Source organism: Molossus molossus, unplaced genomic scaffold (genome assembly GCF_014108415.1).
Source record: "Molossus molossus isolate mMolMol1 unplaced genomic scaffold, mMolMol1.p scaffold_m16_p_4, whole genome shotgun sequence".
In the NCBI taxonomy this organism is placed as follows: domain Eukaryota; kingdom Metazoa; phylum Chordata; class Mammalia; order Chiroptera; family Molossidae; genus Molossus; species Molossus molossus.
In genome coordinates this window covers 109,269,039-109,557,396 of record NW_023425377.1, presented here as the reverse complement: position 1 = coordinate 109,557,396, position 288,358 = coordinate 109,269,039, and the positions used below count along the sequence as shown (strand labels likewise).

At 40.7% G+C, this 288,358-nt stretch overlaps 2 protein-coding genes and 1 pseudogene across 3 annotated transcripts; 1 reads left to right on the top strand and 2 right to left on the bottom strand.

Annotated features, from left to right (window-relative positions):
• Positions 1-11,631: 11,631 nt before the first annotated feature.
• On the top strand, positions 11,632-15,223 carry POU4F2 (POU class 4 homeobox 2). 2 transcript variants are annotated; one of them, XM_036241036.1, is made up of 3 exons: positions 11,879-11,963; positions 12,105-12,153; positions 12,585-13,536. In XM_036241036.1, the coding sequence occupies exons 1-3, from the start codon at positions 11,879-11,881 to the stop codon at positions 13,534-13,536; spliced, it is 1,086 nt and encodes a 361-aa protein (XP_036096929.1). The 2 variants fall into 2 exon arrangements, with proteins under 2 accessions (XP_036096928.1, XP_036096929.1); XM_036241035.1 differs by having other exon boundaries at positions 11,632-12,157; positions 12,595-15,223.
• Positions 15,224-44,939: 29,716 nt separating this feature from the next.
• LOC118643983 lies at positions 44,940-49,582 on the bottom strand (annotated as a pseudogene).
• A 52,024-nt stretch (positions 49,583-101,606) lies between these two features.
• Positions 101,607-232,387, bottom strand: TTC29 (tetratricopeptide repeat domain 29). The gene is made up of 15 exons (XM_036282283.1): positions 232,288-232,387; positions 231,560-231,606; positions 225,746-225,843; positions 223,819-223,902; positions 190,042-190,265; positions 184,483-184,668; positions 159,482-159,694; positions 155,821-155,906; positions 125,325-125,416; positions 117,145-117,268; positions 109,319-109,547; positions 109,047-109,065; positions 106,743-106,925; positions 103,915-104,079; positions 101,607-101,709 (listed from the first exon to the last, which is right to left on the bottom strand). Exons 3-15 carry the CDS (start codon positions 225,835-225,837, stop codon positions 101,607-101,609), a joined length of 1,800 nt encoding a protein of 599 aa, XP_036138176.1. The 5' UTR covers positions 225,838-225,843; positions 231,560-231,606; positions 232,288-232,387.
• Positions 232,388-288,358: the final 55,971 nt, after the last annotated feature.

The window sequence follows — 288,358 nt, the reverse complement described above, 5'->3', positions numbered from 1 at the left end:
TACTAGAAGACAATGGGGCAATCTCTTCAGAATGCTCAGGGGAAATTACCCCAGCTTAGAAATATATAGTTGGTCAAATAACCATTTAAGTATAAGAATAGCATAGAGACATTTTTGGACCTAATGGTTTTCAAAAAATCTGTCTCATTGCACTTTCTCCGGAAGCATGGGGTGTGGATCTAAAGAGCAGGTGTGGGTTCCAGGAAACAGGCTTTAACCTCAAAGGGGATCCTAGGATGATGGTGAAGGGGATGGTGATGAAGGATGACCTCTGTCAGCTAGTTCAGCCTGAAGCACGCCAGACATCCCAACAGAAGATTAAACTGATAGAACACTTTGTGTGTTTGCAAGTCTTGAGAGGAGATTTACACAAAGGGAGAGTTTGGATTTGAAAGACAAAGGAAGAGGAGAAGAAACAAAAAGAAAAAGACTCAGTCTCTCAGCAACTCACCTGCCCCAAACTCTCCTGCTGGTAAGAGCAGCACCTGCATACAGGTCTGTGTGAGAACACACACTGTGGGGCTGGTCCATTATATCTGGAGAACATGCCTCACCAAGAACACACTGTGTTGTGACTTTAGTTGGGAAGACAGGTCCAAGCATTGCATAGTGCATTCTGTTGGCCAAGACTAAGACAAACGACCGTCTCCCACTGGTTCTTCCCCTACCTGGCTCTGAAGTCCACCAGCCAGGGCGGTGAGCAGACCTGGGGCAAGATGCCCATCAGCTGACCCCTTATAACACCTCCTTGGAATGGGCCACACCCTGCTTAGCTCACCAACACCTTCTTCACCCAATCAGTGATGACCTAGTAGTCAAGGGATGGAGGTTCCGGTGGAAGGCGTTACTTCAGGCGCCTCCTCCGGCTTCCATGGCCACTGCGGTTGAGTCAGGTGCTCTACATCTGAAATTTGCCCCAGGAGGGCAGGAGGAAACCATTATGATCAGTTCTGAATGAACTGCAGGAATGGAGGAGGAAACATTTCAGCCTAGGTGACTGAAAAATGCCACCTGGTGCAAGCACCACTGAGAGTTCTGAGTAAACTTAGAACGAGTGAAAGAGTCTGTTTGAAAAGAAAAGTTTATTATTATTCAGGGATGGTGAGATCAACAAGCCAGGACACCATGGCCAGTGAAATGAAAACTTGTTTCTCATTCCCAAGAGGAGAGGGCAGACCTTGCCATGGGGCCACATGGTGAGGCACCAGGGTCGGTCAGGAGACAGAGGGAGTGAGAGGGATGTAGCCAGGAGCCTTTCTTGTGGTTTCCACAGGGAAAAGATGGCAGAGGCAGGGAAGGCTTAGGACAGGCTAGTGTGAATAATTTCAGCACGCTCTGGGCCACAGGGACTGGCTCTGGTTGTCTGGCACCTGGCGCTGGGGTGACTGGGGCAGCAGTGAGTGGCCCTGAGTATGAGAGGGCCATAAAGAAAGTTGCTGGGCATGTGGGCTCTGGACTGGTTGGTGTGCCCATGAAAGCAGTGTTCGCAGGCAAGCTGTTTGCTATCTCTTGGAATTAGCTAACACTAAGATGGGCAGTTTCTCCCCAACCAAGGTGTCAAACGTCAAAAAGACCAAATAAAAAGAAATGATTAAGACAGCATTCCTTTTCTCCAGCTTTTTAAAATTTCATATATGGGTGAGATCACACAGTACTTCTCTTCGTCTGACTTATTTAACTTAGAATGGCACCCTCAGGGTCTATACATGCTATTGAAAATAGAAATAGTTTCTTTTTCATGGCTGAATAATATTCCATTTTGTACATCCCACATCATCTTTACCCCTTCATCCACTGACAGACATTGGTTGTTTTCATAGCTTGGCTAGTGTGTCGTTCTGTAGTTTTGATGCTCTGACACTGTGTGTGTGCGTGTGTGTGTATGTGTGTGTGTGTGTGTAGTTTTTGTAAGCCTAAAATATTTTGGAGTTTAACATTTGAAATTAAAAAAAAAATTATTTACCAATAAAATAATTCAATCCTATTTAAAAAAGAGGAAGAATTATGCCAGATAAGCACAATGTTGATCATGCCTACTTGGTCTTGCCCTTGAAAGGCAAAGAAGAAATGCAATGAGCACATGGCATCACAAAGTAGTATCTTAATGCTTTAAAATACAACATGCTGGTCATGATGCTTGGTCAGTTTCATGCCACACGTATATCAGACAAAACTAGTCAAAGCACAAAGCTATAGCATCTTCCTGAGCACATGCTGGCTGGACTTGTGATGTCTGCATGATCAGTCTGGGCACATAAAAGAGAGAAAGAAAGAGGGAGATGATAACACATATTTGGGTACAAATATTCTAATTCTATGGTTGATTTGCACACTTCTGTGTATATAAAATGTACAGGAGCATCATAAGCCATATGCAAAATTTCAAGAAAGAATAAGAATTTAAAAGTGAGTTTGTTGTTATTGTTGTAATGTCTTTCTGCTGCATTAAAAAAAAAATGATAGTGGATGCCTACAGGAACCTAACATGTTTTATGCACTCAACTCATATTTATATGGCTAAAAAGTATTTATAAGCATTGTTGTCGGTCTATTAGCGTTTTTCCTTTGGTTTTGTTGTTGTTTCCTACAAAAATCATGCCGTTTTATTTCTAATTCATCTGGGGATGAGTGAGGAAGGAAGGAAGGAAGCTTCAAATTCTTTACAGGCACACGATTTGACATAGGATGTAGGTCACCACTTCCTGCTGGCTTCCCAGCAGATGCCTCAGCCGTGACTTCATTGAATTCCAGTTGTTTGTCTGCAAATCGCAAATCTCTCTTTTTGTAAGATTTCCCTTTATCTCTGAAAAGAGGCAGTGAAGTTTGCTTTCTGCCAGGCTGCTTTGATTTCCTCCCAGTGCCTCCAAACATCAACAGAGCACTCTAGGGGCAGTCCCATGTGTCTTTCAAACAAAATAAAGAAGGATATGCAGCGAAAATCAGAATGGAATTGCTATATCTTCCTTTCAACACCTTTTAAAGGTCTAGTATATGATTGAAAGTTTACTGAATGATGTGTAGAATACTACTCTACAGACTTTGGATATTGAAAAATACATACTGGAAATAAAGTAAATACAATGTAGGTAACATAAATACACTCACACAGGAGTATAAAAAAAGGTTGAGGCAGTAAAAAAAAAAAAAAAAAAAAAAAAAAGGTTGACATTAAATCTGTAAAGAATGATTAATCTTGTGTGTGTGTGTGTGTGTTTTAAATGAACACAAATAGGGAAAGAGAACAAACCACTATCTTTAGAGGGTCATTGTTTTGTGTAACCCTTGTGGGATAGGATTGTCCAACCAAAATCTATTACAGAGCCATGAATCTCCTAGGCACCTATAAATATTTGTCAATGAAGATGGTTAATAGACAAGCCATCTGGTGCCCCCAATCTTCAGAATTCAATAAGGTCTGTGTTGTTATTGCTCAAGAGATTTCTGTTGTATAAACTCTGACACTCAGTTGACAAAAGAGAAAGGTCCAAACTCAGTCTGAGAGAATGAAAATGTTCAGGTGGGGGACACAAGGAAACCCTCTCCTTTCACAAATGCTCAGTTCTTGGTTAACTTCTCATTAGCAGGCTGCTCACATCTCGTTTCCATTAAGAGTATTCCGTTTTCTTTGTCTAAAGTGTTGAGTGGTTATGAATAGTAAGGATAGACTATCTGTAATTATTTTTTAATTATTAATGGTTTTGTTAGATCCTTTCACTTTTACATTACATTTCTGTTAATGTAAGTTAAATCAAAATGTACTTCAGTTGCCAAGCTGTTCCCCAACGTATTTTTCATTCTTTCATAACATTACTTCAGATTTCTACAAGGTGTCTATGAGAAAGCTTGTTTTTCTGGAGTCACCCTTGCCATGCTAATAAATTCAGGGACTACCCTGTTCTGCAGATTCCCTGGCCCCACCCCTAGTCACCAGCAAATTTCTAAACTCCCCAAAGTACCCAATGCCAGAGTCATGATATGTACAAAAGTTATTGATCTTAGCCAGAATCTTTAAGCAGAATGCAGAGCATCTGTTTTATTTAGAGGGGCCAGATGAAGGTCTTTGGGCACTTTGTAAATATGAAGACTCTTGATCAACTAGACACCACAGGCGAGGGGAGAAATGAGTGAGTCTGAAAGGAACAGATGTCAGAGGAAGAAACTGGTGTCCAGGGTTTGTGGTCAAGGCTAAATGCCTTGAAGAGCAGTGTAGGCAGAACAAATACTCTAGTGCTGCGCCTTAGGAAGATAATGACACTTGAGGGGAGAAAGAACTTCCCTGGAGAGAAGGAAGACGGCCCACATTTTAATCAATTTTTCCATCACCAGCAGAATGGCACTTTCCGATGGTGCGCTTCCCTCAGAGAAACGGTCCTGGTTAGCACTTACTAAGGGGCCTGGTTTCAGATACAGTATTAAACAACGCAGACAAATTCAAATAATAGCCCCAGTGAGCCAAAAGAAGAGAGAGTGGGTGAGACTTTTTTTTTTTTTTTAACCTACACACAACATTCTGCCCCAGGGATTCTTGTACCTTTACAGTTGGCACTTCTGAAAAGAAATGTTACTACATCAGCTGTGAGCAGTGGGAGGAGGGGGAGCCTAGTACAAGGCTAACCTGGTCAAGGTGGGGCGCAGCGACCCCCCAAGGAATCCAGGAAGGGAGCCAGATCTCAGCCCAAACTATAGCGTGAACAAGCACTGCTTCCAACACAAACGCTACCAAAAATGACTGGATACATTATGCAGAGGGATTTCTGGATTTCTTTCAAGTAATTAAGTTTCGATTTCTTGCATTTATTTTAGTTCCAGGAAGCGCAAGGTGCCATGGATTGCAAAGTCTTCATTGATTGTTCCAATGCTTTAAGTTTGATTTCGTGACTGGACTTAACTTTGGGAGAAGGTAAACACACGGACCAAGAATATTTACTGCGACAAAAAAAAAAAAAACAACAAAAAACACCAACAGTTTCATCTGGGCAAGTAAACACAGGGATGCTTGCTTGTGGGTGGAACAAAGAGGTCTGTCCTCGCCCCGCGAGGAGCCGGGCGGAGCCGGGGGTAGGTGGGTGGGGGACAGGTGTGCTTCCGAGTGAGTATGTTCGACTGTTGGCACGTGTGTGCATGCGTGCGTGGGTGTGTGAGCGTGTCTGTGCCCAGTGGGTCAGTGTGTGAATCCGCCCCCCCCCCCTAGCCCCGCTCCCGGCTCCCCGCTCCCCGGGGCATGAAGTTAGACACGGAGGATTGAGTCCTTCCCTGCGGCAGATTTTGATTTCTTGGCGCCTGTTGTGTTTGCTCCCGAGGTTGGTCGACTCCAGTGGGGCCAATCAGTTGCGCCCTGCGTGCGGGCTCCTCGCCACACACAGCTTAAGCAAAGCTACCCGGCGGCACGGCGAAGGCGTCTAGGAGCCCGCGGGCATCCAGCGGGCATCCAGCGGGCCCCGGCTGCGTGCGTCCTGCGTCCTCCTCCCAGTCCGCTTTATTTGAAATTGAGCTCTGCTCCCTTCTCTCCGCGGGGAAGGAGGGAACCGTTGCTTTCCTTTCCACCTTGCCTCGTCTCCCCCATCGTCCCCTGCCCAGCCACTTTCTTCAGTCCAGAATTACCTAGAAAGAGCTCCACTTGGCTCGTCCAGCGACTACAGGCCCCGGGGCCCGGCGCAGTCTGTCCCTCTCCCCAAAGCGCGCCCCCCGAAGCACCAATAGCCACTTGCTTTTGTTCCCCTCCCGTCGCCCTGCACGGCCTTGATGGGAGCGTTGGAGGTTACAAGCCCGGATTCCGATCAGGACGGGCCTGGGAACCGCCGGCTGGCTGCCGAGGTTTCCAGAGACGCTGGCTGACTGCTGGCATTGGGAGCTGGAGAGCGTGACTTAGCCAGGAAGGCACGAAAGGAAGCTGTGCCATCGGGCAGAGACGGTGCCTGGCACCTTTGGGCGAAGGGGAGAGACTTGGGGCTCACGGAGAACCAGTGCAGAGAGGAAATTAGAGACAAACACAACAGCATTGGTGGGCTGCTTGGAAGAGGGAAGATGTTTGAGCAAAATGCGCCCGTCACTCCTGGAAAGTAGCCCCTCTCTCAGGACGCGGGGGACCCAGGATCACCCTCCTTCCCCAGCACTCCCCTCTGCGGCCAGCTCTCTGAGGGCTCCCAGAAGTCTCAGTTTTAGGGATAATTCTCTTCTTTTCCCCTTTCCCTGGAACAGGCGAGGCCATAGAGGATTTTAATCACTTTCTACACTTCAGCACCAAGCTACGAAGTCCAGGGAGAGCTCAGAATCCTTGAGGAGAGGAGATGGGGAGGGGTCTACCCTTGCCCTTTTTCCTTCCCAACACCATGCATCAAAATGGTGCATGAACAGGGTCAGACTTGTCCTTTAAGAAATCTTCCTTGCAGTCCAACTCAATTCTGTTTGAAATACAAAGAAATCATGCTGCCCTTAATGGATTAAAATTTAATAAAACACATTAGGTCCGGTAAAATATGAATGCACTGCTTAAAATTTTAATAGTAAATTAGGACCCAGATACAGATGAGGAGACACTGATTTCTCCCCTCCGGATGGCTGTGGGCTGATTTTGTGGTGAGGGGGCGCCTACTGCTGGGACCCCACTGTCGTGAGTTTGAGTGGAATCCCCAGAGATTCTTCCCGCCTGGAGGGAAGCTAGTCACATCTGTCCACATCTGGCAGCGGATGGGGCAGAAGCTAGTGTCAAACAAAGAGGCTTGGCAAGAAGAAAGGCACTCCTCGCTCTTGGTGTAGTCACCCAGTTGATCCATTTTTCATATATGTGCTTTAAAAGTCACTTTGTTCTTTTCCGTTTATTAAGTAGGTCTGCAGGTGTGCAGAGGTGCCAATGCGGGTAGGTGCTTGGGCAAAAACGTGTATGTTGAGGTTACACGAAGCAGATATCAGAGACATTGGGCCGTTTCTTTTCACCCCTTGGGTTTATGCCCAACTTCCCAGTTCTTTAGATAGCTTCCACTGTCTGGGAGGCTGGCGTGTTTCTTCATTGGTGAGCAGCTTCCACACTTGCTGGGACACTTTGCAGCAAGCAATGCCTATGGGCAAGACCGAAATGGGTTTTGATATCACCTCGAAGACGTTGGTATTCTGAACACTCTCGGAAGGAGTGATTGTAAGTCCTGGTGATGAAGGAAGAATTACATTTTCCCACTAATGCAACACAATTACTGCTGTTCCTTTTTCACTTTAGGTGAGAAAAGGGGAAATCTAACGCTGGGACTTTTTAAAAATATATATGTGTTTACTAGGGGAAGGGAATACAGGGAAATGAACTCTTGAACTGCTCTTCAGTCACATATTAATTGTATCTCAACTTGATAATTAGCATAAGGGCTTTTTTTTTCTGTCTGGAATTAGAGATATCACTCAGAAACATCTGAGAGATTTAAAAAGTTATATTGAAATTAAGGCTCTATGAATTTTAGCCATCAAGAGAATATTCTCTTGGAAATTGTCCTGAAAATAGTTTCAGTCAATAAACTCCATCAAACAAAGTTTTTCCAGTTATTTCAACAGTGTCCTCCTTATTTCATGAGTTTATGATACCACCTTATTTACCATATGAAATGGTGACAAGTGTTTAGCATTTTGGAGATCAGTTGTCAGTTGTTATTAAAATCAAGATTAATTCATATTAACGATATGCATTTCTCAATATCCCAGTTGACAACATACATTAAAACAACTATTGCAAGTAATTAAGCTTAATTAAGGGGGAGGGGACAGGGAGAGGTTCAAAACACCCCCAAATATTTGATTTTTCAATCCAAGTTCAGCAGACTGTTGCCACAACAATGCTTGGGAAACTCCTCAGGGTTGCTTTTCACTTTACATCTAATTAGGCACCTAATGAAAGAGAAGAATTTTTTCCCATGTGGTTTTTCTCCTTGATATTCTTTCTGTTTAGTTTTTTCTTAATCCCTGCACCTTTTTCATCCAGACCCCTCAACCTCCCTCCCCTCTAACAGCTGTCAGTCTGTTCTCTGTATCTATGAGTCAGTTTTTATATTGTTAATTTATTTTGTTCACTAGATTCCACATATACGTGAAATCATATGGTACTTGTCTTTCTCTGACTGGCTTATTTTACTTAGCATTATATTCTCCAGGTCCATCCACGCTGTCACAAAAGATAATACTTCCTTCTTTTTTATAGCTGAGTAGTATTCCATTGCATTACCATACCACTGCTTTCTCATCCACTTATCTACTGATGGGCGCTTGGGCTGCTTCCAACTCTTGGCTATTGTAAATAATGCTGCAATGAACATAAGGGTATATTTATTCTTTTGAATTGGTGTTTTGGGATTCTTTGGATATATTCCCAGAAGTGGGACTGCTGGGTCATAAGGCAGTTCCATTTTTAATTTTTTGAGGTAACTCCATACTGCTTTCCACAGTGGCTCTACCAATCTGCGTTCCCACCAATAGTGCTTGAGGGTTCCCTTTTCTCTACATCCTCGGCCAACACTTGTTGTTTGTTGATTTATGGATGATAGCTATTCTGACAGGTGTGAGGTAATATCTCATTGTGGTTTTAATTTGCATTTCTCTGATGATTAGTGATGTTGAGCATCTTTTCATATGTCTATTGGCCATCTGCCTGTCCTCTTTGGAGAAGTGTCTGTTTAGGTCCTTTGCCCATTTTTAAATTTGATTGGTTGTTTTTGCTTTTTTTTTTGTTTTGTTTTTTGTGTTGAGTCTACCTGATATTCTTATGTCTTTATTTAAACACATAAACAGACTGTTTAGGAGCTACAATACCCAAAGTTTCTCCTGTGATTCACTTTTATTATAATCTGGGGAAACTAGGTAGATGCATATGTTTGTCATCCAGTTACTGTTCTCTTACACTCTCACAAGCCATGTTACCCTTACACAGAACTGATAGAAAACATACCCAAAATATTTTATGGGTTTTTATTAGGCTTTAGAGATGCTCAACAGTTTATACTAATTAGAGCATCCAAAGCCTTTTGAAGATTAAACAAATTGGACAACCCTTGTTAATTAGAACATAATTTGAAGTTTGAAATTATATCACTGATGAAGTAGTCTAATTAGTATGACGATATGCTAATGGACCAGTGAGACACAGCAACAGTGGAATTTGGTGTGAACCTCTCCAAGGCTTGCACGAAAAGCTCCCTCCTATGCCGGCATTAATAAAAGATTTCTATAGACTTCAGCCTTTCCACGATGACATACAATTTATAGTACACACAATGCATTAGCCCATAGTGCTGCTCAATTTTTTCACTATTATGAAAACTAATAAATTCGTCAAGCTGAATTAAGCATACAAATCAGATGAGGCATAGCAGATTACACAGTGAAGCGCGGGGTCTCCCGAGCCTAAATGAAATTTCAATCTAATAATTCCTTCCTGGCTCAGTCATAATTTGTTTAGAGATGTTGCTCTACTTCTTTCAAAGCGCTGTTCGCACTATAATTAAATGATACTCAAGCTTTTAACTTTGATTTATTTCATTTCTTGAAGCTTGAGACAGTGAGAGCTGTACAATGTCATTTTTTTTTATTTCCTTGAAAATTACCCTGGCTGTTGTTGATATAAAAATTAAACACCTAAGCATTTACTTGAACCGTCCAGGGCAAGCCACATTCATTTATGTCAACACCCCCTCTCCAGCCTGTGTCCAGGCTTCTTGGCTCAGCTCAGGAACACTGCAGGTAGGAGGAATCCCCTTTGGCTACTGTTTACTTGTTCCTCCACAGAAGGGAGAAAGGCAAACTGGGGAGTAGCAGCACAGGAAAGCGAAAGGGAGTTAAGGACCATGGACAGAGCCCGCCGTACGCCGTTTGCTGCGGTCTTCCCAATCCCCTGGCGACTAGCAAGGACTAAACTCCCAACTTGAACTTGCCGTCCCGCTCAGCTGAGGTCAAGGGTGAGCCGGCGGCCCCCTTCTCCCTGCCGCCACAGGGCTTTCGGGTGGTGATCGTTCGAGGTCCCCCCTTCGCCACGCTCCTTCCTACTCTGTTTGTCCCAGCGAGCGCCAGAGCCTCTCAGGCCTGCCGCCTGCTCTTGCACCTGCTCGCCTTCCCCAGGCACCGTGTGCCTGCACCTGCTCCCAGTCACCCCCACTCGGATCGGGCCACCCGCGGGCTCCAGCGTCCGGGTCTCGGGGCCTTCTCACCCTCACCTGCACCCCACTCTTTCCGTGCCCTGGGAAGGTGTCAGTAACCCCCAACACCGAGGGAAGTGGATAGAAGGCATCGGAGCAGGGAGAAGAGGAAGACTATGTTGTGTGTGTGTGTGTGCGAGCGCGTGCTCGAGAGCGCGCGCGTGTGTTTGTGTGTGTAGGAGAAGCTGTCTCCTTCTTTTACAATTGGAATAGTGTGTGTCCACTTCTAAGAAAAGTGGTCCCAACTGGGACAAAAGTGCGAGCAAAGTGTTGGCTAAAAATAGGATATCTCTGCGCCGAGTGGCTGTGGAAATGAAGATAAGTGGGACTGGTGCCAGCCCCTGAGGGCGTGTGTGTGTGTGTGTGTGTGTGTTGGGGTGGGGAGAGTTCAGTAGCACATGCGCTCTGTGATCTCTGGCCCTGCCTCTCCCTCTCTGTAGCCCCTTCTTCCTTTGATTGTGGTTAATGAAGAATAATAAATCCAATGGCAGGGTTTACCCGTGGATCCGCCCAAGACCCAACTCACACTGAACTGAATACAGGGAGGAGGAGGAGAAAGATCCGGAAGAAGAGAAAAGAGGGTGGAGAGAAGTGTGTGTCGGTGGTGGTGCTGGGGGAGAACACGGGGACAGGGAGTGAAGGGGGGGAGTCGCATGCGCATAGGCGACCCGGGCCGGCTCCACTGCCGTCCAATCCGCTGAGAGCTGCGAGAAACCGAGTGAGAGAAAGCTCTGCAGCCCTGTCGACCCCATGTCTCTTCGGCACCAGGCACCCGCCGGGCCGAGGTGGTGCAGAGCAGATCACCAACGGTTGGGCTCACCGGACGGAAGCGCAGAACGGAGCGGAGGAACCGGGTCCACGGCAGCGTTCGGGTCCACCAGCGTGGCGGGGAGCCTGGGATCAGGGTCTCCTGAGCGGCAGGGAGGGGCGGGCCGAGTGGGGCGGAGGCATGGAACTTAGCGGTAAGCGGGAGGCAGGGGAGGCAGCCAGGTAAGAGGCGTTGCTAGTAGTCTAGGGAAAACCCCACCCGAGATTGGTTGGCCTGGCCCGCAACTTTATTTAGGAGTTTCTTTCCCAGTGAGGCGGGGACAGGGCAAAAGAAGCGGAAGGGGCTGGAGATTGGCTGCTAAGTAGGAACTGCCCCGCGACTGGAGTGTAGACCTGGCCAGCGGGGTGGGGTGGAGTGGGACACCAAGGTAAGTGAGAGCTGCGGGCCGCCAGGAAGGGGCGGTGGCATCAGAGCTCTGGCAGGAGCAGGAAGCGGAGGTGGAGGGCGCGGCGGGGGAGCAGGAGGCGGGTATCTGGAGACCTGAAAGGGCTTGAACCTGGAGGGAGCAAAGACGAAGGGGCGACGCTAGCATTGGAACAGGGGAGGGCGGAGGCGCGTGGGAGGGAGGGCGCGGGCGGGGGTGCGGGGGCAGGCGCGGGGAGAGGCGCGTATAACTCCGCCGCCGCGAGGCGCGTGGGCAGTTTCGGGCGCCCAGGTCTGCTGCCAACGCCTAGCGGAAACCAGCATCCGATCAAACTGACGCTGGAGCCGGCGGAGGAGCGCGGAGCCAGGGCCAGGCACTCCGAGCTCCGAACGGCGGCTGGTGAACGCAACTTTGCACCGCCCTTCCCCGCTGCCGCTATCGGCCAGTACTCCGGAGGGTCCCGGCAGTCGGGGTCACTGCGTGCGCTACGGGCAAGCGCTCCGACGGGCTGGAAAGATGATGATGATGTCCCTGAACAGCAAGCAGGCGTTCAGCATGCCGCACGGCGGCAGCCTGCACGTGGAGCCCAAGTACTCGGCACTGCACAGCGCCTCTCCCGGCTCCTCCGCGCCCGCGGCGCCCGCGGCCAGCTCTCCTAGCAGCTCCAGCAATGCTGGCGGCGGCGGCGGCGGCGGCGGGGGCGGTGGAGGCCGAAGCAGCAGCTCCAGTAGCAGTGGTAGCAGCGGAGGCAGCAGCGGGGGCTCCGAGGCGATGCGTAGAGCGTGTCTTCCAACCCCACCGGTGCGTATTTCTGCATAATCACCGCTTAAAGGCACATTTTGACAGCCCCCTTTATCTGCTTGATGTTTTTTTCATGTCTGCACAGCAAATCACCCCACACCTCCAACCAATTCCACCCCCCTCTTATGTATTCAGCGGGTCTTTCCTTTCATATTAATTTTTATGACCTGGGATGCTGCCTGTGCGCGTGTTGTGTTGTGTTGTGTTTGCAGGCTCACTTTTCTCCTCGTGCATGCTCGGCTTCTCTGGGTGGCTTCCTGCCTCTCTCCTCCTCACCTGCAATTTTCAGGATTATTATTATTACTATTAATTATTATTTTAACGCTCTGGGAATGTTGTAGGCGCGGCAGCGTTGTGGAGCAAAGGGCCAGGCTTCCGGAGAGCGCGCGCACAATTCCCTGCTGAGCGTAATGTGTGCCTTTTACTTGCAATTGCAGAGCAATATATTCGGCGGGCTGGATGAGAGTCTGCTGGCCCGCGCGGAGGCTCTGGCGGCCGTGGACATCGTCTCGCAGAGCAAGAGCCACCACCACCACCCGCCCCACCACAGCCCCTTCAAGCCGGACGCCACCTACCACACCATGAACACCATCCCGTGCACGTCGTCTGCCTCCTCTTCGTCGGTGCCCATCTCTCACCCTTCCGCGCTGGCGGGCACTCATCACCACCACCACCACCACCACCATCACCACCATCAGCCGCACCAGGCGCTTGAGGGAGAGCTGCTGGAGCACCTGAGTCCCGGGCTGGCCCTGGGTGCCATGGCGGGCCCCGACGGCGCCGTGGTATCCACGCCGGCTCACGCGCCGCACATGGCTACCATGAACCCCATGCACCAAGCAGCGCTCAGCATGGCCCACGCGCACGGGCTGCCCTCACACATGGGCTGCATGAGCGACGTGGACGCCGACCCCCGGGACCTGGAGGCATTCGCCGAGCGCTTCAAGCAGCGACGCATCAAGCTGGGGGTGACCCAGGCCGATGTGGGCTCCGCGCTGGCCAACCTCAAGATCCCTGGCGTGGGCTCACTTAGCCAGAGCACCATCTGCAGGTTCGAGTCCCTCACGTTGTCGCACAACAATATGATCGCGCTCAAACCCATCTTGCAAGCGTGGCTCGAGGAGGCCGAGAAGTCCCACCGCGAGAAGCTCACCAAGCCGGAGCTCTTCAACGGTGCGGAGAAGAAGCGCAAACGCACGTCCATCGCGGCGCCAGAGAAGCGCTCGCTTGAAGCCTACTTCGCCATCCAGCCACGGCCCTCCTCCGAGAAGATCGCCGCCATCGCGGAGAAGCTGGACCTTAAGAAAAACGTGGTGCGCGTCTGGTTCTGCAACCAGAGGCAGAAACAGAAAAGAATGAAATATTCCGCGGGCATTTAGGAGACCCTCAGCCTCTCCAGGGACAAACCCCTCCTCATCCCCTCTTTTCTCTCCCTTTCTCTCCTGCCTCTTTTCTTTCCACTTTTGGCGACCAGAATTAATTCCAGTAAATGTGAATCTAGAGCTAGCGGGGATTGGGGAGCGAGCGAGCAACTGAGCCCCAAGCCCGGTGAGAATAAACACTGACTTCTGCAAGGAAAGAAAAACAAAAGAAGGGATTTGTCAAGTTGCAGCAAAGTGGTCCCTTTTGAAGCCCACCACACCCCAGAAAAGGCACCTGGACTTCTTCAGAGGAAGTCTGGAGTTGGCTGTTTGCAGGAAGGCAGAGGAGACAGCTTTTTGAAAGGCCCCCAAATCAAGTAAGATTTGTTTTTATTCCTAAAGACATCACCCTTGTTCAAGTTTAAAAGTACACTTTGCAGCTATTTTTCAGAAATAGAAATTGATTCAGGACCGAAACTTTAAACTAGAGTTGATGCTTAATGTGATAGAGACATCTCTAAAGTATTTTGAATTTTAAAAAAAGATGGCAGATTTTCTGCATTTACACTGTATATTATATACATATATATTTTTATTGTTGTTCTTAGCCCCTTTCTTCTCTGAAATGTTAATGCTTAAGAAAGGAGTTTCGCTTGCTGTGTTCACTGATCTTGAAAGCTATTATTAGATTATTGCCGAACAACCCTCTGTAAATTATTAATTTATCTCTCTAGCAACTTAATTTGTGCACATTCTAATTAATTAAACTTCTTTAGTCTTAAAAATGGGGGAACTGTATGGCTAGTGAAGTTAAAAAATGTTTATGTTTGATGAGTTTACTGAATTTTTACAGCTTTCCTCTTAACACTGTGTTTCTTTTGGCCTATTTGTATATGCTCACTTTGAATGAAGAATCTTTTCTTTGTTTTTACTGGTAGTGTTCTGATTTGTGAGTTGACACAAATGGATGTCTTAATCGTGTAGACCTGATTCACTGTCCAAAGTATTGTTTACTTCATTACATATTTAATGGGGATTCCCACATTGTCCCCGCTGCACATGAGCTCTCACTCACCCTTTTACACACACACCCACACACACACACACACACCCCTCTAATGGAAGAGAAGAAGTGAAGCAGTTGGAAGCATGACTGTAATGCATCGTTTTCTAGCTTTAGGGGCATTTGCCACTTGGTGTTTGTTCTTCCGGATTCTAAGATTCAACAAGGTATTTCAACCATCTAGTTTTCAATTGCTTTGTTGACTATATTTTAACATTTACAGGATTCCTTCAGTTTTTCCTTTTGGAGGTTTGTTTGTAGAAAAACTAATTTGAACTATAAGAAAGACAGTGCACTGCTTGTAAATTCACATTGTTTGGTAGAATTGTTTTGGAACAAAAAATGGGTACATGATGACTGGTACCTTATGTATTGTAAATATTTCATTCAAAATGACACACATATAGATATATTCTTGCAAATTTTACTGTATTGCTGTTCCATTCGAGGCTCTCCGAAGTCTTGAGTTCTGTATATGACCTGGTTTCTTGTTTTTGTTCATAGATGGTTTATTTACTATGGTAATGTATTATTTTTGGTGTTGTTTGATTGTCTTTCATTGAAGAGATGATTTTAATGTTTTATTGGCCAAGTATGCTGCTTTTTCATTAAAATATGCTATTAAAATTAAATGGCTTAAAATGTGGTGTTTTAAATAATTTGCATTGGAATTATTTTGGTGGGGGGATTTTTTAAAGAGCAGAAACTCATTTTGATGGTTTATTATGGAGTGGCCGTTATCAAAGTCTGACTTGGATTTAGTAGGGGGTGTTTCTATAGGAAAGTATACAAGAACAGGATTTTTAATGGCCTCCTAATAGCCAGAGCTCATCTCACAGGATGCTTTGCTTTTCTGCCCAGTTAAGATCATCCTGTGTGGTTCTATATACCTCCCTTGGAGTCCTTCCCCTGGATCTGCACTAATTCTTCAAAGAGAATCTTTGTGAGCAGAAGTGTTGCATGGGTAAAAGAAAGAAAGAAACTCAGTTCAGTTTTCAGCAGTATTGGGATACTGGGTGTGGCAAGAGAATTTAAGGCCTAGTTTGGGGTAGGTAGGACACACCGGTTGAGGCCTAGGGGCTGGCCCACCATAGTCCCCACTCTTGGGAAGCAGTGCCCCAAATCAGAGCAGAAAGTAAAGTATCTCTCTCCCCCCTCCTCCCTTTCCCCCATACCTTGAAGGAAACTCACGTTCTGCAATAGGCAGAGTAGGGTTGAGGAAGTAATAATCCTGGGTGGTTAGGAGCAAATTATTGCCCCCCTTCTGTGACTCACACAGATATCAGAGTTGCTGAAAGTCTGTATAATGGTGGTCTGGCACAAAGAAATTTTGCGCATTTGATACACAAACTTTTCTTTTTTTGTGATCCTAGTTTAAAGACACCTGCTTACTCATTTAAATAATTTTCAGACTTCTTACAACAATTGAGCAACATATTAGAGTTTCAAGTTGTTGTTTCTTCACAGGAAAGCCCTGGTTTAGATATTTGCATTATTAATGACGAGAACATCATACTAATTTATAGGTCCAACAAGAGAGGAACCAGGTCATCCTCCAGAGGTAATTTTGCTAATCTGAGCTGTGACCCTTCTAATATGGAACTGCCTGGGGATGTTTCTGATTTTGAGGATGAGGTTAGGAAATATCCTATGAGCAATGAAAATTGTTAAAATTATTACAGTGACTCAAGTTGGGGTTAAATGTTGTTGGAAAACTGATTGTGCTTTTCAGATGTAACAAAAAGAGCTGTAAAAGTTGAATGGATAATGGATAGAAGTGGCTCAAATGAGAAGACACTTGAAGAAACCAAATCCATGTGTCCATTTGGAAATAATGGGATGCATCGCTTAGATGCCTAAAAACACTGAAAGTTGTAGGGATTTAAAAGAAATCAATGTGAATAAAATATAGTGATATTGATGGTTTAATTTGATTCCTCTATTTTGGAGGTTGAAAGCCTTTCTTCTATTTGATCCCCTATTATTAGATTCAGTTTTCCTGAAAATCTTTTAAAACAGCCAGCCTCCCATCTCACTATGCTGGATACTGATTTCAGCACCACGGATAGTGACCATGGGACACATTTGACCATGTAGTTGTAGCCACCTGGAGAACTTTCTGCTTTCTTACTTTTTCCAGAGTGGGGAAATGAATTAAATGGGTTGAGTGTGTAGTAAGTCAAGCTTGCTGATCTAGGATAAAAAACTAGCTCAATAAATTGCACCTCTTTCTTCTCACAGATGGCTGTTATCTAAGTGTCTAGGATAATATGCATTAAGAGAGGGGAGTCAGTTAGGGAAAAGACAAGTGTGCTAGTTCTTTTTCTACAAATATGACATTTTCAAATGGAGAAACCCCTGGAAATAATATAAATTGAGAAATGTATTGAATAAAAATAAAATAGGTCCTCTTTAGTGCATGTTCAAGTACATGCTGTCTTGCCTGTATGCATGTTTGTCCAACATTTTGTGAGGAAAGTAACATAACAGCAACTATCCATATATTTCAACAGTTTAGAGTGAAGGTCTGTATTTACTCCTTCATTCACCAGTATTTTTCTTTGTCTCCCATGTTTCTGGGCTCTTAAAACTGTATCACATTTTATGTTCATCTTCTCTATGTTATAACAAGGGTAAAGAACAAAAACCTCTCTTTCCTACAAGATGGAAACTATATCCATTAATTAAACCTGCTTAAATGTGTTTGTTTTATGGGAAAAGCAGAATTTTAGAAAAAAATATATTCTGAAAGTTTTTATTAATTAGAGTTGCAGAGACATACCAAACAAACTAAAGAGATTTGGAGAGAGAAGGACTGATCTTAAGGAAATTAAAGGTAAGAGTAGAATGAATCATATATAAATTGTTGAGAAATATCCATTTGGTATTGACTTTCTAAATACTCAAATGGATAAATAGCAAATTGAGGTTGAAGATCTTTGTCATATCAATTAAATTCATTGGTATTCATTACTCCTTTTCTAATTTTATTTACTTAAAGTCCACAATTACTTTTTATTGGAAAGAGATATTTTTATATATTGGCTTAGCAGCACACCTGGTCATCTTCAGTTTGACATTTCAGAACTACCTAGTTTACTTTTTGAACTTCTCTAAAGGCAAATGATCTGATCTTTTTGTTCAAAGTGATTACCTGGGAAAATGCAGTTTCCTTTGGGCATCTGACATTAAATTAGTTGGTCAACTCTTTCATCAGATTAAGTTTCATTGATAGATAGTTTGGAAAAAATAGAAATATGCAAAAGCAAATGAAATAAGATTTACATTCAATGTAATATCTGAATGTGGAAGAAGGGGCTTTCAACCTGTTTTTCTGTTAATTGTGTTTTAAAATAAATAACAAAACATAACTACGTTTTTTCACTATCAAGGAGAGATTGTGGGAACTCTGCCAAAATAATTAGTATTGGGCGTGTGTGTGTAAAATGCTTTATTTTAAATAAAATGAGTAAATTACTTTTGATGTATTATTGGGGAAGCTCTTGAGGACATGGTAAAAAAAAAAAAAAAAAAGGCATTGGAAAGTTTACTTGATTTTAAGAGGCATTTTACTAAAAAAATGAAGCTCAGTTTTTTTCCAGGAAAGCCATGAGAGTAAGTTTAGATATTCATCTTTTCATTGTTTGGTGAAAACAGTTTATATCTCCAGGTAAATGGTCCACATTAGAACTCAAAACTGCTTGCACTTAACTTTTCAGTTGGCCTTGCAGGGAGGGGCTGCAGCAGAAAGAAAAAAAGTTGTATTGGTATCCTGATGAGACAAAAAGCAAGACAAAGGTTCCAGATGATTATGATGATAGAAATGCTCCTGAAGTCCACATTTGTCAGGAGACAGATTTATGGCAATGAGAGAAAAAAAAAAACAACTAAATTTTTCCTGCTTTGCTCCTTTAAGGGAGCCATTCCCAGTACTGAAAGGCTATTATGAGTAAATTAATAAATTACACAGCAAATTATTAAATCCAGATAATTACAAGGAATAAGTAAGTAATCATTAGTTATCTCAGCTAATTACTGTGGGTCAGAGCCAGCCGGAATGTGAAATCCTCCTCGGGAATTGAAATTAACTTTGCACAGTGAGTCTCTCTGCTTGACATCCCCAGTCTGTAGGCACATGGCAGCTCCCTTGTGAGCCAGTCTTTCTATTTAACTTGGAGAGAATAGAAATAAAATTAAGTGGCGATGTGATAATAGGAAGCTGCTCAAAAAGCAAACTGTGGGTTTTATTCTGTACTTTCAGTGCCTGGAGATGAAAAGCTTTATTTACACCACTTTCAAACAAAATTTAAACCACCCTTGTTGATATGGGCTCCCTGAACACACACACACACACACACACACACACACATCTACAGTCCACAGTTCTTTGGAAGCAGCACATGAAGGCTCATAAAGAGCAAACGTTTTTTGAGGGGTGTGTGTGTGTGTGTGTGATGGGGGGTGCTAGTGAGAAATAAATAAATAAAATAAAATATTACTCTGCTTTCACCCCACACCACAGAAAGCCTGTAGAAAAGTGCAGCCCAGTCTAATAATCGTTTGTTTTGTTTGGGTAACAATATGCTTTCATCTTGCCACAGGAAGAACCAGCTTAGTGCAAATGTTGTCTCTCGTTGATCTTCTGCCAGATGCTTCAAGAACTGATGTCATCTTTTTTTAATATATTTTTTTATAGCATTACTTTCTGAAGCCAGCCTCCAGTACCCTGTCTCCCTTGCTCCCACCCCACCACCCCCAGGCCTTCTCAAAGGGCAGAGAAGACAGCCAAACCCCCGTGCCTCTTGGAAAGTAGAAAATGTATCTGTGTGATAAAGTGATTATGTGTATCACAGGGCTGGGAGAGACTGGACATATGAAGAAAACTGCTGTTAATATATTAAAATGAGGAGGGAAATCTAAAAGCTTTTTTTTTTTTTTATCAATTGCAATTAGATGGACAGTCTTTCCGCTCATTCCCTGCTCTAGTCTGGGATGATAATAAAAATTTAATGAAGCCTGGGACGAGCAGAGAGCTCTGTCTAGGGACTGTGGAATAGAATATTTTAACTGTACATTTATACCAACTGTCTGGCTTCAAAGACGTGACTGCTTTTAATCTCGAATTAGAAAACCACAGACTTGAAATTAAATATTAGATCCCCTCCGATCCCCTTCCTTTCTGAAATACTGTCACGACTCTGTTTTCCTCCACTGCCCCATAACACACATATCTTAGGTCTCCAATTACATTTCTGTGAATAATAGATGGCTTTGATAGGGTGCAGTATTCTGGTGCTTTTGTTTTGTTTTTTTAAATTTTTTTTATAGAGTTAATGCAATATTAATTGGCTGTAGATGTTATAAGAATGCACGGCCCCCTTTTCAGGAACAAATCAATGAGATAGGGATGTTAGAGCAAAGCAAAGGCTTTTCCCCAACCCAGGTCACTTCTTTGTGGAGGGGACCTTCTTAGCGCTGTGGGTAAGTGAAGAGGGTGATTTCCGCGGCCTTGGCGGCACTGGCTTGGCACCAGGAGAGGAGACTACGGGTGAGGGCGAGGTACAGAAAGGAACAGTGTGAAAAGCAGGGCGCGGGGACAGTGGTCACCGAGAGGCTTTCCTCGCTTTTCCAGGCTAACGCTTCGCGCTGCCAGATCCCTGCACCCACCCTCTGGCTTACCACCACTTTGCACCCGCCGGCCTTGGGTTGCCTGCCAGCCTCAACTCCCCTCTCCTCCAGGTCGGGGTGCACGCTGGTGAGAGGCAGGTGGGGAGGGGTAAAGGGTTGGCGTCCATAGGGTTGGGGATGGCGAGCAGAGCCGCCCACCCGCGCTGGACAAGCTTGTGACGGCCCCGCGTGGCCCCTAGAGCCCGGGGGAGCAGGCGCCTTGCCAGGAGCGCAGCCAGGAGCTCGCGAGAAAGAGAGGCCCGGGCGCATCGCCCCCTTCCATTTTACTAATCACGTCTATTTAAATTCTAGCGCGGTCCGCCGCGCTCTCACCGGGAAAGCTCTGGAGAACTGGACCCATCAATTATTCTGAAAAAATCCCAGACTACGTGAGGCTTCCAGCCTGCGGGAGGGAGGCGGCGGGAGGAGGTGGAGAACCGAGCCCCTACCCCTCGCCCCTCCTCCCCGCCCTTTCCTGCGCCGATCCCTCGGCGTACACTTAACTTCAGGGTTCTGGGGCCCAAGGGAGCTTGTGCGCCTTCTGAGGATTTGCGCTTCCTTGGCTGGGAGGGGAGATGGTAGGAGTGGGCTGGAACCGGGCTCCGTTTCCCTTCAATCCTTGTGGAAATGTCTCAGTCTTGTGCAGCCAGATCTGATGGGTCGCCGTTTCCCAGGCTGCTACCCCCTTTGGCACCACCCCCCGCCCCTCTGCCAGGTTCTTAATGCGGGCCCATGGTTGGGGGGCTGCTGGGCGTGGAACCGTCTCTGCTCGGCCTTCCTTTGCTCCACAGCCCCGCAAGGTTGGAACCTTGGGGACATCTGAGTTCAGAATCCTTTTAGGAACCTCGATTTAAAGTTCTCTAGCGTACACCCTCCCAACCCCATTCAGGCTCCTAGATGCCCCGAGGCTGAGCAGCAAGACCGGCGCGCAGCTGGACGCGCAAAAAGAACGCGTTCGCTCTAAAGTAGGGAGGCGGGTGAGCCTGGCTGGTAATTACTGGCCCCTACGCCCAGCCTCGCCCGCCCCACCCCCACCCCCACCCCCACACGCGGTCTGCAGCCATTACTCCAGCTGTCGTGCGACGGAAAGCAAGCGCCTTCCCTTATCCCCAGACTTTTCTGTAGCGAACAGAAGCCTGAGCCCCCCTCGCCCTCCTATAGTGTCTGGGCCGTGGTTCATACATTTTTGTTATAATTTTTTAGAAATACAATACTTCCTCCTCTCTCTTTCCCCTAACCTTCCCATTTTCTGGACCCTGGGAGCAAAGTCTTATTTGTGTATGTTGGTAAGTGTTTTGTTTTTCTTGGACGGGGTTGGGGGGTGTTCTCTTGTAGCTTTTGTGTTTCCCTGAGTAATTTGAGTCGACAAGAAAATGAAAAGTATGTATCCAATATTTTTTGAAAGAAGTTAACTGGCTTCTGAAATTCTTATAAGATGCCAAATAGTCCTGTTAAATCAATGGGGTTTAAGACAAAATAACAAAAACGAGTTACTGGTGGGTTTGTAAGTGATTGAAAGGCTTAAATCAACACCCTCTGCCTCAGTGGCCGGGGCAGAGTTGGAGTTCTTAGAAAGCCGGAGTGGTTGGAGGTTGCAGTGCTCACCAGGAGATGGAGGGTTAATTCACCCCGGGCCAGACAGTCCTTTCCCAGCGGGTCACGGCTTTGCTAAAAGGCAGTCTGCATCTCTGCACAACTTGGTCAAACTGGGTGGAGGTTCCCTGACCCCAAGAGACAGAGTAGGGTCTTGGTTTTGGTGAGGTGATGAGAGTTTTGGTTGGGGGGAGAGGGGCTCATCCCTTCGGGAAAAAACAATCACCTTATGCTCAAAAGTCAACAGCAGTCTGGGGCCAAGATGCGTAAGGGTATGATTTCCTGAGAAAGTCCGCAGCTGGCCCAGAATAGCCCCCTTCACCCCTCCAATCCTGGTCTCTTGCTTCGCTAGTTATAAACCCATGGGCTTTTCTATTCCTTGCACTGGTGGGGGGAGGCGGGGCGCCCCTCTCCCTTCGTGGGGATGGCCGGCTGAGACCAGCGGGCCCTCTGTTTTAAATAGATGCGCTAAGAACCAGCCAGGAACCAAATCACCACCGCGTGGAGGAGGCGCACCTCCATCCACAGTCCACCCGCGTCGGTGGGCTTGGCCTGAAGCCACGGGCCAGGAGAGAGGAAGAGATCCTCTACTTCACTGTGACATTTTCCTCGCAACTTGTCACCGGGTAACACACGTAAATGGACACAGGCACACTCAGAGCCAGTCCCCGGGGCTAGGATGCCTTGGTGAAACTTTTCAAACTCACTCAAAATCTCTCCTGCGTCTAGCCAAGACTCGTGATTCCCCTGGGAAGGTGCTGGAGACTCACCTTCTCGCGTATCTTTTTGTCGGCTTTTACCTTCTGTTTGCACGGAGCCCACATACAGTGTCCTTTGGCCGCAGCACCGTTGGCCCCAAAGGCGGGAGTCGTCTGGGACTCCCAGGAAGGACGTGGGGAACTGCCCGCAGCAGCGGTGAGGGGCCAGAACGAGGTCTTAGATCCAGGATTCCCTGGAGAACCAGGACTAAGTGCTTCAGGCTCTTCCCCCTCCCTGGTGACTTCCAGAGGGGGCAGTTTGAAGTCCCACTGTAGTACCAACTCAGGTTCTAACTAACAAGGCCAGAGCTGCTAACTTTCCTTCTCAGTTCCTGGAAGTGACCAATTCTTCACTTGGAACCAGAATGAAGGCAGTTTCGGTCAGGCCAATTTCACAGTCTTTAGGGGGGGGGTGGGGAGGAGGGAAGAGAACCCATCCTCTGGCTGCCCACCTGGGACCTGTGATCCTTCTGAAAGAAAAGTCTTTTTTTGAGCACCGTGGGGGCATCCTAAGCTTCTAACCTCTGTGAAACGGGTTAGGTAAGACTTGATTGGCAACTTGCACTTTTTCCTTCAACTTTTCACTTTGAGAGCTTTTAATTACAATACTGTCAGAGGGGTCCATCCTTCTGTTTCCTAACTCATTTCATTGATTTCTATTTTCACATGCTGCTTTCCTTTTCAGTAAGACTTGTTTCCCCCCCTGGGATTCATTTGGAATTTGAGCGGTGAACAGAGAAACGAGAGGGTGTGACCAGTGGTTAACGGGAGAGTGATCTCCACCTTTCCCCAGGGAGAGGAAGAAATGCAAAGAATGACCACATCTGCCCTCTCCCTATCTTAGACCCTGTAGACATGCAAAAGAGGAAGAGCTACCATAAAGTAGAAAGGGCACCAGGCAGAGAACCAGCCCAGCCCCACGATGCCAGGTATTCTCAATTTGTTCCGAGGAGAGAAGCTGAGGTGCCTGGATAACTGGTAATTAGTCTTGGTACTATGTGTTCATGCACTGTAAACAAAGCCATAACCATCCCTAAAGGTGACATGAACTTGTAGACTCTGGACAGGAGGAAAAAGTGCAAGAACGAGCAAATCAAGCTCTCTGAGTTGAAATGTGCCAAATACTGCCTCTCATCCTGAAATGCCCGGACACGTTTCCTCTTAGAACTGGGTGAGACCAGAATTCTTTGGATTTGTTATTAATTTTGTTAGTAATATCACTCTGTTTTAATTTTTTCAAAAATAGTTTTTTACCATCCAAATCTGGTATCAGCATGGAGCAGAAAACAGCCCGTGGAAAACAGAGAGGAGCAGGATTTTGCTGTCAGACCAAATGAGAGCTGAGGCTGCTCTTTCTATTTGCTCCCATTGCTACAGAATCCTGCACTGGTGGGTAGAAGACATGTCCAGATGTTTCCCGTATGTGCCTTTGGCAGCAGAAGTGTGTGCAGTTGGGGAGGAGGGTTGGAGGGAGGAGTAGACAGATTTAGTGGAAGATGAGAACAATAGTATTTATTGAACCCTGATTGAAAACAATTTCATAACTCAGTAATGATGGCAAGAAGCATCTTACTCTCCATCATTTAACGCCTGGCCATTAGGTAACAGTTACTGCAAGATAAAATGATTTCATCAGTCTAGAAGAAATATCTTTAATGCTCAGCCCCTCACCCTTCCATTGCCCTCCACCCCCTGCCCGCTTCTCATTATTGTCATCTCTCAAATGGCTTGGACAAGGATATCTTAGAAGCTGATGTCACTGATAGAAAGAGCTCCTTTATTGAGGTAGGATTTCTGTATCAACTTTAACACTACTCATGAATTGCTTATAAAAATGATCCCCCCAAATCCATGTTTATCTTGCATGTGTGAGGCAGAGAAAACTGTCCTGAGGTGCAGTGATACTTGGCTTTTCTGCAGCAGAAAGGCTGAATTTTTGTTTGTTTGTAATTCATAATAAGCTGTTGACAAGCTAGAATTGGATGGTTTTTCGGGTTTTGAAAACTCACTCTTACACAAACTCTTTCCCCTTGTTCAGGAGAGGATGCTATGTCTGAAACTACATCCAGAGTGTTACACAGGGCATTTGCCACAGCTGATGCCAAGCAGAAGTGATAAAGCAGAAACTGGACACAGGTAACACCATCTTAGGGAAACTCCCCTTCCAGGCTTCCCATTAACCACCAGAGTAGGTTGGGAGGAAATCAGTTTTAAGAACCAATCTCCAAACCCTTTCACAGAGTCTCATGGCTTGAGACTTAGCACTTATGTGGGAGGCATAGAAGGGGGCAAAAAAGCAAAGCCAGAAATGTGTCCTCCACTTTCAATTGGGTAGGTATTAGAAATTCCTCTCACCTTTCCCATCTCAACTTCTGCTCTCAAATTCTTTTCTACTTCTCTTCTCAGTTCACCACAAACTAACACCATCATCTTTCTTCTTCCCCTCCTCCTCCTCACTTTCCTTCTCCCAATCCCTTCCCCTTCCTAGCACACTCTAGCAGAATCTAACTTGTGTGCAAAGCTAGGAATGAGATCTCCAGCTATTTCACAGTGAGAGGATTTTAAAGAGTGATGAGTAGAGCTTAGATCACAGTGATGTTGTCTGTGTCTTTGAGAGTGATGCAGGGATACGTGGTTAGGGGGCATATAATGCAGATCTGGGTCCTAGTGAAGGATAGAGTAGTGGCTGTCCTGGGTGTCTTGGTGGATGTGAGGTGCAGGTCTAAGGGAGATAGATGCATGGATGCTCTTCTTTTGTGAACCTCTTTAAGCACATGCAGGAGATGCCATGGACACTTTTGCTCTTTTGGTTGAAGAAGAAAGCACACATCGACTCTGGAAGGTATCATATTTACTACCTAAACACACTGACTTTCAGAGGGAAATGCCATCAGTTGTCCCTGCCCAGTTCTGTTGCAGATCTATTAATCATATCCACAAGGATTGCCAAAATGGCAGGGCTCTCTTCGCTTTTCAGTTTATACAGAACAGAATCATTTACATAAAGTCCTTAAGGCAAATAACTGTTGGGGCTCTAATTTATATCTGATCGAAAATTAGCCGTCATTATGCGCTCCATTAGCAGCGTCTTTAATGTGCTTCTAAGCACCATTTGTCAAGCGGCTTGTTAATATCCTTCAAGTCTTTAAAGTTGAGAGCTCATTAAAGAGTGCGCTCTGTTATTGATGTAATTTAGATGAGTTTGGAAGAGCAAGTACACCATGCCTTCAATGGGCAACCTCCAGAAGTCAGGGCAAGGGGGCATTTGGTGACTAAGTTTGCTATGGATGATTTCCCAGAAGCCTTTGAGCTTCCTTGACAGCAGGCCCTGCTTGGGTTCTGCTCCCTGACCTGGGTGTAAGTCATTCATTTCTCTGGTAAGACCTGTTTTTATCTTCAATGTTTCCTTTTTTTTTTTCTTGTCAATTATTATTTACCATGACTCCCTGAACCTTATGAGGAGGGGGAAGGAATGTAGAAAAACGGGTCCTAATATAAGGTTCTTTATGAGAGAATTTACCTGTTTTCTTTTCTTTTTTTACACCTTCATCCCTTACTTAGCACCTAGCTGTTTAATCCTGATATCTGCCATTTATTCCACAGGGTGGAGGAAGTAAATATCCATTGAGAAAACCATAGGCCCAAAAACAGGGATACTGCCCTTGACCATATTTTGACTGAGGTACAGTAAACCCGCTTAATTATGTACATATTATTACATTATCTATCAACCACCCCATCAGAAGAGCATAAAGGCCAATAAATTACCTCGGTTATTTATCTAAAAATCCATATATTTTGTCATTTTCTTTCTGGAGGAGATTATGTTAGTGTAACATAATAAAGAAAACCATTAGCGCAGCCAGAAAATTGCAACTGAGTGCAACAATAATTTCAGGAGCAGGAATAAATAACAGTTAGAAAGCTGTATTTTGTCCTGGACTTTCTGGTAGGTGGTATCAGCCTCCTTTTGATCTGAGTCTTGAGTGTATCTGTGAATCCTGCTGTTGGAGGTTTAGTGAGATTTCTGTACACCACCCCCATCTCACTTCTAAATATCACATGGTAAGAAAAACATGGAGACCATCACGATTTTTGAACCTCACTTCTATCTACTCTAAATTCACTTCCCCTCCTGAGACCTTCTGGGGACTCAGAGATTAATGCAAGATAATTAAAGACATTAGGCATTTTATTCTCGCCTCTAAATTTCCAAGATGCTTTCAGCCTTAGAAGCCTGTATGTGAAGAGGGCTCTACTTTATCAGATTGAAGTACAAATAAAATCAAGACTTTAGGAACTGGTCCTGGGGGGAGGGGTCCAAATACTCAAAGTCACCTCTAACCCTCCACCCCTTTACCCCCCACCCCGCTCATTTGCATCATTTGTTGGACAGCTGGTTCTCGAATTCCACACCTGAAAGAGTTCATTACACACACGGAGGAAGAGAAGGGAGAAAGAAAGATATAATAAGATCAATCTAAGGACATATTGAGGTCATATAACAGCACAAATATTCTCAAGTGCTCTGTATAATGTGCAGTGGGGATTTTGGGCAGTTTTATTGTGTGGTAGGATCCTCATCTCCGTTGTTTTTTACAGGATTCCTCCAGGCTAAAGTAATAAAGCGAGTAATTAGAATGCTAAAGACAGATGTAAATAACAGGAATGAGACAGCGGTGACAGATGAGCGGCTGGGTCAGGAAAGAGCCCAGTTGGTGGAAATGACACCGCTTCCGAGCTCCCGATCCCCTCCCCCACCCCATTCCTTTTTTCTCTTTGGGCCTCTTCCCTCGGGGCTGTGGCCTTAGGCAGCCGACCGGGGACACACAGGTCAAAACTGCATCCAGGAGGCGCAGCGCTGCTGCCATCTCGGGCGCCGGAGCCTCGGGAGCCACGGGCTGGACACCCCCATGGGCCGCGAGGCGGACGCGGGGTCCTTCCCCGGACCCCTCCCGGGCTGCCGGGACTCTGGGGTCCGCTGTCCCTGCCCCGCAGCCCGCACGGCACCCGGACCTCCTGCAGCGTGAACACAGCCGCGCTTCGCCCTCCCATCCTCCCAACTGCCTTCAGGCCTTTGTCGCCCTTTTCCCCCAACCCGAGCGAAGAGGTCCCGGGAGGTGCCTTCACCGCCCACCTCTGCGGAGGAAGCCGAGGCCCGCCTGGGGCGCCACCGCACAGCCGCGTCCCAAAGCTCCAGAGCCGGCCCAAGGCTTCCAGGCCGTAGCCCCGAGTCCCCAAGACCCCTTGCTCTGGAGAGCCACATGCCCAGAGTGCACCATTGGGCTTCATTTGACTCCACCCGGCGGAATTCAGCCTTTCCAATTGTAATTTTCACAGGGTACCCCGTGTGGACCCCAGAAAACAACTCACGGTGTCTTTTGACAAAAAGATGGAACAGGAGCAGTTTCTCTCTCCAGCCCCGACCCATCAACACCAGGCACGTGGGAGAGCAAATACAGTCAGTACTTCGAACATGGGCCTCTTTCCTCCCCCACCACGTAAATAGGCGGGGCAGCTGGCCTCAGCTTGTTATATGGAAGTTTAAAAATGTAAATGCTACTTCAGCCAATCTCACAACGGGTCCCTTAGCCTCTGAAACCCCATAGGTAATGTTCGGGATCTGATAGCCCCTCTTAGTTGGACTGAGGAGCCACAGTCCTAAACTTGAGGTTTATTCAGGTTTGAAGTTTCATTTGTAGGAAAAAGCCAGTTCTAGAAGGAGGCTACCCTGCGGAGTGGATGTGGTGAAGACCAGACAGAAATGGTCATGCTTCTGTTCCAGCATCACAGTTACCAAATGCCGCCTTTTAGCATCAGTGCTCTTCAGATTACTACACATCAAACAAAAACACCCTGACTGAGCCAGGCCTGGCCAGGAGGCGGCTCTAACCTCCCCTGTGATGTGGATGCTGGAGTAGTTGGGCAGGTGCCTGAGAAACAGGGCCGCCTATGTCAGCCCAGAAATTCCTCTATGATTTCCCGGATTATTGACATTAGTTTTGCCTACGGTGGAGGAAGACAACCATTCCTCCAGATTTTTTAAGGAGGCTTTGTAAACAAGTAGGGCAAAATGAGAAATACATGTTTATCAATGTTGGTTTTAATTTTTAATACCTGATCAATACATATATTTCATCATTTGTAGCAATACAATGCAATGGATGCATTTCTTAACCTGTTCCCCGACTAATTCAGATTGATTACTATTTTGTTTGAGTTAACATTTTATTTTTGAACAACTCTCCTTAGAAACAACAACACTGCAGAATGTCTATGGAGCATGACACTAGCAATGATGGGCACTTCCTCTTAGGTCAAATCTATAGCCAGATTTTCTTTTTTTAGTCTTTTATTACCTCTATACTTAATGAAAATAAGTATTTCAGCTAGGCATGACTGAAGAATGAGCCCTCTTTCCGAGAGGAAACATTTATTAGCATTGGTGGACATTGGTGAGGGATCACCATAGAATTCCTGGGTCACCTACTCTGCACGATCCATGCTTTTCTGTCTCTGGTAACTGGAGGCTTAATAAATTTATAAATTTATTTATGACCTTGGAAAACCAAATTGGGCCTAAACCTTGTGCTTATGAAGAAACATACTGAATTAGGTGATAAATTCCCATCTGTGTGCAGCCCTAGGCACTGAAATGTAAGTCTGACTTGGAATTTTGGTCTAGTGGTGTCTCCAGTAGCAATGTTCACTCGCACTCATGTGAGGAAGCTTTATACATTTCGACTAAGAGGCAGGAGGGTGCTGCTGCTGGTGGTAGGAGCCAGTGGTGGGGACAGTGCCTAGGAGGAGGTGATAATGTAAATGTACAGTGTAGCCACATTCTGGGTGTGATTCCTTCCTGCTCAGGGAGCTGTGTGACCTGAGTAAGGGGAAGCAGGAGGAGGGCTGGGGAAACTTAGAGGTCCTGTGGGCTTGGATCACCTTTGTAGGAGGGGAGAATTACTTTCCTGATTTCCTTTTATCTCTGTGAAGAACCGTTACCGTGTGCAGAACTCCTTTGTTACAGAAATGTCAAATGTTAGATTGTGACTCATTAGTGGGTAATCAACTTATTTAGTGGGTTTTTTACCAGCATGAAAAATATTTTAAAAAATAAATAGACTAGAACAATCACTGTGGCCCACATGTGAAAACAAGCTTTGTTTTATGAAACTTTCATTTTAGTTTTATTGATATCTGTATATATTTGGCCATGCAGTAAATGCATTTCATATTGTGTGTTTTAGTCAACACTATTTGAAAACCATTGTTGGAGGGCCTCCATCATGTATCTTTTCTGAGGACTGTCGTGGGTCACACCATTCCTTTAATAGTTTGTCCCTTTGCCCAGATCAGTTATTTGTGCCACTTACGTGTTACTTTTCTAATACTTCTTCATGTTTACATTGTGTATATACATCTTTTCTGTCTAGCTGAATGTAAACTTCTTCGAAGATGTATATCTTAGGCTTCTTTTTACACTGCACAGTCTCTAACATGCTGTACACATACCTAATTGACAGACATCCATGGCAAATTATGTACTTAGCAAAAGCAAGTCAGATCTCAGCTCAGACACTTCATCTTCAGGTTGCATTTCTTAGCCTGTTCTGCCTCTGCTCTGGGCCAGGTGATGCATGTCCGGTGACCGCCCCTCTCAGCATTCACAAAGCCGTCATAACACTTACTGGAATTTGAATATAAATATTTGTCTGCTAGGTGACCTGCTTCCTCCACTAGAGTGTGTTCTTCATTCAAGTGGACCGAATCTGTTGAGCTCAACTTGTATGCAGCACAGTACTTGGCACTGGGTGGTCACTCAATAAATATTTGTTGACTGACTGAGGGACTGACAAGCTAGATGACTTAAAGAATGGCCAGTAGATCTGACAAGTGGCTGGCGCTTTCTCGCTTGTTATCAGGAAGATGACATGGGATGAGAAGGGAAGACTCAGATCGAATGATTTGAGGAAGTTATTTTGTATGAGTCCATTGCCTCATTATTATTATATATATTTTTTTCCATTTTGCTAGTAGCATGCTGTTTTAGTTGGCCTGAACCTGGCTATAGAAATGGGTTTGTGTAAGAAACAGCTCTGTGAATGGCATCTCTGAAATCTTTGACTAACTGCCGTGGAGAAAATATATTCTATTGTATGAGGTTCAGTTTCTGACCTACACAAAAAATCTCTCTTACAACTTATAAGTAGTTTCTCCTTCTGGATAAATGGATAGTCTTCTTTGATTATGATCAATGAGGGCTGCTACCCTTGTGATTTCTCATTTTGCCTTAGCTGATAGTGAGGGTTTAAGATTTGGGTTAAAATGTAATAGATTTAAAAACATACATACATATTGGGAATATGTATATTCTTGTTTGCCAGCCTTTTATAACTTGTTATTGGATGATGTGCATTCTGGTTTTTGCCTGGCATGTACCAGCTTTGGAGTTGGATATCCCTTGGTTCAAATTCTGAGCAAATTAGGATTATAATATTCCTTGCTATGTGATCTTGGAGAAGAAATCTGTTTGTGTCTTGATATTCTCACTTGTGAAATGAGACCAATACTACTTTACTCGATGCTTTAATTATTATCTGAGGTACTAGCATAGTGTTTAGCACATTTTAGGTACTCACAAAATATTAGCTCCTCTGTCCACTGACGGTATATAACTTTAAATCTTCTTTGGGAGGAGATAAGTAGGAACCATGATAACATGAGGGTTTGGTGTGTTAATGTTACATTTTCTATTTTTTGGGGAAAATAATCTTGTTTCTCACAATTACTTTACCTAAAAAAATTCAGAAAATAATATATATCACCTCAGAGGATTATTTATTAATAATATTGATGTATAAATTATTTGAAGCTGAAAAAAGTAGAAGAGAGAACTTGATATGCTGAGAATGTCATTTCTAGATGATCAGGTTTCTGTAGTAATCACATAAAAAATGTAGTGTTTTGTAAAATTTTATTTTAGCACTTTGGGTATAAACTCGTTTTCTATTTCTGGAGGAGATCGAAGGTAAAATAACTCGCATTCTAGGCTATTCTAAGTGGTTGTAATGTATCTAGGAGGGTGTGAAATAGATGCTGCTTCAGCTGTAGGGGTACGATGCCAAGATACTAGTAGCGGCTGTAACACTATAATGCTAAGATTTAAATAGCAGCCAAATAGAATTGGCCAGGTAGGCTCACAGACTGCCAGCTGAACCAGGTATCGGAGACAAGCCGAATGTCAGGGTCTAGGAAGTCGATAACCTGGGACTGAGAAACTGATTTTTCATGTTCCAGGTAGGGAGGAGTTCAGCTTGTAGACAATAAAGGTCATTCAAAATATAACACTATAAATAGATGCATAGGAGTGAAATGAACAAAGTATTTTTCTCCAATTTCCTATAAACTTTCGGGGTTTTATGTATGAATCTAAGGTTGCAGGTGTATTCGGGAAGTCATTGCAAGTTAGGGAATTTTGCTGCTACATTCATGATTTGATAAGGTATGAGACCTGTTTCCCCATTTATGGTGCTTCCCCTCCCCCGCCCACCAAGATTCCTGTATTAATTAGCAAATCGAACATTCAGATAATTCATTTAGCACACTTTCATTGAGCTTTGGGTATTTTGAAAGATGCTGAGAATAAAAGACATGGCTTATCCTGGGAGAGTTTACATATCTGGGGGCAGAAAGACAGCTGGAGAGAATGATGAGTAAAGAGAGCTGTGGAGTTAGGTGCAGAGGTCAGAGCAACACCTTGTATTTCACCAGGTTTATACCCATCCACCTTCCCTTTGCCCCTGCAGCACACACCCAGAACTGACACAGGCAGAATAAAATGTTTCTTTTCTTCAGACCCTGTTTTGACTTATGTAAGATAATAATTACTTGTTCAAGTCAAGTGGAGAAATGAGATAACTATGGTGGATGCTCAAGATAAGATTTTGTTTGGCCACTGAACTTTGCATGCGTTTGCTGATTCAACTGACATACTTTCTCATACATTTGCTCTAGAATTTTAAGTTTGTGTGCAATTATAATCATCCTTAGCTCAATGAAAACAACACTCCGTTCATTATCCCTTTATTGAGAAAAGATCATTTCTTCTGGTTTCTAGAAAGCAGGATATTAGAACTAGAGGAGATTTTCATTTTCTTATTTTACAAAGATGATATAGTTTTAATTTTAGAACCAATACGTTTTTAAAAAAATTAGGTTGCAAACTGGGCAAAGTTGCTCTTTTACCCTTTTTGTGGAACCAGATGATTGCATTTTCTGTTCTACTGCTTCAAAATATTTCACTTTTGTTATTTGCAAAACGTTTCAGTTTGATATTTTGGGAAAACGTATTTGGGAGAGAAACAGCCAGTCCGTGCTGTAACAATTGTGGATGAGAGCAGCAATCGCTTTGCAAGATGGGAACCTCACAGTGCTAACAAAGTTAAGAAAATGATAGCATGTCAATACGCCTCAGCTATCCATTTAAAGTCTATTTCTTATTTGTGCTAATATGTAATAATCTAGCCACTGTATAATAACCCAAGCCCCACATTTCCCAGCAGCCGGAGAGCTGGCTCTGGCAGTCACTGCCTGCAGGACTTGGCTGGGAGCCAGGCCACAAGAAAAGGTGGTGTGGAAGTCGGGTGAGGAGAATTAGTTAAGCTTTTAATTAACTCACCCTTTCCTGTTGGTAGGGATGCGTAGAGACTCAAATCTTCAGTTATACTTCAAATGCTCAAACGAGGCCACATACTGACGTAAGCAATAAAACAGTTTATTAAGTTTTACATAGGAGAATACAGAGGAATAGCAAGGCTTTCAAGGGGTGCTCAGCAGACTGAGGAGCCTGTAGGAATTTGTACGGAGATGGAGAGATCTGAGGCCCCTCAAGTTGCTGGGAGCTGAGTGCAGCACAGGCGGTGTTTGTTAAAGTGGGAAGACATTTGAACACCTTCGGCTGACGCATTTGTATGTAGCTAACCGGGATATGTCTGGACACGTTCAATTGACTTACACCTGTGGACTACTGACTGACCCTTGCAGGGTGCTGGGTTCGTGCATGTCCTAAACCTCCTTTTATGTCCCCTAATTCTTATAGATCAGTTTTGAGTTCCCATACACCAACGTGGGCACTGTCTCTGAAATCGACTTCTAAATTTTTAATAATAAGAATGTTTATTGTTATTATGTCATAAGAAGTCCTGAGAGAGGGCACTCTGAAGGTGGTTAATCCAATGTGAAAGCACAATCGTATCCATTGAAGGAAAGGGAGGAAGAAATCTATTGCTTTGTGCAATATCAAGCACGATCGCAGAATGGGTCTCAGACTCCGCAGTAAGTGCAGACCAGCGGTGGCGTAGGTGATGACGGTGGAGGAGCCCAGATGTGGTTGGCGCTGGGTCAGCTGCCGTGACTTCTGTGTTCCAGTGGGAGGGTGAGGAGAGAGCGGAGGAGCATGCGTGTGTGATAAAGATCGTTTGATCTTTGTTTACTGTCTGGGGGATTTAGGAGACATTGTGTATGATATGAAAATATTATAAAAGTCGACTTCCCTGGTTTTATTTTTCAAACACAAATGATAGTTTTCATTGAACTTTAGTAATTTGCTTTTTAAAACTATGTTTCCATATTATCTAGTGTTAAATAATAAACATTTTTTCCTTCCCATACACCCTATTCCTCATATTAAATCCCCTCTTCAGAACTCTTTTTTCCTTATCATAGGTTTATTTATTTATTAATCTGAAATCTATTTTACATTACAGTGGTTTTTAAAATTTTAATCATATAGCTACATTTTAATAGCTAAAATTTTTCTGTGAAAATGTTAAATAAGCGTGATTCTTTTTGTTTCGAAGACTAGCACTTTGATTTTATAGTTGAGCTTATAGGCTTAGCGTATGTAATAAGCACATTGGTAAACTGAAGTTTCAAATTTATTCTGTGAGAGGACCCAAAGGAAAACTAGCGAGCATTCACAGAAGACGCTGGAGGTATTGTGCCCGATATTTTGAAGCACCGCAGGTAAGTCTTTGTAGAAAGACTTTCATAGAATAATAAAATGTTATAGCCAAAAGAAGTTTGAGAGGTGATTCCATGCAAACTCCTCACAGTATAGGAACAAAGAGATGAAGAGACTTACCTGAGGTCACATAGCAGGACTGCCATGTAGGTGGTACCAGACTTCAGGTAGAAGAAAGCTTCACCACGTGCCCTTCGGTCTGATTATGACCTCAAGAAATGAGGATAACATAAGAGCAAACAAAATAATTACAGATATATATATATTTTAAGCAATAAAGACCACACTCCCCCCCCCCCTTTATTGATTGTAGAGAGAGAGGAAGAGAGAGAGAGAAACATCGACGTGAAAGGGACACATCGGGTGGCTGCCACCCACACTACCAACCAGGGCCGGGGAGAAACTACAACCGAGGTACGTGCCCTTAGCGGGAACCGAACCCAGGTCTTTCTGGTCCACCGTCCAACGCTCTAACCGCTGAACCAAACCGACCAGGGCTGATTATGGATATCAACAACTCTATTTGCACCTCCGTCAGACTTCATTTCAGAACTTTTTTTTCATTTTGCCGACTGAGGCTGAGCTCTGAGGGACCTCGGTGGGGAGCTAGTTTACTCTGTCTCAGTAGCAGGGCCAAGATGGGACAGCTGTTGCGTGCGCCTCTGTCTCTGAATCTGTCCCTTCCCCAGGACCCCTCCTCTTGCCTTACTGACCTCTGGACTAGAAGATCATTCTTAGTGACCGTCCTCATCCTCCTGAGTAGAAACTTGAAGAGTGATGTGAATCACAGTGCAAAGGTTATGTTGAGGCTGGGAAGGAGAGGGACATGTGTGGGTTGGGAGTGGTGTAGGCAAGGTCTGGGCATGTCAGGGCCTGGGGTCAAGGGTCAGCGAGGTCTGGAAGATGGGTAGGGGTGGGGAGACAGCTGTTAGACCTTGCCTGCATCCAAAGAGAACTAGCTGTTTCTGTTCCATTCCACACAATCTAAATTCATCCTTAAAGAAACAGCTGATCTGCTTGCTGCCCATGCTACCCGGTGGCGTTTTATCTCTGGATAGCATAGATTGTAGGAGATTAGAGAAGCAAATATTCCTTCCTCTTGTGATGAACTAGCTTGTACTTCATTCTGTACACTCCTTTTTTCAGTGTGTTTACTTCCCTAGAGTAAGTAAAGGCCATTAGATCTATACAATTTGCAGTAATATTTTGAAATAGATGATTGATTCTGAGAAACCCTTTGTAAACCTGGGAAGATGAGACGTTCAAAGAATGCCTATTTGATACTTAAATGCTTGAGTCTTATCATTTATCAAACCTTGAAGTTAATGGGTGCTAATCACTCAAATTATGCATGTTTATTACAGGAAATATGGTAAATATGAAATATTTAAAGCATGACTTAAGACTATATGTGAAGGATGAAGGATCACCCACTGCCTCACTACTCAAAGTCGACTAACACTTTGGAGCTGGTTGTTTGTCCCTTCTGTCTCTTTATCTAGTTCTTTTCTCCAGGGTTGTGTTTGCAGATCGGTAGTTTGCTTTTTCACTTAGGCCAGGAATCCTGGCAGCAGACAGGCTTCAGGCAGCAGGCAGCATCCCTCACTATGGCAACATTGTATTCTGCTGGGAAGGTAGAATCTCCCTATTTGTTTTCCTTTTCCTGGGTGCAGAGATTAAGCACAATATTTGGTATATAAATGATGTCATAGTTTACTGCTTCATGCATATGACTTCTGGGCTTGAATTCTTTCCTTAGCATAGATTGCCATCATGAATTTATGGTGTCTTGATATACGAGGTCAGATTAGTTTCCAAAGATTCAACAGTGCACCCTCTGCTCAGGACACCTGGAGTTCTGCAAGTCAAGCACCACTTTCCCCTCTTCCAGGAAGCGTCACTTGCCTTCTGTTCTTTACTTCATTGGATGATGTGCTGGGGCTGCAGGGGTGCGGTCAAGCAGCGGCGTATTTTCCCAAGTCTTAGCATGTGACCCAAACTAGGCCAATCGGACTTCGTTCCTTAGTTTTCATGTACAGAAAGTTGAGATCTGTCCTTGGGGGATTCTGAGCTGCGTTGCTATAACTTGCAGCTGTCTGCTGCCAGGATTCCTGACGTAGGAAAAAAATTCTGCAGTTGGGGAAAAGGAGGGAGATACAGAGAGAAGCTGACATGAGACACTGTGGGTTGAGGTGGAGGGAGCGGGCAGGGAGGGGGAGGGAGTTAGAGAATAAGAGGAGCGAGTAGAGCAGAGGAGGGAGTGGGAAAGAAGAACAAGAGAGAGAGAGGAGAGAGGAGAGAGGTGAGTTCCTCATTCCAGTGATTCCTGTGCTCAGTGGTATCCTCATCTTTTCCAGTTTCATGAGCCAATAAATCCTTTTATATGGTTAAGTGAGTTTGAATAGGTTTTCTGTGGCTTGTTTCTGAAAAAATCCTAATGTACAGTTCCACTTTTTTTATAGTTTCAGTTCAAATTAAAAATCTATAGTGTGAATATTCTATTCTGTCTTGCACTGATACCAAGTGTCAGTCATAATTAGCATCAGTATTAATTACTATGCATGTCCATGCTTAAACTAAAAATGCTAAATTGGTTAGCATTTGAACCAAGATTAGTGGCAACAGAAGTAAATACATTTTAAATGGATAAATGAGGGGTTAAATGAGTATTAAAAGTTCATGGGATATTTATTCTTCACCTTAAATTTAATGGGTAGGGTCATAACTTTCTCTCTCTCTCTCTCTCTCTCTCTCTCTCCATTCCTCTCTAAACTGCCTAGTCTTAGGTAGAAAAATTCCAAGAAAAGATTAATTTTTTTGCTATCATTGAATTCTTGATTTGTTCATCACAAATAAAATCTCATATTTATTTCCTTCAAGAGTATCCAAAATATTTTTTCGCTTTTTGTAATGTTTGGGTTGCGTCTGGGACCATATTTCAGTGCACCTTATGTCCGTTCCAGGTGTCTTGAGATGCTCCCAGAGTGGGCTGGTTGACATATGCCATTGATTTGAGCAATTTCTAAAAGTCTTTCACCATAACATGGATGTGAGAAGGTCTCTGGGGAACAAGGAGGGAGGGGATTGGTTAAAACTTTTGAATTCTCAAAGCACTTTATAGTGCTAATTTGTATGGTTAACTCTCTAGAGGAGACTGCAGAATGTAGCTTTTTCCAAACTTTTTTTTTTTTTTTTTATCCTCACCCGAGGACATTTTTCCATTTGTTCAGATAGAGTGGGAGGGAGGGAGAGGAAGAGAGAGAGAGAGAGAAACATCGACGTGAAAGGGACACATCGAGTGGCAGCCACCCGCATGACCAACCAGGGCCGGGGACAAACTGCAACCGAGGTACATGCCCTTAGCAGGAACTGAACCCGGGTCCTTCTGGACTGCAGGCCGACGCTCTAACCGCTGAGCCAAACCGGCCAGGGCTCCAAACATTTTTTTAACATTGGGGTATCTTTTTATTTTTATTTTTTTACTTATTTTTTTAATTGTTGAAAGTATTACAGATATCCCCTTCCCCTCCCCCCATTGACCCCCTCCTGCTTTCCCCAACCTAATGTCTGTGTCCATTGGTTGTGCATATATGCAGATAAGTTCTTCGGTTTATCTCGTCCCAGCCCTCTGAGTCTGTCAGTCTGTTCCCTGCTTCCATGACTCTGGGTCTCTTTTGGTCACCAGCTTATTTTGTTCATTATGTTCCATAAATAAGTGAGATCATGTGGTACTTGTCTTTTTCTGATTGGCTCATTTTGCTTAGCATAATACTCTCCAGGTCCCTATAGGCAATTTCGAAGGGTAAGAGATCTTTCTTTCTTACAGCTGCATCGTACTCCATTGTGTATATGCACCACAGCTTTTTTATCCATTCATCTACTGATGGGCACCTGGGCTGTTTCCAGATCTCAGCTATTGTAAATAGTGCTACTATGAACATGGGGGTACATATATTCTTTCTGATTGGTGTTTCAGGCTACTTAGGGTATATTCCAAGAAGTGGGATCACTGGGCCAAATGGCAGTTCCATTTTTAATTATTTGAGGAAACACCATATTGTTTTCCATAGTGGCTGCACCAGTCTGCATTCCCACCAGCAGTGCACTAGAGTCCCCTTTTCTCCACACCCTCGCCAACACTTGTTGTTTGAGGATTTGTTCATGACGGCCATTCTGCAGGTGTGAGGTGATACCTCATAGTCATTTTAATTTGCATCTCTCTGATGATTAGAGATGTTGAGTGTTTTTTCATGTGTCTCCTGGCCATTTGTATGTCCTGTTTGGAGAGGTGTCTATTCAGTTCCTCTGCTCATGGGGCACCTTCTTAACTTAACATTTCATCTGCCTTGTGTTTGATCCTAGAGACATAGCAGTAAAGAAGATAAGAAGTTTCTTGGCTCTCCCAGAATTTGTAGAACTTAGAAATCATTTGCCCTGCTGGAAAGTGAGTATAAACAAGCACCCACACATCATCTGCCTAAATATGTAAAAGCTATACATGCAGCCAGCAAATCGTTAACATGTATGTGTCCCTCCCTGGCCGGTTTGGCTCAGCGGTTGGAGCATTGGGTCACAGGTTTGACACCCAATCTAGGTCACATACCTAGGTTTCAGGTTTGATTCCTGGTCGGGGTCATGCGGGAGGCAACCAATCTATGTGTCTCTGTCACATGGATGTCTCTCTCTCTCCCCTCCCCCTTCCACTCTATCTAAAAAATCAATGGAAAATATTCTCGGGTGAGGATTTAAAAAAAAAGTATGTGTCCCATGCTCTTTCCTTGACTGATATGTCTGCTAACTGACCTGGAAGGCCAGCCTTTCAGTGAGAATTTCTGAATTCCTTGGCATTCGGTGTCCTGATGGCAAAGAAAGAGTGTGTTCCCGGCTCTCAGCGCACATCTGGGACATCTTTGTACCTGCCGCTCAACTTCGCTGTCAGCCTTGAAGTGCTCTAAACCAGCCTTAATAATGGAATTTAATTTTTTTTTTAAAAAGAAAGAATGGAAGAGTGCACAAGGATCTATTAAAATGGGTTGAGGGTATAAGGAAAGAGATATGAGTGAAAGCTAGCCTTCGAAAAGTATACTTCAGTGGATTTTTAAAATTGTGTATCACAAAATATATTATCAGTTCATAACAAAATAATTAGAATGAGAAATAGAGTCTGATCACCCTTTTGTAAACATACGGACAACATACAGCGCACACAGCAAAGCATTACAGCACTCATCTCTGTGATTTTTGTTCACTTACTTATTTGTGATTTTTATTCTTTGTTTACTTGTATTTTGTTTTCTACAATATGTACAACTCGTGTTATTTTTAGTGGTTTTAAAACTTATCATCCCACTTCCCCAAATTAATGGAGCATAATTTAGGTAGTATCTCAATATGAACATTTTGAGCATCTTCAGCAATGTTTTTAAATCCCTGGACCCCAAAATGCATTTTCTCTACATGTTGACTGCAGTATAGCATCACTGAGAAGGACTCAGCATTGACTCTAAAAGAGCAAACTGCTTAACTTATCTCCAAACCACCAACTGCATCTTAAAAATTTAATATCAATCAGTTTACTTTCTTCCCCGAAACCAATTTTACTACTTAATATCTAGTTAATGAGTAACAGTTACAAGATATGTCCATTCATATATACTTCCATGTTGAAAGAGAAACAGAAATATTTCATTTTTCTAAACATTGCCTCTTCTTGCCTTCTCAAGTTCATTTGGATTCTTTTCCAGTAGATGTCCCCACATAAAGATGGAAAGTGTAAACTATTTTATTAAAAACATTGACTTTAAATGTAAAGCTGTTGAGAATAAAGGGCTTAAGGAAAGTCAGAGGGGAGGCAGCAAGCTAGGTGTTCTGTGTAAATAAGCGGCGTTAGGATGCTACGCTCCCTGTGGTTCCTGTGGGCAGACACTGTGCAGTCAAGTGTGAGTCATGTCTCTGCCTCAGCTGCACAGAATAAGAAAATCCGAGGCACTGTGTTGCCATCGTTGATGTCTATCAACAACTTAAATGAATGGCCCACGCACAGCACCTACCTGCCCATTCATAGCTCTTCCTCCTCATCCCTTAAGTACACTGGCTGGTAAATATTGTTTTGGAATAAGATCACAAAATGCTTTCAGAAAATGTCTGTAACATTGTCTAAAGAAAACTTTTGGGGGACTGTTTTTCCCTTTTCTTAACAAAATTTTTAATTAAATTTATTGGGGTGACGCTGGTTAATAAGATCATATAGGTTTCAAGTGTACAATTCCATGATACATCTGTATATTGCACTGTGTGCCCATCACCCAAAGTCAAATCTCCTTCTGTCACCCTATATTTGACCCCCTTTACCCTTTACTATCTCCCCCCCACTACCCTTCCTCTGGTAACCAGCATACTGTTGTTGGTGCCTATGAGTTTTTGTGTGTTTGTCTGTCATTTGTTCATTTGTTGCTTTCTGTTTTATAACCCACATATGAGTGCAATCATATGGTTCTTGACTTTTTCCTTCTGATTTATTTCACGTAGCATGATATTATGAAAATCTATCCATGTTGCTGCAAATGGCAGAATTTCATCTTTTCTTATGGCTGAGTAGTATTCCATTGTGTATATATATGTACCACCTCTTCTCTCTCCAGTCATCTATCAAGGGACACTTCAGTTGTATCCATGCCTTGGCCACCGTGAATAATGTTGCAATGAACATAGGAGTACATATATCTTAACAAATAAATGTTTTCACATTTTGGGGGTAGATACCCAGAAGAGAGATTTCAAGGTCATATGGTAACTCTATTCTATATTTTCTGAGGAACCTCCATACTGTTTTCCATAGTGGCTGTACCAGTATACATTTCTACCAGCAGTGTGTGAGGGTTCCTTTTTCTCCACAACCTCTTCAACACTTAGTACTTTTCTGTTGATAATAGCCATTCCAACAGGTGGGAGGTGGTATCTCATTGTGGCTTTGATTTGCATTTTCCTAATAGCTAGTTAAGCATCTTTTCATACATCTGTTGGCCATTTGAATATCTTCCTGGGAGAAGTGTTTGCTCAGGTCCTCTGCCCATTTATTAGATTTTTTTTGTTGCTGAGTTGTATAAGTTCTTTATGTATTTTGGATATTGGAAGTGTTGTTTGCAAATGCCTTCTCCCATTTGGCTGACTGCCTTTTTGTTTCGTTGATAGTTTCTTTTGCTGTGTGGAAGCTTTTAAGTTTGATATAATCCCATTCATTTATTTATTTTTAATTGATTTTAGAGAGAGGAAGGGAGGGAGAGAGAGAGATAGACACATTGATGAGAGAACATTGATTGGCTGCCTCCTGCATGCCCCCCACTGGGGACTGGTCCACAACCTGGGCGTGTGCCCTACCTGGGAATCAAACTGGCAACCTCCTGGTGCATGGGTTGATGCTCAACCACTGAGCCACACCGACCAGGCCCATTCATTTATTTTTATTTTCCATGTCTTTGAGGTCAGATACATAAAAATCCTCTATGAGGCCAACACCCATAATTTAGTACCTATGTTTTCTTCTATGTATTTTATTGTTTCAGGTCTTATATTTATATCTTTGATCCATGTTGACAAATAGCAGTCTATTTACATAGAATAAAGGGAACTTTTAATTGGGTTCAATAAGCAATGATCCAGCCAGTCAATATCCTTTTGCAAACACTGTTCTAGCCCCCAAAGACTGGTTATTCAGTGGGCAAGAAGGATTCTCCCATCAAGCATGCAAAGGAAGCTTTATCCGGGGATGATCTGAGCTCTTCCTAGTACACCCTTCAGTCAAGAGATAAACACTTGTCTCTAAACAACTTCCTGGGACTCCATGCCACATGGGTCGCAGGGGGCTGAAAAGGGCACAAGCTTCCTTTAAAGAAACAAACAAAAAAACAAGTCATGCTGCACAGGATTTTAAGTGTAAAAATGGTAATTGTTATGCTATCAAATGCTGTTAACCTGGAAGTTTTGGGCAACTATGAAATACACTAATTTCCTTGTTAGGTATGTCATATAAGTGAATATTACTAATAACAGAAGCCAATATCTCAAACCATTTTTTTTTTCATTTTATATGTGAAGACTAAGGCTATTGGAAAGCTGACTAGCAAATACCTGCTTCAGTTGTCATCCTAAATGTTTCAGTTGGCATCTGAAATGTTAGCAATGTGGTCATAAAGGTTTCTATCACATTGAATCAGCATAACAATGCCAACCACATGAACAAGGCATATAGTTGTGATTTATTGCTAGTATCTTTCAAACATAGATGTGCAATTTTTATTTATTGAATTTATTGGGATGGCATTGCTTAATAAAATTATATAGGTTTCAAGTGTACAACTCTATAATATATTATCTGTTTATTGTACTGTGTGTTCACCACCCAAAATCAAGTTTATTTTTGCCACCATTTATCCTCTCTTTACCTCTTCCACCTCCCCCACCTCCTTTCCCTCTGGTATCACCATACTGTTACCTGTGACTATGAGGGTTTTTTTGCTTGATCCCTTCACCTCTTTCACCCAGTCCCCCAATGACCCTTCCCTCTGACAGCTGTTAGTCTGTTCTCTGAATCTATGAGTCTTTCTATTTTGTCTGTTTATTATGCTCATTAGATTCCACATATATGTAAAATCATACTGTCTTCCTCTGACTGGCTTATTTCATATAGCATAATACTCTCCAGGTCCATCCATGCTGTCTGCAAAGGTAGGATTTTCTTCTTTTTTATGGCTGAGTAGTATTCTATTGTGCAAATGTACCACAGCTTTTTTATCCACTCATCTACTGGTGGGCACTTGGGCTGCTTCCAAATCTTGGCTATTGTAAATAGTGCTGCAATAAACGTAGGGGTGCATATATTTTTTCAAATCAGTATTTTGATTTTTTGGCATATATTCCCAGAAGTGGAATCGCTGGGTTAAAAGGCAGTTTTTAATTTTTTTGAGGTAACTCCATACTGTTTTCCACAGTGGCTGCACTAATCTGCATTCCCAGCAACAATGCACGAGGATTCCCTTTTCTCCACATCCTCACCAACACTTGTGTTTTTAAAATTTTTAAAAAATATGTTTTTATTGAATTTTTTAGAGAGGAAAGGAGAGAGAGGTAGAAACGTCTATGTGAGAGAGAAACATCAATCGGCTGCCTCCTGCACGCCCCCCACTGGAGATCGAGCCCACAACCCAGTCCTGTGCTGTGATTGGGAATTGAACAGAGACCTCAGTCCTTGGGAGGACGCTCTATCCACTAAGCCACACCGGATGGGCTCACCAACACTTGTTTGTTGATTTATTGATAATAGCCATCCTGACAGGTATGAGGTGATATCTCATTGTGGTTTTAATTTGCATTTCTCTGATGAATAGTGATGTTGAGCATCTTTTCATATATGTATTGGCCATCTGTATGTCCTCTTTGGAGAAGTGTCTATTTAGGTCCACTGCCCACTTTTAAATGGAATTGTTTGTTTTTCTTTTTTGTGTTGAGTTTTATAAGTTCCTTATAAATTTGGGCTATTAAACCCTTATCAGATGTGTCATTGGTGAATATGTTCTCCCATTCAGTGGGTTGTCTTTTCATTGTGTTGATGGATTCCTATACTATGCAAAAACTTCTTAGTTTGATGTGGTTGATTTGCTTATTTTTATTTCTCTTGCCCGAGGTGATATATCAGAAAAAAATATTGCTATGAGAAATGTCTGATATTTTACTGCCTATGTTTTGTTCTAGGAGTTTTATGATTTTGAGTCTAACATTTAAATCTCTACTCCCTGGCTCCTGTGTCTACTTCTTAGGAGCACAGATTGTCTGGCCTCTTAAAACTCTGTACATGCCTGTTATAGTGTTGTCATAAAACAATCTCTCCTTAAAGCCTTTGACTAGCTGGTCAACCATAATAATCAATTAAATTCTTAATCTGAATGGTTTGAAAAAAGGAGAGTTTCTGTTCATTTTATACATGTTCTGAGAGTGACCAGGATTTTCCTAATCACATTTTATTTGCTTTGTTAGGTAAGTTATTAAACTAAAACCTGAAACTTATATTTCTTCTTAGATTTTTTACTGGAAAGTTAATTATTTCTAAGTTATTTTTTCATAAATTGATTCTGGTAGATAAATTGGATAAAGGAAGAAAGAAGATTCTCCTTCTTCTTTTTTTTATTAAAATACTGAGTTTATTTCACATGTATATTATTGTCCCCCCACCATTCCCATTTGTCTGACCACTACTACTACAATGTCCTATCATAACATTCTATACATACTTAACACCAAGCAATGGGTGGAGTTCCAGCTTTAAAAACTAAACAGGCATTTCGGACAACACATTCTTGGCCATGGAACCTGGACAACATTTATCAGACACGGTAGGAAAAGTTCTCACTCTGCATTATAAAAAGGACGGCCAGAGATCAACTGTTACAGAAATGAAATAAGACAGAAAATTTTAACAAACTGTTTAAACTATTTTCTTACAGAGACTTCCTCCACTGCCAGAGATCTTGAATAGCCTCCAGGTCAGTCATCCGGAAGCAATTCTTCACATAATTGATGAACTTGGCTTCCACTTTGGGAAGAGAACCACCCTTTTCTATACTTGCTTGCATTTTTGCTTTAATGTCTTCTACAGAACTAGATCCCTTCAGTGTTTTAGGAGATTTTTCCTGTTTTTTGAAGGATTCTTGACCTTTTGATCTTGGTGTTGATGATTTTGAGTCTTTTCCATTCTGTTTTGATTTTTGTGCATTTTTGCCTGGAGTATCTCGTATAGATTTCTTTATTGGAGCTTTTTCTTCAGCTTCCTCATCGTCAAAATCATCATCGTCGTCCTCATCATCCTCATCCTCATCTTCATCAGCAACAAGTTTTACTTTTTTCTGTGAACCTGGCTACCACCTCCAGGGGCAGAACGCTTTCCAGACATACTTAGGAGTTTCACATCCTCCTCGTCTTCTGACTCCGCATCTTCCTCCACAGCCACTAAGTGCTGTCCACTCACATGCACAGGCCCTGAACCACACTTCAACCGTAAGGCCACAGGAGGTGTTATTTCAAAGCCACCAAGGGAAACCGTGGGCTGTGCAGACATTTTCAGAGTTGCCAGTGTTACTTTAATTGGCCTGCCTTCATAATTCATTGCCTCTGCTTCAACAATGTGCAGTTCATCCTTTGCACCAGCCCCTAAACTGACCGTTCGTAAAGATAATTGGTGCTCATTTTCATCATTATCCGCCTTAAAGTGATAATCTTTGTCGGCCTTTAGTTCACAACCGAGAAGACAGTTCTGGGGCCTCAGAGAGCTCATGTCCACATCCATTGAATCTTCCACGGGGTGGTAGCTCGCACTCAGGCGAGAGAAGGCGGACGGAGATAAACGACTTGTGGCCGCCGCACAGACGCGCAGCACGGAATCGCACCAGGGCAGATTCTTCTTTTTTCACCTGTATGTCTACCAAAAATAATCACAAGTTTAAGAAAATATTAGAAATTGATCAAAGCAATACTAACTTTTAAAAAGTGTAGATTAATCTAAATTGAATACATTGTAGTTAAAGCATGATGTTAAATTTTGACTAATTTCCTTCTTGAATCATTCAATGACATTAAAAATGTCTAAGCTGTTAAAAAAACACTGTAGAAAGTCTGGAAACAGAAGAGCAACTAGAATATTACATTCGTAATAAACATTTAGTGTATGGCAGAAACGTTACTGCAAACTTGCAATTATTTTGTATATTATCCTTTATAAAAATGTTTAAAGTTATTTTTAAATTAGTTATCCAGTTACAACAAAAAGTACTTAGTCATTAAGGCTAATAGGAAAGAAATTAAACCGGAAATAATAAGTGACATTTCAAGAAAATATCTAGAAAAAGGAGTGTATTTGATTGAAAAAAATTTGATTAGGGACTGGAAGACATAATTTTTTTCCTTTACTTCTTAAAAATTATTATTATATTGATGTTTAGAGAATATACCTGTGTTCCCACCAGAGGAGTTACCTTTATCAAATCTTTATATAATTCAGTATTTACTTCAGTTAGATATTTTTAAAGAAATACCACTTTACAGATATAATTGCTGCCTCACGTAGATCCTTCCATGATGCCATTTTTTCTCCCTCCCTCCAAGGAGATACATATTCTAATTTTGTTCTTTAGCCACACACACACACACACACACACGCACACTGACACGCACATAGACACAACATTGTTTTACATGTTTTTAAATTTTGTTAAAATAAAACATACACATTTATCTGGCACATTTCTTTTTGTACAAAATTGTGTTTTTGGAGATTTGTCTGTGCAGGAACAGGTAAGTCTTGCTATTCATTAACTGCTCTATGTGGTTTCTATTGCATGAATGTCACCATATATCCATTTTCACATCAACAGATACTTCCCAGTTTTTCGTCACCATAAACAAGGACACAGTTTGTCTCCGCGTGCATGCGTGAGACAGTTTCTTCGGGGTGCGTGCTCAGAAGTGAGTGCTGGCTCGTGGCTGTGAGCACCTCGACTTCACTAGAGAGAGCAGCCCGCTCCCTAATGAACACGCCTGTTCGCCTTCTCCACACGCTCACCAGCACTCGGGCTGTTCGCATTCGGTGTCGTTTGCCAGATGCAACGAGTATAAAATGTTCGTAACATTTGACCATACATTTTACTGATTAACCGTGAAGTTGATTATATTTTCATATTTTGATTGACTACTTATTTGGAGTTCTTTGCCTGTGAAGTTGTTCATATACTCTGCCTATTTTTCTATTTTGTTATCTTTTCCTTATTAATTTGTATAATTCATTACCTTCTAGATACTAATATTTTTTGGTTGTATGTATTGCAGAATATATACATATTTTTTAATCCTTCCCCAAGGATACTTTTTCCCCCATTTATCTTCAGACAGAGTGGGAGAGAGAGGAAGAGAGAGGGAGGGAGAGAAAGAGAAATATCGACGTGAGAGGGACACATTGACTGGCTGCCTCCCACATGAGCCTGACCAGGGCCAGGGACCAAACTGCAACCAAGGGACGAGACCTTGACTGGAATCAAACCTGCGACTCTTTGGTCCACGAGCCAATGCTCTACTGCTGAGCCAAACCAGCCAGAGCTATATTGCAGAATATTTTTATATTTACTCTGTTAATACGATGTGTTTGGAGGAGGTGGGATGTGTATCAAAACATGAATTCTTACCTTGATGGGAAAATCTCTTACTGATCTCTTCCATAGCACTTACAATGAATCAAGTATTTTTCTTCAAGCACTTGACAGATATTCTTGATCTCACTTCAATCTTAATCACAGCCATGAGATAGGTTCTATCATTCTGTCATATTTTTATTGATATTTAAAAAAATAAGTTTTCTTGATACAATTCACATACCATAAAACTTACCCTTTAGAAAAGTGTACAGCGCTGGCTGATTTGGCTCAGCGGTTGGAATGTCGGCCTGTGGACCAGAGTCTCGGGTTCGATTTCAGCTGTGATTATCTACTACTTAGAAATTTGTCAGGGTTTTTGGCTTGAAGTCCCAGTGGCTACCTCATCCCATGACAAAACACTTGGCTGGCAGTGTTGGGCTCATAGTAAATGCTGACTTGATTTTGCTGGTTCTAGTCATGACTAAGTGATTTGCTGGTAAGAAATTAAATACTTCTAGTTAAGATTTCTCTCAGGGAATAAAATTGCCCCCCCCCTCCCCGATTGCTCAGTAATTCTAGGTTTTATTTAGTTTCAAATATGTGCATTTAATAACACATGTACTTTCTCATGGTCATGAATATATAATTATACTTTCTCTTTTTTGACACAAATGTGCTTTATATGAAGATAAATGGACATAATTGATTTTCTTTTCCTGTACTTAAAATCACCATACTTTAATTTTTAAGGTTCCATCCTGCTATTCTTCCTTAACCACCATCCTTATTCTGTTGACTTCAAAACTGTTATTTCTAGCCTGACGTTTACTCTGAGTTCTGCACGTTGATGTCCACGTGCCTCTTTGCTTTCTCCTACAGGAAGTTTACCAAGCATTCGAACTTGTGTCTCATAGAGAGCTCTCTATTTCACCTCAAAGCTTGATCTTCCTTCAGCCTTTCCCCTCTGAGCAAATGGTGCTACCAATCTTCCAACTGCTCAAGGGGAAACGCTAGGATCCATTCAGATGTCCCCCTTTCTCTCAGCCTCTCATCCAGTCTCATCAGTACATTTTGTAGACTGTGCCTTAAAAATATATTTCAGCCCTGGCCGGTTTGGCTCAGCGGTTGGAGCGTCGGCCTGCGGTACAGAGAGACCCGGGTTCGGTTCCTGCTAAGGGCACGTACTTCGGTTGCAGTTTGTCCCCGGCCCTGGTTGGTCGTGCGGGTGGCAGCCACTCGATGTGTACCTTCACATCGATGTTTCTCTCTCTATCTCTTCCTCTCTCTCCCTCCTGCTCTATCTGAACAAAAAATGGAAAAAAAATGTCCTCGGTTGAGGATTAAAAAAAAAAATATATATATATATATTTCAAACCATTTGCTTTTGCCATCTTCACTGACACCTTTCATTCTTAGTGACTTTCATCTATCTCTTGCCTGGACTACTGCAGAAGCCTCCTAAAAGGTCTCCAAGGTTCCACTCAGCCTTCCTATATTCTCTTTACAGAAGAGCCAAAGTTGTTTTTCAAAAACGTAAATAAGTTCACGTCTTCTAAGTTTCAAAACTCTGAGTGACTTCCCACTGGTATCTAGAATACCTGAACTCTTTACTCTGGTCTAAAGATTCTTATGACCTGGTACCTGCCTATTTCTTTAACTCTACCCGGTGCCACTCTGTCCCGCCCATTGTACTGCAACCACAAACACTCCGAACTCTTACCTCGGAGCCTTTGCATGGCTCTTCTTGCTGCTGGGATGCTTCTCCTTTTGGATGTTCACACTGCTGCATCCTTCTCGTCTTGTAGGTCTCAGTTTAAATGGTGCCTCCTCAGAGTCCTTCCCTGTTGACCCTGTGCAAAATAGTCCTTCCTCCATTATTCTGTCACATCTCGTTGGTTCCTTTCAAGCTTTTATGATAATCCGTCTTGTTTATTTACTCACTTGTGAAGACTTCACTTGTGTTCTTCATCTTCAGCGTTGGCTCCATGGACGTAGCTTTTTGTCCTGTCCACTGCAAGCTACAATGTCCTCAATAATGACAGTTCAGAACACGTAGTTAAAAGCTAGAATACACCTACAGCACCTTGACAATGAGCACAGGTGAATAATTGCATTGGGAATCTCAGTCTTGGATGAAAGATGTCACTTTAAAAAGAAATTATAGTTTTCTACAATGTGTAAAATAGACAAAAGGAAGACAATTTCTTGTAGCTCTGATGACCCACTTCATTCCTTCTTTCTCTCCCTCAATCCTCTTTTAAAAAAAACAACTTAGATTGAACATGAGTACACAGTTGAGTGGCAGGTTTAGAATCAGAAACTCTCTGAGCTGGCAAAGATGAGAAATATCATGTAGTTCATCTTACTGGTTAAACAACAGAGCATTAAAAATGAGGGACTTGTTTTTTACTCCAAGGTCACTGAATAAAAAGACAGGAATTATTTTGTCTTTGTTATACGTTTTACTATATCAATAATACATAATTATTAGAAAATACAGAAAATGTAAAAATTAAATTTATATCACCTGAAATTCTACCTTTTAGAAATAACAACAATGTTTCATAGTATATCTTTCAGGAATTGCTTCTATAAATATTCAGTAATATAAATAAACCAATATAAATTTCAGGAATTGCTCCTAGATATATTCATTAATATATATAAACCAATTAAAATCTGCATGTCTATATGTTTGTGTGTGTATATTATCTATCATCTATCTGCCATCTATCATCTCTCTCTTTCTATGTATCTACATATGTACCTATTCATTCTAAATAAATTCTCTTCTTCCCTCACTTAATAATATAATATTCTTGCCCAGCCAGTGTGGCTCAATGGTTGAGCGTCGACCCATGCACCAGAAGGTCGCTGGTTCGATTGCCGGTCAGGGCACATGCCCAGGTTGTGGGCCTGATCCCCAGTTGTGGGGCATGGAGGAGGCAGCCAGTTGATGTTCTCTCTCATCGATGTTCCTGTCTCTCTCTCTCCCCTTCCTCTATCTCTAAAATCAATAAAGAAAAAGAAAAAAAAAAATTCTTTTCTATCATTAAATATACATCTAAATCCAGGAGGAGTGATATTCAAAGTTTTAAATGATCGCTGCTTCACAGGTACCAAGCAGTGAGGAAGGAAGGCTGTGGCCTGGGTTTACTGCTGCGTCAGGCAGCAGTCCTTCAGCTGCTAGACTGGGGGGTGGGTTATGATGCTGCTAGGGGAGAGATGGGGGAATATCCAGGCTTGGGGAGCAGGTGGGAACCCAAGGCCATACAACAGAACTACAGCTAAATGCTACAGAAATATTTCAGTGTTTTAATAACTAGTTTGTAGGTTTGAAGAGGCAAGCCAAATTCCAGCGCCACTGTCATCGTTTTTAGTTACTGTATTTTGGTCCATGGTGCGGTAGGTAGAATTACGCCTTGCAAAGTGTCCCGCCTCAATCCCAGGAAACTGTGAACATGAGGACGGATCACTGCCAGGATTTTATGATGTCACATGGCACGGCTGACCCTAAAATGGGGAAGTTATCTGGGTGAGCCTAGCCTGATCCCATGAACCCTTAAAGGGTACTTAGAGAGCTTTGAAGACTGAGGACTCCATTGGCCATTATTGCTTTCAAGATGGGGAGGGTTATGCCAAGGAATGCCGGTGGCCTCAAGCTGTCAGCAAGGCAACAGAGGCCTCAGTCCTGGAGCTTTAAGGAAACACATTCTGCCAACAGCTTCAGTGAGCTTGGGCGTAGATTCTCTCTCAGATCTGTCAGATACAGAGCCCCCAGCTCGAAAAACAAACAAAAGAGCCCAGCTCAGCAGATACCTTGATGCTGGCCTGGTGATACCCTAAACCAGCAATTTTCAACTGGTGTGCCGTGAGAATTTTTAAAACATGCCTGACTTTGAGTCAGGAGCACTGACCTTTATTCTTAGATTGTCAAATAAAAATATGACAATAATAGCAGGCAACACAACAATAGCCATTCGGTGTGAATGTATCAAAATGACCTATTTCTTTGTCAGACTGGCAAAACAAAGTATGTTTTTGGTATGTCGCAGAACTTGGGTTATTAGTTTATGCGTGCCATGAGATGAGTATGGTTGAAAATTGTTGCCCTAACCAGAAATCCCTGGGACGTGGACCTACAGAACTGGGAGCTAATACATGAGGATTGTTTGAAGCTGTTGAATTTGGAGTAACTTGTTACAGCAGCGGCAGCAAACTGATGCACCTCACCTAAAGGTACTATACATTATTTGGCCAATTATCTATTATTCAGTATTTAGGTTGAATCTAGATTTTGTTTGTTCTTATGTTAGCACGAGAAAGAAACTTCTATAAGCTTTGTACGTTCATCATTTCTCACTTGTCTAATTATTTCCTGAGATAAATTCTTAGAAATGAAATTTCAGAGTTTAAACATTTTTTTAAATATGTTTTTATTGATTTTTTTGAGAGAGAGGTAGGGAAAGTGAGATAGAAACATCAATGTGAGAGAGAAACATCGATTGGCTGCCTCCTGCACGCCCCCTACTGGGGATAGAGCCCGCAACCCAGGCATGTGCCCTGACCAGGAATGGAACCCAGACCTCTGAGTCCGTGGGGCGATGCTCAATCCACTAAGCCACACTGTCCAGGCTTAAAAAAAATTTTTTTTTATTTTCCAAAGAGGTTTTTAAAGGTTTTTTTTTACACACTGTCAAAAGGCTCTCAGATTAAAAAATATATATTATTTTTTACATTTTATAGTTCTATTCCCTTGTTTTATTTACCATTGTAACACTGGTTATTTTTATTTAAAAATTTTGATCATATGATAGGCAAAATATTAGTATTACATTGTTGTATTAATTTGCATTTGCAAATTAATTTGTATTAATTTGACTACTAGTAGATGCAGAACATATTTAAAAGTTTAGGGGTTATAGCCCTGGCCGGTTTGGCTCAGCGGTTAGAGCGTCGGCCTGCGGTCCAGAGAGACCTGGGTTTGGTTCCCGCTAAGGGCACGTACCTTGGTTGCAGTTTGTCCCCGGCCCTGGTTGGTCGTGTGGGTAGCAGCCACTAGATGTGTCCCTTTCACTTTGATGTTTCTCTCTCTCGTCCTCTCTCTCCCTCCCACTCTATCTGAACAAAAAATGGAAAAACGTCCTCGGGTGAGGGTAAAAAACAACAAAAAAGTTTAGGGGTTATAAAGGTTGATATGCTTATTGTTCTCTGAAGCCAAATTTATTCAACTTGGTAAATCCTAGCTTGTCCAAGCAAATTAATAAAATCCAAAAATAATTATATGACCATATTACTCTCAAGGTATACTTTACAATATCTATGGTATGCATGTGTGTGGGGAGGGGAGATAAATATCAGTTAGTGATAACAATATGATACATTCCTATAAATGTCTGGGTAAAATAACTTTAAAAAGAAGGCCATAAAGCTTTTCACCTAAGGGAAGTGATGTTCATTTCTTTTTCTAAAAATTCTTGATATTTTACCTTTAAATGAAGCTCTGGAAAGTTAACCAAATATGTCCTCTGCATTCCTATGCATGCCGTCATCCCTGCAGAGAAATCTGTCACAGCCCTGTGGGAGGACAGGAAGGCCCCCCAGGAGGGACAAAGTGCGGGGAGGGGAGACAGATAAAGAAACCTTTAAAAATTAGATATTGAATATCTACCAGGGTATTATCAGTGTTGACTAAAATGTGGGGGCACAAAGATATTTGTTCACTATAAACTGGGGTACATTATTTACCACTTTTAGGTAACAGAAATGGCATAATATTGTAGCAGAAAACAGAAATGGCCTAATGTCGTAGCAGTTTTTAAGAGGAGAAACTGCTAGAGAAGGGAGTGCTAGTCCAGTCTGGATGCTGTGTTTGAGGCTCTGCCGTCTAGATCGGGAAGGGACTAGAGGCCACCGTAAAGGGCTGTGTGTTCTGTGACGGTCCTCACTGCATCATTCATGGGACCATTCATGGGAGGACCTCTGAGGGGAGCACCAGCATTTTGATACAATTGGGATTTGTGTCTGTCATCCTAGAAGCTTGATTTTGTTTTCAGATTCACAAACAAAAATGACTCAGATTGAAATTTAAGGAGAAACCGCCGAAGAAACCTTTTGATTAGATCTATCAGAGGGGACAGCAGTGTGGCCCTTCAGCATTCGATTGTGAAATTTGGTGTCCGTTGACCCTCCCGACAGGTTTATGTTTGCTGTATCTCCTTTCCTGAAGTGTTTTCAAGGAAGTGGACATTCTGATGAAAATATTCTCGCAAAACTTTCCAAACATTTTTAAAGGGTCTTAAAATTAATTTAAGAAGACACTGCCGGAAAAGGCTGTTATTACAGAAAGGGCTTCAGAGGACAAAAAGAAAAGTATTTGGCATTGGGATTTCAAAGCTAGAATTATTCTTATAAAAGGAAAAAAGTTTTCTCATGGTTAATCTTACTTTATAAATAGAGTGAGATGCGTGACTGGTAATGAAAACGGTTAAGGAAACATGACTCCATGGAGGGGGGCGGAGTTCTGTTCCCCTTCCCCCACACCTTCCTCTGCGGCTTGTATTGGTGGCTCAGCTATATCTCTTATTATATCCTTTACAATAAACTGCAGATGTAAGTACATGTTTCCCTGGGTTCTGTGGGCTGCTATAGCAAATTATTGAACCTGGGAATGGGTCATGGGAATTCCTGATTTGTAGCCAATGTAATCAGAAGTACAAGTGACAACTTGGGACTTGTGGTTGGTTTCTGCAGTGGGGACCAACTTGTAGATCTAGCCCTTGGCTGTTAGCGTCAGAATTGAGTTAAACTGGGAGGCACCAGTGTCTGCCAAGAGCTGGAGAACCGCTCGCTGTGGAAAAACACACATTTGGTGTCAGAAGTGGTGTGAGTGGAGGAAAGTTTTCTTTCCATGGAGAAAGCAAACTGTTGTGAACAGTACCCACAGTGTGATAGTCATTATCGCTTATACCTGTTTTATCTATGTCGAAAAGTTTCCCTGGAATTTTAGTAAGAATTTTCCCACATTTATTCAGCATAGATTTCCTTCAGTTTATAATTATTTTTCTCATTAAATACAATCAAATTTTGATTCTGTGATGATAGTATTTCTTGTAGAATGGTGGATAAAAGGAAACATTTTAGTTTATTTTATGGATATTTGTCAATATTCAAGCATTTGGGATATATTTTATTTTCATGAAAGATGTTTTAGACAAAACATCTTGCAGTACAAAATTCATTGAAAACATAATCATAGTTTTATTATAACTCTATCTATATTATTTGCAACATACTCCTATACAGATCACTGAAGACTCGGGAGACACAATACATTTCTTCTTGCTTTGCTGCTGAGCCAAAATTGGTTTAAGTCTCATTTTTTTGATTATCTGGAAATCTGAAATAAAATAAATTATGAAATTAAATTTTATACTGGGCTAGAAAGTAAAAGACACTTGCTTTGAGATATACTATTTTGTTTCCTGTAATTTTTAGACATAGCTTAAAAGATTAAAAATACTTAACCTTATGTGATATTTAACAATAAATCTGTGATTTATAAATTTTTTTCTTTATTGATATTAGAGAGAGAGGAAGAAAGAGGAAGAGAAAGAAACATCGATGAGAGAGAACATTGATTGGCTGCCTCCTGCATGCCCCCCACTAGAAATCAGGCTCACAACCTGGGCATGTGCCCTGACTAGGAATCGAACCCGCAACCTCTTGGTACATGGGTCGATGCTCAACCACTGAGACACACTGGCCGGGCAAATCTCTGATTTTTCAAAAGCAGTGTTTCAGAATTAGCTTATTCAGTGCTAGTTGAAATTCTTCTTGTGTTGGAAGAATTAGATTATTCTTACAATGTGGGCACTTAACAGAAACTATTTACTTGATTTGTCATACCCACTGAGTTCTTCCAAGTGCGCTGAGGTTTGCTATACATTTTCAGTTGTGGATCCTCTAGGCTCTCCTAAAGAAGAAACAAAAAGATGTATAAGTTTAATGGTGTATCACAAGCACAGCTCACAGTTATTTTTAACTTGAACCTGGGAATCCCTTTTCAGGGATATCTACCCTTATCACCTGTATGGTGGAAGTGGGTCTCACCTGTGTCACCAGGGCAGAAAATATTGGTCAAAGGGAGCCACAACGATATCCCCCACTCTACGCTTTCCCCCAAGAGGTGGAACTGAATTCCTCTCCTCTTGAAATTGGGCTAGGTTCAGGACTCTTGTAATCAGTAGAATGTGGAGGAAGTAACTGCCTGACTTCTGAGGCTAAGTCCAAAAGGGCTATGCAGCTTCCACTCAGTACTCTTAGGATGCTTGCTTTGGGAGAAGCCAGTCATCGTGCAACAGGCCCCACCACCCTGGACTGTCATCCCGCACAGACCATGAAGAGCTGCTCCAGTCGATAGTCCCAGCTGAGCCCAGCCTTCCAGCCATCCCGCTAAGGCTCTAGTCTGTGAGTCAAGCTGTCTTGGACTTTTCAAACCAGCCCATTTGTCAGCTGAGTACCAATGCTGGGTGACCTCAACTGATTTCTAGCCAAGGTATGCTTGAATTGTTAACCCACATAATTCTTGTGATACATAAAATAAAACTAGAACAACCGCATTTTAGGGATAAGATGACTTGTTAAAGAAACACTCGGAAGGGAAATTAATTTGGAGAGCAATATCCAGCACCCAAATAATGACATAAGACATGGGGCATGTATAGATACAAATAGACATGCTCGTTTGCACTTAACTTTCATACCTGCCTTCTACTTCTGACTCAAAGCCCCTGGAGCTGATCTACTAAGATGCACTTTCTCCTTCTTATGACAGGCCTCAGTTTCCAGGCCCCGTCTCTTCCTGAATTCTGCTTTACTGAAGGCTCTGCAGACTTCCTACTTTATCCCCATCTCTCACACCACAGTTCCTGAGACATTCCTGCTGTGTTCTCACCGTATCTTCTGACATTCCTGTTACTTTTCTTGCTCTAACGGAAACATGGCCAGTCCGAGGACGCTGCCAGAAGCTTTTTTGTTTGTTTTCCTCAGGCTTCTTGCTGCCAGACCTGGATGTGGGTAGGTGTCCTTCTCACACCCTGTTGTTCTCTTTCAGGACATGGGGCCTCCCTCCTCTTCCTACAGCCCACATCATCGGTTTATACAATCAAGTGTTGCTGTGATCTATCTACAATTGGAATCATTCTCATTTGATTTTAGCACTGGCTCATTGTCACTTTACTACTATGTTCTTAATTTAGCAATTTCAATGCACCTGTAGAGGATTCTTCCACCCTGAGTCTCAACCCACGGAGCTTTGTTTTATTCGATCTGGCCTTCACCCTACCGTAGTCGTTAATTCCCGTGGCCGTACTTGGGCTGAGTCTTTACCAGTGACTGCGAGTCCCCCCCAAACTCAGTTTCCTGCATTTAACTACTCGACTGCCAGCTTTTCTCTCTCTAGACCACTCCCTCTGGTACCCCGACCCCAGGAATTCTTCAAACTGGGACCTCCAATCTGACCACCTTTTCATTGTTCCTCTCCATTTTGATGTCTTCTATTCCTTCTATATACAATTTAAATTCCATGCAAAACGTTTTTAGTGGCCTTATTCTAGAATAAAAGTAAATAATAACTCATACATAAAGGTTGTGCCAGAGTTTATAGACTTGGACCCCCTTGGTAATGGAGTCAACCTTTCCACAACAAATCAAAAGTATTGTATGCTCACATGAATATACAGTAGTCATTACCTTAAATTTAAAACTCACTACAAACAGCAAACACACAGAGCACGATATGAAGGCTGTATTGTATCAGTGTGGTCTGCAGAGAATTTCTTCGTATGGCTTTTGCCTTGTTGAAATATATGCTGCAGTTCAAAGCTAAAGGGATTACTTCTGAATAGTCATCACAGGGGTTGATTACGTTCGTATATCATATTTAGCTGGACCCTGCAGGCTATTATTCCATTAGCTACGCTGGTCCTGCTATTGTCAAAAAGTTGATCACCTAATGTTAAAAGACTGTGCTTTCTCTTGACCTTATCAAAAATGACTCGAAAGGTTTTGTTAGAAAATAAAACAGATTGTGTTTTATGAAAACAATTAAGAATAAGTACTATGCATGAAAATGCTCATATATTATGGTGATTTTTTTTCTTATGGGTGATTTTAGCATTATGCCATGAAGAGATTATATTTTGTTTCAGTATTTCAGCACATTCTACTTAAAATCATAGATTCAGTTTTGTTAGAAACAGTACTTTTTTCTCATTGATAGTAGAGAGTCTCAGAAACTGATTTCTGGGGGGAAAAGAAGCCTCTCGCTCCTTTCCATGTATTCAAATGGCATAAAATTAAAACCATGGAATTAAGCCCAGTTCATCAACATTAATACAATAGTACATCCACAATGGCTTAATTACAATATGGTTTTATAAGGCAACTATAGTAAGGAGAAAAGAGTTTTGCTTTGAGAAAATATTTATATAAACTGAGAATTTGTCATTCACACCTGATAATCAGAAAGTCACTTCAAATAAACAAACATTATTTATTTATTCCCTTTTTTTTTTTTATCCTCACCCGAGGACATTTTTTGATATTTTGTTCAGATAGAGTGGGAGGGAGAGAGAGAGAGAAAAACATCAACGTGAAAGGGATACATTGAGTGGTTGCCACCCGCATGACCCAACCAGGGCCGGGGACAAACTGCAACGGAGGTACATGCCCTTAGCGGGAACCGAACCCAGGTCTCTGCAGACCGCAGGCCAACGCTCTAACCACTGAGCAAAATAGGCCAGGGCTATTTATTTATTCTTTAGACAATGGTTATGTAGTTTTACTCATTTAACCACAACAGTTAATTTTTTTTCCCAAGAAATGAGTTAAATATATATTCTTATAAACCTGAATCCCATTAGCAATATAAGACATAATTTGGTAAGTTTGACTTTTAACCCATGGTATCATAAATTAACTACAGGTGAAGTAACGAAATGATCATATATCTTTGAAAAAGATATTGACAGTTGTGGTTTTATTATTTTAAACAACCTATATAAAATTTTTAGTAGAGCCACGTCACAAAAGCTGTCCTTTGGGAACAAAGATGATTTTGACACTAAGGCAGTTGAACAGCTAGTGTTAGACTCGTGCGCCCAGAGCGGTGCGGGTGGGCCCAGATCACGTGTCCTGGGCGCGCCCCTCGTGGCACTGACCCTGTGGGAAAGGGCTGGCCAGGGACACAGCCTGCGATCCTGGCGCACAGCCAGACACGAATTTTGGCCTCATCAGCTCTATTCTCTGATTGACTGAACTTTTCAGCAGGGGGAAGTTTCCTAATATTTCTTGTTCTTGGTTGCCTTTAGCCACCCCACTTGATAGCACAGCGGAGGCGTGGGTATCAGTTGGGAGGAAACAGATGGCACATTCAGCTGGGATTCTGGAGAGAGGAATGGAGGCACTACTGAGAGGTGAGGGCCGGCTGAGGGCCCACAAGGGATGCGGAACGCCGCGGCTGGCAGTGGGGGTGCCATGCCATTATCTTCCCTGGGGCGGAAGGGAGAGGGCAGAGGATGGTGCTATTGCGCCCTGAGTGAGAAGCGGAGATTTAGCAAAGGGGGTCACCCAGCAGAGTCTAGAAGCAGCCGTTGTAGAGTGTCACAGCTGTCAGAACTGAGCTGCAGTCAGGCGCAGAGAAATCATCCCCGGACTTCTTCACCTTCCTAACCTCTGATCTGCTGGCGACTATAAATCCAAACCAGGAGCCAGCGGGCAAGGGCACCTGTGAGATGTATGTGGTCTGAAATCAGTGTCCTGCAACACAGAGCAAGGTGGGACAATGGATCTTGGTGTGTGTGTGTGTGTGTGTGTGTGTGTGTGTGTGTGAGAGAGAGAGAGAGAGAGAGAGAGAGAGAGAGAGAGAGAGAGGGAAAATACAACCACCACAAAGTAAAATTTAGTCACGGAAGAGCAGTTTAGCTGTCAACGTATTTGAAGCAAATATAATTCGATGCTTCTCTTTTCCTTTCCTTTTCTGGGTGTAATATTGGTTTGTTATTCATCTACAGTCCTGTAAAAATTTTATAAACCAAATAAATCCTGAGATTACAGACTTAATCTCACTCTACCAAGAAAACGTGAGTTTTTTGTTTTTTTTTTTCAGTAATACTCTCTTTTTCTTTGTTAACAAATAGAAAGGGAATCTGTTTTGTGTTTTCAAGTAGAAGTTATAATGTGTTTATTTTATAGCTGTTAGGCATAACAGTCAAGATATAAACTTTTAAGGCAGGACACAACTTTTAAGTTTGGGTAAATTCTTTTAAGTGTCTAACACTGCCATGTATTCTTCATATTACAGGTTCTGGTATATAAGAATTTCCTTTCCAAAGGGTTTTGTTAATATTTGAAGCCTACTAAAATTTATACAAGGATCAGAAGTACATTCTCACTAAAAAATATAGGTTCTTTTCTTTCCCCCGTAAGCACCATTATCTTAAATAGATGGAATGGGTCTAGACCTGAATGAAGAATTAAAGGTACCATATTGACACAGAATTATATTGAATGTCTTCTTCTGGATATCTAAACTTTAAAACGAGTATCTGGTTTAGGTCTTTCAATCTATTTAGATGCTAAATATGTTCTTAAGATAAATAAATATAATGTTGATGTCTTCATACTGTTCTTTTTCTTTCTCCTGTTAATACTACATTATAAATTCTGCATTTTTTTCTAGTCAAGATAGAGGAACAGAAATCGGATTACCCTCTCTCTTGAACTAGCTCCCCCCGCCAGAAAAAGTCCTTGAAAAAATATATGAAACAATGATTTTGAGGACGCTGGATATAAGACAACAAAAGTCAGTGATCCCTAGAAATAGGAAATAAGCAATATGAGTCCTATAATTGCCCAGCTTGCTGCCTTGAGGAAGTTTGCAGGACATGGCTCAGAGAGGGACCCCGGGAGAGCCCCGAAAACTCCCCTGGTTGAGGAAATGTAGCTGAGAGGTGGAGGAGACCAGGCAACAGGAGTTAGCAACCAGTGTGCTGGAGGAGAGAGAGCTGCACGCAGAACCCCGGACACCTGTAGAGGTCACCCTCAAGTATTCAGTAAAGTACAGATCACAGCATATATGTAAAGAAACTACTCAAGTCTGGGGAAAGAGCAATGCAAAAGAATGTGAATGAACGGTATATGGTGTCCACAGAAGGCTGAGAATGCTCCTTGTTATCACCACCAGAATGGGAAAACCTCAAAATTCATGGGGCATTGGGTAGAGTACCAGAAAGTTCTTGACTAAGAGGTGTGAAATAATTACCCCTAGACCAAACCTTTCTCTGACCCACCTAACAGATCAGAAATGCAAGACCTGAAAGAAGTAAATTATTTCCAGATAACTTGACTGTATCTCTGAACAAAGCTCAAGAATATTTTTAGGATTATAAAAGTACACAGCACCAAAATAAGGTAAAATTCAGATTACAAGCCATGCAAGGAAGCATGAAGAGAAAAATAAATCAAAACTGACACAGTCATTAGAATTTGACACCAACACATTAAAAGTTATTATAACTGTATTTCAGTTAATAAAGAATGTTTAGAGACATGAAGGTGTAATGAAAGAAAACATTAATGAAATTGAAGACAGAGTAACAACTACCTGAAATAAGACAAAGAAAGATCAATAATTTAAAAAACAAACAGAACATCAGTGAGCTATAGGACAATTTCAGGCAGTATACTATATGTATTATTGGAGTTCTGGAAAATGATGGGTGAATAATTGAGAAATTATTTTAAAAAATTATGGCTGGAAAAATTTTTTTTAAATTGACGAACATCACAAACCCACAGATCTAAGAAGTTCAACAAACCCCAAGCTCAAAAAACTTAGAGCACTAAAAGAAAAATAAACAATCTTGTAAAACTTAGAATTCTATACCCAGTAACAATATCTTTCAATAATGAATGCAAAATAAAGACTTTTCAGGACAAAAAAAAAGCTGAAGCAATTCATCAGCAGCAGACTGCACTATATAAGTCCTCAGGCAGAAGAAAAACGACACCAGATGGAAATCTGGATCAATGTTAAGGAATGAAGAGTCAGAAATAGTAAGTATATAAATAAATATAAAATATTTTTTTAATTATTAAATTTCTTCAAGTGACATTTGACTGTTTAAACAAAATACTGCAAAGACAGTGTGGGATATATAACATATATAAAAGTATAATATATGACACAATATTTCAAAGGCTGGGAAGGGAGCAATAGAAGTATGTTTCCTAATGTTCTTACACTCTGTGTTAAATGGTCGAATATCACCTGAAGGTAAACTATGATACATTAAGGGTATATGTTGGTCATTATTTTTGTTTTTACATTTTAGTTTATATTTTTTGTTTTAACTGTTTTGGTAAAAAGAAAAGAAAAAAAGGTTTGAACATTAACATATCTCAAATCTAAAAATGAGGAAGTCTATCTCTAATTTAACCATCCATTTGAAATTTAATCTTGCCTATACATTTCCATGGCCTATACATTTCCCTGAACTGAAGCCCGAGGATGAGTTAATGACTTAAAAGCAGTAACCATTTCATTATCACTCCCAAAGTTTAATTTTCCTTGACCAAATTATGTGAAGTGTAATATATGTAATAGAAACTTAAATACTGGTAGACAGATTTGGATTTTTTCTGGTTTCTTTATAAAAATATAAAGTTGCAATAGTTAGGAAAACACACAAACTCCATGTTCTTTTCATGAACAGACTACTTTAGAACAAAGGATTGTGGAGGAGATATTTTCAATGAACAGTCTAGTCTTGAGATTTCAAAGTTAGTATTTTTTTGCAAAACATGAATTTTCCAAATTATGCTAAGATTTTCAAACAAAAGATCCCGTAGGTATACAATAGCCAGTTCAAATATTATAAGATGAATAAATATGGACCTGTCAGCAACAGAGTTTCTAGTAATTTCTAGTTCCTAGAAATATATCTCCCTTGAAAAACCCAAACAATTCTCGTACCAGTATCACCAGGAGCTTGTTAGAAATGCAGACCTAGTAAGTTAGAACCTGCATTTTAAAAGGATCACAAGGTGATTGATTCATTGCTCATTAAAATTTGAGACGCTTTGTTTTATATAAGCTTACTCTTACTTATACTATTAACGTAGGGGCAGAATGGCACGCTCTGTAAAAGATCAAGTAATAGCTGCTTGTCTTTGGTTCATTTGCAACATTCAGATCAAAAGTAGAAATTAATTTTGTTTCCATGGCTTAAGAATGTATTTTGTACTAGGGAGTGTAATTAGGACTTTTTAAAAAACCTCTCAATCACTCTGTGCTCCAAGTATTATTATTTCTGTTGTACAGAAAAGGAAACCGAAAGGTTGGAGAGATTAGCTTGCTCCATATCACACATCCATACAGTCTCAGTGGAGATTCAAAAACCAGGTCGGATTAGATCCAAAGTCCATGCTCCTTTTTTGTCTTTTTAAATTTTTTAATTGAATCTATTGAGGTGACACTGGTCAACAAAACCACACAGGTCTCAGGTACACGACTCTGTAACAATCATTTGCACACTGCGGTCACCACTCAAAGTCAAGACTCTTAGGGGTACCATTCATCCCCCCTTTGCCCTCTTCCACCTCCCCCACCCCCTTCCCTCTGGCAAGCATCATACTGTTGTCTGTATCTATGTTTTTTCTTCTTCATCCCTTCACCTTTTTCACCCAGCCCCCAACCCCCTTCCCCTCCAACAGTTGTCAGTTTGTTCTAGGTATCTATGATTCTATATTGTGAGTTTATTTTGTTCATTAGATTCCACAAGCAAGTGACATCATATGGCATTTGCCTTCCATGCTCCTAACTTCTATACGTGTTCTTAAGGCAGAGAATTCAGGAGGAAGGTAAGGAACGGGAAGGGCTCCTAGGCGACTGCATTGTGTTGGGCATGGGGAGGTTGATTATCTGACATTGTAGAGAACCGCTGTGGAAAGACGGTTAGTTCTTAATTGTTATTTGCCTATTTAATTTCTTGTCTTCCAGAGACTGCTTCTCAGGCGGCAGTTAAAAAAATTGCCACATGCCCCAGGGATCTCCCTGCAGACCACTAGTCCGACACGTAGGCCAGGAGGCCTGAGCTTGGACTAATCCTAATCCAGGGTTTGCATCATGCGAGTTGTTGCTGCCTGTATTTCATTATACTTTGACTCAGCTCCTAATGGATTCAGCTTCATAAAGTGAGAAAAAGAGGGAAAGAAAAGCAATTTATTCATGTTTTCACTGGAGCTCGCTGCAGACATGAAATTTCTCTAAAAATGCAAATCATTTGGTGCAACGCAAGTGAAACCCAGTAGCTAAAGCTCTTAGAGGAAAGCGCTTTCCCAGGGCTAATGCTTTTATGCCAAGTGATTGAATAGATTGATCCGTTTATTACAACATCTTCACTTACGTTTTTATCCCTGGATGAATGTGTGTAAGGGTACTAGAGGACTTTTCTTGATCACTAAGAAAATTGATTACACTTGTTAATTTGGCTTTTAATCTTCGGTATATCAAAATAAATACCACAAACAAGTGTAGAAGAAATCAATATAGATCCCTTCAATATCAGATTGATCAAAAAAGGACTTAGTGAGACTCTAAGATGTAAAATTGTAATGTCCAAACTAAGCCCTTACTTATGTAATATGACTTGGGATGAGCTCAGTGTCTGAAAGAAACTATTTCTGAAAACAGAAATGGTACACTTTTGTTGCATTAAAGAAAAATCCCCAGAAGGCCTAACCTATCCAAGGTATTTAAAGCGAACATTCATTTTTAAACGATTTCTTGTCTTTTGTCCAGCCATTCTTGTTAATTCATGGGGCACCATATCACAGATTTTTTTATAGCTACATAAAGCAAAAATTACACTTAAAAAGTATAAGGTTGGTCATAACAAATAGATAAAACAACACTCTTAAAAGCCAAGATATCACAAGGAAAGACTATCAGTCATTCTCGTAGAGAAGGTGAGGACAATGAGAAATAAAAATCATACACAAAGACTCCTGAAATGCTACTTAGACCAGGCCTGGGCCATTATGACATGTGTTTTGTGGCAGCCAAGCAGCAAACCGATTGCTCAGCCAACACTCTTTTGATTAAACGTATTTTTTTATTTCACTTGTAGACTAATGAGAGAGACAGAGATTCATGCTACTCCACTCTCTGAATGACGCAGATTTTAAACTGCTTTTCCAGCAGTGGGTTAGAATATGTTGAGTACGCACTGTGTCTCTCAACTGGGAACCACTATTCATTCATTCGTTCAGCACCCAGCAAATGAAAAACATTTGTGGGATAGGTTCTGGGGTACAGTTTGTAGCAGTGTTCAAATTAGATGGCAGAGCGGGGCGGTGGGGAGCTCACTCTCCAATCATGGTGTATTCTTTGGATTCGTCCCTGGTCTTCAGAGAAAAAAATGAGAGTTTTATGTACAATTTCTTAAAGCAGTTAATGTGGGATATTCTAGTGAGGGGCACAGGGCTTCAGAACAAACACTAAGAACACATATAAATGCATGTATGTGTTTGTCTCAGGAAAAATAAGATTACTGGGTTTTCCATGGTAAAACTCAGATCCTTTGATAGCTTGATTGGTTGGTCACAAGTTTGAAAAGCAGAGAATCTGTGTGTTAGACTCTGTATCCTCCACATGTACACATTACACATCTGTACATGTATTTTAACTTATAGATAACTAGAGGTCATTTTTAAAAACCTTTTTATAGTTTGAACTTAAGTACATAATCACGATTTATTTGTAATCTTCAGATTATAGTCTTCTCTCTTTGGAGAAGTAATATGCTCATCCCTGTACCCCCAGCAGCTTGCATGATGAGAGATAGTGCATACTTAATGTTTTCTGAGTGAACATGGTTGGTAGCTTATGATTTACTCTGAAAAATTTGACATCATAGAATACTGCTTGGCACATATGACCAATAAATGTCTATTGAAAAAGAAAGAATGAATATGTTTACCCTTAAGATTTTAGGCGAGTCCTCAAAAGATATATAATTAGGACAAAGCTATTGGTTTGAAATGCCAGATAATTAAAAAGAAATTCTCCTGGAAGATCTCTGGACAACTCTTTGATGAGAATATAAGAAAAACTCAGTTCTTAAGATCTAGTTTTCCTCCTGAATATATTCTTTTCCCTTCTTGCAAGTAAAGAAGGAAAAAAACTTAAACTTTTAGTCACAATTTCTGTAGTGCTTCAGAGAAGAAATGAGATTTTTTTAATGCACAATTGCTTCAAATAATTTAAAACAGTTAAGTTTAAATAAATATTTACTTAATTTTTTCTTCGTGTCTTTATAAGACAAAGTTTTAGCTACACAAATTATCTTAGTTTTTATAAAGTCAGTTGTTTTAAAGAGCAGAAAGGGTGTCAGGCCGCCTCCCCCATTTCAGCTGTGCATCTGGGGGGCACCGGGCACAGAGGGGGGAAGGGAGAAGCAGCAGAGCTTGGAGGACGTTGACCCTCACTACATAAATCCCTTCGAGTTGACCTACTTGGCTCCATCGCACTGTGGCTGAGGGGGAAAAGGTGCTATGTCTTAAAACCAGACATATTTTATGTGGAAAGACCTACATAAATCATGCTAATAATGGGAAGATATTAAAAATGATAATGATGCATATTCAGATGATAAAAGTTACCGGAAAAAGACTATTTTTCTGGCTAATCCCATGTGAATGAATTAAGTTGAATAAAAATAGGCTTTTCAGTGATAAGGCAATATCAAATTTATATATATAGAATATATAAATATTTAATATATAAATATAAATATGTAGATATAATATAAATATATTTTAATATAAGTATATTAAAATACACATACTATCAATATAAAAATATATAACAATATGTAGCCATCAATCTCGCTGTCTTTATCTGACTTAAAAAGCTGGGAATAAAAAACCCAAACCGTCTACAGTTGTGATGGTTTGCTCCAGCTCCATGCAGCGTCTAATCATACATGCTGGGAAAGTCAGGTAAATTACTCATCAACTTGAATCAAGTCCCTTCTATCTATACACCTAAACCATCTGTTTAAAATCTTTCCCGGATACAGTCTCTGCCCTTACATCTCAGTTATATCTTACTTGGGCTGACCCTTTTTTTATTTAAATATTGTCACATAATTACTCTTCTCTTTTTACTGCCCGTTATCTTGCTCAGGGTCAAGTAATACTTTTCATTAAGATGATCTACAAACAACATATTTGGAATGATATTAAAGAGGCCTCCATGAGGCCACTCTTTCTTAACTATAAAATGCAATATAAACTACATGTGGTACAGAGGGTTAAACCTCAAGAAGTAAATGAACAGAATAGTCTGTTTGTATTGACATTACAGAGGAAGAATTTTATAAAATCCTCTGTGAAAGAGTGAAAAATAATAGGCCTTCCTCTAGACTGAATGTTTGGATCCTCCCCAAATTCACATGTTAAATCCTCACACCCAGTGTGATGGATTGTATTTGGAGGTGAGGCCTTTGGTGATTAGGCCATGAGGGTGAAGCCCTCGTAAATGGGATTAGTGACCTTACAAATAAGGCAAGAAAACTTTTTGCCCCTTCCACCACATGAGGACACAGTGAAAGAACAGCTGTCCGTGAATCTCAGCAAGCGGCCTCTCGCCAGCTCCTGAGCTTAGACTCTCCAGCCCCAAGGACGGTGAGAAACGCTTCCTGTTGTTTGTAAGCCGCCCTGTCTACGGTGTTCTTGTTATAGCAGCCCGATGGGCTAGCTCCAAGAATTCTGTAATTATTCCCTGCATATCATATTCTTTACTTTACACGTTATTTATTTATTTATTTATTTTAAATAAATGACACATTGACACGGTCCTTCTTTTTTTGAAAGTTGAACAGTGAAAATTCTATTCAAAACCCTTGCTCTCCAGCTGCGTGCGTCCCCTCTCTAGAGACAATCACTGCTGTTGTTTCTCGGGCATTCTTTCAGAAACAGTCCATGAATATAGAAAAGGATAAAAGAACATATATTCTCGTATAAGTGAAGCTACATTGCCACATCATTATCACCCAAAGTCCATAGATGACATCGGGGTTCCCTCTTGGAATCCCCTTTCCTCTGGCTAGCAGGTGAATGCCTGCGAAGTTCTCCCCAAGTTAAGTGATTCCCCTTTGTTCTTCATGGCACCATATACCTTGATTTTAGAATTTACCAGATGGTGCTAGATGGCAAGTTCCTTCACCCCTGTAACAATGGTAGTCAGCACTCTGGAACCTAGTGGGTTCACATGCATTATCTCATTTAATTTATTTGGATAAAAGTATGATCCCCTGGTTACAGGTGAATAGGTAGAGGGCCAAAGAGTCTAAGCTGGTAAATGGTGGGGCCGTGATTCGAACCGAGGTGGGCTGACCCCAGAGGCGGCGCTTTTCATCGTGTTCTATTTGCTGAACGAATCCCCACACCAGAGTCGCATCCCCCCACTTCTGTCTTTTTCAAACTCTGTTTAGGATATCTGAGCACCAGCCTGTGCTTCCTATTTTCCTAGTGAGAAAACATTGCGTCTCATATTTGTTGTGGGAAATGCCAAGAAATAAGGGCTACTGAGTCGATCTACCTCTCCTTCTGGAGCTAGGAAGCCCCGTGAGGGTGCCAGGGGTGGGGGGCATGTGCTGAAGGATATAACTGGACATGTTGCTCTTGGCTGGTCAAAGTCTGAATTCCAGGGAGTGACCAGGTGTATACTCTGTGCCACCAGTCCCTGCTGCAGCCCAACCTCAGGAATTGATTTGGGGCACTTTGGGAACCGCAGGAGACAGTATTGCTGGGGCTATTACAGAACTGTAGAGGGGGCACGTGGGATTCGTATTCTTTCTCCTTTCTGTGAGGAAAGAAATCTTGCCTTTGTTACAGCTGGGATGGTGCAGAAATCAGTTTGTATAGTAAATAAATCTAGTAATTAGAAATTAAAGAACTACTTCAAAACACTGAAAAAAAATTTGTTTACACACATCAGTGTGAACTAACCTCCCTCCCTCCCTCCTTCCTTCCCTCCCTTCCTTCCTTTCTCACTCCCTCCCTTTTCCTCTTACATCCCCTTTTAAAACAAAATAGTTGATCTGAGTACTAGACTGAAGCAAAGGTTAGATTAGATTAGCCCACATATATACAACATCTTGGAATATACTTCTCAGAAAACATTGAATGGAAATAGAAAACAAAGAAAGATAACGAAAAAACACAATGCAAAAGATATATCTCCATTAGGGATTTTTGTGTGTTTATTTATTTATTTCCACAGCAGCATTAGCTAACTTCTCAGCCTGACATCATGAGAGAAATCAGTCCTCAGACCCGAGCCTTTTACTCTTCACTGACATTAGTCAAAGACCTTTGTCCTAGCAGGCAAGGCCGGGCAAGTCTCTAAATCCCACATGGAAAATATTCTCAGGTGCAGGGTTTTTTAAAAAAAACATACAAGCAACCTCAGGAAACATAACAGGCCCTACCAGGGTGGGGGAATGTGACATAGTTAATTCTCAAGACAATTAGATTTCATCTGAATATGTGTTTACAATGCTCTTAACTGGAAAATTTCTCTGACCTCACAGATCACTGAAAATAAGTGCCTGGCCATGCTTGACCCAAGGTACAGTCACTCTGTTGCCAAGCTCAAAACAGATATTGATTTTCATTTCCAACCCTAATGCCAGAATTAGCTGTGTCAGGTTGAATTAGAGGCAGGTGCCTGCAGAGTTTGAAAGCAAGCAAGCTGCACAGCCAGACTGCTTTCTCTGGGTTACTTCTCTCTCGTGTCCTAAAGACGACAAAGCATTGAATACAAGACACCCAGGGAACTGTTCAGTCCAATGCCACTCGTGTCTTCAGCACGTCAGTGTCCTGCAAGTGTTGCTTCTTGGGGTGAGCACATCTAGTTTGAGCATTATCCTAGATGGCTTTGATTTCCTTCTGCTGGGCATTCTGCTTATTTAGCTTATGAAAACCCAAAATTCATGTAGCAGTTGAAATCGACAGAGCGTCTCATTTACATTGTCCCATCACCGGGGTGGGCGGCACGGTCACCGAGTTGCAGCATCAGTAGAGGGTGGATCCCTTTGCATCTGGGATGGATTGAATGGAAATAACCACCAACTGGGCTGGGGAGACTCCCTCACACGGAGCAGTTAATCAAAGGAACAGAGAGAACCCCAAACAGCGACATGGGGAGCAAATGCTCACAGACCTAAGTCACCCAGACATGACTTCTCAGTCAGGAGGAGTGGCTGATGGACAGAGTGGCTCACGTATCAACAAGGAAGAGTGTCGCCGGAATGCCTTTGGGGGCGGGAGGGAAAGGAATGGAAATTGATATCCTCCGAAATGCATTTGGTCTGTACGGATACTGTCCCAAAGCATCTGGTAGGTAGTTATTCTCACGCGGAAAGAAGAAGGTTTTTGTTAGATGTCTCCCATGCACAGAGGTGTGTTTAGAGAGGGAGAGAGAAGGAAGGGGAGACAGAGGAGAGAGATGAAGAGTGAATAGGCGAACAGTGGCAGAGACAGAGCTAAGAGGTTCCTCAAACACAGATTTTTGCAGGATAAAAGGAGATCCTTCTGGTAAACGCCCGCACGTCTGCCAAGCTGTCTTGTCATGTGCGTTCTTGCCCCATGAAGGGCACAGTGCGTACTGATCACTCAGCAGGGCGGCGATGCAGTAAGTATCCCTGCGCAGCAGGATGGGTGGCGGCCTCGTGTGCCCCCACGGGTGACATGCCTGCCTCACCACCTGGCACAGTATGTGGTCACCTGCTTCTTTGTCTGTACAGGAGGCTCTTTGATGGCAGGGATTGTGTTTTATTCATCTAGTATTTCCTGGGCCGAGGAAAAGTCTGTACTCAAGTAAAGGTTGATGACTAAATGGCAGGTGGCCTGGAGGGCTACCCCTGTAGGGATGGGTGAGTAGCACTAGAGGTGGAGAGGAGGAGTGGACCCTCCATCCCGTCATATTTCAGGGGTGAAAGTCTGAAGAATTAAGAGGAAAGTGGAAATAGATTCCTGGCCATTCTTCACCAATAGCCCACTTACCCAGATTCAGAGAGCAAATACATGTTGAACACCAACCCCCGGAGGCCTGGTGTGGGTGCTGGACTATCTCCAATTTTGCTGACACATGTACCATATCCACAGTGGGGATAAGAGACAAAGGCTCTGCACAAGGCAGTGGACTGATGGGGAAGGCAGCAGTGGGCAAGAGCCCGAAGGAAAAGGGCAGAGGGTACTGTGAATCGAGTGAGAGAAAGAAGAAATGTGTTGGCAAGAACCATAGGCTCCCGGATACTGACTGGGAACAGGAAAGGGGGGGAGGGGAGCTTGGCTGGGCAATAGAGAGAGAGGAAATGAAGGCTCCCTCTTCCTTTCTGTTTTAAATAGAGTGGCTCAGTGGTTGAGCGTTGACCCATACACCAAAAGGTCACCAGTTCGATTCCTAGTCAGGGCACATGCCCAGGTTGTGGGCCCAGTCCCCTGTGGGGGACATGCAGGAGGCGGCTAGTTGATGTTCTCGCTCATCGATGTTTCTCTCTCTCTCTCTAAAATCAATAAAGGAAAAAAATTTTTAATGCAAAAAAAAATTTAAATAAATAATGAAGTTTAGCGATTAAACAGAGTTTGGCAAATGCCTGCGCTCAGGACTGCAGTTTAGCTATTAACTATAGTCATGCTTCCTGCTGCCCAGGTGGGAGGCGGGCCCCAGCCGCCCTGCAGAGCTGCCCTGCGCTGGAGGGAGCCCCAGGCTGCTGACAGCGGCGCAGCGCTGTGCCCTCCCTCCCCACGCTGCCCCGATGTCTTCCGTGGGTCTGGAGCAGCGTGGTCGGGATCGCGAGTGTGGAGGGCGCAAGGACTACTGGGTGTTCTGGAATACATTGTGTGGGGGTGACTATTCAGATGTAGAGATGGGGAAGGCTTTTGGAAAACAGTTTCTCTCTTCTGCCTGCCGTGCTGGCCTCCAGCAATCACACTGAAAGAAGGGGCGGTGTTCCCTCACTAGGTCTTTCTCTTTCTGCGCAAAGACTAGCACAGCGGGAGAACCTGTGCGCAGAGGGATGCCTGGCTGGCTGCGTGGGGTGGGGAGCACAGCGCGTGTACTCTAACTCCCCGCCCACGGCTGATGGCGAGAGGCTGGGTCTCCCAGGGTGCGGCCTACACGCGCGTGCTAGCCTTCAGCGTGTAGCTCCTTCCTACCAGCCCTAGGGGAGGATAGATTTTATAAATAAAATATTTGTGAACAGCAGTAGTCACAGAATTATTACAAACTTAAAATATATATATATATTTAAGAGCATGGTTACATGAAGCGAGCAACAAGTCAGCGCTGGCTTCTGGAACCGTCCGGGGCTACAGCACCGCGCAGCCTTGTTCGTGCGCTCAGGAGCGGATGGAGCGTTGTAGCGAGGATTAGAGACAGTCCACACGTCCCACGTTCCAAATATACTTGCTGCCGATGTTCCAAATGGTGTAAACTTAGGATGCTAGGTATTTGCATTTGCGAAGAGATGACGCGGTTTGATGGTGAACCTAACCTCAGGAAATTCAAGTAGTCATGATTTTCTGGTTAGTTTGATCCTGCTGCAAATATGCAACACAGTGAAATAACGGTCTAAAGTATTTTCCATGTAATTTGGATTTAAACAAAAGTACTACTTTCAGGTAATTTTGATGTGTGGGTGGGGGAGGGAAGTGGGTCCTCCCTCCCCCGGATGAGCTGGAAGAGTGTGTTAAGAGAAAGGAGGGAGGGAAAGGCCTCTTGCTTCCCCGATTCTGTAGGTAGTCTGGTTTCTGCCCCTTTCCTGTCATGATGAAAATATACATCGAAGGTTCTGCATCACAGCTCAAATGAAGCTCAAAGAATGACCCAGAACCAAGTCTAGCCTATGCCAGGAGCAAGTTGATCTCTGGACACTTCAATTTCAAAAGACTTTTGGCCGAAGAACATATGTGCATAACCCACAGACACCGATAGCAGTGTGGTGATGGCCAGAGGAAAATGGGTGGGGTCTGGGCAGAGGTGGGCAAAAGGGGGAGAGTGGGAACATCTGTAATAGTGTCAATAATAAAAATAAAGTAAAAAAAAAATACACTTTGGTTTTCTTAAAACGAATGCATATCTCCCAACTCAACATATTCTAGTTTACTGAAATTCATTTCTCTTGTTTAAACAGAATCAGACCCAATGAATTTCTTCAGCAAAGTCTTTAGTCAGCTTCAGATGTCTACTTATTTTATTAGGCTCATGTTTTAGAACTCACATTAAGTAGATATCACATCTGTGGTGTTTAAAATGATACATTCTATAAGGTAGCATTAGCAACACAGAACCAAATGAGGTATCTGGAGTCTAACATGGTTTTGGCCAAAAAGTATTGTGGGTAGACACTCAGAATTTTAACTCTTTAGGGAGACATTCATGAGAGTAAAGAGACAGATCTCTAATAGGATTAAGAAAAGCTGCCTCCATACGAATGAGTCGATTTTCAATATAAACTAACCATCTTCTGCACCATTTAATCACAAATACATTCTCCCATGGTTGGCAGCTACGTGGTGCCTTTATCTCTTTTATAGTCTAGGAAATAACCCCAATTACACAGATTGCAGTAGGTCAATTAGAGAACACAAGGGCATAGAGATTGTGAAAAAGATTCTCTTGTGTCACAAATTATTCATGAAAAACAATTCTTCCTGTCCTATTCTTTAGTAATTGGTAATCTTTCTAGAACAAATATATTCAAGTAAGCTTACAATGCATGCATAATCAACGTTGAAATAGGAGCTGGATGTTGGTGAATGATATTTTTTTGATTCAGGGGGTCAAAGCTGCCTTGTATTCCTCTGGGTCAGGTGTAGGAGTTGCAGGAGAATTTAGTTGAATATCATCCCTCAACAGATTTTTTTTTTTCAATAGATTTGTCTCTGAACTGCTTTCTCCTTACTCCTTTAGTGTGGCGTGGTATACATAATTTAAACAACCAGGGAATGTCTCTGGGCTCAAAACCACCTGCTGGCTTATATTAGCTAATTAATGGTGATTTATCTGAGTTACTCATTTGAGTGGAGCTGATTGCCTTTAGGAATCTGGGAAACGTTCTAAGAATTCTGATTAAAATTATGCCTTTGTGATGGACAGTCTTCTTAAAAGGCTTTTAAAAATGTTGCCTGTTAGCAGATTAAAACAACAACGACAACAACAACTGGCAGATCTTTGACCTTGTGTTGTTTTGTGGCTCAGATCATGTCATATGGCAGCTTGCTTTCTTATGCAATTCATTTTGATCACTGCCAGGCTTCTCCCCGTTTTGTCTCTTACCTTAGGGTCTATTTGCCTTTGACTACTTGACTTGAATCCATAGAGCTTAATCATGTTCACAAAAACTAACACAGTAGATTCATTTTGGCCAAACGATGTGTCAGGCAGACCTGACTCCCAGGGCCTGAATGTGTGAATCGAATGGTGATATAACATCTGTGGTAGAAATAGAATAGAAAGCACTCAGCAGTGTATCCATCGAATCGGTATAATTTCTTTTTTCTCTCTACTGGTCTCAATGCCTCTTGAGGCAATGTAGTTTGTAGACAACAAAAGGTGGCCATCTCTCGTTACTGTAATTCCACTGCGGTTATGGTCAAAAGTCACCCCCTTAGATAAAGCATATAGTAGCCAACTGTTACATACACAATTGGGGTTCACTGAAACATCAATTCTATTAACCGTGTTCAATGTTTATGTTGGAATATGTGCAGGGATGAACACATGATTACTGCTTTGAGACTTGGATTTAGGAATATTTTTCTAACTTAGCCAACCCTCCCATTTCCCTCCCTTCCCATAAAAAAAGTAATGCAAGTAATGATACAATAATACAGTGTTTAATGTATATATATACATTTCTGTTTCTACTTGGCAATTCACACATACCTTTTAAGAAAGACGGTACTTTCCACACATGCACATTATTATTAAAAATTGTAATCACTGAAAAATAGTCACAAAAGAACTCAGGGCTACAAATACAAAACAAGAATTGGGTTCTCAGTGACCACGGAGCATCATTTGTCTGGCTTCCTGAACACTGAGGAGTGTGACCCAAGTATCATTTCCCACTTGTTCTTATTTCTGACACACTTGCAGACACGAACACCTTTCTTGCTTTTTTAAAAAATATAAACAATATATGCCCACATTCTACATCATTTACCAAATCTGACAACCAAACAAAGCTTTGTTATTTCAATTCTGAGCTGTACGTGTTTAGCAAAAATCTATTTCTGGATTTGGGGCTTGCAGTCAGTTCCCTAGGGATGATGTTTTCATAGCAGTTGGTGTGTATGCATTTTCAGCGGTTCTGCTCCCCAACTTGGTTACTCAGAGTTAGGGTTTCGGTCCCTGGAGCTCCTCTCGTCTTTCACTGTGCAACTTGCAGTTCCTTAGGACTCGCTAGGCTGTCCGACCACACCAATTCCCTGTGGCGTGTGCTCTGCCTCTGATGTCTCCACCTGCCCCCTCCCAACTCTGACTGCTTTAAGGAAACAAGAAGCTCTTCTTTAATTTTGTTTTTTTTATTCCTCACCTGAGGATATTTTTCTACTTATCATCAGACAGAGTGGGAGGGAGGGAGAGAGAGAGACAGAGAGAAGCATCGATGTGATAGAGCCACATTGACTGGTTGCCTCCCGCACAACCCAACCAGGGCCAAGGATGAACTGCGACCCAGGCACGCGCCCTGGACTGGAATTGAACCCGCAACTCATTGGTCCACGGGCTGATGCTCCAACCACCGAGCCAAACTGGCCAGGGCAGAAGCTCTTCTTAATCTCTTCATCAACTTCATGCTGAAGAGTCCTATAGTCTTGGGGATACAATGAACACTTTTTATGACCTCCTCCGCACATGCCCAGTTCTATTTCTGACTTTAATAAGTACAAGGCATGGTTATTGACGGCAATCCCCAATGTGTTACATGCTTTAGCTCAAATGTGGTGCAGGGTATGGTAGAACATAGTAGTCACCCATACCCACAGCAGGGGTCATGTAAGTACTGTGAGATAGAAAAGGGTTTGTTAAAGGCGACGAGCAACTGAATTTAGGGTAGTGCTCTTAAGGTAACTTAATGAGCAGGTGTACTTATCTCATAACTTTCAGATAGATTTCGTTAAATGACAGAGGTTTTAAAAAGGTAAAATTGTTTATTGGTTAACTGGTGGAAGGCAGAGAGAATAGCGACATGGCAGAAGCAGGAGCAATATCAGTTTCTTTGTCTTAGTCACCACCCGCGAATTCTGAAAGTGAAAGTCATAGACCGTGACCTCCAAACTGAATGCACTTATAGACTTCACCAAAAAGCCTCTATTTTTTTTTTTTTTCAATCTCCACCTTATTTCTTTTTCAGAGCTGGCACATTAATATTTAAAGGCTGACTCCATACAAGTTCTAAACTTTGTTCTAGAGAAACAACTTACACTGCACAGCAGGGTCGACTATCGTGAAGCCAGAGGGCGGACGGACACTGCTGATACCAGCCCCCGTGATTCTCACATTTCCATCGTTGCAACCGAATGATGTTTGCAGAGCCAAAGTGGGCAGACTCCAAGAGCATCGGAATCGAGACTTTTTTTTTCTCTAAAGTTTAACAACTGGATTTGAAGTTCTTGGTGCTTTCTAATGCTCAGAAGTAGTTTGGCATTAAGTATTCAATCACCTTGTGATCGGTTCCATTTCAAGAATGGTGGAGGGGAGAAAATAGACTCCAAATCAGAGCTACTGTCTTGTGCAGGGTTCTTATTAAAAACAGCATATTCCTGTAGCCCAGAGGGCTGACAGCTTCTTCCAAAGCAGAAGCACTGCTCTAAGCTAACCTCAAGGGGCTACCCGAGAGAGAGGCAGCCTTCACCCCTCTCTTGGGGGTGGGGGCTGATAGAATCATATTCAATCACAACTCCAAGCCTCAGTCACCCCAATAAGTAATATTCCTCAAGGCATTACTGACACGCTGTTCCCTGGTTAATTGGTTTATAAGTATTTCAATAAGAATAATTAATTTTAAAAAGAAAAAATATTTAAAAATAGAATCAGTTTAGGAGAGTACATATACCTAGGCTTAGTTAGGTAAGAGGTTTTTCTTTTTTTTAAGTCATGTTCAAACATAGATATCATTTGCTTCTATTACATCACTAGTGCTTGACATTTTATCTACAGATGATAAAAATATAATAACGAGATCACCTCTGACTGAGGCCTTAACAATGTCGAGTAAAGCAATGCTTGGTGACATGGACCTACAGAACAGGAATGTACGGAATAAAGTCAGTTCAAAAAGGCTGATCATGTCCTGAGGTGCCACTAAAGTGAGGGTGTTTCTTATTGTCTGCTAAAAGTGATGCCAACGGAAAGAGGTCATTCTTCTTCCCTTTTTTCCCCCACGAAAATCATCAGTTTGCCATTTACTGATTAGACTATTTCGCTTTTTATGCACTGGTTTGTTGACTTTAAGTCTGGACCTAAGCATTATTTATGTATTGTTATATGTGTTACCAAAAAAACCCCTTCATATACTATTTTATTATTCTATAGATAAAAATAAATAAATGAAAGAGTTAAAATAATTTTAGGGTTTATTTAAAAATAGTTAGCCTTGTATATCTTAAATGCATGTATACATAGATACATTTAAAAGGGTAATTGTCTGCCATTTTAAAAACTTGACATCCTCTATATAAAAAAAGAGAGAAGTGTATGTATTAGGGGTAATTCACTTGTAAGACATAAAAATTTTCATAGAAAGCAATTTTTATAAAGTCAAATTATAACTTAAATGTCTAGTTATTTCTTTTAAAGAAACTAAAAATCACAGTTAACATTTAGGTCAAATTCAGTCAATTTTCCAGGTGTTAATTAATTAATTCATTTTTTAATTAATTCATTTTTGTTATGGGTGTTTCTCCTCCCCCCTCATTGGACATCCTCCTCCCCGCTCCCAGCCCCCATTCACAGTATTGTTGTCTATGTCCATTGGTTATGCATATATGCATATAAGTTCTCTGATTTATCCCACCCCCCTCCCCAAGATTTGTCAGTCTGTTCCCTACTTCTATGTCTCTGGGTCTATTTGTTCATCAGCTTATTTTGTTTATTATATTCTAGGTGTCAATTTTTAAATCAAAGGATGGATTAAATTTGAAACTAAAACTCTAATTTTCATAGATCGCAAGGCATTCATTGTTCCTACATCAGCACTAATACAGTTGATTTGGTTTGTAAGTAGCTCCAAACCAAGTGAATCAATTAGATAGGCAGATTGCAAAAGACTTTGGCATTTGCCGAGATATACCATTTCAGATGATGATAATAGTCTATGGCTGGGCGGGGTGGGATGGGGGAATCCTGGTCTAGGAGTGCAAATTCAAAAGATATCAATCAACTGTCAATAACGCTGCCTAGATTGTTTTCAAAGTTTCAACTCTCTTCATGGGACTGTTGCTCAGGACACAGGGCCTCTGCCGTGGCAGATACAAAGCTCAGTGGCTGAATTCTCCTGGACAGCAGATCACCACGGGAAAGTGGGGTTTCAGAAATGGAGTAAATCTGGGAGGAGAGGGGTCTTGAGTGAAAAAAATGATTCACTCAGAATCACACTGTCATAGTTCAGTGCTCAGCTAAAGACATTAGGGAGAAAGCAATCAGACTGAGCCGGTCAATTCTAATGTACGAGGGTCCATAACCTTCTTATAGATGTTTGCACTTAAAAATGAATGTTTGTTTACTTAAAGAAATACTAATCACTGAACCTCAGACAGAAGTAAGATGTATGTAAGCAAAAAATTCTGACACGTGAGGGAAGAGCCTCTCACCTGGGAATCATCGTGTGCAAGCCCGGTCTCTGGGCTGGCATCTGCCGCAGAACAAATCCCTCCTTTTATTTGTCACAATTTTCGTAGCTGCTTCTCTCTTTCTACTTCCACACCAGGAGGTGGTCTCACACGTAAAGTTTACAATTCTTCCCCCCGTCCTTATGGCATTGATAGTGGTGGCGAGGGCTCACTGCTTGAATAGGACTGGCAGGGCTAAATACTTCTAAATGAATACTTTAATAATATATTTGTTGCATACGGACTACGTGTCTGATGAAAACAGGAAACAAGAAAGTGGAATTCATATTTTTTTAAAGTGGGTTTGTCATAAAGTCTCATAATTGCTGTATTTCATTTCAGTGATTTTCAAAACTGGGTTAAATGACATTATGTATACATATACTCCAGCATTAGGTTTTACTAGAACTTTGGCAGAGGCAGAAATCAAAAGGTTTAATAAATTGTAAAATACCTTTTTCTCAATTTATAACCCAAATAGGAAATACAGACTCTGGGGAGCTTGGAAGGGATTGTTGACAGGATTGTGAATTGAGAAGAAGCCCTGGTGGGTAAAATCGGTATTATTAGAACTAGACATTTAGCAGTTGTTCAGTCCTTAAATGAATTGTTTAAAGTTAAAGAAGACGGTCAACACATTGCCATCAGAATTGCTTTAGAATCATTCACTCCATCTTGCGGTAAACAGAATGTCTAGTCCATCATTGCTCTGGCAAGTTGGTGTCACAGATCTCGAGAGCACCCTTTGGTCTCCTCGCAGTGTGTCACCCACAGCCTTTGACGTGAGAAAAGAGGTTCTCTTAGAATCCTTGTGAAAGAATTTCATTCTGGCCTTGGCTGGTTTGGCTCAGGGGTTAGGGAGTCCGCGTGCAGACTGAAGCATCCAGGGTTTGATTTGGGTCAAGGACATGAACCTGGGTTGCAGGTTTGATCCCTGGCCCCTTGTCAGGGTCATGCGGGAGGCAACCAGTCCATATGTCTCTCTCACATTCATGTGTCTCTCTCTCCCTCTCTCTCTCTCTCTCCCTCTCTCTCCCTTCCTCCCTCCTTCCCTCTCTCCCTTCCACTCTCTCTAAAAATCAATGGAAAAATATCCTCGGGTGAAGAGGATTAATAAAAAACAACAACAGAATTTCATCCTATTTATGACACTATGAATCATTCCCTGCGTGGACTTCTGGTCTCTGGAGTCAGAGAGCCGTGTTCCAGTTCCAGTTCTAACACCTTCTGGCTGGGTCACTGGGCTCAAATTACTTAACCCCTCAAGCCTCCAGGTTCTCAACTGTAACACAAGCTCCCACGCCTTCCTTTCCCTGGACAACCGCCCGCTGCCTTGCTCTTCGGCTGTCATCGCCAGCGCCCGAGGTCGTTCTCCCCTTCCTCTCCCTCCGGGAACACGTCCTGTTCTGTCCCGTGCCTCCAGGCCCTGCTGATGTGCTCGCTGACTAATAACCCCCTCCTAGGTAACGCAACGCCTTAATTTAGTGCCAGCAGACATTCCCTCTTAATGGTAATAACTTACATTTGTATAATGATGCGTGGTTTACGGTGCTTAATCTCAGTTCATCCGCGTGGCATCCCTGAAGTAGGGGGCTGGTATCTACATTTAGTGGACGAGGAAACCGGCACTGACAGGAGGCCACGTGATTTTCTCAAGGCTGTGTGCGTAATTTGGGACTAAAGTTCTAGGCCCTGACCCTGAATCCGGCTTTCATTCCACGTCCCCGCTGCAATCCATAATGTGCTCGGGGGTATCGAGAAGTATGGCCATTTCAGACCTGGAGGGTGGCTGACGTTACAAAAATGACAGCGAGGTCCTTTTATTCAGATCACCGTGTGCCAAGGCACTCTGTTTAAGCTCTCTGCACCTCGGTTTCCTCACCATATGATTCAAGGGTTTAACGAGATGACCTTTTAGGTCCATTTCAGCTTCACTGTTACATCACTCTATAAACATCTGCATCATAGTTGTTATTTCTATACAAATTTCCATTTTATTTTCAGTTTATGTCAATAGTTTGCACAGAGAATTTAGTGATCAAGTATAACAGTATTTTAAAATGTGCTACCATATATAATATTTTTGAGAGAAAAGAAGACCAAGTACAGAAAATTGAGTGTTAAATTTAAAGACTCAAGGAGGAGAGTGTAGCTACCGATTTCTCCTGACCAAGCAACAACTTGTGTGGGGTTGTCCTCTGTCTGCAAACGTGCCTAGCTCTAGCATGAATATTTATCCTTCGGAGACATGTGCACAGAGTAGCAGAGGGACACAGGGACACCACTCAGCCGTCCTCATCAGCCAAAGCAACTCCAGCCAGCAGGAGGGTAACAGATGTGGAAATATGATCTTCAACATACTCATGGATTAAATTTTAAAAAGTCAAAAGCAAAACAGCATTAAGCCATGTAGTCGATACTGATGGTCTCTAAGTTAAATACAATTCTCTATTTATTATTATAAACTGTCTGAGAAAATCTGGCCCGATTTTATAGGACAGGCTAAAAGCAAAATGAAAGAAATGACGTTTTGAAGTCCCCCCTCCCCTGTTAACACAACTAGGCTGGCTAAGCTGTGAAACTGTGATGGAAATATTGGAGCTGTTGTGCCTGAAAAAAAATGCAGTGATCATTTTATTCTTCCTGTCTTTTAATGCTCCAGGGTTTTGGAGACGAATAGGAGCAATAAGTTCACTTTGCAGAATTAATGCAGTAATTCTTTATCATAAGAGCAGAGCATTACCTCAATCTGATTTTGCTACAAAATGGTTCAAAGTCTATTTTTAATGATGGCCCTAATTTGTTAACACCTTTTAAATTATTAATCCCCTTTATATTCAAGTAGTTATTGCATGTCATAACAATGTATCTATGCAGGAAAATTTAATAGTATTTTCTAGATGTCAAGAAAAGGCTTGTTCTGCAAAATGCTATTAAAACTGATAATGAGCTAAATATTTGCCATAGCAAACACTGAAATTACTATATCAATCAGCATTGGGCTCTCTTATTCAATAAACAGAAATTAACCTATTAACTATGCCTAACTTTCAGCAACAAAACGGTTGCTTCCAAGCATTTCCCTCTTCTTTAAATCTTTCTTCTCTTAAAACTACCTATTGCCCTATAATATCAGAGTTTTGAATCAAATCTTTAATATCAGTATTTATGGTTAAATTCTAACATAACAAGACATAATACCATGAATGTTTTGCTCTAGTGATTATAAATATTTTTGTCTTTCCTTTTAATTACACATTGACTTATATACAATAAAAATACTGTAACTGATAAAGTCAAATACTCAAGCTTAGATATATATATATTTTAAAAAAATAATATATTTATATATAAATAATATATATGTATATTACTTTTAAAAATATGTTTTTATTGATTTTTTTTAAAGAAAGAGGAGGGGAGAGATAGAAACATTGATGCGAGAGCGAAACATCGATCTGCTGCCTCCTGCACGCCCCCCACTGGGGACTGAGCTGGCGACCTGGGCACGTGTCCTGGCCGGGAATGGAACCGGACCTCTCAGTCCATGGGACGGTGCTCAATCCACTGAGCCACACTGGCCAGGCAAAATACTTAAGCTTTTAAAAAATCATGTTTTAGAATATTTTCCCAACTTTCAGGATTACCAAAAAAAAAAAAAAAGATTCTTCTCATTATGAATTATGGGTTTTACTAAGGCACACCTAACAAAAACATGATAGTGAAAGGTAGTATAAGGGTCTACTATTGGTTATTTATAGATTTTAAAAACTAAAATCAGGATAAAGGATATATTTCCACACAGGCCCCCAATAAAGATGTAGATCCAAAAGCACATTATATATTATTAAAAGCAAAAGAAAGGCCCAGTTTCTGCTATGAGTTTTGCAGGACAATTTATACAGAAAACTGTATCTTCTCATAGTGGGTATGCCTTAGTTCCAATGACCATCTTGGTTACACTTTGAGTTGATAATCAGTGTTGTACAAAAGTGCCCCGGAACTGGCTTTCATTCAGACACTTTTCTGTTATTCCTCATATAGTTTAGGAGCTTGCAAATCTTCAGTTGTTTTCATGATTTCAAAATTTCTAAACAAAACTGCACACTCTGGGTCATTTAAAATAAGGCTGTTAACATGGAATGATGAGCACTGGAGATTACACATATAGTTAAACAATAGAAATAATTTAAGAAATAACATGCACATTATGCATTATAAACTTTCTCAGAGCTCACTGCGTCTGTGTGTTCCCACTCCCCTGAAGGAGGGTGTCTCCATCACCTCCACTGAGTAGAGGAAAAGGCAGACCTAGAGAAGTTAGCTGATCGGCTCAGCTGGTGCAGGCCCTGGGGAAAGAACCCAATTTTTATCACTTTTGAGCTAACACTTCTAGAGGTTCTGAACCCTAGCTGCTCCTTAGAACCACTCAGGGAGCTTTTGAAAAAATATCATTGTCCACGTGCCACCCAACTAATAGCCATTTAAATGCAAATCGTTGGGTGTGGGGTATGCAGTCTCTGCATCAATAGTTTTTGAAGTCTGACAGGATTCTAAGTGCAGCCAGGTGGGGGACCCTGGGAACCCTGTTAAAACGCTAGTCTTTTCCAGGAGATCCGGCAGGCATGAGCTTCTGCGTGCCTCATCTCTGAAAGGCTCCCAGCTGATGTACGCACCGCCAGGTACACGCCGCATTTTGAGTAGCATCAGTTTTCTATTACCACGTTGATGGGAAAACTTAAAACATCTGCACTTTTTAAGAAAAGATCTTTTATATTGAAGAAGTTGGAGGGAAATATTCCCTTGAGTAGGTAGGTCTGTAATTTCTTTGACTTGAATAAATTACAATTTGTTGGACAGAAATACACTCAACTGAATTCTGATCTTCAATGAGTTCAAAATTAAGCACAATCTAATATGAGATAACATCCTTTAAATTCAGAAAGTCTGCCCGGCTGGTGTGGCTCACTGGTTGAGCATTGACCCATGCACTAAGAGGTCGCCAGTTCGATTCCCAGTCAGGGCACATGTCCCGGTTGTGGGCCCGATCCCCAGTGGGGGGCATGCAGGAGGCAACCAGTCAATGTTCTCTCTCATTGATGTTTCTCTCTCTCTCTCCCTCTCCCTCTAAAATCTGCAAAGAAAAAAATATTTTAAATAAATAAATTCAAAAAGTCTGGGGTCAATGACCAGAGAGGGCAAACACAGTGGTTCAAAGCATGGATTCTGAAACCAAGTGAACCTGGGTTCAGATTACAGCTCCATCCCTCGCTCCTAATCTCTTCCTAAGCCTTGGTTTTCTAAAGTGTAAAATCGTAGCAATAAGAATATTTGTTCATTTATTCAATAAACATAAATTAAAAGACCATTTGATGCCAGCCACTGATAGTCCCTGCACAGGGGAGCCAGAGTTCCTGTTGCCAAGAAGCTTACCTGTACCTAACTTACAATGTCTTCGCAGGAATAAAAGCGGTACTGCCTGGACATGGCTTAGCGTAGGGCCTAAAGTGAGGGCTCAATACATGTTAGTCATTATTTTACATTAGTTCTGAAATCTTAGCTGTTTTTATGTGCAATTAGCACATACTGTTTTGATATGTTGATAGCCCCAAAAAGGACATGAACCACTGATTAAATACACTAATCATGATTTTGGATACAGAACAGAGCTTACAGGCACATTATGTGAAATGCCCAGGAGCAGAGAACTAAGCCATTATTATTAAGAAACGAGTGAACTTTAGTTTTTAGTTTTATGGTCAATTCTGGGTCAAAGGCTATATGTTGCTCAGATGTTTCTAATAACACTGATGAGTATGTCTATAAATATGATCAGTAGATTCAAGTCATGGCAATAGTGCAAAAATATTTTAAATTTCCTTGAATACAAATTTGATAAAAGCTTTGCATCTCATTAGCTTAGTATTTTTGGAAATGGCTCATTTAATTATGAAATAGTTTCCATTTAAAGCAGATTTTCCACTTTTTACATTTTTAAAGAGATATAGTTTTAAAGAGATATAGTTGAAAATATAAAATTTTTCTCAACTGCAAAACTTTAAATGTGGAGAGCATAAAAGGAGATAGTTTTGCTAAAATAATCCCTAACGATGGTTGGGTATAAGAAAGGCACAGAAATTAAAATATAAAATGTCAATATTCTCCTTTTGTATCAGACTTCAAGTAAGCAGGACCATTTTCATAAACCAGACTTCACAGAGGTAGAACATAGAAATAACCCAATTTAACAAATAAAATGAAAAAAATGCACTTTAAACCTCAAGTGACCCATTAGACTTGCCTTGAAATAATCATGTATTGACCTAGTCTACCTACTCTCTCATTCTCCTAGACAATGATTTTATGCCTTCCCTTTTCTCCTTAAATCTGACCTCTAGATAATGATGTTGTTTGCTTATTTCACGGAGACTCTTGGAGCCACTAAAAGATAACTTGGATAAATTTCCAACACGAAAGTTTCTCGTTTCTGAATTACTCACCTAACTGGCCGTGTGGATGCACTCCTGTTTCCATGGAGATGTGTGCAAGGGGCCATCAAAGGCCGACCCTGCGATTTGTGTATTAGATCCCATTCCCTCTTGCCTAAACAAGAACATTGCCCCAAAGATTCTCCCTTCTCTTTCACCACAATGTCCTCCCTCTCCATTGGACCGTTCCTCCCTTACCCCAGCCACTAACTTCAGGACCTCACATCCTGTCACTTGTCTTCTTGCTCACTCTCTTACGCCACAGTGACTTCTATGCTGTTCCTCAAGTATAATAGGCACATTATGTTGTAGGTCCCTGGATATTTTCCTTAGCCATTCATTTGCAAAGTCTTTAAAAATACATGTTCCACATTTCAATGACGTGTTCATGGGTATGTAGTCATCTGTGCTCTTTCCTGCCCCTGGAACCCAACTTTTACTTGTAGAGTGACCTCGTTCTCAGACCTCAGCCATATTTCACCTTTTATGCTCTTTCAAGGTTATTTCATGAAGCACCACTGCTGCAGATACTATACAAGCTACGACTCTGAAATCCGTGTCTGCAGCCCAGTCCTCCCCTCTGAGCTAGACAGACATATCCAAGTCCTGCTCGAAATTTGTAATTGAGGATCTAATCAACATCTTAAACATGTAAAACAAGTATCCAAGTTAGAATCCTTGATTTTTCCCAGTTGAAGTCATCTCTGCTCAGTAATTCTCTTTGTTATTTATCCTCAAATGTAATCCATCAACAAGTCTTGGTTCTATACAAAAATATATCTCAAGTCTGTCTGCTTCTCTTATCGCCATATCTGTGCTAACACCTTGAGGGCAGCCAAATTTTCAGAGAGAGAGAGGCAGAACATCAATGTCATTTACCCGTTCTTTCTTTTCATTCAGTTTTCTTTGGGTGGGCATTAGGTTGAAAAATCTTTTTCCTACTTTGCTTTCTGATTTCTGCACATTTAGGTTCTGAGAGATTCTCTGTTGCACAGAAACAGCTGCACGTGTACGCAGCTCAAACAGCAAATTCAACAGCCACATTCAGGCACAATCAAGTCCCATGTCTGCCTCTGTACTTGGGTGAGTGTACATTTCTCCACCAGGAAAGAAATGAACCACATATTGAGTTAGTTTCTAGAAATGATAAACAACAAACAGCAACCCTGTAGAAAGAAGTTTTGAAATGCTGTTCTAAAATTTATAGGTTGGGCAGCAACAACTTTGAAAATGAGAGGAAGAATTTCAACCTGAAGTATATTTGATCTTAGAATCCCTGTAAAGATAATGTATACATATAAGAATAAAATAAATGTATTTTTCCAGAATAATTTCACGAGGACTTTTGAAAAAGATTTATTGTTAACCTCAATGGAATATTTTCCACTTATAATTTATGGCATTTAAAAAATAATTTTATTTCTTCCAATTAATTTCTGAAATTTCCCAAATAATTTCTAACCATCCCAGTGTTTAGGTAGAGCTTGATGCCATAAACAAAGAGAAGCAATACATTTTTAAAGGAATTCACTATGGCTTAATAAAAGCTTTGAGCCTGGATGGTGTGCCTCAGGTATTGAGCATCTACCTATGCACTAGGAGGCCCTCAGTTCGATTCCCGGTCAGGGTGCTTGCCCGGGTTGTGGGCTCGATCCCCAGTAGGGGGCGTGCAGGAGGCAGCCAATCAATGTTTCCCTCATCATCCATGTTTCTATCTTTCTCTCCCTCTCCCTGAAATCAATAAAAACATATTAAAAACAAACAAACAAAAAGCTTTGAAATAGTATTGCAGATTGATTATAAGCAAAATATGTGGCACTTTCTTAAACTAGATTCATTGGTAAACATTGTTAATATTTGAAATCTATGTAATTTAAAACACTGACTTAAATATTTTAAAGAAAGGAAATAGATGAAATGATTCTCTTTTAATTTTTATCATGCAAGCCATTATAGTCTGGGGTTTTAAAACAGATCAGATCAGAATTACATTAGATTTGGCTCTATCTGGATGAGCCTGGGCATCATGACATTTAACCACAGGCACTGGCTCTCAACTATTGGTGAAACTGCCAAGGGCTCATTTTACTTCCTTTACATTGGTTCTGAATCTCCTCTTGATGGAAGGCTACCCTGGAAGCCAGTCAAAATAAGATTGCATTTATAGGTTTTCATGTAGAATGGAACCACCTGCTATTTCCACTGCTTTCAGAGCCTCTTATAACAAGATAGCAGAAGCTAGAAAGTGAATCTTAAATTCTACACTACATTAAATAATCTTTCTGGTTGATAAGATATTATATTTCACCCCTACCCCATCTCAGTAATGACATTTATAGCTGCTTGGGATTCTAGACCTGTAGAGGGTCTCAAAAATTGGAACATTTTACAATTTTAAAGTTTATATATATTTTTACTTTCATTTGATATGTCAAGGATAGTAAACACAATTCTAACTCAAAATTTTAGCTTTACGAGAAAGCAAGAATGTTTAAATGTGTATCAATTTTCAGTACGAGAGGTAAAAGGAAATAATGTGTAAAACACAAAGTTACCCATTTCCTTCTAAAATCCTCCCATTTGAAATCAGTGTGACCCTCTGCTTTGTAGTAGAACTTTTCATATATTTTAATTAAATTTGAACAGTTGTGACAGGGCACTTTTAGAAATACACAATTTTAAGAGTTAACATATTCTTCCAGATCTGCTAAAATATACATGCTTCCTCTAAATTAAACTCAGTGAAATACTTCTTTTAAAAGTATTTTTCAGTCAACGTCTATGGGTAAAAACCACAATATCCGGTCGCCTCAGTAATACACAAGGTTGGGTGTATTAATGGGTATAGTATGGTCAAATGAGCAATTTTCTAAATTTGGTGTGTGTGTGTGTGTGTGTGTGTGTGCGCGCGCGTGTGTGTGTGTGTGTGTGTAGAGGTTTTGAGGACCTTCATTTTCTGCATTGTAAATATATATTCTTATTCTTTAATTGTTGAAACTGTTTAATGCGTATGAAAATAAAAAGCATGTTCTGCCCAGCTGGTGTGGCTCACTGGTTGCACATGGGGCCATACACCAAGAGGTCGCCAGTTCAATTTCTGGTCAGGGCACATACCCAGGCTGTGGGCAAATCCCCAGTGAGGGGCATGCAGGAGGCGGCCAATCAATGTTCTCTCTCGTGGATGTTTCTATCTCTCTCCCTCTCCCTTCCTCCCTCTAAAATCAATAAAGAAGAAAAATTTGTTAACAAAACAATGCATGTTCTATTACACAGTATCTTGAGACCAGCGGTCTCCAGAGAGGTATCACATGTCCCATTGGGGTGCGAGAGATAAGACATTCAGGCACGTTCAGAGTTGAGCAGATCTGTGGGAATGTCCTTGTTCAGGACTAAGTGCTCTTCCTTGGGCTGGTTTCGGTTTCTACTTTCTGAAGCTTAGCACCGCTCTCTAGATTTGCCTTTTCTGGAGTCCTCTCTTAAAGCGCCGAACTGATATGTAATACTTCATACACTCAATATACATGTATATCTCACAGTGCCAGGTTTTTTCATACTCGATTCTTTCGACATTCCAGTAATGTTTGCATGATTTGCTCATGTAATGAATTAGAAAATGGGGGGTCGGATAGTAAATGGCTGGACTTGAATTAGAGTACACATCTCTTGGGCCTCAGCACCTATCGCTTCTCTTGACTGAACCCCAGGAGACCGGAGCCATGTGGAATGGCAAGAGTCTTCAAACATAAAAATATCCTGACATTCTTGGACTTGAGGATTATAGTCGATAAACTTTGAGTAATTTACTAGCTAGACGTGCCTGTGCAATATAACGTACACAAGAAAGATGATGATGGATAAAAGAAAGCAGCAGCAGACATACTTTGAAATAAAAGTGTGTATTTAGAAATATGCCTGATAACAAAGTGTCTGTAACATAAAATGAAATACAATAAAATATATAGCCACATGTAAATAGAAAAATTGCTAGATTGGATAATCCATTATTAGCGGGCTCGATATCTTTCCCAATAAAAAAAAATATATATGTTCAGCCCTGGCTGGTGTGGCTCAGTTGGTTGAGCATTATCCTGTGTACCAAAAGGTTGCCGGTTCGATTCCAGGTCAGGGCATATGCGTGGGTTGCTGACTTGGTCGTGGTGGGGGATGTGCAGGAGGCAGCTGGTCAATGTTTCTCTCTCACATCAATGATCTCCTTTTCCCTCTCTCCCTTCTCCCTTCCTCACTCTCTAAAAATCAATAAAAACATAAATATATATATTTTTTCAATAAAAATCCATAGATTACATTACATTGAAATGAGTTAACTTTTATATTAACCTCAAGACGAGGGTGTGAAAGAATCAAGCTCTGAACAGAAGATTCCTTTCCTTTCAGACTCCGGAACTGAGATTTTGAAAACACAATAAAACTTATGGCCCAACATAAATATCTCTAAACAAATGATGGCTGAAAACATGTATCAGTTCATAGTTTAGAATTAAATTCTTGAAAAGCACATGACAAACAAATAGGTAGACTGTCAAGTCTGCTCAGCACTGTGTCAAGTTACTGTGAGGACTGTATTACGAGGGATTTACTCAATAAAAGCAAGCATTATGTAAAACCAACGCACTACATTTTGGGTTCAGTAGGACTTCATTACAAGCAAGGTTCACTAACATGCTACACCAATACTGCATTATCTCAAAGTATTCATGTCTAGTAGGACTACCAGAAAATAAAATTTTAGCACAGCATTTAAAAATGGTTTTAGCCCTGGCCGGTTTGGCTCAGCGGTTAGAGCGTGGGCCTGCGGTCCGGAGAGACCCAGGTTCGGTTCCCGCTAAGGGCACGTACCTTGGTTGCAGTTTGTCCCCGGCCCTGGTTGGTCGTGCGGGTGGCAGCCACTCAATGTGTCCCTTCACATCGATGTTTCTCTCTCTCTCTCTCTTTCTCTCTCTCCCTCCCGCTCTGTCTGAACAAAAAATGCAAAAAAAATGTCCTCGGGTGAGGATTAAAAAAAAACCCAAATAAAAATGGTTTTATTTTAGCACCTTTTTTTTAATCAAAATATTTTTTTATTGATTTTTACAGAGAGAAGGAGAAACACTGATGTGACTGACTGGGAATTGAACCGGCAACGTTTTGGTGCATGGGACTGCACCCAACCAACTGAGCCACATCAACCAGGGCTACTTTAGCATCTGTAGAAAATGAAATCCACTCAGCTGTGCCCTTGGAGTGCCTCTCTACAGAAGTCTTTTCATGCATATGTGGGTTCTTACAGAAATTCAGTGGTAGAAGAAATTTAATGGCAAACTAGATGAGAATTCCTATAACTAAGTGAAAACCCTTGACTTTTAAGTTTCAACAAACAAAGATCTAAAATGATAACACCACAAGCAAACTCCAGGTCACCTGCTACTAGGAAGCAGACCAATGGAAAAACAAAACAAAGGCTGCAATGGAACATGCTATTTGGCTAATTAAAACATGGTATCTACTATAACAGCTTTTTTGAGGTAATACCCTCATTCATAAGTGAATCTTGTAGTCCAGCTGCCAATTACAAATTCTGTATCTTTATTTTTACTTCGACGAGTTGGTTTCCGACATCCTGATTTAATACACACATGACACTGGGACCTGCCCTGTGTTGTAGTGTGTGCTTCATCACTTACACAGGAGTCTTACCTCATCTAACGGTCCCTCCCCTGACACCTTTGTGCAAACGTGAATACTTCTAAAATGAATTCTTTAGTTCTTCATTTTATAGATATTAAATATTATGTTTTGGCCATACCAATGGAAAAATATTATTTCAAATTAATAGATTGTTGAAAGTGTATTAATTATGAAGCGAAGGGAAACAGTAAAATAAATAACAAGATAAAATGACTGTTACATTCCCATAAGTGTATTTGGAAATATTTGTTATGTAAATAGTTTTCTGACATTGTTGGAGAAACTTACAGAGAAAATGACAAATCCAACCAAATTATCCTGTAATTATTACTTTGCTATGAATAACCATTTAGAATAGAATATAGAAGCTTGAAGGCAAGGAATCTTTTAAAATTTAAGTGGACCAAAGCTGTAATAACCATAAGTACCTAAGTTAACATCAGTAAAAAAAAAAAGGGGGGGGGGGAAAGTTTTGGATTCAAACAGATAACCTGAAAAGACCTTGTGTTCCCAGAAACCTGGTGGTTCAGTTGAGAGTTCTGTCACAGGAGAGGAAACACAGGCCAACAACAAAAGCAGTTCAAGTATAATTTAAATTCTTTTATTTTCCAGATGTCATCAAAGAGGCTTCATTCAGAACACAACATACATCATAGTCTCCCATTTCCTTTATTGTACATACAATTCCTTAACTCTCTCCACAGCTGCCCAAAGCTCCACGTACATCTCCTCTCCTCCTTGCTCAGTATCTTAGTTTCTATCCTCATTCACCTTGTTCTTCATTCTGTTAGGAATTAGCCTCTATGTCAATCTACTTAGCTTCCCTCTCACCAATGAAAAACCTTTTCCTTTGGATTAGGCAAAGGAGTAGGCGAAGGGAAATGGAGCAGGTATGAGGATGAATAAAGACTGTAAACACTTGCACATTAACAATATTTGTGAGGTAACATAGGACAGCATTGTATTACAAAATATAAATCTAAAATAATCTGCTATGCCTTAACATAACTTCAGTAACAGCTGCTCTTGAGAAAGACAGTCATTTAAAAGGTGCATTAGTAGAAAAAGTAATGCTTTCAACTGCTGATGACCTCTTTGGTGTTTCTCAGTGAGAAAGGAGGCTAAGCTCGAGATGGCAGACCACCGACTGCTTCACTTCTACAGTGGGAAGAGGCAGCCTCTTATTCTCAATATTATCATAGTGTCTCTGATATTTGTCTTCTATATTTGTACGAAACAATGCCATTTCTTTTAGGATCTAGCATGACACACTCACAACTGTTACCTTAATTATTCCTTCAAGATAAAAAGGGAAAAATTACATCCATGGATTAATGAAATCAGAGAGCAAGTAACCGAGAACACTACACTCAAATGGTGCTGTCATCCAGCAGCCTATGACTCATTTATATCTCAATCTTTCTAAAGACCTGTGGAGTAGATTGAGCAATTAACTGAGCAGTTTGAGTTAGTTCTCAAATATAGAATCCCCATATTTTTCCAATGTGTTTTTTGATGGCAGAGGGTAAACTTCTGAAACTTAAATGTACTCAAAATTAAAAAAAAAAAAATAGTAAAATTGTTGTAAGATGGAAAGAGTGTGAGATGTGCTCTTTGAAGATAGGCACTCAACTTCTGACTCTGCCAGCTACTCTGCTTGGCCTGAGGCAGGACGCGTCCACCCTCTGCGAACCCACATTTCTTCACCTGCAAAAGGAGGGTGAACTAGCAATCTGGGAGCATTTCATATCACTAAAGTTCTCCAAACAAAATTTCCTTAAAATTCTCCTTGCATTTTTAACAATTAGTGTAATTTAATATTTTCTTGGTGGTTGAGGGCCATCAATAGAAAAATGAATTATTTGATCAATTTTTAAATCAATAAAAGGCCACTGAGTTAGTAAGGTCTCTTGATTCCACATCAAATGGCCCCAGATGGCTGAGTGCTGATATGAGTGGTGTGTGTGTGTGTGTGTGTGTGTGTGTGTGTGTGTGTGAATCTCCTTTTTATGTTCAGCTCTTATTTATAGATGTTATCACTGTGTCTGCTTATAACATGCTGCCTTGCTTTTAATACACTAATTGAGGGTAAATCCATGTTCTTCCACTCCATACTCTGAGAAGATGGAGGACCGTTGTTAAAGTATTCTTTCCTTAATGTTGCCGACTGGAGACAGTTATGTCATGAGAGAACTTTCTCCAAAGTCTAAAGTAGCCTCAACCTTTACTCATCTGCCACACTTTCAAAATGATGAAACTTCTCTTTATAATTTTGTAAATTCCTCTTAATACTTTCACATACCTCTTAAATTGTCTGGTTCCCAAACCAAAATTATAGTATAATAATAAAAGACTTGCTATTTCTGTTTTTTTTTTTTTTTTTTTATCCTCACCCGAGGACATTTTTTCATTTTTTGTTCAGATAGAGTGGGAGGGAGAGGAAGAGAGAGAGAGAAACATCGACGTGAAAGGAACACATTGAGTGGCTGCCACCCGCACAACCAACCAGGGCCGGGGACAAACTGCAACCGAGGTACGTGCCCTTAGCGGGAACCGAACCTGGGTCTCTCTGTACCGCAGGCCAAAGCTCCAACCGCTGAGCCAAACCGGCCAGGGCAAGACTTGCTATTTCTATTACCATTTCTGTTAACACATCTCAAAGTGATGCTAACACTTTTGATATTACTCCAATTTTACTAATGGTATGTATGAATATGCACACATATGCACGCACATGTGTATACACATGCACTCCTAATTGAAATGGTAAACTTGATTGATTGAGAAGAACAGAAGAATTTTCCTATGACTTACTTATAAGGCTTGATATTAGTAGGTTTAAATGCTTTTGAGAAATAAGACTGATGAGTGGGACTGTGTTTTGGAATCAGGTCATAATTTTAAAGCATGAAGATTCTCCCTCTTCTTTTTTCTCTTCCTCCAGTGCTCATCTTTGGAAGTTTCCTCTTATCTATGGGTATGTGTGAGGTGTAATGCTGGGGTGGTTGGTGTGTGTTATGCCAGAAAGCCTGGCACTGCCAGGTGATACTTTGGGTAACAATATACATGCTTTAAAATAACACAGTTGAAACAACTGGTAAAGCTTAACCCATTCTACCCATGCTCAACACAAAGATCATTTGGATCTCACCTCAGCTGTTTTATGCACAAAGATGAAACCATAGCACCATACTCTGCCGTGGGGCCAGCATCAATTCCAATAGCTTTCCACACTGGAGGTCCTACTCTGAAATCCCACGGCAGTCTCCTAGTACCACCTTCTGCACAATGAACTCACACCCCAAGTTTCTACAACCCTCTTTGTTCTCAAGTGTTTCTATTTCGACAGAGCCGAGGGGAAGACTCTGTTCTCCTTTCTACTGCCTACGAGTCTGACATCTGTAAGTATTTGGCTAGTACGTGATCAGTGTCCCAGACTAGTCCACAGGGATTGGAAGAAGTGACTGAAGATCAGTTAGACAATTTGTGTAAAATCTGGAAGCTGATATTGAGTATCAGAAACAAAACAAAACCGAAACAAGTTGTTTTCATATAAGTATTATTTAAAGATAGGATTTTTTTTTTCTTAGAGTCACCAAACTCACCTGTGACGGGGGGATGGGATATTGTTCAAAATAACATAAAGGTAACAACACAAGAGTGTTATCTTACTGCATTAGGATAAATTTTCAATAGTCTGAGTTGTTGAGATAAATTTCCATATGCTTAAACATGGGACCAATGAAAGAATTCTACTAAAATTATGTTGAAATGTAATGCAAGTTAATTTCACATACACCTAATACACTCCCCATATGTTATCTTATAAAGTGTGTGAGTGTGTGTGTGTGTGTGTGCGCATGCACGCATGTAGGTAGAGAAGGTCAAATGGTGGCAGTGATAGTGAATTTTTTTTTTTTTTTTTTTTTTTATCCTCACCCAAGGACATTTTTCCATTTTTTACTCAGATAGAGCAGGAAGGAGAGAGAGGAAGAGAGAGAAACATCGATGTGAAAGGGACACATCGAGTGGCCGCCACCCACACGACCCAACCAGGGCCAGGGACAAACTGCAGCCAAGGTACGTGCCCTTAGCGGGAACCGAACCCGGGTCTCTGTGGACCGCAGGCTGACGCTCTAACCGCTGAGCCAAACCGGCCAGGGCTGTGATAGTGAATTTATTAAGCCAAAGGTTTCCTTTACGTTTTTCCATTTTGACAGCTGTCACTTTACAGCTATGATTACTTTATCTAAGCATCACAAAAACTGCATTAGTATCTTCAGAAGATACCTTGTGAAAGCTGCAGTTTCTGTCCCAAATCAATTACTGCATTCTTGAACTTGAAGTATATTTATTTGTGGGCACCAAGGCAGCCAGTGGGAGGGTATTGATTGGACTACAATGTCATGTGTAGCAGGGGAGAAGGATGAAAAGTGTTTTCTGCTTAATGGGTTGGTATTAAGTAGGTGGGAATGGCTTCTAATTAGCCAACGATTGCTGTTTCCCGGTTTCCCTCCTTTCCCTCCTCCTGTCGGTCACCAGCTGCCAATCTGCCCCCATTTTTTTTTTTTTTTAGTTCATTGCTCATTGCAGCGAAAACCTTTGTTTAGAAAGAGGGCTCCCAGGGTCTCAGCTGCCTAGGTACAGCTTGCTGCCTGCGATGAGTAGCAACTGTCAGTTTGTTTTATCTCAACCTTTTCATCATGCTGCTGAAACTGATCGACTGAAACCACCTGAGAGACCTGAGGATTCCTACCTACCAGTCATTAGCTGGGACTGCAGCCTCTCACCATGAGCAAGTCAACTGAACACTTCCTGAAATACCGTCCCCTTTAACCCCATATTTCCCCCCACACACGTAGGAATTCGGTCCCTTTTTGTTCTTGAAGCTGAGTCGATGGGAGATGATTCCCGTGATGTGCAGCCATATAAGTCCGGATATTTTGCTTTGGCTACGGAATGAGGATAACGTCCCTGTGACAGGCTTTGCTATGGCGATACCACAGATGTGGGGGACACTGTTCCAAGAGAGTGTGAAATTGGAAAACATTTTACAAAGTGACTTTATATTATCAGGGCTTAAGTCCCATTCTTCACATACATCAAATGTGCCGACTGAAGCTGATTCTGTGTGCGTGTGATCAGTAATACAGCTGCGTAGGGGGTCCTGTTTCATTTTAGAACTGAGTAAGAAAACTCCCCCCACACTTCAGTGATACTTTGAAAAGTGTTTTAGAGAAACCAGCTGATATGTTGTACTCAGAATGCATCAAACCAGAATGACATGATGAGAACATTCCAAGGAAAATGTTTAGTGAAAATCAATGACGTGCAAACCTACTGAAAATGATATGGTCACATACCACCTAGAATCATGGAGTTGTGGCTACCTGACATTTAACTGCATTTCAACGTGGGTGGTAGGCTTCTTGAGGAATTGAAATTTTGGAATATTTAGGAGAAAGGGAAGGTAACTCTGCAGAGAAAAATATTGTTTCTGATAAATGATGTAAAGTAACAAGAATTGGGATTAGGGAGGAAGAGTTCAAGGACTCTCACTTGATTTATAAATGCATATCTAAAGGAGGTGTAGGGAACAGATGTACTGATTTAGAGTGCTTTCCATATTTCATATGTAAAATCATATTATTAAAAATGTTATCTGAAGATCCACTGAGTTTATATATATTAGTGAAATATACATATCATATATTGATAAATCTATATGTTATATATTGGTAAATGTATTATATATACACATATATGTATATGTGTGTGTGTGTGTGTGTGTATATATATATATACTTTTTTTTTTTTTTTGGTATGTGCCCCTAGCGGGAACTGAACCTGGGATTCTCTGGTCCACAGGCTGACGCTCCAAATGCTGAACCAAACCAGGCAGCGCAAATGTATTATATATTGATAAATATATATAAATATACATTATATATAACTAAATATATATAATACATAAGTAGTATATAATATATATAAAGATATATAATATATGTAATAAAAATCTAACCTTGCATTATTACCTTAAAATACTGAAACATTTACAAGTAGTTCTCTCACGTACGTATCTCCTGGTAAGCTTGTTAAAAGCAGATTCCCAAGCCCTGTTTATAGGAGATTCTGATTCAGTAAGCAATACATTGATAACCACCTCTCTGACCACCACCCAGTAGGTCATTTTCATGCAGGTGGTCTTTGATTTGCACCCTTGAGAAGCTGCCTGAAGCTAATTGTGAAGTTTAGTGTTCCATGGGGTATTTTAAAATACTTGTATTGGGATAGAAAATGAAACGGTATGAGTCACCAGTAAACAATTCTAATTTCAATTTTTTTTCTCATAAGGTTCTTCTACTTGTAATTTCTGTAAAAGCATGAAATAGACTAGGCTGCAATAGAAAAATCCCAGATTGTGCACGTGTAGTATTGTTTGCTCAAACTCCTGTTTCTTTCTTTTTTTTATCCTTACCCAAGGACATTTTTTGCATTTATCTTCAGATAGAGCTGGGAGGGAGAGAAGGGGGAAGAGAGAAAGAGAAACATCGATGTGAGAAACACATCGAGTGGTTGCCACCCACACGACCCCAACGGGGGCCAGGGACAAACTGCAACCAAGGCACGTGCCCGGGAACCAAACCCGGGACTCTCTGGTCCGTGGGCCAACACTCTAACCACTGAGCTAAACCGGCCAGGGTGAAACTCCTGTTTCACTATGTATTCCATGTCACAGGTAAATACATTTCTTCCTGTAGGCTTCAGTCAGAGTCCACTGCCTCACAACCTGTTCCTCACCCAGCAGCAAAAGCAATCTTTCTGAAAAGTCAGTCCTCTGCGCAGACCTCAAGGACAGTTTCCATCGCCACTGGCATATAATCCGAAGTTATCACGACGGCCTGTAGGCCTAAATGAACTGGCAGCCACTAAAAGCTCACTTCTTCCCTCTCCTCCTGGCTCAGTTTGCTCCCACCATCTCGGTCTGCTCGCTGTTCCTGGACTGGCCTGGCTTTGCCTGGCTATCTTTGCCCTGCCCCTGCTTCTGAATATTAACACAGAATGTTTGGTCCTTTCATTCTGGTTTCTGTGCAAACCATGCCTCATTTTTTTGTGGATTCTCTGAACCTTTAGTTTAGGGAAGGGGGAGGGGAGTGGGAAGAGAACTATAAGAACTTATATGCATATATGCATTACCAATGGACACAGACAAGTAGTACAGCGAAGGTAGGGGTGATGGGGGGCATGGGGTCCATGGGGGGAAAAAGGAGGTACATCTATAACACCTTCAACAATAAAGATAAATTTTTTAAAAAGTACCTGAGCGGAATAAATAAATAAAAGCATCGTTGAGAATTAAAAAACAAAACAAAAATAATAAAACAAAAAAAAGTGGAATAACCCTCCCCAAAGGCGATCACTTTCTGTCCTCTCTCCCCCTGCTTTTTTCTTCATAGGACTTAGCACTATTTCCAGTGGTTGCCTGCCAGCACCTAAACCTCCATTTCCATGCTCCATAGATTGTAATTCATGGAAGGCATTGAAAAGCCAGATACTTTCCCAGCTTCCCTTGCAGCTGGGCAGTCATGTGAGCTAGGCTCCACGAATCAGCTGCACACATGCCAGACTTGTTAAGCAAGCCTGTGCAGAATCCAGCCTGGCAAGGCATGGCATCGGGTAGGATTCTATATTGTAGAGCTTCCTTAGTATTTCTCATGACGAGAAATTAATCTGCCAATGTAAATGCGCTGTTTAATTTTTTCTGGACATTTTTTTTTTTTTTTGGTGTTATATAAACATGGCTTTAGTATATGCAAACCTGAAAGACTTGTTAAATTCATTTTTATTCATAGAACAGGATAGTTAATTCTTTTGTATCCCTGTTAACCGGTTTGTATAAATATTTACATGAATCTAAAGACAGTTATTGGATTACACTCTGTGAGCACAGATTATTGCACTTACAGGTATTTAAAATTTGCTTTAGTTTTAGTATATGGCTTGATATTTCTCTGTTTTACTTCAAATTTGTGTGCTTAAAAGAGTCAAGAAGAGAGCCCGAAGAAAGAGCAATAGATTGGACGGGTCTCCTTATCTTTTACAAATTATAGTTTTCTTGGCATGTACTGAGAAAGCTACCCACTAGAAAGCTGATATTTCTAAAAGGAAAATTTCGATGTTTGATATAGAAAGTGACAGTATTATGCATAATTATCTATGCAATTACACTTGCACATGCTTGACAATTTTTAGCCAGGAATGCTTAATAACATTTGCATGGTTAAATGAGACAGCAGAAACAACTGGAAAGGCCTCAGGGCATGGTCATCTATTTAAGCATCCACTTGGATTTTTAACATAATTAGTCATATAATTGTGTGCCTAAACTTAGTAGATTCATGTAAGTAATTATAAATTATTAAAAAGCTATGTGTGTATTTGCTATTTCCTGCCAATCAAATTACCAAAGAATATACAATAGTCATATTTCATCATATAAATCTTCAGATAAGATTACAATGTAAAGCCCCATATGAAGGTGAAGGAATAAGTGAATCTATTCAGAGGAGAGATTGTTAACATAGCTATTTGGACATCAATATTTTGGGGAAGAATTCCTATGAGCACATCATAGTACTGGTCTGTTTACCTGTCCCCATAAGATTTTTATGAAAAATGTTTCACTTGCTTATGTTATATTCAATACAATGAGCTTTTATGTTTATTAATTTTGTTTTCAATTTTAATTATACCTAAATGTTGGACATAACCGCTTCCTCCTGTATAGTTGGTTTCCGTCTTTTCATAATCCTATTAGTGGCTGGTGGTGAAAACTTGGGCCAAATAAATCTGAACAGCGAAAATATTAACCTCGAAATATTATGAAAGTCATTCAGACCCAGATCCTCCTGGTATTTGTCACCAATCCTCTTGACTATTGACTTTGAAGCTTTTTTTATTTCACATTTTTCCACTTTTATTTTTATATCTAAGTTAAAAACATGTGGAGACTCAAGGAAAACTACACATCCCTTCCCATTAGCTTATCGAATAAGCAAGACTAGAAGACCTTTGAGAGTGTTGAACTAAAATTCCTTTGATAACAGTACAAAATACACTTAATTAGCTATATTTTGCAAAATACATTTTATTAGTTGATACAATAAAATGAATAGTCCTTTTTTTCCCCCTGCTTATTATCTTTATTGTTTAAAGTATTACAGATGTCCCTCCTTTTTTTCCCTATTGACACCCTCAAAATGTATAGTCTTAATTCAGAAAAATCAGATATCTCATGAAAGGCTAAAATTAACCGGTTATTTTTCCTTCTCATTTTGGGAGCCTGATTCTATGTTAGAAGCCAATGAATGCAAACCCTTAGAGGCATAGCACTTAAATAAGCTAACTCTAGTTTTTCCTGTTGGTTTGACAAAATTCAACTTTGTTTACCTTAAGGCCATGAGGAAAAAACATCTATTTGCTCCAATTTTTTGATTGAAGGTTAGAATGAAATGAAAGGAGGAGAGAGAGAGAGAGAGAGAGAGAGAGAGAGAGAGAGAGAGCGAGAGAGAGAGAACCTGAGTACATGCAGTGTTAAAGAATTTGGGGATGATGACTATTGGTCAGTGTTTGTAATAGTTACGTCACTGCGAGAGCAGTTCAGAGGACTGAAAAGTACGCGTGCTCAGGAGCATTCGTAGTGTTCCAAGGATTCATTTCAGGAAGTCAAGACACTGGTCAGGGTGGACTGGCATTCAAGTTAAGAAACATTCTAGCATTTCTTCTGATTAGTTAGACTCTTGCTCAATATTTCCCATACTGAACACATTGTACCCTCTACCACCGGGAGGCAGATATCATCCATGAGAAGTAAAATATATATCCAGTGACTGTCAGCCAAGTCAGTCATCATAATAAAGCCTTATAAATAATTTCTAAAAGAATATGCATCGTGAAAAGTACTTCTCTATTAATTATGCTAAAGAACCTAGACTACAGAAACATTCCCTCTTGTCTGGGAGTTAAAGACACAGGGAGGACAGAATAAAAGACTGTAAAGAATAGTGAACTCTGGGACCATGGATATAATTTTTGATTGATGTCGTGGTTTAAAAAAAATAAAAATGCACAGTGATGAAAATACCAAGTGAGAGGTAATTAGAAAAACTCCCACGCAATACCCCGAGTCAGGGACACTTTGGAAAGAACTAGAAGCCAAGAAAATTTGTTTTTTTAACTATGGTCATGTTTTAAATACAGTATTAATGTCACTTATTTTTTTTTTTTGTTCAGTAGAAATCATATGGATCAAGAATCACTACAATTGTCCTAACAGAGCCTTAGCAAAGAAGAATTAAACACACATAGGAGAGGATCTTTTTGCCCTCAATCTGGGGGGCAAAATGATAGAAAGTGTTCTAGTGAAATTGGTCCAGTATTTAGAATCCATGACAAGTAGAATGACAGAGCTAGAAGCAGAGGTAACACCCCTCGCGGGCATGAAATTAACATAAACAAATGACAACAGGGTTCTGCCGGAACTCCCAACCTAGCCTTCTACCGGAACTGTCGGCAGGCACTCTGATTTCCCTGTGCTTGTACCAACCACCAAGCTTTTCATAAGCTTTTCAAACCAGCAATTACAGACACAATTGAAATTAAACCAGATTAGAGAAACTCAGCTGCATTTTTCTTGGGAGTGGTGAGTTCAGTGTACATTGGAAAGTTAAAACTGGTAACACCATCAGCTACCAAGAACTGTGAGCAGAATCTAAAAGAAGGAGAGTTTTTGTTTGAGCAATCAAGAATTCTCTTTTATTGAACCAAGGCAGCAGATAGAGAAGGAGGCTCTCAGAGGAGGGAAAAAAAGCAAAAGCAAAAAAGAAGATCTTTCAACCCGAGGGATCTAGGGCTACATTATTATTTCCCAATGAAGTGAGCATTCCTTTTCTGAAGAAACGCTTGATTTTAAGGAAGCAAACTTGTCACTTGTCTTGTGGAAAATATACAAAGATGGGTGAACTGTATTTAAATGAGGAAACTTGAAATTCAGGCTCAAATTCGGCTGTGCTTTTTATTTAGGAATTTGGCTGCAATTAACTACTGATTTGTCTTTTTCAGCATGTTTCATCTTTGGAATTATTTGTTTATCAGTTGCAGAAAACATCGAATTCTATACGCTCTTTCTAGAAATGTATTAGAAGTACACTTTGATAATCTATCAATTTAAATCAGATCTGTGGAGAAGATGTATATCTTTCTTAAGCTGTCTGACAGTAGTAGAGGGTATATAAAAATATATTTTAATGTTTCACCTTCAGTGTGTCTTATCAAACTTGTTTTTTGGGACTAGACATGGAAGTGCAAAGGCGCTCTGCCTCTGAAAAATCGCAGGCAGACTCACAACGTCTAATCACACAGCCTGTGACCTGTCAGAAAGGGCTGTGGCCGCTTCCCCCCTGCAGCTCCCTATCCAGGCAGCCGCTCAGGAATCCTGCAGCGGTGGAGTCAGGGCAGCCTGCAGTCAGCTGCGGTAACAAGCAACGCCACCATCTCTGTGCTTGGCCACAGTATAGGCTCACCGTGCGTGTGCGACAGTTCTGCCCAGGCGCGATGGCCGGCAAGGACAGGCGCTGCACACCTGCACAGTTCGCGATCCAGGCTGCTCCACCGCGTGGCTCCACTGTTTCCCATGAGGCCCTCCGTGCTCACTGCAGCAGGGCACCAAGCGGCTGCAGGATCTCAGGTGGGCTCTTCTGTGCATGAGGAGTGACTCTTGCTCCTGGGCCAGGACTAGTCACAGAGCCCTGCCTGGTGGCCAGGGACTGGGAAGAACCATCTTCCATGTGCCCAGAAGAGCGAAGAGCCAGATATCGGACGCACTTGTCAGTTCCACCTTGTTAAGCAGTGGTTACTGAGCCCTCTAAAAAGTACATGCAATAACTGAATGTTTTTCTGATGAAGGGAGACGGACCTCAGCTTTCCTTCCTTTAATATAAATCTTTACCTTTTAAAAAAATCCTCACCTGAGGATATGCTTATTAATTTTAGAGAGGGGGGAGGGGAGAGAGACAGAGAGAGAGAGAGAGAGAGAGAAACATCGATGTGAGAGAATTGATCGGTTGCCTTCCATAAATTCCCTGACCAGGGATTGAATCCATAACCTAGGTATGTGCCCTGACTTGGAATGGAATTCACAACCTTTTGGTATATGGGACAATGCTCCAACCAAACTGAGCCACACCAGCCAGGGCTATACCTTTTTTTTGAAAAAAAAACAAAAACAAAAAAAAACTTACTAGAATTTTTTTATTTTTATCCTCATCCTAGGACAGTTTTTGCATTTATCTTCAGATAGAGCAGGAGGGAGAGAGGGAAGAAGAGAGAGAGAAACATCAATGTGAGAGAGACACATTGAGTGGTTGCCAGCCACATGACCCCAGCCGGGGCTGGGGACAAACTGCAACCCAGTTACGTGCCCTTAGTGGGAACCGAACCTGGGACTCTCCGGTCTGCAGGCCAACGCTCTAACCTCTGAGCCAAACCAGCCAGGGCGCTTACTAGAATTTTTAGATGACAGACTTTAGAAGACCTATGTGTTGGCCTCATTATTCATAATTATCTTGCCCCACACTGCCTGAATGATTTCCATTACACACTATATTACAACTGTCCTAAATTTTGGCAATAGGTAATCTTCAAACATTAAAAAAAATCCCAATTGCTCTGCAAAGGTGAAAGCACTTCTGGTCATCCACAGCGTGGTGTGAGTCAGTGCGGTCACTTCGACCTCACCTCGCAGTGGCCAGAACGTCGATCCTCTGGATGACAGGTGTCCTAATTAGGAAAGGAGTTACGTTGGGAGGAGGGGTAAATACAATTAGAACATGGGGCATCTTTAAAATTCAGAGAGAATGCCAGGTTCTGAGATACTGCCCAATTCTTGACTACAAAATTAAAAAGAAGATTACTCAACGGTCCACAGTCCAGGTATTCCTTGAGCACCATGATGCGCCCGGCGCTGTGCCAGCTCCTGGGGCCGCAGCAGCCACGGTTGCTACCTGGTGCAGATGACGTCAGCGCTGCTTGGCACTTCACGGTTACCATGCTCGCAGCTGTTAGTGCTTTTCTCTGGGCTTCACTAAGGAGACAGAGACAGCAACAACAATAAAAAACACCACTAGAAGTGACTTAAGAAATTGGAAAATCTATCTCACACAAAAGAACGGTGGGTGCCATTACAGGGTTAGCTCGTGTAGTGTGGAAGGGGGCCACTCGGGGCCCCGACCCCTCCCAGGCTGTCTTGCTGCCATCATCAAGGGAGCCTGGTTGCAAGTGGGCTACAGCGGCTCGAGGCAGCACATGGTCACCAGACATCTAAAGTCAGGAGAAGGGGAATCTCCTCCTCTTGTGCCCCTTTTGAAGAATGAATAAAACCTTCCTGGGAATTCCTCAGATTTTCATCTCTTATATCATTAGTTAGAATTGTGTCACCTACCTTCCCTACAGCTATCACTAGGCAAGTATAATGAGGTCATCGTGACTGGCTTACAGTACGTATATAACAGTCAACCACCGGGGATGGGGAGAGGCTAACCTCCCCCTAAGGCCATGTCAAGTTGAGAAGGGAGAACAGTCAGGATTCCTTTAGCAGGAAAGAAGTTGGGCGACGGCCCCTGGGTAGGCAACCCAGAGGACCCTCAAGGCAGCCTCGTGAGGCAGAAACTGTTATCTTTCTCTAGAGATGAGGTAACAGAGGTGAAGTCACCCTGGTCCACCATCTGTGACATCACGGAGGTGGGAGAGCCACAAACTCAAGCGCACAAAGGAGGAATAATGGTGACCGTGAATGAGGCATGTTCAGCAATTGGAGCCACAGAAACAGTGGGGAAGGGGCAGGGCTTGAGGAAATGCTGAGGACTAGGACACAGGGTTAGTTGAACAGGAGCATGAGTTGAAAATCTTCAGATGAAATAGTTCATTAGGTTTAGTAACCTCAACAGTGCCAGCCAGGGAAAAGCAAAATTGCATATGACCTCAGATAGGTAGAAACTTCTTTACTACTAACTCTAGCAGAAGGATCAAATATTTACACTGGCCTTTATACAGCTGTTACACATATTATAATAGTAATAATAACAGCAACAACAAATGAACTTTTGTGGAAACCCACAGAAACTGGTGTTTGTGGGGAGAAAAACAACAAATAAATTGCTCATGAAAATCTAGGTTACCACGCTTGCCGCTGAAGGACTAAAGAACACCGTATTTATTTAGAAGATGCTGTTACTGAGGGACTGTGGTCAGTTCCAGAGGAATCTTGTTAATGATCTATTTGAAACCTCAAATAACAGGCTAAAGAGAGCAAGTGAAATATATTGCCCAGACTCACAAAACCAATCAGTGTTCAATATGATATTGGGACTCAGGCGATCAGACACTTAATAGCCTCTCTGAACAACACCAAGCCGCTCGGGTGAGCTTTGAGTCAGTCACGTTTTTCATCAGCATCTTCTTTGTATGTGACGTGGTTTTGAACATATTATTAGGGACAGTTTTGCTACGTGATGGTGGATGATAGAAAACCTGTTTGCTGACTTTTGGCTAATTCCCTAACATTCTCCTCATTGTGAGGGGTAGTTAAGGAACAGAAAGAAGTAGCTGGTCAAAGTATAATAGAACAATGAGACTTGAATGTTGCTTCTCCATCTTCCTTAAAAGGATTGCATACATGAGTGAAAAATACAAGCAGAGCATAGGATAGGGAAATGAGGCTCGGCATTAATTCGAGGATCCAACATTAAGACAACACAAACTCAAAACTAAGAGACACCTTCATGATAGTGATTGTGTTCCTTTAAGAATATGAAATGATTTGTTAAATGAGGGGATGTGTTTGGCACTCAAGGAAACCTTGACATGCCGTTTTGTAGAAAACTGTAACTGTCTTTATCCACTAGCCAGTGTATTTCTCTATTTCTATACTCAGGATTTACATCCTATTTCTTTGCTATAATTTATATTTGGCTACAATAAGAACGTCATTAAAACCATGTTACTGATAGTATCAGTGAAGTGGTAAACAGTCTTGGCATTTAAGAGCTATAATTGCATTTTTAAGTTAACGGTACTATTAAGTTGAATAAGGTAAGCTTTGGCCTCTGTGTCCCTATCCCACATCTGGGTCTGTGATCTCCACCGGGCAAGATGAATTAGCTTTTCATTAAAAAAAAAAATTCATGATTTAGAGATAATAGTTCTAGTAAGGAAAATAAAGTATATCCTAGAGAAATCAGCAGAAATTCATAGGCCCTTAAGCCTTCCAGAGCTAACTCATTTCAGTTGCTTCAGGCTTGAATAATTTTATTGAACTGCCATAGATTTGAATTCCTTCTAAATTCTTAAATTTGGGAGGAGAATCTATTCTCATTTGGCTGTTGGAGAGGAAAGGAGGAATATGAAATCATTCCCGCCATGTCTGGGCATTAGAATGGGAGGAAGGTTCCTGTGTTTGCTGTGTTCCCTCTGAAGGGTACAAAGATGAGAGATGATTGCTGGTGAATGACTGTTCTATTTCATCTGGAGACCCGAGTGCTCTCACCGCTCTATTCCCTTAGGGGGTCATGTTCCTCTGCTTAAAAGAATATTGCCTGTGCTGTGAGCTAATGATTTGTTTGGAGGATGTGAGTCTCAGAGGCGAGGATAACTGCGCAGCTTTTATAATGTATCTTTCAAATCTTTGATCTGCTTTTTTCTGAATACATGGGACCCCTCTGTAGCAAGATTAAAGATGCCTTTTCTGACAAGAAAGGCAAACTCTGAAAACCTAAAAGCTGCTCAGACTTCCAAATAATATTTCTGTATTTCTTCACTTTGTCAACATCGTACTCGGCGTGGCCCTGCATTCGTGTGATAATTGCGTGGTGATCAAAACGCAGGGTTGGATCGTAGGGTGTTTTTTCCTTCTGTTTTCCAAGGAGGCGGAAGCTATGAGTCTCGTTTTAAAAAGTGGTTAGTGCAAAGTGGTTTACGGCTAGGACATATATACTCGTTTTGAATTCTATTTAATTTGACAAATATTTACTTGCTAGCAAGCAGGTGTTAGACATTGTGCCTTCTTGCGAAGAGAGCGCCAAGGATCAGAGCCTGTTTTCGAGAGACTCATACTCTCAACGGGAAGATAAGGCAATTGGAAATGGCCAGGATAGGGTGCAAAATATGACAAATATAAAGGGTCGGTAGAGAAATGAATGACACTCAGTGTGGGGACAGAGAGAAGAGACACATTCACGTGAGAAGAGAATGGGAGGCTTTCAGCACTGGAGAAGGGCCTTCCCAGATCAGTGAGATCCCTCTGCAGGGAGCTGGGGCCGGAAGCGAGGTGTAGGGGGAGGGCGTGGGCAGCTGGAGAGGGAGGTGGTCAAAAAAGGTTAAGAAGCTTGTTCTTAACTTATAGGTAGTATGGGGCCAATGAAGGTTTTTAGGCAGAGCAAAGATAGAATAGTAAGAATTGTGGTGTAAGAAATATTTTGGAAACATTGTAAAGTAGGCTAGTGTATTTTGAGCTAAAATATGTCTATGCAAACAAGTGTGCTTGATAATGTCCTATAGGTTTTATTTCCATATAGAACAATGACCACTAAAAATGTTAAACACCCCCAAAGTAAGAGCTATTTATATGTTATTTATACTTGAATCTGAAAGATTATTATTTCTCACTTTTGTGAGAAGTAGCTCATCCATGCATACATTTCTAGTCTTGAGAAAATGAGTCAGTAAGGGGGTGTCCTTCCATTGCACAGTGGGGAGTTTATCTTCTCTACCATGTGAAGAGCTGAATTTTTACTGTCTGAATAATATTTTAAACTGCAGTTTTTGTTCTATTCCCAAGTCCTTTAGAACATTATTACAGAAAAGAGATAAAATATAAGAAGAATAGAAAAATACATTTATAGAGTAAAGAAAAGTAGAAAAGATTTTTTTTTAAAGCCAAAAACAGGATTGTAGCAAATAGATACAGGGCTCTGATCAGAAGCTAGTTTTGAGTATTTATTTTCATCATCATCATGTGATAGCTAAAGTTTATCCCAGATAAATCTAAAACGTGTTACTCAACTTACTCTCTATCAAACCTTTTATCAAAGAAAGTATTCTAATAGATGGATCATATTTCCTCTACTTTATCACCTGGGAAGGAAGAGTGAGAAATGAAAGGGAATATAACTAAAAGTTACACAACAAATTCCCAAATGTATGACAAGACAGCATTCTGAAGTAAACAAAATATTATCTGAGAGTGGTTAGTTAACAGTTAACCGTAAGTATTTTGCAGGCTCTTGAACGTACTGACAGTCAGCAGGACTTCTGTTTTTAAAGACTTCATCTTGTTTTTTTCTTATTGTACATATATTTGGAATAAGTCCTTTCTTACTTTATAACTAGGGGACAGACTGTGGTATGCTGGTATTCTGCTAATGTAAAAGAGTCAGTGAAAATTCCTCTGTCCCTAGTTTACTGTATTATTTACGATTTACTTGATGGAGGAAATAAATACCAAAACAGATTATTGTTTTATCTAAATGGAAAAAATGTTCAAAGTAGGAGATGATTTTTCACATTATAAAGTTTTGCCTTATGACTCTATTTGAGTTGCCCCAAAACATTTAAAATGTTTTGCTTTCAAAAGTTTGACTTGCAAACAAACAATTACATAACTCAAGGTTTGTCATAGACAGTACTGTTTAAAATTTAAAACTATCCTAGTCTAAAATTCTTAACTGGGGACTAGAGCTTAGTCAAGTTTACACACAAAACTGATCCTAACCTACCTAGTTATTTGTTTTTAATTGACTATTTTGACTAATTATCACAAGAAAACATCTACAGGAAAAAAGTAGCATTGAGCAAAATTAAAACAAAACATTATCTAAATTAATATTCAAATTTGAATTGATTAAAAAAAATAGAAAAATTTACTACCATGAGAAAAGCAAGCATATAATAGTAATTGACACTTATGGACCCTTGCGCTCATCAGTAAGATACAACACTGCACATGTTTAAAAAACATGAACTTATTTCCCATCCTGACAACGGATCAGTACTTACTGTTGAACAGTGAAGATAGCTGAAATAAAAAGCAGCATGAGAACGGTGACTTATCAAGTTGAAGGCATCATTACCATGCTTTGATGTAAAAACAGAAGGTACGATATAGCACGGAACTACATCCAGTATTCACAGAGTAATGAATAAATACAATGAAAATTATCCATACAATTAAAATCAACAATGACTGAATAAGCCTTTACGGTGAAAATGACTCAGCCGTTAAGGATGATGCAGACACTGAGGTGTGTCCTGGACAACCAGTGCCTTACCAGTGACGGGGTCAGGTGCGATGTCGCTCCTGCCCTCCTTCCAGGCCAGCAGGCAGTCAAGGCTGGCCAGGTCTGCAGCCTCTACGTAATTGTTAACTGTCAGCATCATCTGATGCGCTTTGGCTATTCCGTAATGAACTTTGATTTCATCTATCAGTGGCATGTTTGTGAGCTCTTCTGTGGTGTCAAAAGCTTGCTGGAAGTATGTGGAAGCTTTTTTGTAGTATCCCTAAAAATGTAAGAGAAATAATGTTTTCAGTTTTACATTTTACCATTTCACATATCTTCCCACCTCGGCAAGGAGCACACTGTTCTTTCAACAGTTGTAGCAACTTTGAGAAGAAAGTGATGGCAGGCAGGGTCTCTGTTAGAACAGGCTCTTTTGAAACATCGTGATTACTAACCATGCAATTCTTGCAGTTAATTCATCAAGAAAACTGTATTGATCAGGTTGAACTGTATGAAACTTAGGTTTCTTTTGGAGAAAAAAAAATGTCCAAATATTAGCATTTTCATATGGTTCAACCTAATTCATGACAGATAGCGGAAGAGAAGTTTGGGAAAGAGTGAACCAACTCACATTGGTTTGGATGAAATTTTCCCACTTGTAGCATTGGATTTACCTAGTGAAATATTTTTGACCAGTTTTGAGTTATCAGTCACAGTAAGAGATCATATTCAGCCAACCTGTTTGATCAATCATCAGTGAAAAGAGATGTATATATCTGCGGGTTTAGCAATTAGTCTTCTTCCCATGTACATATGCCATTCTTGACTGAGAATGGGGAGGTATCCAAGATTTAAAAAATATGATCTTGATAGGACTAGCACAACGCAAATGATCATTTAAATGTCTATCTTCTTCTCCAAGTTCTTTGCAACATTTTAAGTTACAAAAATTAAAGGCTTGTTGTTGTTGCTCTGTTTTTTGGGTCATCCTCACAACAAGTCCTAAAAGCTATTGACCACAGATAAATAATGTTTCCCTAACATTTATGAAGTGTCAGGGCCGGTTCTAAGTACTTCATAACTATCATGTCTTTAGCTTTCATAAGTCACCCTGTGAGAAAATCTTATTTTACAAATGATGAAACTGAGCCTTAGAGAAGAGACTACCATCTGCTACCCCCAAGCCTTCTGAAAATCCTCATTAAAAACTCTTCCTAGCCCTGGCCAGTTTGGCTCAGTGGTTGGAGCGTCGGCCTGCGGTCCAGAGAGGCCCGGGTCTGGTTCCCGCTAAGGGCACGTACGTCTGTTGCAGTTTGTCCCCAGCCCTGGTTGGGTCGTGCGGGAGGCAGCCACTCGATGTGTCACGTCGATGTTTCTCTCTCTCTATTCCTCTCTTGCCCTCCCACTCTGAACAAAAAATGGAAAAATGTCCTTGGGTGAGGATAAAAACAAACAAAAAAACCTCTTCCTCAAAGGAGGATATTCTTTTTAGGACTGATCTGTACTTATAAAGACTCTGGGGACAGATTTCCTTTCTTCACTGACTTCTAACACTTTGGGCTCCAATTTCTCCTCTTCTCCCCTCCCCTCCCCTCCCCTTCCTTCTCCTTATCTTCGCCTTGTTCTCTGTCTCATACACACAAACAAAAACACATATGCACACTCTTTTGAAAGGAAACCCTCGTAAGAGAGAATGTTTTACTATGACTTTTCAAATCATTCTCTCATAATAGTTTATGAAGGAATTAGAAATAAAAACACCATAGTAATAGCTTTATACTCCATACCAGTTTAGGTAAAGTGCACATGCATCTCCGTGTGCCTCTATAGTTCAGCCAAGTTGATTGAATAAAAAAGTTGCTAGCATGGTGAGGAGGGGGAGAAACGGGGCTTGGGGGACAGTCATGAGCGGCGCACACAACACTCTGTTCCATGCCCACAAGGACAGTTTAATAGATGAACTATTGATTCAAATGGTTCATTCCAATTAAATTTGCTAATTTAAATAGTGTCCTTCTATATTATATCAATGATAATTTTTGTTTGCTGAGGTGAGCAATTTTTTCTCTTATTTCAATGTTTAAGACAGATTTTATATGAGAATAAGATTACTTAATTAGAAAAAATAAAACTATTAGAGATATTTATATGCCAATTAGTAAATTACATGATTGAAAAACAACAGAAATATTGAATGTGAAAACAAAATTCATGGAAATGTTAGATTTTCCTACCAGACATCAAAGATATAAAAAAAAAATAGACTAAATATTTCTATTTTAAAACAGAGAAGTATGAATATCTATTGTTCTAGTTACAATTCTGAGCTTTAGGCTGTTTATTGTTTTAGGTGGGAGGCTCAGTTAGGAAAATTAGGGACCATAAAAAATGAACATATATTTGAATTTCCAGAATTATTTTTATATATTATTTCACTTATGTTAAAACAAATTCATTCATTCATCCATGTATTCATTGGGCATCTACTATGTGCCAACCCCATGCCAGGCAATGGGAATTCAGCAGTATACCAAGTTTATGGTCAGGAGGTGAGCTAGCTGCTAATGTAAGTATTTATATGCCTGAAACTTTTATTAGATCTTATTTAACAAGTGCGTCCCCCCCCTCTTAAAATAGGAGCATTATAATGAGGTAATTATTTTTCCCTTAAGTTGTGCCCAGCATTCAATCTTTAGACATACACAACTGCCATAAAACCAGCATTAATATAAATTTCTCTAGTTTAAAACACTATTAATAAAATACAATATTAATTTTCAGATGGAAGTGTTTTTATACATACCTTTTTGCAATGCGATTTCATAAGGTACGTTGTATTTCCAGATTTTTAATTCTTTAAGAGTTTAATATCTAAATTTAATCTCTACTCCAAAGGTTCTGTCCAACCCTCCACAGTTCATTTCTGTTATCAGTTAATCCCTATCCTATTATAAAATTCAGAAGATTCCAATAATTAATGCTGGCAATCTTAAATATGAGTTTGAGAATATACAAATGAATTTATGCATTTCAAAATGCATCTTATTGGAAGAGAACTTCATTTAATGTTATAAACATCACTGATAAGCATTTAGTGGATAATTTCAGGACAGGATCTTTATGACATCATAGACCTTGAAACAAAGCTTGTATTATTACACTATAACATGGAATTTTCATGCATGATTCTGAAATGTCACTCTATCCAATGAGCAAATTCAAAACAAATGGGCATTTTCTCAGTACTAGTGAAGAATAATTTCTTATACAGTCTTCCTACAACTTTAGTGTTGGAACTGCCGTTGTTTTTTAGTTTTTTATCCTTACTCAAGGACACTTTTGCATTTATCTTCAGATAGAGCAGGAAGGAGAAAGGGAGGAAGAGAGAGAGAGAAACATCGATGTGAGAGAGACAAATCGAGTAGTCGCCACTCACATGACCCCAGTCGGGGAGAGGGACAAACTGCAACCAAGATACATGCCCTTAGCGGGAACCAAACCTGGGACTCTCTGGTCTGCAGACTGATGATCTAACTGCTGAGCCAAACCGGCCAGAGTGGAACTGCTGTTGTTTTAACTGTGATTATTCTCTGATATTATTAGGAAATGAGAAATCTCATCAAAGATCTCATCAAAGCTCTATATCTAGTTATTTCCCCTAAAACATTCTCATTTGACCACTTTATACTTATTACATATTTTCAGTTAATAGTCTATCAAAAGATCACATGAGGAGGGTGGGCTGGTTGCCCATCTTCCAGGACTATGGGGTAAAAGGATTATTTTACTACATAAAATAAGAAAATTTATCTAAGATAAAGGATATTTTCAAGATGGAACTTCAATTATAATAACACTATAATAATTAGAGAAAACAATCATTCTAATTTTTTCCAAGCATAGTTTTGTTTTATAATTTTGGTCTTCTAATCATATTATTTCTTAGAAAGTATTAAGAATATAATGAGAGCATGCCCACACCTTTCTTTCCCCACGAGACTTGCAACAGGGGAGCAGCAGGCAGTGGCAGCTCGTCCCTGGGTCACCCCCCCAACCTGTCTCCAAGGCCCCCCTTGCTCTGACTTCTCAGTGAGCTCACGCACCCCTCCCGGGCTCCCCTCTTTCCCGTGACATTTCTAGAGAGCCAAAGCAGCCCCGCCCGGGCTCCCCTGTTGCTCCTTCTATCCCAAATCCTTCATTGTTTTACTGTCCCCAGCTTTAATAAGTTTACTCTCAAAATAATTTTAAAAAAAGAATATAATTAGAATATATTACATGAATAATACCAGAAAAGGTATAATAAGGGCCTTAAAAGGTAGACTGACAGATACCATTAGATTTGCTTTTAAAGATTCAGTACAAGTTCTCAAAATGTCAAAATATTGTACAAAAGTAAAACAGAAGACTGGAATTTCAAAAATGAGCGAATACTACTCTTCGGTTGTATAAAACTGGTCACATATTTTGCTCACCAACTCTGTGTCAGGTTCTCCGCTAGGAACTGGAATAAAATAATAAAAAGGGCAGATATGATCCTTGTTCTCATTAAGCTTCCATTCCAGCCAAATAAAACAACAGCAGCAACAATAAAATATCCTAAATAAGAAAACTATGAGGTAAGTGCTACATGGGAAGTTAATGTTAACGTGTGACCTGGTGGCTACTTTTGATTGGGTCACCGAGGGAAGGCCTCCCTGTAGATGACATTTGACTGAGATCTGAATGACGAGAAGCCAGCAGTGTGAAATTCAGACTGGAGAACACCCCACGTAGAACATTCCAGCTGAGGAGAATGTCCTAAGACAGGAATAAGCTCAGCCTGTTTGAAGAACTCCATGAAAGGCCATGGGCTGTGGTAGGGAGGATGAGACAGATGGGAGGCAGTCAGGTCAGAGACGGGGGTTGCTGCATCTCATACAGAAGATTTCAGGTCAGGGTGAGGATTTGTGTTTATGTTCCCAGAAGAATGGGAAGTAATGGAAGCATTTGAAGCAGAGGAATAACATGATTAGATTTACATTTTGAAAGGATTACTTGGGCCTCTGTGTAAAGACTCAATTATATGGAGGAGGAGTTCAAAGAGTTCACTTGCCCAGGGTCACAGTTAATAAGCCTGAACTCAGATTCAAAATCAGGTGGGCAAAACTCAGCCTAGTCCAGTCCTGCTACGCTTACCTTCACAGAAAGGCTCAATACACGGCATGTGACGCCAATAGCTTGTGGAAGTTTTCAGGTATATAGTTGGGATAAAGGCATTTAATACAATTAGGAAACATCCATAAGCAAATAAAAAGCAGAGATATCAAATAATTTCTTGTCAGCATTTCCTAGGAAGTCTCTTTGTAGAACACGAAGGAGATTTAGGATGTCATCAAGGCTATCCCCTTGTCTTGAAAAGGTGAGGAAGAAAAATAACTATCATTTAGTTCTAATAAATCTATTTAGTTAAACGTTTTCAAATTATACTCTTAGCCCTGATGTAACAACCTAGAGTCAGCCTATGAAGTCATCAGATTTTTTTTGACTTGAGGAAGTGTCCTCAAAGAATCACAGTAATGCACAAAAATTGAATGCAACATTAACAACTTTAGGAACAAGTCAAGCTTTGTTTTCAAGCCTATGATATCATAAAATAATTATAGCATTACATGCTGAACACTATAGTATTTATCAGTGACCATTTATTTCATTAAAATATAAGGAATCACTAAGTTATATGAATCTATTTGTATATATGAAGGTACAATGTATGTCTGAAAATAGCATAAACACCTGAAACTCTCCAATTTTATATTAGAACAGAGATAAACTGATAAAGAATTATATTTTTGGTAGCTGACACAGCCTTTGAACATTATTCACATCTCTGGCCTTTGAATAGTAAACTCTTCTTCAAGAATTAATAATCATAGAATGAAATATACATTGATGAAATACAAATTCTTGGTGATAGTGTTAAGAAAACGCAAGTATAAAAATATTACCCCTCAGGAAGGTTTGTGGTTGTATTTTCCTCACGCTTGCTGTAATATTGATGTTCATGTTACACGAAAGTGTGGAGTTCTGGGTATTGCTTGGCGGTAGGGCAAAGTAATCTGCACTTTTGTACTTCTGATTTGAAGAAAAACCCTTGTAAAAAGAACGACTATGTATTTTTATGTAGAATGTCAATTGCTACTACAGGATAAGCTCCTCCATCAGACAACAAGCCTCACAAGGGCATAGTAAGCCTTGTCTGTTTTTCACCAGTTTGCTAAGAAGTATCAGAAGCACATACAAGATCAACAACAGAGGTAACAGATGGGACAGCAGGGGCACATAGTGGAGGAAAGACCTGGGTGCAACTAGGGTGACAGGTGCGGGAACAGAGAAAGAGGGAAACAAGGAGGGATAGACCAGAGGCCGAGGGAGAGACAACCGAGGGCGAGAACGTACCAGAAAGACAGGGGCCTGAGAGGGGAACAAGGAGGGTGAGGGAGGAGGAGAGAAGGAGGGTGACTACGGTTAAGAGAAAAGGGGGTTTTGGATGGTGAGTGATAAGAGAGGGAGGCCCATGAGCCAGGGCAACTGCGAGAGAGAGGGGTATAAAAAGATAAGACACCTTGTTAGAAATCTCGCTCCCCATAGCAGGAACTAAAGAGAGTAGTTTCATTTTCATTCATTCAAATTAATCTCACACTCTATTTCCTAAAAAAAAAAAAAAAAAAAAAAAGCCCAAGTAATTATGAAATCATCAAAATCAATGACATGGCACATAAAAGACTGCAGTGATCAAGAGTATGGGCTTGAATACCACAGTCACCTACAGGCTCGGGGGCTCCGGCAGGTTGCTTATACCCTCGGGGCCTCTGGCAGAGCGGAGCTGCATGGAACCCCAAAGGGCGGAGAGAGTAGTGATAGCTCCCACGTACCCAGATGGCACTGTTCCGCTGCCAGGCTCCATTCTAAGTGCTTTATATATCTCCGTTCAATACTTACAACAGCCTTATGAGGGGAGAAAACCGAGGTGCCCAGAAGGTAATTAACTTGTCCCAGGCCACACATTTGGAAAGTGCAAGAGCTGGGCTTTTAACTAAGCAGTCTGGTCTCAGACTCAGTGCTTTGAATCAATGCACAAATAACCTCTCAAAAAGATTAAGACAATGAGCATACACACAATTTGAGAAGGTTAACTACCTTAAAAAATGATAGATGCTGCCCATGACCAAAACAGCAATTATAACTGGAGAAACAAGTCTCCTTCATACCATTTCTAAAGGAGGATCTGGGTAATAGAAGATAAAGTCAGGAGAAAATAAATCAAAAGTCCATATGGCTGATGCATTTCGCTAGTAATGGCCTCTCGAACGAGATACTTTTATTTTAGACTTTTTTTCTCTTCCTTCTCTCTTCGCTCACATAACCAATCTGTTGCTAGAATTACATAGCTCCTTCAGAATTGCTCTTGGGATTGTCCTTCCTTCCCCTGAGGGACCTGGCAGGGGGCGGCGGAGCTGGATTAGGAAAGCAAGACTTCGGAGCGAGAGAAATGAATGTCAGTGTCAGCAGATGAGGGCCAACTGTTATAATGAAGTTCCTTCGATTTTAAATATTTTAATTGCTCTTCAAACCTAACATTACGTAGGACCTGCACTGGCTGTGAAGATGTGAACCAGTGTTAGCCGCTCATGGTGACTGTGCCCACGTGACACTCAGGGCCTGGGAGAAGAGGAGGAGAGAGGTTTCTTTCCAGTCACTTCTCTGGGCATTAACTAAGCCTTGCAGACCCGGGGCCATTCTGTATAACACGGTGGGGGAAGTGAGGATCAAATGGGAATAGAATTTTAAAGCTACACTTTTTTTTTTTTTCTCCATGAGCAAGAATCACACATACTCACTTTTTTATTGTAGATGTCACCAAGCATTGTACTTGCTTTCACAACATCAAGGCTTTGAAAATTGTTTCTTGCAATTTTCACAACTTTTTCCAAGTATTCAATTGCTTCTGTCATTTCTCCTTGGCTAGAATGAATATAACAGGAAACTATTGGAGTGTCATTTCACTCAATGTCACAGTGCAGAGAAGATATTGTGTGTCTCTGCTTTGGAAAGTGCAAGATGTTTATCAGGAGAATACAATTTAGAGTGAAAATGTCAAATTAAAAAATACGTGGCCTGATTTGGTTGGAAGATATAGAAAGTTAAAATTTAAACCTTTAAACCTTCATGCATTGCTGGTGGAAATTCAAACTGCTACAGCTGTTTTGGAAAACAGCTTGTCTGTTCCTCAGAAACGTTAACAGAGTTATCACAGGACCCAGATATTCTGCTTCCATGTTATACCCAAGAGAAATGGAAACATGTCCACACAAAAACGTGTGCATGAATGTTCATAGCAACATTGTTCTTCATCGCCAAGAATTGGAAACAACCCACATGTCTATCAATTACTGAATGGATAAACGAAGGGTAGTATATCCACTGGAATTTATTTAAGCCACCAAAAGGAATGAGGTACTGGTACATGCTATAACATGGATAAACCTTGAACAGATGCTACATTAAAAAAGCCAGTCACAAATAACCACTTATTGTATCATTCTATTTGCATGAAATGTCCAGAGTAGGCCAATCCATAGAGACAGAAAGTGGGTTAGTGATTACCGAGGCTGGAGAGAGGGAGACGTGGGGAGTGGCGGCTAAGCGATACGGGGTTTCTTTTCAGGGTGATGAAAATAATCTTAAATTAAATAGTGGTGATGGTTGCACAACTGTGTAAATACGAACTTAGACTTTTAAGGGGCGAATTGTATGGTTTATGAATGATATCTCAATATAGCTGTTTTCCTAAAAAAATAAAACCTTTTAAAAGTTTATAAAAAGTGAATGGTTGTTTTTGTAAGCATCAAACTGCTACAGCAGTGAAATCTTAGGCATCACTGAAGTTACCTGTATAGGTGGTTTATATATAAATACTGGCAAATGCTCAGAAAGACACAGTTTCTAACAGATTGCTTGGTATATACCAGGCATTCACATATTTTTGAATGAAGAAATGGTAGGAAGTTTGAGAAGGGAAACATTTATGCAGTGCACATGAAATCGTCAAGCTCCCAGGTAACCGTGAGAACCTCAGTCATTGGATGGTTGAGGTTCATGACTGTACGCTCCTGTCTTCTGGATGTTTGAGTGACATCAAGAAACCTTTGGGAGACTCTCAGATGTCCTAGGATGCTACTTTCTGAAAAATATGGTTCCTGCTCTTAAAGAGTTTCACTGTCAATTTGGAGAAATAAATACATAAATCCATGCGTGGGATTAACCGTGCTGGGTAGCATGAACTGGGTGTAAGGCTTTGAAACTTGGGGCACATTCCTTTCACTATCCTCCTCACAAGAACAAGTCTAGGGTGTGTAGTGTAAAAAGGATCTGCAGCCAAAGGATTTGGAGCCAGCTCTAGGGAATACAGCGGTGAACTCAAAGCACCTACACAAATTTGGAAGATTGCCGTGTGTGCTGCGGGAGACAGGTCTGCATTCTGGACTGCATCGGATGTTTAGTGTTACGGGTTCTTAGACTCCTTGCTCTGCTCTCCTGCCTCTTCCTCCTGTGCCTGACCCAGGTCTTCAGCACACAGATTGGGAGTCCCCACTGTTAACCATCCCATCTTCTTCCAAATGTTTTGCCCTCTCTAGAGCCCAGAACTTTCAGCTGACCTCTTTTTTTCTCATTTCTCTCATAGCTGCATCTTCCTGCATAGCTTACTGACACTGGGATCTCTGCTCACCCCAAGCTGGCTCTTTCCAGAGCTCTGTCCAGGGCTGTCCTCCCCCCCCCACTAAATGCTCACTGTGGGCGATTTCATCTACTGCTGCGGCAGCCCCCCGTCCTACATGCACATATGGCAAATCTGTATTTCTAGCCCTGGTTTCCCCCTGTACTGCACATCCAAGTTCCCAATTGTCCAGACTCACTAAGTACGCAAAGGAAGATATTTCCTCCAGGTGAGTGTCTTCAAACATGTCACCCACCTAATGATGACGCTGATGGCATTCTGGAATCCCTCTTTAGGAAACATCTCCATAGTGTAGGGCTACTAGAAAACGTATATAAGTAATTGAATCAATTATGTTCCAAAAATGGAGTTGCTCCTAGAGATTGTTGTGCGTTTTTTTTTTTTTCTAAATGTGACTCTAAGTCCTTTGGCTGTTTGCAAAGGTCAACAACGATGTAGTTCCACAGAGGTCTTTCAAAAGAAGGTGCCACAAGCTCAGGAAGCATGTCCAAAGAGTGTCATTTAAACAGGTGGCGGCAGGATCACAGGTCTCAACTTGCACAATCTCCCAAGATCTGATGAAAACCACATTCATTTCCGTAGATAAACTGTTATGCTTGCAAACATAAGGTAGATCGCTGCAAAGTTACAGTGCGCTGTGGTGGACAGTGGAAAGTACTAGGCTGGAATCCCAGCTTGGCCTCTGAGGCACATAACTTGGAACACATCTTCACTCTTTCTCTGCTTCGGCGTCCTTATTTGTCAAGTGGCCACAGAGTGTTGTGAGATGAAAAATTACGTATATGTATGGCCTGGCATACAGTAGAGACTCACTAAATGACAGCTAGTATTATTATTACCTCTCAGTGAGGTAAAAAGCCATCAGACCCACAGCTCTCTACTTCATAGAATGTACCAGCTGAGAAGAAAAGTCAAATTAGCTAAGTGTGACTCTTAGAAAATCTTTCATAATGCAATGAACGCAATACCATGATTTGAATGGACTCTCTGCAAGGCAGGTAAGCAAATAAAGTCCTAGTGTCCATTTTCTAGGGGGCAGGGTCAAAGAACTACCACTTTTTGCTTATTTGAGTATCAGGTGCTATCAAATGCATTCTTTTTTCCCGTTCTTACTGGTAACAGAATGGTCGACATATCAGAAATAGAAAGGAATGTCACATTCCCAAAGTTAACACTGCTTTTTATAGCTCAGTTCTCACTTTTTCACAACATAATCATGAATAATATTCTTCCACATTCAGGTATAGTTCAATGCTCCAGAAAAAGAAATGAATTGTTTGAGGAATATTTCAAATGTAGACACAAAATAAAATACCATGAGAGATGCACTAGTTGCTTTGATATAAATATTTGCTTTGTGGAACAATTAAGATGGCATTGAGAGAGCTCAAAAGTATAAAAATATTAATAAATAAAATATACTACTTAGAATTTGGAGCGAACTTGTGAATTTCTAGGACTAAAAATGTTTTATGAAACTGAACTCGCCAAGCCTTTTCTTGGATAGTAATACTCAAGAAAAAAAATTGATGCCATAAGAAAAAAGTAGAGACTTCTTTGCATATCACTTTAAATCCTTAGGAAAAAAATTATTATTTTTATTTAGCTAAAATGGGCTCACTGAAGCTTATTTATGTTCACGTTCCTAAAAGCTGATATATTTTTGAGGAAAGTACATTGTGGATTAAGTTGGGCCTGCCGAGGATTGTTAAATCACAACATGCGCACTCAAACAAACAAACAAAAAGGAAACAAGTTCAGTGAATAAGAAATACAAAATAGTAGAAATAAAACTATTGCTGGGTGAGTCGAGTTGTTTTTCTCCCAGAGGAGTAGTAGATCTCCAAGACATCTAAAAGTATCTAGAACTTGCTCTAACAAATAACGCTGCAGAAAAAGTCTTTCTATTATAAATTATGTGCTCCACTCGGGGAAGGCACAGTTTTTGAAGCAGCAAAGCTGTTAATATAGCATCTGAGACATAAACATTATACGTTACTTAAAGGATTTCCAAATTTAAAAGTTAGCCGTAGATTTAGAAGCCAGCGTTTCTTTAGAAGGGAGAGGATCAAATCGTTTTTTCTTACAGAAAAGCTACAGATTACTTAAATGAGTTCAAGGGCGAGGTTAAAATGTTAGACAAATATTAATTCTAGTTTTCCACATGCAGTGCACAGGTGCAACTTGAACAGCATATTATGTGGTATAATCATTAAATTCATTCAACCAGACCTTAGAGAGTTAAAAACATATATTCTGAGGAACAGGACTCCTCGGTCCAAAGAATGAGAATGAAACAGTGCAGAATATTTGTGTATCAAGGTGATCCTAGTTTCCAACTGGGAAAACGGGACTGTTAACACCCACATCCCCCGACAACTGTCCAATTATGTATATCACACTTGGCCTACTGTTTGCAGTAGAAGTAATCAATGAAGGATGTGGTTGAGTGAACATAGATTTTGGTTGAACCAATGCATGAAAACTTAATCATTTACTCAGAGAGAAGAAATCAAATAGAGCGGAGATGAAGCGGCCACCAAGGGGTTTGTTGGTCGTGCCACCAAGTTTGTGGGCCACCGAGGGAAGCAATCAGGGAAATGGAATCGGTGACAGGAGAAAATGTAAAACGCTACCCTTAATTTCATGAATTAATAGAAATGTTTTGATGTATTTTGGGGGGTCGTTTTTAGGGGATTTCGCATCAAAGCCTGGATGTTCCGTTTTAAAGAATATATGAAAATTACTAGGGCGTGTCATTTCTCTCAAAAAAGGAGAAATTAATTTTCAGCTGTAACAGAAAGGTAATTTCCACACTTGAAACTTTGTACTGATTGATTTAAAGATATCCACTGTGGAAAGTTTTATAGGAAATAATTTAACCCGAGTTCACAAGAAATTTACAATTGGTATGGAATAAATCCAGGCTGATTGTGACCAAGGTGTCTGGAACAACTCTCATTTTTGTCACCCTCCCTCATCCCCCACCCCCATATAAACAAGCCATCCTGATTACGTTGGGGAGTTGTGCCACTTTGGTAAATGAGTTATTTTAGAAAATGGAGCCAAAAATGCTATAAGTAAAACTGAGGTTATCCCCCCCCCCCCTTCTATATTTACTCAAATCATCTGTCTACATATAATAATAATATTTACCTGGTAATTTCTCAACTCACTTTCTCTTTGTTTTATGGACTATAATTCTGGCTTTTATAGCTGTGTCATGGGCAATCGTTATTATTTCAGAATATTGACTCTTTCTTTCCCCACTAGTATTTCAAGTAGGAACAAAAGACATTGTAAATGCTTATTTTCTGTTATGCTGCTTAATGTTATTCACACCAATAGCAAAAATAACACACCCTGTCCATTATTAAAACCCTCGTCAATAACTCTAGTGACGGGGACAGCTCTAGCATCACCAAAGGAGCAGCTCAGTGTTACCACGTCCTCAGTCTTGAGGGGCTGGGGTGTGTTTTTCAATTGAAGTCACAGTATAAATTCTTATAACCGTTTCAGAAGCTTCCAGACTTAACGCTCATTCACCTTTCATGCATGCTCAGCGGACGGCCTCAGACACACACTTACCCCAGACATGGCTATCCTCTTCCATTTCCTTTAAAGAGATAAAATATGTTTATAGAGATAGGGCTTCCCATTAGTGAAACTTGGGCAGTTGCGCAGGTTGGGAAAAAGAGATTTAGAGGTGATGCTAAGCCTCGTAGGTAGCTTGATTTATTTCTCAGCCGACACCATCATAATTTCCTCTGTTTTGGTTGTGCTCCATTTCTGCGAATCTGAGGATGGTTTAGGACTATGAAAGGGATACACGTGTGTGTGTGTGTGTGTGTCTGTGTGTGTGTATGTGTGTGTGTGAAAACACCAAGTCCTCGAAGCAAAAAATTTTTTAAATGACCACAAAATTCATATGATAGCATTTCTAGTAAGTAGTGGACTTGATTTAATAAGGTTCCTCAGGTATCTTGGGTGCTCCTTTCTGTCTGTATGGAATTTTTGTCTTTGAAGCATGTCCGTCTCTCGAGTTATTCTGCATGTACGGGGAAAGAACAAGCCAGGGCTGACCCTCCCCCACGTGCGCCCCCACAACCACCAACAACGCTGCAAAACGGCACATGTGGGCGGGGAAGCTCGCGGCCTTGGCACATTCCCCCTGAGACCTCGGAAGAAGCACCTCCTGCATTCTTGTGCACTGCAGAACATTCTGAAATTAAAGACCCATGTCTGCCATGTCCCCCACTGACGGCTTCATTTGTCACTTAGTAGATGGGAATTCTTATACGTGGAATTCATTTCATGTGGAATAGAAGTGAGATAGGAATAAATCTTCTTGCCTGTTACAGGTTTGCCCAAGGCAGGTTGCTAGACTGTTGAGAACGTTGGAATAGAACTGTCCCTACGACTACCCAAAACACACCCTGCTTCATGGTATGGCAAACATAGCTGTTCCGTTTTGCACACCTGGACCCCAAGTAATACTTAAGCTGCCAAATTAAAACATTAGATTCTCTCTTGTTGCTATTGCCAATATTTACCAGTAATTGTTCAACTCCCCTTTAGCTTTTACTTAATAGACCAGGAATTCAAATTGTGAAGCGGAGACACTAAAATATTCCAGATGAAACACCAGCTTAACAGGTGAGAATTATTTTAAGATAAATTCATGTCTCCAGAAGTTTAAAAAAATAATTGTATTTTTGTAACCAAGGGGGACGTTCCAATACTTGTCTGGTCCTATGACAGAGGTGAGTGTTCAATATGATTAAAAAAGAAAATATTTTTTCCCCTGGAGTTTTCTCTCTTTAGTTATGTTGGGACACAATGCCATTTTATTTTATAAACATGTTAAGGGGTGTATTTATTTAACTGCACGGGCTCAGGCCAGGTCTGCTACTCTAAAGCAAGACAAATCATCCAACCATCTTTTACTGATTCTACACAGTGCTAACATCAGAATCAAGTCATTTAATAATCAAAAGGAGCTGGACAAAAGGGCACAGAGTGTGTGTATTACAAGTAGGCACTAAATTGAATATTTACTAATCTCTCCACTGTGTCCAAGCATTGGCTTCCTCCTGGCTGCTGTTTGTAGAGTGTACGTGTAAGGGACAGCTGGGCTGGCCTTCTGTGGGCTGGTCAGCAATCTCTACTTGGAGGGACCATGACACTCCGTGGTTCTGCCTTCCTGAGTAGACATCCATTCTCTCCTCATGCATCTGTCCATGTCCCTGCCCCTGCACCCAGCGCTGACTGCCTTGCACTTCCTCTGGCATTTTGTGGGGCACCTTCTGTTTCACTGGCATTGGATTTTGGTATGTCGTTCATTATTTCTCTAATATTTAATGATTATTATGTTGGCGATGGTGATCATATAGCGATGATCTACTTTTAGTTCACTAGCTATGCAATGCTTGAAATGCCTTTCACATAACAATTTTACCTTTTAAAACACCACCCTGTATATATTTACAAGTGAAACATAAATGGGAAGAAAGGAGAAGTTGACATGATTTATATCTATTATTATTAGTTCTGCTATCATTATTAAACAGCCATATCTTGTATATAAGATAACACACCAAACACCAAGGCCTTCACTTTGATAACTTTTCTTATTCTTAGACAATCTTGGCTTACATTATAATGCTAATTACACTTCTATATAACGCAGTAATTAAATGGAGTATACAATGAACACAATACAATGAGGGCCAATCATATACTTTCCATGGAAAAATTTGTATCAGAAGCTTTTCATGTATACTTGTGTTAAATTGTCTGTTTTCAGTGAAATTTGGGGAATGTTGTTTTTGCACCCAATTGCTCCTCCAGATATGCTCAAAGGAGAGCTGTCCTAATGGAAGAAGCATGACGGCAGCTAACTGGAGAGCTAGCTCCAGGAGGGGTCTGGAAGGGCGAGGGGAGGCACAGTTACTGAAGCGTACTCCATATTTCTGTGCTCTCTGCTTTTTTTAACCTGTGAGATGTGACCTGATTTCCCCCCTTTCATTCAAGGTCATCAGTATACACACAGAAAATCAAAAATAAAATAATACAAAGGAGGAATAGACAAAGAAGAGTTTAGGTACGTATCTCAAAATACCGCATTGGTTTAAAATAACTTCCGATGAAAGGGTCACTTAAGAAGGGCACTGCTTAAAATTTAAGCAGGCAGTAATGGAAAGCGACAGACCTCAAACAATTTAAGTCTTTCACACTTGAGTGGATTCACAGTGACAGGAAGACAAGGATGTGCTAACTCACCTCTGCAGGACTTTGGCTATGGCTTCATAGGCTCTCCCCAGGCTGAGGTCGTCGTCCAGGTCCGTGGAGAGTTCAGTGTAAGAGCGGAGGACCTATTAGGAGGAGAAATACATATGAAACATACAGCACGGCCGGAGTCACGGAGGCTGCATTTCGTACCAGAAAAGATTAAAATTAATAGTTGTTTTTAATGTCTCCATAAAATATTTTTTTGTTTATTAAAAATTCATGTTGGTTTGGTTTATTTTTATCTATAGCATAACTTGTTTCACAGCGATCTCTTTACTCCATGACAGTGAGGTCTTACTTTCGTGAAAATAATTCTTTTCCTGCACAATCCAAAATCTTCCAATTTATATAACTTAGGTGTGAATAAATAATTGAATGGCTTGCAACATTATTTTAAAATATGGGACTATTACCTAAGGTAATATAGAGCAGATTATAATATTCTACTATGGGAGCTTAAATATCACTTTTCTTTCTATAAATAGCTATTTGAAAAGCGTGAATTTAGGTGGCAGGCAATTTCTAAATCTATCATTTTATTAGATGCATTTCTCACAGTTTATACACATATTCAGTATAAACTAAAAATATTTCTTACAAATGTACTTCATTACCAACAATCTCTTCACTAATCAAAAGATTATGGCTGCCACAGTCAAACGCACGGCATTGATTTAATTTAACGCTGACATCATCTGTATGGTATCATTTCCCTTTTTATTCTTTTTCCCTTTCAACGGCCAGGAGGAGCAAAGTATGTAAAACAAAACCCCCTTCTTTCGTCTTCCTTCATTGTTACTTGATCCGGCCGATTACACACGAAGACACAGGAAATCTCCAAAGGCCTCTATGGAAATCCTTTTTGCACATTTTCTAGGAGACTTAGTGAGAGTATTGACAGCATGGACAGTCCGTCCGAGGGGGGCCGCAGGCGTGAGCCGTGGCCCCGGCCTGAGTTCGCCAGCTCGGAGGACGGCATGTTGGAGCAGTGCTGGTCTTCACCCACTTTCTAAAGGTTAATATTTGGGGAATAATTTCAAGAAGGCCATTTGGGTTCGGAGTGGTTTCCAAGTGAGTGCTTGGCATATACTGATATTAAAACGCACTCACTGGTACACACTGACCCAGTGTCTTAATTCCCACTAAGCCTGCAAAGTTCAAATGTTTAATGATCATTTTAAGGCTTTTGATAAGCTTGGTATAAACCTGAGAATATTCTTCTCACTTAGTCTTGCATACTGCCAACACTTACATTTAGTCAGATACGACCTGACATAGACCTTTCTGAATTAAGGGGTAGAACTCCTGAATTTTGTGAATTTATAAGAGGCCTTACTGAATCCAAATACCAACATTTAGGCAGAGACTTTCTAGTATCTCTTTTGGTTCATATATGTTTATATGACATTCTAAAACTTTAAAATCGACTATATTTTGTGTCAAAAGCAGCTTGTTTTCAGCAAATACGGTTACTGTGTGCCAGGGGCTGCATTAGACCCCAGGAAATCTTAACTAGACGAGACCATGCTTGCAGCCCTCGGGCCTTGCAATGGTAGAGACTGCGGACGGACAGACGCACTGTGGGACTCAGCAATGACCGAGGACAGGTTTCTCCAAGGCTCACCAGGTGCTCACACTGCACCACTCCCCCGTGCCCCTGGCCACCACAGGCCCTTCAGGGGGTGCCCAATTTTATGTTAGTGGTAGGACTCTCCAGCCCAAGGATAAGAGGGTAGGTACCCAAGTAATTACGAGGTGGATGCTTCCGTGTTGACGGCTCCCATCGCACACGTGCGCCATGCTTGCAGGGAGCAACAGGGCCAAAAAACAGCTCTGTCTGAGGCTTGGTTCTGGCTTCAGACTCGATTTTACAGAAGCTCCCTCACACAGCTTGGTGTGGGGTGGATACTGGAATGAATACTAATACTTAGAGTAAGAAGACTGGGTTTCAAGTCCCAGTTCTTTCATGCCCAACATATTTGGGCCAGGAAGGTTCCCTAAGCTTTATTTCTTCAGAAGTAAAACTGAAAACCCACTTCTGAGAGCTGTTGTGAGTGCTACGTAAAACTCAGGACAGGGAGTCTTCGGGGACCTGGTAACCAGACATTGCTGAACGACTCCTGGGGAAAATTTCTCTCCTCAAGGTAAAGACACACATTTTATCTGTGGCTAGAGAAAGTTCCTGTGTCTCCTTTACCTACAAACAGGAAATACTCAGGCAGTGGGAAGAACACAGGTCATCACTGGTCCAATAGGGAAACAGTCAATTACATGAAATGCATGTTGAGGACGTTGATAAGTGCAGCAGAGGAGCTCATCTAAATCAGACAGGGGCCCCGCTCCTCAGGAACGTGACCACTGTTGTGACAGAGTGAACCCAGACTGGTGAAAGCATAGGAGAATTCAAGGCAAAACCCAGCAGATTGGGGAATTGTGTAGTTCAAACTGAGGGTAGTAGAAAGGACGTTGTTATAACAAAACAAAACAAAAAACCCCATAAAAGTAAGTGGAAAAATAACATGAGATTATGAATTCTGTAGAAAATAAAGATGTTTTATGTTGATTTTATAGAAAGCGATCCTACACGCTTTTTAAAGTCAGCAAGGTATAATTTAAATTTTAATAAATATTGAGCAAATAGAATCCTTGGACAAAGACTGGAAGCTTTTTGAAAAGAATACGTCAAATGAGGAACTCCAGCGTGGAAATCTGAGGGACCCACTGTGCTTGACTGACTATCCTGGTGGCACACAGGGAACAGGGACACAAGGTTAAAACTGAGCATCGCAAATTAAAGAGAAAATAAAGAACCTCAGGTACAAAAGATTTTAATACATTAAAAATTCATTACATATCTTTAAATTTTATGGGCAGCGAACCTAATCAACCTTTGTCAAAAGACAGAGGAAAACACTGATTAAGCTACTATGTAAATTTCAGTGAACGCCAAACTGTGCCTGATAGTGGGGTTACCAAAGTTGGAAAAGCCAGGTCACATACCTAATAAATATTGAGTGCTACATGGCCACCTGATCAAATTGCCCCAATTATTTCAGTAAATAATGGAGACGAAGGTTTGAAAGTGATTTCATTAGAAGTTTCAAAGGCAATGGACTCTATCTTCCTACTAGAGTAAAATTTATTTACTTGGAAAGACATTTTCAAATAAAATCCAAGTTCTTATCATGAGATCACTGCTATTGGTTACCTAAAAACAAAACTTTAGCAGCAGATATGAAAGTCAGGCATTTGTCAGTCATTGATACCTAAAAAGGTAACTACACGCTATTTTCATTTCTTTTCATTATCACTTTCTAAATAATGGTCCACCTTCAGGACCAGTGTATTATGCAAAGAACTCCTTTAGTACATTCCATTAGCTAATTAGATGTAATTGCAAGGTAAAATTATATGTGTAAAATATGTGTATTACTTCAATTCAAACATAATATATATGTATGTTCATTTATATATATATTAGATATAATCCTGCTCTTAAAAATCTTACTATATTAGGCATTAGTCTTATAGGCATTGAAATTATATAGTACTTTTAGTCTGCAAAGAGGGCTAAAAATTTAGTCTAAAGACATTAATTTATTAAATACTGAGCGGCTTCTATGGTCCAAGCCTCGATCTTGGTGCTAATAATGCAACAGTGAATAATGCCAAATCCCTGGCCCCACACAATCTGCTTTGTATTAAGATGATGGGGAGACATTTTGGAATGAAATAAATAAGTGAATTTCAGATAGTCATAGAAACCATATAGAAAATATAACTGGGACAAGCTTCATGTAGAAAGAGAAACTCAACCTGCATTGTAAAGAAATGGCAGGATTTGGGTCAGCAGTGCGGAGGGCAGCCTCAGGGCTGGAGACGGCAATGAAGGATATAGGAGGAAGAAAACCTCTACCAGGTACAGAGAAGCCACATGGCCAATATCAAAGTTTGTCTAAAATCCTTACATGGAATGTTTTATATAGTAACATAGGCTAAGTAATCCAAGTTCTAGTTGTTGATAGTAAATGACAAACTTTCAAGGTGCAACTCATCCTTTTGATTACAAAAAATAATTGGATTATTGGTCTAAATGTTGGGTAGGTCATCCACTTATTCTACATGCACATAAAAGTGGTATTTTGCAGGACTCGTTAAATTCATAGTTTTTGTCTTTCTGCTCTCAAGCCCGCTCAATGTTTCTGGCTAGAACATGCCACATTCGGGTGGAGAAGTTGGCTGGCTCGTTTCCCAATATTCCAACTTTTCAAAATTGTATACAGAGTTGTTTCTGGGCCTCGGGAAAGGAGAGGAAATATTTTTCTTTCTCCTCTGGCGTAGCTCAGAGCTTGCACAGCTCAAACAAATACTGATCACTGACACGAAGTTTAACCGTGTTGAACCGTGTCTCTGCTCTCGCTGGTGACTGTCTACTATTGTTTCTGCCGGAAAAGAATCCAATCCATAGAAACTACCAGACAAGTAAGTTCTCACATCTAGCCTGTTTGACATGGACATTTTGTAATTTTGCAAAAATTTCAATGACCTCTAATTCTACTTTTACATCATATTTTTGGTAATTTTTTCTATGTTAATTAGCTTTTCTCCAGTTACCATCTTCCCCCATTGCTCTCTCTTAGTTATTTCAATATTTGAAATCAGTTTGGACTTTTAGGATATAGACCAGGATTTGCTGATTCTAGATAGAGGAAGGGAGAGGGAGAGAGAGATGGAAACATCGATGAGAGAGAACACCGATTGGCCACCTCCTGCATGCCCCCCACTGGGGATTGGGCCCACAACCTGGGCTTGTGCCGTGACCCAGAATTGAACCGGTGACCTCTTGGTGCATGGGTTAACGCTCAACCACTGAGCCACACCAGCCAGGCTGGAAGGGTCTTTATGGGATAATTAATCAAATCTCCCTCTGGGTGTTGAAATTTTCCAAATGTCATAGGCTTTCAAGTCAGGCAGGTCTACTACTGAGCTGAGTGACATGTGTCGAGTGACTAAGTCATGTATAAAATGAAATGAATAAAGTCTACCTTGAAGGGATGCTATCAAGTTCCAATAAGAGGGGGTATTTACCAGCACCCACTCAGGTCCTTCTGCACCCAGAGTCCTCTGTGACTGCGGACTGCGCAGGTGAAGAGAGCAGCCCTGCTTCAGAGCTATTGTTGCCAAGGTTGCATATGTGATTTTTTATAAATCTAACTAAACACTGAAAGGTAAAGAATAAGCCTGAAATTTATATAAGTATGTGTGCGTCTTTATCTGTCCCTCTCCCACCATTCCTACAAAAGTTTGAAACACAGTTATGTTTAGGACGCTTTTATTAGCTAAATAAGGGGACACATGGAAAACACATACTGTAAAAATAAAAATATTTAACATTTCATTAAAAATATAACATTAAGAATTTGAATGAAGCAACTGTTTAATTTTCCCAAGCACTAATCTAACCTATTGCTTCTCCAATAGGGGCAATTTTGTCCCAGGGATATTTGGCAATGATGGGTGACATTTTAGGCTGTTGGCACTGGGAGAGGGGATTGTGGCATCTAGGAGAAAGCCAGGGATGCTGCTCAATACCTCGCAATTCACATGGGAGCCCCCACAACAAAGAATTATCCAGTTGCAAACGTGAACAGTGTTTTTATGGAGGAGCCTTGATCTAGCCGTCACTCGGAAAATATTCACCATCAGAAACTCTCCCCTTGCGAGGCTCGCCACTCAGTCACTAGAGAGCTACGTGAGGAAAATGTTGGTTGAGGTGGTTTGTGGGACAACTGAAGTTGGTTCCCCTTCTATGTGACAGTTCTTCCAGTCCTGAAATATGGGTGCTTTCCCTCCTCAAAGCCCCCAGACTTGCAGAGATATCCAGGATGCTCTGAAACAAGTGAGAATAAAACCCCAACAGTTTAGCGGCATTTGAACGTTTTATTTCTAGTTTTGTCTGCAAGTCTAAGAGTTCTAGAAGAGTTGAAATAAACCTACCCCGACGAGAATATGTCTGTAAAACCATGAAGGGGGCTCCGTCAGATCAGTCTGTAAATAAGAAGTTATGAGTCCACTGCCTAGGGTGCTTATTTATTTATTTAGATTTTTACCTCTTTCTCTCCTGCCCGCATAACAAGGCTGCATAGCTCCCATTTTGTTAAGCATCCCCTACACAAACTTCAAATTGTGCCGGTTCACAAGCAGAGCTCGGCCCTGGGCTCAGTACAGTGCATTCCTTTGAGGAGAAAGAGGCAATGATACAGATTTATTCTTGTGCAATGAGAAATGTAGAAATAAAAAAAAAAAATCGAGTTGCCATCTTGAGCTCGAAATCATTGTCAAATCTCATCGGAAGCACATTTATTCTGATTCCTGGCAATCTAACCCTTTAGCCATTTCACAGCTGGTGAGCAGAAAGGATGTTTCTGCCTCATTTACAGTGTCTGAGCATGAGTCAGACAATCAACTGCAACATTAGTCAAAGAAATCAATGGCTAATGATTTCTGACAAGCACTATAGTAACAGGCTGAGGACCAGACTGGGCAGCGACAGCAGTCAGAGTTCCTGGAGCCCGCCATAGGCAATGGTGGAAGAGGACAAACGCAGGGTGGACAGAACTGGTCTCACACCACTTAGGACTGATACACTTCCTGCAAGCGCATAGTACCTGTCATGCAATGCATACACAATCCTTTCCTACAGATGCGTAATAGCGAATGAACATGAAGAGCCATCAAGCGTCAGCTCTGTGAACTATAACACACAACAGTAGTTAAATATTTTGCATTCTGCTAAAACTATTCTTAAGTTAGGAGGAGTGTAGCCTTACTATTTATATTGATCATCTGGAGCACATGCCCTTTCGCCGTGAAGTGCGTGCTGGTCGCTTGGACTACCTGTTACCCACGGACGGCTTCCACCGCCCAGCAGGCAGGGCAGGCCGCAGGGCCCCGTGCAGAGGGGACTGGGTGCTAAAGACGCACGTTCCAGTTTCTCTTCTGCCGTGAGCTTGGGGATGACCGCGGAGGGGTCACTGATTACCTTCAGCTTCAGTGTCCAGGTCCTGAAGATAATGGGGTGGGATCAAATGATCTAGAATTCTCTCTTCCAAAAACGTGATTTTGACTTTAGGACCCTCTATTGATATATTTAGTAATTCAAGTGATGCCCTAATTGTTTTCAATCATTTATCTTTGACTTTAAAATCCTGATAAATTTATTGGATGTTAAAAACATTTTTTTAAATAATGACTCATTCATTCCATTGAAATTTTATGTTCATGCTTCCCCTCAATGGAACAGTCTTGTGTCATCTTAATGAACTGCCTTTTTAAGAAACAAAAGTCCCCAGAGTGGACAGGCCATGGAAGGAGGGCCGAGCCTCCAACGCGTGATTCCTATTCAATAGCCACTGTTACAAGTGCAATGATCTGTGCTCTGCAAAATTAGCGTTTTTTTTTACAGTCTGAAATTTTAAAAATTTGATAAAAATTTAAATGTATTCTTAAATTTCATAAACTGAATCAGAGTTGATAGTTCACCTCTCAGATGCAAGGAGCTTGTACTGCATTTTCAAAAGCTGTAAGGACGGCTCTGTATCGCAGAACTTCCCAAGAGTCTTCATGATCTAACACTCTCTCAACACGTCCATATACAGATACTTCTCAAACTCCCAAACGATAAGATGCAATTCCACTGACAGTTAAAAACACAAGTTTTCTGAATAATAAATTGGAATGCGTTGCTCAAAACTGCCACTTCCCAGAGTGGTCAGCATCATTTTGCGCCGGGTTGGCGAGGGACGGGTTAATGAGGGTTTCTATGCTAACTGTCCGTTGTTATTTTCTAGGCTGTAAAACTGAAAGCAGGCCAAGGTTTATCCTGTACGGCCCGGTCGCAGTGCGAGTTGTAGTTTTTAGCACCTTGAAAAGAAAATGCCCCTGCCCTTAATCTCCTGCTAGGGGACTCCATCGGAGGCTTCGTTTCACATCTTTATAAAGTCAGTCCAGGTAATCTGTAAGGCGGCCTCATATACAATGTCTGTTCAGTGGAAGACTATAGTGATGATTTAGTCCCATCATGTTCTCGTAGGTCATCCAGACCCACTGGGCAGTGGGTACCGATGGAGGCGCGGTGCTGAGGGAAGTGAACTCCGAGGCAGTGACTGCGTCATACCATAGAGCGAATCACACTGCTGCCCCCCGGGGGCCTCCGGTTCCACCAAATCGTTCAGTGGGTGAGGGCCAGCTGTCTGCTGATCCTGGGTGTCCCTCTCATTGCCACAGGAGTCTTTACAATCCATCCCTTTACTTGAGGACATCTGAATGGATCTCTTTCATTTACCCCCCAAATAAAACTGAGAGAGAAAAGGGCCCCTAGAACGAAAATCACAAGTACGTAACTCCAAGCCTTCCCCCCTCCACGTTTAGCAGTGAGAGAGAATGCAGGCTGATGCCGTCCATGGCAATAGGCCAGTAGACACAGGTTACATAAGTGAAGAGCCCACTGTCAGAAAAGATATGAGGGGGGGAAGTGTGTGTATTTTTTTAGACTAAGAAATTCTCAATCTCCACTTGGCTATGTTTATAGGAAGATGAAAAGTGAGCATGACAAATAATTCCATTATACAACATTACCAGTCATTTCAGTTCTCTGTTATTTATAGAGACCAAAGACAGTGGTGGCAAAACGAGTCAAATGAAGTGCCAGACAAAGCTAATTTGACCAACCATGTATTGCCGCTCACCTTGTCAGTGCAGAAATGTCAACGTCGAGGTCTTGCTGGACTGTGCAGGACCCTGGGGACCTCACTCCAGCCTTACAGACGCCCCACTATCAGGGATGAGCTCATTCTCTCCACCTCCATGTCCCTCTGCCTGCAGTGCTCTTTCTGATTCCACACCCGACTCTCCTAGTGCTGGCACACACATGCACATGTGCAATGCACACACGTGTGCAATGCACATATACACACATGCACACACATACACAAACATATGCACATGCACAGACACCACTACTTTGTGTTGTTCTAGCACTTGCCACAGCGTTATTTGTATCTACTATTAATATTTGTCTCTCTCTAATTAGATAATAAATACCATGAAGACAGGAACCATATCTGCTTTGCTCCCCATTGTACTCCTAGCTCCTGGTCTTAAGTTAATGTTGAGAATTGTTAAATAAATATGTTAGAGCCCTTGGAAAGTACTAGTAGTAAAACACCTGCAGAAACATTAATGTGGATATAATGATGTCTTGTATAATATACCACTGCATACTACACTACACTACACTACACTACACTACACATTACATATAATTAGCTTAAAGGAAAATAAGCTCTTATATAAATTATTTTATAATATTAGCACATTTATATATTACACCTTATACATTTATAATATATTATATAATGTTTTGCATTATATCTCACTGGATAAAGAAAAAAATGTACTTTATAACTATGGTAAATGGAAAGTATATGAAAATTTTCAGTGAATAGCCAGTTCTAGAGAGTTTAAACATCAGGAAACAAGCCAGATTCATAAAGGGAAACTTAAATATTTCAAAATGACCTAAGAATCCCTATGTAAGTGTGTGCTTGTTTCATCCAGTCACACTGGCCAATGAGTACGCTTCCCCATTCCCAGTTCACGTGGTCCTTACGCTCAGTGAGCACAGGCAGACCAGAGGCTGAAAATTATGTTAGTCATGGTATCTCAAGAATAATTCTTCCAATCTGTGGAGGGAACACAAAATAACTTTTCCTCTTTCTTTTTATCTAGAATGATGTAAGACTAATACAGTTTCTACTTTCGTAAGTACTGAGTTAAGGCAGAGAAAAGTAAGCCGTGAAAATCACTGCTTGGTGACAAACCAAGTCCCTCAGCTTTCCCCAAAGTGGCCGCGGGTCAGCCTTCTTCCACTGGACCTCTTTGAACGAACGGTTTCTGGCTCCACAGGAAATCGAGGAGTGTTTTACATCAGTGGGCACTTCCTGGGTGCTTTTAATAAACACAGATATTGTGTTTATATATAAAATGTATATAATACATATAACATATATATAATATATGTAATATATATATAATATATGATATTGATATATATATATATATATATATATATTCTATATTTCTTCATGAACCAGTTACCACCAGGAAACTCGTCTTTCTCCTGGCAAGAAAGCCATGACACCATAATCCCATTTACTAGATTTCCTCCTCATTTAAGGGAGGCTTCCATACAATTTCACTTTGCTCCCCCCTGCTCAGAAACCCACGAGAGCCCTGAAAAACACTTCGAGCATATTCTCTCTGCACAATCTGATGTCCTTTCCAGCACAAGCCACTCTTCTGGTAAACCCAGTAAACCCTGATTCTGGTCCACGATGTAACGCTTTCGTATCAGGCTGTACGAACAGGTTGCTTAACAATAAAACACGGTAGGCAAGTCTGCCTCTGAAGGCTTGCACGCAGAGGAAGCTTCATCTATGACCCACTCACTGTGATAAAAGAGACAAGAAAACAATTTATGAGTCATTTCCATTCTGACAGATGAGACAATGAGTGGAAATGTGATGCCTGTCAAGAGCTTTTATCAAGTAGGTTATAACAACGAGGAATACGTGTAAATAATAAATGGCCGGGATCTTAGGGGAAACGGTGGCAATGCGAAACGATGTTTGATACTTCTGATGGGGCTCTGCTACTCTTGGAATTCCCTGCCTTCCCAGTAGAGTTTTGGCCTGACAATAAACAACAGTTTAGTACTTTATCTAATCCCAGCCAGGAGGTGAGTTCAACTGCAAGCTTTTGCAGATGTTCACATCCAATAATCTATCCATAATTGATGAAACAGGGAGGTCAGATGTAATGGCTGCTGCTATTCCAGCAACAAATAAATGGTTATTGACAAAACAAGCCCGTGTGGCACAGAACACTGAGCAGTGACAGGCACAGGACAGATTCCTCAGTGAGCCGTGTGGCAGGAGGGCCACCCTGACACATCAGCAGACGGAGGGGACTTGGAAAGCAAAAGGGAGGTTGCTGGAGTGTGGGAAAAGATGGAGGCAGGCTGAGGAGGAGAAGAAAATAATGAGCAAGCCCTGGGCAAGGCCAGGGACCCGGGTAAGTACAACTGCGTGAGCCGTTGAGACATGCCTTTGGGCGCGCGCTGCGATCCAGATGTCTGCTTGCTTGCATCACCAGCGTGCCTTCACTCACACAGCTGGTTGGCTGTCACACTGTGCAGCCCTGGTGCTCGCACCGAAGTGGATGCATGCGACGCTGTGGCACCCAAACGCTCCCACTGAGGGACCTTCATTGATACTCCATTTAACACTGCAGATGCCTCCCCCACCCATGTGTTAAAGACAAATCTAGGAATTTCATATATGCCGTTTTAAGAATATTTTAAGGTAAGCCAAAGATGTAACAATTGTGAAGCTAGAAAATTTCTCAAGACTGAGACTAATCCTGAAATACATGCAGCTTCAAATGAAATTCACTAAAAAAAAAAAAAAAAAAGTGAATGAAAGGCAAAGTTTTCTTTAATAGTAAAAAGCAAACACTGCACTCACCTCAACCTAGGCATTAATCGAGTATACTTTAATTGACTGAATAAAATTCAAGATATTTGAACCTAAATAAACAACCGAAATCTTACACTTCTGGCTAAAAAATAATGTTTTTCCACAGTTTACTATGTAATATTATAAAATGAAGAATGGCAGAATGAAATGGTAGTTATTACTGCTACAGGTAGTCATAAAGAGGCTTGGGACAGAGATGTTTTAAATATTAATATTCCTAAAATCACTTAGATCAATTTAACACTCTTTAGTGGTTTATTTAAAAGCGTGATTTATTCTCTACTTTGCAACCTATGCCTTTGATCAGATCTAAAATAACATATGAGCTGAAAATAAAAAGGCAAAACAAATAGCTGCTACTGTTCTTATAGTAAGCTTTAGATTTTACAGCACAAAGTAGGAAATCACCATTATGTTTGGCGTTTTCAAATTATTTATCAGTACTTGGAAAAGGAGGATGCCAGAGCCCAGAAGGACTGGTGGAGATCGTTTCTGGGACCACTTGCTAGTAGCTCTGCTTCCTGAGCTCGGCCATCTTCCCAGCTCGGCTCCCTCCATTCAGCGATTTTTCCCTGCTCCAGTCCCCAGGACCATCTCTGCCCCTGGTGTACCAGGGTAGACGCTTGGCATCCCATCAGTTTGCGTGGATCATCTTGTGATCTCAACCTTTGTTAAAGTAACCAGGCTCTTACTATGTCTCTTGAGACCAAGTCCCCACCATGTGTCCTAGCCCTTGGAGCTATGTTGCAGTCTTGTTCTTGATTGACTCGTCTTGGTACCTAACCGGGTCCCTACTTACTGAAAGTCTGGTGACCTTCCTTGCTGCCATCAATATGTCCACATCAGGAGTCCCAGTCCTGACCCAGTCTTGTGCTTGGTGCTTGTCACGTACCAAGGGTTGTTACTACTATTTATTGAGCAAACACGACATGTGCAAGTATTTTATATTTATGGTGCATTTAATCTTCACAGAGCTCGTTAAGATAAATAAATATTTCCATTGTACAAATGAAAAAAAAAAAGAAGTGCAGAGAGGGAGTAACGGGCTGCAGAACACAGAGTCCCAGAGTTGGAGTAGGAGAAAGGACTTGAACTGGGTTTACTGCACTTTGAATCCTGCTGCTGGATCACCCTGAGCATGTCTGTGCTGACCTAGACCTTCACTCACAGGTAACGCCTGCTTCATGGTTCCCAGAACCAGCCTCTGTTCGTCCTCAGGAGCACCCTCCGCAGACCCATTCTGACAGTCTGGACTGCCATGTTTGCCCAGTTACAGCTGTGCCTATTACCAGTTGCTATTTTTTTTAGCATGTGACCTAATTACCATAGTTCATACTGAGTATTTACCCTGCCATTCCTCTGCGCGCAATGATCCCCTTTCCACGCAGGAAAAGCCGCCTGGCTTCACAATGGCCAACGAGGCCTTCCAAGATCCCGCCACGTGACACTTTGATGTTGGCTCCCACTGCTCTGCTCCCCTTTGCTTCTCCTCAGCCTCCCTGGCTCCAGCCTCCCAGGCACATCGCTGCTGTAGAGCTTTCGCCCTGACCATGACCTCTGCTTGGGATGCGCGTGCCTCATACATCTGCACGGCTAACGCTCTCACCTGCTTCCGGTCTCCCTCAGATGCCAACTTCTCAACCAGGCCTTCTATGATCACCTATTTAAAATTCCTCCACCCCACTACTTGCTTTAACACTCCTGAATCATTCCTCTGTTGTACTCTTTCTTTTTTCTGTAGTGCTCATCATCATCTAACATACGGATTCACTTATTTATTATGTTAATGCTCACTATCATCTTTCCCAGTGGGATGGAGCCTCCATGACAACACCAGAGATCTCTGTTTCGTTATTGCTGATATTCCAGGTGCCTAGAACAGGGCTTGGCCCTCGGTGCTCCAAAACTGTGTGCTGGATGAATAAATCACAGATTATTCTCAAGACTATCAATATTAACTAATTTAATCTGCCCAACAACCCATGAGTAGGCATTAATATGTATTGTTAGCTCTTTTTAAAGGGAAGCAAATAGGCACATAGAGACGAGACCGCGGGGCCAAGGTCACGCACGGGGTAAGTGATCAGGAAAGGATGCGAACCCAGGCCGTCTGGTTTCAGAGGCAGCACACTTGTCTGGCCCTCTCTCCCACCTCAGAACCGAGGTGGTGTCTAACAGTGCCCCCACGAAGGCTGGGCTCAGGTTCTAGTTCCACCTGTCCTATTTCGACCAAGATTACAACAATGGCCCCCTGCAGTTTAATGACTTCTCCAAGGCCAAGGAACTTGGTGACAAAACCAGAATCAAAGCCCAGGATATCTGACTTCCAATTTGGGGTCTTTCTGGTACTTTTGAAACCTATTCTGAAGACCACAGTGATTTGCCTGGATAGCACTTTTCCATCCCAGATCATCTATTAAAGTAAACAATTAAAAAGTAATTTTGGCTTTGCAACCCCGTAACAAATATTAATGTTTATTTACATAATATTTTTAAAGGAAATGTTTATTTTTGCAATATCTATGATATTATAAACATATAAAATGTACATAATAAACAGTCACTCTGCTGTAAGCTAATATAAGCTCATAGGGAAAATGAATATGTTTAATTAAATTTAGGAAAAATGTATAGTTAAATCATTTGTAGTACAATAATAAGGACCAATAAACCATTATCTCTTTACTGTTCTATTGGAATTTTTATCAACATGCTATATTAATAAATAGCATCTCCACTGTACACAGCGAGATGCTAAGAGATTTGTCTATGAGCTAGCTGGTAAGTCAGTGGTGATAACGGGAAAAGCACAATCCTTGCACTAACCCAGCGAATCATACTTTTATGATTCCACAGTATTTACCAGCATTTATTGAGACAGTACAGTATAGCAGGGATAGTTCCAAATGCTTTCTCCATATTAACCCATTTGATCCTCAAAACCACCCATGAGTTAGGTACTAGTGTAATCCTTATGCTGTTGATGAGGAAACCGAAGCACAAGTGAGGTTAAGTAACTTACACACGGTCACAGGATTAGAAGTGGCGGGGTCAGAAGTTGGAGTCAGGTGAGGTGACTCCAGGGGACACGCTCTCAACCACTACATTAAACTATGATCATGCTTACGACGGTACTGAGAGACATGAAACCTGTGGGAAGGACCCGATCTCCCTTCCCCTATTTCATTTTATACAAAAATTATAACTATTCTGCCCTACCAGATTTTTTCAATTTAAAATCTAACTAACAGGGCTATTTATGCACATTTGCTCGCATTTGCTAAGAGTTGCTAGCAGGTAGTAAATCTGCTATGGGAGCAAGAAGAGACTGGGAATTGTAGGAACAACATATTGAACACATTGCTTTTGAAAACAAGAATTGTGTTAGTTTTTCTTCTTCTACACACACTAACTCCAGAGCTGCGCATGTTTTGGTGTCAGCAAAACATCCAGAGAAAACAGGGCAAATCCAGCTAAGTAGTTAAGTCATAATTAAGGCAGAATTCATGGTAGCCCCTTGTCTATGCCAATGGCTGGTGAGAGAGAGATGGGAGGTGCAAATGGAAAAGGAGAGGTGACAATTCCTGGCATTTCTTTCTCTGGGGAAGCTACAAGGCAGTGGGTCATTCCGGACGTGATGCCACTTGCCACTTCTATTTCCCGTGTCCTCTCAGCCCCTTCCCCAGACTCTGTCCTGACTAAGAACTGGCCCAGCAGCAGAGAGGTCATTTTTTCCCCATATTCTTCAAGAATAATTTCTACTGGACAAGAATAACAAGATGTTGTTTGTGCCAATCAGTAATTCATTGAGCGGAACACATGGGAATGATATTACACATGTAGATGGGAGATCTGTGATGAGACCCAGCAAATGAGTTTAACAACATCTTACTGACCACTCCACGAGCTGCAGTGGCCATCTGGCGCGTGGCTCCAGTCTGGGCCCCTCGTTTGCTAGCTTTGTGACCGGGCAGTTACTTACTCCAAGTCTCAGCCTTCTTCTTCTGTGAAATGGGAGTGAGAGTAAATAGGAAATACTAATAATACCTGCCTCTCAGGGTTCTTGTATCGAATGGGATGACTCGTGTAAATAATAAAGCTGGTCCAGTTCTAGACATACAGCACACGAAGATACATGAGCTGTGTTTGTGGTTCACAGTGACACTGCTCTGTCAGGGAGGGCTCAGTTGATTTCATGGGACAAAGACCAGTCCAATCTAATTTAGGCAAAGGGGTACACTAGGGACCCAGGGCCACTGGGAGTTGCACTCTGTATCTCTCATCTCGGTGTCGGTGTGTAAGCTTTATTTGCTCAGCCCCCATCCTCCATGATTCTGGAAGCCCCCAGGCTAACCTTCTCACCAAGAGGACTGTCCTTGAAAAGACAGTTATCAGGCAAGCAATCTGATTGGCTTAACTTGTTTAGGGAACCTCTCCCAGAGATTCACTGGGGTGGGAAGTAGAGGTGGAGGAGATACCTGTAACCACAAGGTCACAGACAAGACTGCAGCCAACAGAAAGCTGACAGTAGGAATGGTGTAACATTTTGGGAAGACAAAGACATCAGATGTCTTCCAAACTGCTATGAAAAATATGCTGTTTTTCTGCATAGCTGCCTCCCCCGCCCCGTGGCTTGATCTCATTTAATAGTGCTGTCACTCTTTGGACTGCTCAAAAACAAAAACAAAAACACACCTTCCAATTCATCTTTGTCTCTATACGTTTATCTACTCAGCCTGTACAGTTGGAAACCTGTAAAGTATCTCTCAAGTATGTGAGCTACACCACTACCACCTGAGTTCATTCCTCACCTGAACTAGCTCAGAAGAGCCTCCTCATTGGTCTTCCCTCCTCTGGTGTCTCCTTTCAATCTGTCCTACACACAATGGCCAAGCTGTCTTCTAGAACCAGTTCCTGCCCTTCTTAGGCCCTTGGAGATCTCATCCCGGAGCCCCGTCTTCCAGCCTCTCCCCCAGTGGCCCCACTGCTCCACACTCGCACTCCATGACTGGTGTACCTTCTGCCCTCCCAGGCCTTTATTCATGCTGCCTCCCCTCCACTGAGGGTGCAGCTGCCGTTCACCTCGCCATCGCCTCCATCTCCAAGCACAGCGAGGCTTCCTGTTGCTCCTCTGGCTCCTGGTCCCTATCAGCAGTGTGGCTCCAGTCTGTGGCAGATGTGCATCCGCCGGGCCCTGCGGCCTGCAGCACACTGGGTAGGAATCAACTGCACGGGAAGAGATTGCCCAGATCTCATGGCCAACGATGTGTGCCCCTCTGAAGTTTAAAACAACAGCCCTGCCCTGGCCAGTCTGGCTCGGCGGTTAGAGTGTCGGCCCAAGGACCAGAGAGTCCCGGGTTCAGTTCCTGCTAAGGGCACGTACCTCGGTTGCAGTTTGTCCCGGCTCCGGTTGAGGTCGTGTGGGTGGCAACCAGTCTATGTGTTTCTCTCACATCGATGGTTCTCTCTCTTCCTCCTTGTTCCTCCCTCTCTCCCATCTGCTCTATCTGAAGACAAATGCAAAAATGTCCTCAGGTGAGGATAAAAAAAATAAAAATAAGAATAAAACAACAGCCCATCATCAACATAACCATTACCTTGCTCATATGGAGGTTGGCCAGATTGACTCAGGGTCCCCAAACTACAGGGTTGTATTATTCTCTCTTTTTTGTTTTTTTTGTTTTATAATTTATATGACTATCTATTCACTTTATCAGGCCTTCTTTAAATGCTCTTTATTACTAGTTAAGCATTTAATAACCTTAATGTTTTGGATTGAGATGAGCGACTAAGATGACGAACTGCTATTATCATCCTATACTGAAGATTTTTACTATGAACAATCTAGATAAACCCTACTTAAACATTAATTAAGATCTCTGCATTTTAATGGAATGGAAAGAAATCATAGTTTTACTTCTTATTACAAAATCAATATTCTGCAGGTCCTCGAATAACATCATTTCATTCAACATCATTTCATTATAATGTAAAATTGTTTTTGTCATATGTTGTTTTGCTTCAAGTCCCAGAACCTATTGATGCTGTTAAGTGAGGACTTACTGTATGTAAATTGTAAAAATTTTGGGAAATTCAGATCCATCACTCTCACAAAAATAGAAAATTAAAGTCACCCATTATTACAGCTTCCACACATAACCACGAAAAACAATTTGGTGTTTCTAGTATTTTCATATATATGTATGTCTTATATGTATGTACATGTATGCATGAAACATGTAAGTATGGTCATAATGTATAGTTTTGTACCATGATATTTTCTTAATATTTTGTTAATACTTTTACTGTTATAAAGTATTTACTCATTGTGTCATATTTATTGGCTGCATTGTATTGCATCATAGGATACTCAGCAACGTTTAATCAAATTGCTATTTTATATTTACTTTGTTCTATATATTTCATCATTATAAACAGCACTTATAACATTGTAAATTAAGGTTACAGCTAACTTTTGTATATATTAATAATTGTGCTAATAATATTATAGCTAATTATGTGTATACACTAGTAATTATTTCTTTTGGATATACTCTGAAATGAGTAATTCCTGAGTCAAAAAATATGCAAAATTATGTCTTCTTAAAACAGAACAAAGCTACCATTTATTGAATGCTTACTAAGTGCCAGGCACAGTACTAGTTTATGTCATTTGACCCTCACAGTAACTTTATCATCCTCATTTTACAGGGATGGAAAGGAAGCTTACAGAAGACAAGTGATTTCCGCAGGTGCAGTGGACTGTCGGAGCCCCTCCCATTAGCTCTGGCTAGATGGCTGGTGCCAGCCCCTGGAACTGTCCAATGGCTGGGCTCATGACATGCGAGAACTGCCCGAAAGTCAGTGTCCTAGAAGCGGCTCTCAGCCAACGAAGGATGGGAATTGGTGGGCAAATACAGAAGCTCCCTTGTTCCTTTACTGGGATAATCGATTGGCGTCTACGCAGGTTCTGAGTGTTCCAGCAGGGCGGAGCTCCCTTTGCCCACAGTGGTAACTCGCTGGTGGAACCTCTCCCAAGTAAACTACTTGTACTCAAAGCCATGTCTCGAAGTCGGCTACAGGAGAAACCCAAACCAAGACATCAAGATTGTTAGTCTAAGTCCAAAACTGTTCACCTCTCATGGCCCACGCTTTTACAGAAACTCAAAGAGTGCCTTGTAAGCTTTGCAAAAAATATCTAAAAGAGTGTTTTTGAGTAGGTACCATAAGACACGGTCAGACTGCAGTGAAAAGCTTTTCATGATCAAGTTTTTCTATTACTCATTTATTTTGAAACTAACACAGACATGAGTTATTCACACTCTTTAGAGCAAGACGTACTTTTATCATCGCTCTTAATAAACGTTTATCGATTGTTCTTAATAAATCTGTCTCCTTCGTCCTCCCTCCCCACTCTGTTCCTTTTCCCCTCTTTAAGATGTTGCCAGAGAGTTTCTCTGTGGAGAGGGTGCTCCCCGGGCTGACCACACCATGGACCTCAGTCACGTCTTCACCCTCTACGCCAGCTTCCACCCTAACCGCACTCCCTCCCCGCTGTCTCGCATCCTTGCAACCTCTTTGACTTTCTAATTTTTTTGCCTCTAAGTTATGCTTTTATGTAAAATCACATTACATAAGGGGGAAGAGGGTCAATAGAGGACATTCATGGGAAAAATGCAGATTGAATCTAAAACAAGTTCAGTTTATTACTTATTAACCAAACTTTTATATGCTTATTAAGGGAGAGAGTTGACATTACTGGGTAAAATAGTGTTTTAAGTATAGGATTAATTGTTAGGAGATTAGCATTCATGTTATTTTAAAAGTCTATGTTATTTTTATTGAGCACTAATTATATTGAATAAGCTCTCATGTCAATATAGCTGCTAACTGAAGACCAAGTAATTGTCTGCACTATAAATACATTTGAGAATATTTTGGATATGTTTAAGATGTTGAATTACATTTTTCTTTCTAAAGTGACCCCTTTTGTGTGGTAGAGGGAACATATATAATTTGGCTCAGTCTGGAGTGACAAAGTGTGATCCACACACATAGCTGGTTGACATGTCACGTCCTATAATCATCTCTGGGTCTGTGCAGGTGCGTTGCCTCTTCTTCTTTTGCGGCCTCTAGATCACCGTGTGCTCACAGCTGTGCCGTAGCCTCTAGGTCTGTCGTACAATTAGTCTTCTGATGAGCTATGCGGCTGCTTTATGGCTCCAGAGAACATTTTCCTGCGCTAGGCCTTGAACTTTAAGGAGTGTACATACATTATGTTCCATATGGCACTGCTATTCCGTATAGTTGATTAGAGGACTCCATTTGCAGAGTGTCGAAGTTCATCTCTTTAGGGTGAACCAAATAAGAATAACTCTCTTTTACTTTCTCTCAAAATGAATATTGGAAATGTTTGCACTATTTCTTAAAATGTGAATGACTGGAACAAACATTTCAGCAGCCTTGTGAAGAGGAACTCGAGCAGCACTTTTTATGGTGAGCAATAATAACGATCGGGAAGTTTGGTTAAAGTCCTATTCTAGACCTCAAAGGGATCAAAACCAACCTTCACATTTCAAAAAATGTCAATACATCTTATTACTCGAATAGCAGTGTTTACATTAATTTAGGCCATGGACTTTCTTTCCTGACATAAAACATTTCTTTATTTCCATGAAAGTCTGTATCTTGTAGGTTTTTCCTTATAGGTTACCATTTTAAAAAGAACAGGTTTTCTTTTTCTATAAATTTTTGTCATTTAAAGGACAAATGCTATAATTTATATGACAAATATCATTATATACTCATCACTGAAAAAGCAAAAAACATACATACTACCTTCCTAAGCTATAACATGAAAAAGAAAGAGATTGATTAGAAAAATTAAACAGAAGAAAAAGGTTTAAAGAGAGCTAAACTCCCCATTATTGAGGAAATAAAAAACAATATTCAATTTACTAAGATTCTAGTTTGCAAACAATCTTTGCTCCAGAAATTTATATCTAATTATTACTGGAAGGTTATCTGTTTTAATGTTTTAGGAAGGTTATGACTTTATATACAAAGATAACAGTAGCAAAATTATTAGTAAAACATTTTACATTTCATAATCTCCATATTATTAAAAAACATTTTTATGAACTACTTAAAATGCTATTTTCCAAGTAAGGCTAACTGTTTATAAAGGTATTAAATAATATCAGATAGGAAATCCAACCTTATCCCAATGTCTTAAATGATTGCTTTATAATTTTGAGTAATTTTATGCAGTTTAGAAATGAATCCATTTTTTAGAATTAGAAACTAAGACTATTTTCTTCTTATATCGGCGTGTCTTCTAATCCTACCACCTTTCTTTTGGGTGTTAGAGAACGGCTATTTTGAACATTTCTCTACTTAGCAATGTTTGCAGTGAAAAGGAAGTGGGCGCTGTTTGTGCTCGGGTGGGAGGGGTGCGGGGGGAGTCCGGGGCTAAACCCAAGAGGTGACGGCAACGATGGGGGACGTAGCCTCTGTAACAGCTGCTCCTTTCAGATTCTCCAGGACGCTGCCTGAGGTGGGTCACAGGACAAAGGATGCGCGGATGGAAACTGATGGAAAGCAGACAATGACTGCAGAGGGCCTGAGCTCACACCTGAACGGTCCCCAGCGGAGTGGCCGCCCTCTGACATGCACCGGGGCTGAGCACCTGCACAGCACCAGGGGCCAGCTGCCTGCCAGCAGCACGGCCAGCGTGTGTCGTGTGGAGATGCCCCGTGGTCCTCCCGGAGAGGAGGTCACTTCCTCTGTGCCCGCATCCGAGCACCCCTCAGACACGGAGGCCACTGAACAAGAACAGAAGGGTCAATTTTAGGTAACGATTTCTAATTGGCCAGTAAAGACGAGGTCTACTGAATGAGCAGTGAATAGCACTGATCCTTAAATAAAAACATAAGTAACTCAAATCCCTTGTTTGGCATAAATTTTTTTTTTTTAATGGAAGGAAAAATTGTTAATAAATTCATAATAAACAGTTTTCCACAAAATGTTGATTTATCACATATATATTTCCATTACATAAATAGGTGTCAATGCAAAGATAAATTGAAGCACTATGGAATTTACATATGATAAATTTAGTAAATTACTGTTAAGAAAACCATAAGTATAAAGCAGGCACTTTGAAAAGATATTCAATAAATGCTATTTACTACAGTAGCATTGTTATCATCAGACAATGCTAATTATATCATAGCCTGTGGTAATAATAGTAGCTTACATTTGAAAACTGTTTATAGTTTAAAGTGTAAACATTTTTTTTTCTTTCACTTAATCTTCACAAAGGTACAGGGAAGCTGCCACTGTCATTCTTATTTCACAAAGGAAACCAAGCCTGTGAGCCGGTTAATGACTGACCTGGGGTTGGTCTGACGTGGGGGCGGGACTAAGACCAGTGTCTTTAGCTCCTGTGTTACATGCTCTTTCTACACCTTACTTACCTCCCATATAAAGACTGCATCCATGCCTATAAGTTCTTTGGTTTATCTCATCCCTTTCCCCCACCCCTCTCCTCTGAGGTTTGTCAGTCTGAACCATACTCTTTTCTATGTCTCTGGGTCTGTTTTGTTCATCAGCTTTTTTTTTTGTTCATTATATTCCACAAATAAATGAGATCATGTGGTATTTGTCTTTCTCTGATTGGCTTATTTCACTTAGCATAATACTCTCCAGGTCCCTCTAGGTTGTCTCAAAGGATAAGAGATCTTTCTTTCTTACAGCTGCATAGTGTTCCATTGTGTATATGTACCACAGCTTTTTTATCCACTCATCTATTGATGGACACTTGGGCTGTTTCCAGATCTTAGCTATTGTAAATAGTGCTGCTATGAACATAGGGGTACATATATCCTTTCTGATTGGTGTTTCAGGCTTCTTAGGGTATATTCCTAGAAGTGGGATCACTGGGTCAAATGGCAGTTCAATTTTTAATTTTTTGAGGAAACAGCATAGTGTTTTCCATAGTGGCTTATACGCATGTATGGGTAATGGACATAGACAACAATACTTGGCGGGAGGTAGGATAGGGAGGAGAGTGTCTTTGGGGAAAAAGGAAACATCTGCAACAAAAAAAATAAATTTTTACAAAAGCTGAAGAAAGGAAGAAACAGCAACAACAAAAAAGACTGCATCAAAACCTACTGTCAGTTCAAATATCTGACCACTTAACAATTAGAGAGCTATGTACACTTGAACTATATTACAAAAGGTAAAGATGTTCTTCATCGTGTGGTATGGCTCCTACATAAACTCCTATGTCCAATACCTTTGACTACATAGACTTCCCCCTTCACGTGGAACATTGTATCCTATGCTAGTGGTTTGGTAATGCTTGGGCTTAAAATGAAAACCATGATTTTGTAGATGTATGACCATCTAGCACTCTGGAAAAAAATTCTTCTGTGCAATTAATGTTGATAGAATAATAAGGTTTTCTATATATTTGATCCTATGCCATAAACTTTGCACACATTTTCTTACTTAGTTCCCACAAAGCTGTGCTTAGTTAGGACGTAGCATTACCCTCATTTTATAGACAAAGAAACTAATGCTCCAAAAGGTTAAGTTGCTTGTGCAATGTCACATGATGAAGTGGCATTCCACCCTCCTTCAGCCTGATTTTAAAGTTCATCATCTTAACCATTTTGTGTCCTTTCACTACAGAGACTTAAATTTACTCTCTATAAGGCATGCTGAGAGCTCCGTATTTGCAAACACTAGGACTGAGTGCCTTTACTTCATGCAAACGTCTACCAGTCCAAGATTTGGTTGCAGAAGCATTCATTCCAGGTACCATGCTAATCGGTCTCCAAGCTGTCTTGTCGGTCATGTCCACAGAGCCCAAGGAGACAGGAAAGGGGAAAGTGCAGATGGAAAGAAGCAAATGCTCACCAGACAGACTGATCCAGACTGTACACAGGAGTAGGCATGGTCCATCAGAAAGAGTCATCACATCCCCCTATACTGCAAACGCACAGAACTTTGTAGAGCTGAATTATTTGAAATAATGCACAAAGGACATAAATGAAGAGAAAGCCTCAGAGAGCCACTTTCTTGATCTCTCATTTGTTTTGACTTCTTAAATTCCCCTTTCTCTCTTATTATTATTATTATTATTTTGTCTTCTGACAGTACTTTTCAAGAATCTGTCACACATAGTGCAAGAGAATTAAAAAAATGATTAACGCAGGAGTATTTGCCTCCTTCCTTTACCCAGACTACTAATTCTGACATTTCTTCTTTCCTCCCCCAAACCAGCCTCCCCCCTGCTGGGTTTTATTATGCAGATCAGAGTTATAAACCTGCAGGGAGAGTAGAGATGTAAGACGTACAATGGGACTGCTGAAAAGAACCACCATTTCTTGACCTGAGAGAGAAGAGAAGGCAGGAGAGAGGGAATGGAGAGGCTTGGCTAACGTGTGAAATACAGGCGGGGACTCGGCTTTAGCCAGCGGCATGAAGATACAGGCTTCAGAATATCTTTTAGCTTGCTGGATTATTTTCCTTTTAGTATGATATACTGAGTTATTCTGGTCACACAGTGGTTTCAGTGGTAGATAAAAGTCTTCGCTTATAAAAGTGACCAAAAGGAAAACTTGTTTTATGAATATTTCTGTGGAATCTGCCAAGGCGTTTGCATGTCAGCTAGATTATCATTTGAATGAAGAGTCCACCGCTACCAAGAATGAGAGACTTTTAAGGGAAAAGGTAACATACCAAATAAAGGAACAGCTACAAGGATCATCTCCCCTGACACTTTGTTGCAGATGCCCTCATATATAGCATTTTTATCTTTGTGTATCTATTGAGTTGAAAGAATAAATGACATTTAATTACATTTACTTAGTGAGAGCCTAAGAATATATCATTTTATAAAAATGATCCATATACTTAATGCACAATCCATGACTTATTAGTATTAGTCAGTGTAACTACTCTTTTCTGATACATTATTATAATAATTTCTCTATGGGATGCTGCTGATGAGACTAGAGATTTAAAATAACCTTGTGCCTACACTAATGCCAATGTTACAAATGTTCTAAGCTATTATAAAGATGCTAACATGTTTATAAATACAGAGATAGTTAATATTTTGTACATGGAATAATAAAATAATAGAACGTGTGATGAATCTTATGCTATAAAAACAAAGAAAATATCAATCGGATGAATTTTGCTTTCATAGTATAACTTTTGGTAGGCTACATTATTGCTACATAACAGGAAGCAAATAATTCACTGAGTGTACTAAAACATGAGTAAAGGTGTTGTTCCTAAATTTTTTAAGTGGAATAAACACTAGAGAGGTTGAAAATTCTTGCATAAAAACAAAGTGCTAAGGGGGGCCCTTTCTTTTTCTTTAAATGACTTCACAGCTGCAATATTTGATTGTGAAAGCAGGGCCTTCAATGTGATTTTCAGTAAAATACAGGGGTAGGTAAAAGTAGGTTTAATGTTGTGAGTACGTGAAACAGTTTATCCTTGTATTATTATGTATTAATTATTGTATTATTTATTATTAGTAACCTACTTTTGCCTACCCCTGTATTTTTCTCTCTAAAACCTTAGAACTTCGTAAGATACATTTACCTTCTAAAACTCCGAATTTACTCTGCTGGGAACATGTACAGGTCTAAATTGATGATGGCCAAAGGGAATTACTATTTTTTTCTCAGCACCTGACCTATGCAGGTAACATTCTCCTTTTTAAATGTCAGGGTCTCCATGACCTCCTGCACAGGTTATTGGTGTAACCACCACTTCTCTTCACCAAATACTTCTTCCTCATTACGTAGGCATTTCAGCTCTACTTAAATCTGTTATTTGTTTTTACTTCAGCACTGCTCGGTCACTGAGTAAGAAGTTTTAATCACCAAGGAAGGGATGACCAAGCTGTATTCATATACTTGCCAACATATTCTTCTCTTCCATGCATTAATCATTTATTGATAAATTAAAGCCTTGCCCTGCCAGTGTGGCTCAGTAGCTGAATGTCGACCCATGAACCAAGAGGTCACCGGTTCAATTCCTGGTTAGGGCACACGCCCAGGTTGTGGGCCCGATCCCCAATGGGGGGCATGCAGGAGGCGGCCGATTGATGTTCTCCCTCATAGATGTCTCTATCTCTCTCCATCTCCCTTCCTCTCTTCCTAAAATCAATAAAGAAAAAATTATTTTAAAAATAATAATAAATTAAAGCCTTTAAACTAAGATACATTAGAAAAATTTCAAAATTTCTTTTGTTTCTGGTCATCAGAACTTTTAATTGGGAATACTTACTTGTGACAGGTTTCTCTAAGCCAAGTTTCTTTTTAAAATCAGGTAAAAAATCTTTAAAGCAGATGAATAACATAGCAAGGGAGAAATTTTTGAGAGATGGAGGTTGAATTGAGAGAAAAGATACTGAATATTTAAAAAGATTTCAGATTATACACTTAAATTACAAGTGAGAAAATGAAAACAGTGTGTGGAACTGATGAACATTTTAGCCAGATGGACTAAGAAAAGGGAAGGGAAGTTCTAGATCCAACCACACACTGTCTCGCTCTGGCTCCCACAGGACGGAGCTGGTTTCTGGGCGTCCGTGCCCCTCTTCCCAGCCACACCGTGGCAGGACCACCATCCGTGTTTTCGAGCAGAGGGTGACAGTGTTGGTGACACTGTGCAGGGTGGAAAAGTAGGACGAGAGGATCTCCAAAAAAATTTGCTTTCTGTGTTGAATGTTTACTTTGTGATTAGATAGCTGGGCAGGTGTCTAATCGATGAGTCAAGTAATCAATCCTATTTATGAATTGATCATGTGATTTTTTTCCTTTTCCCAGTATATTCACTGAATAAGGAGCGCTCTGTCCTGTTGTGGGTTTCTTGTCAACCAGAAGCAAAGCCATCAGAAGGAGAGACTGCGGATGGAAAGATACACAGTAGTTTGCAGATAGATAATAGATCGTTCATGTCACATGAGCTGCTCACCAGGTCCAGAAACGAAAAGCGAGAGGGAATGCAGATGGTAGTCTGAAGAACGCCCTTTCGTCTCTAACAGGAAGCCGGGAAATGGCTGAAGAGAGATACCAGGGAGAATGAAAAGACATGGCCTTCAACCCGAGAGCGAAGCAGGTGTCAGGTTTCGTGGGAGTCTATTTTGGTCCAACCACAAGACAGGCTGCTCTGTGCCATCAGCCTGAGCCGGAAGGCCTCCACCCCGACTCAGGTACAACTGCGCAGTGTCCATTCTGCACCCCAGCCACGCCCAGCCCCAGCTTCCCGATCCTGCGCGGTTCCTTCTCCACTTTGCCCTTGGCATCCTGTGTCCGGATGGGACAACAGAACCGTCTTTGGCCCTGCAGCTCTGCCTGTGGGTCTGGCTTGTAGGACTTGGTTCCAACAAGTCCTCGGTTCCGGGTGAGCTGTGTCCCCAAAAGGCAACAACATTCTGTCACAGGACCTGGGTCCTGAAGACAGCCCCTGACTCTCCCACCTGCAAAGGCCGCCCTTGTGCAGTGCGCGCAGCAGTGAGCCCGAGGCCGGGAGTGTGACCTGCCTGGTTTCCCAGAGCCCCCAGCCTGGCTGGAGAATTCAGTGAGAAGAACTAACCCTAACTAATCCCGGTGCTTGCATAACCGAGGGACTAAGCTCTGACGGAAAATAACTGCAAAGAGCTCTCTTATTCCAGCTCAAACCCTGGAACGGGGCGCAGGAGGGAGCGTGCATATTTTGGTCTTAGACGTGCCCAGTTTCCCTGGCTTACATTCAATCACATCATCTATTCCCAGTTTTCCTCCCATCCCTGTGGACACTGCTGCTTAATCCCCTTTGTACCTCCTTTGCCCAGCTCAGCCCTAGGGCTTTCCCACTCATCACTGTCCCCTTGCTCTAGGATCTCCAGTCCAGATTTCCTTTCATGTCCAGACCCACACATACCTCTATTTGATCTTCCCTTGGATATCTCAAATCTCAAATTCAACTTTTGAAACTGAACTCCCGCCCTGGCCGGTTTGGCTCAGCCGTTAGAGCATCAGCCTGCAGTCCAGAGAGACCCGGATTCAGTTCCCACTAAGGGCACATACCTTGGTTGCAGTTTGTCCCTGGCTTTGGTTGGGTCATGCAGGAGGCAGCCACTTGATATGTCCTTTTCCCGTCATGGGCCGCGGCTGGAGTCCTTCCGTGTTCTCTGCCTCTGTGAATGGCTCCAGCGTCCATCCAGCTCCTCGGCCAGGGCCCACCTGAACACCTCTCCCTCCCTCACCTCCCATACCTAGTCTAAACCAAGTCCTTCAGAACTACTGAATCCACTGGTCACAACCTTCACTACTACTGCTAACATCAGAGACTTAGGTCAGGGTAACAATAATAAAAGCTAATAATTACCAAAGGTTTATTATATACCAGGCACTCTTAAAACTTTATGTAAATTATCTTTTTTAATCACCCTATGTATTCGTTTCCTAGGACTGGGATAACAAATTACATTCAGTATCATGCTATCCTACACCACTAGCATTATCTTAAAAAATTACAGAACAAATCCAGTGCATGGCATGATGGCCATCATATAGCAGGTGCTCAATAAACAGCTCTGAATAAATTAATGAGATCATGTCACCAGCCTCATCAAATGTCATCAAAAATTCCACGTTGCTTAAAAAATTTGCTTCATACTCCTCAACTAAGCATTCAACATCTTCTAACCCATCATAAGATTAAAAAAGAATCTTAGAATTAAACCACCTTTTAAAGAATGTTTAAAAGCCATACAAGAAGAGATTGATAAACTTGGTGACATTCATATCTAAAAATTCAGTATGGAAAAATTTCATAAACAAGGTGAAACAAAACCAGTGGCCTGCAAAAATATTCACAATACATATTACACTTATGCCTAATGTCCTAAAGACATGAATAGCTTCCGAGGAAGCAGGCACCTTCCATTACTGTTGTAGGAGTGTAAACTGGTGAAACTTCTTTGAAGGTAAATTGATAAATACAAATATAAATTCATCTCTTTTCAGCATTTCCACCTCTAGGAATTTATTCTGTAGAGCATCTCTCACTTTGGCACAAAGCAATTCACTGCTACACCCTTTGCAATAAAAACAGATCGGAAATAACCTAAATGTCCACCAATAGGAGGCAGTTAAACCAATTATGGTACAACTGTATCATGGGACATCATGAGGCCCTTCTATAATGAGGCACGTCTGTGTGCATTAGTGTGGAAGAGGTTAATCCATTCTGTAAACCACAAAAAGGACACATATGCATATGCATGTACACTCTATGTCTGCATGTGAGTGGAAGGATACAGCAGAAATTTGTAACTGTATTTGCCTTTGAGAAAACAACAGTGACACTGAATACAGGGGTGGAAAGATTTGTTTTTCACTATAAACTCTTGTGTTGTTTGCATTCATTTTGCCACATGCTTGCATTGCCCATGAGAGAGAGAAAAAGAGAGAGGGAGGGAGGGGGGGAGGAAGGGGGGGGGGGAGAGAGAGACTTTTCACCTAATTTTCCAGCTTGATCTCGCCTTCTCTTGCACCAGACAATTCGCTGCTTCCCAGACACACTGAGTACATTCACGTTGAGTTGTGTGAGTGTGTGAGTGTCTAATGTTCCATCATCCTTGGCGCACACTTTCTGCCTGTAGAAATCCTGCTCCTCAAAGGCTGTTCTGTGAGACCTTCCTGATCTTCAGTGTTGGAACCAACCACTCCAATCTCTGCACTGGAGAATCCCTGCTCACTGAATCACAGTTATGTTTACAGGTGTCCCCCTCATTAAAGTAGCTCCTAAAGGGAAGTGTGCCTCTTGTTGGCCTCTGTGTTCCCCATGCACCCGAAACCTGGCTTTGCTGAGTGCATGTCGTCAACTGAAAAACATGACGCAGAAGAGCCATCCAGGAGGACCAAGGGTGACAGGAAAAACTATCTAGCCCACACACAGGGACCCTGCTTAGTATGGAGATCTGAAATAGCGAATAAGAGATCCTCAAAGCGGAAAACAGAGCCAATTCTGCATATCAAATAGGATTCGTACAGGAGGAGTATGGGAAATGAAACAGGAAGCTATGTTTTATCTATATTAGCGGTTAAGAGAAGTATGAAAGAAAAATGTTTTCATTTATAATAAGGAAAAGATAGCTCTCGACATTTTTTGTTTTAGGCAAACACACCACGCTGGGACATTAAGCAGCCAAGCGCTGATGTTTGTCATAGAGCCAGATACTTCCAGGTTCCCCTGACTCCTCTGTCCCCCACTAAAGGCCATGGCGATGCAATCCAACCTCGTGCTTAAGAGCCACAGTCTTTTCTAAACAAATTTTCCTAAGTCATGTAAGTTTGTAGTAACTTTTAAAAAAATTTTATTGATCGGAGAGGAAGGGCGAGGGAGCAGGAGAGAGAAATGTCCATTTGTTGTTCCATTTATTTATGCATTCGTTCGTTGCTTCTTGCATGTGCCCTGACTGGGGGGTCGAGCCAGCAACCCTGGCCCATGGGGACAGCGCTCCAACCAACCGGGCTACCTGGCCAGGGCCTATAGCTCCTTTTTTTACTACTTACTTTTTGCTGTCATTTAAGCCCATTTCCTCTTGTCCGTGGTCACATGGAATATAGAGGGTGACATGACTCTATTTATTTAATTTTCATATATCCGAAAGCTTTTCATGGTAATTAACTATGCACTACCTTCTAGAAACAATAAAGCCAATGTTTCGTGTGCCTCCAGAATATTGCTATTGTTCTTCCGTCTCTACACAGACACACCGACATCAGGTGCATCTCTGCTGGCCTTACCATAACATACGATACAATAACACATGATGAAACACAAATGCAAAGTTCACTTCTACTTACTGCTAATGCTGTTTTATGCTCTCCGGCAGCCAGGTGTGCTAAGCCCAAGTAATAGGACGCTTCTCCTTCCATCTTTTTGTCATTTGCTGAAGTGAAAATGCAGAAAGGATATCATGGCATTAGAGAAACTGACTTACTACAACACACAAAATTTTGCTTTTTAAGACAGTAGAAAATTATTACAAAATATACACATTAATCAACAACCCCTGAAATCTAACTGTATACTGTTAGAAACAAAAACCAAAACAAGTCTAATACTAACACAGTTTACCTGGATCACAGATGTTAAAGTGCATTAGCAATATATTATGAGGATCTCTCCTCTACATACACAGACCAGTGTGATCATTTTGATATTTGTGTGTAATTTCTATACTGGTCCACTGTGTGAAGACCTATAGTCGTCCAGCGTAGCAGCTACTGCAGACATCAGATAATCGGTCAAGAGAACCAACGTTACCCGGTGCACAAACACACGTTCACAAAATTGACATTCAGCTGAGTCTTTAACAGGGCAGACAATGAGCAAAGTAAGGGATTATTTTTTTATTAGGTTCCATTTAAAAGCTATTGGTTAAAATTTGGATGAGAACAGCTGACAGAGTTTGACTTGTTGGAATAAAATTCCACACGTTTTGAAATCCAAACTCATTTTTCTCTGCTAACGACTGGTAATGCTTTTCATCATCTTTTCACAAAGGAATTTAACCTTTCTAATTTTGGTGTAATGTGTTTTATTCCAGGAATTGTCAAATTCGTCTTTCCAAAAGCAGAATGTGTAAACATGTAACATGTGGTCCAATGAGACATAAGTCCTTCATACCATCTCATAAACATACAATTTATTCACATTTAATATACAAGGTATAACATGTACATCTCATATACTTACAAAAACCACTAAAGATTCTTATACATGAAAAGAATACTATCTTTTTTTTCTCTACTTTTGGAAGTCATTGGCTTTCAATGCTACCTCACTCCTAGGTAATGCAAGTACTGACAGATGCTCTCTCATTTTTTTTTTTTTTTAATTAACTAATTTATTTTTGTTACAGATGTTTCTCCTATTTCCCCTACTGATTCCCCCCTCCCTCTTCCTCCCTGTCCTGTCCCCAGCTTTGTTGTCCATGTCCACTGTTCATGCATACATGCATATAAGTTCTGTGGTTTATCTCTCCCCCACCACCCCCTCTTCTGGGGATTGTCAGTCTGCACCCCACTCCCACATCTCTGGGACTACCCCATTCCTCAGACTGTTATGTTCATTATATTCCACCAATAAGTGCTGGTGGGAATGCAGACTGGTGCAGCCACTATGGAAAACAATATGGTGTTACCTCAAAAAATTAAAAATTGAGCTGCCATTTGACCCAGTGATCCCACTTCTAGGAATGTACCCTAAGAAGCCTGAAACACCAGTCAGAAAGGATATATGTACCCCCATGTTCGTAGCAGCACTATTTACAATAGCTAAGATCTGGAAACAGCCCAAATGTCTATCAGCGCACTCTCATTTTTGATCCTTAGAAAGTATTAGATTTCTGAGCTCTGCATCCCAACCATGATGGATTTCGCAGGAGCCAGCAATTCTCCATGCTGCACTCACTCTCCCCACTCCGTGACGACCGCTCGAGCAGCACGGCTCGTTTGGAAGACTGCAAGGAAACAGGATGGCAAACGCCAGTGACCACATTTATTTTCCTTCTCTGGCAGGAACGCCAATTGCAGAGAATTATACCCTTAAGATTTCACTTCAGCAGAGTTGATGGCACCAGTGGTCCAGTCTAGGGAATTTTAACTCTTAAAATTCAACTGGGCACTAACTTTTTATCTGATATAGGTTTTTGAGTGCTGGGGTAGGGGTGAGACAGGGAAGGAAGAGAAAGAAGGGGTAAGAGGAAGAGGCAGAGAAAGGAAGTTGCCCTTGAATGATTAAAAGTTGGTTCTATGTGATTTGTACTTGCTGTGTTAAATGACGTAACTGGGTTAAAGCACTAACAGCAGCATGCACGGATGTATTATTATCATTTGCATCTACTTTTTTGTATAGGGCATCTCAGCAGAGAGGAGGAGAGAGAGGAAATCTACCAGCAATGGTAGAAAAAATTTAAGGCAGCTAATTTAAACAGCTGGATCACATCAAATATTAGTTTAAAAATAGGATTTAAGCATGAGAACTTTTCCTGCTTACTAGTTCAGAAAAGGTTAAGATAAAGCAAAAGCAATGAATTAAGAGAGGAAACTATCAGCACTATTAAAATTGAGTGACACATATACCAAAGGGAAAAAAAGGTGAAATATTACTTATATTGTGTCATTTGAGTGGGTTGAATTGGTTTTGCTATCTACATCAATAATCATTTCTCTTAAAGAAAATACTATGTTTTTATTTTCAAAACTCTGGGAACTACTCTTTCTTTGTGAAATGACCTTACAATTTTCCTAAGCTTGAAGCTAAAGTAAAATACCTTTTCCTAATTGATACGTTACATTGAAATTCCACACAACTTTCCAGGTAACTAAAGTCAGCTGCTGAAATTGATCTAAGAGCTAACTATTTATATCAGTGCTTACCCCTTTGGGGAAGGTATTAGGTCACATTCATTCAAAAGCAGTTCACGCAATGAGATACATCTTTCAAAGGGCGATGATTTCCGATGGGTATTCCAACTGATATTATTAAAAGACATAATATAATAAAGAGAATAAGCTAAGATGTTCACTTTTACTCTTTAGAAAATTTAAATCACACCCAGAAAATCAGTCTTGCTTACTCCAAATAGGCCATCTGTTATTCCAATAGAGCAAATATTATCTGCAAGCCAATAAACGTCAGGTCAAGAGCATAACTTGTATCTTTTTTTACTTCATGAAAAGGCTACTCTATTAATAAATTACTATATGGTAATAAAATATCTGTGCATTTCACAAAGTAAAAGCTTATGTGTATATGCTCTACACTTTAAAACTATTTTATATGTTCGCAAATGTTATAAAATATCAAGGATCAGCTTTCACAAGCGTTTTTGCTGCTGTAAATGGGCATCCCAGTCACCTGGGGGTTTTGCTAACCTGTGATGCTGATGCATTTGGTCCTGGGTGGGGCCTGAGATGCCGATTTTCTTACAAGTTTCCTGGTGATACTGATGCTGCCAGTACAAAGGCCACACTGACAGGCAAGTCTCAAATATATTCGAGTTCTATTTTCCTGTTACTCCCAACTACATATTGATCATATCTTCCCTATTACCTGACAGTGGGGAATTTACAAACAATGACAGGTCTCTCAGATGATAATAAGAAGACCTTAAACACACCATACACACACACACACACACACACACACAAACACTGACACATACTCTTAACTTTTGCAAATGACCTTACTCTCTCATTATGGGTTCATTGTTTTATAACACTACTCCCAGAAGGTTGTAATTTTGGAGATAAAGCTTTCAGGAAACTAATGGATTTCTTGTTGTCAGCACTAAGGCACCTCCGTTTTACAGTGAAATGTGAAAGTGTATTGATGGCATTTGTCTTTGCATTTCATAGGAAATAATCACCCAAACACTTGACAATGTTTATGTCTCCCTTGGGAGCAGCAGTGTCTGCCCATTAAAGGAAGAGTGCGAGAGTGTTCTTTCCTACTTACCTTCTTTGGCTATTTCTGAAGCTTTGATTAGAATTTTGATGGCCTGTTTGTAATCTTTGTTTTCCAGCATCTGGTCTGCGAGGAGTCTGTAAGTCCTCAGGAGACTCTCGCAGGCCAACAGGTTGAGAAAGCGGCCTGTCTCGTCCTTCCAGATCCGCCCCTGTGTCAACTGATGGAACGCTTCGTAATACTCGGCTGCTTCCAGAAGCTGACCTGGAGAAGAAGAGCCATTCATAAACATAAACCACAGGCCAGGACGGATTTTCAAACATTTTGTGTGCATCTTTTGTTTTACTGTGATGGGGAGAGGGCGTGAAATACAGTCGAGGATTTCTAAGGTCGAGGAAGACACGCGGGAGAAGGAGCTATCTCCATGTGGACCTCAGGTTCAACACGGGTTCTGGGTGGACCCCTGCTAGAGGGAGGTACCTGGGCTGGTAGGAACTGACTGGATTACAGATGTTTAGAGAGGGGGCGAAAGTCCAGGAATAATTAGTAAGGACAATCACATTCACTAACATTCCCTTAACATTGTCTATACAAAGCACCGTGCTATGTGCTTTGTATGCAGTTCTCATTTAATCTTCAGAACAGTCCCATGGAATAGATTTATGATTTCATTTTGCAGAGGAGAAAGTGAGGGTAGCGATCTCGCCCAGGATTGCACATATGGCCGTCTGACTCCAGAACGCATGCTCTCCACCACTACCCTTTCCCTCAGGACAGCCTTCTTCACTCTCGAGGACTCGGGTATCCTGGGAAAGAAGGCACCGTCACATGTTTCAAATTCAAATATCATGGGCCTTTAAACGACTTCTCAAAGTTTGACTGAACTTGCCAAGCAGGCATTTGTATGTTGTATTCTGTATAATTTTGAATAATTAAAATGTAACTTAACTGCTTTGCTGGATTACATTTCATAATCTAGTCCAAATATATTTTCTCAAAGTCAAAACTCTAAATTAGCTTTGAGTCATTTTATTCCTTGAAATGTAAGTGAGCCCATTTCTGGAGTAGTTTGCAGCTCCCTGCTGTGGATTGTATTTATTTGAGACTTGCCTTGTGGAAATGTTCACAATATCTTGTAACGTAAATACTCTTTTATGGTACTGGAGTCTCCTAATTGGAAGCAACTGGGAAAACACTTACATCCAGCCATTCAGACAGTGGTGTTAGGCTGAGTGCAGACTCCAGGCAGATAGCCTGAGTTTCTGTCTCAATTTTATTTGACCTTTTGTGCTGTTGAGCCTCAGGCTAATTACTACCCTCCCTGTGCCTGAGTTTAATTCTTCTGCAAAACAGAATTATAGTGTAACCCTTCAAGGAGTTTCTGTGAGAAATTAACACAGGTTCAGTACCTGATGCAGAGTATGCACTCAATAAGCATGGCTACTGTTACCAGTTGACACAGGGATCACGATTTTTTTAAAATCCAACACGACGATTGAAATATAGCCATTAATTTGTTTCCTGAGAAAAACTTTCTCTGCTTGTAAAAAACACAGGCAAGTCCTTATAACAATAGTGTCACGACTGATTGCATTAACCCTGTTTAGGTCAGATGGGGCTTCGTGTACTTCCTCAAATAGGGCTCACTGGATGTTACAGATTCGATGGTACAGGATAGTGCAGCTCCTGACAAGACTTGCAAATAATTTCCCCCCACTTTTGCACTGAATTTGTTATCAACATTATTAATATTAAAGTACTAAAGAGTGCACACATAAAGAAGAAGAATATCCACAGAGAAACACAAAAGAGATGGATAACGAGCAAATAATCTGCAGAAAAATTCAAAAGACATGGCCTGTCTGGGCCCCAGCTGTGCCGTGCAGGAGAGGATATCAGCAGAGCTACATTCAGACAGGACTGTGTACAGCACAAATGTTTACAAACCTGTACTGTGATATTTCCACATGACAAAAGAATACACAGCCATAAATATGATATTATATAAGAATATTTCATTCCATGGACTGGTGTTAATGATAAGGGAAAATAATGAAAAACACCAGAAAACATTTACAAAACATTATCAGTATTATGGGGGAGGAATGGCTTTTTCCGTTTTCCCGCTTTCATTTTCTCCCCTCTCGGATCATGGTCATTTCCTAACATTTCTGTCATCACAATATGTTCATTTGTAATAAGGAACATGCAAGAGGAGCTATTTTAAAAATAATGCCCAATCCTTTGTCATTTTTGATACAAATACTCAGGTTGAAGTTCACTGCTCTAATCTATCTTTATATTTAACTAATGATTTTTCTTTACCTCCCACAAAAGAAGGCGTAGTTTGTCATCTCTCTGCTGTAGCACCTCTCACCAGAAACACCTTTCTCCAAATGCCCATGACCCTCATTTTTTAAGAAACTCGAATGAAGCATTGACATATATGTGTGTTATGTTTCCTCTGTTAACTATATTTCTGCCTGTAAAGTATAGCTCTGCATCCCTGGGAAGATGTATACCAGGGTTCCTTTTTTCTGCCCAGCATCCATCTATTCGTAAAGTACAGACACATATTTCTCTTTGGCCATGTGAACAGGGGACGGAGTGAACCAGATAGTCCAGGAGAAAATGTGGATGCACGGAAACTAGAAAGGACTTAACAGCGTTGATGCTCACACACAATAACCACGTGGAAAGAGGGTCCAAAGTTGTGTTATAAAAGAACAGATTCACTAAGGATTCCAGGGTAAGAGCCAGGAGATGAAGCTCCAGATAACCCAACTAATTACAGTGACATGCACATTAGATATAATGAAGTAAATAAAATACAACAGCTGATTTACATGGGGGCAAAAAGGGGAGGAGGGAAGGGAGGGGAGGGAGAGGGAGGAAGTGGGGAAAGGAGAGGTGGAGGACAAGGGGAGGGGGTGAAGGTAGGGAAGAGTGAAGAAAAGGTGGGACCTTGTGTGCTAGTACGCCAGACTTCCCTGTGTTACCAGTGCCACTGGGTGTCCCGCATAGGCTGCCCAATGAGGAATGAAGTAAGGGAGGCATTTGGTACATTGGTGTTGACTGGTTACTGTGGAAGGTGCCCTTTGAATGCTTGAGATCAGTTGTTTTTGGTTGAGCTTGACTTTTGCTAGCACTTTGGGCCAGTAGTTCTTAGCTCATTATTGGCCAAGGTTCAGCTCTCAGAAAACTCTACTTGAGCTCTCCCACAAGGAAGGATCATGGTCCACGGTGCTCAGGTAAAAGAAAACAGAGAACTATTCTCTCCTGAGGGCCTTCTAAGTGCTTGTCAAAAAAGAAGGCTTTCTCTCACCCCATACTTTATCTTATTGAACCTTCAAAGGACTGGTGAAATAAATGCTACTTTTACACTAAAGAGAAAGCTCGAGGCTCACAAAGGTTAAATGACTCATATGGCTAAAACGTGATGTTTAGGATTTAAACCCAGGATCACAAAACTCACAAACAGCTTCATATCACCACTTCGAGTCCTAGTCAACAAACCAGGAGTCAGGAGTCAGAAATCTTAGGTGGGCTAAGTTATATTCTCTGGGCAGAAATCTCTCAAGTTAAAAGTAATGCTTAAGCCCAGTTGGTGTGGCTCAGTGGTTGAGCATTGGCCCATGCACCAAGAGGTCACCGGTTTGATTCCCGGTCAGAACAAATGCCCCGGTTGTGGGCCAGATCCCCAGTGGGGGGCATGCAGGAGGCAGCCAATCGATGTTCTCTCTCATTGAAGTTTCTATTTCCCTCTCCCTTCTTCTCTCTCTAAAAATCAATAAAGAAACAAAAAAATTTTAAAAAGTAATGCTTACATTATGTGATTTCTAGTCTCTTCCCTTTTTATAACTCTGTGACTCGACTCAGGCGATCCCAGGTCACCGCCACCATAAAAGCAGACATTAGCCCCGATCATGCTTCTGATGGGTCTCTCTGAAAGGCCTGCACAACCAGCTCTGCAGCCTCATCTACATGTCCTTCTTCCCCTGAACCATGCAGTGACAGCCGTGGGGCACCTGGAATTCCTTGGGTGCCCCAGACTCAGTCACCTGTACTTTCTCTTCCCTTCCTTAATCGCCTTGCGCAGATGAGCTCACTGGGCATTCTGATCAGCACTGTTTTACACTGAGGCGCCCAGACAGAAGAAGAAAAGTTTTCAGTCCTTCTCAGAGGTAGGGCTTCATTTCTAATACCATATGGAGGCAAATAGGTCAGTAAATAAGCCCACAGGGACTTGATCCAAATGACATAAGTACACAAACGACATGGCTAAAAGTTCTAAAGGCTGGTCTGACTGAATGTACATATTATAAAATAGTATAATATTTGATTAAAAATATTAAAATAGATGCCTATCTTGTAAAGGGAACACAATAATTTAAATATGCAAGTATTTCCCTTTACGTATGATTAACAATGATATGATTTTCATCCAATTTATACTTCCAACTGTGAAAAGGACTTTAAAGATTTTACTACTTTCTGAGTAAAGACTCTGATATTGAGACTATATATCTATTATGACATAATACATCTTGTTTTTAAATTTAAATGTAATATACCTGAGAGAAATACCATAAATCATCATCAATAGAGAGATCATTGTGACAAAGCTAAATGAAGATCATGAACTAGATTTTCCAATTTGGCTCATAGCATCCCTTTATAACATCCTCCAAGTGTTCAGATACAATCTACCCTTTGTTATCAAATAAACTTTTAAAAACTTTACTATATTAGAACCAGGCCAGATTTCCAGACTCTGCCATCAACCTCATTGAAGGACAAGTGTCTGGACAATGGCCCTCTTCTGGAATTATCAAATGCAGACATTATTTCCTATGGAGGAAGAGGTCAGAGAGAAGAATGACTGCACCAAGGTCTGACAAAAATAAAAATTAACTGAAATCAGGATAGAAAAGAGAAGCCCTCAGGAATATTCACAGATGTTACAAGTCTCCCAAATTATCAGCAAATCTTCCTCATCAATCACTGTGAGTAACAAGGATCACAAGAGTCATCTCGATGAGGAAGACATACTATTGCTCACCTAAGTGCCTGGCAAAAATACAGTGTCCACTAATATCTCCAGGGACCCTGGGAAGAATGAAGCCAAAATGTGTTGTTGGATGATTGGACATGGCCATTACCAATAACCCTTGGTACTCAGATGATCTCAGTAACATGAGGTGGTATCAGAAAGCATGTTTTAGGGGCCACACCGTAAGAGGGTCCATGTATGGACAGAAGTAGTCTAAGGCTTGGGGTGTTTTGTTTGTTTGTTTGTTTGTTTGTTTTAACAACTATATAACATTTACATAAACAATAAAAAGGTTGACACATAAAGGAAATACATTTTTTTTGGTCACATAAAGGAAAGTACACTTTCAAAATAAAACTACTAGAAATGAGTTTCATTTTACCTAAAACCCACACAGACAAGAAATCCATCCATTTATTTAAAAATACAAACAAAAATCCAAACAATGTTGTAAACTGCAAGATTGGTTGGTAGGATTCTAAGATCAACACCATGTAGAGAAAATAAGATTTTATATATTTGGGTATTATCCAAATTGTGGTTTGCCCCTCTTCCCTGGGCAGCATCTCTGAAAGTTTATAGATATTTGTTGTATCACAGCAGATGTCTAGAACAAATATTAAGCAAAGGAGAATGTATATGATCTCTCCCATTTTAGTTTTTTTTTTTTAAAGTAGGAAGATTGACTAGATATTAACACAAATGGGTTTAAATGTGAAGCTGCCATAAAAGCGGGAACATAAATGTAATTCTCCCAGCCGCTATTTTGATGCACATTTTTGATTCCATGAATATTTTATGAAATGGCCCAAACTAAAGCCATATAACATTCCTGCATTACTGATGCTTGCGCCCGTAAGCTACGAACATTAGAGGCATGATTGAGTGCATTAAAATGAACTCATTCAGCAGTGCATTGATTACTTGAAGGGGGAGGGAAGAGGGAAAAAAAAAAAAAAAAGTTGCTCCACTTAAGAAAACAGCACACAAATCTAAAGTTTGCAATATAATAAGGGTGAAAGCAAGTTTGAGTAAAATAATATTTCACAAATAAAGTGTGACTCTGTCTAGACCTGACATTCATTAGCCAAGATGTTAATTATGTCCAAAGATGCCTCTTGGTTTTTTGTTTTGTTTTGTTCAGGTAATTTAAAATGTCACAATCTCTAAGATGCTCAGACTTGCCTGCTTCAGCTCCATGCATCAGCAGTTCTGAAAGTAGCTAATTATTTCCTTTTCTATCAACTTGTACATTTGCCAGTAAAAATAACGCCACAGAGACAATTGCATGAAATAATTTGACAGGTCCATAAGGCCTGTTTCTTCAGCAGCAACTCATATACGTCTCAAGCATATTTAGTTCTAAACTGTGCACATTTGTGGAGGAATTTAGGGAAATACTCCACTTAAGTTTAAAGCAGCAACCTAAAGGAACAATAAAGCTCTATGTATATTTTATCACATTTTAATCTGGAGCTACTGGACACCTTTGGCATTAAGTTCCTATTCTGTACCATAAAGTCTGCTAGCAGCAATACTGAATAGTAGCAGAAGGGGGAAAACGTTATTGCCCTCTTGTAAAAACAAAAGACACTGCCTTCCATTTTAGTTTAACCGCATGGACATTTTATATTATCTTTGGGTTTTCACATCCAATTGTGATAATTCAGATGGCACGATACATGCAGAAATAGTTATGGGTCAGTCTACTTCCCCGTGGAAACTATCTTTTTCAAGGGTTTCTCTCTTGTCAGAGGAGATTTGTTCTGTATTATAACCCGCTGCACACCATTGCAGAATGGAACACTGGAAAACAAAGATTTTGTTCTGTAGCTCAATAGCATCCCTAATAAACCAGGAAGAAAATGTGCCCATAACTTTTTGTAGTTACTTTGGGATACTTAGGAGAAATTTAAGATGCTATGTAGAAAATGAAATTCTTTATCATTTTGAGCAGAGACTTTAGATGGACATTTTAGGAATACTACCACACCCTTGGTTAAAGAGTATGGGTCACCAAACCAGACAGTGAAAAGGATCCCAGGAAGACGGGTATGGGAGAAACTCACCAAGGGCTTTATCACTGATGCTGGCGACGCTAGTAAGTTGATTTTAAAATCCAGAAAATTTGCAGACTGGTCAGAGTTTGGGGGACCAGATGAAAAAAGTGAAAGGATTAAGGAGCACAAATTGCAATTACAGAATGGTCAAGGGGATGTAATGTACGGCATGGGGAAGGAATAGAGCCAATACTATTGTGATAACTTTGTATGGTGTCAGGTGGGTATTAGAAATATCAAGGGGAATACTTTGTAAAGTAGATGATTGTTTAACCACTGTGCTGTATACCTGAAACTGATACCAATAATAATAATAATAATAATAATAATAATAATAATATCATCCAGGAAATTTGCCTGGATCCCTAAAACATTCTGGAGGAACTGTTATTAGTTGTTGTTGGTGATTTAAGTAGCTGCATTGTGGTCAGTGATGAAAATGGTGGACAGGGTTAACTGCTTTATGTTCGAATAAATCTCAGACAGGTGGTTTCTATCCAAGTTTTGTAATTTCTAAAGATTAAGCATTAGATAGCTTTGCTCTTAAATGCTCGTAATTGGAAATACTGAGATTACTTTTTAAAAATGTATAATGTACAAATTGGAAGTCCCTGCTAGTCATTATAAACCTTGTGGAGCTCATGGAGTGTACTATTCTCAAATAATAAATTGTTTTACTTTAATGGTTTCCACCTCATCTTAAAATACTGAGGTAAAGGTGTTGACAAGCATAAAGATCTGAGAAGAAATAGAGTTAATACTGACATGAGATCAACTAATGAATTATATTGCTCTGGACTTAATCAATAATGTAATTCTTACTTGAATTACATATTGCTCATGATTTTAAATAAACCACACACTGATTATGTGTATATATTTATGTGAGCAAAGAGAAAGGTATAGAAGCATATATACCAAAGTATCAGTATTGATTAGCTTATGGAAGTTGGAGATGAGGAGAGTCTTAACATTTCTCCTATACCTTGTGGTTTTGATTAAAAATAAGCATGCACTGTTTTGTTTGTTTGTTTTTTTCCCTTATTTTATTTTCTCCATCATCATTTATCCCCCTGTACTCTCTTCCACCTTGCCCACCCCAACTAACGAACTGACAGGAAGGTGAGTGTGGAGGGAGGAAATGACATCAGCTGAGCACCTGTCATGTACCACACACGGTAGTGGCGGCTGCACATATCTGTGAGTATCTACATTGTAGAGATGAGGAAAATAGTCTTAGGGGTTCTGTTGCCTGAATTCACATACCAAGTAGGTGGCAGAGCTGATGCCCAAAGACCACGGGGCCTTACTTCCTAAGGTGACCCTTTTCTTAGAAACTGTGCCCAATGTTTGACTTAAAGGCAGAGACCAAGGCTTGAAGCTCAGCATCACGCTCTAGTTGGACCATGCACACCCTTCCTTGAAGGGCTCTGAAATGAGGATAACGATGCCAACTCTCGGGTGTGGTGGCAAGGAGCATTAAAACAACTGTGTTGAGCCCTGGCCAGTTTGGCTTAGCGGTTAGAGCGTCGGCCTGTGGTCCGGAGAGACCCGGGTTCGGTTCCCGCTAGGGGCACGTACCTCGGTTGCAGTTTGTCCCCGGCCCTGGTCGGTCGTGCGGGTGGCAGCCACTCGATGTGTCCCTTTCACATCGATGTTTCTCTCTCTCTCTCTGTTCCTCCCACTCTACCTGAACAAAAAATGTCCTCAGGTGAGGATAAAAAACAAAACCAAAAACAACTGTGTTGGCACCATGCAGCGTGCCTGGTGCTCCGCACACATGCAGTAACGCTCCATGGCGCGGGGACACAGAATGCTTTAGAACCTAAGTAGTATGGGACAGTGCCACTTACTCGAACGAAGAGCCAATGAGAGCACTAGTTGGAAACAGGACACTTCATCCAACTTTCACCCAACACCCCCTCACTCTTGTCAGCGGACCCTCTGAAGAGAGACTCTGGGGCAGTGCCGCCTCCCAGAGGGTGCGAGGAGCCAGCTGAGGAGCCAGCGTCTGCGTGCGTCGGGCGCTGGAGGCTCAGGGCGCCACCCGAGACCTCCCTGCACAGCTTGGGAAGGAAAGCCCTGCTGCGGAGCGGGCGCCTCCAAATGAGGCTTCCTCTCCGCTCTGCTCGTTAAGCGGTAAATAATTAAAACACCCTGAAAAAGACAGGTACAATACCGTCAGCTCTGTCAGTGATACAGACATGAAAGAGAAGGGGAAGAAAATGAATTAAAAAAAAAAAAAAAAGGCAATGAAATAATTCATCTGAAGCTCTAATAAAGTTTCATTTGCAGTCTTGTTTAAAGATATATCAGACTTCAGGGATGTAACCCAATTACATTTTTATTCTAAGTTCCATTCAAAGATCTTGGACTTTGATTCTTTAACACAGATCAAACATGGAATAATTTTCTTGTGGCTATCAATACTTTAAAAGGATCTCTTGATTAAATACTATAAGGTCTTATGAACAAGCACATATGGTGGATGGAGAATAAACTGACATGCCCCCCAAGTGACAATTAATTTATAGAGAAAAAGCAATGCTAATTTACTTAACTTATGAAAAATAAAACTTTTTAATATTCCATTCACTTTTATTCAAATATAAAGTGATCAGTTTCTAGTATGGATCTAGTCAGGTGCCCCTTAGAAAATGTATGTCGGTGCCCACTTTCCAAACCCAGTCTTGGAATTTAATCTGAACACGAAGAGCTGGAAGGGGCCAGCCTGTGGATGGTGCGGGCCTGTGGGGATGCTTTCCACGGGGTCAGCCCGAGCGCCTTACCGATGGGTGGCCACGTGAGAGTCATCCAGGCTCATCCTCAGACACTTCTCAGATTGGCTTTCTTTCACACTGCTACTAGGAACCCGAATGCAGTAACGTGCTTACTCTTCCAGAGAATCTTTTTGGAAAAAGATTCCTCCAAAGAGACTTTTAAAATGCAAATTTAGAAGCAGTTTAAAAATGAGTGGAAAGAAACAAACAGAATTTCTTTTTCTAACTATTAAGAGGAAAGGATGCTCCCAATGGACGCGTACAGCGGTGCTGGAGGTGTGAGCTGGCCGGGAGGGCCTGGGCTTCCGGGCCAGCAGGACCGCCCACAGAGCTCCGCTTCTGTCTGTTCCTCCCGGCCCCTCCCAGGTATCCACAGTGCCCGCCAGCGAGTCCGTTTTCACGCTAAATACGGAATGAGATGCCCTTTGTCGGTCCAAGCGCTGTTTTCTCTGGCAACACTCTGCAAGTAATGGGGGTTTCACTGCCACCCATTTTAAAATATGACAGCAACTTACATAGAAAGTAAGAGTCACTACACAGATACAGAACAGACTGACAGCTGTCAGAGGGGAGGGGGCTTGGAGGACTGAGTGAAAAGGAGGAGAGGATTAAGAGAAAAAAAAACCCCTCATGGTCACAGATGCCAGTATGGTGATTACCAGAGAAAGGGGGTGGGCCAGGTAGAAGAGGGTAAAGGGGGGATCAATGGTGGTGGAAGGAGACTTTGGGTGGTGAACACACAATACAATATACAGATAATGTATTATTGAATTGCACACCTGAAACCTATATACTTTTATTAACCAATGTTACCTCAAAAAATTCAATAAAAATAAAAATGTTTAAAAAATGAGTCATTTACGCCCTGGCCAGTTTGGCTCAGCGGTTAGAGCGTCGCCTGCGGTCCGGAGAGACCCGGGTTCAGTTCCCGCTAAGGGCATGTACTTCGGTTGCAGTTTGTCCCCGGCCCTGGTTGGTCGTGCGGGTGGCAGCCACTCGATGTGTCCCTTCACGTCGATGTTTCTCTCTCTCTCCCTTCCTCTCTCTCCCTCCCACTCTATCTGTACAAAAAATGGAAAAATATCCTCGGGTGAGGATAAAAAAAAAAAAAAAAAAAAAAAAAAAAAGAGTCATTTACAAACAAAAAAGAATCATTTTATGCTGGTAACAATCTATTAATAGCAAAAAACAAAGAGGTTAGTATCTTACCACTGTTTGGTGCATGAATAAAATACTAGGTTTATAAAGACAAAAGAAAATTTCAGTGTTTGCTGTTTTCAGGGTGACCATTTTATTCAGGTTTGCCCGGGACTTTTCTGGCTCAAACCCTAAATCCAGCCCTGGGAGCTTCCTCAGTCCCAGGCAAATCCAGGTGAGCATTCACCCTAACACTGACCCAGAATACAAAACAATTTTGAAAATATAATTAAGTAAAATACAATGATATTCAGTAAAAGTATTATACATTTTACTTATTTTAAGGGCAAAAATATTTTATCAGCATGAACGAGATATAGGGAAAAAATCTTAAAAACAACTTTAAAATTTCGTCAAGTATCATTCTTCTCCTTTTGTATATTCATACATCATTTTAAAACAGTTGTAAAGAGATTCATGTACTTATCTAAATTATTTTATTAGAACCACTTCCTATATTTCTAAAAGTGAAATTACTAACTAAAGGTATATGGGACATTTTATACCTGCTATGTACTGCCATATTTCTTTCCAAACCATTTGAATGATCCAAAATATCACCAGCAATACACATAAGTATTATTTTAAGGAACCACAATTACCTTTTTTTTTTTTCATTTTAAGAAGTATTAAATGGTACTTCACAATGATTCAAATTGATTTTTGGAGACATTTGTCATTTTCCTATATATTCATTACAGATTATACTTTCTCTTTGGCAAATTCTCTCTTTTTATCCTCTTTCCATTAAATTCCAGTCATCTTAACATTTTTCTTACCAATTCATGTATCATTTACATAGAATATAGCTACCTGTTCTTTGTTCTATATGCTGCGTATAGTTATTTTTCCTTTCTCCAACTCCCTGCCCTCTCTCTGAACACCGATGCTGTTTCTTCTGCTGTAATGTCTGGAATCTTCCTTCCTTCCCATCTGTTTAGCCAGCACACCAGTCTTCATGCATCCTCGATCTTCCTCTGCTTCTAGTTCCCCGTTCTAGGTTATCCCACTCACAAGTATTGAGCAGCCTAATTCACACATGGATTTCAACACATGACAACAGCCTTCTTATACAGCCCCCATACTGCCTGTCCCCACTCACTGAGTCTGCTCATCACTCTCCCTTCCAGTTTGCTCTCAGGGTTAGGAAGGACCTCTATACTGTGCTAACCTCCATGGGTTTTGTTTTCTTAGAGAACCATCTTTTCTGTGCACACTCTGGATAGGCTAAAATGGTAGTAGGTATTAACTCATGAGGGGGTCATGTCACTAGTACCCACAGATGGAAAGAGATTCTCACTGAACACTATATGGCAAATGACAGAGGACATAAAAAAAGAGATACAATTTTTTTTTTTTATTTATAATTTTGTCGGGGTTAGTTTTATTTCAGAGATTTTTCTTATTATAATTTTAATAAAAACAAGTAAACCCAGAAGGTCAGCTTCGTGAGGTCTCCGCCGAGCAAACCTTTGTGTAGGGAGGTAGTATCGGGAAGTGAAAAAGAATATTGGACCCAAGATCCGAAGACACAGGGTCCAGTCTGGGCTCTGACAAACTTTAGTTGTCCTTGAACCTCTCAGAATCCTATTTCCTGCAAATCCGAAATGGGGAATAATATCGCCTACATCATGCGTGAGAAAGGGCAGTTCATATATACTACATCATACACCCATGTGTGACTGCCATTACGTACATCACAGATACATCTGACTTGTTCTAAGTCCGCCTAAGCGGTCCTGTGAAATCAGTGTGAAGAAGCAAGCAGCGCTGAGATAGTCTGCGTGTACTGGTGCGGAGCGCACACAGGAAGGCCCGCTGACAGGCTGTGGAGCTCTGGATCGGGCCTAGCACCGCTGCCAGCAAGCTCTGTGGCCATGGCACAGCATTTCATTACTCTTTCAGCTTCCTTCCTCATCTAGTAAATGACTGTGTCAGCTTCCTCATTAGGGCCTGGACCAGATGACTTCTGAGATCTAATATGGCTCTAAAATTCACCGAAAAGAAGGAAAGAACACCAGTTCCCAGCCCAGTTTTAAACAATTGAGAACTATTTCACCATTTGCTAAACCCACATCCACCTGTTGTTCCACAGAAAGTTTGGTGCCACCCTTACAGCATCTCTTCGTGAACATCAGCTTCAGGAACCATGAAAACCTGTGGAAAAGCAAGCGTTGTCCTGTCTTCGCCTGTTCTCCACCCCAGCTGCTACCCTTCACAGTGCTTGCAGGAGCCTAGCGTCCGGGCAGAATGAGAGGGACACGCAGAAAAAACCTTTGAGTTCTTGGAACCAAGACAGCATGTACCTTCTGCGCACACACAAAAGTGATCTTAGCACTTGGAAAGGCAACAGGGAAGTTATTCGTAGAGCAAGGCCTGCCCTCTCCATATATGCTTCATGTTCTGAATAAAGGGACGTGAAAATCTTCAATAAAAGTAGAGCGGGTGATTTTTGATTGTTTAATCAAGAAAACACCGCCCTGGCCGGTTTGGCTCAGCGGTTAGAGTGTTGGCCTGCGGTCCAGAGAGACCTGGGTTCGGTTCCCGCTAAGGGCGCGTACCTCGGTTGCAGTTTGTCCCCGGCCCTGGTTGGTCGTGTGGGTGGCAGCCACTTGATGTGTCCCTTTCACGTCGATGTTTCTCTCTCTCTTTCCCTCTCTTCCTCTCTCTCCCTCCCACTCTGTCTGAACAAAAAATGGAAAAATGTCCTTGGGTGAGGATAAAAAATAATAATATAATAATAATAATAATAATTAAAAAAAAGAAAACACAAGTCCATAAGAATAGTTTAAAAAGTTTTCCAAAAGTGCATGCTCCCTGGAGACCTACGGGGAGATGGGGGGATCAACAGTGGAGAGGATGTGAGGACGGAGAAGCCATGCTGGGAGCGCAGAGGGAGAGAGACGGGCGCAGTTGCTGCCTGCGGACCTGACCCTGAGCTGGACTGGATGGTGACCCTCCTGCCTGCTTTGAGGAACAGGCGCCCCGGGGAGGGAGAAATTGTGAAAACAGCACCAGTAGATCTAGGTGCCGTGCGTGCCAAGCAGAACAACAGGCATTTCACTTATCTCAACTAATCGTCAAAATGATTGAAGAGCTAGAATTGATTTTTTTTTTTTAAATAACAAAGAGTGGTACAAACAGGTTAATTTTAGGCTCCATCTCTGCTTTTTATAAACTGACATTTTCCCTCCCCCAAAAAGTAAAGAAGTTGACGGAGTTTTAAAAGACAGGTCTTTCGCCCTGGCCAGTTTGGCTCAGCGGTTAGAGAGTGGGCCTGCGGTCCGGAGAGACCCGGGTTCGGTTCCCGCTAAGGGCACGTACTTCGGTTGCAGTTTGTCCCCGGCCCTGGTTGGTCGTGCGGGTGGCAGCCACTCGATGTGTCCCTTCACGTCGATGTTTCTCTCTCTCTCTCCCCCTTCTTCTCTCTTCCTCCCACTCTATCTGTACAAAAAAATGGAAAAATATCCTCGGGTGAGGATAAAAATAAATAAATAAATAAAAAAAAAGACGGGTCTTTCGAAAGCCCTTGGAGCAGCCACGGAAACCAGAGCTGGAAGTGAACTAAGCAAAGCCCACGGCTCACACTCACTCACGTCGGGCCGGGAAAGCAAGGTCCACACGGATGACACACTTACTCAGACCCACACAGTCAGCGGGCAAATGGCAATGTCAAGAGGATCTAAGTTTATCGCCCAGTGTAACAGTCTTTCCTCTGCTAGACTTCATCTGTAGCCCGATGCCCCAATGCTGCGTCGGCATCTAAACCAAGCCAGTCACTCAACGTCTATCAGCTGTCGCTACTTCAGTCCCTGTGTATGAATTTGCAGGTTCCTCATTTATAGCTTTATTTAAAGCTTTGGTCCCATAGCACTAATTCTCCTGTAGATTTGGGCTTCCCTTGCTATTTGCAAACCAAAGAACAACTCACGTGTCCCCCGGTTTTCTACTCCGTTAATAATGGGATTGGATCTATCCTCGTTCAATTGTCATTATTTCTTACCAACTGTAAAAACCTTCTGCCTTTTCCTATACTTTTTAAGTCAATACAATTTAAAATTAGCTGCTTATTTTTCCAGTTAAAAAATAATACATGCACAGGTGACCAGTTCTAGTCGTGTGAAAGGCACACAATGCAAAACACGCCTCCCTTCCTTCCGAATTGTCGGCCCTTTCTCCAGAGGCCGCCCCGGTTGAGATGAGATGTTGTGTATTTGATGGGTTTTAAATCCTCTCAACAGCGCTTACATCTCTATTAATTTTTAATAAAACGAAAGAGAAAATAAAATACCACACTAAAAACTGATATATCCTTTGCATTTCCTTTAGTTATTAAGGCTGTTTTTCTAATAAACTGGCAAACATTATTCCACGACAAATAAGAAATTACCATGAAATCTCTATCAATTCTGATGTGGCATCTTTGATGATATTAAAATCTTTGATTTTATTGTTGTATTTTAAACCCACCCCCCTCCATTTTTTTTTTCTTTTTTGAGAACTGAATACCGTGATGATAAACTTCATTTATAATACCAAAGAAAAAAAAATATTCACCAAATAAAGTCATGTCTATAATGGAATAGAGAATAAGGTAAAACGTCAAAAGATTGTTTATATGAGATATTAGGAGTTAAAAAAGATAGCATCCAGTTGACCACCACCTACCACAAATGTTTTATCTGTCAGAGTTTGAAATGAAGGAACATGATATTCATCAAGTCACATTACTCCATTACTGTATTTCCATATCACTTCCCGAAATAATACTGTTCATTTACTTATTTTTTCAGTTAGGAAAACTTACTGACACCATTTGAATATTGTGTTAGTGTCCTGGGGCAGCCATTACAAGGGACCACAAACTGGGTATTAACTGGCAGGAAGTATTCTCTCTCAGTTCCGCAGGCTGGAGTCAGACCAGCCAGCTGGCTCGGTTCCTGCTGTGGGCTGTGAGGCAGATCCGTTCACGGCCGCCCTCCTAGCCTTGGTGGCTTCAGGTGTTCAGTGGCTTGTAGACGGGGTTCTCCCTGTGTCTTCTCAACTTTTTCCCTCTGTACATGTCTGTTTTTCTGCTCAATTCTCCCCTACCCCGCCTTTTTTAAAAAATATTTTTTTCTTTATTGATTTTAGAGAGGGAGAGACAGAAACATCGATGAGTGAGAACATCGATTGGCCACTCCCTGGGTGCTCCCCCCTGGGGATCAGGCCCACAACCTGGCCATGTGCCCTGACTGGGAATCAAACCAGCAACCTCTTGGCGCATGGGTTGACGCTCAACTACTGAGCCACACTGGCCAGGCTCAATTTCCCCCTTTTTATGAGGACACCAGTCATATAGCATAAGGGCTCACCCTAATGACCTCACCATGTCTCCATCAGCTACAAAGACCCTGTTTCAATAAGGTCACTTTACAGGTACTGAAGGTTAAGGAGTCAACATCTTTTTGGGGTCCACAATTTAACCTATAACAAATACAACTGGAAATTCTCTCAAATGAGTAAACAAAGTACCAGCAATGGATAGAACAGATGTTCCCTCTCAGGGTTGTTACTAAGGGCTGTCAGTACCAACAGGGGAGAAACAAAGCAAAACAGGGTGGCACGTGTGACCCCATGACAGGAGTCTTGGGCTGGCTGCCAAAGTCTTATGCCAGCCAGCAGGCAGATAGCTAGGGTCACAAACATGGTTATAGGGCAGTGCACATGGGAGCCCAAGCCCACAGCGAATCCGAGGTAAACGCAGGGAGGGGACAGGGCGAAGGATCAGACCGTGTATGAGGACAGTCCAAGAGGCTTCTCTGCAGGAGCCTTCATTTGAAAAACAAGAAGTCTTTATGACTATTCCTCCAAGCAGCCTAATGCCCAGACAGCTGAACGCGGAAACTGCCATTCCCCTGACGCGTACAGGGCTTGGGCTTGGCGGAGCTGAATGAGTCACTGGGAGAGCTGTTGCAAGACTAATGCATTGTTTTCCTCGCACTTCCTACACCGCTCCTTTAGAAGCAGTCTGTGCAGTCCTGTATTTAAAGGCAAGCAGAGCGGACAGTAGGCCCCTGGCTCTGTCCACCGGCCATGTGGAGCTGGTGGAATCCCCTGCTGCTACCTAGAGTTGGGGGACAGCCATAGGAACAGCACCACACTCAATTCCAGTGTCCAGCAGGCATTCTTCTAGGACAGGGGTTTGATTCTCTCCGACTCACTGACTGTCTTCTACTTTGACCACTTCTTGAAAACATCTTGTCTTTTGGGGTAGAACTCCTTTTGAGGCTTAGAGTCTTGTTCATGGTCCCAGGTTGGTCCTAGTTCTTAAAGATCAGGACTTCTGTATCCACAATCTCTTTAGGTTAACAGCCTTCTTTATGAAGAACTAAAAGATTTAAGAAGTAGGGGTTAGCCCTGGCCGGTTTGGCTCAGCGGTTAGAGCATCAGCCTGCGGTCCCGAGAGACCCGGGTTTGGTTCCCGCTAAGGGCATGTACCTTGGTTGCAATTTGTCTCCGGCCCTGGTCGGTCATGCGGGTGGCAGCCACTCGATGTGTCCCTTTCACATCGATGTTTCTCTCTCTCTCTCTCTCTCTCTCTCTCTCTCTCTCTCTCTCTCTCTTTCTCTCTTCCTCTCTTCCTCCCACTGTACCTGAACAAAAAATGTCCTCGGGTGAGGATAAAAAAAAAAAAAAAAAAAGAAGTAGGGGTTAGCTTGTCCAGAACTGACGCCCTGCAGGCTGGTTTCCTGGAAAATAAGATGGACTCTAAGAAGGTTCCAAGGAAACCAGTTCAACTCAGGGCTTTTAAGGAAATCCATCCTGACCTATGGCAAAGGCTTAGCACCCAGGTCATCTCTCTCCTGACAGGGGAGAGGTTGGTGCTCCCCAAACTATGACTGCCTGCAGAGCAAATCTTGCTATTTTTATGCTATATCCCATGCTGTAACCGCAGGCACAGACCTCAGCCCCCCTGCCTCTTCCTCCTTCCCCTCTGCACGGGGGAGGCTCTGCTCCTCAAAGCACAAATGCTGAGTTAGCAGGATACAGCTGGTATCGAGGCTCTGCCACGTCATATTGCTATTCTGTGTGGCCCCATCACACCAGGAGTTGGACGATACTTCCCTGAACACACAGCATCCAATGAAAGGGCAGTGGGAGACGGCACGCCTGCTGCAGCCCGTCTCTGGGAGTGGTCCTGGTGCAGTGCTGCTCCAGCAGGCCCGCTGCGTGCTGCTGACCGGTTACCTTGTTAGCATGCAAGCTGTCCCAGCAAACTGGGTGTCCATCCAGGCCCATGCCATGCACTTCTGGAAGCAAGTCAGGGCACTGGAGATAGATTAAAGACCAACTCTGGAGTGGAAGAGTCTGCTGGTGGTGGTGAGACCAGGCTTCCGGATGGCCAGTTAGTGACAGAGTCATTCCTGTGTGTCTTCCCAACACTACTCTACGACTGGTACCCTCTGGGCTCTGGCAAACAACACTGAGTTACACTAGTTAGAATCTGTCCATGTCAACAATAATTCTGAGACCTGAACTGAGCAAACTAACCAGGATAACTCTTTCTTCAGTGGCTGGGAGAACAGGGGATCAGTGCTGTAGATTGGTTTGCCTTTCATCACTCCCTGGACTAAAGTCACAGATAATGGCTTTCTGAAATAGATGATGTGCTCTTCCGAAGCTATTCCTACAGAGGTCTTCCCTGCATGTCTGCAGTGAACATGACCCGCATCCTGGGGCTGTCACCCAACATCTATCTCCAATTGTCCTCCTGATCTCCCACAGGGAAGTCAGACTCAAAGCCCATAGCGGTTGACGTAGAACAGGTTGCTACCAGAGTGAGAGACGATACTGAGGAGCCACCCGTTGGAATTGGGGGAGAAGTGACAGGACAAAAGGCAGCCAGAAGTGAAGGGTTAACTTGTCCGAGACAGATGCCGCTCCAGACTAGCCTCCAAAAAATGAAATTGGCCTTCTGCATGGCTCCATGGAAACCAGCTAGTTCTTAGTGCTAAATTCATTAAGTTGGTCAACAGCAACGTTTGGACCCAGATTCTAAGTCATTGGAAGGGGCAGAGGAAAAGGTTCTGTTATCTGTTCAACTACAAATGATGATGTGGTCAACACTGGTGTGGTTTGCCAGCATCCAAAAAGCCTCAAGGCGTGGACCCTAGTCCCTGGAGCATACCAGGGAAGGGGCTGAGGCTACACCCAACCCCTACTGCTGACCTGGCAGGAAAGAGCTGAAGGTGAGGTTCTGTCCCATCAATGTGTTATTGTTGCCCGGGCCCAGGTCATCCCAGGGGAGGAGCCCGTGCATCCCTAATCCTGTCTTTTAAAAAGCCCTCTCTCTCCTGGGGTCTGACATCTGCCCCTGCTAGACCTCACAATGGGCATATCTCCTAGTGATGCATGACGTGATGTGAATGGTCTTTGCCCATTTGCATGAAAATAATTCTTATAAATAGGTCACAATTCTGACCGAAGATATAGCCACTGATTTGCTCCCTGACTACTCCATGTCTGCCACCCCAGCTTCAACAAAAATATCTGACCCGAAGAACGAGACTGCCAGCCCTTGAGTCAATGGAAACCAGGCCACACTGAACACCAAGGCCCACCTTTAGCAGCACTGGGGATTAAAACCTGTCTGCTGTGCTTGACTCTGGCGGGGGGCTCTGGGTGAGGCTCTGGTCCCATATGTGCCCGTGAGCCGAACGTTGGCCCTGACTGCACTCAGGTTCCCAGTCCCTGTGACTATGGCTTCTGCTCAAGTTCATTTGCTCTGTGGTTCCCGGAGGTGCTGGAGCCATGCCCTGGACTGCAGCCTGCTCGGCTGGGCCCTGACAACCTGCCTTTTGCCATCTGCCGGCTGGTATCCTACTTTAACCTGAATGGGCACCCCTGGAACCAGGATGCTGCCACCTGCCCCGGAGCACAGCTGCCGCCTGGCTGTTGCTGGGGGGCCTCCATTAGCTTGTCTGGACCAATCAGATCAGATGTGCGGAAGCTGTATCACGTCACTTCAGGGGGAGCCCTACAGCTAGGTGAGTCCCCATTCAACTAACATATTCTTGATAGTTCTAGTGTACCCTCCTCATGAAAATTCTACCCCAGATTATAAGAGCTACACAGATAATGTTCACCGTTGCTAGGTACATTACTCACTCAAAGGCAATCTCGAGAATTTTCATCAATACCAAATCCGTCACTTTATCCATCAGGCGATAGAGGCATGGTTCTCAGGGCCTATGGACTGATTAAGGCCATACGGAAAAAAAATTTAGACCTGACCAAACAGTAGTTGCAAAAGAAAACAACACAACCTAAAAATGGTTGCATAGTCAAGATGGTCTGTTTACTATGCAATAAGGGTGTATTTATCATGCTATATGGTGGGGCATCCAAATGTGAGCAAGTGAAGGGTCTGCTCTCATAGCAGCGGCCCCCCCATCACATTTCCCAAACTCATCCTCATGCTCAGTCGCTGAAATGTGTGGGCAACCATAGCGCCATGCTTACTAATCATAAGATCAGTAGGTTCTCCGATATTTGTCGAATGAGTGAATGAATGAATGAATGAATGAATGAATGAAGCAATGAATAAATCCCTCAATAGAAATATATTGAGTTTTGTTTTGTTTTTTTAAATCAGGACTTGTTGTTTAATAGGTATTGGCTTTCGATTTTGCAAGATAAAAAAGTTCTGAAGACTGGTTGTATCACAATGTGAATATACTGAACACCACTGAAATGTACTTAGAAATAGTTAAGATGGCAAATTTTGTTGTATAGTTTTTTTACCACAATAAATAAATTTTTAAGAAATCAAACCAACTATTAAAAATTAGATGTAAACATTTTAGGACAATTCAGAATAGACTTTTGATAGATATCTGAATCTTACTGGGATCACTCTTAAATTTTCATCAATGAAGTCCTGACTTCTTCAACACTTTATTTATTTATGATTATTATTATTATTAAATTTTTTTTTTCTTTTATTGATTTTAGAGAGAAACATCAATGAGAAAGAACATCAGTTGGCCACCTCCTGCATGCTCCTCACTGGGGATCAGGCCCACAATCTGGGTATGTGTCCTGACCGGGAACTGGACGGGCAACCTCTTAGTGTATGGGTCAGCACTCAACCACTGAGCCACACCAGCTGGACTTTGACACTTTTTTTTTGTCCTCACCTGAGGACATTTTTTGATATTTTGTTCAGATAGAGTGGGAGGGAGGGAGAGAGAGAGAAACATCGACGTGAAAGGGACACATGGAGTGGTTGCCACCTACACAACCCAACAAGGGCCGGGGACAAACTGCAACTGAGGTACGTGCCCTTAGCAGGAACCAAACCCGTCTCTCCAGACCGCAGGCCGATGCTCTAACTGCTGAACCAAACTGGCCAGGGCCAGTTTTTTAAAAAAATTATTTCTTATTTCTTTTGTGACTTCTGTTTTAGGGCCAGTAATTGACAGTTTGATTATTTGATTTGTTATCATCAGTGACAGAATTTGATGGCTTCAATTGTAAAAACAAAACAAAAGGCAATTTTATTCAATTGGGGAGGGGTCCCATAGTAGAGAGCAAAAGTGCTAAATTATATTTTAGCACATAATTGTCAAAAATTTTATAATTAGATCATCTTAAAAGTAAAGCAATTTTTTGCTTGCACAGGGCAGCGGCGACTCGCACAGGCCTGAAGCTAGCTGACCAGTTAACACCAGCTCCACCACTAACCAGATTTGCCTCTTTGTGCCAGTTTCCTCATCCTCAAAATGAAGATACATTTTAAAAGCTTAAAAAAGTGTGTATCTCACCTGTGAAATGGGAACAGTAATTTTCAAAAGCTTAAGCAAGAATTTCACTTTATTTAAGCAAGAACTTACCCCACTTTTGCAAACTGAAAAACAGAACTCTACTTTTAACAACAGGCTAAGTTTTGTGTTTTTTTTTTTTTTTTTTTTTAAATAACAGCAAATTATAGTAAGCAATATCTCTTTAGTGGATAATTTTATAATCATCTATGATCCCCACACTAAAAATTAGCCACTATTAACATGGTGTGTGGTACATACCAAATATAAGTATATTTTACGTTGTGCTTGTGTTTTATTTTTCTACTTAATGTATCATGGGCATTTTCTCAAATCAATACATACTTGGGGTTTCCTATCGATATCGAATAAAACCTAAAGTCCTTACCTTGTTCTAAAAGCACCAGTGAGGCCCTGGCCGGTTTGGCTCAGCGGTTAGAGCGTCGGCCTGCGGTCCTGAGAGACCCGGATTCGGTTCCCGCTAAGGGCGCGTACCTCAGTTGCAGTTTGTCCCCGGCCCTGGTCGGTTGTGAGGGTGGCAACCACTCGATGTGTTCCTTTCACATCGATGTTTCTCTCTCTCTCTCTGTTCCTCTCTCTCCCTCCCACTCTACCTGAACAAAAAATGGGGGAATGTCCTCGGGTGAGGATAAAAAAAATAAAATAAAATAAAAACACCAGTGAGATCCCGATTCTCCTGGTCTAACCTTAGCCCCTCTCTCCTTCCACTTCCGGCCTTACTCACTGAGCTCCATACACACTGGCCTTCCTGCTGTACTTTGGCCATGATCAGCGTGCGCTTGCCTCAGGGCCTTTGCATTTACAATGTCTTCACTTTCCCTCCAGATTTTCACAAGGCTCACTCCCACACTTCTTTTATGTCTCACCTTCTAACAGGTGAATACCTTATATGAAGTAGCGACCACTGTCTATCCCTTTGCCCTGTTTTATTTTTCATTATATTACTCATTGCTATGTAATATATTAGTGGTTAAGGCCTGTTTTTCCCAGTAGAATGTAAGTGCCACGAGGGCCAGGATGTGTCTGCCTTGTTTACTGTTTAATCCTCTGGTACTAGGTTCTAAACAAATATTTGTTGAATGAACAAATGAGTGAATTTTGCTCTAATTTGTAATTCCATGAGTGCACAGAACTCTGTTGCAAAGATGCTGCTTAATATATTTCACTGATAACCTATTTTGCGATTTTACAAATCCTACTGCAATGGGCATGCTTAAATACATTCTCTTAAATACTTCGGATGGTTCCTGCGGAAATAAGTTAGTGCAGCCGCTTCCTAACCATCCCCCTTCGGTTTTGTCTTCCTCCCACGGATTGCACCACAGCCAGACTTACATTAAATCACACTCCTTTCCTTACCCTGAATGTACAGAAGCTGGAGCCCAAACCCTGCATGCCGGCAAGTCCCTGTTTTGCCTTTGCACTCTCAAGTCCCATTACTACTCAGAAAAACATTTTCCACTTTCTTTTTTCCCCCCAATTTTTATTAACTTATTTTTGTTACAGATGTTTCTCCTTTTTCCCCGCTAGACACCCCTCTCCCCATCCTGCCCCTCCACCCTCCTGGATTGTTGTCTAAGTCCATTGGTTATGCATACATGCATATAAGTTCTTTGGTTCATCTCTTCCATCCCCCCCAGCCCCTACCCTGAGGTTTGTCAGTCTGAACCACTCTCCTTTCTATGTCTCTGGGTCTATTTCATTCATCAGCCCACCTTGTTCATTATAGTCCACAAATAAGTGAGATCAAGTGGTATTTGTTTCTCTGATTGGCTTATTTACATTTTCCACTTTCAACGATTTGCTCCTCTTGTCAGTTCCTCTATGTCCGTAGTTCCCTCTCACAGTCTGTGCTCCTGTTTCTTTACCTGCCCGAATGATGCCCATCTTCCAGTCCCCTACCCACCCTACTGATCTCGTCAGGCCTTCCTTGAAGGGAGTCTGCATGAGCTCTCACTCCTCTGAGTTCTCTGGACTGTCCTGCTGTTTCCCGCACCCTTCACTGCAGGTGACCTGGCCATCTGCCGCGTTCTAGCACCCGCCATGCTGCCCTTTACAATGTGCTGTTTCCTGAACCTCTTCCCCGTTCTCAAAGTCCTAACCACAGAACTGTAAGTATGTTCTCATTGTTGGCAAAGTCAAAGCTTTTAGGGAAATTGAGATAATTTTTTGAGGGAAGAAACAGGATTATTCATGATAAAACAATTTTGTCTTCACATATATTTTCTACCCACTATCCTTATATGAATAATTTGGACTCTTAAATTTCTACTTGCAGTCCTTATTAAATCACCATACAAAATATGTTTCTGACGATTTCTTGTTGTTTTAGACTTTATTATTTTTAGCATTATTATCTAATAATGTAGCTATGAAGTTATTTTTAAAGGAACATTTCCTGCCCTGGCCGGTTTGGCTCAGCGGTTAGAGTATCAGCCCACGGACCAGAGGCCCAGTTCGGTTCCCGCTAAGGGCACGTGCAGTTTGTCCCCAGTCCCAGTTGGGGTCATGTGGTTGACATCCACTGGACGTGTCTCTCTCATGTCAATGTTTCTCTCTCTCTTCCTCCCTCTCTTCCTCCCGCTCTAACTAAAGATAAATGCAAAAATGTCCTCGGGTGAGGATAAAAAAATAATAAAAAATAAATAAATAAAGGAACATTTCCTTCCGAAATTACTATGAAATCACGATGGAGCTGTATCTGAGTTATACAGATATTCTGGAGGTTTTGTATAAGGGACACGGGGCACTTGGAAAAATCACAAAGTGTGCCTTTCCTTTTTTCCCATTTTCACACATGAGGAATCAAGCTGAAATGAACAAAGAGAGCGCTAAGAAAGGAAAGACTATTGGAACCCCGGCAGCATGTATGTGAATGGGACGTGTGGGGGGAGGGAAGACGCGTCCTCGGTGCTGCTGCTGGGCACTGGGGACTGAGCGCACAGGCGCACGTCAGACGCGAGCAATACTGAAGGTGCGGTCATAAGCCACACACTTTTGCTTCTGAATCTCTGTAACTTATATTTTGATACTAAAGCCTCAGGTCTTTCTCTAGGTCCCCAGTGCTTGTGCTTTCTGGCTGCCTGGACTCTGGATCCTCCCAGGCACCCAAGGCATCCAGGCCAGTGCCACTCACCGTCTTCCTCGAAGAGAAGTCCCATGTGCCCCAGCGACTCGGCCGCTTTCTTCCCCCCGTCAATTTTGATCAGTTGAGCAATCTGAAAACATCGTTGGTAGAAGTGGTTCCTTACCCACTTGTCTTCAGGATTATTGAAGTAACAGGCCAGAGCATACAGGTTATTATAGACATCTTCAAAGTATTCTTCAAAGAGAGAAACACATCATAAACTGATTAGAAAAATGTCTCACTACACATCCCTTCAAATGGCAAACAATATAGTAGCATTTACTTTCTATCTTTCCTTAAAAACATGATTATTTAAAAACTTGAAATGGAAAAATTAATGTATATTAACTATTAAAATAGTTACATTAATTAAAGAGCGCACACATGAGAAAAGCAACAACAAATCTTTCCAAAAACTTAGCACATGTCAAAAATGGACATACCCTGTGGTTGAAGCACTAGACTTTATGTAAGACAAAAGACAATAATATTTGCTAGCAATGTGCTCAGTGCTTTAGGAAGAAATGAGTATGTGGTTATCATCAAATACTTTCCCCACTGAAGAATTAAAACGTATTTAGAGATTCCAGAGAAAGCAATGTTTCTTAACTGTGGCCAAAAGATAATGTAAATGAAGAAAGCTGATAGAATGTGGAAATGGCAAGGTTTTTCAAAAGAAAACCATCATGAGGCTTATAAAAAAGGATGATGATGACCCAATAAGCTCCATACACGTTCTAACAATGTTTCTAGCCTTATAAGTTACTAGTAATGTTAAGAAACAGTGAATTTCTACGCCTTTGTTTTCTATGACTACCTTTTTCTGCTAAAATGCATTAATACTAGTCATCCCTCTCATTCAGACAGTTATTAGTTTATTAGTTATTAGTGTATTAAAGGCCCCCCTTTCCCCTGAAGTGGCATCTGACCTATTTGTACTAAAAAAAAAAAAAAAAAAGTGTATTAATACATTGTGAATCAGTCTTACAAATCCCACTGCCATCAATCACAAACTTGAACACAAACATCGTGTATTAATAAATCGTGTCTCAGTCCTGTAAACTCCATTCTATTGGTGAATATGAACAAATTCATAATCCTTATGTCTTTTTGCATTTGTGCTGAAAGCACAGTTGTGAATATGTGATAGCCTCTGGATTACCTTTCCACGGATTTTTAAAAATAACAATCATTACTATTCACTGATATGTTCCTAAAAAGACTGCAATTATGAAAAATGCTTACACACTGCCCACTAGCATTCCTATAAGATTAAAATTAAAATGCTTAGAAAAATTGGAACTAAACTGACTAGAAAAAAAGGGAACACTCAAGAACTATACATAAGTCACGTCAATGTTTCAAGAGAAATTTCTAAAACCTAAGTCATTTCTTTACATATACTGCTTCACAATTCCACAGGAAATTAGATTAATCTCAAAATAGGTTTTATACTTAAAAATAAAGTAAAACAAAAGTCCACCCTGCCAGCCTCTTCTTGAAGGGGCTGGAGATTCTGGAGAGTCATTCTGCAACAGCATATGTGAAAAGTGGAGAATAATCTGAGTTATTTACTTAAGAAATCAATACTCTCATCTCAGACCTCACTGCCCTTATACTTAACCTTTCCATTCTGAATCTTCTTCCTAATGTGAATAGAGTACTAAAGTCTGTTTTGTAGTATTCTATGTCCTTTGTCATATTTAGTGATTAGAAAGTTCTTTTTTAAAGCCTGTAAGTAAAATAGTTTATATCTTCCATTTAAAAAAGATATGATAAGCTTTTAAAAAATATATGCAATGCTGAAATTACTGTTTTTCAATAATTAATAGAAAACTTTAATAGAAAAACACTTCTAACATTTCATAAATGAGGTTTTGTTTTTTAGAATGAGTTATATGTGCTATCAAATTCCACATTTAAAGACTACTTGTCAGCTAAGCTATTTTTCTATGGAAAAACTGAGTTTTCTTTTTTCTTCGGAGTATTAAGTATAATAGATTCAAGTTTTAATCTTCATGTGATCCAAAAATACAGCTTGTATCTTTTATTTATTATTTTATTTTAAAATACTTTTATTTTATTTTATTTTTTTGGTATGTGCCCCTAGCGGGAACTGAACTCGGGATTCTCTGGTCCACAGGCCGACGCTCCAGTTGCTGAGCCAAACTGGCCAGGGTGCCTGTATCTTTTATTTTATAAGCAGCCTTTAATCCATCCTTGAGTTGTCAGCAGGTACATTTATAAGATGGAAATAAATTTTATTGGTGGTTTATTATTTAGATCAGTATTTATTATGCTACCTAAAGAGGAGATATCATGATAAAATAAAATGGGGAAATGCTCTTGCTAATTTCCCTCTTTCAGTAAACCACACAATGCATAGGCATGGTAAAGGCTCTGATAAGTCCTGCAATAAACCAACCTGCTTAACATTAATATTAATTCACATGGTGTTTCTCAAACTTATTTCACCAATTATTTTTGTTTTGCTTCACATAAAACCAATCAACGTCCTGTGGACTCTGCTTGGGTCGAATTTACCTTGAGTATCTTAAGTAAATGTTAGCAGGAAAAAAATTGCTGTTTAACCCTTGACAATAATTTAAAGTCAAGTGTAAATAATGTTTGAATTATCTATTGATTCAGTTACCCATTACCATTACTGTCATCTCTTCTCTAGCCCTATAAGGCACAAGGCCTAATCATAATGTTACACTGGTACAGATTACTCACAACAATGGGTAATATAAGAAACATTATTAGGGACAAAGAAACACTTTAACAAACTGAAAATAATCCGAAAAGCAATGACTGGCTTACTTTAAACACTTCTTTGCTATAAACCAGAAAATAATGTTTTGTAAAATAATTTAAATAAGTCTAGGCTCCCACTCTGTAAGTCTCAAGAGACAGAACTGACCCAAGATGACTATTGTTAGTGCCATAACTTTGACAATATGAACTTCATGGTGACGCTCAAGTGATGGTGTTTCCATTGAGAAGAAATGAGAAGGCTCAGAGATAAGCTATTTCAGGATAAGTGTCTCAGATCCCACAAACATATGTGATGGAATCTTGAGATACTATTAACAGATATTTAGGATTAATCCACGTTTATAAAAGTGAATGTGCATATATTCCCTACCCATTTCCTGGGACAGTCTTAACTCAAGTAACTAGTTTTCCCCAACAAAGTTCATGTGTTAAATGTGTGTGTGGGGGGATTAACCAATGTTTGAAAAGAACATACAAATGTTTATATGTCCTTCAACTGAACTATTTCCAATAATATTATTGCAATAATTTTATTTTTCTATATTTCAATCAGGCAAAAGCCACTGCATTGTGAAAGAGATAATCCTACAGAGTTATTTTGAACAAGAGATAATTTTTTCCCATTTAACAAATGCAACTTTTGTTGCCATAAATATATAATAGAATACTCAGTAAAGAAAGCATTTTCGTGCCCTGGCCAGTTTGGCTCAGCGGTTAGAGCGTCGGCCTGCGGTCCAGAGAGACCCGGGTTCGGTTCCCGCTAAGGGCGCGTACCTCAGTTGCAGTTTGTCCCCGGCCCTGGTTGGTCGAGCAGGTGGCGGCCACTCGATGTGTCCCTTTCACGTCGATGTTTCTCTCTCTCTCTCTTCCTCTCTCTCCCTCCCACTCTATCTGAACAAAAAAATGGAAAAATGTCCTCGGGTGAGGATAAAAAAAAAAAAAAGAAAGCATTTTCGTTATTTCTACCACATGTATAAGATATTGGCTACTATAAAATTTGGACTTTGTTAATTTTTGGAATTGAAAAAACATTCTATTTATATGTATATTTACCTTTCTTTAATAAAAGATTATAAATTAAAATGTTTTCTACATAAAATAGACTATTTAGCATTTTAGTTTCTTTATAATTACAAAATGCTTTATGATAAGTTTCTCATACTGATGACACTTTATGAAGTGATGGAATTGGCTCATGTTTATTCTGCTCAAATGAAAGCCACTAAAGTGTTTAGCAAATATGATGATTCAACTTGAAAAAGCGACCACTGGGCAAATTTTATCTTGATCAATTCTATTTTCAGTGCAAATATTACTTCAGAATTTGGGACTGGTACTAGTATGCAGATTTAAAAATTTTTTTTTTAATTTTTAAAAGTGAATTTCTAGAGAAATTATATGTAAATCACATTTTAAAATTCACCAAAGTGCTCTATTTTTAAAGTCAATTCTACAGTTAAATGCTTTTCGTAATACAAATAATCACCTCCTATCTACACTCTCTCTCTCTCTCTCTCTCTCCTCCTAGTTCACTTATGGTGGCGGTGGAAGAATTTTTGTGTATCTCATATTTGTAAGTCAGGTCACAATCTGATGAGAACTATGTATTGACTCTACTGTACAGGCTGAAAGATTTCTGCTAATTCCGATGCTGTTTCCACGGCCCCATCAATTCCCCCACCGTAGCATCAGGTAACAAAAAGTTGCCAAATATTTTTTCATAGAAAGGCCTGAAGTGAAATGCAGACATTGTCATGCTGGGGCCTGACTTCTCTTTTTGAATCCTATAGTATTTTCACACAAAATGTTTAAGAAAAGAATAATTTAGAACACCAAATTTATGTCAAATTCTAGAATTTCTTGTCTGTGATTATATAAAATGACTAATCTCTAATATGCACCTCAGAAATACTTATGGCAACAATATCAGTATTTTGGTAGAGATTAAAATATTTTCTTCAATACTTGAAACACAGTGACTTTCTGGAAAATTTTAGGACACAACAAAAGGAATTTGTTAGAAATGACGTGTTGAAGCCCAGGCCGGTTTGGCTCAGCGGTTAGAGCATTGGCCCGCAGACCAGAGAGTCCCGAGTTCGGTTTCCGCTAAGGGCACGTACTCTGGTTGCAGTTTGTCCCTGGCCTCGGTTGGGGTCGTGTGGGTGGCAACCACTTGATGTGTCTCTCTCATATCAGTGTTTCTCTCTCTCTCTTCCTCCCTCTCTCCCTCCCACTCTATCTGAAGATAGATGAAAAAATGTCCTTGGGTGAGGATAAAAAAAAAAAAGAAATGATATGATGAAATGTATACAATTAACCATTTTATTCATAATTGTGAATGTCAGCTTTTCATGTCTGCTCACTATTTAGTAATAAAAATTCTGAATGAAATCTATAGAATTTACTGATTAAACCTTCAAGTTAATATAAATTTGAGTATATAAATACTAGGAAATCAGTATAATTTTCAACTTGTAGTGCTCTTTCAAAGTATCTCCTAAGTGAAAGTCAATTATCAGATCATGTGTAAAGGAAAACTATGAAAAGATTTATAATTAATGATACAGAAGATTTGAATACACTGGAAAGTCCCAGAGATGTTTTGGGTGCTGTTCCTTGTCTCCCCTGGTTTAGAATGGCATCACCAGGATGCCCGTGTCTGGGCAGCCTGGTGATTCAGGTTTCCCTGTCATTTAGCCTATAGAGATGCTTAGTTGACTAGGTTGAACTGTGCTGCCTTAATGTTGGAAAGTCTTTCATGAAACAGTTTGGAATCTTCCCTCCACTTACCTTTCCTTTCAGCCACCTCGGCCCTGGTCAGGTAATAGTAGAAGTGGTCCAGCTTGTCAGGCTGCTCCTCCAGGGGTCTCTGCAGCCACAAGATGGACCTGACCTTCGCAGCCTCCCTCAGGGCGTCCCACTTCTCCATCAGAGAGAAGAGCTCGGTGAAGGACTTGTGATACCCGTCTCGCAGCATGTCCACACAGATGTTCTTCTTGTACGAGTTCCGGTAACTGGGAATGAGAATCAGAAATCAAAGTGTTATTTTAATTCTTGAAATCTGTGCAGTGTTCTTATCCAATCAGAATTAAAGGGTGAATCATGCTGCCCATTTTTTCCCTCAGTGAAAGCACTGAAAATTATCTTTGCCTCAAACACTTACAACTGAACAACTTCAGTTTAATGAAAGATGCCAGGAGCTATCGAAATACAGTAGTTTTAAGGAAATTACATTATAAATATATTAGTTCTAGAGCTAAGTTCTCTTTGATAAGGACAAATAAGCCAGTTGACTGATGTCTAAGTCTGTTCGAGCTGCTATAACAAAATACTACCGAGTAGCTTATAAACAAAAGAAATTTATTGTTCAGAGTTCTGGAGGCTAGAAGTGTGGTCGCCTTCTGGTAAGGCCCTCTTCTCGGTTCATGCTGGTGCCTTCATGCTGTGTTGTGTCCTCACACAGTGGAAGGAGCTAGGGATCTCTCTGGAGCCTCTTTTATGAGGTACTAACCCCATTCATGAGCTAAGCCCCTCCCAAAGGCCCCATTAACTAACACTTGGGGGATCAGGACTTACTTCAACATATAAATTTTGGGGGACATGAACATTCAGACCATAGCAATTGACAATCCAAAATTATTTCACATGCAAGTCTTTCACTAAAACAAAACAACCGATAAGCCAAGCAAAACATGTCACTTAATATCAAAGCAATGCACTCTGAAGTAAATGCTTTCAATGTATGTTATGGAGGCTCATTCATTCATTCATACAGAATATGTTTATTGAAATTTATTACTAAATACATTTTAAATGTATTTTTAAATTATTTTAAGTTTGGATTACATTAATGATTTGTTAGATTAATCTTTCACTGCTAACTTAATAATAAATCATAGGCAAGGAGATAAAGTGACAAGTGAATATTCTAATTATTTATGTAAAAAATAGCTGTTGAGTTTCCTACTAAGTTCCAGGCACTGTTCTAGCCCAAATCGGTTCAATGCCCTGGGGTATGTTTGCATTCTCGTGGGAGAACACAACCAACAAATAAATAAACAAATAATAAATAATTTCACTTGATGAAAATTACCATACAGGAAATAGACAGGGTTATAGAATAACAACTGCGTGGTAGCTATTGTTACTCTAAACAAGAAATTAGAGGCCAAACAATACAGATTTGTATTAGTTATTTTACATTCTTCTTTTTAAATAGCAGACAATTAAATATTTAGAACAACAGACTTGATACTATTTGCAATAAAAATTTCAGTGTGGCCCTGGCTGGTTTGGCTCCGTGGTTAGAGCATTGGTCTGTGGACCAAAGGGTCTCAGGTTCAATTCCAGTCTTAGAGCACGGACCTGGGTTGCAGGTTTGATTCCTGGCCACGGTCAGGGTCATGTGGGAGGCGGCCAGTCAAGGTCGATGTTTCTCTCCCTCCCTCCCTCTCTTTCACTCTCTCTAAAAATCAATGGAAAAATATCCTTGGGTGAAGATTAACCAAAAAACAAAAAATTTCAGTGTGGGTACTGGACGGGTAGCTCAGTTGGTTGGAGTGTCATCCTGTACACCAAAGGATTGTGGGTTCATTCCCAGTCAGGGCACATTCTCAGACTGTGGTTTCAATCCTTGGTCAGGGTGCAAACGGTAGGCAACTGACTGATGTTTTCCACATCAATGTTTCTCTCTCTCTCTAAACATCAATAAAAACATATCCTTGGGTATGGATTTTTTACAAAGTTCAGTGTGAAGTGGAAATAGCCTAGAATTAGTCAAAACATCTAAGGTCTGGCCCTGGCCAGTTGCTCAGTGGTTAGAACTTCGGCCCGTGGACCAGAGAGTCCCGGGCTCGGTTCCCGCTAAGGGCACATACCTCGGTTGCAGTTTGTCCCCAGCCCCATTTGGGGTCGTGTGGATGGCAACCAGTCAATGTGTCTCTCTCTTGCATCGATGTTTCTCTCTCCCTCCCTCTCTATGTGAAATGCAAAAAAAAAAAAATGTCCTTGGGTGAGGATAAAAAAAAAACATCTGAGGTCTGATTCAGAATTCTTGGTTCTATGAAATCTCCCTGACCTCATTTCTTCTCCTCTGTGAAATGTGTATATTAATATATGCTGTGCCTACATCACAAGATTCTTCTAAGAACCATATAAAAATATGGTTTTGAAAATGATCTGGGACACATGAAGTCCTGCCCTATGGGCTCTCAATCCTGGCCATGCAAGAGAGTCACCTGCAGAGTTTAAAAACAAAACAAAACAAAAATGCCCAGGCTCCATCTGCCAAGAATTTATTATTATTATTTTATTTCTCACCTGAGAATATGTTTTTATTAATTTTATTCTTTTTTAGAGAGAGAGAAACATCAATAGGTTGCCTCCCACACGTGCCCCAACTGGGGATGGAACCTACAACCTAGGTATGTGCTCTGACCAGGAATCGAACCCACAACTTTTTGGAATACGAGATGATGTTCCAACCAACTGGGCCACTCAGCCAGAGCAAGAACTTCTCAGTGAGTGGATCAGCTAAGGTATGAAACAAATACATGAAGAGCTGGTGAAAAGGACGGTGGAGAGAGAAACATTGTATAAAGGCAGGACCCAGATCCTGAAGAGACCTTAAAGTCATGCTAAGAAGTTTCGACTCCTGGCTGGGAGTGAGGTAGAGCCGTTGAAGGGACCGAGTCAGGGATATGACCCGATGAGATTGCATTTCAGAAAACTCTGCAAGGAGGGTCCAGCTGCACTGCACCTTCCCCCATCTGGCAGCCAGGCAGGGCACATGCTGTCACAGGACTGGTCCATAGAGGGAATAAGGAAACCACATTCCTAGGCCAAAAGCTGAAAAGCCACCATTTTGGATAAAACAAAACGAAACAAAAAAAATATTTAAAATGGGGAAGAGAGAAGAAATTACATATTTGCGTTTCTGCCCTGCAGTCATGGAGAGTACGGAGAAGCAGGAGATGCTGGGAGGGCCATGTCCTCTCTCCTCCCCTCCCCACAGTGCCAGCGGTCACAGGAAGGGGGCTGCCCACTGGGGACGGAAGGACAGCTATAACTGAGAATGAGGAGCACTGAGGAGCTACCGAAGGAGGCAGGTCAGTGTTACTTCCAGAGCTGACGGAAAAGGGTGGATGGAGAGCATCAGAGGTAGGCACCTGTACAGACCCCATGGACTGGGAGAGCACTCAACTACGAGTAACGTAGTTGCCTAACGTTGCCTTCGAAACCAGAGACTTCTCTTTCCCACAGCACAAGATGCCTAAAGGGATGCAGCTACTGGCCTTGGTGCAGCGGCCTGGCAAGTCCAAGGCTCGTGCCTCTGGGATTATTTTACTCTTTCCCTCGAGCTTGTCCCCTGCTGGTCACTGCAGGGCTACTCCAGAGCCACATGATCATTTCCACCTTCAAGGCAAGAAATAAAGGGGAGAATGGGGCTGAATTTAGGCATGAATTGGCTCAGAGGAAAAGGACAAGACCTGGAATGCTTAAAGGGGTCTAGGTAGCGGCTGTGTCTTTCCTATTATTGGGAAAAAGAGAAACATTTCTGCAACTACTAGCAGATGTCTACTTTGGTGCCACTGGCCACAAACCTGTCACGGGGCCACCCTGGCTCTAAGGAGACTAGAAAAACAAATGTCCTGCCGGTTCTAGAGCATCTTGCTACTCTAAACAAAACCAGAGTTACGCTGGCAAAGAAGGGAGAAATGGATCATAGACGAGCAAAGGCAGTGTCTGTCGCCAGGCCCTCGGTCCAGATCTGAAAGTCGGTGCTGATGAAGCCACATTCTCGGGGCTGCCACATAAAACCGGGCAGGGTGCCCAGGTGAACGGAAAGTCCTACCGGGGAACTGGAGGACAGAAGGGGGATAAATAGAAGTAGGTGGATTCAACACATGGTTAGGAGATAAAAATATTGATTACTTGATCAATTAGTGAATGTTGGGGGTGATGAAAGGGAGGAGCTGGGGTGAAACTGGGGTTTTAGAGTGGGTCATTGTCAATTTGCTAAAGAGGGGAACACAGAAAGATTAACAATTTTGGGGAAAGATAATGAATTTGGGTTCAGATAACGAGTTTGAGGAGCCTAAAAGGACATCCAAGTGGTACCCCCAAAAGACAGTTTTGGGGTGGTATAGGAGGTCTGTGAGGACAAGGTGCTGGAAATCCAACCCTGCTTCAATCAGTGACATTTCTGTAGGTTTATGCCTCGGCTGCCAAGATGTTTTCCTATGAGTGAGGAGAGCATTTTGGAGCAGAAATAAAGGATATTATAAATAAAAGTGAGACTATTGATTTTAAACAATAAAAATAAACACTGGATAGGAGGCCATCTCATTTCTAATCCCAGCTGGGACAGAAATGCATAAAACCACTCCCTGAGCCTTACTTCGTCCCCTGGAAGGGGAGGCTGACTTGGTTGGGTTGGGTCCGACCAGCACTGCAAAATACAGTTAGAACTGGCTGGTCCCACACTGTGTCCTCTTGGTTGGACTTGACTTCTAAGTCTCCCTAGCCACAGGTGTGTCTGTGACCCAAATTAAGCCACTGGCCTCTCCCAGGATTCTGAATCTTGAGGGAAGAAACACAAAAGTGTAGAAGGCTGTTGGAGCTCAAGCAGCCTGGCATGGACACACCCACAGGAGTCTCGAGTAGGTCTTGCCGCCTGGACCCCTTCAAGCGTTCCAGGTCTTGTCCTTTTCCTCTGAGCCAATTCTCCCCTAAATTCAGCTAGTTCCCTAATATCCTGCCAATAAAATCATTTCCACTTTATTTAGTCAGAATCAGTTTCTGCTATCTCTGACCAAAGAACACAAAACTGGTTTAGAAGGGACTGGACTACACTTGTTTCCAAAACAGCGTTCAGCCTCAAAACACCCACAATATAACTAACGGCAATTTTTAAAATTTCAAGTACATTTTTAAAATAGACCATTCTTTGCAGAGCAGATATCAAATAGGACTGTATTTTAAAATGCATATATCTATTTTATACACACATATGTGTATACACATGTAAATGTGTCACTGTTTAAGCCTCATTACTAATATTTGACAGCAAGAAAGAGCAATTATAGTGATATGCTAAATAGGTTCCTATTTAAACCTTTATGGTTAATGCAAATAATTTCTTTTAACTGCAATAATTTCCATTTATTACAACAAACCAGGTATCTTAAAATAAAAATATGTCAATCTCCACCATTATATTATATTTGGATTTCTCAGGTTTTATATTTCGTAACAGAGAATCATAGCCAAAGTTCACTTGCTTTATGGAAAGGAATTTTTAAAGACTACAAATAGAAATATAAACGGAATGCAAATTCATTATTTTATTTCAGTTGGACACAAAGTGATTAGTCTCTGGTATCATTTACACACTGAAACAAATCTCAGTCTAAATTAAAATATGGCCTTTCTAAATACCAGGAGAAGAAAACTCTCCTCGACCTGAAGTCACTGTACTGGGTGAAAATGGAGAATTCTGGAAAAATATATGGAGAGATTTGATAACGTGGAATCTGGGAAGAGTTGTCCCGACAGACGACATGCCCTTCATGGGAGCCGAAGTCGCGCCGTGCGCCGAGGTGCTGGACATCCGTCAATCGACCCCTAAGGAAGCCGGTGCGGCCGCAGACACCGAGGCTGCCCTGGGCTGAGGGAGGCAGCGGAGCAGAGTGGACGCAAGAATGAAGCGGGCACGCATTTCATATGGATGATATTACTATTCAAAGGCCTTATTCAACAGAGATTATATATAAGTATTCTGAATTTACATCAGAATTTCCCTAAAAAATTCGAAGACGGAAACCATCTGTGGACTGACAGAAAGTGGAGCTGCTCCGACCCAGGCCCCAGCAGCCAGACGTGCGGAGCCTCGGGAGACAGGGGCTCTCTGCGAGACAGCCACACAGGCGGCGTGTCCTTGCTTCGATTCTGCCGGAACCGTTTGGAATAGCCACTATTTACAGAGCACCTCTGATGTGTCAGACACTGTGCAAACATTATTTCTAACATAAAATAACGCTATAAAGTACTGCTTCTATTTTAACAGGTGAAAACAAACAAAAACCCCTGTGGTTGTGACTTGCCAAAAGCAGTACGAATTGGTAAGTGGCAGAGTCGGAATTCACACCCAGGTTTTTCAGACCAGAAATTCTGAAGTTTTCCACTTTACACTGCCTCTATTCAAATGTTGATTTTTCTTCTCCTCCTCCTCCCGCACACAACTTTGTTTATTTGCATTGATTGGTTAGGAATTTGACATAACTGGACAAATACAATGTAACTCCAATTTGAAAGTCATTGTTTTGATCCTGCTGGGTTGGGGGAAATGATAGGTGTCATTCTACGACTTTCCCAGAGAATCCCCTTCCTTAAAATGAGGGAGCCGATGGCCAACATCATCCGTACAAAGCCAATTAAATAGGTGTGGTTCCCACTCAAGGCTGTAAAATCTAACAGGAAAAACACTGAGCGAGACAAACATATAAAAGGATTAAAAGCACATACTTCTTTCTACACATATGAAAAGCATGATTAAATGGAATAAATAGATATGACAACTTATTTTATTCTCTATGTACTTACAGGTATTTATACTAGTTATTAGAGCTTCAAAGTCAAAATGCATTATCAACTATTCTATTATAGAATTAATATATTTAACATATTTTCTTCATAACATTAGCTGAAATACTGTATCAAGGTGAAACTCCACATTCAGTAAAATATTTCAAAAGCAAATCAATAAAAAAACCCATACTTTAAAAAAAATCATAAAAATTTTATTTAATCTGACAAAGATAAACTCAAAAGATATGCAATATCTAATCAAAAGCCAAGATAATACTTTTATTCCATTAAATTAATATTTATAAGTCACTAGTGGGTTATCTTTGTGACAGTGATAACAGTCTTACATTCATATTGTAGGGATAAATGTTATTGGAATCACCTACGGGATAATTACATTGACTCTGAAATTAATACTTAAATAGCTTCAGTTAATATAATTTCCATGGAATAAAGTCACTATTCTTAGACATACTTTTCAGTGTAGGTATATATTATGTATAATTAGAATGGGTGAAAAACCTATTTTTCACACACACACTGATAAAAATCATATAAATTATTTGGGTGTGTTTTATAATTTTTTGTGAAAAGGACAATTTCCTTCCCCAAAAAAGTTAAAGCAAAGATACAGCCTTTCCCAGCATTTAGAGAGAAGTTAGAAAGAAAGAAAATTAACTAAGTTTGAAATGACATAACTTTAAAAGCATATAGAATGATTTCACAGTAAAAACTGAAAGCATTTTTTAAAATTTTACACATTTAAGTTTTTAACAATGATTAGTAATAGTGTTGATCAATACTGATTAAGAATTACACTACCATCACTCATACATATTTTTGTGCAATAACCACTAGAGTGTTGAGCTTTTTAAGACCTTTAATTTATTTTCCATATACTTCAAAATATAGCAAGAAAAAAAAGTTTCAATATAAAAAAGTCTTTTCAAATTTAAAGGATTGTCAATGAGTTGACTGGTCTCTGGGGGCATCTACTGGAAATTTAGCAAACTGCAGTCACATCATGTAAATTTGATAACTTGCATTATCCATCTTAATACAGATATTATTTTAATTGATATGCAAATAAGGTGACACTCAAAGAAGATAAATGTAAAGTTATGCATGGCATTCTATCTCATCCATCTGGAACAGCAAAACATGTAGCTGTCTATGAGATCAGTTAATATACTCAACTCTTACAAATGTAAATAGGGCAGATAGCATATCACTGATGAACAGCTTTCAAACCCTTCAGTTCTCATGTTTGGAACATTTTCAAATATATTTTAGAGAAAAACATTCACACTCTTAATGAGGCATTTTATTAATCAAAATTTAATATATATAAAAACTTAAAATTAGGATGATCTCTCTAAAAAAATTCCTTTTGCAGCTCAGTATCCATAAATCATAAATAACCTGATGACCACTGCTTATTTTCTATATGACTTAATTTAACTATTTAGAGGTTAATATCTCAAAAAGTAGAATTTGTTATACTTGGGAACAAAGAATCTATCTTTTACTATAATTAATTATAATTAGACTTAGTCATTAAAATAAACATTATTAACCTCTCCAAAATATTTCAGTAGAACATCCTTAAAGAAAAATGAACATATAATGAACATAATGTAATCACTGCAATTTATTTATAGTTTTAACATATATTTCAATAAACAAAATAACTCATAATATTATTGGAGTTATGATTAATCATGTAATAGGAATTTTAACATTACTGCCATTATAACAATCTTGATTTTCTTTATGAAATTTTAATCTTGTCTTTAAGAGAAAAAAAAGAATAATTTTAAAAGTATATCTATTGTGCTTTACTTATATTGTACCATAATTTACTTCATATATTGCTATAATTTAATCTAAAATCCTCCCAATAAAGGTCAACATATAAAACATTTTAGTTCATTCAAAATAACAAAAACAAAAACCATTAATGCATGTACTAGTTTATACTGTCCCCGGAAATTTTATTAGAATCACTACCCAAATAAATGGTAATCTGAAAAAACCAATCAACATTAAAATGTTATCAGCAAATCAGAATATAAGTATTAATGCAACAGTGTTTTGGTTTCAGTTTAGAGTCAGATTTATTTTAGATAGCTGGACTTATTTAATAACTTAAAAATAAATAAAATCCACCCCCTAAGAGTTAATGGAATAGAATGTTTTGTGATTTTCTAAACAATTAGAAGTTTAGAGGACATTGTTACATAAACAAGTTTTGCTTTATATTTTTGGAAAATATAAATTTGCATCTATTGATAAAGTTAAAAAACGTGGTCAGACTTTCAGCTTTTAAAAAGTATTACAATTGAAAAATCCTATTTGAAAAAAACTATTTAATCCAAATCAACCTTTAATTCCTTTTTAAAGAAAAATCTAATATTAATAATAATAACTAAGAAACTTTACTCCATAGTATTTTGTAAATGGGACTATTACTAATATGATTCTTTCAACAAAAAATAAAATATTAAAAAATTTGATCAGCAAAGAATTCTCTCAATAGCACAATAAGAATTCACTTCAACCTGGGTGATTATGTTTTAGGATATACAGAATATTCATGTAGAATGGAACAAAGATTATTTCTCAGATTCAATTATGTTAAACTGATATTTAGCAAAAAGGTAGTAACTTTTTATGAGATCAGTAAATGTTCATCAATCAAATAGAATTTTTGTTGGTAATTCTTACCTGATATCACAGGAAAGTTATAGTTATTTAGCAGACAAACTACAATCATTACAGTAGCTTTAAATAATTCTCTTAACATAAAGGCAATTTTTTCATGTACATATCCTGTTAAAAATGGTTTACTCAAGTGATTCCCATTCAATCAAATATTTGAAGTACAGCGATTGTAATCAATCAGAAATGAATGAACTATTTACCAGTCAATATAAAGTATTACCAAAATATTTACCCATGTAGCTGTCACACACATTTTCTTTACTGAAAGATTTTCTTTACTAAAAAATCTGAAACTTACCCACATTAAGAAAATGTTTTCTGTAGTTTAGTGAAAAAGCACTGGAAGAATGCTTCTTATGAGGCCGATTACACATAAAATCATTATTATTTTTTATTATTAAAGTCTTATTACTTGCAAACTCCCTGGAGAAATTCACATTTTTTTTTTTTTACAAAAGAAGTTTTAAGACAAAGATTATACATGGAAAGGCATGAAATGAATGTCATTGTTTAAAAAGAAGTTTCAGTGAAAGAATTTTCAAGCCAGAAGTACCACAGCAGAGTCCAAACACATTTGGCTAAACGAGGCAATTGTATTGATTGTTGGGGGGGGGGGGGTGTATTTTTGTTTTTTCAATTTCTACTATAGGAAAATAATTATATAACCAATTTAATTTATTGGTTAAGTAACAATATAACCAATTTATATTGTTACTTAACCAATAAATATAAACTTGAAAATAATCTAAGTGTTTGGATAGCGTTATAATTATAAAAAAAGAAATCTGAATAACAATTCTGTTATGTTCTGCATCGTAATATGAGAGTAAACAAGAAAAAAAGGAGAAAAACCAAAAATAAGCTTTATCCTATATGACTACAAACAATGGACTACAAACATGGTAATGCTGGCTACCATCTCCATATTTTTATGTAAATTAGTATTTATAATTTTTAATTAACATAAAACTCTATACACTATGTCACTGTGTTTTTTAAAACATAAGTCTATGATTGCGATCCAAATTTTTTAATCTTTTAGGAAAATTCCTCTCAAATAATGTCATGTAATATTTTTCCGTTCAGTTCTTTATCACTACATCTTTATAAATAAAAGAACTATTAACTTTCCATATAAATTGAGTGAAACATCAAACTTTTAGTAAAAATGTAAGGCTGGAGACTATAAAAACAAAACTTAGTAAAAACAACAAGTTGCACTAAAAAGAAAACTTCAGCTCACTGTGCTCTTTTCTTACTAAAGTGTGTCATACATTTTATCTTTTCAAGAGTTTGACGAGTTTTGCAAGTAAAATTCTGTTTCCTCTACACTTGCTAATAGTCATGAGAATCTGTAGTTTGCACCTTCCCATTAAAAATGTATTGTATTTTTTTGAAATTATTCACCCCGCCTTTTATCCAGATCATGTCTTTGAAAGGAGGAAGTAGATAATAAATGGAATAATTCATGATTTCCCATTAAATATGAAACTTTCTTTTGCAGAGTTTAGAAAATGAAGTTCTACATAATGTACAAAAGTTGATTAGAACTTTTTTAACCTTTTCAAGAAAAACCTTTCACATTAAACAACTGCATGAAGAGCTTTCTTTGGAAAAAGTAAACCGATCAATTCCTTACACCTTTAGCTTTATCACATGCATTCTAATTTTGCTCCTTCCAACATAGTTCCTTATGATACTTAAGTAGTTATTCAAATGATGGCAAGAAAAATAGCTTACATGGTGCTATAAACATATGAAGTAGCTAAGAAACATAAACTGGTTTAATTTACAAAGGGAAAAATCATGTAAATTAAAAAATGAAAATAAAATATCATTCATGCTCTTTTTAGTAATGTAATGGATGACAGTGTAAGAGTAAATAACAAAACCTGCAGTTATAATTCTCTTATTATAACATTTCTTCTAGTGTGGGTAACAATATTCTGTCATAAGAAAAAAATATATACCTATATAGACTTATCTTTACAAACTACCCATTAGTATTCTGCTAACTATATTCTTTTTATTTTGGGGGGGGGGTAAAATAAAAACTAAATCAAATCATTGCTAGGCTCATTCCAGCTGTATTATTTTATATTTCTTGATAAGTAAATTTAGCTGAAGAGAAATGTCAAGTTCTGACTATTTTAGGGTAGCAGGTGACCTCATTTCTTTGGGTTTATAAGTTTCTATTGTGGAATAGTTCATTTTTTCACTAAACGCATTTTAATTTTCCCCATATCAAAAATACATTAAGAATACATTTTCCCCTTTCAAACCTGAATGCTTACAAGCTGACTACCATATTGTTAGCCGTGTGAAGAGACCTCATACTGTATGCTCTTGAACGCCCATAACAAAGGAGGGCTGTGTTGTACATATGAAGAGTGAGGCCGGCATTTCTCACAGGCTATATGCACATATTGATCAAACTTCCAGAACATATATTTCGTTTCTCATTTAGTAAAGACTAAATTAATAAACACAAAAAAATCAATCATGTTGATGCTTTGGTTTGACAATATCTGTATATAATTATCTTCTTTTTCTGAATGTTGTATTAATTTTAGTGCAGCTATCTCAAAATTTAGAAAATTCTTACTTATAACTGAGAGCATCAGGTATATCAAACCAGAAATGTGCATAGAGAAGAGTATTATAAGAGAAAATAAAAGAGCCTTGAATTCAAAATTTCAGGAAATAGTGAAAAATAGATATATGTAGAGATTATAACTTCTTGGAGACAGAGAACATGACATTTGTTTCTTTTGTATTTTCATATAATAGTGCAAATGCCAACAAAAAGAAAGCTTGCATAATTTGATTAATATAAAACAAAACTGAATAGATAACAAAATTAAAGGGGTATATAAATATCAGTGATTCATAAATATATTGATTTTCTGAGAAATACAGCAGTTAGGAAGCAATACACCTAATAACAGCTTCAAGATACATAAAAATTTCAGAATAAGGAGAAATTTATTTTAATGCTTTTTCCCACGCTGAGATCACAAATAAAATAAAGGTTAAAAAGTCTTGAATAGCCCTGGTCCGTGTGGCTCAGTTAGTTGAAGTAACGTCCTGTGCACGGAAAGGTAGTGGGTTCGATTTCTGGGCAGGGCATGTACTTGAGGCAACCGGTCAAGTTTCTCTCTCACTTCTTTCTCTCTCTCTCTCTCTTTCTCTCTCTTACCTTTCCTCTCTCTCTAAAAAAATCAATAAAAATCATATCCTTGGGTGAGGGAAAAAAATATATATATATAAGTTTTAAATAACAACTGTAGAGCTTGACTAAAATAACAGGCTCAATATAATTATTAGATCCTGATAGAGCTTTCCATATAGAACTACCTACAAAATAAGTAGAAAATGTATATTTATTTTTCAAAAATACAAGAAATATTTATAGAAATTGACCATGTACTGGACACACTGGAAGTTTCATGAACTGATATCACATGTGGCTCATTTACTGAGCACAAGAAAAAATCCACTTCACAATCCTGAATCCTTGCTTAAAAAAAAAATCACAAGAAAGAACTATTCACCTGAAAATTTACAAATATATTTCTAATTTATTTATTGCCTAACGAGGAAAGCACCATAGAAATTTTCATGTACTTAGAACTGAAAAAATAAAAACTAAATATCAAATCCTGGGAGAACAAGTCATCATGGCACTCAATTTAAATATATTTCTTAGAAAACAAGAACAACTGGGACAAGTGAAGAAGCTAGCTTTCAACTCAGGATGGTAGAAAGCAAAATCTTAAGAAAATAAACAATGACATGAAGTCAAATAAACTATGGGGAAGAAAATAGTAAAGGTAAATGCACAATGAATAAATGAGAACCAAAAGGTTGACCTATAAAACAAAATAACTAGTTATGTGAAAAAAATCTTTGCATGATCAAAAACAAACAAATAAAAAAGCAGATAAGTCAGCAGATATGAAAAAGGAAACACAGAAGTATAATTATTTGGCTAACTTTTATGTTATGCTTACGGCATGCTGTTCTCAACACTTTATATGTATTATTTTTATTTAACCCTATAACATTTTTTATAACAGGTATTTTTTTTTACAATACAATTGGCATAGAGTTTAATTAACAAATCAAAGATCATACACCTTGTGAATGGTGAAGCAGAAATTACAGTGTCAGCAGCCTAATTCTAGAGCTTATGTTACTAGCCACCATTGTCTTCATACTACCTCCAAGACATACAGACTATTTCTATAAATATGGAAGAGATTAAACGTGAAAATATCATGCTAAACTTTATCACAACAAATTTAAAAATCTACATTAAATTGGCACTAATTAAAAAGAATATGAAATTATTCATTATCAAAATTGACTAGAAAAGACTTAGAAGATCAATTACAATAGAAAATCTCTCTTCCCTCTCATCCTTCTCTCACCAAAGAGCAAAACTTTGGTTTTACAGGGAAGTTCTACCAAACTTTTAATAAGTAACAGATTCTCATCTTATCCAAAATGTTCCAGTGACATAATTGCCCTGGCTGATGTGGCTCAGTAGGTTGAGTTTCTGCTTCTGCACTGAGAGGTTGAGGGGTCACTGGTTCAGTTCCCGGTCAGGGCATATGCCTGGGTTTCAGGCTCAATCCCCAGTAGGGGGCATGCAGGAGGCAGCCAATAGATGTTTCTCTCTCTCCCTTCCTCTCTCTAAAATCAATAAAAAACATGTTTTAAAATTTTTTCCAGAGTATATAAAAAGATGAAAAATTATTTAGTTCATCTTACAAAATCCTACAAGACTAGCAACAGAAAATTATGAATCAATATTATAATTTAGATGCAAAAATCCCCCACCACCCACTAACTACTAAAAGAATTCATAGCAAACTAAAACCATAATGAAGAAGTAGAGTTTATCCCTAAACTCCAAGAATGGTTCAAAATTAAACAATCTAGTAAATTTATGATAATCTCAGTAGAGGCTAAAAATTATTTAGTAAAGTTTTAAATTATTATTAGGATAAGTGAAAATTAAAAAATGAATTCTTTACCTTGGTAATGTGTATTTATTAAAACCTATAGTACCCTGGCCAGTTTTGCTCAGCAATTAGAGCGTCGGCCTGAGGACCAGAGAGACCCGGGTTCGGTTCCTGCTAAGGCATGTACCTCGGTTGCAATTTGTCCCCGGCCCTGGTTGGGGTTGTGTGGGTGGTAACCAGTCGATGTGTCTCTCTCACATCAATGTTTCTCTCTGTCTCTTCCTACCTCTTTCCCTCCTGCTCTATCTGATGATAAATGCCAAAAACAAAAAACAAAAAAAACCTATAGCAAAAAGCTTGATGTTTTATGGTGCATCAGAATTATTTGCACTAGAGTCAGGGATGTGAAGGAATGCCTACAATCCCTGCTATTATTTAACACTATTTATTCACTGTTAACTGGAGGGTCTTGTCAATGTGGGATTCAAAATTTTGATTCCAAATCTCCTAAAATAACATAAATTTAAGTCAATCCTATAAAAATCTCATATTTTTCTGACTCTTGACAAGGTAATTCTAAAATTCATGTGAAACAGTTCACAAGAAAATTCTGATCATTTGGAACAAAGAGGGAAACTGTGTGCCAGATATAAAAATATATGTTAACTATATCAATAAAATGAATTGTGGCATTGACACAAAAAAAGGCAAATAAATCTATGAAACAGAATACACACACACACTTGGGAATTTGGTATTTAATAAAAGTGGCATTTCTATTCAGGGGAAAATTTGGGGAACAACTGATCTATTTGCAAATATAGTTGGTTTTAATTTTTAGTTTTAAAATAATTTTTATTTTTCAATTATAGCTGATATACAATATTATATTAGTTTCAGGTGTACACCCCAGTGATTAGACATTATAAAACTTATTATGTGGTCATCCTGAAAAATCTCATACCCATCTGACACCATACATAGTTATTAGAATATTACTGACTACATTCCCTATGTTGTACTTTAAACCCCCATGACTACACTATAACTACTAATGTGTACTTCTAATTCCATTCACCTTTTCACAACCCCCCCAAACCCCTCCCATCTGGCTATCATCAAAATGTTCTCTGTATCTATGAGTCTGTGTCTGTTCTGCTTGTTTATTTTTATTTCTGGATTTAATTATTGATAGATGTGTATTTGTTACCATTTTATTGTTCATATTTTTTATCTTTTCTTCTTCTTTTTTATTTTTTTATCCTCACCCAAGGACATTTTTGCATTTATCTTCAGATAGAGCGGGAGGGAGGGAGGGGGGGAAGAGAGAGAAACATCGATGTGAGAGAGAGACATTGACTGGCTGCCACTCACACAACCCCAACTGGGGCAGGGGACAAACTGCAACCGAGGTACATGCCCTTAGCGGAAACCCAACCTGGGACTCTCTAGTCCGAGGGCCGATGCTCTAACTGCTGAGCCAAACTGGTCAGGGCCTTTTTCTTCTTCTTAAAAAAGACCCTTTAAATTTTCATGTAATACTGGTTTGGAGGTGATGAACTCTTTTAGCTCTTTCTTGTCTGGGAAGCTCTTTATCTGACCTTCAATTCTAAGTGCTAGCTTTGCTGGGTAATCTTGGTGGTAGGTGTTTGCTTTTGATCATTTGAATATTTCTTGCCACTCCCTTCTGGCCTGCAAAGTTTCTGTTGACAAATCAACTGACAGTTTTATGGGAGCTCCCTTGTAGGTAACTTACTGCTTTTCTCTTGCTGCTTTTAAGATTCTCACTTTTTCTATAACCTTTGCCATTTTAATTATGATGTGTCTAGGTGTGGGCCTCTTTAGATTCATCTTGTTTGGAGCTCTCTGGGCTTCCTGGACTTGTATGTCTATTTCTTTTACCAGATAAGGGAAGTTTTCTGTCATTATTTTTCCAAATAGGTTTTCAATTTCTTGCTTCCTCTCTTCTCCTTCCAGCATCCCCATAATGCAAACGTTGGTACACTTGAAGTTGTCCCAGAGTTTCTTTACACTATCTTCATGTTTTTGAATTCTTTCTTTTTTGCTGCTCTGATTGGGTTTTTTTTGTTTGTTTGTTTCCTCATATTCCAAATCTTTTATTTGGTTCTCAGTGTCCTCTACTCTACTGTTGATTCTCTATTATTATCCTTCTTTTCAATTAGTGTATCCTTTATTTCTGACTGGTCCTTTTTTATGTTGTTGATGTTCTCATTAAGTTCCTTGAGCATCCTAATAACCATTGTTTTGAATTCTGTATCTGATAGTTTGGTTGCTTCCATTTCATTTAGTTCTTTTTCTGGAGACTTCTCCTGTTCTTTCATGTGTGACGTGTTTCCTTGTTTCTGCATTTTGGCTGCTTCCTTGTGTTTGTTTCTATGTATTAGTAAAATTGCTATGTCTCCCATACTTGGTAGAGTGGCCTTGTGTAGCAGGTTTCCCATAGAGCCCTGTGGCTCAGCCTCCCCAGTCACCTGAGCCCCTGTATGGACTGTGTGCACTGTCCTGTTGTAGTTGAGACTTGATTGTTGTTGGCATCACTGGGAGGGACTGACCTCCAAGCCATTCAGCTGTGACTACAGGCAAAGAGCTGCTGTGTAGGAGCCAACCCTGTGGAGCAGGACTTGCTTCAGTAGGGCTTTGGCACTCACCAAGTCCATCCCTTGAGTGTGTTGCTAATGGAGGTGGTAGAGTTGTAATCTGACCACTGGATGCATTGGTTTGGACCTTCTCGGAAGGGCAGAGTCAGCCACTGCTTGTGCCCTACCTGGGGCCACCCAGCATGGGCTACAGAGTGATCTTCAGATGGCTGCTACTTGTGTTGGATATGGAGGTGCCCAGGAGAGACCAAACTGTGAGCCAAAGAAGGCAGTTGCTAATGCTGGGCCTGAGGTCACTTATTGAGAGGTATGGGCCCCAAGACAGGCCATTTATATGGAAAAGGCTTTGGAAATAGCTTGGATGAGCCTGCAGGTTGGGTGGGGCGGGTTCTCAGGGTATCATCAGGGTGGGGTGAAGAATGTGAGCCAAGTTAATGGAGACTCAGATATGGTGCCTGTCAGCTCTGTGGTGGCAGGGCTCAGCACTATTTTCTGGGAGAAATTTGCCCCCACCCCAGTTCTTGCCCTGATGCCAGAAAAGTTAGTTCCTGGTTCCTTTCTAGCTGCTGTCCCAGTGCTGGAGCTCAGAGGGAGTGAGTCCAAGTAAATCCATGTGCGGGCCCTTTAAGAAGAACTGCCTGGGACTCCGCAAGCCTCTGTGTCACTCAGCCACAATCCCCACTGGTTTTTACAGCCTGCAGATACTGGGACTTCTCTTCCCTGCAATGGAACCCTGGGCTGAAGGGCCTGGTGTGGGGCTGGGACTCCTTGCTCCTCAGGGGTTCCTCCACGGCCAAGATATCCCTCCCGATTAAAAACTGCCACACGTGGGTGTGGGATCAGCCCACTACGCGCCTATGCCCCACTACCAATCTTGATGTGGCTTCTTCCTTAATTCCCTAGTTGTAGGACTTCTGTCAGCCAGGTATCAGGCAGTTCTGAACAACGGTTGTTCTGTAATTTAGTTGTAATTTTGATGTAGTTGTGGGAGGAGGTGAGTACCACTTTAACCTATGCTGCCATCTTGACCCCCACAAAGTCTACATTAATTTTTATATTATTATTTTATCTAATTTAGATTGATAGTATATGTTATATTACCTATCTACATTTAATAGAACATTTAAATGATACACTTAAATTTCAATTTCCTGATCATCTCCTTAACTTTTATACAGTATATGTGATATATATATTAAACCTTTTTTCTAAGAACTTTCAGGTGCGTAATCACACCGTTTGTTAAAGCAACTTTGCAGACATTTATTCTGGACTCAGGTACTTTCTTAGATCCCATAACCTCCTCTTCTTGAATTCTGTTTTCTTCCCCCTAGACGTTAAAGTAACAATTTGGGGGCAGGGGTGAAAGGTCCAGAAAGACTGCATGGAAAGAGATGTTTCTCAGTCCTCAAATGATCTGAAAGAATTTTTATTTTGCCTTCAGTTTTCATTAATAGTTTATCTGGAAATGAAATTCTAATTGAAAATATTTTTTTTTGCATATTTTGAATGTATCCTTCCTTTTTCTTCCACAGCCAAGTGCTATTACTGACAACTGTGATGATAATCTGAGCTTTATTTCTTGATGACAGTGTTTGCCCTAAGTGGGTTTTCAATTTTGGGGGGTTGGGGTGGTATCTTTCTGGTTACTTGGTAGTCTTTTTCAGCCTAAAGATCTTGTGTTTTTCCAGTCTAAGAGGTCTATGTCTATATCAATATGTATGTGTGGGTGTGTGTATATATATATATATATATGTATGTCTATGACTATGTCTATCTATGTCTATGCCTATAGCTATGTCTGTGCCTGTGCCTATGCCTAAGCCAATGTCTATGCCTATGCCAATGCCTACGTCTATAGCTATGTCTATGTCTATGCCTATGTCTGCCTATGCCTATGCCTATGCCTATGTCTATAGCTATGTCTATGCCTATGTCTGTCTATGCCTATGCCTATGCCTACATCTATAGCTATGTCTATGCCTATGTCTGTCTATGCCTATGCTTAAGTCTATAGCTATATCTATGTCTATTCCTATGCCAGATATTTTCCTGCTATTATTTCTTATTTAATTCCACTGTTGTAAGAGAAAATAATTTGTAGGCTGTAAATCCTTTTATGAATATTGGAATTTGTTTTATGGCTCAGAATATAATCTCATTTGATGAATGTTCCATATGTACTTGAAAATAATGTGTATGTTGATGTTGTAGAATGTTCTGTAAATGTCTATTATTTAAGTTGATCAGTGGTATTGTTCAAGTCTTCAATATTCTTACTAATTTTTCTACCAACTATTGATACAGCAGTGTTAAAATCTACAATTATAATAGTGGACTTGTCTGTTTCTCCTCTTTTTATCTGTTTTTATTGATTGTATTTTGAAGTCTGTCCTTAGGAACACAAATATTTAGGATTACATCTTTTTGATGAACCAACTCTTTTTATCATTATGAAATGTCAATTTTTATCCCTGATAATATTCCAACAGCTTTCTGAAAATGTATCTCTGAAAATCTTGGAAGCTCTCATTTTTCTTCCCTTATTTCTCATTATGTTAAGACATTACTATCTTTTGTCATTTCAAATATAAGAACAAAATGTGCTTAGCCATCCCTTTTGATCTTGATCTTTAAGTGGTAAACAACAACAACACACTAACCTAAGACAATTCCCTCTCCAGTAATCCATTTCTTTGGCTGCTCTGGTTGTAGGATAAGAGATTGTTCCAGACAAGCTGAGGGGGAGTTTATGGAAGCCTAAATCAGGATTACAGAGCGACTGGGTCCTCAAGGTGAACCCAGAGGGAGCTTCCAGATTCACAGTAGTAATGGGAGTTCAGGAGGAGTCTGGACATCTGACCTCTGATGTATGTCTCATCCATTTTCTGTCTAGCTGATTCCTTCCTTCCTCTCTGTGAATCATTTTTCCCCTATCTTATTGCTTCTGCTTATTTATCACACTTAACCTCTCTATGCTTTGGTCTCTGGGAATAGTATCAGCTCTTCACAGAATAACTGTAAGGATGGCTTAAAACAGACCAGCTCGCAGGATTCATTTATCTTACCCACTACTATCTTGATTGAAATAAAACCTAGATAAGAGATGTAATATTTATGACAAGCTAAATATCCATTTTATTGTTTATTTTAGATATGCAAAGTTATATTACGTTGCTCCTTTTCTCTTATAGAATGCCATGTGATAACTTTCTTTTGGAATTTATTATCAGGAAAAAGCTTGTTTCTCTTGAAGAACTGATATGTTTCCTTTCACCAGGTAATGAGAAATGGATACTTCCTTACATCTCCCTTTGTGCCCAGTCTGCCCAGGAGTTCAGAGTAGAACTTAATGTTTCCTCAGGGGAACTATATTAACTCTAGTGGGAAGCATATTTACATATTTCTCCTTTATTTGCCTTTACTTTTCTATTTATAATCCGATGCTGTGTAATATAAAACGTTAACTTTAAGTTTCTTCAATCTTTCCTAGAAAGCAAGTAAGCAAGCAATAAAGTGTTATTTTATGTAAGTCAGAAGATCCTTAAAGGAGAATGAAACACGATCCCTGCTTGCAAAGGATTCCAAGCCTAGAGCAGAGTCCTTTCCTATGACAATTCACAGCAAGAAAGACATTTTACATTGCAACACAGTACAGGTACACACATACGTCACATATGTGTATATGAAGCGAAAGTTCAGAACCACTAATAACCCAAAATGTTCTCATGTCTTTCTAGACAGCAACTCAATCCTCATAACTATTAATGAGCCAGGCCATATTATTATTATCCTTTTTTTTTTTTTTCAGATGAGGAAAATGAGACATAGAAAGGTTACTACCTTGGCCCAAACAACCAGTGCTAGTAAGTGTGAAGCTGGAGTGCAGGGAGCCTGGTTTAGATCCAATGCCCCACTTCATTCATCTGGCAGCCTCCCACCATTTAGCCTTACTCTGTGCAAAGCACTCTCTTCTGTTCGATTTTATGATCCTCTCTTTCACTTTTTAAATGCTGGTCATGATCTCCAAACAGATGGGTCATAACCACTACCCACTAATGGGTCACATTCTATAGTTTGTTAAACATTAATCAAGAAGGAAAAAACCCACACAAACATGACATGACTGTCCGTGGCTCTGAACTCTACCATGTCGCAGAGGATGAATCAAAGGAGCAAAGCGTCCATGGCTCCAGCCCTCTTGAATCTCCTAGTCTAGGAGAGGACACAAAGTAGCAATGACAATGCAATGCTGCAAGTGCCATTACATTGTGCCAAGACATTCTGGGTACTGCAGGTCCTAGAGTAGGTTTTATTACAGGTATTATGCTAGCAAGGTTACCTAGTAGAGCTGAGTAAGAATGAGTAAGAGATAGCCGTTAAGTGGAAGGGGTAAAAGCATTCTGGGTCAAGGGAATGGTGATACACTGAAGTTGGGAGATGAGAGGATGTTGTTTAAAGAAGACCTGAATACTATCTGAGACAGAATGGTAGAATGATCCAAGAACAGGCCCTCCACTACCTAGGTTCAGATCCCTGCTCTTCTACTTATTAGCTGTGTGACTCAGTATCTCTGTGCTTCCATTTCCTTAGCTGTACATGGAAACTAACAAAGGTTTTCCTACTATTAAATGAATTAATACCTACAAGGCACTAAGAGCAGTATCTGAAACAGTAAGTGCTGAACAAATATTAGTCATTATTGTTATTTTGGCAAAGAATACATTTTCAAAGTGGGAGTGGAAGAGATTACACAGGCTGGGTGTGGTTAGCCTTAGTTAAAAAATACTGATTGAAGGCCAACTACGTGCTGGGTACTGTTACAGGTACTGGGTACTGTTACAGGTACTGGGTACTGTTACAGGTACCGGAGACTCAGCTGTGACCAAGGCCTTCCCCACTTGCTCAGGTCATCTTTTCCCTGCCTGTATCCTGAATAAAGGTCTTCCTCTAGCTACATTCTTTTTTTTTTTTATCCTCACCCGAGGACATTTTTTTGCATTTATCTTCAGATAGAGCGGGAGGGAGAGAGGGGTGAAGAGGGAGAGAGAAACATCGATGTGAGAGAGACATATCAACTGGTTGCCACCCACACAACCCCAACCGGGGCCAGGGACAAACTGCAACCAAGGTACATGCCCTTAGCGAGAAACAAACCCGGGACTCTCCAGTCCGCGGCAGATGCTCTAACTGCTGAGCCAAACAGACCAGGGTTTGCTACATATATTTTGAGTACCTGGCCATTTAGCAAGTCCAGGTGTTAAAAATTTGCTTATAACAAGTATTTCTGTAGTTTGTAAAAGCACCTTTGGAAGGCAATTTTGAAACTCAAGATGAAAACCTAAGACTGGCAAAAGGCTAATTTACCTTACGTGAGTAAGTATAATACAATTCAAACTGAGGCAGGAGAGAAAGGTTTTATTTTATTATTATTATTTTTATTAATTAAATTTTGTTACAGATGTTTCTCCTTTTTCCCCCACCGGTTCTCCCCTCCCCCTCCCTCCCTGCCCTGTCCCGAGCTTTGTTGTCCATGTCCATTGTTCATTCACACATGCATATAAGTTCTGTGGTTTATCTCTCCGCCACCACCCCCTCTTCTGGGGATTGTCAGTCTGTACCCCACTTCCACGTCTCTGGGACTACTCCATTCCTCAGACTGTTATGTTCATTATATTCCACAAATAAGTGAGATCATATGATACTTGTCTTTCTCTGTTTGGCTTGTTGCACTTAGGATGATACTTTCCAGGTCCCTTCATGTGGTCTCAAAGGATAAGAGATCTTTCTTACAGCTGCATAGTACTCCATTGTGTATATGTACCACTGCTTTTTTATCCATTCGTCTACTGATGGACACTTGGGCTGTTTCCAGATCTCAGCTATTGTAAATAGTGCTGCTACAAACATAGGGGTACATATATTCTTTCTGATTGGTGTTTCAGGCTTCTTAGGGTATATTCCTAGCAGTGGGATCACTGGGTCAAATGGAAGTTCAATTTTAATTTTTTGAGGTAACACCATATTGTTTTCCATAGTGGTTGCACCAGTCTGCATTCCCACCAGCAGTGTACTAGAGTCCCCTTTTCTCCACACCCTCGCCAACTCTTGTTGTTTGATGATTTGTTGATGGCGGCCATTCTGACAGGTGTGAGGTGATACCTCACTGTTGTTTTAATTTGCATCTCTCTGATGATTAGTGATGTTGAGCATTTCTTCATATGTCTCTTAGCCATTTGTATGTCCTGTTTGGAGAAGTGTCTATTTAGTTCCTCTGCCCATTTTTTAATTGGGTTCTTTGTCTTCCTTTTGTGGAGTTGTATGAGCATTCTTTATATATTGGATATTAACCCCTTATCTGATATATCATTGGCAATGATGCTCTCCTATACAGTGGGTAGCCTTTCCGTTTTGATGATTATATCTTTCGCTGTGCAGAAGCTTTTGAGTTTGATGTAGTCCCATGTATTCATTTTCTCCTTTGTTTCTATTGCCTTAGGTGATGTATCAGTAAAGATTCTGCTGCATATGATGTCTGAAATTTTGTTGCCTACAGTTTCTTGTAGGATTTTTATGGATTCATGAATCACATTTAAGTCTTTTATCCATTTTGAGTTTATTCTTGTGTAGAGTGTAAGTTGATGGTCTAGTTTCATTTTTCTGCATGTAGCTGTCCAATTTTCCCAAAAAGGCTGTCCTTATTCCACTGTATGCTCTTGCCACCTTTGTCAAATATTAATTGAGCATATTGCCTTGGGTCCATTTCTGGGTTCTCTGTTCTGTTCCACTGGTCTATATGCCTGTTCTTGTGCCAGTACCAGGTTGTTTTGATTACAGTGGCTTTGTAGTATAACCTGAAATCTGGTAATGTGATCCCTCCAACTTTGTTCTTCTTTTTCAAGATTGCTGTGGCTATTTGAGGTCTTTTTTGGTTCCATATGAACTTTTGAAGTACTTGTTCTAATTCTGTGAAATATGCCATTGGTATTTTGATGGGGATTGCACTGAATCTATAGATTGCTTTGGGTAGTATACACATTTTAATGATGTTAATTCTTCCACTCCATGAACAGGGTATGTGCTTCCACTTTTTTATATCTTCCTCTATTTCTTTTTTCAATGACCTGTAGTTTTCTGTAAATAGGTCCTTTATTTCTTGGTTAAGTTTATTCCTAGGTATCTTAATTTTTTTGCCTCAATGGTAAATGTGATTGTTTTCTTAGTTTTTCTTTCTGTGAGTTCATCATTGGTGTATAAGAATGCCATCGATTTCTTGACGTTAATTTTGTATCCTGCTACTTTGTCAAATTCATTTATTAAGTCTAGTAAATTTTTGATGGAGTCTTTGGGGTTTCCTACATATCGTATGATGTCATCTGCAAATAATGACAGTTTCACTTCCTCCTTTTCAATTTGGATCCCTTTTATTTTTTCTTCCTGTCTGATTGCTGTGGCTAAGACTTCCAGTAATATGTTAAATAAGAGTAGCGAAAGTGGGCATCCTTGCCTTGTTCCTGTTCTTAAGGAAAATGCTTTTAGTTTTTGCCCATTGAGTATGATGTTGGCTGTAGGTCTTTCATATATGGCCTTTATTATGTCTAGATATGATCCCTCTATTCCCACACTGCTGAGTGTTTTTATCAGAAATTGATGCTGGATTTTGTCGAAGGCTTTTTCGGCATCTATTGATATGATCATGTGATTTTTATTCTCATTTTATTTATGTGATGTATCATGTTTATTGATTTGTGAATATTGTACCAGCCTTGCATCCCTGGGATGAATCCCACTTGGTCATGGTGGATAATTTTTTTGGTGTATTGCTGGATCCGATTTGCTAGTATTTTGTTCAGGATTTCGGCATCTATGTTCATCATGGATATTGGCCTGTAGTTTTTTTTTCTTTGTAGTATCTTTTTCTGGTTTTGGAATTAGAATTATGCTGGCTTCATAAAACAAGTTTGGAAGTTTTACTTCTTCTTGAATTTTTTGAAATAGTTTGAGGAGAATGGGTATTAGTTCTTCTTTGAATGTTTGGTAAAACTACCCCTGTTAAGCCATCCGGGCCTGGGCTTTTGTTTTCTGGTAGAGTCTTGATTACATCTTCAATTTCTTCTCTTGTTATTGGTCTGTTCAAGTTTTCTATCTTTTCCTGGTCCAGTTTTGGGAGACTTGGTGTTTCTAGAACTTTGTCCATTTTGCTTAGATTGTCGAATTTGTTGCCATGTAATTGTTCATAGCAGTTGTTAACGATCTTTTGTATTTCTGTGGTATCAGTTGTTACTTCTCCTCTTTCATTTCTGATTTTGTGTATTTGGGTTCTCTCTCTTTGTTTCTTGGTGAGTCTAGCTAAGGGTCCATCAATCTTTTTTATCTTTTCAAAAATCCAGCTCTTTGTTTCATTGATCCTTTGAATTGTTTTTTTGGACTCTATGTTGTTTATTTCTGCTTTGATCTTTACTATTTCCTTCTTTCTACTTGCTCTGGGGTTTTCTTTTTGTTTGCTCTCTAGTTCTTTAAGTTGTGAGGTTAGATAGTCTATTAGAGACTTTTCTTGTTTTTTGAGGTAGGCCTGTATAGTGCTATGAACTTCCCTCTCAAAACTGCTTTCACTGCATCCCATAGATTTTGTGTTGTTGTGTGTTCATTTTCATTGGTTTCCAGGAAGTTTTTAATTTCTTCGTTGATCTCCTCGGTAACCCATTCATTATTTAATAACATGCATTTAGCTTACATGTGTTCAAATGTCTTTGCATGTTTTTGTTGCAACTGATTTCTAGTTTCATGCCATTGTGATCTGAGAAGATGCTTGATATGATTTCAGTCTTCTGGACCTTGTAGAGACTTAGTTTGTGCCCTAATATGTGGTCTATCTTTGAGAATGTCCCACGTGCACTTGAGAAGAATGTGAATTCTGTAGTTTTGGGGTGTAATTCTCTGTAGATATCTATTAAATCCATTTGGTCTAGCGCTTCCTTTAGAGTCTCTGTTTCCTTGCTAATTTTTTGTCTAGAGGATCTATCCAGTGATGTCAGCGGGGTGTTGAAGTCCCCTGCTATGATTGTATTGCTATCGATTTCTCCTTTGAAGTCCTCCAGAAGATTTTTAATATATGTTGGTGCTCCTACATTGGGTGCATATATGTTTATCAAGGTTATATCTTCCTGTTGGATAGATCCTTTCAATACTATGTAGTGGCCTTGTTTGTTTCTAGTTATGACCTTCATTTTGAAATCTATTATATCAGATATGAGTATTGCTACCCCAGCTTTTTTTTCCTTTCTGTTTGCTTGAAAGATTTTTTTCCATCCCTTCATTTTCAACCTACGTGAGTCTTTTGTTGAGACGTGGGTCTCTTGTAAACAACATATGGATGAGTCATGCTTTCTTATCCAATCAGCTACTCTGTGTCTTTTTATGGGAGCATTCAATCCATTTACATTTAAGGTTATTATTGATATGTATTGATTTATTGCCAGTTTTGTTTAGTGTGCTTCCTATTTCTCCTGCTAATTATAGCAGTCCTTTTAACATTTCTTGCAGTGCTGGGTTGGTGCTAATGTATTCCCTTAGCCTTTTTTTGTCTGGGAAGCTCTTTATTTGACCTTCTATTTTGAATGATAGCCTTGCTGGGTAGAGTAGTCTTGGATTCAGATCCTTGTTTTTCATGACCTTGATTACTTCATGCCATTCCCTTCTGGCCTTTAGTGTTTCTGTTAAGAAGTCAGCTGAGAGCCTTATTATGGGGTTTCCTTTGTAGGTAACCTGTTGCTTATCTCTTGCTACTTTTAGGATTCTCTCTTTGTCTTGAATTTTTGGCACTTTGATTACTATGTGTCTTGGTGTGGGCCTGTTTGGGTTCTTCTTACTTGGGGATCTCCATGCTTCTTGAACTTGAATGCCTTCTTTCTTCACCAAATTAGGGACGTTTTCTGTCACTATTTCTTCAAATATATTCTCTAACCCTTGCTCATTTTCTTCTTCTTCAGGGACTCCTATGGTGCGAATGTTATTATGTTTCCAGTTGTCCCACAGTTCTCTTAAGCTGTTTTTCTGTTTTTTAATTATTTTTTCCCTTTGGTTTTCTGATTGGTTGATTTTTTCTACCCTATCTTCTAATTCATTGATCCGGTCCTCAGCTTCCTCTACTCTGCTATTTAGACTTTCCAATGTGTTTTTTATTTCTGATATGTCATTCTTCATTTCTTCTTGGTGGTTTTTAATTTCTAACTGGTTGATTTTCAACATTTCTGTGTCTTTACTCATGGTGCTCATGTCCTTACACATGCTGTTGAGCTTCCTCAAGATCATGGCTCTGAATTCTAGTTCTGTTAACTTGCTTAACTGCACCTCATTTATCTCATCTTTTGTAGAGGTCTCTTGTTCTTTCATTTGGCTTTTGTTTCTGTTTTTCACCATTTTGGCTATCACAGTGGGCTTTGGAGTCTGCCAAATTTTCCCTGTGGGTGTTGGTGTTCTGCTGTTTGTGGCTCCCTCTCCTGTGTTTGGATGAGGCAGGGAGGACCCATTTTAAACACCACAGTCAAGTCTTAACTTTCCTGGTTAGAGTTGCTAGCCCAGGGAATGGTAGTTATCCTCTAGCTTTTTTGCCTGGAGGCTATTAGTAGAGGTCACCTGAAGAACCTTGGTTTCTGAGTTGACTGAAAAACTCCCTCAGGTGCTCAGTGTAAGAGGATTTCCAGAGGATGGGGCAGATGCTGGTTGTTAATGGGTCTCAATTAGCATTTCAATGGCCACCCACCAGGTGGGTTTGAATTTCTGAGGGAGGGGCCGCCGCCTCTCCCCTGGGCCGTGGGAAGGAGTAAGATGACCACAGTCCTGCGTGGCTGCAACTCAGCAAAAGCTCTGAGCACCCTCCAAATCCCGAGTGTCCCCACACAGTTCCAGTCCAGTCTGCCCTCCCTCTGCCGCAGCCCATGGTGAGTGGCTGCTGCCAATTTAGCCTCTGTCAGTGCTCTGAGCCGTGGAGAAGCCTGGGACTTTAACCCGAGGGTGCTGCTCCCAGCTAAGGGCGGCGGAGGCTGCGGCAGCTCCCAGCCAAGGGTGTAGCACCCAGCCTAGGTCGTAGGACCCAGCCGAGGCAGCTGCTGGTCCCAGCTGAGGGCGTAGCAGGAGAGAAAGGTTATAAAAGATACAAAAAATAAGTGGTTCTTCTGTTTCTTTACAACCCAGACTCTTTGAATATGGTAAGTGATAGTTCCACCTGCCACTGTGCTGACCAAATGACACTCAGCGAACATCACTGATGATGCTGAAAGACATTCTGAAGATAAGCAGTACCAGAGATGTGCACAGTTTTGAACTAAATCTGTTCTTCCACATAAGAGCTTGATATCTGAAGCAGAAAATAATATTGAGCAGATTAGCATTCCCTGTCCCTCGAGATTTTGTTTATTTGTATCCTCATATACATAGCCAAAGATATAAAAACTGCCCCCCAGAAATTTTTATTTGAATCTATAAATGACATTTTTATTACTTACCTACTCAAAGCAATTATGATATGATAATCAGTGATACTTTAGGTACTTTAAGAAAACAATAATACATTCCAGTAATATAATAGAGGACATTTTTAAAGTATAGAAGCACAAGATGACCTTCTTTAGTTAAAGATCAGTTAAATACTATTAATGAACTTGTTTGAAGACTTACCTAAGAAAGTCAAATTATGTGTCAAATATACATACAATGTTGTTGAAAACAATGTATCTATTAGGCAAAGCAATAATCCAGTCACTTAAAAAGTAATAAGGTATACTGAAATTCCTCCTGTAAATGTGGATGATAAAAAACAAACAAACAAACAAACACACCCAGAAGCCTTTTGTTTTTAACTGTTTTACCCATTCCAAAGTCAACTAAACCCCCATCAAAAGGATTTGGCCAATCCAGGAACAACTGCTTCAGGTTGTCCTGCTCAGTGACTCATTTCTATGTTATATTCCTACTTGGGTACATAAAACTTCCTTGATTCCAAGTCAAGCCAGCTACATGTAACACTGAACTAAAAATGTTATAAGCAAAGAATATTCATAGCAGGATACCCATTTCATGGTGGTGTTAATCTTACCTGTATTCTTTCATTCAATCATTTATTTCACATCTACTTCCTAAACTCTGACTCCTAGGCCTGGTGACACATGGCACACACAGACCCACTCCTGCTCCTGCAGAGCTTCCATTCTAGGATGCTAGGGATGAGACAGTTGGCACATAATTTCCCAGCACAGGATGGGGACCAGCTGACATCAGAAATAGACCCAGATAATTTGATTGAAAGAAAATGTGGGTGGGGTAAAGGCTACTAAATTGCAAGATCAGGGAATGGCAGACAGAGAGTGTCAGCAGTAATACACCCAGAGTAGTGGGTGGTGGGGAGAATGGGAGATAAGCTCAGAGAAGCTGGCAATGTCCCAACCCTGCACAGCATTAGGCCATATGGACAGTTTAGAGTTTATCATAAGAACAATGGGAAGCTGTGTGTGTGTGTGTGTGTGTGTGTGTGTGTGTGTGTGTGTGTGTGTGTGGAGGGGGGAGGTGGTAAAAAAGAGGAGTGCTATTATCTAATTTTTTCAAAAGCTCACCCTGGAGGCTGAATTTTAGCAGTTAAAGGGGATAGGAGAAGAGCAATTAGGAGACTATTTTGGTGATCTTGGCAAGAGATGATGGTGGCAATGTAATGACGAGAAGTGGATTAACACAGGATATATTTGGGACTTACATCTGATAAAGCCTACTGATGGATTAGATGGGGTGGGAGGTGGACTAAAAGCAAGGTGAAACTCAGGGCAGTCTTGATACCATTGACTGAATTGGGGAAAGACTGTGGGGAAATATTTGGTGGGGAGTGAGGGACACTCGGAGTAAAGCAAGAATCCAGACGGGACCACAGTAGCCTTGAAATGTCTACTAAAATCCAAGGAACTATGTCAAGGAGGCAGATGAAAATAAAAATTTGGAGTTCCTTGGAGAGGTCAGGGTTGGATTTACAAATTTGATAGTCATCAGGTTATTGCTAAGAATCAAAGCTAGAAGACTGGATCTGGGTAGAGTATAGCTGGAGTCGAGTCCCTAAGACCCAGCCCTAGGACACCCACCAGTGAGAGTTTGAAAAGGGAAAGCCAGACAGTAAAGGAGACTGAGGCAGCACAAAGAGTTTGGAGGAAAACCATAGAATGTGGCATCCTGGAAACCACAGTCACAGAATGTTCACGAAAACAGTGCTCAACTCTGTCTAATGCTGTGAAGACATCAAATCAGATGAGGACAGAAACATGGCCATTAGATATGGTAAAAATGGAGACAGTGGTCACCATAAACAGAGAGAGTTTGATGAGTTCTGGGGTTGGAAATCTATTAGGAGTCATTGAGCCAAGAATAGGATGGGAAGATATTGAGATATTGCTTCTGGCTGCTGTGAAGGCTAGAGAAAAATGGGGTAGAATATGGAGAAGGATAAGAAGCCAAGGGAAATACCAGAGTAGATGTAATGTTAATGAGATTGATCCAATGAAAAAGGAGAAATTGATGATATAGAAGAAAACCATGTTTAACTGCAGGAGAAAGTCTTAGAACAAGTATGAGGGGAGGGTATCCAGGACACAAGTAGAGACATCATCAGAGTGTGAATTTACATGTAAGTAGGTGGGTAGATTTTGAGGTGCATGATGAGTGGTTATTTTGGTACTAGACAAAGAGCACATACATAATATGTGATATCAAAGCTAGTGTCATCAATTATATGGAGTAATAACTGTAACATTTATTACCATCTTAGAGAAGTTTAAGGCAGTGTAGAGAGGGATTTGAGGGTGTACCTTATATTGCTTTTGTCTGATTGTAAGTTGATTCATCAGTTCCCTCTCATTACATTCTTATCCACTGAAGATCTGTAGTATACCAGATTGGTCATTTTATAATGTTACCAGCCAGGGAGCCAAACTCAGTCATTCCTTGGCAAGTCCTACCATCTTGGTCTTCTCCAACATCCTCTAGAGCTCTAAGGCTGTACCCCACAGTACAATCAGCACCCATTCATTAGTATTTGTTTTCTGCTCATAGATCTTATTTTCTCAAATAGAGACAAGGATAGGGACAACTATTTCACAATAAAATATCATTGTCTCTCCCACTGTGAAAAAATGAGTGTTACACATAAAGTGAGCACTTAATAAATGCTTGTTGACCAATTTATCTTTTCAGAGTTGAATAGCTAATAAAAAGTCTCATGTAGCAATTCCTTGGCTAACAGTATATACATAATGCTTCTTGGCACCTGCTGAGTATTGCTGGGGGATGCTGAAATCATTCATCCATTTTCTTTTTTACAATGCTATTCAATTAGTTTGTCTGAGGCAAAGTCTAGAGTGTGTATCAATCAAAAGCATACTACTGAGCTAAGTACAAGCTTTGTACTAAGTTCACATCCACTTTCTTTGGGAAAAGGCTTTGGTCTAAAAAGTATTCAAGTGCAGGAAGTTTAGAGAGACTACAATATTGAGGACTGAGACTTACCCAGTACTACTTGTTTTCTGTAACATAATATGAATTTGAAATCAATTTGTTAATCTCCTTAGTGAAAAAATTACACTGTTGACAGATTAGTCCTCAATATAGCCTATTTTGCATTGTCTTAGAATGCAAAATTTTGCATTGTCTTAGAATGTCAAAATTTTCTTCAGTACAGACTGAAAGCGTAGCAGATTTTAAGTATATGGATTTTCAGCTTGTTGAATTATGTGAAGAAAACATTTAATTCCAAATTCAAGTCCTAATTCTTAAGCCAGTTACTGCTATTCAGATGTTTTTATATTTAAATCAGAATGCAAGTATTACACCATCAGACATTATTGACTTTAATTTTATCCAACAGGTTACCATGGAAAGTCAACAAATTAACAATCAGAGTAGCAATTTCCATAGGACCAGGACACTACATATAGCAGTCAATATAGCTCTAAGGACGGTAGTGATTACAGTTACTGTAAAATTTTGTCACTCTGTAAAACAAAGTATCGACTGATACAATGAACTATTTATTCTCTTTTTCTGTGTTATATGCAAACTGACAAAATAATACCCAATAAAATGAAATATATCAAGAGAATTATAACTTGAGACTATATGAAGACCTATATCAAAAATATCATGAATATTTCTTCATTTGGATCTCACAGTACTGGAAAATACTAATAGAATATATTAAATAATTTTTTTCATAAAATATTTTACTTAAATCATTGAATGAATTCATAAGATGCATGTGCATTTGAGATTTCCATTTTTCAAGGTTTACATGTAAATATCTGCTAACAGATTCACCAAGTCTATAGGCAAGAAACATAAACTTGTTTAACTTTATTCTAGGTTTCGATTTACTTTTCACTAACCTACATGGATTTTTATACTATTTTTACTCACACCATAAATTGGGTTCTAACTAGTGGTAAAATGGCACAGTTTACATTGTTGATTCAAAAAATAAATCTTGACAATTTAGAATTATTTTAAAATTAACCAGTAAACAGTGATCCATTAATTCTCTTTGTGGATTCTCGGTGGCATGAAGGCAAGACACATTAGTAAAGAATTTTTTTTAATCACTAGGAAAACAAATATATGAATCTGCCTCGGCTGGTTTGGCTTAGTGGTTAGAGCATCAGCCCTGGTACCAAAGGGTCATAGGTTTGATTCCCAGTCAAGGGCACATGCCTGGGTTGCAGGTTTGATCCCTGGCCTCGGTCAGGGTTGTTCAGGAGGCAACCAATAGGCGTGTCTCTCTGGTATCAATGTTTCTCTCTTTCTCTCCTCCTTCCACTCTCTCTCTCAAAAAAAAAACAATGGAAAAATATCTTCAGGTGAGGATCAACAACAAATATATATAGAGAGATATATATAAAAGGTCTGAGCTGGCAGGAGATGACATCTACAATGCAAGGCCAATGTAGAGCAAAACAATTTTATTACATGTGCCTGGGTGCAGGCGGGCTGAGCCTGAAAAGGGGTCAGCCTCAAATAATAGTTGGGGTGCAGGTTATATACTCTACTTCTAGCTTCCGGCAGTTCCTGTTGCCTGTACTCTGCATGGCCCATTGTCCACTTTGCAGTTGGACTGGTCTGGTATCACATCCTGCATCTGCTGGGTGATTCATTGTCTTGTGGATAATTCAATAATCCTTACTCAACAGAAGGCTGAGCAAAGGTCACGTAGACAATACATTTTTCACAGTTTCCGCCTTTTGCAAGCTTTACCTTTACCCTTTGAAACGTTACTAACTCTTTAATACACACACACATACCTATATATGAATCTTTCTCATAAAGTTTTTTTCTCTCACATGGAGGCAACACACCTTAAAATGGAGGTTAATAAGCAATTAATGGCACAGACTTAACTAAAATATTACAAATGTGACAGTATAATATCTTGGTAAATATGAGAATTTTGAGAGCCATAAAATTAAAGACTTTGATATGTGTGAGATCAATAGACATGACTTATCACTATTTAATGTGAGCTTTAATTTTTAAATGCCATGTTCCAATGAGAAGGTGTACTGCACAGGAAAATTGAAATTTCAATAAAGAATCAAGACAAAAGAAACAAAGTTTATATTAAAGTACCTTTAAGAGGTTATACTTACGCAGCAACCTCCTCTTTCGACAATCCTTTGAACTTCACCTCCAGATAATGATCTATGTCATCTTTTTCTTTGATCAGTTGAGCCCTAAATGAAATGGAAAGAAATAACAAAGCACTGCCTTATCAAGTAGAATACCTACCAAACATAAAATGCCACCAGGAGAACAGAAATATTCTGGGCATGATACCATATATAATAAACGTTCTACAATAGCTGTAGAGTAAGGTTATTGATTGATTATTTCTAAATTTTAATTTTCTTGAATGGAAAAAGACAGGGAAGAATATCAAACCCAGGGTGTAAACAAATAAAGCACCAAACATGTTAAAATAATCTGCATTTTTAAACAAATGGAGTTTTTTATTCAAAGCTTATAAGATCTTCCATTTTGCTTATGTTTCACAGTACAACCTTCCAATGACAGAAGTCATTCTGTTTGGCACATAATATTTAATCAAGAATAAGAATACCTATTGGATACAAACGTGTAAAATGTATTTGTCCTAGACATTAACAAATTTGTTCTGCAATGTTGCTTGAGTGTTTTGTTAATTCAGACATGAAACTCAAATAATTATTAAAAGTTCAAAGTGCAAAGTAATTGTAAGAAGGCTTCAGTGAGAAATATATTACATGTGTAGTGGTTTATTCTTCATACCCCACTGCATCTTTAAAAAAAGCATGTTATTATTATACCCTGAACAAACATCTGTTTTTATTCAGAAGTAATGGAGAATGTTGATATAAGACTTTGCCTTAAATGGTTATGATAAAAATGTTTTTATTCAATATAAATACAAGCAAAGTTTTTCTTTAAAAATTCATCTTATTTTAGAGATGTGAGGTTGGCTGTGTTTTTACTCACGTTATAAAAAAAATGTCATCTCAATAATTTAAAAAGATAGGGAGAATAATCTTTTTTCGACTTTGTTAACATTTCACATTGTTCAAAAGTAAAATATAGATACCATTATATCTACATATATATTTGTAACATAATGTATCAGTTATGTCTCAGTAAAAATACACATCCTGGAATTATGCATTTATAAATAATTTTTTTTTAAATTTTTTTGAAAAGAACATTTAATTACTATTATAAAAACTTTATGTAGTCTAGCTAAATGTATGTATTTTGTCCAGGGGTTTTGATCTTTCCCAGATATACTAGAAATATATAGAAATACTAAAAATGAGGTATGACTTTTTTTCAGAATAAAGTAGTCTCATAATACTTTGATTGTTACGCTTGGCAAGAATCGAAAAGTATGTATATTAAGAAAATAATCAGACCAAGACATGCAAGTTATACTGATAAATAATGTGTGCATTACTCAACATCAATGCAGTTATAAATGCAGTTACTAAACAGTGCAGTCTCAGTTAATATTCATCATTATGACAAAGTACATGCAGTTCTCTGTCCTGCAGCTTCGCAGCTACAACTCCAGGAGCTCTGGCTGTTCGCAGGCAGCAGCCTTAGACGGTGCGTTTGGAGGCCCCGGGGTCATTCCAGGAGCTAAATCAGGCCTGCCAATCTACCCTAGTTGTAAGACTATGTGTGTCTTCCTTCCTCCAAAATGAAATCCGCACTCAGGACCTTGTGGATTAGAAGCCAGACCCTGCTCATTCCTAAAGCTTCTTGCCTTCTGTTCTCCACATACATTTTTTTTTTAAGAATGTATCTCCAAAGCGCTATAGGAACAATGATATAAGTGGAATGAGAAATAAAATGACCAAATGAGCACTAGCTTTCTAAATAAATATATTCTTAATATTTAAATAAAGTCCATCGATTTTTTTAGAACCACAGATTTGAATACTCTGAATACAACAATATGCTTTTGTCTTTAAACATTTGCTATTGACATTTCTTACAGTAAGGAACTTATCCTGCAGGAAAAGAAGTGAAAACCAGGTCACGTACCTTGGAATTGTTTCAGGGCAGCACGGCAGCTTCTGTCTGGCTAGGGACGTAAGCTTTGGGCGTGTCATGGCCAGTGGGGGCAGGGTAGTCATTTTGGACTACAAAAACAAAAAACAACAACACAGAAATGGTATTTTACAGCATAAATCTTTCAAAGAATATTTTAAGACATCATTAGATCCACAGTCTGTCGTCTGAGCTGAGTGCTGTGTGCGTAGACCTACAGTTGTCTTATTCAGGAACGATACTCAGTGGGTGAATTCTACAGGTGGCTTCTCTCATTATTTTCTTCTACTAACTGCCTTGTGGCCAATTTATTACTTGTCTGCGTCTCTACCATGAAGGAGAAAATCTGATAAATGTGAAAATTCAGTCAATCAGGAGTGTTGGTATGGATTTTGTTAAGAGACATGATTACAATTAAAAAGTAAAGATTTTTAGAACAGCTACAGATTTCAAGTGTCCGTGCTTTGCTTTCCTGTTATAATGAATAATTTAAAATTGTTCAGCCCTGGCCAGTTTTGCTCAGTGGTTCGAGCATCAGCTTGCAGACCAGAGTCCTGAGTTCAGTTCCCATTAAGGGCATGTACCTCAGTTGCAGTTCGTCCCCTGCCCTGGTTGAGGTGGTGTGGGTGGCAAACACTCGATGTATCTCTCTCACATTGATGTTTCTCTCTCTCTGTTCCTCCCTCTCTCCCTCCTACTCTATCTGAAGATAGATGCAAAAATGTCCTTGGGTGAGGATAAAAAAACTAAAAATAAAATTGCTCATATTTTGCTGTTTTCTAAAAAGTTTTATCATTCACAAATAAAGGCTTTCCCTTAGCAGTAATAAATGCCAAGAATAATTCTCAACAAGGGGATGGCTGCCTTAAGAGACACTCAGCTGAAACAGTGTCAAAAATCACTTTGAGACGTAGTGGTTTAAAAAACAATAAGTAAAACAACAATCGTTTTATGATATTTCACATTTTTTGTGGGTCAGAAATTAGGATAGGGAACAATGGATTGGTTTTTCTCTACTCTACAACAGTGGGGGCCTGAGCTGGGAGAATTCAGAAGGTTGAGGGTAACTCAATAAGGGGGAGCAGGAAGCATCTGTGTCTTCACTCATATATCTGATAGTCAATGCTAATTTTTTTCCTTTATTGATTTTAAAGTGAGAGGGAGAGAGAGAGAGAAACATCGATGAGAGAGAACATCAACTGACTGCCTCCTGCATGTCCCCACTGGGGATCGGCCCCACAACTTGGGCATGTGCCCTGACTGGGAATTGAACTGGTGACCTCTTGGTGAATGGGTCAATGCTCAACCACTGAGTCACACCGGCTGGACATCAATGCTAATTATTAGCTGGGACCTCAACTGGGGTCTCTTCCAGAATACACACATGTATCCTCTCCATGTGGCTTGAACTTCCTCACAGCATGGCAGCCCTAGACTTACTTGGCAATTCGGGCTCCAAAGGCAAGTACCCCAAAGAAAAGCCAGGTGGAAGCTGTATCCCCTTTTATGGCCTGGCCTTGGAAACCATGTAGCATCACTTCTGCTATAATAATAGGCCTGTCCAGATTCAAAGCTAGTGAACATAGACCCACCTATTGATGAGAGAGCATCAAAGTCACATTGAAAGAAAGAATGTGAGATGGAAGAAATTGTTGGGGCCATCTTTGGGAAATGCAATGTGTCACAGTGGAGAAGAAAAGTGAGTAATAATAAAAGTGGGTCTATAGAATCAAGTTATCTAAAACTTACTCCAAAGAGGAAGCAGTGTGGAAATAATGCCAGTGGACATTTAATAAAGAAATTGTCCCATGTTGTGAGATCTTTCAGATGCAAGAGAACTCATCCTATTGTTGAATAGAGAGACATCCTAAAGGCCAGAGCCTCTTGACTCTACCAGCACTATGTCCATCAGTTCAAGTTCTACCCTCAGCCCCACCAAGCAACAGGAGGATTGTTTTGGTTTTAAATTACTTATCTCCAGCATTTACTACCTACCTGTGTGACCAAGGGTAAGTCACCATCAACCTGGACCTTGAACATATTCAACAAATTAAGCTACTACTTTGTGCCAGATACTGTTCTAGGTGCTGAAGACACAGGTGCGAACAAAAAGACAAAGATCTCTGACCTCACAAATTTACACTGTAGGGGTGGATGTGGGGGGAAATCAGACAACACACAAATGAACAAAATATATAGAAGATCTATAGAAAAAAAAAGAAAGCAAGGGACTAGAAAGTACCCAAATGCCCACCAGTACCAAAGGGATAAACAAGAGCACAAGGAGATGAAGTCAAAGACTTGAGGAGAAATTTTATATTCTGATGGGACGGGGTCTTGAAAGTTACTGTAAAAACTGACTTTCACTCTGATTGAGGTAAGAATCCACTGGAGGATTCTGAGCAGAGGATCTGACGTGATCTGACTTCCACCTTCTAAGATCACGATGGCTTCTCTTTATTTATTTTTTTATCCTCACCCAAGGACATTTTTCCATTTTTTGTTCAGATAGAGTGGGGAGGGAAAGAGAGGAAGAGAGAGAGAGAGAAACATCGATGTGAAAGGGACACATTGAGTGGCTGCCTCCCGCATGACCCAACCAGGGCCGGGGACAAAGTACCACCAAGGTATGTGCCCTTAGCAGGAACCAAACTCGGGTCTCTCTGGATTGCAGGCCGATGCTCTAACTGCTGAGCCAAACCGGCCAGGGCTCTCTTTTAAACTTAGACCATAGAGAGAAAGAAGGGCGGATGGCAGAGAGGCCAGCTGGGAGCTTGCAGTGAAATCTGGGTGAAAGAGGACGTTTGTTCAGGTAGAGTTGGAGGTAGAGACATAGTCAGACCTGAGGTAGAGCCACCTGTGAATGGCTGAGACAATATTCCAACATTCCTCTGTGCTACAAAGTCACAGCAGGGGTGGGGGTGGGGGGAGCAATAAGACGACAAAAATCTTTTGAAATTCAGTGTAGCAATAGGCAGTCTTGTGTTCTAAACGTAGATTACTACCCTGGCTTGAAAATAATTTTTCACATAACTAAAGAGAAAATTCTAATGCAGATCAGTTTCTAGTTTTAGATATAATACAATCCTCATATTTAAGAAAATGAATCCTAAAGTATCTAGATTATCAGGGCATGATATGATCCATGAAACATAATGTCCATCCATTTTTCTGTAGCTGTAGTTTTAAAGCACACGGTCTAAACAGATGTTAGTCCTCTTCTCTGAAACATTAGAAACCTACTGTATTATATACTTCGCAACTTCGTAATATAATGACTTAATTCTTCTGTAATTAAAAAAAAAACTATTTTGCTGATTAGATGTTATATTAATTAGTTGAGTTACTTGGGTAACCAGAACTTACTAAATGGCAACCTTTGTAGAACATGTGGGGACAAATTATGACCTACATAGGGTTGGACCTCATGTACAGCTTTGAAGGGACACCAAAGGATCCCCAAACCCACCTCCCACGATCCCATTTCAGAGAAACTGTGGAGACTCTGTGTTCGGAGTTTTCTAATGTTACAGAGTAAATCTGCACCGTATCAGTTCTTACCTGTGATGTGTCTATCCCTAGTGCACTTTGAAAGGGAGAGAAGAAAACAATGACTAATCTTACTTCAGTTGGGGCATTTCATCCTCTGTGAATTAAGATTATTCTGAGAGCCCCACTTTGCTTACCAAAGGCACTGGGGCAGTGGTGACGACTGCATAACTGTGCTTTAAAATGAGGAAACAGTACTTGTGATTTCTCTAAAAAACAGGAAGACAAGGCTACTTAGAAACAGTGGCCCCAGAAGCTCTGATCCAGCCAGTATATCCCATCAAGATGTGTATCGGCGCCCCTTCCCCAAGATGAGCTACCAGTATGTGATATAAAATGTATCCTTTTTCTGTTTACTTGGGTCAGATTGTTTTTGCTACAAAATATAAACATCTAATGAAATCAAATGCAAACGTTATACATGGAGAGGAATATGTCTTCTTTGTCACACAGATCAACTGTGATTTCTTTCCCCTCCAAACCTGAGTCAACGTTTCCTACCATTAAAGTTTCAGCTGCCAGCTCCTTCGTTTTGCTCTCCTCTGATCTGAGCACATGAGCAGCAGGAGCACCTTTACTCTTAAATTTAGTTTAATGTAGGGATTGCAAGCCCTGCTGGCAAGCCTTAAGGCACAAACTCTGAATGGGGGGTGATCAGAGCCTAATGATAAAGTAGAAAAAGTTATTAACTGCATATTGGGAAAAATATCCCTCAAGCAAACTCTATCGGAAAGTTTAAGGTCAGAGTGAGGGTGGAAGTTACCAGGCTCCCTCCTCACTCTAAACCCCACACCCTGTCTTCCCCATGCCTGTTGGAAAAGGGAATTTTGTTTTTCAAAATACATGCCCACATAAGGGTATTTCATTTTCCATAAGAGATAAAGTGTGCACTGAAATTTTGCACCCTTGATATTTGAAATGCATCAATTATTTTTATAAGTTCAGTCTTATTTATGCTGAATTAGAAAATAGTTATATTCTAGCATATAGAAAGAGTCAAAGAGAAAATAACTGAGAGAAAAAAAAAATGCAAGCATCTTTGGGGCCTGTTATTTCAGGCTTAAATTATACCTGTAGAGTGAAAAAAGCCTTTTGCTGTTTGTTAAATTGAGCTGTATCGTTTCCGCAGTGTTGGCCAGTATTGTGATCTCTAACCAGGAGGAATGAAATAACTGAGGCCTGAAGCAGAAATGGAACACACCCTTAACAGTGGCACTTCATCAGGGTTCTCCTGGCTCAAGACCACAGAGGAAATCACACAAGACAGGAGCAAGGCAGGGAGGGCAATTGTTCAGTTACAGGTGAGTAAAGGAGAAGGAGGAGGAGAGGCATTTCTATAGCTGGTACCAAAATGAGCTTAGCCCCAGGAGCTGAGGGTGAAGCACTCTGTTAGGAGGACCCAGAGGCAGCTCCCCCAGTGCCAGCAAGTGGGCGGGGCTGCATGTGGCACCAAGGGGGGCTGAGACAAAGATCAAAAGGCTGCCTGAAGCCATTCCACTGTTGGTATTCAGAAGAGATTTCGGGGATTCTTTGATCTGCTGGTTGGCTCTTGTATCAGTTGTATTTAGTCTCTAAATTTGGCCCCCACATGCAAAGACAAATGAGAAAGGAGAAATACAGGATGAAAGGTTTGAGTGCTGGGTCAGACTGAATGTGTCCCACGGTGTGAGTTTAAATCTCTGGCCCCCAAGTAAAATTCTTCAAAGAATAACCCTCTTGCCCACTATCCCAGGAGACAGCCTCATCAGGAAACACAAAGGAAGGAGAGGGATCCTACTTGGGAGTGACTATATCTGAGGCCGACCACTGTCTCCAGAATTCAGTCACTTTGGGGTAAAAGCTGAGATATAAGAAATAAAGCCAATAAACCACAACAAGCAAATTTATGATGTGTCATCAAGAGAATTCAAAATAAATGATTTTATTAAGAAGAAAACCATTTACAAGAATTAGAACTTTTCATACTATCACCACAAGCTCTCTTACTATGAAAGTCTAAAGAAAACTACGGAAGAAATATAAACAATTATGTTCCTGAAAAAGAATTTTTAAAATTCACATAAAGAAGTTTAAGGAGTCACTAAATGTTTATCCCCTGCATCATAATTTTTGGAAACTTCTAGCACTCCATGGTAGGTAATTAGATAAGTTGTTGAATAATATAAATAGGTTTCCTATCAACGGACATTTATTGATGGTTAAATCAAAACATAAATCAATGAAAGTGTTTGAAGACAGGCCATGGTTCACTTGACTTACATTTGGAGATCACTGCTGAAGGTCTTTCCCGGCTTACAGACTTCAGACTGAAAACCAGGAAGTAAAGAATAATAGCAAAGGAGAGAAGAAAAAGTTTAAAATTAGTCAATAGAATAACTTCTCTCCCTGCCCCATATCCTTGAATAAGAATTATTCATACAACAAATACCAAATACCTACTATGTATCTAGGAACTTAAAAAAAAAAAAAAGTATAGACACGATGGGAGACGTTAATTACAAATTCAAGGAAACATCAGTACGTACAGGTATTGATATGATACAGGGTGGGCCAAAAGTTGATTTACAGTTGTTCGTATGGAAACTAATTAATAAATAACCATACAAGAATAAACTCTATGTTTGCGTACCCACAACAACTTTTGCCCCACCCTCTATTCCAATACAAAAGTGACCTTGGGGATAACAATTTGATCTCTCAAACTTGTGAGTCACCTTTACCCAAACCCAGGGCATCTCGGTTCCCTTTCTGCTCCTGCCTAGTTCTAATCAGGCCTAATCATTTACTCCGACGTCTTTTGGCTTGTCCTCGGCCCTCACTGGGTCAGGTGAGCTGGGGGCGAGGGCCTCAGCTGAGGACGCTTGAGGCGCGTTTCCAGACCCACGAGGAAGGTCTGTGCGGGTCAGGGAGGCACTGCCTGGAAGGACAACCCGCCTCTGCTGGGAACCGTGCAAGTCCTGCCCGAGCCTCGTCCCTGCGTCACGAACCTCGGTGGACTGGCCCTGAGGAACAACTCTGGTTTTCCGTTCCCCCGAAGTCAGTCCCCCACGGGCGGCAGGTGCTGGGCGCCGGCGCTGCCCCCACTTCCCGCGGTAGCTGTAAGACGCTGGGGGCAGACGCGGGGGCGTCTCCAGAGAAACAGAAGCGACGGGGTGGGGGCGGGGTTAGACTGGACCGGGGCTCGGGATTGGGGCAGCTCCCAGACTCTCGGGCACGGGGGCGGGGCCTGCTGGGGGCGGGGCCTATTGAGGAGCGGGGCCTCTAGACTGAGCAGGCTCTTCCAACAAGGCAGCTTTGAAAAGTAAGACCAGTCTCAGAAATTAGTTCACCTAAGCCAAGGACCTGAACTGTGCCGCCCTAAAACATCTCCTTCATGGCACGTCATTCCGGATATTTCGCCAACATTTCTCTGTTGTCCATAGGACTGATGGAAAAACACTCAGTTTGGCATTCCTGACCCCTGTGACCTGATGTCACTTTATCCAGCTAGTTAAGTCATTCATTCCCCTCCTCCTCAACCTCAGCTGCTGGCAGAACCATCTTTTCTTTCTCTCTCCAGAAAGAACATCTAATTTTGAGTTGTGGTGAGTTAAAAACTCAAGTTCTCCTTATAGAATCTCCCTGTGTCGTGTGTGTAACTCTTTACCAGAAACTCGGGATTTTATATTTATACTGATTAATGGCTGTCTGTTTATCTCAGCCCATCATGCCATCCCATCTCTCATTTGTAAGTGGAAGGAAGCTCTCTTACTTGCTCATTCTCTCAGACATGCAGAGGACAAGAGGGTGAGGCCTGTTGCTTATTTTCAAATACAGCTGTGCTGGAAAGTGAGGCTCTTATTCATTGCCTACTGTTACACACTTGCTTATACAAACCATTCTATTAATCATGAATCAATTCCATTTGGAATACATATATATATACCTCCACTCATCCATTGATGGGCACTTTGGCTATATACCCAGGAGTGAGAATGCTAGTCAAGTGGTAGTTCTATTTTTAACTTTCCACAGTGACTATACCAATTTACATTCTCACCAACAGTGTACAAGGGTTTCCATTTCACCAAAGGGTCTTTTATACACCACTGTTCACATCGCCAAAACCAGGCTACGTAACTAGGTAAAACAGATGCAGATTATCAATCTATTTATTTTTAATAAATAAGGTAGACAGGTAGTACAGAGTGAATTAAGGGGAGCTTTAAACTTTAAATAGCACATTATATATTACTAGCTAGTGCATTCCACTCCTGTCTTGGCCCAAGGAGAGCATGATGGTTCCAGGCAGAATACCATGCTGGATCACTGCACCGATAGGCAGTCTAATAGGAAATGGAGAGCAAGAACTAGCAGGTACCCTCCATGTCTCGATAATATAAATATTTACCAAAAGGAACAATATATAGCTTATGAAAATATAGAAGTCTTTCAGTAAGGTTCAGTAAGGTTTTGGGGTGACTTAGACGGATAGATACTCCAATGTAAAAGATAATTTATTGAAATTTGCACATTCAACCAAAATGTTATATGTATATCTTTGGATTTTGGAGGCTGATCTGAGCTACAACCTCTGATCTCCTCGGAAGCTGTGTCCTGCCCTGAGCTAATAGAGGCAGTTCTTGGTTTCCAGGCCCAGGATGTGCCCTGAAATCAGCCCTTCCCGAGTCCAGTGCGTAGCTTTACAATGGTTCTGTAGGCTTCTGATATCATTCCAATAAATTAATTTTTCTAAAGTTAGTCAGAGATGACTTTTATTACTACAAGTACAGAACACTAATTTACACAACATTTAAGAAAGTATTAGGTGATACAAAATGAGATAATAAAGTTTGTTTAAAAAAGCACAAATCAGTAGACATTAAAGATAATATCAGTTTTTCACTGAACATTTTAGAACATTATACATTTTCTAAAATAGCTGAAACTAAAGTTCAATTAAGAAATTGTATTAAAGAGTATATATAATTACATTTATTTTCTATTGCTACAGAGAGACTTGATAAAATTCATTTTAAAAATTGAGGCCAGTGGCAACCACTTGATATGTCCCTTTCACGTCGATGTTTCTCTTTCTCTCCCTCCCTCCCACTCTATCTGAACAAAATATCAAAAAATGTCCTCGAGTGAGGATAAAAAAATAAATTTAATAAAATTGAGGCCAGCCCTGGCTGGTTTGGCACAGTGGTTAGAGCGTCCGCCCACAGACCAGAGAGACCCAGGTTCAGTTCCTGCTGAGGGCACATACCTCGGTTGCAGTTTGTCCTCGCCCCTGGTTGGGGTTGTGTAGGTGGCAACCAGTAGATGTGTCTCTCTCACATCGATATTTCTCTCTCTCTTCCTCCCTCTCTCCCTCTCACTCTATCTGAAGATGACTGCAAATGTCCACAGGTAAGGATAAAAAAAAATTGAGGCCAGCCCTGACCATTTGGGCTCCGCAGTTAAAGCCTAGGCCCACGGACCAAAAGTCATGGGTTTCATTCTGGTCAAGGGCACATACCTCAGTTGCAGTACAGTCCCTGCCCTGGTTGGAGTCATGCGGGAAGCAGCCAATTAAAGTGTCTCTCTCATATCAGTGTTTCTCTCTCTCTCTCTCTCTCCCTCCCTCCCTCCCACTGTATCTGAAGATAAATGGAAAAATATCCTCAGGTGAGGATTTAAAAAAAACTGAGGCCCAAATAGGCTATGTCAAATGATGATATGTTTTGACCTTGCTGAAAATATAAAATATTTTTGAGGTTTAAATATTTTCCATTTGTGGAATAAATCAGGTGGAGAAATCTAGTCAATATTTATTGATCTTACATAAACAGTGTGTACTGCACTTAATATTCTAAGGTAAAACAAAAAGCCATTTGCTTATTGATGCTTGCAAGTAATAATTTTTATACTTAATTTAGAGTCAAAAGCCTTTTATAGATTTTACCAATATGCATAACACCTGTAATTGTCATAAGTGTTTTGCAGTTAAAAGAAACTAGAAAACTAGCTTTTAGGATTTAATCAAATAGAACCAGCCAATAGTTTGCAAAGCACACATTCTCAAATTGTCCTTTTGTTTGGAAAGATTTTGTAAAATGAAAGGGGTGTGGAAAAGGACAAGCAGACATGGTACTTAAGAAAGAGCACATTTGAAAGTTGAGGGCCTAGGAGAAAAAATTTCCTTAAAATTATCAAATTCTAAAAAGCCTGGAGTGCTTCAGGACCTACCTTAAAAACCTAAGTTACATTGTTTGATATCTCATATATATTTCCTTGGTTTCAAATCTAGTTTTACTTATTTTCTCCTTTAATGTGTATAAATCACATTGATTTTCAATCCAAAGTATGCAAGGAACCAACTTTCATAATTCGTCTTATAAACATCAACTGGTATTAAAATATATTTGCCCCCATTTTCTTTTAGCATCTTCTTACTTTTGGTTCTTTGTGATGCAATTTTAGCAGACTGCTAAATCTGTTCATTTTTTAAAGTGCCATTTGAATGTGAAAATATGCTTTATTTTTAATTACTCTTTATTTTGTGCCTCCATACACTGGATAAATCTACAATAACAATGTTTTCTACAAGTGGAGGCAAATCTTCACAAAATAATATGCTTCAAAAGTTGTTAAATCTTTTGAAACCTTAATTATGTCTGTACATAATAATAAACATATGCATGTATATACATCTATCCAGCTAGTTATATGTATACAAATATCATATATATACATATATGTATTGAGAGGCATATTAGTATTTTTTCAATGTAATTAAGAAATAAAGTTTCCCATTTTCCAAGGACAAAATCTAATGGTATATATGCAAGGGGAATTCTAAATCCATGAACAAAAATATAGAATATAATGATATTTACAAGGACTGTCATAAATAAGATGACAAATAATCACATTTGCTAGAATTGTACTATAACTTCCAGTACAGTCTCTCTTGGTTTCAACATATTAAATATAGGTATAAATAAAAGCTGAATTAGACATAACAGGGGAAAATATGGAGTAGCAGTCCTAAGCACCGAATTTGAAAGTCTAAATCAATTCATCCATCCATCCATCTATCCATCCATCTATCCATCCATCAATTTCAATAGCCAGGTAGTCTGCTAGGGTAGGAATATAAAGATAAGTCATGTCCCCAGTGAACTCACTGATATAAAGACAGACATGCTAAACATGTCTGTCTAAACAAAGAGACAACTGTTTATTTGCTTTCAAGCGTTGTGACCTATCTCCACCAGCACCAGAGAGAACTAGACTGAAGTCCTTGTCTTCTTAATGGCTTAGGTCCCAGACCACCACCACAGCCCTCTCCCATCCTAAGCCCCAATCTGTTCTTAATCCTCTCCGCTCCAGACTCAAACTCACAACTCAGAGCTGACTCTTTCTCCTCTGGTATTGACCTCAGGCTTCCCAGATGTTCAAACCCCATTAGATACTTTCCCCAGCCAGTTTGTAAAACCAGCTATTCCAAAAGAACCTGGTACAGTCCTGAGGACCGCCACAGTACCATGTGACAGTGCTATAAAGGTGACATCAGTCTGAGTGCCTTGGGGAGGGACCTCAAAGCTACCCAGGACTAAGTGAAAGTTTGGCAGTCACAAGACTTCACAGAGAAGATAGTGCCTAAAATGTGATTTTTGTCTCTTGAAAAATGTATAGGAGTGTGCCAGTTGTACTAAGAGCAATAGAATGACAGAGAACCATGGCTTGCTGGATACACATGAATTCTAGAATACAGGGGCAGAGATCTGTGGAAGATGGGCCCAGCCCCAAAGCAAATTAGCGATATAAAATTTTGAGCTCCAATAATGACAATAAAAAATTGAACATTTTAATTTAGTATATTCATGATTATAATGGGAATAGATGTTGATTTTATAGTATTAGTTATAGTCAGAACATGAAAGAATTATGAATGACCCTCAAAAAGATTGAAAGCAAGTCATGATTTGAAAATAAAATTAAAAAACCATCAGTCCTACATGGGTGAAATTGGTTACTTACAAGAACATTCTACAAAGAACCTTAGTCTATCTGACTCCAAAGCTTTTCTCCTAAATCATTCTTTTAATTAACTCTCTTTCCTCTGATCCCATGCTTACTAAGCAACCTCATTAGTATAATTTCCTTCTTATGTAGAAATTCCTAAATGGATGAAAAGTATGTTCTAATTAACTGACATAAATATTTAGATTTTTGGAAATTATATTCTCACTGTTAAGTCGATGCACTGGAATTTGGTTTCTGTGTTAGCATATGTGAGTTTTGTTTCTTTGGGCTAAAGCCTTTCCCAAGGTTGATCACCACTGTGTATGCTGTAGCTTCTGGATCCATAAAAATAGGTCTTTGACTAGAGTGGTCCATCCAGAAAGATCTATCTCATGATGGCCAGTTTAGTGACCATTGACTTCTCTTGATAATATCTCTATCTTAACCCTCTTTATTACTGAAATAATGATGATTCCATGTGATTTATCAAAAAATTTCAAGTGTCATGAGGGACCATAAGAAAAAAACAAAAGATTCAATGAAATTTAATAACCTATCTAGGAAATCAGAATCAAACCAAAGAGTTAAAAATAATAATTTCAGTAGTTGTATGAAGATATTAGTGGTAACATCTTCGTATTTTTCCTGAGATAATCAGATAATTGAGGACATATTATCTGTTGAAATGGCCATAATAATGCAAGTCGCTAACTACAAGGAGTGTAATTAACTAGTCCTTTGAAATTTGTGGTTCTATATTTCCCCTGAGTCACTCCCAACCAGTGGCTGTGTACACTCAGGGTACTAAGCAAACTCACTCTTGTGAAACGCTGGACTCCTCTGAAGGCCCACTTTGTCTTAAGGATTCATCTATGGTTTTCGCAAATTTTCTGGTAGTCTAAGCTATTTCACTTCTCTCTCCCCTTTATTTGGGGACAAAATTGCATTACAGTTTATGGTTCTGTTAGCCTTCTCCCATCTTCCTTTCTATTTTCTCTTAAACAAGCATTTCCTCAAATAAAATCCTCACATATTTACCCATATTTGCATCAGTTCTTGAAGGACCCTGACCAACAAACACATCTAAAAACTTTTCTAAAATATCTTCAGTATTTTATGTCATCATGTAGAAGGTAAGAATCCCAACAAGGCTAACCCTCCTAGTGGCCAGAACATTGAATGGCATATCCTCTTGTTCTCTCTACCTAGATGGAGAAAGTGCCTGGGAAGAGTCTACACTGACAGATGGGCATTGTCTACTAGTTTTCCTGAATGATCAGATACCTGGAAGAAGCAAGATTGTTGACATGAGGGTTAGAGGAGAGTTATATGAATGGACGTTTTAGACTGGACCCAACCCAGCATAGACAGAAGAGACTCTTAATATGAAGGTAGACATTATTTCCTGCTCATTGGAGGTAATTTATTCCAGTGCTTACTCAATGATTTGTGAACAACATGAGCGTATTTGGTAGAAATAGAGGTTACAGTTGAATAGTCACAATAACAAGGATTTACGCTCACAAAAGATGAACTGGTCTTTGCCACTGCTGAGAGCCCATTTTGCAAGTAGCAGTGAACAATCCTGTGTTCCTGATAGGATACCATGCCCTGGGAGGGCCAACCTACTAGCTGGTAGCAATTTAGTCATATTTTACCTCTCTACCACAGAGGAGAAGAGTTTTGTCCTAAGTGAAATAGACACACTCTGTACAGTATATACACTCACTTTTCTTATTGTTTGTAGTTCTGATATTAGTATCACCTGTGGACTTATAAAAGCCTTATTTACGGTCCCAATACAAATGCTTCTAGGGCAGTGGTTCTCAACCTTCCTAATGCCGCCATCCTTTAATACAATTCCTCATGTTGTGGTGACCCCCAACCATAAAATTATTTTTGTTGCTACTTCATAACTGTAATTTTGCTACTGTTATGTCTTAGGCGACTCCTGTAAAAGGGTTGTTCAACCCTCAAAGGGGTCATGACCCACAGGTTGAGAACTGCTGTATCTAGGGGATGAAGTAAAGGAGTTTGTTGATACTCATGAATTTACTGCTTTTATACACAACCTATTATCCAGAAGTACTTGACCTTATAGAAAAAAGCAAAGACTTAGAGCTTCAGCTGAGACACACTACCTTCTAAGTATATACTCAGAACCAGGAACCAATCTGTGATCCTGTTTCCATGAGCCAAGATACTTGGGTCCAAGAACCAAGAGATAGAAGAGGGAGTGTACTTCTTGATATTATACCTAAAATCCCATTTGCAAAAATTTGCCTCTTAGCAACATAACTCTAGGATGTGCTGAGTTACAGTTCTTAGTACCAAAGGGAGAAATGGTTCCTCAAAGGGACACATGTTATTTCCATTGAATTGGCTGCTGAGTCTGCTACCTAGTATTTTGGTGTCTTCATAGCAGTCATGGTATTAGATAGGATGATTGATCTTGACTACCAAGAGAAAGAGAGAAATATGAACACCAGGGGAGTCCTGGAATGCCTTCCAGAATTTCCTTGTCTAATGGTCAAAATAATTAGAACATGACAACAATATCATACATTTGAAAACATCAGGTGATTGTATTCATTTGGAAAGAATTTTCAAGTTATTCCATCAGGTAAAAGATACTAAATAGAAAAATGGAAGAACATATACTCTGAACAAGAACAATTATACATACTTATGTTCATGACAAGTTGCAGAAGCAAACTTGCATTTACCTAAAATATTAAGATGAGATCATCCATAACTAAATGGAGAACAGACATTACCAGGCAAACTTGGACTTGAATCTAAATGCAGTAACAGGTAAGATTTTTGGTTGACCCCTTTTAGGGATGAAATTATTATTGTTTTGGTTGTGTAAAGAAAAATTGCATTATGGAAGATAGTAATTTTTTGTTTTAAAATATATGGAAGTATGGGAATAACGGTGTATGTTGGTGTTGGGCAGCCAAAGTAATAGATCTTAGTGGGAATTTGTCATTCATTTTGGTCACCTAGCATCTGAACCGTCTTTCAATGTTTGAGAAATCTTGAACCCTATGAAGAGTCCATTTCCAGTTGTAGAAGCTCAATATGCCAGAAAATTACTGTCCCAGACTTTTTGCAATGAGCGTATAGATACATTGCCAGTTTCAGCCAATTAGACACATCTGCTTCAGACTTTGAATCGGCAGCAAGTTGAGCAAACACAATGATCGTGCACAGAAAGGCTGGGTGCAGTGGCAGCCATCATGACCAGTTCACAAAGACAGCACTGTCTAGGGCCTGAGGCCAGCATTGATGCCGTTAGAAGACCAAGGTGGGGGCATCTATGCCCACAAACTCTCTGTGGCATGAGAGCATTCACAGGGCTAGTTATGAGGCATGATTTTGGGTATTGTTTAAAGCTTCACATCTGGTCTCCAGCTCTATATTCTGTGAGGGATCCAATATGATTTTAATAAATTAGAACCTGCCTATAGTACTCAGAGTTGATTTCTGCCCTTTGCCGCTAAGACCCTGATTAATTCTCTACCTCTTCCGAATGGATAATTTGAAAAACGTTTGGCTCTTACTGCCCAGACTAGAGCATGTTGCCCTTGAATGCATTCAAGGCCAGCACCAATCTGCCAGGTACTGACTGTACTATTTGAGTAACTATCTCAGGCCTGAGCAGAGTTAGCTCTGCCTCTGCTTTGAGAAGCTACCCACAGATGTGCAAAAGGTACTCAGTTCTGCTGTATTGCTTATGTTTACTCAGCTAATAAGCCTCAAACCTGGTATTTATTCAGATTTTCTGACTTCAAAATCCTTGCTCCTAATCATGAAGCTCTGCTGAGTTTGATTACTTAATGCCCTGCAGATGGGAATGGGCCCTTTGAAGGTGAGAGGTCTCGCAACTCTTCCAGATCACATCATTAATACGTTCTCAGTATCGTCTGGTTGACTACTACCTAATGACAACAGCAATCATTTTGATTAGCAAGCTATGTTCACTATGGAAACTTGTAATGCCAACCACCCCAACCATCCTGCCCCTTTCACCTCATTAATGTGCTGCTTATACCTTCATACTTGTCCTGCATCAGTGTATCTTCCACTGACTTACTCTCTCTAGAAAGAACAGCACGGTCTCAGCACCATGTGCCTGGATCCCACCACGTGAATCAGGCTGCTTCTCCTTCCTGCCTTCGGAAACTTCTAGTGTGCTTCTCTCTTTGCTCAGGTTGCCCTTTGCCAATCCCAGCAACAGGAATAACACAGCATTGTATATAGTCCATGCAGAAATGCATGGCATTAACTTGGGTGATTAGAAGGAAAACTTAGAGAAAGCTTATTAAATTGCAAAAAGATAATGACTCACTCACATTCCTGAATATTCCAGTGAGTCTTCTTTTTTTTTTTTTTTTTTTCAGCCTTGTACCTTCCTCTCTTCTGATCCCAGAACTGCTTTTGAAATGGTAGGTAGATTGTTCTGTGGATAGAAGAAACCCTAACGGTACAGAAAGACATCTGATTAGGCTGTTTGAACTCAATGAGAATTTACCACAAATAAAATGAACTTACTTTATGCACTTCATTTTGCAAGAAATTCATAGAAGGCATATTTTTGTAAAAACAGACCTTGCTGGGTTGAAGATTCCTACTGATTCCCTAACAACAACAAATATGTGCGTCTCACTTGGAAATATATAATAAGCCTAGAAAATTCTCCAGATGACCTCTCCCGTTTTTAAACATTCAGATTGAATGATGAGATGGGGACGGCAGTGCTGTTGAAGATCAAATAAACCACTCTTGTGAGCGTTCTCAACAGATAGAGCTCTCCTGGCAAGTCATTAAGCACATCCATTCCAGACGAGCACACCCGTGTCATACTTCACTGCTCCAGCAACACACTGAAGGAAGAGTAACATACTTCCAAGAAATTTGACACCCAAATTGTTTATTTCAGTGTTTTCATTTTCCCCTTCATCATTTTTTGTTCCGAGAGGAAAAGTTGAAAATTGTTATAAAATTGAAGATGTCTTCCAGTTGCTTATTCTTCTAAAATATTGATGAAGTTCAGAATGAAAATATTTTTTATTTCTTCTGTGTTAGTGCTGTCTAAGCAGATGATTATTTAATCAAGTAAAGAGCAATGCATGTGGTCAATACATAAGAAGCTACAGGTACCAAAGAGGGCTATGCTTCTGCAAAAGTAGCCCATTGTATGAAATTGCTTGTAAATGCATTGCCTCTGAGACTGGGGACTTGTGATTATAAAGACCCAATTGTATTTTTGGAAAATTGTGCCGATAGCTGATTCCACTGAAATATAAATTGCCTAGAAGAGATAATGTCATAACCGATAAAAACAGCAGAAGGCAGTGGATGAGGAAGAATTTGTCAAGTGTCCTATAGCAGTCTCCAGAGAGGCTGGGCTAACTCCAATGCCAATTCCAGTTATCTAGCCAGGGACAGCCCTAGAGTAATGCAATCTTGCAGGTGGTCAAAGCGTGGCAGATGTGTATTTTAGGGACACTTGCTTCCTTTTGCATTCTGTGTTCACCAGTAGATTTTCTATGATTTGCTTTCTACTGTGGAATAGAAAGTAATGACCTAAGTCACAGTCAGGATTTTTGCCTTGTCAAATACAGATTCGAACATAAATTGGCCATCTGGTGTATTAATGAGTCTTCAAAATTTTGGTTAATATAAATCAGTTTTTACTTCCTGATTATGTCTTGATGAACTGGTAAATATTTGTCTTTAAATCTGCAAAGCTGTGAACTAGACACTGAGCTAGTGTTTCCACAGAACACTGCCTCCCATGAAACCCTACAGAGCAGCTAACTTCAGGATCTCTGTCTACCCGGTGAGCATCACAGCCTTGCAATTTGTCTATTCCCCAACCTGAAAAGACATAGGAATTGTGTAAATTAAGATGGAATATTGTGCTTAGAGTCTGAAAAATTCACAACATGACATATATATATATATGAATATACTTCACAAAATAAGTAATATATATTTAGAAATAAAATTATCATTGCAGAAATAAAAAATTTATAAGTTGTACCTTTTTCCTTTATAATCCTTTCTAAATAAGAAGCTATAAATAATTATACATTTTAATCCAGACCTCAGTCTTCCAAGTACTGTATTTCACACTTTGCTAGTCCAATTAGCAGACTGATTTTTAGAACAAGGTTTTCACAAATTATTTTTTCAAATTTTCAAATGGGAATCTTGAAATTCTTTCAGTCCTTTATACCAAGTGAAGTTATAAACTATAAGCTGTTCAATAGAATATTACATTAAATTTACCCAGTAATACTAATTATGCTATTGCATATCACTTCTAAGTGCCAAAAATGTGGTGCTTAACAGGACACACAGGTCTCCAGTCTAATGAACCTTTTGGGCATTACATTCTAGTGGAGGAACTGGGATCCAGATAGTAAATAAATAAACCAGATGATTTCTGGGCTATGAATAAACCAAAGTAACAAAATGAGAGTGGGCTGTGTGTGTGTTAGGGGATGCTTGTTTAGATTGGATCATTAGAGGAGGCCTCCGTGTAAAAGTAACATTTGAACTGAAACCTGAGTGAATGCTGTGATGGAGAAGTCAGGCACTAATCTGGGGGAAGAGCATCATGGGGAGATGGAATAGAACAGGCAAAGATCCGGAGGTGGGAGCAGAATTGGTATGTTGGCATGGGGCAGACAATTCAGGTGCCTCCCTGTGATTGCCTCCTGTCAGTGTCCACACCCTCCCCTCGTGTGTGTGGCATCTACCACTTGCTTCTAACCAACAGAATATGGCAAAGGTGATAAGCTTATCATATGATTACTTAATGTGATACAAATCTCTATCTTCCTATCAGAATTACTACAGTCTTTCCCTGAGTTTTTGGCTTTGATGTTCCACTTACTTAGGCATTCAGTGGTTGCTTCTTGTACGTGACCTGACTGAAGATCAAACCCACCACCTTGACGTATCACGATGATGCCTTACCCTGCTTAACTACCTGGCCAGGGCTTATGTGTTGAAGGCTTTGAAAAGCAAGCTACCATAAATCCTACAGCCACAAAGAACACAACGCTTTCTAAAACCACACCAGTGGGGAAGTAGGTGCTTCCTTAGTCAAGAGTCCAAATGAGAACCCAGCCCTGGCCACCCTCTTGATTACAGCCTTGTGAGAGGCTGGGCAGAGCATCCAGCTGAGCCACAGAAACTTGGCAATAATAGATGTGTTATTCTAAGTTGTTAAGTTTTTAGTGATTTGTTACAGAGCATAGGAAACTAACACATGGCCCATGGTCAGAACACACATTTGGCTGGAGGGCAGTGATCTAAGTAAGGGGAGAGGAAAATGTATGAGATGAGGCAAAGGGTGGCTACATAGAACCTTAGGCCATGGTAAGAAAATTGGATTTTATTATAGGTGTGCTAGAAAGTCACTGGAGAGATTTGAGCGAGAGAGCGCCCATCATCTTTCTGACGGGTTTAAAAGTGTCCTGCTCCTGCCCTGGCCGGTTTGGCGCAGCGGTTGGAGCGTCGGCCTGCGGTCCAGGGAGACCCGGGTTCGGTTCCCGCTAAGGGCACGTACCTCGGTTGCAGTTCGTCCCCGGCCCTGGTTGGTTGTGAGGGTGGCAGCCACTCGATGTGCCCCTTTCACGTCGATGTTTCTCTCTCTCTCTCTCTCTCTCTCTCCCCCCCCACTCTATCTGAACAAAATATAAAAAAAAAAAAAAGCGTCCTGCTCCTTGTGGAGGGCGGGCTGCTGGAGCGGAGAGGGGACTTTGCAGAAGGCAGTCGCGTTCGTGAACTTCGGTGAAAGAATGACGTGGCTCTGATCACAGCAGTAGGAAGGGAGTGGGTTGAAACAGAAGAGTCGAGAAAAACGTGAATTCAGTCTGCGGAATCCTAGACAGCTAGATTCAGCTGCTGAAAGCATGGTGATTCCTTTACTGAAATGGAGAGATCTGAGAGAGCTAAGGTTGGGTTTCTCCGGTGGCGCACGAGAGGGCAAATCCCTGGTGCTGTTTGGACATGCTGCGTTTGCCATGTCACTAACATACTCAGGGAGAGGATGTCAGGGAAGCCACTGACTAACGAGGTCTAGAACTCAGTAGTAGAGATAGATATTAGGAAATCGTTGGAATACTGGTTGTAGTAAAAACCAGGAATGAGATGAAAACCATCGAGGGAGAAGTGTTAACATGCGATAAAAAATTAAATAAATATATAAACTTGCTTCTGACATTGAAAACAGAGAATTTTGCTTTGTCAACATCAAAGCCCATAGGCTATTGTCACTATGTTCAACAACACGCATAGAGTAATTTTTAATGTATGCTTAAGATTTGCGTGACATTTGGGGAGCAGCGGTAATGTAGGTACAGAAAACCAAGTCTCGCTGAAGTCCCACGGCAGCCTTCTTTGTGGCCGGCTCCTCCCACGTGCCCCTCGCCATGGCCTCTGTTCCCATCTGAGCCATAGATCCAGCCCTGGCAAACTTGTCTCACCCATGCGTCCATCTCCCTTCACCCTTTGCTGGTTTTATGTCATCTCTTGCTTCCAGGCTTTCAGCCATTAGTCATCTTTGTTTACATATCAATTTCAATTTAGTAGTTAGAAATGATTACTTCCCAAATAAAATGACCTAATGGGATAACTATAAACAATACCCTCTTTTACACTTCCGTTGTATTAATGCTAACTTGTGACAACCAGTTTAGCTTCATGGATTACAGTTAGAAAGTCAAATAAATTGGTAATAATACACTAAGTGCCTACAAAGGTGCGGTTGCTGAAAGGAAACAGAGATAACCCCACACTGAGTTGTTGTTTTTTTCTTAGAGAGAGAGAGAAACATCGATGTGAGAAAGAAACATCGATTGGCTGCCTCCTATATACCCCTCACTGGGGATCAAGCCTGCAATCTGGTTATGTTCCCCAACCAGGAATCAAACCGAGACTACTCAGGCCCTAGGACGATGCTCCATCCACTGAACCACACTGGCCGGGCCCCACACTGAGTTTTTACTGAAAGATTTCTCACTTCTCAAGAGTGACTATTTTTTTTTTTTTCATGAGTGAGAAAAACCTGGAGCTCACTAGTGCCTCAGGCAAGTGAGTTTGAAGGTCTTCTTCGAGACCGAATGAAAGACAATCATCAAAATCTAGGTCATGATAGTATTTATTCTATAGAGAATTGTTTAAACTAATGCTTTAAATTTAAGTCAGGACACATTTTAATATATGATTCATACCATGCCTATCAGATATTCTCAATGACTGCATACACTGTAATCTTGTTTCAAGAATTTTACTTTGAGGAGTTTTCTAACATCAAGTAGTACAGCCATTAAATTATCATTACAAAGAAATCAAACTTCCTTCATTGCACCTACCTATTTCTCAAGACACAGGTATGCGGTGTAGGTCTGAAAGCCTTAGAAACTTCAATGTACTTTTCAGAGAGAGAATGAAAACAAAGGATTTCTGGTGAAAAAACAAAGAATGGAAAAAGTGGCAACAGAAAAAAGACCTAGTCTGATGCATGACAAGGAAAATTTACCCTCGGAGACCCAGAAGGAGCTATGATTGTTATCACTAACAATAGCACAGGTCTGTTACATTTTGTAATAATTATAAGAAAGTTTTTAAAAATGAGAATGAAATAGCAATATTTTATGAGATTGTGAGCAATTTATGGGAAATCGAAGTCATTCCCTGTTGTGAATATTTTTTACATGAGAAATTAAGCTATATTGCATTTTATCTACATTTCAATAAAATAATTCCAGTTTTTACTATATAGCAAATAAATGTTTCGTATTTAAGAGTATAAAAATGAACTACATCAAGGGTCTTCTCTGAAAGTTTCTTTTATTGTATCGGTTTATTCATATATATTTAGAAAGGTGGTTTCATATGAAGAAACTCATACCAGAACAGCAGTGAAATTAGGATACGGTCAAAGTGAACCCCGAAAACCTCTGAGATAGCTACCCTCCTAATATCCAGAAAATAATGAAAACCAACCAAAATTGCATTGTTTTGGCTAAAGACTCCACATAATAGAACTATTTGCAAGAAGAAGGAAAAAAGTATTTAAAGAGGTAGAAATAGCATGTTTGAGTTATGTTAGGATTAAGAGTTAGTGTTGTTAGAATAAATATATGAATAATGTTAGAATACGAGTTAGCATTTGCGAACCCTGGAGTTAGGGAGGTTAGGATGGAGCCTTGATAGCTGGGCCCTGGGCTGTGAATGGAGGAGCTATTGCTGCAAAGTCCCCACACTCCGCAATGAGGATGGAAGAGGAAGCCACTCTGGTTAGTACCTGAAAACCAGGACCGGCAGGCATGGTAACGGTAACCGCCTGGAGACCTGTAGGGAAGGGCGCATCATGGGAAGGAGCAAGGGATTACCAAAAATAAGGCCAGGTTTCTGTCTCTCTTTTTTTTTTAATCCTCACCCGAGGACATTTTTCCATTTTTTGCACAGATAGAGTGGGAGGGAGAGAGAGGAAGAGAGAGAGAGAGAGAAACATCGACGTGAAAGGGACACATCGAGTGGCTGCCTCCTGCACGACCAACCAGGGCCGGGGACAAACTGCAACCGAGGTACATGCCCTTAGCGGGAACCGAACCCGGGTCTCTCCGGACCGCAGGCCGACGCTCCAACCGCTGAGCCAAACTGGCCAGGGCCCTGTCTCTCTTTTATGGCCAACAAATTGCACATAACTTTCAGTCAACTTCCTCATAAAATGATGATTCATGGTCACAAGGCGGCTAGATAGGTGTAAGGACTCTTAGTTGCCAGTGAAGTTCCTAATTGCCAGTGGCTAGACTGACGTTTTCTCAGCAAATCGGGACATACAGTCCAAGTTACAACTGAGGAGGTTCAAGTCCAGAGAGATGAAGTGACCATCCAGCCACAGGTGGCAGCAGAGCACGGGCCATCCAACCCTGACAAGGCGGGCCTTTGTCCACCACGCGGCCAGAAGTGTGATGTGCGCTCTCCATTCAGAGACAAGATGGGTCACCGGAATTCACAAACAAGCCCACTGCCTTTTCAGCCGACAAGGTCAGTTCCGCCCTAGCTAAATCCGAGAGAAATAATATGACATCACTGATTTGTATTTCATTTGATTTCCTCTTTTATTTCTCATGGAGTTGTTAATGGGCAGGGAAATGGTCAAAAATCAGAAAAGGAGAAAAAGGACACAGAAAATCCACAGTGACTGAGCTAATCACAATGTAGCTGAGCATTAACAATAACACCTGTGTCTGGTGCAGGTCAGAAACCTTCACCACATTCCAAAATCTCGAAGAACCTGAGTGAATCTAGACCTGGTGGAATAATTACTCTGGAACAGAATGACTGGCCAGCCCGTCCCAGAATCTGCTGAAGGTGATGATATGAAACTGAGGCACATCCCCCTTATCACAAAAGGTATATGGTAAGACTAAAAATGGCCTTACTGGTGAGTTGTTCCATGCATGAGTCTGCCTACCCATCCTCTGCACTGGACAAGTACAGGCAATGGGTGATCTTTAGATCGGGGAGGAGAGAGGCGTATTCCTGCAAGCTCACACGCACTCCTGAGCAGTAATCAGTCAGTGCCTTTCTGAAGTGTTGTCTTCAGTCCACACGAATTAAACACATGCCAAAGGGCCACGGCCCTGGAGAGTTCCCTGAGGTGTCTGGCTTGCCCCCACTGCCTTTCCGGGGCTCACAGCTGCACCCTGGTGTATGGGAGAGCTTCCAGCCATTGCTGCGCCCATTTTCCTGGATTCTCTTTTCGCTGAACCCCGCCTTCCAATCCCAGATGATCATTGATCTTCCAAAGCATTTCCTCCCATCCTTCCCAGTGACTGCCCACTCCTGTGACCAGCCTCTCCCTGCAGCTATCCGGCCATTTTCTCCTGGCTGTTTCCCCTGGTAGCAAGGACATGGGGGGCGGGGAGGGGGGGTTCAAACCCTGAGAGCAATGAGCAGAGGGGCTGAGGAAGAGGAAGAGACCCTCCCAACCAAAAGTCCTGCCTTAAGGTAGAATATCTTTTTTTTTTCTCCTTTTTTTTTTTGTGGTACATGCCCCAAGCGGGAACTGAACCCAGGACTTTCTGGTCTGCAGGCTGATGCTCAACCGCTGAGCCAAACTGGCCAGGGCAGGTAGAATATCTTTTAAAAAATCAGCCCATACCCCTGCAAAGGTGAATCTTCTGCTGACTGATCCCCTGTATCCATGAGTATCTATCTCCTTTCTGGCTTTTTTTAGATGCAAATTCCAGTAGGGTGGGCAGAATTTAGGAATAGAAAATGAACTATCCTCCCCCTACCCCCAAACAATCCACTTCGGGGTGTTGCCGTGTAAGATGAAGTTGTTTTGGTGAAAAATCTCTATGCTAAATCAATCTATTAGGATAGTGTTGTGTAACTTGATACCAACTCCATTAGCAGAAAGAAAGATCCTGGACTCAACGCACCAGGCAGACATGGTAATGTTACATATCTCTTCGGGTCCCTCAGGAACGTGGGCAAGGTCAAAGACACCCCCATGTGTTTCAGACCTCGCACAAAGTCTCCTGAGGGGCGGGGGGGGGGTGAGAAGAGGGGCTGAAATCCCGCCCATTTCCACTGCCCTGCCTTGTGCCCTAGCCAGGGCTGCGGTCCTGGAGGGAGGGGTGACATATCTTGTCACACAAAGTCATCTTTGGTTGACCAAGCCTGTGTCAGCTTGGTGGGCTGTTGCCCCTTTTTCCAAACTGATCTGACCAGAGCAGAGACTCCCAGGGGTTAGCCAGGGCCTCGCCCCAGCATCACTTCTCTGCTCATTTTATGGACACCCAACTACCTGCAATGTCTGTAAATGAAGGAATGGGATCAACAGGGATCTTTCTTCAGCAGTGGAATCACTTCTTCAGATGAATTCGGATAAACCTGATGTCTCGATCCGAGCTGCTCTGATTAAATCCTGGATGGGGTCTGACATTTCCCTCTTCCCCCCAAACCATGGTTTATTGCAGACTGTCGTTGAAGAATTTCTTTGCTACAAATTACGTTTAATGAATCATCAGAGTGTTAACTAAGGCAAAACTAATGTCCACCAGAAGGTTATGCACAGTTGCTTCTTCAAGCATGTCCAAAGGTACAAAATCCACTAGTCATTCATTGTCATCGCATCATTCATGATTCTCCTCCTCCTCTGATTTTTTTTTTTTTCCCCAGGGAGACAAACATTATTTTGCTTACATAAAATGGTGGCACCACGCTGAGGATCAAAACTCATCATTGATTTCGTGACCAGTCATGACACTCCTGGTTCTTTATGCTTTTAATAAGTGCCCCTTCTTTGCCCTGTAGTTTCATGCTCTGCTGGGTACCATGAGCACACATCCATCCATGAAGCACAAGGCAAGTCTTGAGATACAGATGATTCTAGATCGACTACTCATGATCCCATTTCCCCCTTTCAATCCAGTCAAATGCCTTCTCGTTCTGTGCTGAGAAGCGTGGTACTTAAAAAGAGACTTTTATCAAGTATTTATTCTATTTACCTTTTCATCCATTTCAAACCTTCTAGTTAAAAATAAAATTTTTCTTTTTCTTTTTTCTCTCTAAGGTTGTGATGATTCATTTTTCTCTGTCAAGTTAGTTAGGCCACAGTACTCAGATACTTGGCCAAACACAATCTACATATTGCTGTGAAGGTGTTTGTTAGAGGAGAGCAACATTTACATCAGTAGACTTTGGATGAAGCAGATACATGGACGACTGAACCCCCCCAGGGTGAATGCTTTCTGCCTCCCGACCCCTTAGCATATGAGCTGGAACAGCTCTTCCCCCGGCCTCCAGCCTGTAGGCTGGTCAAACAGGGTTTGCACTTGCTCCCAGTACTGCAGGAGCCAAATCCTTAAAATAAATCTGTCTATTCTTCTATCTTTCTGCCTGTCTTCTCTTCTCTCTCTCTCTCTCTCTCTTTACACACACACACACACACACACACACACACGTGCGCGTGCATGGTTCTCTTTCTTTGGAGAACCCTAATATACAGGTTTTTAATTCTGATCAGTGTTATTGCCTACCCTTGCTTTTATCTAGAAAACCACTAAAATGCCAGGGAAGGCCATGTCCACATTTCTCATACATTTTATGAGCATAAGCATCTCTTATTAATTGCTGTTGATTAGCCAAAAGGCAAATATTTAATTAAACCTTGAGAGAGAATAAAATTGCACATGAATTATCTATCTAAGAGCACCTAGGTCTGTACATTTCATTAAGATGGTTTAACTAATAATCAGGTCCCTTATAGCCAGTCTTTGTTTGAGCAGGTTGATTGGTTTTTTTTTGTTTTGTTTTATTTCTTTGTTTTTCTCAAAGTTCCCTGGAGGGATGATGGTGTTCTTTCTAGTCATATGTTTGTTGATTTGTATTTACTTTGCTTCTCATTGTGTCCCATTAGAAGCACTGCTGATCACATCACAGAAGAACCCTTTTGTTTATTATCCTTGAAAATGTATACTCAAGGGTAATTATTAACTACACTGAATGACAATAAAGCCTCTTAAGAGAGATTTGGCTGGTAGGGGAGCAGAACTCAGTTTCCAGTGGTTTTCTTGCATAGTTCCATTTCCTGAGGTTTTTCTTGGTGGCGCTGTCCTGTGAGTTTCCACAGGACCGGAGGGTCACTCTGGCAATTATTGAGTGGGTTCTGAACCTACATGTTAAGGACAGACACAGACTTCTACTTGGTTATTTAAAGAAGTAGTAAATAAATGAGGACACAGACAATAATGTGGGGCGGGGTGAGATTGGGAGGGCGTCAATGGGGGGAAAGGAGAAACGTCTGTAACAAAAATAAATCTAACAAAAAAGAAGTAGTAAAAATCTCAACATCTCCCATGTGCCCTCCTAGGACTGAACAGCAGTGGCTTATTCAATACAGGCCTTTCGAGATTGTTCCTGAAAAGAAAGAGGCAGACGCCTAAGCCATCAACCACGGGGGCCCATCTTGGTGAAAAGAAAAATAACGACCCTGCACTTAAAGAACTGCTGAAATTGTGCCCCGCCAGTCTCTTCTTTTATGAGGGTGACAGTTAATAGTGGGGTGGATATGTGTGTTTTAACGGCGTCACTTGGAAATAAAAAGTTTGCAGCTCTGTACTGGTTCTGCTCATTTAAAAAAATATTTTGAAATTTTCTGTCTTATAAAATCCAAATGCCTGGAAAATGCCAGCCTATATACAGGTTTCTTGCTTGTGTCTGATGCTACTGCTTCTGAATTCTAGTCACTCCTCGGCTGATGTTGCAAGCGTGTATTTCTGTGCAATAAAGAACCCACAACTGTTTGTCATCGTTAACAGTGCAGGGCGTTGATCTCTGTGACCAAATGGCACCACTGGAGTGCTTGACACGTTTTTAAAGATGTTCTCCTTTAATGAAATGGAGCCAGCCCAGCTCGGGAAACAGCACATCCGTTTCCCTGGCACAGCTCTTGCTGTTCATCTAAGTGAGGCTGCTAGGAAAACCTCCACTCCGCGACGATCCACAGATTGGCTCTCAGGGCTGTTTACACAACACGGCCAGTGTGGGGCCCTCTGCAGAATGAGGAGAGTCAAACCATTAACTGGGATGAAAATTAGCCTATGAAGGTTATGAGGTACTACTCTGAGTAAATGTGGCATAATCCACCTTGTTCACTCATAATAGAAGTTCCTTCGTATCGTGTTTCTCTAACTACACATGTCCCACCGACTGTGTTAATACTACAGAAGCCTTTCATATGAAGATGGCAGAGACACATTTAAAATCACTTTGTGCATGGGATTCAAAGGATTACCTACACAAATAAAGCTCAGAAAACAGACCGTCTAAAACTGTCCTAGTTACAAAGCAATTTCATCGGTCAGTTGTTTATACTGACGACCTCAGATTTACTTCACTCACACATATAATTAAAATGCATAACGTAATCATTGATTTTATTGTCGCAGTTGGAACGTCCTTGTGATTCATGCATGCATGCATACATTCATGTATCACTGAGTTTCATGGGCCAGGCATTGTGCTGGGTACTGGGGACACATAGTCAAATAAGTGCGACACAGTAAGTAAAAAAAAGGGGTGAGTTCCATGACAGGAGCAAGATCAGGGGGATGAGAGTTTATATTCACGACCAGACTGATGATTTGCGGAAGGAAACCAACCCTAACCACCATCCCTTTTTTGCTTTTTTCTCTATCTGCCTTAGGCACACACAGTTTTTAACGCTAAAATGATATTTTCCACGCTCTTCTTTCCTACCTCCTCCAAAATGTGGTAAGTTTGAGATGCTGACAAATTCTGATTGATTTAAACCATGGGGCATAACAGAGGAACAGTGGCCTATTGGTACTGTTGGAGCACTGCTCATTGATGTAACCCTCTTAGAGAAACTGCTGCTAAATTATCCGGTTCTTGTTTGAAAGGAAACTCTAACCACTGTCGGCGAGAATATGCACACGTGGCTCAGGTGGACGGTTAGCGCACAGGCCGGAGCGAGCTGGGTGTGAATGCGTGGGCCACCCCGCCTGCAGGGTGAACGCAGAGATGCCGGTTAAACGCAGCCCTGACATCGCTGCTGGGAGAGGACCAGAGCACGTCCACACGGAACCCGCATCCAGCTGAGCGCCTCTCAAGCTCAGCGGAGAGACTTGATTCTAGTGTGCAGTTATTTAGGCTGAAAACGGGAGCGTGGGACTGTGAGGCAGATCTCCTTCATGCATAATTGAAACACCCAAGGGTAACATAGTGCGGCACAATGGATGACATCTGATAAAAAGAGAGCAAGGAGGGAGAAGAAGTTAAAAACAAGATACAAGACCCTGGGGACCAGAGAGAAGACTACCTGACACAGGCCAAATAATCTCAAATAAAAATATTCAAATTACCAGACAATGCAAATATAAAGACAAATGCATGGAAGAGATGTGAGGATTGGGTAGAAAAAATTGCTGAGAATATGAAACATTCAAGGGATGAGTCACTGGTGAGTGAAACTCTTATTCCAACAAAATGCAGCCGCAGCCGTGTTTCTGTAGTGTTCTCTCAGACCGAGGAACGAAGCAGAACTAAACCAGCACTAGGTTCATTGTCGTTAAAGAAGGTATATTCTAAGTAGCTCCTGAGGTGTATATATATTCATATACACTAACCATGGGACATATGTATGCATATATATTATATGTTCTTAACTTACTGGGAGAGAGTGGTACGTGTGTATGTAACATGTGTATATCTGTATGTAGTTGGCTTCCTAGCTGTGAAGGGCAATTTTCATTTCGGTAGAGAGATTTGCAGAAAAGTAAGACTTGTGACAAGTATTTAAAGGTAGAAGTACTGGGTGGGAAACAATGAACAAGTAGGTGGTTGTCCTGTCCATTATTCTTGGCAATCTCAAAGGCGGTTTATTGAGCACCTATAATGAACCAGTCATGACTCCAGACCCTTTGACTATTCCATTTAATCCCCGCAAGAATTTCCTGCAAAGGCATTATTACTCCCATTTTAGGATTGAGATTTGGAGGCTCAGAGAAATTAAGTCTCAAAGTCTTGTCTGAACATGAACCCCGTTTCTTCCCATTCACACTTTCTCCATTCCCTTTGAAAGATGGAAAGAGGGGGCTAACGAGAAAATGTCTCCCAAAGAACACTTTTAGTGTTGGGCTGGGAATTCTTATTTGCTCATAGGATGTAGATTTTCAGGAAACAAAGTGAATATTGAACAAATAAAGTTATGTTTATTTCCTTTTTTAGAAAAATAAGAGATGTTTTTAGCTTGCTTGATGACTGTGCAGATTTGAGCCTGTATTTAGGCCCATGTCTTGCTCACATTCTTATCCCTTGCAGTGAGGAAAAATCTAAAAAGTTACATCCCATTCCAGTGGGCACGTGGGTGAGATGTAGGGAAATGATCCACGTGAGATCCCCTACAAATTCACCTTATATGTTTGTATTAATCAAGAAACGAGTAATTAGGCTTCTAACTTCTTAATGTCAGTAAAGGGTTATTATGCACTCTCATATACCAGGCATTGAGAATTGAAAGAACTGTAAGTCACAGTTCCTGCCCTCCAGGGACACAAATAAATCTTTCTGTGTGTAAACATGTACATGCATGTCCTTATGTAAATACAGCAGGAATTGGGAAAAGAGAAACATCGTCAAAGGCTTGGGTTCATTCTGCTTCTGACATACGTGCCCCCAAAGTTTGTGTCCATACATCAAACGCTGCTACTTCTGCCATTTTCTGATGATTTAAAAATGACTTAGCTTTAAGAACTGTGGTCCCAGACTCCAGAGGAACTATTAAGGTGCTATAGAAAATGAGTTCAGCCCTGTCCCGGATGTGACAACTGAGGCTCCAAAGGTCTAAGTGACTTACTGAAGGTCATAGGGACTTAATTTAAAGGTCTCTAAGAGTTAGTGTGTTATAAGGAAAGTCTTGAAAATAAGTCTTTTAGCTGGCAATTATGGCTTTAAACCAAATGGAAAACACTGAACTGGGGAGACATTAACAGACAAAGTTAAAAAATGCCAAAAAGTAGCTCGGAGGGCCTAGACACACTTTGCAACTTAGACGTGATGAGGAAGAACCTCACACTCAATCATGTACTTTCTTTTCTCTGATGTACCAGATCACTTTATTGCTTTAAGGCTGGGCAAATCTTTATAATTTATTGGGACATGTAGACATGCACCTCCTTAGAGTGTCCTATGCTAAAAAAACAAACAAACAAAAAAAAACAACTATAGCAACAAAATGGCTGATTGATCCTTTTTAACTCCACCAACCGTAACATGTTGTGAATCCAAACGAATTTGTAATTAGATGTCAAGGGTGAAGACATTACCATTACGTCAGATAAGGGATCATATTAACAGTAGTGACCCTAATCTTATTGGCTTTGACCCTAGCTATTCATGCATCATTGATCCCCTTACAAAATCTCACTCCCTGATTTCTAAAGTCTCGGGGAATGTCTCACACGAGCTTAGGTACAAGTCAGCCAGTTACGTCTGTGGTGCATCCACCATGTGCTCACTGTGACCATTATTCTTGATGCCCGTCTTGACCATGCTGGCACCCTAACCAAAGTAGTATGTACCTCCTGAGAGCATTAGGAACTCCCCTGAGGTACAGTCATTGGGGTCTTCAGTGATTTTAAGCCATTCTATCCAGTAGTGAGAACAATGTTTCTCTTTCTAACCCTGGGTCACATATTGATACCAAAGTAACCCTGTGCCTCTATGTCTCATGGAGTCTCATAAAAACAGTTCCTTTAGTTTCATGCTTCCAGCCCTCTTTAGGGGTTAATACAAACCTCTGGAGGTGAGTCCTATGAAGCAACAGATGCTCAACCTTGGAGTGTATTCCCTGCTTCCCAACTCCTGCATTCAGGCTCTCAATACTGTGCAACCTGGTTTATAAAAATAGTTGTCTATGGGTCTTTCCCCCTAAATATTCTATCAAGCCTATAACTGTGTCTGTCATATTGTAAATGTTTAGTGACTCTTTAGAATGGATAAACAAATAAGTCAGTGCAAAAGATAAAATACGATGAACCCAGTAGACATAGTTTAGGCTACAGCTGAAAGCCAGGTTTCCAGAAAAATGTGAGAGAAGTATAAGGGACTTCTGGGACGCACGCAGTCCACGTGGTCCTCTACCTGAACACACACGGTGCTCCAAAGGAGAAACAGAAGTTCCTGGTGGTCCTGGCCTCTCCTCTTCTATTGGGAAGAATCCCTCTCGAGTAACGCTGCCCTTTCATTGAAGTGTTAATGCCAGTTCAGGCCATTATGGGCCACTAGTCTTCACAATGAACCAGGACAAGAAAGCCTGTCATATGCTCAGGAGTTGGTGGTCAAAAGGCATAAAGAAGGAAATTGCAGTCAGATAATCAGAGCGTGGAAGGGAGCCAATCAGACCTGGAGTCAGCTATTTATTGAGTAATAATTACTCTATGATAGTTATCTGAGTCTCTGGGAGGTTAGCACACTCACCACACATTTAGTAAGATTGCACACTAGTCTGTCTGGATCCAGAACTCAAGCAGTTTCTATTCCCAGATGACCTCAAAGCTAGCAGGGCCTCAGTATCCCATCAAGCTGGAGAATTAAGAATATGGGAGGGGGGGAGGGTGGAGAGAAAGAAAGAAAAGAATATGGTAAATGGCGATTTGCCATTCAGGTCAGTTACAACCGGCATAACCAGCCAACCCTAGCAGTGTACTTCTTTAATAAGAGTCACTATAATTTAATCTATAATATAGGAGTATACTCCATAAGAGAAACAAAATGTTAACTTAATAGAAATATGTTTCTAAATACGCTCCCTTCTGTTATTAACTACTATGTACATGCAGGATACACGCCAAGCGCTCTATCATTGGTTTAAAAAGGCAATTTGGCTTCTACTATGTTCATCCAAATGTTCCAATTAGTTTAGTGCTTTCATAATTATGTATAATTCAGTTTGCATTTATGCAGAAATGTTTATTTCCATAATTGTAACAAGCACTTAAGTTAATTACACTCTAACCTCTTGATTCTATGGGCCAACTGTTGAGTCTTTTTGTTAATATTTTAAAGTCCTGCCTTTTTATTTTTGAGTCTCCCTCCCCTGCACCCCATCTTTGATGTGTTGTTTCTTATCCTTGTTTGGAACCCTCTGAGGAATATTCTCAGAATAATCTTGCAGTTTTCTTTTATGACTGAAACTTTGCATTTTAACAGTTGTCTGGAGATAGTGTCTTTCTTGTGAAATATCAGTTTTAATAACAGGAAAAGAAAAATGCTATAAATCTGCACTAACCACATAAAGCTGAAGTCTCTGAGAGACTGATTAACATGAAGACTCTACACAGGTCTTTCAGTAATTAGAGGATGCTTGCATGAAGCCACGGTGCTCCAGCCTTGAAGCCGTTTCCCAGGGCAGCCAGCAATTATTACAGCCTGGAGTACATTTCTTATATTCTGTGCCTGAAGCTATTGAAGTGGTTTTCAAATAATGGTCTCTTAATTTCACAAAAAGTTAACATCACCTTGGATGAACAGCACTTCTCTGCTAATACCTTCACTGCGTAGTTGAGAGAGAGCCCTCAGAGAGAAGGCAATTAGAAATTCCTAATTTGTTGTTCATCCATCCAGAAAAGGTGAAGAGTATTCTGGCCCCTGGCTCCAGGCACCGAGCAGAGGGCAGACCCAGCCTCCCACGGTGCCCTCGCTAACCACCTACCCGGTCAGCAAATGCTGCTCCACAGGCTCTTCAGGGCACATGGGTGAGTTGGCAGTTTTATTGTGGGGTTGAGTATTTTCTTTTTTACTTTATGTCTCAATGAATTATAAATAGCAAACAGAGCATGAAAACGATTGTCGTTTTTCCTTTTGGTACAATGCTTAGTGTACTATCAGCAGGCAATACATGCTAAATGTTAGCCATGACGATTTTAGAGAAAGAAACCCCATGTGATAGTTCATCACCAATAGCCACGGGGTTCTACTTCCTGATGCACAATTGCCTATATGGTCTGGGTATAATAACGCAGCATTATGAACAATTATGAATAACATAGCTCACCAGAGTATATTTATCATTTTCTATCAGTTAGTGCTGATGAAATTTTGACTCCATGATAAAAACTGCAGATACATTAGGCTTATGCCTGGTGGGTTTACTATCTAACCAAGCAACACATACGATAAATGATAAGAGAACATTGATCTCATTGGTGAAGTTCATTGACTTAGCATTTGATTGTCCTTCATCTATTCTTTCTGTTCTACCAAGTCAACCATGCACTTTGGCCAAATGTGCAAACTGGGTTCAGAACAAGTCTCGACGCTGGAGTGGGACATGGAGAAAGGCAACGACAGAACGGAAATGAAAGAAGAGAGAAAGTCAAGCACACCAGCATGTTGCCACCTCCCTGGCAGTACTGTTGAACATTTGTGGTAGGCAAGAGTCATGACTTGGTCTGAAGTTGAGTAGGTAGAATTGCTTGGTAAAATGTGATCTGTTCAGCTTGCCTCCTCTCCTGAATGTGAAAGAGATTCCGAAGCATCGATTTTTGTCTCTTTGGGACATTAATCCATTGTAAACTGCAGTCAACACACTGAGTTTTTAAACAATATACGTATATTTTTACTGATTTTCAGAGAGAAAGAGGAAGGCAGAGGGAGAGAGGGAGAGAGAAAGAAAAACACTGATGTGAGAGTGGAACACTGGCAGTCTTTTGGTAAACAGGGTGATGTCCAACCAACTGAGCCACACAGGTCAGGGCAACACACTTAAAAAAAAAAAGTATGTTTTTATTGATTTTTCTTTTAGAGAGAGATGAAGGGAGAGAGAGGTGGAAACATCCATGTGAGAGAGAAACATCGATTGGCTGCCTCCTGCACGCCCCACTGGGGACTGAGCCTGAAATCAAGCATGTGCCCTGACCGGGAATTGAACTGGGACCTCTTAGACCATGGAATAATGCTCAGTCCACTGAGCCACACCGGCTGGAGCAACACAATGACTTTTGATGCCATAAGCCCAACCTAACAAATAAGTTTAGAAAAGACTGATTTCTGGCTCTAAATACAGTTTGTGCTAACACTAAATTTCGATTTTATTTTGCAATATTTCTTTTGGAGAAATTATTTTAGTATATATAATTAAATTTATATGTTATATAAAACACGTATCCTCAGTGAGTTTGATTACTAATTTTTAATCCATATTTCTCCATCTTGTGTGTGCTACATTGGTGATCAGATATCTTCTCTAAGAAATCTGGGCTTGGCCCTGGCTGGTTAGAGCACCTTTTCAATATCCCAAGGTTGCAGGTTTGATTCCCAGTCAAGGCACACACAAGAATCAACCAATGAATGCAAAAATAAATGGAACAACAAATCAATGTCTCTCTCTTTCTCTCACACTTCTCTCTAAAATCAATAAATTAAAAAGAAAGAAAGAAAAGTAATCTGGGCTCTCATCACAGCTCCATTTGTTTTGGGGGGGATTACTCAAGCCCTCTCTGCTTCTATTTCTATGTTTGTAAAATGGGTATAATATTCATTTTTCTGTTTTCTTTTCATAATTGCTAAGAGATGAAATGAAATAAGGTGTATGGTATGTGTACTGTGAAAACAATGAAAGACTCCACAAATGTACTCAGTCATTATAGGAAGCCCTGCACACACACACACACACACACACACACACACACAGCACAACAGTCAGTGAATGAGTATGTGTCAAAGAAGGAAAGAGGAGGGAAAATTACTATACTGATTACCGATAGCTGACAATTTATTGTGTTGGACAATATTTTTACACATTTTTCTCAAGCCCTTCTAGGTGAGAAATTAAACTTAGAGTAAAAGAAACCAAGTTTTGCAGTGTTTCGGAAGTAGAAGTCTCAGAACCATGAGTCTTAATTCACAAGCTGACCAAAACAACAGCGGTGACTACATAAATGTAATCTTTAATTAAAGATCTCATCTTTGAAAACAACCATCTGAGAGCTTCCGTGGCCAAATCATCCCACATAAACATCAAACTGGAAATGTTGAGTAAATTACCTACCTATAGTTTACTTTCTATAAAAAATAATGTGGCAATATGGCAGGTTCAGTTCTTTCTTCAGTGGCAAAAAAAACACAGGTGAATATGCTCCCGGTAGAACAAAATGCCTCTAGCATCTCTCCACTCTTGGTAGAATCTCCTTCTTCTTTCTTGCTTCTCTCAGGGTGCTACAGACTAAACGTTTGTTCCCTTCATTCATATGTTAGATCTTAACCCCCAAAGTGATGGCATTTGAAGGCAGGACCTTTGGAAAGTGATTAGGTCATGAGGATGGAATTCTCAAGAATGGGATTAGTGCTCTCCTTATAAAGGAAACACCAGCCCTGGCCAGTTTGGCTCAGGGGTTGGAGTGTCGTCCTGCGGTCTAGAGAGACCGGGGTTCGGTTCCCGCTAAGGGCACGTGCCTCCATTGCAGTTTGTCCCCGGCCCTGGTTAGGTTGTGTGGGTGGCAACCACTTGATATGCCCCTTTCACGTCGATGTTTCTCTCTCTCTCTCCCTCCCCACTCTATCTCAACAAAATATCAAAAAATGTCCTTGGCTGAGGATAAAAAAAAAAAAAGAAACACCAGAGCCCTGGCTCCTGTGGCTCAGTTTGTTGGGTGTGGTCCCCACACCAAGAGGTTGCTGGTTTGATTCCCAGTCAGGGCACAGGCCTGGGTTGTGGGCTTGATCCCCTGTAGGGGGCGTGCAGGAGGCAGCCGACTGATGTATCACTCTCGCATTCATGTTTCTCTCTCTCCCTTCCTTCCTCTCTCTCTAAAAAAAAAAAATCAATTTTAAAAATATATAAAAATATAAAAGAGATGCCAGAGAGCTCGCCATCATGTGAGGTGACTAGAGGCCAGCAGTCTGCAACCTGAAAGAGGGTCCTCCCTGCAACACACACAAAAATCGGGGGAAATTCATAATAAAAACACTAAATATTCATGAGGATTTTGAACAACTGAAATTGCTAATGGGAGTATAAAATTGTCTTCTACTTTGGAAAAATTTCTAGCTGTTTCATATAAAATTAATCACCTATCCTATGGCTCAGCAATTACATTTACTAAGGAGAAACGAAAACATATATCCACAAGAGATTTCTACAAAACTCTTCAAGCCAGTTCTATTCATATTAACCCCAAACTGGCAACAATTCAAATAGCCATCAATTAAAGAAGAGACAGATAATAGGGTATTCATACAACTGTACACCAATCAGCAATAAAAAGGAATGAATCCCTGATACACTCAGTAACACAAATGAATCCCAGAAACTTTGTGCTGGGCAAAAGATCCCAGACATGAAAGAATGGTAACTGTATGATTCCATGCCTATGAAAAAATCTGAATCTGACCGTTTTCTTTGGCTGGGCAGGAATTGACTGGTTATGAGCATGAGTGAACTTTCTGAGGAAGTGGAAATTTGTGTATCTCAGTAAGGATGTGGATTGCAGAGGGCATGCATTTGTCAGAACTCACTGAAATGTGCAGATCTGTGCATTTTAGTATAGAGAAATTTACCTCAATGAAATGAATGATTCATAAAAAAAAAACAACTAATCTGACACTTTATTTAGCCAGTAAAATAGCCAGGCTATTTTTTTATAAGCCTGAACAAGTAAGAATTTTGATTTATGTGTTTTTATAAAAAATCAATTATATATTTGAGCTATTTTTCCTACTATTGTTAGTGAGTTTCTTAGATCATTTCATTAGACTGCTAGGAAACTTCATTTGGTCTACTATCTGCAAGTATAAACACGCAGGAGTAGTTACCAAACTGTGAAGTTATTGTTACAGTTGCCAGTTCCTAAAGCAAACCTGCACTTTCAGGATGAGGAAGACAGGAGCCAATTGTCTGCAAAAGCATTTTGATACCTTCCTCTCTTCAGAGTCCATTGATTACCAAGGCCTGTCAATTTTATCTCCTATCTCTAGATTCTGTGTCTTTCTCTCTGCTGGCTGTGCATTGTCGGATTGCCTCAGTTCAGGTATCCATGTCTCCTATGTGGGCTCTTGCGAAAGCATGTGAACTTCCATTTCTTGATACATTCATATAGTGAGTCTCAATAAAATCATATCCTTCTGTTTCAGGGGAGGGGTTTGGAAGGGAATAGAGAGCTCACAACTTGTAGCATTAACCCTGGAGGTCTTATCTCATTCTTGACTACTACTACTCCTACTAATACATTTTAAAGTACAAATTATGTCCTGCGCTCTAAGTATTTACATATATTTAAATACATTAATTCTCACGAAAGGCTAAACAACATACCCAGTACACACAGCTAGCAAGTGTTGATACTGATATTCACATTCAGGGAGTCTACCTTGAGACTGTGCTCTTGACTATAGCTCTATGCTGCCCTTTGGAACCCCATCAAATTTCAAACTTTTAAATTTACATGTCAAACAGGATCACACATTTCCTACCTCTCCTACTTGTACCAATCCTTTCTTTTCTCATATCTTACCACCCCACCATTCTCACCCTTTACTCCTGTTATAACCCATTACTTGCAGATCTCCATACATAGCCCCCCCGTCACACCCCGTATCTGTACCCATGCCACTCTTCCCACCTTGTTCTTCTTGGGCACCTACCTCATGACTTCTCATCCACTTAGGGTCCCCTCCGGTAACTGCCCAAGAGAAGCCTTCTCTGTGCTCCCTGAACCCAACTGTGACGTGCCCAGGTGTGCTGTGGTGGTTTCCCAGCCACACCAATTTCCCTGGAGGCAGCCTGTCTTCCCCATCCCGGGAGTGTGGGTGGACTCGTAGGACTCAGCTGAAAGGCAGATCATTCTCAGATAACAATAAAGGCAATTCTGACAAGGCTCACCAAGCATCTGCCTGACCCAAAAGTTAAACAGTGGGAACTGGGGGGGGGGGGGGATATGTAAGGGGTGGGTGGTGAGATATCGGAGTAGCTTTGGCAGATCAGGTGGAATAAAGAGGTACATGAATAAACAGACTTCTCTAAACTTGGACAATAGTTGTGTCCACACAATTCGCAGGACGGTTCATTGTGTGCTATCTTTTGGCCGCTCTTTCGTAAACCCTTATTTGTATCTTTCATTATTTAACTCTTTATGCCTTTTTATCGGATCTCTCCAGCTGTGTTTTTTAAATTATCTGGAGACTGGGACTGTCACCGTTTTTCCATATTTTATAACATCTGGCACAGTGCTATATATAAGGTGCTTGATAACTTATGTGTTGACATAATGAGTTTAAATTCATCTTGATTTTAGGACAGCTCATGGCTCTGAAGATGACGCCATAGCAGATGCTCTCATGGGGGAGGGTTCTACATTAGTGAGTGGGACTAAAGCCCGCTGAACTGATAAAAGAAAGGAACTATGAGATTAGAATCCTGGTTGGATCATCAAGATGAATCTGAGTGACAGATGCTAACTCATTACAGGGTTGAGAAGGAAAGAATTTTTTTTTTTTTTTTTTTTTTATCCTCACCCGAGGACATTTTTCCATTTTTTGTTCAGGTAGAGTGGGAGGGAGAGAGAGGAACAGAGAGAGAGAGAGAAACATCGATGTGAAAGGAACACATCGAGTGGCTGCCACCCGCACAACCGACCAGGGCCGGGGACAAACTGCAACTGAGGTACATGTCCTTAGCGGGAACTGAACCCGGGTCTCTGCGGACCGCAGGCCGATGCTCTAACCACTGAGCCAAACCGGCCAGGGCAAGAATGAAAGAATATTTTATAGCAAGGATACAAATACTAACATCTGTATATGTACCTTCAATGGATCTTTCCTATTCATTGAAAAAAGTCAGTGGCTGAATTCAGGTAGAACTCCTGCACCTAAATGTAGGCACCTGTTTCTCAGCGAAGCCCAAAGGATGAGCACACCTCTGGGTGGGGACTTTATATATTTATTAGGGTGGTTCCTCTGTCCACAAGGGCACAGATGAAAAATTTCCATTAAAAAAAAAAATCAAACAGTAATTTCCATTTTCAGCAATACCTGAAGTTCTAGAGAAAACCTGCCATAGTAGCTCATCACACCAAAAATTTTGCTAAAATATTTGAAACAAGCTTTATTAAGGTATAATCATTGATTTTGGGCAAATGTATAGTCTTGAAACTGCTAACATAATGAATACACAACATTTCCATTACTCAGAAAAGTTCTCTTGTGCCCCTTTCCTACCCCAAAACTAGAGGGACGAACGTGGAAGAAGGAGAGAAAGTGGTGTTGGAGACCAGACCATGCTTTATCGCCTTGTCACACCCGTCGTCATGAATCTCACCTGCACTGGGAGTCCGGAAGGAAAGCTTTGAGCCGAGTTGTGGTCAAAGGTAAGACGAAAAGGACACCTCTTAAATCTGAGCAACAATGGTGCTGGACAAGCAGCCGAAAAGAGATGGAAACCGGCCCAACTGAGGAGAGACGGAAGCAGCAAGCGATGAAGGATTTAAGGGGGTCATGACCAAAGGCGTGGAGACCAAGCAAGAATCTTCTGAACAAAATCAGTCGGAAGATGGGAAGGGCCCCATGATTCCTGGAGATTTGTTAGCTGGATATATGACTCTGGCTGGAATAAAAAGGACGAGGTACATGAACACTGTCGGACACCGTGGTACAGAATGATTAAGAGACGTATCCACGTGCACCCAGCTGGGACTGTCAGGCGGAAAATCTGCCTTCTCAAGTTTTACCATTTCCGTGGACAAGACATTGAACCTCACTGAAACCCAGTGTCCTTCGGCAAGGAGTCGATCCTCTCTGTGCTATTTATCTAAAGTGCTTTGCAAGGGCTCAAGCAAGCTGGTTTACGACAAAGCATTTGGCAACCTTAGAAATGGGAGGTTGTAGTATAAAGCCAACCAATAAAATTAACTTGATGTTGTATTTTAAACCTTTCAAGTATTTTCTTTACTTCACGTGGTGAGGTTAGATGGTCAGAAAAAGAGGGAGGAGAACAGAAAGATGGGAGAACTGTGTTCACCCATCATTTTGGTCAGTGAAGAGACAGGAAGGAAGGAGCCCGAACTCACTGCCTGTGAGCTCAGGAGCACACCTGTCATCGTGCTGGCAGACGGGCCGCGTGGCTTCCACGGGCCCAGTCGCACGTACACGCAGCTTCGCAGATAAGGAAGCTGCTGCTGCTCACCTGCTAAAATACTTCCAAAGCCGCTAATAAAAAGGTAACTCGCTCTGTGCTATGAGAGATGACAAGCGCACCTGGGGATGAATGATGGGTAAAGAATTGTCATTTCTCTTCTCAAAATCAGGCTATCACCGGCTCATGGGGCTTGGCACCTGTGGCTTGTTAGCAATTACGTGTGGAAGCCAACCCATTCAAAGCTGCCCCTGTGGAGCAGTTTCGGGCTCTTGCCTCGTCTGTCTTTACATGGTTTCAGGGCGCTCCAATGTGTATTTGAGAAGCAGTTTGACAATCAGTTTTCTTTCTCTTTTTAATAGTTCACTCAGTTTGGTTTTTAAGTGCAGTTTTATTAGCTTTTAATCCAGGATTTAAGGAGGAATGGAAATAGTAATCCCTTTGGGTGTGATTATTTTGGTTCTACTTAGACATCGTCTTGGAATAAATTATTTGATATTGATACTTATTAGAAATGGTAGTTGTACTTCAAAATAGATTTAAAGTTGCTTGCACCACAACAGTGCCTTCTTTTTGATAAAGAACATTAACAATATAATGGAAGAATTTATTTTTTACTTCAAAATGTACCAGGCACTGTTCCAAGTACTTTATGTGAATTACCTCACTTGGTACTCATTAAAATGCTACGGTTATAGCATTTCCCCCATTTTACTTATGAGAAAACTGAGGCACAAAGAAGTAATTTACTTATTTGATATATAATATACATAGTATTTTTTATTTGTATTTTACAAACATGCAAACAGTTCTACAAACTACCAAATAATTCTCCCTAAATCGCAATACTGATTCTGTAACTCCCTGGCCCAGAAATCATTAACGAATACCCTTTGTCTATAAAATTAAGTATAAATACCCTATGCTGGTATACCAGATCTCTCCAATTGTAACCCTAAGCGCCTTCTCCAGCCTGTTTTCCAGCAATTCTGTTACTCAGTGGTCTTCAACCGGGGGTGAATTTGTCACCTGAAAGGTCTTTGGCAATGTCTGGAGGTATTTCTGGCCACCACAACTTGGGAGATGTCAGCGATCCTGCTGAACCTCCTAAAACGCACAGGACAATCCCCTCCCACAACAAAGAATTATCCAGTCCAAACTATCAATAGGATGAAGGTTGAGAAACCCTGCTCTAAATCTACTCTCCAACCAAACTGGACAACTCGTGGTTCCCTGTGCGTTTCACTTTGCAACTTCCTGTCATGGATTCCTCCCCTGAATATTCCCAGAGGACGTGCTCTGGGCCACGCCCTAGTATGTGTAAAACATAATCCCTGATCGCACACTGACCAGCTACCTGGCTTCCCATCCTGGTCCTCTTCCAATATAAAACCCGCCTGATCTTCAAGGCCCCTCTCAAAAGACGTTCTCCCCCACGAGCTATATATTTTTCTCTTTCATAGTACTTTAAAAAAAAAAAAAGATATTATGACATGAGGGTGTTGATATTAGATGAAAACTAATTTTTAAAAAACCTTATTCCTCAATGATGAATTTAATATAAATATTTAGTGACATTTTTACTGCAGAAGTGTTTTAAAAACTTAAACAGCATGTCTCAAGGTGGTGGAATGACTTAATTTTCATTCCCAATAAGGTTTGTTTTGTTTTTTTATGACAGTTTTGAAAGTGGATATAGTAAGTCATTGACGTTCCGATGAGTACATTGTGCATTTGAAAAGGAGAACGGGAGAGGCTATGCAGAGAGGCGGAGGCCCATTAGTTTGCACATTGCTCTATTTTAGCAATACAAAGTTTAAGAAATCAAACCAATAACAATTTATCGAGAGACACTCTGAGCCAGATACTGTATTCAATGCTGAAATTCCAAAGAAACACCTCATGTTCTTTCCTACAATGAGGTCAAGTAAACATTTTTAATACGTCAAGATGTTTTATTATAGAAGTAGAGGGATCCTTTACATGGATAAACATTCTGATGACCAGGTAAATATAGAGGTGATAATGGGTGTAGGGAACGAGGCATTGTTTCTTCCTAGTGCTATAGAAGAAACTTAAGGAGAGGAAATTCGGATTGCATGGATTATTGATGGTCTTCACAATGACATAGAATAAGAGTAAATGGAAATGACTTGCATGGCTAAGTGTTCCATATTTAAAGAGATGATTCCATATTTAAACAACATAGTCTGCATTCCAAAATATTTCTTTAAGTGCCTTAACCTCCATATTTTAGCATGTTACCAAAATTAGAGTTATGAATTTTTAAGACATATATCATAAAGTTTTGACCTTCATCTCTTGATTCAGGCTCCCAGAGTTATGCTAAGTAATTTCTACCTTCTTGTTCAGACTCAAGTCATTGAAATCTGCCTTTGATGGCACAATTTTAAGGCTTCCATACAAAAACAAAACAACAACAACAACAAAAAACAGATAAAACCAAACCAAAAAAATGACCATTTTTTATAGGCAGATTATGCAAAAAATACGAGTCAAATTGTGTTTCTCAAGAGCCATAGACATGTTTGGTGCCCTTTAACCTGTGCCTGCCTCTCAGGAATTCTAATTCTATAGCTTCCGGGAGGGTGGGGGTCTGAGTAATTCAAGAAGGAGAAAGAATGGTAGAGAAGAAAGGGAGGATTGGGAAACTAACTACTGAACATAAAGCAGAATTCATTTAAATCAGGAAAGAAGAAATCACACAGCCTGGGACTAATCTAGTGGCATCCCATCGTGTAATGAGAACAGTTCTAGATCAGAGTTCCCCAAATTTGAATGGCCCTACGAATCACAGGGGTGCAGGTTCCCCTACAATACTTATCAAATGTCAGTGTTACATGCATCACCTGAGAGCACTGTTAAAATGCAGATTCTCACTCAGTTCTGAGAAGGGACCCGAGAGTCTGCAGATCCGATAAGCTCCGTGTCCGTGGACAGTGTCAGGAGTAACGCGGCCAGAACAGTACTGCTGTGCACAGTTCCTGCTCACTGGACCGCCTGAGGAGCTTTCTTACACCCTCAGCTGCATTCTGACAGGTTCCTATTTAATTGATATGATTTTTATTTATTTATTATTGTTACTGTTAATCCTCACTTGAGGATATTCTCCATTAATTTTTTTTTTTTTTTTTTTTTTTAGATAGAGTGGACAGGAGGAAGGGAGAGAGAGAAAGACACAGAGAGAGAGAGAAACATTGATGTGAGAGAGACACATCGATTGGTTGCCTCCCACACAACCCCGACCAGGGCCAGGGATTGAACCTGCAACCCAGGTACATGCCCTTGACTGGGAATTGAACCTACGAACATTTGGTCCATGGGCCGACACTGACTGCTGAGCCAAACTGGCCAGGGCTGATTGATATGATTTCAAAAAGCTCTGCAGGCAATTCAAATGTGTAGCCAAGTTTGAGCAGCGCCCTGCTAGAGATGACGACTCCGTAGACAGCCCAGGAGTCTATCCCCACTCATGCCCAAGTCCCCCCAGCGCCCTTTCACGTCCCGGGGCCTACAGCAACGAGCATCCACAGTACATTATTTTAGACCCAGGAGGACACCGTAGGTTATCCAAGTTCCATTATGTTAAGTAATGAGGAACCCTTGTTATCTAGAAAGGTGCCAGTGGGTCCTTATGGAAAACCACCAGGGCCTGGGGAGTTCATCGATCTTGGACTACCGGAAGCCAAAGCTTTGCTCCTGCTTTCTCACCCGTAAGCCCCGCTATAGCCATCTAGCTCCGTGGAGCGTGGTGACCTACCTCACCCCCAAAGAGGAGGAAACCCCCTGGAGACGATCTGGAAGAAACCTAGAGAGACAAAGAATTGCTTCTGGGGAACCTGGCAGGACACATTGCCCACATCCTGGGCTGTCTTCTAGGGTAGCTTTTCAGTGGTGTACTTGCAGCCTGTGAACCAACGCCTGAGATGGATTTGGGAGAGCAAGTCCAAAACAGAGAAAATTCTTCATTTACAACTGGTGATGGAACAACTGAGCAGCACTGACACTCTGTCCTTGAGGGTGTGACCACGTCAGAGTCCTCACAGTGGTGGCCCTCCTCTTCACGGAGGGACGTGGGTTGTGTGCTGTGGGAGACTGGGGTGTATGCGCACGTGTGCTCTGGGTGAGCCAGTCTGTTCAGTGTCTGAAACTGTCCCACAACGTTCCCCACTTGCTACCGGCTGGCTCATCGCTTCCAGAAGTTTGCAATGCGAGACAGTGTTGAAAGAATCCGTTATTTGTGCGAAATCCAGCAAGTCTTGCCAGCAGCTCCGTGGTCTTCATCGGAAGAAAGCCGTATTCTGAGACAATGCCACCCATTGTAGCATGTTTTCTTGATTGCACAGCCTCCCTGAAAAAAAGCAATCGTAAAAGTGGCTCCTAAAATTCAAGGCCTTAAGGATTTATAAAAGGAACTTCATGTATAGGATGAGGACATTTTCTGCTAAATTTTTAAATACAGTTCACGGGGCCCCCTAGAGTCAGAATGAGTTTCATGCTGAGATCTTTTTTTTTTTTTCCTCTTGAATAGGTTTGGAGATGGTGCGGCAGATAATGAGAACACTTCAGCATGAATGAGGCGCGGGTGTTAATATCTCTCACTTTCCTACTGAGCTGAATATGGCAGAAATGAAAAATAATGTTTGTTACTTCTGTATACGTTTCATCAGGGAAGAAAGAAAACGATGGGGACAAAACCAAACTCCCCCAGGGAATTTTTAAAAATGTATTTCATAATAGGTATGATTCTAACTTTGAATACTCGAGAAAGACTTAAGGGGCTGTCTGCTATTTGGTGCCGGGCGACCGATAAAGCCATTTTCTGTTCAGAGCGTGGGACTTGCCTGTTCAGCCTCAGGTAAAGGGCCTCTGACACTGTAGTCAGTTCTGTTTGAGCATGAAGCTTTGAAAGGAGAAATTATCACAAAACAGAGTCCCTTTCTGCATTGCCTGGCCTCAGTGAGACACCATAAATAAAACAACACAAGGAGACCGATCTTTGGAGATGATCTGGAAGAAATCTAGAGAGACAAAGAATTGCTTCTGGGGAACCGGGCAGGACACATCGCCCCACCTTGTCCTAAAGGTAACCAATAAGGTAGTCGCCGTAAGTTACACGCCAGATGCAGGAAAGCAAAGATATCACAGGAGAGCTCTCCCCCCTGCAGCCCCTGAGAGAAACTATTCCTACGAAGCAAAGCAAATGCGAATGTCAACAACGGATAGGATCCGTGGCGTACAGTCAAGGCAAACACTGTTAACCAGGGCCTGCTGGCTTCACATCGCAGGAAGAGAGGTATGACTGCCGATGCCCGACGCTTGGAAACGAGGTTCTGCTAGTTCGGTGCTCACGTCTGTGCCCGGAAGTCTTCTTGAAGCCTGAACACTGCCCTCCCCTTCCTTACAGCTCCCACTGAGCATCGCCTGGGCGGAGACTCTGCTCTGACACATCAAAACATTTTCCCCAATTCAGCTCAGCCCTTTTTGGAAAGTTAGGAGGTACTTTATTTTGATCAGTTTTAAACCCAAGTGACCTTGGGCACCGCCTTGTCTGTCTAAATGGGTGTAATAAAATACCTGCTTTTGGGAGTTGTTGTGATAATGAGATGATTTAATGCATGGAAAGCATGTGAATAGTATCTGGTACATAGTATATGGTCAATAAATACCGGCACAAACCAGGCCAAGATAAAAAATATTCAACAATTACTTCACACTTCCCCAATACATCCAGATAGCCAATGAAACAAACCCATTAGAGTCCGTTTAATTTTCAAATAAAAAAGGGAGGCATGGCAAAGTACATTTCCCTAAGGTCTCTGGCTTTATTTCATTTAGATTTAATTTTATAGACATCAGTTTATTGGTCAAAGCTTCTTTTCATGGTGGACCATACCCTACGACGCACAAGTGATGGGTGGAAACTGTTTCTTTGCATCTATGAGTTGTTGCTCTTTTTCTTCATTGTTTGTCAACTAGCAAGGTAAAATGAAGGTCACAACACCTAAAGTTACCTCATGATCTGAGAAGTATTTTGACTCCTTGTTTCCAAGGATCTTGACCCAATGCCTCTAGTCTAGCCAAAGACAAATGTAGGTCATAAGCCTGGCTCGTCCCCCACAGCCAGTGGCCCTGGCTCAGTGTTAATGACACCAGAATCAATCATATCAACCTAGACAGCTGACCATCCCCCTCAGCTTCCCTCTACGTCGGAGAACGAGAGATTTCTTCCCTACATACTTTCCACTGAATGTTCCAGAAACGGTTTTGTGAACATTGACCTAAAATTGGAAGTTGGGGTTAATGCAGAGAGCTGTGACCTTGGGGCTTACTCCAGAGGGTAGGCTGGGTTTGAATTTGAATCACCTGCACATGTCACTCCTGTAAACCCAGGTGGGTTTCTAATCGGCTGGCCCTGCCCTCACGTGAGAGAGGAGTCAGCAGTACCTATTACATATCCCATTTTCATGGAGGAATTATTTTTGTTTGTTTGGTTGAGCTCTGTAACTCATTTCCAAAAGCACCCAAATAGTTTAAATTTTTATAAGTTTGCATGCACCGATCATTTCCCTTGAATAGCTAAGTAAGGAAGGCGGGAGGGCTGAAGGAGAGCATTCCTGCGAATAAGGTGTTTGCGACTGGATTAACATTTCCTTGCTAGAATTTCACGGCCTCTTAGCTCTCAGAAGGTCCCAATTAGGCCTGACACATTGCCATCACAGTGCACACGCTCCTGTAACAACCATATTAAGCTGAGTTGGTGCTGGGTGAGTTTGAAAGAAGGCTTTCCAGCCAGTGTGGGTGGACAGACCCCCACTTCACCCCCCACCCCTTCCCCCGGCCCAATGCAAATCCCTGTTAGAACACCCTGCCTAGGAGTACGCCAGCTCCCCACACAGCAGGTGCTTGTCAACAACTGGATCAACCGCAGACACGGGATGGGAAGAAACACACAAAAACACCACAGATATTGTGAAGCAAGTCAGAAATTATGACAAAATGGCCACCTGAAAACTTCACACTTTAAATGTGCCTAAATAAAATTTCAACGGTTCATTTCTGATCAACGTTACAAACAGGGAAATAAAAGAATCCCACTCATGAAGCCATTGCATTGCCCACACGCTACCAAAAATATTCTTGCTTACCTGATTTCCCCCTTGTGTTAATTTGTAATTTTGGTCCTTGGAGCTGGCACAGAAGAACATATAAAACCTCTGAACAATCCATTCTTCGTCAAGATTCTCCATCACAGGTCCTTTGCAAGCCAAGACAACTCATTTGCTCGTTCAGTCTTTTACTGAACTCTTATTAAATGCCAGACTGTTCGGGTTCTCGAGGATCCGTGTTTAAATATGTTTTCATGATCCTCACCCTTGAATGCAATGGCAATAAGTGCAAAATGATTAAAATAATCAGAGTGACATCCTGAAAAGGCAGCAGGGGCTATTTTGGGGTAGGGGGTCAGAGAAGGCTCCTCCGAAGAGGAGATGTAAACGGAGCCCTTCAGGACAAGAAGGAGCATGCTTTGTGAGTAACTCAGCTCACCAGGTAGAACAGTCAGTGCAAAGGACCTGAGGTGGAAGCAAGTTAGACACACCCCAAAACAGGGAAAAGGTAAGTGTAACTTGAGCATGTGGTTGAAGCAAATAGTCAAGGATAAAATATTAGATAGTTAGGCAGGTGCCAGGTGAGGCAGGGCCTTGTTAGGCCAGGGGAGGAAGCCAGAATACTGGAAGCCACGGAAGGGTTTGACACAGGAGTATGACATAATCTGATGCATATTTTTCAAAGATTACTTTGCACTCTCTGTGGAGCACAGAACGTAAAAGGCAAAGAGTAAAAGCAGGAAGGCCAACTAAAGGCGACTACAGTCGTTTATATAAGAGAAAATAATGTTTGGACTAAGCTGGTAGCAGTGGAAATAGAAAGAAATTAAAAAGTCACAACACTTTTGAGGTGGTGCTACTATTCCTCCTCATCATCTACTGCCTCCCCACTCTTCAGAACCCCTCACACATGGCGTGCTCCGTGTGTTCGGTCGCGGAACAGTGGTTTGTTGCACACATAATATGTTCCAGATTTAGCCCTGGCCTGTTTTGCTCAGTGGTTGGAGCAAAAGGTCCAAAGGGTCTTGGGTTTGATTCTGGTCAAGGGCACTACCTGGGTTGCTGATTAGATACCCAGTCCCAGGTCCTGGTTGGAGTCATGCAGGAGGCAACCAATTGATGTGTCCCTCTACATCGATGTTGTCTTTCTCTCCCCCCTCCTCCACCCCTCCCTCTCACTCTCTCTCTAAAATTCAATGGAAAACCATCCTCGGGTGAGGATTAACAAAAAGAAATATGTACTGGACACACAGCAAGGCAATAAGGACCCACTGAGAGATAAATACCAGCTCGGTTTCCAACAAAGCAACTTGCTTAGTCATCAGGACCAAACCACCTGGTTCTAAGAAACCAGTTCTGAATGAGATACTATTTTACACTGAAGTCTCTCATAGAGAAGGCATAAGAAAATGTGGGGGATTAAAACTTTCTGCAAGAATTCTACTTATTATTTTACTTTTTCTACAACAGTATCCTCTTATTTTACAGAATACCATTTGTTGATTTCCTCTCACTCATATCCTTTCATCCAGTTTCCTAGACAATGAGACCAACTAGAAGAGCTCTCCAGGCACTTGGATCGTTCCTACTTCCAATTCTCTTGACGTATTGGACCTGTGGGGTTGAAGGTGACACTCAAATGCCTTGATTTGTAGGTTTGAACCTTAGCATCCGGTCCTATCACCTCTCTGCCCCAAGTTTTGAGGGGGCTCTTTTCTGTTCTGAACCAGAAATTGAGGAGCAAATCCTGAAATCCTGTGTTAAATTTGCACATTCTAAATAAGAATCATAAGGTTCTCCAAACGTAAGTAGATAATACTAGTTTTAGGACTTTTTAAAAAAATTCCATGCAAGGTACAATTTCAAGACCTTTCCAGATATGTAGAAAAATGGTCTCAAATTTTTTTACCAGTTCTTTGAAGAGATAGTTGTGACCATTTCCTTTCCATTTTATGAACAAATTATTTCCTATTAGACTTCCTTTTCATGTATTTTACAAGAGTTCTTTTAAAAAAAAACACTTAATTTTTATTGTCGATACTATTACAGGTGTCCCCATTCATCCCCCCCACCTTGTCCACCTCCACCCAGCCCTCACACCTCCTTCCCTCTGACCATCACCCCACTGTTGTCTATGCATATAGGTTCTTTGGCTAATCTGTTCACCTTCCTTCATCCAGTGCCTCCTCCAGGAGCCCTCCTCTCTGACAGCTGTCAGTCTGTTCCATGAATCCATGCTTCTGCTTCTATTTTGTTCACTAGACTCCATATGTAAGTGAGATCATACGGTATTTGTCTTTCTCTGACTGGCTTCTTTTACTTAGCATAGTAATCTCCAGGTCCGTCCATACTTTTGCAAAAGGCAAGAGTTTCTTCTTTTTAACAGCTGTGTATTATTCCATTTTGTAAATATACCACAGCTTTTTTATCCACTTGTGTATTGATGGATAAGAGTTTTTTCTATTATTTTGTGCTTTCATCATGTATAGTGTGGTTCACTTTCGATCCATGATGATCCAACCTACTGAGATTCACATGGGCAAAGTTCTGGAAATTATACCCATGTTATTTACTTATAGCACTTAACAACTAGAGTGGACAAAGTATACTCCCTGACTGATGTGCAGCTCCCTTATCCACGGACCCAGCCCCTTCATCAGGCTGCCAGGACGGGCCTGGCCCAGGGGTCCTCAGGCTTCTCTGGGAGTCCTGGGAATATGTCCCACTGGTTCTCTTCTTGTTTCCCTATTTGATTGAGAACCATCTTCGAGATGTTATTTATATTTCACCATTTCTAAAAACGTGATTAAAACATTTTATGCTATGTGATGTAAAAGTGTATTACTGACAATTGGTTAAATACTACATTTGTGGCTGGTTCTATTAAAAAATTAGGCACTAGGTTCTTGGTCAAAAAGAGTAGCCCCTATTGGTTAGAGTATCAGCCTGTGGTCTAGAGAGACCCAGGTTCAGTTCCCGCTAAGGGCACATACCTTGATTGTAGTTTGTCCCCGGCCCTGGTTGGGTCAGGGCCACGCGGGAGGTAGCCACTCGATGTGTCCCTTTCTATCTGAACAAAAAAATGGAAAAATGTCCTCAGTTAAGGATAAAAAGAAAAAAAAGTAGCCCCTATTACTGTGAGTCCCATATATTCAACTTTTAGTGGAACTAAAACTCATCATGTGAAACGTTAAAATATTGATAAACATGCTAAAATGTTAAAACAACAAAAGTCAACGAATTTAGTTTTAAAGAAGATAAGTTTTTATGGAGAAGGCTTTAAAAATATGTGGGTTTAAAAATTTTGGCAGAGAATATTCTAAGAATTTTTTCCTCCAAATTTGAAAAAAGATCACTGTCATTAAGTTTTAACAGTGAAACCCCATGGCCCAGCTTGCGGAACGCGAGCAGAGTCTGGACTTCCTTGCCCTGTTATAATAGTGCCTGTAGGCACAAATCAGATTGATTTTCATTGTCCACATGCAAGGTGGTTACCCAGCCATAATGCTAGTTGCTGCTTTTAATAAAATGTCCTTAGCAAGGGGGTTCCACACTTCGATAAAGGCTTTTGAAGAATCAGCTTTGCTGGGTACATTTTGCTACATCTGAATAATTTCAAACATACTTGAGGAGTTGAACTCAATGTTCTCAGTGGATCCTTTTAGTCCTGAAATGTTATAATTTCACACGAAATGGCTTACGTTACTGAATAACCTTATAATTTGAAAAATGTTTCACATTGTGATCAGCCCAAGGTGCAAGGACTGTGTGTTTGCAATTTCAGGTCCATGAGCACCTGAGGGATGGTGTCAGGTTCTTTGGAAAGTATGCCTCCAGGAAGTCAGAAAATGAAAGCCGATTAGGGAGCAGTGGGTGGAAGCCATTGACATACGACAATTCTAAGAAAACATTTCAGAAAGATCTTTTTAACCTTTTGATAATTACAAAGCAAGTAGACCACAGGTGGTGGTTAAAAACATCCCTTTCAAAGACCTTCTGTTCCAGCCAGGACAATGTAGAAACTTATGTCAGGGATCAAATAGATTTGCAGAAAATTTACTTTGGAAATGTATAGACTTTAAAACTGGTATTTTAAAATGTAACCCCAATAACAAATATGTTATAATCATCAAATTAATTGTTGTCAACGTGCCTGTAGGCAGTGGCCCTGCCAGACCTGATGTCATTTGTATTGGGACCCTTGCTGGTTGTTGTGGAGAGAAGTTGAGTGTCAGCAACTGGGAGACTTAGTTTGGATTGGGGGGCTCCGCCAGTTAACTGGCTATGCACAATACTAGCTTGGGGGTATTACTTAAATTTTCTATGGCTTTTCCAACTGTGAACTGGAGATAATAATAACTACCTCATAGCTGAGGACTAAAAAATAATAATATGTGAGAAAACACCTAAACCTATTATCCATCTGTTTTCTTTCTCTTGTGTCCGACCCCCCATCACTCTCTCCCACCAACGGCAGCATTTGTGAGCAAATGAATACAAGGCACTAAAGTCCTCCCAAAGAATTCACTGAGCATTCTTTTCACATTTTTATTTACTCTTCTAATGTACCACACGTTAGTACCATGTCAAACAAAAGAAAATTAAGTTAGTAAAATTCTGAATTAATGCTATGTTTTATATGCAAGGCAGGGCTCTTTCCTCCATTCTGCATAATCTTTCAAGACGCGGTCATAGTGGAATGCTTGCTTATCTTTCACCAAGGAATCCAGCTCCTTTATTTTTTAATCTGTAAATACTCCTAAGAGATGAATTAACAGGCAACGGGCTGGCTGAAGAAAGAAACACTGAGGAGTTGCAAAGCTGGTTTCCTGTGTCCACAGCCCCTCCTGACAGTGTCCAGGCCAGGGCCATGACCTCACACTGTCCCTTTCATCCAGACCCTTTACAGCACCTTCTCCTGAGGTGCATCGCAGGATGAAAACCTTGGTCTCCACGCCAGTAATTGTAGGCATCTGTGAAATGGCCATTTTGGGGGTGCAGGAGGGAGAGCAGATCTGAGGGCAGTCGGTTCAGCACCTCCCTTGGCTGCCCAAGCTCAAGCCTGTTTTTGTGGCAAGGATTTCTGTTCACCTGCCCCATGCAGGGACCCCCCATCCTGGGAGTGGGGTCATGTCTTCATCGTCCCCAGCCCCAGCTCGTCACAGGCCCATTAATCTTCAACACATGCACTTCAGGTGGCAAATCCTGCCCTTCATCATTTCCAGTTATCCTTTCAAAGGGATGGATGCTAGAGACCCACCTGTACTTAGCTTATGAGGAAAAGACAAGCTTTCAATTTCACATGTCTACTGGACTTGTCTTGAAATGTAATTTCAGTTTGATAAACTTACTATGTATGGCTTCATTTATATTGCTTCAATTTTTTTCATGAAAATATATTACAATATAGATGTTAGATAGATAGATAGATAGATAGATAGATAGATAGATAGATAGCAGACAGAAAGTACGCTCTTTGCCTTTGCCACTCACTGCACATATATAGCTGAGCATTTGTAATCTGAGTTGTCCTAGATAGAATGAGTAAAAACTAACCAGGGCCTGACGCGTGCCATTTTCTTTGTAATGTTAATCATTTTTTTTTTTTTTGCCTTTATCTACAAAGTTAGGTTAATGTTTGTAATTAATGAGCAATTGAAGTATTTCATGTACAACCAATAGACTGTGAGAGTAGACAAATTAAATAATACTATGTAACCTATTCAGGTTTGTGAATGATTTATGATTGATATGTAAACAGTGTCAGAACATTTTAGTTGAAATCTAGAACTGTATTCCTATGATTAAAGCATTGAAATGACCATGCCTCCTTCTGATATGTTAATTACATACATAAAAGATGAATCAGGAGAAAAAATTATTTTAGGTGTGATCAGGAAAAATAGTGCATCTACAAAGATGGCATTTGAAATGTTATTTTGGAGTTCCTGAGGGGCAAATATTACATTTATCATCATTATCATTATTATTATCATTTAATTATGAGTATTTCAACCACAGTATACCATATTATCAGCTGGAATGTATCTGTCAGCTATTCCTACAAGTGTTGGTAAACACTTCTATGTTCATGTCGAGTAGGATGCTAAATAAGAACAGCATCAAGCAATTTGTCCCAATATTACTTATTATAACATTCTTACTATTTCACTGGTAGAATTTTAAAACTCCTTGTCATCCCTTCAAAGTTCCACGTCTATGAGCCTGAGTTCATTTGCATGCTAGGTACAATTCATTTCTAACAGAAACTATCCTATAATAAACATATTTTATTAACATCTGATAAAAGTTTCCACTTTCAGAAGAAGTGGAGCTAGTGTTTGATAAGCCCTAAAATAAACGCCGAATCCCTTTAAATCGTGAATTTCCATCTAAATTTGAATGGGCTCAGACTCTTGCTAGAAGCAGCTCCTGAAAACTCATTTCCCTGGTCGCCTCCCCACCCCCACCCCCACCTGCCTTTGCAACAGGGAGTGAAAATTTAACCCTCTGGGCATATGTGAGAATTAACCAGTTAGCCCTGTCAAAGCACAGCTGGTTACTACCCCAAGGAGGGCCTGGCTGGCAGTCCCAGCCTCACGTCACCCAGCACAACTAGTTTTCCATCTCTCTCACAAACAGAATTGCCCTTGAGCCGCACAATACCGCCCCCCCTCAGCGGGAATTAGCACCTCCATGAACGAATGAATGAACGCAGGGTCCGTTTACAGCCCATCAATGGCACGGAGCGTCCAATCATGAGCAGAGACCTTGCACGCGATTATATCGGCATATATATTTTCATATACGGTATTTCAGATCACTTAAGTCACTAATTAAGAGACTGTTTAAACGACCCCGCTTCCACACTTAGATGTGTTGCTTATTCGCGCTTCCTAAAACTGTGGAGATGGAGATTTAATCAAAAGGCCTTAAGATGAGCGCCTTGTCAGAGCACAAACATTTTGAAATTCCCATGAAAATGCAGTTTAATGCATCCAGTTAAAGTGCCTGGGAGGAAATAGTGAGCACACTTTCTTCAAGTCTTTCCCCTCAGGCCATTAACTAAGAAACTGGTCACTAACGGCTGGTAACAACCCATTCTGGAGGGATTATTGCTATTATTGGCATTCCGTGGTTTATGGCAACATTCTGTTAAAGGCCTGATGAACGAAGGAGCAGCTGGACGTGGTACTTGAGAGAAATCAGGCCCTTCCCTTGTGGTTAATGGCCATTTTTTATTCCAATCTAAATGTATCCAGGCTGAGCCGCGCCGCAGAGTTTATTATCTACTACATTTCTTGTTGCTCTAAGAAATATGCTTTACACCGGAGTCAGCATTCAAATCAATGAAGCAAAAATATAACATTTATTGTTAGTAAAATTGAATCATGCTGCAAAGGCTGAATGAATGCTTGACTTAAACTGGATGTGAGAAATCATTTCGCTTCCCACAAGCGCTTTCTGGCTGACACGCGGCCATATGCTGTTCCCGTCCCGTGATTAATTGTTAGCCGGAGCGGGCATGCACACATTGCCAAATGGAGAGTAATAACCAAAGTTATGTTATTGATTTCCCATAACTCTACGTGAACCTATGTACCTAGAGAGGGGCCTGCTCTGTGTGCTTATAGCTGCCTGCTGATCATTCTACCTTCTGATCATTTCGTTTCCTAAAAACAGAATTAGGAAGGAGGCAGCCCGGGTGAAGGGCAGGCAAACATCACACAATGAAAGAAAAGTTCTCTAGAGTTTCAGATATATTTCTTTTGTTCACTTCAAATGGCACAGACAAGTCAGAACCCTGACGGCTTAAAACTATAAGGTATATTAGAGAGACCGAAAGCAGATTACAAATAGATTATTTGCATGGAAGACATGCTGTCCCCCCACCCCCTTTTTGGGGTCTGTTATTCCTCCCATCATTTAATTACCAAAAAAAAAAAAAAGGAAGATCAGAACATATCATTAGCTCTGCTTCTTAGTGAACCTGACTTTTCTCAAGAAATTTACATCTTTCTCTCATTTTCTGTTAAGGTTTCTTCCCCTGTTTTCTCACCTAAAGAATTATAATGAGGCAGAGTGAATGAGATCTATGGGGAGAGCAGTGGACCCAGAGACTAAAGGTAAAAGGATGATTGATGGTATGAAATTACCATAAAAGTACAATCAGGATCAGATTTTAAAATGAATTTTTAAGCAGCCTAAGAGATACTCTTTGATTTGCAGTCTGGTGGAATGGATAATGTCTCATTCAGTGGATAAAGTTTCTCACTGTGTGACTTGAGCTTTTTCTGATCTTTCTGACTGGGAGTAAAATGGAACCAAAGCCTAAAGTGGTTTTTAATGCAGAAAATATCAAACACAATATGCTTAATGTCAAAACCTGGGCATAGCAGGTGAGGAAAGAAAAATAAATAGAAGACTGTTACTGTTAGTATAATTGTATCAGGCTCCCCTCTCACTGGTAAATGGGCTGAAGCACACGTTATTGAAAGGGCAAACTTGTTTACATATTGGGAAAAAGATAAAGTTCAGGCTGGTGTCAGATTTTAATCTTTCTTAGGTATGTAAAATGCTCCAACTAATATATTAAAGCATGAGCTATATGGTTTCCCATTTGCTTTATAAAAATTTAAATACACTTCTTATTTTAGAATAATTACAGATTTACAGAAAAGGTGTAAAGATATTACAGAGAGCTCCTGTAAACCCCTCACCCAATTTTTCCTGTCGTCAATACCTTCCATGACCATCAGAGTTGCAACATTTACCTGATAAAGTATAGGACACTCAGTTAAATCTGAATTTCAGAAAAACAACAAATCATTTTTTAGCATAGCATGCCCTCCGGCGATCCTAATTGCTGCTCTATTGTACATTTGTCACAATTAAGGAACCAGTGTTGGTTAACTAAGCTCTGCACATTATTTGGATTTCACCAGTTTTTCCTAATATCTCTTTTCTGTTCTAAGATCTTGCTCAGGATACCAAATTACATTTAGTCATCCTATTTCATGGGCTCCTCTGATCTCTGACAGTGTCTTAGACTTCCCATTTATTTTTAAATACAGTACAAAATAAAATAAAATATTAATTGATAATCTAATAGTGTTAATAAATACTTCATGTATATATTCAAAATCCATTTTTTAAATGAATGAATTTCCAAAAAAAATTTAACTTATAAATCATTTCAGTGGTCTGTATATACAATGCTCTATTTATAAGATTATAAAAGCAATAATAAATCCTAATTATAAATAAGAAATTGTATTTTTTTTTTTACATTAGAAAAAAAATAACTAGTTGTAACTTATAAATATGTCCAGGCTCATCATCAGATTGAAAATACTGTGTTTCATTGAATATCAGAGTTACCATGGTCCTAACATATAAAAATAATTACTAAAAACTTTCCAATCATGTGCTTTTAGTTTATTCAGTTTAAACTCTCATTTTCATCAGTCTTTTCCACGAAGTATGTATGCTGCAAAGAATATATCCTTGAAAGACAATAATTATTTGTTGTAAACTTTGTTCATAGCCATAAGAAAAGAGGTCTGGCTTTTTAAATTTTTATTTTTCAGAATTTTTCCCAAGAAGGTTTAAAAAAAAAAGAAGAAGAAGAAACACACAAACAAAGGGATATGGGATTAATCAACCCAGCAGAAAATATTTGAAGCTACAGCTTTGTAATTTAGGTCGATCTTCATTAAGTTAAAATCCCCTGCTTTAAAACTATTCAACATTATGGGAATCTTTAACATTTCAGACAGTTGCTTCTTGTGACAGTTTCCATTTCTTCCCCCCTGCTGACAGTTCCTATAATGACTTTAATCATAGAGCCTGGAAACGGAACCGGCTATTGAATAGCAACAAACTCAATGGTCAATGTCTATGTCACTTTTCTGGGAGCAGGACTCTCTGAGCATCAAGGAGCTAATACTCAGAGCCTCCTGGAAAAGTGCTAAGTGCATTAACTCTCTGTCAATCACATCAGTAACACGCCGGCCAAATTACTACTACTTGGCTCAAGACATTCCATTGAAACTTATTTGTGCGGTATTCGTATCTGTGTACCGTCTATAACTAATGATGATTGTTTATGGAAAGGTGCCTGTCCAATTATTTTTGAAGAAACACAAGAATGCAGAATGACTGGAAGCATCAGGTTTTTGCCAGAGACTGCCTCAGGTAAGAAGAGAATGGCTAGAGGCGATAAGGAATCACAAGAGACAAGTCAGAGTCGTAAATTGGGAAACTGACATATCTCATCTAATACACTTGCTAACTAGGCCTTTAAAAACCTTGACATTTAACTAAGTTTGTGGAAAAGTTATGGGTTTTTGTCCTTTTCTATTGGCTCTAACTCATTAATCCAGTGAATTAAGGTGTTTATCATTGTTCCCAGCATTAGCGGCTAACGGGGCGCTGCTCGGAGAGACAGGTGAGCACCTCTCCGCCGAGCAGTTGTTTACGCAGGCTGCCTGTTTCAAAGCCAAGTCAGTCAAGGATGCTGCTTCACGTTATTTACCCTTTTGCTACTTCAGGGCTTGAAATGGCATGAAAGGAGCCTTTCATTCGGCAGAGGCATTTAAATAAAGGCTGAGCGTTGGGAAGAGCCGGGCTCTCGCTGAAATAAACAAGTTTCCAGGGATTTTAAGAAAATGGCAGAGAGGCGAAAACTTTCCAGTGAATGTTGTCTGCTTCAATATCTGATTTTGATCAAATTTGTACTATTTAAGGGCATAGCAATGGCCTATGGCAAGATAATCTTTGGCTTCATATGTTAATGTTCCATAAGTAGGTTTAACTTTACCATAAGATGTTTTTTAAACTCCAGAAACATTAAGCCACAAGACAAAAGACATATCATTTATAATCAGAAAACAGCAGTTGCCCAAAAAGGCAGAAAGAGCAGACGCTATTCACAGAGCAAGTAGTAGAACAGCTGAGCTCGTCCTCCAGTATCTCATTAAACGCGCAGTAAAAGGAACTTTATTAAACTGAAATGCTTCCAAAAGAGGTGTTAGCATTGCCCTTATCACACCAAAATACTGCTTTCCATTTATTAACAAGAATTCTATGACTCATGTTTTTCATTTATTTACATAAAGTGGATGATAAAAATATCAAGAGACTCTTTTTTAAATGTTGGGATAAGACTACCTAACAATTAATGTGTGAAAATTGTTACTTAGAAACCACAAGGAACTTTTTAATTCTTTTTCAAGCTATTAAAACACTGACATATCTCTGTCTGTTTGGCTGGTTTGGCTCAACGGTTAGAGCGTCAGCCTGCGGACCAGAGAGACCCGGGTTCGGTTTTCACTAAGGGCACTTACCTGGGTTGCAGTTTTTCCCTGGCCCCAGTCGGGGTCATGTGGGTGGCTACCACTTGATGTGTCTCTCTCACATCAATGTTTCTCTTTCTTTCTTCCTCCCTCTCTCCCTCCTACTCTATCTGAAGATACATGCAAAAATGTCCTCGGGTGAGGATAAAAAAATATATATATATATATATATATTTCTTTTTAATTTTTTTCCACCCTTTATCTGTGAACTATGGAACTAATCTCCTTTTAAATGTTTTAATAAAGATAAAAAGTTCTTACTACTTGCTCCTAAAATTACTATCGTCATTTTTTTAGCATTTATAAATTTATTGCACAAATAAAACATAATTTCAAACACACATTTTAAGGGACATTACCAAATTATGTATACTAGTCCATTCTTTATTGGTTAATTCCTGTTAACAACATTTCAAGCCAATATTCATTTAGGATTTTGTATGAACTTAATATAATGTTACATTCTTTGGGGAAAACATGGAAGAAGGTTAAGGCATGGTCCTTACCTTCCAGAGAGTTCTAATTTTACATGGAAGACATGTCCAGCACATCCAGAATAAATAACAGGGGAACAGTGTAAGACGATATGGAGTGGTTATGAAGGTCTTTTGTAGTAAAGAATGAAGTACCATGTTATGTGGTCTAAGAAAAATAAAAAGAAGTGCTTATTGCAGTGTAGAGAAGGAGACCCCAGGGTGAGGGGTGAAAGCTGTGTGGTCCATGGTGATAAATCAGGGATGGGCTGTTTGGAAAACGTGGTAATTCGGTCTATCTGGTGATTGGTTTGTGGCTATAAACCTGGAAACAGATGATGACACATCTGAACAGCCCGCCCCAAAGCTGAAAAGCCAATGAGACACGGTGGTAGTTCATGAAGTGACAAAGGAGTTCGTAGGGACAGCAAAGCATCCTTGACAAAGAGGGTGTCATTGGGTGAGGGGACACGGAATACACAGGGTTCCTTCTGTGCACAAATGTCTGTCTGCCATGTTAGACAAGTCATTTCAACTTTCTAAACTTGGGTTTCCTTATTGTTACATGGACCTAACAATAGTTCTCGTATCCATTTTTGCATGTGTGAATGACAGAAAGCACACCAATCATACCAATCTCATAGGGCTGTGGTGAGAAGTCAGTGGGATACTGTGCACAAAAGACGGAGCAGAGACTGGAAAGGGTGGGGGGGGGGTGGCAGCCAGTCTTAGTGACATGTCAATAAGGAACTGGGCTGGGAATGCGGTGGCTCCTTGGGACAGCTCTAGATGCATCTCATCTGTGAGATGAGTCAACAGGGAGCAGCTCAGAAACTGGGAATGTTTGATGTCGGTGTGTTGTGTTTTTGTGTATCGCCCTTGGTAGGAACCTTCTGGAAAGGCCCTGTGGATAGGGATGAGGTCCTTCTTATCCCGGGGTGGAAAAAACAAGAGGGCTCGGTTTTAGATAATATGGGATAACTGTCCCTTTGTTTAGCTCTGGAGAAGAAGGGAGTTTGGAATCAGAGTACAAGACACATTTGCAAAGCACCTCATTGCCGGCAGGAGCTGGCCTCTGCAACACGTTGGAAGAAAGACGCTAGGAGAGCAGCACATTGTCGGGCCTCGGGCCTCAGATGGGGCTTCAGAGGGGCCGGAACCCGAGGACTCTGAGACCAGTCACAGCTAATAACTCATTTTCAGTCCTTCGTGTATGATTTCATTCTGTTCCCCAAAGCTGTCCTGAGTCTTAGTGAAACATCACAGCGTCATGTCCCTATTACAGTGGGAAATGGGAGGCATCGGGGCCCACACTTGAGACAAAGCCGCGCCAGGGTGAAGAGCGGCTGCAGCCTGAGTGAGGGCAGGAGGAGGCTGCAGAGAGCTCAGCACTGCCCAGACCCGGCCCCGCAGGCAGATAGCCAGGTCTGCAACGGGGAGAAAACCTAGGGTTCCCAGAAGCCCAGGGAGGGTATTTGATAGTGACATGGGATGGACGCCCAGGCTCTTGTGAACAGGGTATTACCGGGAGGTGTGACCTCACAACCGGCTGGCATGTGGAGCATCTGGGCTGCACAGGATTGCCGTGAGGTGGAGAAGTTCTTAGCGTAACACCTGGCTTTTAATGGGCTCACAATGAATCTCTGTTGTAGTTGGATGTTTCCATTATTGACTATGGGGGTCATGTTAGGGGACTAGATAAGGACAATTGGAAAAGAAGGATATTAAGAAAGTCCTGTTGCCCTGGCCAGTTTGGCTCAGCAGTTAGAGCACTGGCCTGAGGACCATAGAGTCATGGGTTTGATTCCAGTCAAGGGCAAGTATCTTGGTTGCGGTTCATATCCAACCCTGGTTGGGTCGTGCAGAAGGCAACCAAATGATGTGTCTCTCTCATATCCATGTCTCTCTCTCTCTCTCTCTCTCTCTCTCTCTCTCTCTCTCTCTCTCTCCCCCCACTCCCTCCCTCCTTCTCTCCCACTCTATCTGAAGATAAATGGAAAAATATTCTCAGGTGAGGATTAAAAAAAAAAAAAGCAAGTCCTGTAGGTAGGTAGCCAGGCTCTTGCATCCACATTCACCAAGTAGCGCCGCTGTGCGCAGGGCCAGACCCAGGCGTGGCTCGGAGGCCTTTTCCCACTTTTCACTTTCCCAAGTACGGGCAAGGCTCTAGTCATCCAGAAGTATAATTTTCTAAAAAAGGACAAATTGCAAATAATTCAACAGAGCTTTCATGGAAGGTCATGGATCTGTGGGAGTAGGTATAGGCCTCCAACGGGGCCCGTACCCAGGCAGAGGGATGCCTGTGGGAATGTGTCCATTTTTCTCTCCCCGCTCCCGCTGAGCTGGTGGGTAGTCTGACAAAAGCCACCATGATTCGGTGTCTTTATTCTTCTACGGGGCTTCTTAGGCTCAGAAAGCGAGGTAGCTATTTGACAAAAACAGGCCCCAGTGAGACCTATGTTGGGAGCAACCTTCTGCACGTAAAGACTCTCCCCATAAGACCATTTTCCTGGGTCCCCGGCACGGTGGTGGAGGGTAGGCTGGAGCTCGGCAGGTGAAAGCGGTATGCACAGCAGAAATCTCATTTAAAGTAGAAAGTAGAGTTGACTCAGGGAACTGAATGGATGTCTACCCAGAGGAACACAGGAGGGACGGGCAGCGGCTGAGACAGCACCAGCTTCTCAAGGTCACACTGACTAGTTTTACCAGCAGGAAACAGCAGGTGGCAGTGTCCCCAAACATCAGGTTGGCCTCAGGTCAAGTGGGGAATGACTAGCCAAGTACTCACAACTAGTCATTATTATTAATTATATTTTTGTACAAGCCCTATTGAAAGTTCTAAAATGAATTAATTCATTTAACCTCACAACTGTATTTAATAGGTAATGCACACTTCAGCCTCAGGGCCTTTGCACTTACAGTTTTCTCTGACAGGAACACCAGTTGCTTGCTCCTCACTGCTTTTAGACCTCTGGTCAAATGTGATCTCCTCAGAGAAGACTATTTACAGTCTTTTACCATGCTTGACATTTTCCTGTGTAGCTCTTATTTCCTTCACAGTATGTATTTATTTGTACATGGTCTACCCCCCCTCTAAAACTTAGGTTCCACGGCAGCAGGAAACTTATCCAGTTTGTTTATGGCTGTACCCTCAGCCCCCAGAACAGTACCCTTTCCCAGAGAAGTAGCACAATAAATAATTGTTGAATGACGTTTTCAATTTACAAGGCAGAATCTGAATTACAGGCAGTTTCAGAAAACTTTTCAAGGTCTCAGTCACACATGCAGAATCAGGCTTTGGATTCCTGCAGCGTGGCTCCCAGGCCCCGGCTCCTGACCGCTGCCCTGTATTTCACTGCCTTGTCTTCTCAGTACCGAGGGAGAAACAGGCCCAGCACTCAGGACAGCAGCACGCA

Coding starts and splice junctions, on each gene's coding strand:
- TTC29 (XM_036282283.1), bottom strand. CDS start 225,837: ATGACTACCCTGCCCCCACTGGCCATGACACGCCCAAAGCTTACGTCC. Junction 159,695..184,482: donor ACTTCTCTTCGAGGAAGACG/GTGAGTGGCACT, acceptor CTTCTTCTCCAG/GTCAGCTTCTGGAAGCAGCC. Junction 155,907..159,481: donor TTCAGAAATAGCCAAAGAAG/GTAAGTAGGAAA, acceptor TTTTCACTTCAG/CAAATGACAAAAAGATGGAA.
- POU4F2 (XM_036241035.1), top strand. CDS start 11,873: ATGATGATGATGTCCCTGAACAGCAAGCAGGCGTTCAGCATGCCGCAC. Junction 12,158..12,594: donor CGTGTCTTCCAACCCCACCG/GTGCGTATTTCT, acceptor TTGCAATTGCAG/AGCAATATATTCGGCGGGCT.